Here is a 288358-nt window from a genome sequence, read left to right as displayed (position 1 = left end):
ACCAAAAACCTGGAGAATAAACACCAAAATCAAGTTTTTTCCCAAACAGCAATTAGATTTTTTGTCCTGATTTCTCTTTGCCATTTATTTTTGATGCTTCAATTAATGTTGCCAGTAAACCATTAGCATTGACTTTTTCAGTCATTAAAGTTACTACATTTTCTGGTCACAAATTCCCCTGTAAGATGAATATTCCTATATCCTTTTCCCTGCAGTATACACACTGATTTAAAAGTTAGTGTAAAACAAATTATCACTGGCAGCTGCTAGAAAATGGCATGTCATGTTCTGTTCAGAAAGACAATTTATAGAATAGTACATTCAAATTTGATTTTTAAAACACATTTGTCAGAAACTCAAATACAGCATTTTGTTGTTGCTCAACTTGGAAAGAAGCCAGCAATGAGATAAGGATGTGCATTAATTCACCTGTTCATAGCAAGTACCCACACATTTTTCTCTTACAAACACACAAACTCACAGCTTGTCATGTTGTACCCAAAAATTAAGATTGCCATCACATTATTACTTTTTCTGCTTTGTGTTTTGTTAAAGTAGATTTCTTAACTGATGATTTTTCTTAAGTGGACATAATCTCAAAGGATGCATTCTGAAGTAAGACACCTGGAGGATGAATACTAAGAACATTTTCTTGGGTTTAAAGTTTCCCCACACCTTCTAGATTTTGCATAGTACAGAGCCCAGCTGTATCTCTAAGAAGCACACTGTATTTTCTGACATTGTTTTTCTGAGAAGACTTTTTACCCAGGGAAAGTCATAATTTTAGCTTACCAAATTGGATTCCAGTTGTTTTATTTAATACCCTTCATTTGTTCCAAGTATACTTTTAAATAATCTAAAACCTCTCAAAATTTTAGTTTATAAGTATAATGACCATTATCTTTCCAATATCCCCTGAATGAAAGTCGATACATTCCAGGTTTATAATGCACAAAGCCTTTACAGAGGTGGGGCTGGGATGTGGGGAAAAAGGGAAGAGGAGAAGGGAACAAGGACCTGTTTGTATCATGCCATGGAGAACTACAGTTCTGAATTCAGGGAAGGGAGGGAAGATAGTCTTTGTAAAAATGAGAGTTTTTTAAAAAGGTAAGTGACATTCAGTCTAGTAAGACGGTTTCCTGTTCCTTTTTGATGGAAGCTAACACTGGGTGGTCAGGCTCCGTTACTTCCGAGTCCCCACTGCCCAGGAGAATGGATCGCCCTTCGTCTAGGGCAAAAACGTCTGAGTTCTGGTTTTGGCATGAATGTTTAACAACCTCATTGGGAGTGGAGAATGTTTTGTCACACAAGTTGCATTTGTAGGGTTTGTTTGTTTGCACCAGCATGTTGTCCATCTGACTCCCTTCCTCAAATGTGCAGAGTTCCAGAGTCTGTTTGTCCACCATGGTGTAAGTGTCGATGCTCTGGTTGAGGCACACGTGGCGGGCAGCCTGGTTGGCCCTGCAAAAGCTTTTGTCACAAGTGCTGCACTTGAAAGGCTTCCCGGTGTGTATGTACATGTGTTCCCTCCAGTGGCTTTTCTGGATAAATTTGCGTCCACATATTGTGCACTCGTACTTCCGCCTCTTCACCTCCCTCTCCTGGTCGGCCTGCTCCAGGTTGTCAATGTCAGCAATGTCTGAGGGGGGTGGGGTTTCCGACTGCTGCTGCCCATCGATGATGGGAGAATCAGAGATGTGCTGCAGCTCACTGTCACTTATCATCCCGGCTTCAGGCACTTCCATGGCATCTTTCCCGAGGTCAGCTGCATTGCTACAGAGAGTCAGGGGGACACGGCTTTCTCCCTGGTGGCCAGATGTGAAAGGTACTCCTGTGTGGATCTGGAGGTGTTCACGTAAGCTGCTCCGGAGAGTGAAGCGCCGGCCACACAGGTGGCAGGCATAGTACTTTGGAAAGCTCCCATTCCTCTTCATGATGCTCGGCTTGACATGGGCTATTGTGAGGGGCGCAGGCTGCTCATCGGAGGAAGATGCTTCCAGATTGGTCTCCTCCCCAGGAGGAGGGGGAGGAACAGGAGTGGAAACAAGTTCTGGAGACAGCGAGGTCTGCAGGGGGTCTGAGGGAGTCATATTTGTCCGATTCACCTGGGCCAGATTTGAAGTCAGCTGGGAGAGCTGTGAGGTCTCAGGGACCTGCTCCTGGCTTATCCTGGAGGTCTGTGGCCGTGGATCTCGCCCGAGTTTTTCAGGTGCTGAAGCAATCTTGGTGGCTTGTCTCAACTGATGATCTGCAATCTGAATGCCATACAATGAAGAAGCCAGCGGGAAAACTTGGTCAGGGTGAGAAAAGGCTCCCTGGCTGGCGAGGCTGGCTTCCTGGATGAGCGGGTAAGCGTGCAGAAACTTGATGCCCTGTTCTAATCGAACCGGGTCGATGAGCTGAGGCGCCATCTTCCCAGTGTACATCAAGTGTAAGAGATAGCTGAAGATGTCAGGCTGTATATCAGTTGGTTTCAAGCGGACACACTCACTGAAAGAAACAAGTAAAAAAATCGGTGAGTAAATGCCAGTCCAGGTGTTAACATAAAGCCTGAAGAAAAAAATGAACGCTTAAAAACAAAGGAAACAAGAACACTTCCTATCCTTGATTGTTAGTAAGTTTCATGAAAATGGGATGAAATAATCAAGAGACAAAGTTCATGTTAAAGAAATGTGACATCTTAATTCACAGACTCTTAGAGCAGTTTTCCTCCTAGTAAGCTAAATTAACTTTTTTTTTTTTTTTTTTTTGAGACGGAGTCTCGCTCTGTCACCCAGGCTGGAGTGCAATGGTGCAATCTCGGCTCACTGCAACCTCCGCCTTCTGGGTTTAAGTGATTCTCCTGTCTCAGCCTCCCGAGTAGCTGGGACTACAGGTGCCCCCTATCACGCCTAGTTAATTTTTGTATTTTTAGTAGAGACGGGATTCACCATGTTGGCCAGGGTGGTCTCCAATTCCTGACTTCAAGTGATCAGCCCTCCTTGGCCTCCTAAAGTGTTGGGGTTACAGGCATGAGCCACTGCGCCTGGCCAAGTTAAATTAAATATTATGTATTCTCTTTTTATACAGAACTCCTGGCCGGGCGTGGTGGCTCAAGCCTGTAATCCCAGCACTCTGGGAGGCCGAGATGGGTGGGTCACGAGGTCAGGAGATCAAGACCATCCTGGCTAATACGGTGAAACCCCGTCTCTACTAAAAAAATACAAAAAACTAGCCGGGCAAGGTGGCGGGCGCCTGTAGTCCCAGCTACTCGGGAGGCTGAGGCAGGAGAATGGCGTAAACCAGGGAGGCGGAGCTTGCAGTGAGCTGAGATCCGGCCACTGCACTCCAACCTGGCGACAGAGCGAGACTCCATCTCAAAAAAAAAAAAAAAAAAAAAAAGAACTCCAGGAGTTCCTTATCAAATGCCACCATCAACATCAGCACTGCTCCTGGGCTTTACAGGGATTCTTTCTCACTTGATTGTCATTCATTCTCATTTTACAGGAAAAGATTGAGGATTAGAGGGGTTAATAACCTGCTCAATATCATGTAGTTGGTAAGTGGTGGAGCTGGTATTTGAAACAATGTTTGTCTAATGCCAAAGCCACCATAGCAAGATCCTTTAGAGAATCAAAACAATCCTGTATGGTAGATAAAGTGGATTTATTTAGTCCCATTTGACAGATATGGAAACTGAGGTCCCAAAAGTTAAGTGATTTATCTAAGGCACCTAAAGCAGTTGATGATGATATTAATAACTTTAGACTCTACTCCTTTTATCATTTCCGAAACATCATCCCTGATCAAGCAGCAGTAATGAAGAGGTTCCCAAGAACTCTTCTCAGTAGTGGTAACAAATTCTAAAGCATCATTAGAAATCAATGAGATCTACATCCACATATCACAAGGTATATGTTATCTTCCACTGAGTAGATATTCTATAGACAATGCATTTCAAATTTAAAGACAGCTTCCTTGAATGCTTTTAGAATTTATAATTTTCTTTTATTATACTACTTTTTGTATTGTAACTTTCTTTGGCCCTTTTAGCAATCATGTTCATTTTATTAACAAATATTTTGTTTTCTTTTTTATGAGATGGGAGTCTCTTGTCACCCAGGCTGAAGTGAAGTGGTGCGATCTCGGCCCACTGCAACCTCTGCCTCCCGGGTTCAAGTGATTCTCCTGCCTCAGTCTCCCGAGTATCTGGGATTACAGGCGTGTGCCACCACACCTGGCTACTTTTTGTAGTTTTCGTAGAGACAGGGTTTTGCCATGTTGGCCAGGCTGGCCTCGAACTCCTGACCTCAGGTGATTCACCCACTTTGGCCGCTCAAAGTGCTGGGATTACAGGTGTGAGCCATTGCACCTGGCCAATATTTTCAATATACTAAAATATTAACAGCATACCATGCTCTTCTAAATTTAACATTTTTCATTCCATTAAAAAATAGAAAAACTGGATGCAGTGGCTCACACCTGTAATCCCAGCACTTTGGGAAGCCGAGGAGGGTGGATCACCCGAGGTCAGGCATTCAAGACCAGCCTGGCCAACATGGCGAAATCCTGTCTCTACTAAAACATACAAAAATTAGCTGGGTGTGGTGGTGGGCACCTGTAATCCCAGCTACTCGGGAGGCTGAGGCAGGGAGAATTACTTGAAACCGGGAGGCGGAGGTAGCAGTGAGCCGAGATCGCACCACTGCACTCCAGTCTGGGTGACAGAAGGAGACTTTGTCTCAAAAAAAAAAGAAAAAAAAAAAAAAAAAAAAAAAAAAAAAAGCGATTTAAACAGAAATTTGTAGCAAAACAGATTTTACTAATTACTGTGCTGCTATCAATGTGTATTTCAAGAAGGCTACGTAGAAATAATCATGTGAAAAATATGAAAGTAAAAATATCAAGCATAAAAACTAGCATCCCTTTGACAGCATAAAGGGAAGAGTAGATGTGACAGTTTCTCTTTTCTTTAAAAAAGATACACAGGGTCGGGCACGATGGCTCACGCATGTAATCCCAGCACTTTGGGAGGCCAAGGCGGGCGGATCACCTGAGGTCAGGAGTTCGAGACCAGCCTGGTTAATATGGTGAAACCCTGTTTCTACTAAAAATACAAAAAACTTAGCCGGGCATGGTGGTGCACGCTTGTAATCCCAGCTACTCAGGAGGCTGAGGCAGGAGAATCGCTTGAACATGGGAGGCAGAGGTTGCAGTGAGCCGAGATCAAGCCATTGCACTCCAGCTTGGGCAACAAGAGTGAAACTCCGTCTCAAAAAAAAACAAAACAAGTGGTTGGACGTGGTGGCTCATGCCTGTAATCCCAGCATTTTGGGAGGCCAAGACGGGTGGATCATGAGGTCAGGAGTTTGAAACCAGCCTGGTCAATATGGTGAAACCCCCTCTCTACTAAAAATACAAAAAAAATTAGCCAGGTGTGGTGGCGCAGGCCTGTAATCCCAGCTACTGAGGAGGTTGAGCCAGGAGAATTGCTTGAAGCTGGGAGATGGAGGCTGCAGTGAGCCAAGATCGTGCCACTGCATTCCAGCTTGGGTGACATAGCGAGACCCCGTCTCAAAAAACAAAAACAAAAACAAAACAAAAACGAAAAAGATACACAGATCATTCAAATTTTTATTTAGAGTCCTTTCATATTCCTTTAAATAGGAATGCAAATACAGGTAGTCTTTGGATGGCTTCCAACAATACCATGTATATACTGCAAAACATTTAGATGCCCTAGGGAAGTTCAATATTCAAAACAGAGCTTTAGGCGTTATGTGTGCTGAATAATTTACTAATGTAAACAATCAATTCCCAAGTGAAGAAATGACTAGGGGGAAACTTTTCCAGGATCAGGCAGAGGAATTGGTAAACCAAAGGCCTTAAAGATGTAAGTTACACCCTCTCCTCTGCTGAGATGAAACATTCCTCAAGGGAGAAGGCTCCGGTAGACTAGGGAGCCTGTAGTTGACTCTCTTCCCCCTCAGAAAAGGAAGGATAGGGGCCAGGCACCTTGGCTCATGCCTGTATTCGCAGTGTTGTGGGAGGATTATCTGAGCCCAGGAGCTCAAGACCAGCCCCGGGCAACATGGCGACACCATCTCTACAAATAAACGGGGAGAAAAAAAAAGGCCAGCCTGGGCAACATGGTGAAACCCTGTCTCTAAAAAAAAAGTACGGCCGGGGGCGGTGGCTCAAGCCTGTAATCCCAGCACTTTGGGAGGCCGAGACGGGCGGATCACGAGGTCAGGAGATCGAGACCATCCTGGCTAACCCGGTGAAACCCCGTCTCTACTAAAAAATACAAAAAACTAGCCGGGCGAGGTGGCGGGCGCCTGTAGTCCCAGCTACTCGGGAGGCTGAGGCAGGAGAATGGCGTAAACCCGGGAGGTGGAGCTTGCAGTGAGCTGAGATCCGGCCACTGCACTCCAGCCTGGGCGACAAAGCGAGACTCCGGCTCAAAAAAAAAAAACCAAAAAACAAAAATTAGCTGGGTGTAATGGCACGTGCCTGTAGTTTCAGCTACCTGCGCTGAGGCAGGAGGATGGCTTGAGCCCAGGAAGTCAAGACTGAGGTTTCAGTGACCTGTGGCCATGACTGTGCCACTGCACTCCAGTTGGGGTGACAGAGTGAGACCCTCTTTCAGGAAAAAAAAAAAAAAAAAAGGAAAGGTAGAAATCCAAAGAAGGCTTTGTTTTTTAACATTCATGAAAGGTACTACCCAGCAGAGTCCCTTTCCAGAACTACTTTGGTGGTTTTTTTTGTTGTTTTTTTTTTTTGAGACGGAGTCTCGCTCTGTCGCCCAGGCTGCAGTGCAGTGGCGCGATCTCAGCTCACTGCAAGCTCTGCCTCCCGGTTCACACACCACTCTCCTGCCTCAGCCTCCAGAGTAGCTGGGACTACAGGTGCCCACCACCATACCCGGCTAATTTCTTTGATCCACCAGCCTTGGCCTCCCAAAGTGTTGGGATTACAGGCGTGAGCCACCGTGCCCGGCAACTTTGGTATTGTTTTGTTTTGTTTTTAGACAGAGTCTCACTCTGTTGCCAGGCTGGAGTGCAGTGGCATGATCTCAGCTCACTGCACCCTCCGCCCCCAGGTTCAAGCGATTCTCCTTCCTCAGCCTCCCAAGTAGCTGGGATTACAGGTGCGTGCCACCAGGCCCAGCTCGTTTTTGTATATTTAGTAGAGATGGGGTTTTGCCATGTTGGCCAGGCTGGTCTCAAACTCCTGACCTCAGGTGATCCACGCTCCTCGGCCTCCCAAAGTGATGAGATTACAGGTATGAGTCACTGCACCTGGCCATTTTTCTTTTTTTTTTTTAATTTTTATTTTGAGTCGACATCTTGCTCTGCTGCCTAGGCTGGAGTGCAGTGGCATGATTTTGGGTCACTGTAACCTCTGCCTCCTAGGTTCAAGTGATTCTCCTGCCTCAGCCTCCCAAGTAGCTGGGATTACAGGTGCCCGCCACCAGGCCCAGCTAATTTTTGTATTCTTTTAGTAGACACAGGGTTTTACTGTGTTGGCCAGGCTGGTCTTGAACTCCTGACCTCAAGTGATCCGCCCGCCTCGGCCTCCCAAAGTGCTAGGATTACAGGTGAGAGCCACCATGCCTGGCTGACTTCAGTGTAAATTTTGTAACTCGTTTCTCATTCATGGTTAGATAGGCTGTCTTGTCTATCACTTATGAATTGTGACTCAACAGTAAGTCTCTCAAATTTGAAAGAACTATGTACAGTCTCAGATGGCAAAAAAAGGACACAGCTGGGGAAACCTTGGCCCACACTTTAGGCAGACCTGGAGGAAGGACTCCAAGGGGCCAGGGAAAGAAAGCGGCGAGTCCCTGGGGTTTACAGCCAGGGATGTAAGGGCCCAAGGAGGTCTCCAAACACCAATTTATTTTGATTAAAAAAAATTTTTTTTAAAGAGAGGAGGTCTTGCTCTGTAGGCCCAGGCTGGAGTGTAGTGGCACGATCATAGCTGACTGCAGCCTCAGCCTCCTGAGTAGCTTGGACTATAGGCACATGCCACTACACCCAGCTAATTTTTAAACTTCTGTAGAGACAGGATCTCACCATCTTGCCCAGGTTGGTCTTGAACTCCTGGACTCTGGAAATTCTCCTGCCTCAGTCTCCCAAAGAGTTGTGATTACAGGTGTGAGCCACTGCATGCAGCCTTAAAAAAATTTTTTTTTTTAAAAAAAAGCAGAAGCACATGCGCACACAAACACTTTAAAAACAGGTGGAGGCCGGGCGCGGTGGCTCATGCCTATAATCCCAGCACTTTGGGAGGCCTAGGGGGTGGATCACCTGAGGTCAGGTGTTTAAGATCAGCCTGGCCAACATGGCAAAACCTTGTCTCTACTAAAAATACAAAAATTAGCCAGGCATGGGCATGCGCAGCTGTAATCCCAGCTACTAGGATTGCACTCCAGCCTGGGCGACAAGAGCGAGACTCCGTCTCAAAACAAACAAACAAAAACAGGTGGGATTTTTCAAAGCTCCTTAATGCACATTTCAGCCGTCTGCATCCGACTGCTTTTATTCCCATGCAGCTTGACCTCTGCCAATCACTCAGCTCACTATGCACCAGACTTTGGTCTTTTCCCAGTCCTTTTCCCAGTTCTCTATAATATACTTACATCTAAGTAGTTTCCAGATATGTTTGATATAACATTTTTTTGTTTGCTTTGAGATGGAGTTTCACTCTTGTTGCCCAGGCTGGAGTGCAGTGGCACGATCTCGGCTCACTGCAACCTCCACCTCCCAGGTTCAAGCGATTCTCCTGCCTCAGTCTCCCGAGTAGCTGGGATTACAGGTGCACACCATGATGCCCGGCTAATTTTTGTATTTTTAGTAGGGATAGAGTTTCACCATGTTGGCCAGGCTGGTTGACATGCTTTTATGTAGGATAAAGATGAATATAGTTTTACTACAGCTATAAGCCCTTTGGTATAAACTTCCATAGTAATTTCCGTTTTCAATTATTCCTTCACTAGAATTTTAAAAGCAATGATAGGCTTAAACAACTTTAAAAATAAGGATTTTTGAATAACATTAGCATTGTCAGAAGGTTGTACTTAGAAAGGCCTCTCCCTCAGTGGTTTTATTTTTGATAGTTAAAAATCTGTAGTTGTCTGTGATTTAAACATACCACTCAGAGTTGCAGACATAAGACAGAGACATCTAGTGGTAACTACAGCCAGAAATCTCCCTTGGAGCCAAACTTGAAAAAATTGACTGTATTCTCAGTCTATGACTGAGTAGCCGGGCGGCAGTGTTGTGCCCCACAGAGGAGGTGCTGGTTGAAAAGTACGCCCTGGCCTTCACCCTGAGTTTGCCTTGCCTCGAGGAGCTTGAATTCTGTACTAGGAGGCGGCAAAGCTGCCCACTAGGCATGTGTCACCTCTGGTGCAGTAATACACACTGTTGCTTTACACTGTTGTATTACACAAATATCACAACGCCTTGTTAGAAAGGCATTTATTTACTGCCCTATACTTAAAGGTGGGTTTCTTGCATTGAATTAAAACTCATTATGTAGCATTCTTGCACTCCTCAAGATTAAAACTGCCTCCTTTTCAATATCATTGAATTCACTGTGTTGAGACTGTCCAGTACAAAACCCACACTAGGCCTGAAGTCTCTGACACACGAGTTAAAGGCAGCATCCTTAGTGTTGCCAGATGAGCCACCCCTCCTGGGTTATTCTGCAGTTGTCCCATCTGCTCCTCCAGACACTGATCAAGTAGCTATTCTATTGTGTGCAAATACCTCAGCCATACTGGGTGGTGTTTGCAAAGATTTGTAAAACCCAGTCCCTGCCCTCAAGAAACTTACAAGTGAAGAGGGGGGATAAATACACAAATAACAACAACACAGGGGAAAGGTGCATATTTGCACTCTTGTACATGTGCACTCTTACAAAGGAGCACAATTGAAGTGTTATGAGCCATGAGCGAGGACATGGTCACTGTCATTTGTTTTGTTTCACTTGACTGGGAGGGGTCATACAAGAGGTGCTGCATGAGCTGGGACTCAGGGAGTGGGCAGGATACCAGCAAAATGTGGTCCAGGTGAGCTGAAGCCATGAAAGTAGGTCTGGTTAAGGTGAAGATGAGGGGTGGGGTGTCCCAGAGGGCCCAGTTGCAGATGAGGCTAGAAAGAGGTTGGGTTCCAAGCCTGTGGGGCCTTGGATGACAGAATAAGGAGCCTGTGTGTTATTTTAATATCACTGGGCATCCCCGGGGTTTCTGATCCAAGGAATACCGCAGTATGGCAGGTTTCTCATCAAACACTACAGTCAAAGCAGTGTTTGGAAATACGAATCTGACAGTAATGTGGAAAATGGGTGATGAGGTAATGGAAGTGAGAAAGGAAAAGAAGTGACAAATGTGAAAGGTAATTTGAAGAAAACATGATTTGGGGACTGATAAGATGTGATTCAAAAGAGTTAAGCTTGGGATACTTGAAGATAAGAAAATAGGCAGGAGGAACTTCGGAGAGGGCCTAATTCAGTACATCCTCAAAGACACAAAAGGAGATACTCAACTCTAAATGCCCAGCACACAGCCTGAGGCCTTGGGAATAGAGTTCTGGAGACAGAACAGTCAAGGCCAGAGCTATAAACTGAAGTTTCCAGCAGAGGCGAGATCTAGGAAAAAGACACACACCCATAGGAAGAGTGCAAAAGACAAAATTCACCAAAGGCCCAGGTTTAGAGGGCAGAAAAACAAGAGATATTCAGCTATAAAAATGCAGATGACAACCACTTAAGAAGGAAGCAAACAAGAGCAGATGCTGGAGGACAGGATGCTAGAAGGCTGAGAGAAGGGCAGTGGTTTTGATGAGGGGTGACCTTAGAGAAAAGACTGCAGTAGAGTGAAGGAGGGGAGGAAACCACAGTGCACACTGATAGGAAGAGTGTGGGATGAGGAGAGTGCAGGCGAGGACCTCGATTACCCTTTTAAGGGCTTTCATAGTAAAGTGAAGGAGAAGCGGCACCGTAACTCAGGCAGACAGCAGTGTCGAGGATGTGCTGATCCCACACGGGCTGGGGGCAGGGGAGGGGGCGTTTGAAAACAGATAAAATAAAAAGAACAGAATAAAAATTGAGGAGTGGGATCTCGCAGCATGAGGGAGGGAGGGAGATCATTTTCCACAGACACTGAGAGGCCCTTTTCTCAAGATAGGAGAGATGAAAAGAAAGAAACTAAGCAAAGATAGAGAAGTTTTCAGATAGAAAAGAGGGGAACTGGAGAAATTCATGCCCTCAAGCTTCTTGTTAGAGGAGGAGACAAGAATAAATGCTAAAAGTCAGGGGGATACTCAGGGGACTGGGGCTGGAGGAATAAGAGGCAGGGCTTAGACAATGAGTCCAGAGAAGATTACTGCTGGAAGGCTTCGCTGACGCTGGGGAGCTGGCTTTATAATGGACCTGATCTTGCAGGTCCTGATCATGCAGGTGATACCCAGCGAGGGCATCTGGAGGTGGAGGGACTGCGTAGAGCTGGCAGGTCCAGTGATTCTCAAGTGCTATTGAAAGCACGCATAACAAGAAGGTAGGGGGCGAGTGAGGCCACAAGGGAGCAGGTCAGCTAGGAGCTAGGAGAGGTAGAGAGACCCATGGTCTTGATGAGGGCCAGGGACAGGGAGGTTAAGAAGTCTACAGTCATTAGGTTATTAGCAACCACTTTAGTTACCTGGTCTGATGGACAAACAACATCTTAAAGTAATTGGAGAATGAAGCAAGAACTGATTTGTGTGCCTTGAAGTATACATCGCCGATTGCAACCGTGCAGTCACACAGGAAACCAAACTCTCGCTGAGCGTTTAACTGTTGCAGGAGAATAAGTCCATGGTTGGCCAAATCCATTTTTTAAAAAATCTGCAAAGCAAACAATTTTATTTTTAAGAAGGTGATTCACAAATAAGAATGTGTCCTTTATAGTCACCAACAGTCATGATCATAGCTAACATGTCATCATAGCTAATGTGTCAGGCACTGCTAAAAACGTTACATAGATTAACTCATTTAGTCTTCCTAACAGTCCTCTGAAGTAATTATGTCATTCCGCTTTTTTTTAAAACAAATGATGTCATTTAAAGTAAATCAGGGAATTACGTGATTTGCCCAAGCTCACACAGATGGTAATGGAGAGGCCAGGAAATGAACTCGGGTGGTCTGCCTTTAAGCATCAAGTCCTGGAGACAGACAGCAAATATCTTGGACCATCGAGTCTTTTAGTTTAAAATTCCAAATGCAAATGGAGTCTTTTAGTGTAAGATTCCAAATGGAAATTCTAATGATGCATCAGAGTTTGTCAATTCTTCCGCAGAGATAGATAAATTAAGGTGTTTAGGTGGGGTCCCAGCAGGGCAGGGTGAGAATCAATAAGTTTGAGGGTCAATAGTCCAGCTCCTGCTGTGGGCTCCTGCTGGTGATGTAACAGCCCCATCACCCCTGACCCTTAACACTTACGGAGGAAGTGGGGTTGGGGCTCTGCCTCCTTCCTTGTGGAGGAGGAAATGGGTTTTGAGATGTCTAAGTAATTTGCCCCAAGCCTTCTAGCCAAAAGGTGGGAGGATCAAAATTTAAATGTGAATGTTCTGATTCCAAATTCTGTGATTTTCATTATTCACACTTGACCCTAGCAAACCCCGCTGGCCTGAGTCTATTTATAATAAAGAGGCTGCCTGACATTGCCTGGTTCATCAAATCTCTAGACTGCTCCTTTTCTACAAAGAGCATTTATAAAAGCCCATTACACATACACCAACATTATATTTAACGTTATACTTAAAGGTAAGGAAGGGTGAATGTCTTCTCCATAAGATTGGGAACAAGGCAAAGATGTCCCCTCTCGATATTCAACATAGCACTGGAAGTACCAGCTCATGCAACAAAGCAAGACAGGAAATAAAAAGCATACAGAAGAAAAAGGAAAAAATGAAATTGTCAGTATTTGCAGATGACACGATTGTAACACAGAAAGTCCCAAGGCATCTATTAAAAAACAAAACAAAACAAAAAAACCTTGTAGAACTAATAAATGAGTTTGGCAAGTCATAAACATACAAAAAAAAAATCAACTGTAATTCTGTATACTAGCAAAAGAACATGTGGACTGAATACCATTTAAAATCATTCAAAATGAAATATATGGGTGTAAATCTAACAACACATGTGCAGGACTTGCATGTTGAAAACTATAAAACATTGATTAAATAAATAAAAGATCTAAATAAACAGATACACTATGATTATGGATAGGAAGACTCAACATGGTAAATATATCAATTTCCCCAAATTGACATATAGGTTTGATGCAATTCCTATAAAAATCCCAGCAAGATTTTTTTGTAGATATACACAAAATTATTCTAAAATGTACATGTAAAAGCAAAGGAACTAGAATAGCTAAAATTATATATATGTATGTGTGTGTGTGTGCATATATATATATATATATATATAGACAGACTTTTCGCTGTTGTTGCAGGCAGGAGTGCAGTGTCACAATCTCAGCTCACTGCAACCTCTATCTCCTGGGTTCAAGCAATTCTCCTCCCTCAGCCTCCCTGGGGTAGCTGGGATTACAGGCATGCACCACCAAGCCCGGCTAAGTTTTTTGTATTTTTAGTAGAGACGGAGTTTCACCATGTTGGCTAGGCTGGCCTCGAATTCCTGACCTCAGGTGCTCCACCTGCCTCGGCCTCCCAAAGTGCTGGGATTACAGGTGTGAGCAACCATGCCTGACCTAAAATAATTTTTAAAAAAGAACCATAAAGTGGGAGAAACCAGTCCACCCAATTTCAAGATGCAGTATATTGCTATAGCATTCAAGACTGTGTGGTATTGGCAGAGGGACAGACAAGTCAATCAATGGAACAAAATTGTGAACCCAGAAGTAGACACACATAAATATGCACGACTGATTATTGACAAAGGCACAAAGCAATTCAGTGGAGGAAGAATAAGCTTTTCAACCAATGGTGCAGGATCAACTGGACTTCCACAGGCAAAAAAGAAAAAAGAAAAAGAACCTGGACATTTAAGTCTCATACTTTATATAATAAAAATCAACTCAAAATGGATAATTAACTTAAAGGTAAAACACAAGACTGTAAAACTTTTGGAAAAAACATGTAAGAAAATCTAAAATCTAGGGCTAGTCAAAGAGTTTTTACATTTGACATCAAAAGCAGAATCCTTAAAATGAGAACTTGATAAACTGGACTTCATTAAAATTAAAAACTTTTGCTCTCTGAAAGACCTTACTGAGAGGATGAAAACACAAGCTCAAAGACTAGGAGTCCGTATTTGAAAACTTTTGCAAACTAGTCCTTTGACAAAGGATTAGTATCTGGAATATATAAAGAACTTTGAAAATTCAATAGTAAAAAAAAAATCAGATCAGAAAATATGTAATAGACTTGAAGAGACATTTCACCAAAGAGGATATACAGATGGCAAGGCAAATAAACACACGAAAAGATGTTCGAAACCACTAGCCACTAGGGAAAAGCAAATTAAAACCACAGTATCACTACGCACCTATCAGGATGGCTAAAATAAGAAACAGTCACAACACATGGTGGCAAGAGTGTGGAGAAGCTGGATCATTCATATGCTTATAAACGAGGAAATAGGGTTAGAGAGGGTAGGTGGCTTGCCCAAGCTTATAGAACCAGTACATTTAATAAGTAGGCTTTAAACTGGGATTCACTTGGTTAGTTGGAACGTGCTACACGAAAGTGTGTGTGTTTAAATATTATTATTTGCTGCTGCTTTTAAGTACATATACTTATTATAAAAGATTCAACTATTATGGACAGACAAAATGTGAGATTTTTCTATCCAGCTCCACCCTAACTCTTTTCTCCATACTCTAGTTAATACTTGGTATTCTTTGCCAATATGGTTTTTTTACTTTGTAGGCCTTTAATGATGAAGTAAAGCTTATTTTTGTATTTATTGACCATATGTATTTCCTTTAGTACCTCTTCATGAGCTCTGCCCATTTTCCTATTCAATTCTCTTTTTCTTATCAATTTAATAAAACCTGGCCAGGTGTGGTGGCTTATGCCTCTAATCTTAACACTTGGGGAGGCCAAAGTGGGAGGACTGCCCAAGCCCAGGAGTTCAAGACTAACCTGGGCAACATGGAGCGACCCCCATCTCTACAAAAAAATTTTAAAAAAGCCAGGGATGGTGGCACACACCTGTGGTCCCAGCTACTCCAGAAGCTGAAGTGGGAGGATCACCTGAGCCCAGGGGATTGAGGCTGCACGCAGTGAGCTGTGTTAGCACCACTGCACACTAGCCTAGGAAACAGAGTGAGACCCTGTCTTAAAAAAAAAAAAAAAAAAATCTATTAAACTCTTTGTATATAAGGAAAATAGGCCCTGTGTCACATATGTTGCTAATAATTTTCTCACTTCCTTTGCATCTATTTATAGAGATTTTGACAAATACAATTTTATGTTTTAATGCCATCAAATTTGTTAATGTTTTATAGGAGGATTTTGAGGTTTTGGTTTTTACATGAATAGGTATATATCATTTCCTTCGATATAGCAAACTCTATGGCTCCCTCTCTTTCCACAAACAGACTAACATAAGCATTCTATTCAGACCATAAGAATGAAGCCATGATAGAACGCTCAATGTTTTTTAAGGGAGTCTACCAGTTATTTTAGAATCTCAATTTAGGAATTTAAGAGAGTCTACTAGTTATTTTAAAATGTCAATTTAGGAACATCTCCTAGATCAGGAAACACACTGAACATAAGTATTCAAATACAGAGGAAAGAATACATGTGCATGACTCAGAGAAATGAAAAAAAAAAAAGAAAGAAAAAGCAGAAAAACGGAACAAGTTGCATGTTCAAAATTCACAAGGGGGAAAATTCACACAGATCAACTTGAAAAAAATTTTATTTTGGAGACCAAAAAACCTTTCTCAAAAAGAAAACCAAAACCAAAACCCCTAGACTGTTCCATATGTGAACTGCCTGGGGAAATGGGGCAAAAGGGTAGAGAAGGTACTATGGGCTACACTCTGGCCCCTGCCCAGCGACAGTACTGGCTTTTCTTAAATCTTTCTTTCCTCTTTTCTCATCACGGCCTCCCTTCATACTCATTTCCATGAGGCTTAACTGGCCCAAAATACACCAGCTAGGGCCCTGGTATCCTCGTGGACGGCTTGGCTGAGGCCGCCCCTCTTTTGTGGGAATGGCTGCCTGCTCTTCCCACCTCCAAGCCAGCTCCCGCCCTACTCTGCTCACCAAGGTCACCAAGGACCTTGTTCCCCAGCCTCAGGGACTCAGTGGCTTACTCAGCCTCTTGGCGGCATTTTGTATTCTTCCTCCCGCTTTGATAAATCTTTGGTCTCTGGTTTTCAGGCTACTGCTCTCTGGTTTTCGACTCACCACAGGCTGTTCTATTTTAATCTCCATCCAGGGTTCCTCTTGCTGGTCTCCTCTGCGCCTGGTCCCCAGCCCACTCCCCATTCTGCAGCCTGTCTTTGGTGATCTCTTTCACTTCTCCTTGGCTGTTCCCCCAGGAACCTTAAACTTGATTTAGGTAAAACTCAACTCACTTCCTCCCTGTCCTCTCACTGCCATTTACCCAAAAAGACAATAAAAACCAGGTACACAAATCTGCTCCTTCTGTATTCCCTGGCTTAGTGCAGGGTCCCATTTCCACCCTCTGACCAAGCCAGAAATCTCAACTCATCCTCAGGCGTCCCCATTCTCTTACTCCTCACATCAGCCCCCAAGTGCCATTAATTGAAACTCTTTACTTTCCTGCCACACCTTAGCCTCATCTCCCAACTCATCTCTCCATCTCCAGTTCTGGCCTCCTTCATGCATCCACCACACAATAGCCAGAATGACCTTTCGAAAGGGCAAACCTGATGTCACTTGCTTAAAATTCTTCTGTGGGTCGGGCACAGTGGCTTACGCCTGTAATTCCAGCACTTTGGGAGGCTGAGGTGGGCAGATCACCTGAGATCAGGAGTTTGAGACCAGCCTGGCCAACATGGTGAAACCCCGTCTCTACAAAAAATATAAAAATTAGCCTGGCATGGTGGCAAGTGCCTGTAATCCCAGCTACTTGAGAGGCTGAGGCAGGAGAATCGCTTAACCCTGGGAAGTGGAGGTTGCAGTGAGCTGAGATCATGCCACTGTACTCTAGCCTGGGTGACAGAGTGAGACTCCATCTTAAAAATAAATAAATAAATAAATAAAATCCTCCTGTGGTTCCTTACTGCCATTAGGATAAAATCCCAGTGCCGCTGCACCTCTTCCAGAGTCCTGCACCATCTAACAGTTGCTTACTCTGCATCCCATACTCTGGTGCAAATCTAAACTAATGCTTTCCAGGCTTTCTGATTTCACAGACGTACTAAAAACAACAAACTTTCAGACTAAGGTCTAACATTGCTCCCCCTTTATTTTGCCAGCAAAGACTTGAAACATTCACAAACCTGGTAGGCTTTTACACATAAATACATAGAAATGACACAATGTCAGTATTATCCTCCCAGAGGAAGGACAGGTGGCACTATATTCAATGCAGTCATACCTTGCTTAACAAGAGATACGTTCTGAGAAATGCATCGTCAGGCAATTTTGTCATTGTGTGAACATCATAAAGGTACTTCCACAAACCTAGTTGGTATAGCCTACTACACAGGCCTAGGCTATATGGCAATCTATTGCTCCTAGGTTACAAACCTGGACAGCATGTTACCGTACTGTAGGCAATTGTAACACAATGGTAAGTATTTGTGTATCGAAACAGTTAAACACAAAAAACTTACGTAAATATATGGTGTTATAGTCCTATGGGACCATTGTTGTATACGTGGTCTTTCATTGAAATTTATTATAGGTACATGACTATGTATGAAAATATATTTTTCTTTATCTTTTTTTGTGAGATGGAGTTTCGTTCTTGTTGCCCAGGCTGGCGTACAATGGTGCAATCTTGGCTCACTACAACCTCCGCCTCCCGGGTTCAAGCAATTCTCCTGCCTCAGCCTCTAGAGTAGCTGGGATTACGGGCATGCGCCACCACACCCAGCTAATTTTGTATTTTTAGTAGAGATGGGGTTTCTCCATGTTGGTCAGGCTGGTCTCGAACTCCCAACCTCTGATGATCCACCTGCCTCGGCCTCTTTTTTTTTTTTTTTGAGACAGAGTTTCGCTCTTGTTGCCCAGGCTAGAGTGAAATGGCGTGCATTCTCGGCTCACTGCAACCTCCACCTACAGGCTTAATATTTTTCTAATGCAAACAAATTACAACATAAAATGTTACTTTAATACATTAAATTGTATCTATTTTTTTTTTTTTAAGATGAAGTCTTGCTCTGTTGCCCAGGCTGGAGTACAGTGGTGTGATATTGGCTCACTTCAACTTCCGCCTCCTGGGTTCAAGCAATTCTCTGCCTCAGTCTCTCGATTATAGGCGCCGACCACCACGCCTGGCTAATTTTTGTACTTTTGGTAGAGACGGGGTTTCATCATGTTGGCCAGGCTGGTCTTGAACTCCTGACTTCGTGATCCACCCGCCTCAGCCTCCCAAAGTGCTGGGATTACAGGCATAAGCCATCACACCAAGCCTGTATCTAATTTTTTATATGGGGTCTTGCTATGTCGCTCAGGCTGGTCTTGAACTCCTGGGTTCAAGTGATCCTCCTGCCTCAGCCTCCTGAGTAGCTGGGACTAGAAATGCATGTCACATTGCCCAGCTAATTATTTTCTTGATACGCGATTCTCAGTTTGGTGATCTCTACGAATGGATCATCAAGGGTCCAGCTTGTTTTGAAATACAAGCATTACTAAAAATTCAGTTTCATTTGAATATATTGATAATAGAGACAAAATGAGGTTATTTCACTTACTTTGGGACTTCTGGATAAGCTAAGCTAAGCTAAGGAATGGCAGTTTCGTCTCCCAGAAGGTCCTGAACACCCTGGTGATGATTTGGCTCCTGACAGCGTACAATACTTACTGCTCAAAGGCTTCACTCTCAAGGCTGGGCAGCTTGGCAGCCTGAGCTCTAAAGAGTTAGGGGAGAGGGGTTGCATCTGTACACAGGCTTCGAACCTCTGCTCTAGGATTTTGAATATGCTGCTTTCAGAAGAACATGAGACAGACAGACAGACACACTCACTCACACACACACACACACCCCCCTGCCCCTCATGTTCTTGCCCTGGTGCATCTGTGAACGAGCCAGTTTATACACATTGCCTGATGCTTCTGGAAAGCTGGCAACAAATCTTCCTTAGCATTTACTATTTTATCCCAGTGCCTTGCATATGGCCTAGGGTTTAGTATTTGTTAAGTAAATTAATAAGCAGATGCTCCAGGAGGAGAAGAGTGCTGAGTTCTAGTCAGGGCTCTGCCTCTCACAGCTGGGTGACTAGGGGTAGAAGTTGAGTTTCTAGTTATCCTAGATTGACCTAAAAAATTCTCATCAATTTAACACCTGCTATGTTTTGGAATAATTTTTCAATTTAAAAATACTATCTTGTGTTTCTTCATGCTAATAATTAATTTCTGAATAGTGCTTTATAATTCACAATAACCCTGAAGGGTAAAGAGCCAGAGAATAAGGAGGACGGAGACAGACGTCATGTTAATGATTTTGGTCCATATCTTAAAAGCAATGGGAAGCCACCCAAGGGGATTTTAAGCAGGATGACTTGATAAGATCTCTACAATATACAGACTGCAGAACTAATCAAACTGGGGAGGAGGGGGTAACAAGCGGGCAAGTGAAGATCTGCTGGACAATGGTCTAGAGTGGACAACTGCCAGTGGTCTACAAAAGAGATAACGACTCAGGTGGTACTGAGGAAGATGGAGGAAATTGGCAGGAGTTAAAAGATATTTAGAAGACAAAAAAAACAACAGACCTGGTTGATGAGTCAGATGAAGGAGAATGGAGCAGATCAAAGTGTCCAGGAAGACTTCCTAGACTTCTTATCTGTATAACTGGATAGATCTTGGTGCTTCCAACAGGAGGGAACACAGGGCAAATACCCAGTTTGGTGGGAAGGGCAAGAAGTTAGGTTCACACATGTTGGGTTTGAGATACTTTTGAGATAAGCAAGTGGAGATGCAGAGTATACGTTGGTTACACTGGTCTGGAGCTTGGAAGTCCTGACTGTGATTTGTCTGAGTCTTCAGAAAAGCCATGTCCTTCAATCACTACACTGTAGTTGAGAGAGGTTACAAATGTCAACAAATAGAGTCAGGATTGAACTCTGGTCTTCTGGGCATACAGTTCATGTTGTCTCCACTCTACTACCTTGCTCTACAGAGCATTCCTAAAAGTTCTTCCTGATCCCAGTCACAAAGGCCCGAAAATCAAGACATGAAACTGAAGACCTATGTAAAATCCCCAATCATTTAACACTGTAAATGAACTTAAGAAAAAACCCAACTAAATAAAAAACAAATCATTTGTCTTTTCTAAATTAGAATAGTAAGCTGAAAGGAACTGAAGAAAAGTAGCACTGGAGAGAGGAGGCAGTGCCTATAAATGAGTTTTCATGGAATGCCTTCTTTCTGTATATGTATGTGTACAAAGTTTTTACTTTCCTTAACTAAATTCAGAGACTATAAGACATACTCATGTTGAAAAAATAAAAAACATTTCCTAAAGCCAAATACAAATGACCTTTTAGATTATTTAATGCTTTGGTTTTCATTGCCACCACTGTCTCCTACTTGATAATGGGACACTGACCACCTAGCTGTCACTTGCTTTCAGCTTCCATCACAGAGCACATGTGGGCTGATCCGTAAGCAAGTCACTCATCCTTTTGGAGGTGCAGAAGAATGGGGCACGTACAATTACGTTATATTTTGACAACCTAAGTTTCTCCTTCATTTTCAGTATAAGAATAGGACACCAAAACAGCTTTCGGAAATTGTTGATTCCGTTTTTAAAGATAATAGCTGTTCTAAGACACTAAACACTACTTACACTACCCGTTTCAAGGGCACTAAAAGGGTCCTCTGAAGTCCTTGATTTTATTTAAGTGAAGCATAAATGAATATTGTAATGCAAAGGACAATCAGTAAGAGTAGAAGTATTACCCGCAAGTAAGACTGATTCTTTCAAGTAGTTTAGACCATTTACCAGGATGAAAAGCTGCTTTTTCAATTACTATTATTAATAATTAATATTGGAGGGCCCATGAAGTAAACCTGAATGAGGCTGGTCATTCAAATTTTAATATATTTTAAAACTGTATTTTGAAGGTAGAAAATGCATCTTATTTAGTTGTGATAATGGATTGGCATTTTTTTCTTAACATTTCCTTAGTCAACCTTCTTCCACAGTAATTAGAAAAGAGAGGGGCATAAACTAACAGCATTTATTTTCATGTTAAAAAGCACTGGATTTGTAAAATACTACTGTTTTCAATTATATTTTCGCTATGTTTACACTTAGTTTTTAGTTTCCAAATGTAAGTTGGGGTCATAAGGAGGCAATTCAGGGACATCTTAGGTGTCAAACAGAAGTAGATCAGAGATTTATGGCTAATAGAGAGTTCGTATTAAAGTAATAATTCTAAAGACATTATGCTACAATCAACCTGAAGGAAACTTACAAATGATTACACACAGCAAAATTAAAAAACTAATCTGGGCTGGGGACAGTGGCTCACCCTTGTAATCCCAGCACTTTGAAAGGCCAAGGTGGGCAGATCACTTGAGCCCCGGAGGCCAGCCTGCACAACATGACAAGACCCTGTCTCTATAAAAAGAAAATTAGCTGAATGTGGTGGCATGTGCCCACGGTCCCAGCTACTAGGGGGCTGAGGTGGGAAGACTGCTTGAGCCAGGAAGGTTGAAGCTGCTGTGAGCCGTGGTCGTGCCACTGCACTCTAACCTGGATGAAGGAGTAAGACCTTGTCTCAAAACAACAACAACAAAAAACTAATCTGCTTCTAGTAATCCACCAGAACAGAGATTGCCTTCATTTTTTATATAACATAAGATGATTTGTAAAATTAATCTGAAGAAAATATAATCACCTAATTGTGTAGTTCAGGGTATATAACACAGTTTCAAAAGTGTTTAACTCAAAGTCTTAATAACATATTTCAATATTTTAGAGCAGGGCTTCTCAAACTTTTTGGTGTTGGGATCCCTTAATGGTCTTAAAAATTATTAAGAAAATCAATTATATGTTTATATGGATTTTAACTATTGACATTTACCATATTAGAAATTAAAATGGTGAAATTTTAGAAACATTTAATTCAATTAAAAACAACAATAAACCCATTACATGTTAAAGTACAGAACATTTTTATGAAAAAATAATTGTATTTTCTAAAACAACAAAGTGGTGTCTTTTTATATTTTTGCAATTCTCTTTAACAGAAGACAACCAGATTTTGCTTTTACTCCTCAATTAACTCTGTTTTGGTTGAGTAGTGAAGAAAATCCAGCCTCACCCACCTATGTAGTTGGAAAAAGGAGTATTTTAATAGCCTTTTCAGGTAATAGTCTTCTTTTATATTATACCAAAACTTGACAAGTGGTACTTTCTTAAAAGTTGGTTGTGTAATATAAAACTACATAACTGAATTAACTTTTCCTACTCTATTATAGTAACATTCATTGGTCTATCCACTTTCAATGGATCATTTACCCATTCATGATTTTTAACATCATCCGTTGATCATTTGGAAAACATTGGCTCACTGAATTAAGCAGATCTTCTCAGTGTCAACACTGAGAAGACATTTTGTCAACACAGCGGAAAACGCCGTAACAACTTAGTATTACTATGACAATAGTTTTGACTTCATTGAACCCTGAAAGGATCCTGGGGCTTCAAAAGGATCTGCAGATCACACTTAGACAAGTGCCGTTCAGAATCACTTTGGGACCCAGAGAACCTAAATGACTCTCCCGGGGCAGGAGAACATGCACACTTTGAAATCATTCCAGATTAGAGGATTCTGACGCTTACCCTGCTTGGTGCAGAACTTAGCGAGTGCGCCCTATTTAAGAGAATAGTACGGCCGGGAACGGTGGCTCACGCCTGTAATCCCAGCGCTTTGGGAGGCTGAGGCGGGTGGATCACGAGGTCAGAAGATCGAGACCATCCTGGCTAACACAGTGAAACCCTGGCTAACACAGTGAAACCCGTCTCTACTAAAAATCCTAAAAAATTAGCCAGGCATGGTGGCAGGCGCCTGTAGTCCCAGCTACTTGGGAGGCTGAGGCTGGAGAATGGCGTGAATCCGGAAGGCGGAGCTTGCAGTGAGCCAGTGAGCCGAGATGGCCCCACTGCACTCCCGCCTGGGGACAGAGTGAGACTCTGTCTCAAAAAAAAAAAAAAAAAAAAAAAAAAAAAATCTTACAAAAGTAAAATATCTTACACTAAAATATCTTACAAAAGTAAAAATGTAGTTTCCCTTAGTACTTAGCCAGATACATAAAAGTGTTTTTCAAATTCCTATCTTTGAACACTGAACTTTCTTAAAGTGACACTCAAAGGTATGTGATGCATACCTCAAGCATGTGAACTGGGGGTTATGAGTTTGAGCATAAATACGAGCCACCAAGTTGGCTTCTAAAATGGATCTATATGTCTTGTGCTGCCAACTCCTTGTAAGGTTCTGTGACTACTGATTCCATATCTTAATGGCTCTATCAGCATTGTAAAAATACTGAATCTTATTTACTATCAATTCAAAGTAATATTTTAATTGTTTAACAGTTTAATTTGTTAGTTCAAATTATAACCTACTTGAGCATAAAGAAGATTTTAGAAATACTCTTGGTCTAATGCTTAGAACGCTTACATTTTTTTTTCTTCAGGGAAATAAAAACGTTCAATTCCCTTTTAGGTTTTCAGGGTCATGTTCAGAGAGCCAAAGAGCATACGAAAATAGAAAAAGTGATGATAAATGACCTTTGTCAGGTGCATTTGGCATTTTATGGTAAAAAAAATTACCAGTAAACCAGTTGTTTCAATCTTCCTTTCCTGTGCAGGCTGGTGCCACGGGGCTTGCCCAGCTTTTCCAAGTTCCTACAGGGAAAGGTGAGTGGGGCTACAGATGAAGCACCAAGAAACAGTAACAGCTGGCAGGACAGTCCCCATCTCTAAAGCTGCTGATCCCAGGCCGATGCTACAGATGAGCTTTAGGTATTTCCTTCTCTATTTTGGTAAGTCTCAAATTGAGGAAAGCACATCCACTTACTCAGGGGCATGCTGTGGGTACTTGAAATCACAAGATTACAAAGTACATCTCTTTATGGGGTTGGAGTGAATACATTTTCTTTTCTAATAGAGATGGGGGGTCTATGTTACCCAGGTTGGTCTTGAACTCTTGGCTTCAAGCAATCCTCCAGCCTTGGCCTCCCAAAGTGCTGGGATTATAGAAATGAGCCACTTTGCTTGGCCATGAACACATTTTTCTATTATTTTATATTGTCTTACAAAAGTGCAGAGTTTGGAGGTTACTATAAAGTTCATACTAAAGTTTAAGACAAAAAAGCAGGTGTCACCGTGGCAGCTTTTATTTTATAACTTAAAACATGATTATGTTTATTCTCTGCTGCTAGGTTGCTGAGCATCAACGTATTTACATTCCCTTTGAGGAGAAGCTTTAAAACTGGCAAGTATGCATGTGGACTGTATGACACAGTTTTAGGGGTGTAGACTACACTCCACTGTAGACTACTCCACTGTTGACTCTCAGTGGCACTGGCATATCACTTCTTGCACTTATGATGGCTTCAATAACTGGCCAATTCTTTGTTTAGCAAATAAACTACAAGTTTATTAAATGAGAAATGCCCAGTTTAAAAGGACGTCCTATTAGTGGTAAATTACCATGCTCTTAAAAATTGCCTTCTTGTCCAGGAGCGGTGGTTCACCCCTGTAATCCCAGCACTTTGGGAGGCCGAGGCGGGAGGATTGCTTGAGCCCAGGAGTTCAAGACCGCCTTGGGCAACATGGCGAGACCCCTGTCTCTTATTAAAAAGAAAAAAATGGGCCGGGCGCGGTGGCTCAAGCCTGTAATGCCAGCACTCTGGGAGGCCGAGACGGGCGGATCACGAGGTCAGGAGATGGAGACCATCCTGGCTAATGCGGTGAAACCCCGTCTCTACTAAAAAATACAAAAAAACTAGCCGGGCGAGGTGGCGGGTGCCTGTAGTCCCAGCTACTCGGGAGGCTGAGGCAGGAGAATGGCGTAAACGCGGGAGGCGGAGCTTGCAGTGAGCTGAGATCCGGCCACTGCACTCTAGCCTGGGCGACAGAGCGAGACTCCGTCTCAAAAAAAAAAAAAAAAGAAAAAGAAAAAAATGACCTTTTAACAGTTTGAAAACATCCTGGATGCACACCAAGATCATTCAGAATGCAGTGGAATTTACCTTACCAATTTATAATTTTGGTTTGTGATAAATCAGACAAATGAGAATTAAAATGGCATAATCCCAATTCCGTATTAAACTTTCAGGGTACTCCCACACTAAAACGCTAGTGGTGTGTACAACTAGCCCTGGCGCTCCAGCGGGGGTCGGCATAGATTTACATTAGCAAGGACACCGCAGTACGTTTAAGTAATCCCAGAGCCCCCCCCTCCCCGGAGTTCTGATAATTCTGACCTTCTTTATGCTTTTACGCTTTATTTTACTAAAACAATACCGTGAGAAAATGAATAGAATCGATGCTCACAAACTCAGTGGGCCCATTGTATGATGAAAGAGCTAATGAACAATGCAGCTGGGGGAGGCGGGGAGCGAGAGCCGGGTTATATCCCCAAGGCATAATTAGGAGTTCACGTATTCGGGTGGAAGTTCTTGCAGTAAAAGGCGTAGCTGCAGCTTCTCCTGGCCCAGGCACTCGCCTACTCTGCTACCCTCGCTTCTTTATTGCCTCTTTTACTACCAGCTAAAAGCGGCAAAACCTAGCTTCCTTTGCAGCTTCTGGCTAAACACTTCTCTCTTGCGGCTTTGTTTAAACAAGAACGGTTTAGAGGTTTCGCTACAACGAGAAAACGACGCCGGCCCCGGGAAGCAGCCTCCTCGCCTCGGAGTCTGGTCGGGGCGTGCGGGCCGCGCGGGTCCCACGCCCCGAGGCTAAGCAGCCGAAACCACAGCGCGCTCGGGGCCAACTCGGGCTGTATCGCAGGCGCAGATCGCACGTCGGGCGGAAGCTCGAAGCCGCCGGCTCAACGCGCTCAGCACCTGGGACTGGGCCCGGCCTGCAGCCGCAGGGAGCGGGCGACAGGGGCGGCGCCACAAAAGCCGACGCGTCCCCAGCCCGCCTGAGCGCGCCGCAACAGCCACCTCGCCCCACCCGCCCCGCGGGGCGGGGGCCTGGCCAGGGGCGGGGCCGGGGGCGCGGCGCCGGGGCCCTCTGGCCCCCTCCGGTCTCGCCGGCCCCGCCCCCGGCCCCGTCCCTGTCCCCGTCCCCGAGGGGCTGAGGGAGAGGGAGGGGCGACGCACTCCGGCCGCGTTGCACGCTCGCCGCTTCTCTCAGTCCCGCGTGCGCGCGCGCGCTCGCCGCAAGTCCCGCGGAGTTTAACACAATGCCGACGCCTACGCCGTGCGCAACGCCCCGGCCGGCGCAACAGCCCCGGCGCCGGGGGCGGGGGTGGCCCAGACAGGGAGAGGGGATGGAGCGCGCGCGAGAGCCGGAGACAGCGCGAGACCCGAGGAGGCCGGAAGCGCGCGTGCGCGCCCCCGCCCGCGAGCGGGAGGCGGAGCCGCAGCAGTAGCGGCAGCAGCTGTAGGAGCCGCTGCAGCTGGGAGAAGCGCCAGAGAGGCCGGGCCTGCTCCGGTCGGACCGGATCCCTCCCTTCCCCCTCCCTCCTCCCTCCCCTCCCCCAAACCCACTTCCGCAGCTCGCGGCCTTGCCGCCGAAGCAGTAGCGGCGGCAGCAGCAGGAGGCGGCGGCGAGGCGTCGGAAGGATTACGCACCTGACGGGCCCGCCTCCGAGGGCTCCAGCGCGGGACGCTCACCGGTCGCCGCCGCCCAGGGCGCACTTCGCGGTGGCGGTGGGAAGGGAGGGACCGGCCACGGGGAACGGAACGCGAATCGCCCCCCTCCCCTTCCTCCCTCCCTCCCTCCCTCCCTCCGATCCGCCGCCCGCCCTCTCGGCTTCCGTCCCCTCCCCCTCCCGCAAAACCCCGGATGGAGCCGCTGCCGACTCGCCGCCGCCTGGCTCCGGGGGATGGTTTTGTCAAGCGGCCAGAGCCCCGGCGCCAGGCGCAGCCGCCGCCGCCCCCGCGAGGCGCCCCTGCCCTCGCTTCTCAGAACCGGGTCCCCGAGTGGCCCGGGCCCTCCGCCTGCCTGCACCCGGAGCCCTGGGACGAGGGTCATTCGTCGTCTTTGTTGCCACTGCCGCTGCCGGAACCGTTTGCGAGCTCCGGTGGCCCCCGCCCCTCCTCCGCCTTCCCGGACCCTGGGCTGGGGGTGGCACGTGGGCACCGGCCCCGGGAGGCGGAGGCGGTGCGCGCTTACCTGTCGCCGGTGCTGCTGCGGCGGGGGGTGTGGAGGAGGCGCCGCTGGGTAGCCTCGGCGGTGCTGTCCTCCCCGCCGCCGCCGCCTCTGCCTCTCGCTGCTGCTGCTGCTGCTGCTGCCGCCGCGGTCGGTGTCTCCGGCGCGGCGGCGGCGGCGGCGGCGGGGCTTTTCCTGTCCGGTTACGTTAAGGTCACATGACCGAGAGAGCGGAGAGACTTGTGCAAAGAGGCTGCGAGCGGCTCCCGCCGGGGGGGAGAGGCGGCGAGAGAGCAGTGGCGGCAAGAGCCCCCCCCCCCCCCCCCCCCCCCAGCCGCTCCCCTCCCCCCGCCCGCCTCCGCCTCCTGCTGCTCTGCCGCCGCCGCCGCCGCCTGCAGCACTCCACTGCCGCTCCCACCCAGGCTCCGCGCTCTGCTCCAGCCAAACTTCTGCAGACCATGTGCAGCCGAGGCGAGGAAACTTCTCTCCACCTATTGGGGCTGGAGGCCTGAGTCACAAGCCCCTTGTTTACATAAAGTGTTTAGGTAGGACAAGTCCTTGAGATGCTGGGGGTAGAGATGGAGAGCCGCTGCTCGTATCCTGCCGGCGTCTGCTTGAGATCTTTTGGCCTTTACCCTTGTCCCTTGACTTTCCGTGTTTTAAACCGGGGAGATACTGTAAACCAGTATCTTCCTGTCACCAATGGTAACTGAAAGTCATGCTTAAGTACAGATGCCTGTACCGTGCACAGAGGTAGAGTTGCTTCCTTTTCCTTGCAGATTAGTTGAGCGACGTAAGATGTTTCTGTTAGGGTTGAATTTGATAGTTATTTCAGCAACTGGATTTTCGTTTTTGAAGTTTTGGCCTCCCAAAAATGAAAGTCTGCAACGCATGTTTGTTAACAGTTTATTCTCCTGTTAGGTTTTGGTCTTTGAGGTATGGATTCCAGTGTTGGCTATTCTGTTAGATTTAGAGGTTTGGAAAATCTTTGAACGGGGAGATCCTGAAACATGGCAGATAAGTTAGAATTTCCTGGTCATTTTTAACATTTTAAAGTTTTGGTTGTTGCCATTTTTCTAGAATTCGTGTGTTTTTTGGGGAAATGCAGTTTAGTTCTTTGAGGATTGGAATTTAATGATATCTTTACACATCTAGGATTTTTTGAGATTTAGAAAGGATATGGCTGCATTCTTAAGGAAGTGGAGGCAGCAGTTTCTGGGATACTCTGGTTTCAAGTCATGCTAACCTGGTTATGATGTCTAACCCATGTTGGTTTACACAGTCTGACCACCAGCCAATGCCTGGCACATAGTTTAAATCATTTAAGGCAAGCTTACCATCTTAAGACAATTTAATACATAGAAGTGTTCCTCCTAAAAATCTTTTATTTAGCAATCTAGTTATACCTGCAGGTACTGATGACTAATTCCTTCTTTGAAGACAAAATAAGCAGCTGTGTAGCTTCAGTGGCTCTCAAATGGATAATAGATTCAGTGTACACTTGCCTTGAACTTTACTGTTTTTTGATCAACCAGATAAGTGACTTTAGTGAGTAAATGTCTGCCTCCAAAACCAAATTCTGATCTTAGTATTCTACTGCACCGCTGTCACTGGAACATCAAAGTTGGCCTTCAGACTGGCATGCCTGGTTCCTTGGATTGACTTGAGTATTGAGGTCCATCTCATCTTACTAGGAAACTGAAATGATGTTGATTATTTTGTAGGGAATCATAGAGATCTGTAGGTTCTTAATTCTTTTGAACTTTCATTCTGAAATTTTTCAACCTTATGGTGTTGGTGGAGTGCTCATGTGAAGAGTGATACTGATTTAAGAAAAAATAAAAGAAAAAGTGGGCATAACTAATGCTAAACTTGATACCATTGGGCAGAAATTTGCCTATGTGTGTAGAGTAATTGGTCTTGAGTCAAAGTAACTATGCTTATTTTTGAGATCAGAGTATTTCCTAGCGCTACACTCTATATAGGTTTATAGAAAGAAACCCAGGGGTAAGCCCAGAAACTGAATATGAGTCCTCAAGAAAGCCTATCAAGTGCATCCTATTCTCTTCAAGAGCTGCTACTCGAATTTAGGACTGGGCTGGTTTGCTGCTCATTCTCTTGAGGCATAGGCAGCCACACTTGAATTTTGCCAAGTATGCAGATAATTCCAACTTGTAGTCAGGATCATCAAGTAATAGCATTATAAAGAGAGCTATACAGACTGTATATTTTCTACAACTTGTTGAAATAGAAACATTTATATGGATACATATATCTGCAAGGGTTGAGGAGAAAACAGCCGTGGCAAGTAAGAGCTAGTTAGTGTATTTCAGGATAAGGCCAAGGGAAGCTTTCAGTTCTCTACTAAGTCTCGTTGTGGGAAAGTCACAAATGTCCCTAGTACAGTAATAAGAAAAATAAAAAGGCTGAGCGTGGTGGCTCACACCTATAATCCCAGGACTTTCAGAAGGATGGCTTGAGCCCAGGAGTTGCAGATCGGCCAGGACAATATAAGGAAATCCCATGTATTAGAAAAAATGAATTAGCCAGGCATGGTGGTGTGGGCCTATAATCTCAGCTTGGGAGGCTGAGGTGGCAGGATCGCTTTCAGCCCAGGAGTTCGAGGCTGCACTGAGCCATGATCACATCACTGCACCCTAGTCTGGGCAACAGAGTGCGATCCTATCTAAAAAGGAAAAAAAAGTTAAATCACTCTGATTATGTGCCAATTTATTTTGGTATTTTGAGAATCTGGTAAATTAGGAATTCAGAAATAGTTTTTAACACTTTTTACTTCAAAGAAAATCACAGTGCAAGCAATCTGAGTGGATTCATCAAAAGATTGCATGAATATTCTGCAGTCTGGTGTTGCTGAAAGTTTTGATTTGTGTTCTGCTGAGACACAACCATAAAAATATGCACTTGGTTGTATTGTGAAGAGAATAGTTCCAATGAGACTTGGACAATGAGCAGAAAACTTTTTTTTTTTTTTTTTTTTTGAGATGGAGTCTCATTCTGTTGCCCAAGCTGGAGTACAGTGGCGCGATATCGGCTCACTGCAACCTCTGCCTCCTGGTTTTAAGCGATTCTCATGCCTCAGCCTCCCTAGTAGCTGGGACTACAGGTGCCCGCCACTATGCCCGGCTAATTTTTTTTTTTTTAAAGTAGAGAGAGGGTGTCACAATGTTGGCCAGGATGGTCTCCATCTCCTGACCTTGTGATCCACCTTCCTCAGCCTCCCGAAGTGCTGGGATTACAGGTGTGAGCCATCGTGCCCAGCCCAGAAAACAATTTAATAGTACTAGATCTCTTGTGTTTGTGAGTGTGTGTGTGCTTAGGTTGAAGATGGAATTTCCTTTAACATTGATTTAAAAAAAATAATAGTAGGAAAAAATAAATGCGGTTTGAGTCCAAAGCAGCATTTTTGACTAATTTTATGAAGAAAGTCCTGTTGAGAAATTTCTTAAATTAGGAAAATGACATACTTTTACATGTTAAACATTAAACTCTAGGGCAGATAACCATGCCCTGTGTGTTGTGTATCAAGCTTAGTGTATACATCAGAAAAGATGTATTGTGAGAGTGTCTTACATTTCGTTGCTTTGGTCATAAAGTTTATAGAAAAAGCTTGTTTTATAGTTGGTTGTTATTGAGACCAGAGTCCCTGAAGGAACTCCCTATGCTTTAGGGAGCTTTTTGTTTTAAACCTACTGATTAGACTTGTGGGTTTTAATGTTTTCAGCTGTAGTTATAAGAAACACATTTTAAATTGCACCTAGTATACGCATACATGTAAAACAAATACAATTTTTAGGAAATAGTACTTGTATTAAGAGTAATATACTCTACTATTTTCTATTTCTTTTTTTTAAAGTTGATATTGCTGCCTTAAATTGATTTTTTTCAACCACTAACGAGTCTCAGGACCCACTATTTAAAAAATACTGGTGTATTCTCTTGCTGTTACAAATTAACCCAAAACATAGTGGTTTAAAACAATAAACTTGTGTTTATCTCATGTAGTTTCTGTGGGTCAGGAATCTGGGAGTAGCTTAGTTAGGTGGTTCTGGGTCAGGGTTTTTCATGAGGTCCCAAGGTGGCTCTCGTTTGGCAAGTCAGCTATGGCTGACGGTGGAAGTTCTTCATTGGACTGCTTGAGTGTCCTCACATCAGAGACTAGCTACCCCCAGAGTAGGTGACTCAAGCAAGAGCAGAGAGGAGGCCACACACTATCACTTCTGCCATATTCTATTAAAAACAAGTCACTTAAGTCCAGCCCAAACTGAAGGGAAGAGTATCAAAGAATTATGGACATATTTTAATAGGTGCCACATTTATATGTTTTTCCACTTTATATTTTATGTATTTATTTAGAGATGGAGTCTTGCTCTGTCGCCCAGGCTGGAGTGCAGTGGCGTGATTGCAGCTCACTGCAGCCTTGCCTCTGCCTCCCGAGCTCAGGTGATTGTCCTGCCTCAGCCTCCCTAGTAGCTGGGATTACGGGCGCCCACCACCACGTCCGGCTAGTTTTGTATTTTTAGTAGAGATGGGGTATCACTATGTTGGCCAGGCTGGTCTCGAACTCTCGACCTCAGGTGATCCACCTGCCTCTGCCTCCCAAAGTGCTGGGATCTCAGGCGTGAGCCACCGCCCTGGCCTGTTATTCGATTTTAAAGATGAGTTAGGATTGAACCAAAAGCCATGCTGAAGTCAACCTGTAAGTAATTATCTTAGTTCAGTATTTCTCTCTGAGGGCATCTAGTCACACTTCCTTCTCAATCTTCAATTTGAGGAAGCAGGCTCAAATAATTTAATTAAGCAGCCCAAGGTCATTCACTCTAGGAAAATCTCACAAATTTTCTCTGACCTTTGTCATGAATAACATGTGAGCTGATAAAGATGAGAAAATTAAGAAATTACGCTATATAACTGCCAGTCTTCCAGTTTGCAGACCTCCATATTATAATGTGCTTTAAAATACAGATAATGCTTGGTGTCTAGATTCCTCATACTAGCACCCTTCCTGTTCATTTTTAGAGGAAACAGAAAATGTACTTATTAAATGATTTCAAACTACTTTGAACAGACTGTTCCAGATGCTGCCTGTATACTCACCATGAGATGTACTGTGCAAACTAATTCCAAGTAGCCCATTTTGAGAACCCAGAAGGATGTTGTGACTTGATGAGAATTTAAGTGTAAAAGTGTAAAGAAGACGGCCGGGCGCGGTGGCTCAAGCCTGTAATCCCAGCACTTTGGGAGGCCGAGACGGGCGGATCACGAGGTCAGGAGATCGAGACCATCCTGGCTAACACGGTGAAACCCCGTCTCTACTAAAAAATAAAAAAAAAAAATTAGCCGGGCGAGGTGGCGGGCGCCTGTAGTCCCAGCTACTCGGGAGGCTGAGGCAGGAGAATGGCGTGAACCCGGGAGGCGGAGCTTGCAGTGAGCTGAGATCCGGCCACTGCACTCCAGCCCGGGCGACAGAGCGAGACTCCGTCTCAAAAAAAAAAAAAAAAAAGTGTAAAGAAGACTACACTTCTTTATGCTGTGAAATTTTCATAGAATTTTTGATCTGGAAGGATTTTGTTCTAAGACTAGTTTTAGCTTAGTGATATAAGGAATAGGATGATGTTGGTAGTGAGTGAAGGCAGGATAAATTTCTAAAGACTTCCTTAAAATTATTTTTTAATCCATTAGGCTTTTCTAAATAATAGGTTGGGATATAATAAGTTATCTTACGCCTTTGCTTCACAGAATGGGATCATGGCTACTTTTTTTTTTTGAGATGGAGTCTTAATCCTGTTGTGCAGGCTGGAGTGTAGTGGCATGATCTTGGCTCACTGCAACCTCTACTTTCCGGGTTCAAGTGATTCTCCTTCCTCAGCCTCCCAAGTAGCTGGGATTACAGGCGCGTACCACCACACCCGACTAATTTTTGTATTTTTAGTAGAGATGGGGTTTTATCATGTTAGCCAGGCTGGTCTCGAACTCCTGACCTCAGATGATCTGCCCGCCTTGGCCTCCCAAAGTGCTGGGATTACAGGCGTGAGCCACTGTGCCCGGCCGGATAATGGCTACTTAAATCATTTTTCAGTTTTCGCTTACCACTATGATTCCTGACGGTTTCTATTCTGTCCTAAAGTACTGTTTGTACGCAATTAATTTTGATTACCCTTTTTACTTGTTATTTGTCTACCTATATCTTGTATCCCTCATTCTCACTGTAAGCTCCTTGAGGGCAGGTACCTCTTTTTATGTATACTTCTGGTACTCAAATGCTTGCAGAATTGAGTTGAATTTGTAGTTAAAGGATCTAAGATGATCATTTTCTCACTCAAACTGAGTGAAAAAAGTGTTTATTGTTGCAGAAAGCATCTGGATGTAGGTATTGGATGCTGGTGGTGCATGTATGAATACTTATCTCTGCTCTTCAGGTGCTCACGGTCCATTGGGGGAGAAAAACACAGATAAACTTTGTATACAAATTATTCTATACTGCACATGTGCAGAGTGCTGTGGGTGTGTAGATAAAGTTGATACTTCAGCTGAATCTTGGAGGGTGACCAGGTGTTCAGAAGATAGACTTAGTGGCCGGGTGTGGTGGCTCACGCCTGTAACCCCAGCACTTTGGGAGGCCGAGGCGGGCGCATCACCTGAGGTCAGGAGATGGAGACCATCCTGGCCAACGTGGTGAAACCCCGTCTCTACTAAAATACAAAAATTAGCCTGGCGCGGTGGTGCGTGCCTGTAATCCCAGCTACTCGAGAGGCTGAGGCAGGAGAATCGCTTGAACCAGGGAGTCGGAGGGTTGCAGTGAGCGGAGATGGTGCCACTGCACTCTAGCCTGGCGACAGAGCAAGGCTCCGTATTAAAAAAAAAAAAAAAGGATAGACTTAGTTTTGTGACGTGCTTTGGGGGTGGTGCATTTTTTAGCTTCATTCCTTTACTATACATCTCCCTTGAATTATTTTCCTTTTATTGTTGGTGAGTTACCATCATAATTTAATAAATTGCTTCTTTCTGTGGCATGTACATTCTTGTCACATTATTTCTCTAGAACTGTGCTGTCCAGTTCAACTCAGTGTCACACTAGCCATGTGTGCTGAGTAGCCACCTGTAGCTAGAGGCTACCATATTTGGGTAGCTCACATAATATAAAACATTTCTATTATTGGAGAAAGTTCAGTTGGACATCACTGCTCTAGAATCATGTTTTGCTTCTCCCTATGTTCACGTTATCAATAGTGTATTGAATTCAGAATAAGGAAACAATAGCCTCCTGATATCGTCATTGGGAGGGACAGAGTGGTTGATATTTATGAACAGAGGGGAGTGTAGTGTAGTGTTTGGTAGTGGTTGAGAATATAGCCTTTGGCATCAGATCTGGGTTGGAATTGTGGTCCATCCCTTACACACTGTATGGTTTTGGGCATGTTACTGAACCTCTGAGCCTCAAGTGTTCCTTTTCCTCAAATAGGGTTAATAATAATTATCTCATAACATTGGGTGAATATAAAACAAAACAGGAAGGGGGCGTAGCACAGTACCTCAGTAAATGATAAAATCATTAGTGTATTTTTGAAATCACTGATTAAAAAACCTTAGAATTACGTAGTAAAAGTGACTTTTTTTTCAGTATAGCGTTCTGTGAATTTTAACATAGTATTTATTTGTGTAGTCACCAACACGAGAATATAGGCCAGGTCTATCACTTTATTTTGCTGTCTTTATAGACCTGTGCTGCTTCCACCCCTAACCTCTGGCTGTCACCAATCTGTTGTCCATCACTATAGTTTTACCTTTTCTAGCATGTTACATAAATGGAATTACACAGTATGTCGCCTTTGCAGACTGGCTTCTTTTACCCAGCCAGGTTGGGTTAAGAGCGATTTGTCCAAGTTGTTACATCTATCAGTCATTGAAAACTGATCTTTAAAGATATTTTAATTTTGAATCATTATTTCCTAAATGTGAATCTGAATTCATTAACAGTTCTTCAAGTAGTGTTTGGCTCATGAGTTTTGTGTTTAAAAGTAAATGGTAAAATTTATAGGGAAAAATTACTTCCACCTGATTGGTAAAAACCGTGTGTGACATTAACATGCTTTTCTTTAGGGAAGGTTCTTGTTTTTAGTAGTTGATCCATATTAAAGCTCTGTAGAGTTGCTGCAAAGTCCAGAGTTGAAAAAGGTGGCTGTTAAAGTACCAGTTTCTAAAATGTGGCCGAAGATAGCGTGACCAGTCCTGGTTTGCCCAGGACTTTGCCAGTATTAGCAGTGAAAGTCTGGCTGCTCCCAGGAAACCCCTTGGTCCCAGTCAAACCTAGAATGGGGCCAAGTGCTGTGGCTCATGCCTGTAATCCCAGCACTTTGGAAGGCTGAGGTGGCAAATCGCGAGGTCAGGAGTTCGAGAACAGCCTGGCTAGTATGGTGAAACCTTGTCTCTAATAAAAATAGCCTGGCATGGTGGTGCACGCCTGTAATCCCAGCTGCTTGGGAGGCTGAGGCAGGAGAATCGCTTGAACTCAAGAGGTGGAGCTTGCAGTGAGCCAAGATTGTGACTGTACTCCAGCCTGGGTGACAGAGTGAGACTGTGTCTCAAAAAACAAAAAACCAAAAAAACCAAAAAACCTAGAATGGTTGGTCACCTTGTCTGAAAAGAGACAAAATCAGAGGATTCCAGTTCATCAGGTTTCAGTAGTGAACCATCGGCCAAGTATTTCAGCTAATCTTAATTGCAGTTGGGTGCTTAGAGTCAAAATCTCTAAGGTAACCAGAACCCAAACCACATGAGGTTTTTTAGATTAAGATCAGCACCTTGATTTTAAGGTTTTGTGGCTAGAGGTTTAGATTTGATTGGAATTCCATCGTTAGTTTTTGTTAAATTGTTAAGAGTTGGCTGGGCGCGGTGGCTCACGCCTGTAATCCTAGCACTTTGGGAGGCCGAGGCGGGTGGATCACAGGGTCAGGAAATCAAGACCTTTGTGGCTAAACACAGTGAAACCCTGTCTCTACTAAAAAATACAAAAAATTAACCAGGCGTGGTGGTGAGCGCCTGTAGTCTTAGCTACTCGGGAGGCTGAGGCAGGAGAATGGCGTGAACCTGGGAGGCGTGAACCTGGGAGGCAGCGCTTTCAGTGAGCCTAGATCCTGCCATTGCACTCCAGCCTGGGCGACAGAGCGAGACTCCGTATCAAAAAAAAAAGAGTAAGCAACTTCCCAAGCCTTGTGTGTAGAAGCTAGATTAAAAGTCAAGTTTCTACTTAACCAGAATCTCTACTGTTTTGAGTTTTTAAAATTCAACTGGTGATGTCTAAATCTGAAGTAAATTTTAAGTTCTTTAACTAGTCTGTTCCATTTTCCTGACTTTTCACATCACCTCTCTACACCTCTTGTGTAGATTTTTTTTTTTTTTGAAACGCATTTTCGCTCTTGTTGCCCAGTCTGGAGAGTGCAGTGGTACCATCTCAGCTCTGCAACCTCCGCCTCCCAGGTTGAAGCAATTTTCCTCCCTCAGCCTCCCCAGTAGCTAGGATTACAGGCACACACCACCATGCCTGGCTAACTTTGTATTTTTAGTAGAGATGGGGTTTCTCCATGTTGACCAGGCTGGTCTCGAACTCCTGACCTCAGGTGATTCTACCCGCCTCAGCCTCCCAAAGTGCTGGAATTACAGGCATGAGCCACTGCACCCAGCCTTAGCTTTCTTTATAGAGCATCTGTCTATAAGCAGATTACTTAGTTTTCCTGCTGTCTTCATTGGAATGTAAGCTTCGTGAAAGCCAGAGGCCCTATGTGTCATCTTTAGCACTGTGTTTTAGATCTTAGAGTAGCGCATCGTAATTTCTAATAAATAATTGTAGAATTGGATGAAATAAAATGAGTATGAGTCAGTTTTACAATGCTGCATGCTTCCCAGATTAACAGTTTAGGGGATGTGGAAAGGTTTTGTTGTTAAAACATTTAAAAGTCCACGTTTTGTTTGATATTGTTCAGAGAAAGTGAAAATGTGGTCTTTAAAAACTTTTGTTGCCCGGGCGTGGTGGCTCATGCCTGTAATCCCAGCACTTTTGGAGGCTGAGGCGGGAGGATCACTTGAGGTCAGGAGTTCGAGACCAGCCTGGCCAACATGATAAAACCCTGTCTCTACTAAAAATACAAAAAATTAGCCAGGCGTGGTGGCTGGCGCCTGTAATCCCAGCTACTTGGGAGGCTGAGGCAGGAGAATGGCATGAACTTGGGAGGCAGAGCTTGCAGTGAGCTGAGATGGCTCCACTGCACTCCAGCCTGGACAAAAGTGTGAGACTCCATCTCAAAAAAAAAAAAAAAAAGAAAAGAAAAAAGAAAAAATACTGTTTCATTAACCCTCTATGAGGGAAGGGAATTTAGAATGGTGACATTAAAACCTTCCTTTAAAATGGCAATTAAGAACCAATGGAGAGCGCTGAAAGTTAGATATTTGGATTTGGAAAAATTCCCTCTACTTCTCATCCACATCACCTTATCCCAACACATGTACTTTGTAAAGGCATAGAGCAGGGTCTGAGGAGATTGGGTTGGTGAAAGAGAGAAGTGAGTCACTTGAGATTAGTACTTAGCAAGAGAGTGCTAATGAATTATTTAAAATCTGTGTAACCTGAGTATAAACCAATACATAGACTAAGTTAGTGTTTCTCAGAGCTTAGGGAGCGTAAGAGTCTCCTGGAGAATTAGAAGAAACAGATTTCCTAGCTGTGGTCCCAGATGTTCTGATTTAGTATGGTGTAGAACTCAGGAGTCAGTAATATTAATGGACAGTCTTGAGTATTTGCTGATGCAGTTGGTCTGAGGACCATACTTTGGAAAACCTGCTTTAGGTAGTAGACAGGACAGTAATTTAAAACCGGCAAATACGGTTTATTTTTAAAATGGTAGAACTAGAAAGATACTGATATTATGTATTTAAAAAAAAAAAAAGTCTGCTTCTGACTGCTATGGTTATCCAAGAAGGCACCCCAGAATACCTGTTGGCCACTGCTGTTTGGTATATGCAAAAATATGTCGTTTAAAAAAGCCTTTTTGGGCTTGCACTGAGGAGCCAACCCGTTTTATACAGTGAAAATATTGCTTTATATTTAAATTAACCTTTCTGTTCCAGTGCAGGATTCAGTAACGTATATTCTGTAAGTTTCAGTTATGATACTTCTTAAAGATTCAAAGATGGTTCCTGGGAATTTGATTTAGCCTCCATTTCATCTGGGAGTTAATCTCACAGCAACCCTGTGAGATAGGTTAATAATTAAACCCTCCTGTTCACACATATTTCATTAATCCTTACAGCAACCTGTGAGCTAGTTTAATAATTAAACCTACTTCACAGATGAGGAAACTGAGGCCCAAGAGGTTCAGTGATTTGCCCAAGGTTATAACAGCAAGAATTTGTGGTGAAACAATTCAAATCCAGGTTGGTCTTAATCAGTGAGCTCTCATGTGTGATAGAAATTAGATACCCCTTTGAGGATTTTGGGAGCCAGTGGTGAATGTACTTACTTTAGGCTGTAAATACTCTGTGTAATTTCTTGGTCATTTTGTTCTTAGAGAAGTGGTGATCTTAATATTAAGTTTTTACTTTATTAAGTGAAAGTTTTTACTTATGTTACAACTAAAACAATTATTTAAACTTTCATAACTTTAAGTTGAAGTTTTGAATCATAAGATTAGTTGAAAAAGATGTAATTGCCAGTGTATCATAAATACTGGTATTTTAAAATAAAGCTGTTTTGTTACTTAAGGAAAGCCCTTCTAATTTAGTGCATTGTAATAGTGTACTGAGCTGATGTCCACCATGATCCATGTAAACATAGGTGAACTATGCAAATGTTTTTCCTCTTGAAAATGTATTTGTGTTACATTTCCTTTACAACACTTTATGCTAATAAATGTTTATGAACCTCTTTTGATCCTTTTATTTCTTGTAAATTTTTTTATAGAACTTGAAGTATTTAATTTGCTGTAACCATAAGGCATCAAATGTTCATGTTTTTTTTCTGGACTATTTCACATTGTTACTACTAATTAGTTGACCAAAACAGCAAATTCTATACATTGATACTTGCAGTAAAATTTTACTGGAATTGTACCTCCTAAAAAAAAATGGGAGAAAACATAATGGCCTCAATTAAAGGAGGGTTGCATTTAGCAATCTTTCAAATTGTTCTCTTGTTTTTGTGGTTTTCCAAAAATGTTGACAAATAGATTTAATGTATTTAAAAGTTATTGAATATAGTGGACCAAACTATTGAGGATAGGTGAGAGATGCCTCTTGTGTAAGTGTGATAAGGAAAGATGGTAAGAACAGGATACACTGCAGGTGTGTACACAGGTATGTTGATTTTATGAAAATCAGGAGGAACTTCATCTAGAAAGCAATTTTTAAAGTTATTTTGACAGGGTTGCTGGCCTCAAGCAGTGCTCCCACCTTGACCTCCCAAAGTGCTGGGATTACAGGCGTCAGCCACCACACCCATCCTAAAAAGCAATTCCTGAACTATTCGTGCCTGTATGCTCCTTGGAGAATTTTTGTGGGTACCCTTGGCATACAGGCAGGTACCTCAAATGGAAGACAGCTACTGAAGAAATCTCGCTGGAAGACATCAGATGTTTATCCTAGCACTGTTAACTGCAAATAAATATGTCCATCAGATGAATGTATTCTCAAGTATAATACTGTGTAGCAGTTAAGTGAGTTGCAAAACAAAAGGATATGTGTGAAAAAAAAGTTGACAAGTGAGGACTATAGTGGGGCATGAGGGGTTATGCATAAAAGGCAATGAAGATAAAGATTTGATTTTTTTTTTTTTTTAATGTTGTCAACCCAAGGAGGTAAATATGTAGATGTTAGATTCTTTGTGCTTGGTATTTTTTAAATTTCCTCAAAATATGTCTGAAACAAATGTGGGAAGAATATTGTGACTAACTTGGTGAAAGGACAAAGCATTAATAAAAGGTGCCAGTGAACAGCCATACTCAAATCATGCCATCCAAAATAGGTATTTAAGATTTCATCTCTGCCACATAACAAGCCTGTATTGTTATTGTATGTATTGATTTTTTTTTTTTTTTTTGAGACTGAGTCTTGCTGTGTTGCTCAGGCTGCAGTGCAGTGGCGTGATCTCAACTCACAGAAAGCTCCGCCTCTCGGGTTCACCCTGCCTCAGCTTCCCGAGTAGCTGAGACTACAGGCGCCTGCCACCACGCCCGGTTAATTTTTTGTATTTTTAGTAGAGGCGGGGTTTCGCTGTGTTAGCCAGGATGGTCTCGATCTCCTGAGCTTGTGATCCACCTGCCTCGGCCACCCAAAGTGCTGGGATTACAGGTGTGAGCCACCGCACCCGGCCTGTATATATTGATTTCAACACTTGAGTTCCTGTATGGTTCCCTTAGCCAGGGTCATGATGGGATTCCCTGGGGATAGGTTAAGTTGTGGTGTCTAAAACCTAAGTCCTTTGGCTTTAAAAAGTATCTGCCAAGATTCCCTAGATGCTAAGGTTTTCCATAGTTCTTAACTGAAATATTTTCCTTTTGAATTGTCAGTGATGTAAACACTAGATTCATTTTTATTCACACAATATATTGGGGGCTGAAAAAGATAATTTCTTGATTAAAAAAAACACCTATTAAATGATCACCCATTAGTGAACATTAATTTTTATTTTTGAGATGCCCAGGCTGGAGTGCAGTGGCGTGATCTTAGCTCACTGCAACCTCCACCTCCCCAAGTTCAAGAGATTCTCCTGCCTCAGCCTCCCGAGTAGCTGAGATCATGGGCATGTGCCACCACACCTGGCTAATTTTTGTATTTTCAGTAGAGACGTTTCACCATGTTGGCCAGACTTGAGCTCCTGACCTCAAATGAGCCATCCTCCTTGGCCTCCGAAAGTGCTGGGATTACAGGCATGAGCCGCCGTGCCCGGCTGAACATTTATTTTTTGATTGTAGAACCTGAATCTCTTGCAGTGACACTTTGGTTATCACTTGATCAGAAAAATACTCGTCCCAGCTCAAACATTACCTTAGAATAAAAAGTGAGAATTATTTCATGACAGGCAAATTATGGGTACAAACTAAAATGACTTCCAAGATTCTGATTAATGAGAAATGCTCCCAAAGTAAGGTAAATGTTTGCCCTTTCTCACATGGCAAACTGTGAATTGGAGACATAGATGCTTGATTTGATGTTGAGCTGTACATTATAAATTAACAGCTAGAACTTTTTCCAAATGCTGTCTTTAAAAATGCAGAACCTTGAGGTCCACTCTCAAATTTTAAAAAGTGAACCTTTTCAAAAATTACTTTTAATGTATTTGCAAAATAGTAATTTGAAACTTCCAAACAGTAATGATAACAAAGTCAGCCTCTTTCCTGCTAATAATTTTCTATCTCAAACTATCTTATTAGCATAGCCCCTGTATTTGTTAAGAGACGGTAACTGATTATGGTACAGAGCACTTCCACCTTACCTCTATGGTAATGAGGATGACAATCATCCACTCCAAGCGGAGTGCCCTCTTCTCATTCAGGTGATTCCGCATTAGATCTGTTAGTTCCATGCAGTGTTGAAGTTTTTCATTCATGACCTGTGTAAGAAAAATTTTAGTAACGTATTTATATTTAAACAATACAGTCATATGCATAAAAATTTTATAGCTATACAGTGAAAAATCCTGGTCCTCAGTTCTCTGCCCAAAGACAGCTAGCAACATTATCAGTTTCTTGTGAATCCACCCAGAGACATTTTGTAATGTACAGATTTAACTGCAAGAAATACTTGGCATACTGAAGCTCTATTTGTAAGATTTTGATGGAAGAACTAAAAATAGGTTTTTGAGTCCTAGTTTTTAGTAGCTGCCCTTTTTAGCAGTTAAAAAAGGCAAACTTGAAACATGTTTTTTTTAGCAAGACCTAAAGATAATTTACTTTCTACTAGAAACCTACGCTTAACATTTGACCTGCTGCACACACACCACTAGATGGCATTGCTTTCAACTGAACAGCAACAGTTCTGCATTCCGATGCCTCCAAACAAGCTGGCTGTGGGGGTTCAAAGAAAATAAAGTCCCTGAATTCAAAATTTGGATGTGACAACTGTTAAATGCCTACCTAGTATCTTAGTCACTTGCTTCTGGAAACTGGAAATCCTGGAAGCAAAATTTTAGAACAGTTTGTCTCATGGGGTATGCTGAAGTTACAGGTTTGGTCAGCGAACGTTAAGAGATAAATCACATGTACATGTTCAGGAGTTGATTGGAATGTGTTACTGCACCATGTTACGATTTTTGCACATAGCATTAAACTGCCTTACTAGGCTGGGCGGCATATGCCTGTAATCCTGGCATTTGGGAGGTTGAGGCAGGGGAGCACTCGAGCTCAGGAGTTGGAGACCAGCCTGGGCAACACAGTGAAACCTTGTCTCTACAAAAAAATTAGCCAGGCGTGGTGTGTGCCTGTAGCCCCAGCTACCTGGCGGGGATGAGGTGGGAGGATTGCTTGAGCTCAGGTGGTCAAGGCTGCAGTGAGACAAGATCATGCCACTGCACTCCAGCCTCGGTGACAAACTGAGATCCTATCTCCAAAAAAATAAAAAAAATAATAAAAAAAAGAAACTACCTTACTCATAGAACCACAGGACTAACTCGCTGAACCACACTCATCACCTTTGCCTCTATTTCCAGACGTTATGGTCACCCTGTAGTTTCTAATCTGTATAAATGTTTAGAGCATGCCTCTTCCCTCTTCCTTTCCCCACCCTCTTTTCCTTTCCTCTTGCCCTTTCCTAATGTCTGTTTTTTTGGTTTGTTTTGTTTTTTGAGACAGAGTCTCACTCTGTTACCCAGGCTGGAGTGCAGTGGCACGATCTTGGCTCACTGCAACTTCCACCTCCCTGGTTCAAGTGATTCCCCTGCCTCAGCCTCGTGAATAGCTGGGATTACAGGTGTGTGTCACCATGCCTGGCTAAGTTTTGTATTATGTAGAGATGGGGTTTCATCATGTTGGTCAGGCTGATCTTGAACTCCTGACCTCGTGATCTGCCTGCCTCGGCCTCCCAAAGTGCTGGGATTACAAGCGTGAGCCACTGCGCCTGGCCTAATGTCTGTTTCTATTGGCTACTTGATCTTGGTCTTTAATGTTCATCCTTAAGCTTGCTTCTCTCTGTAGACTACTGATTCAGCCTCTTGCGTTTTCTTTCAACTTGGGCCAAAAAACAGGCAACATTTTCTTTCTCCACTACCTCATCATCATCCAATTTATTCCTTTAGAGTCTGTTCATATTACCACAAGTCTCCTAAATGTCCCAAAGTCTCCTATTAAGTCTAACAACTTAGCTTCAAACCTCAATTAACCCAAACACCTGACGACACACTGAAATGTGCAAGCAAGAGTCCCTATGGCCAGGCGCACTGGCTCATGCCTGTAATCCCAACACTTTGAGAGGCCGAGGCAGGAGGATCATGAGGTCAGGAGATCAAGACCATCCTGACTAACAAGGTGAAACCCTGTCTCTACTAAAAATACAAAAAAATTATCCGGGCGTGGTGGCGGCTCCTGTAGTCCCAGCTACTCAGGAGGCTGAGGCAGGAGAATGGCATGAACCCAGGAGGTGGAGCTTGCAGTGAGTCGAGATCGCTCACTGCACTCCAGCCTGGGCGACAGAGCAAGACTCCGTGGCGCGCACACAAAAAAAGTGCCTACTACCACAGCATGCTTTCTGTTTATTTAGGTATAGAGGCATGTATGCTCTGAGCATGCAGATAAGGGAGCAAAGAAAAAACCAGGAGAGGCTTCACAGAGGCAGGCAATGTGAATTAGGCTTTAAAAGGCAGCAGACATGAAGAAAAGGTGGGTTGCTGGTGGGGGTATGGGGGCATGAAAGGAGCATGTCAAGCATAGGAAACAGCATGGAGACAAGCATAGCTAGATTGTGGACAACCTAGAAGAAAGTGCTTGGAAGTGAGGTTAAGAAGGTAAGTTAGCTGGGGGCGGTGGCTCCCATCTGTAATCTCAGCATTTTGGGAGGCCAAGGCAGGTGGATCACTTGAGGTTAGTTCAAGACCAGCCTGGCCAACACAGCAAAACCCTGTCTCTACTAAAAATACAAAAATTAGCTGGGTGTGGTGGCGGGCGCTTGTAATCCCAGCTACTTGGGAGGCTGAGGCAGGAGAATCACTTGAACCCAGGAGCTGGCGGTTGCAGTGAGCCAAGACCATGCCATTGCACTCCGTCTCAGAAAAAAAAAAAAAGGTAAGTTAGTACTGGATTGTGAGAGGTACTGTGTACATGATGTCCCCCACCCCAAAGATATTTATGTCCTCATTCTTGGAACCTGTGAATATAATATGGCAAAGGAGAATTAAGAATGTATAAGAAATTAAAGTTGTTAATTCGCTGACCTTAAGATGGGGAGATAATCCTAGATTATCTGGGTAAGCCCAATGTAATCACAAGGGTCCTTAAAAGTGGAAATGAGAGGCAGAAGAGTTCAGAATGATACAATATGAGGATTCCACTGGCCTTTGTTAGATGAAGGGGCCATAAGCAAGGAATATGGGTGGCCTCCCGTCACTGGAAAAGGTGAGGAAATGGATTCCACCCACAGTCTCCAAAGAGGAATCAACACCTTAACTTTAGGCCATGCCAGACTTCTGACCTACAGAACAGTAAGATGGTAAATTTCTGATAAGCCACTAGGTTAAGCAGCAATAGGAAAGCAGCATGTCATGCTAGAATATCTGAACTTCATTCTGCAGGTAATGGGGAGGCCTCTTCAATCTGGAAGTATTTGTTTAACATTTACTGTACTATGCTGGGCAGAGGAGACAGAATGGTGAAATAGTCACATCTCTGTCTTCCAGCCAAAGGGTACAGAGAGACTGGAAAAAGGTCCAGTCTGGAGACAGAGTGAAGAAGGAATTAGACAAGTCCAGGTGGGAAAGGAAGATGAGGGGCTGTGTGGATGAACGTTAATAGTTGGGGGCTTGAAATCAGAGGTCAGTATGGTACTCCTGTTTCACCAGCCCAGGGCCTATCACATAGGCTTTCGATAAATATTTGTTAATGAATCCATGATACTTAGAGGAAAATAAAAAGATCGTTTGACTGGATATGGAGGGTGAAGGAGAAAAAGGACACCCAGATGACTTTTAAGTTTCTGGTTGAATGACTAGATAGGTGAGGCTAGAAGGTCCTCCCATGAGCTGAAATAGAGAACTGAAAAGGTTTACTATATTCTGGGGGTGAGGGAAATACCATAAGTTTCATTTTGAAATCTTAAATCAGCTGACTAAATCCTACAAATATTTTTTGAGGACATACTGTATATGAGGCCTTTGCCAAGAACAGGCAAGAAAATAATCATGGTCTCCGATTTCAAGGGGCCTACATTCTAGTGGAAAACGGTGCACACATAATTTTTAAAAGGATGCAATGAGATATGTAAATGAGGAAGATCTGTGAGATTGAGGGGCAACTAGAAACGTTTGGAAGGCAGACGAGAGACTGGGATGAGAGAGACATTTGAAAATCACCAGGAGAATGTGGGATTAGAAGTCATGACAACAAACAAGTGTTCATGGAGTAGGTGGCATGGGGACAGAAGCCTCAATGACAGGACTTCGGGGGATAACGACGTGAGAAAATGGAGCGAGGGATCCACTGCCAACTAGTTTCTGTCCCATGACACTGTGTAACTGCTCTCTGCATCTGGACCTCTGTGCTCAACTTTTTAGCATATATTATGCCTACTCACCCCTATTTTCTCAAGACCCTTCTACTTTTTGAGGGAGGGAGAAAAAAAACCCCGCCACTCTTTGTTCCATCTGTTTTCTTGGAAGACTGTAATGCCAACATTATGCTGAGCCTAAGGCAGGGTGAACTCTTTCAACCCCTTCTAAATAACCTTGACATCATCCAACGAGTCTGAACTGCCTTTGGGATGCTGAGAAACTGAGAAATGTAGTTTTGAGACCTTTTAGGTATTTCATAACTCCTGCAGAAGATTTCACACCAAAAACGATGTCCCAGAGTGAGATGGGAATGAAATAAACAATTAGCTTGCTCAGATTACTCCAATGATTAATTAACATTATTCTGGAATAGTTGAATCACTCAATTCAAACCTGAGTAATTCAAGTTTTGGGTGCTACTATAAACAGTATTTTTAAAATTTCATTTTCCAATTGTGTATTGGTAGTATAACGAAAGATAACCGTTTTTATACATTGATCTTGAAACCTTGATAAACTCACTTATTCTGGTAGCTTCTTTGTAGATTCTTTCAGGTCTTCTACATACAAGATCATGCTGCCTGTAAATAAATTCAGCTCTAGTTCTTCCTGTAGGAGACTTTATCTTACTTTATTATTTTTTTGGAGAAATGTCTTACTGGACAATGTATTACCCAGGCTGGAATACAGTCATGCAATCTCAGCTCATTGGAACCTTCGTCTCCCATGTTCAAGTGATTCTTGTGCCTCAGCCCCTCATGTACCTGGGATTATAGGCATGCACCACCATGTCTGGCTAATTTTTGTATTTTTAGTAGAGACTGGGTTTTACCATGTTGGTCAGGCTGGCCTCGAACTTCTGTCCTCAAGCCATCCTCCCACCTTGGCCTCCTAAAGTGCTGGGATTACAGGTGTGAGCCACCACGCCCGGCCCTATAGGAGATTTTAAATCTTGGGGATACAGATGGAGCCACCCGTGAAGGACTGGTGGTGTGTCTGGGTGACACTGCTTATGGCTTTCTCCACAGGTGTAGGGTGCCAGGGATGGGTGGCTTTCAATTCTTCCAGCTGCTCATGTGCACAGAGGCATAGATGTGAACCCCTTCATGGAGGGACTCAATCTCAAATTGGCCCCGACACCAGAATGAAGAGTACATTTAGTAGAGGCCGAAGGGCTTGGGCAGCCTGCTTGTTCTCACAGGTGTCCTTTCTGTACCTGCAGTTGATCTCAGCCATGAAACAGCTGAGCACTTAGTTGTCAAGGTATTCTTCACTCAGGTGGGTATCCTCAGTTGTAGACTTGACTTCAGCAATTCCATCTTGAATACTGAGGATGGACAGATAACAAATGCCACCCAGGTCAAAGATCAGATCATCAATTTTGGCATTAACGTTCTCGTCCAAACCGAGAGCAGTGGCATTTGGCTTGCTGACAGTTCAGAACACAATGAGATCAGCAATGGTTCCACCATCTTTGATGGCCTGAAGCTGGCAACCATTAAAGTAATTATTAGTATGAGGATCATGTGGGTCAGTGGTCATAAAGTATGTTTCTAGAATTTTCGCCATCTTTTTCAAAACCACTGTGGTAGGCAGATTTCTAAGATGTCACCCAAAGACTCCCCGCCTCTTGGTGTTCACCTTTGTGTAATCCCCTACCCTCGAGAGTAGGCTCAGCCTAATAACTTGCCTTTTTTTTTTTGAAATGAAGTTTTGCTGTTTCACCCAGGCTGGAGTGAAGTGACACGATCTTGGCTCACTGCAACCTCTGCCCCCTTGGGTTCAAGTGATTTTCCTGCCTCAGCCTCCCAAGTGGCTGGGATTACAGGCGTCCGCCACTATGCCCAGCTAATTTTTGTATTTTTAGTAGAGACAGGGTTTCACCATGTTAGCCAGGCTGGCCTTGAACTCCTGACCTCAGGTGATCCACCCAAAGTGCTGAGATACAGGCGTGAGCCACCACGCCTGGCCATAACTTGCTTTAAAGAAAAAAAAAATTTTTTTAAGAGATGGGGTATCACTATGTTGACCAGGCTGGCCTTGAACTCCTGACCTCAGGTGATCCACCCACCTAGGCCTCCCAAAGTGCTGAGATTACAGGCGTGAGCCACCACGCCTGGCCATAACTTGCTTTAAAGAAAAAAAATTTTTTTAAAGAGATGGAGTATCACTATGTTGACCAGGCTGGTCTTGAACTCCTGGCCTCAAGTGATCCTCCCATCTCAGTCTCCCAAAGGGCTAGGATTACAAGCAAGAGCTACTGCACCCGGCCCTAACTTGTTTTTAACAAAGAGAGCACAGCAAAAGTGATGGGATGTGACTTCTGTGATGAGGTTGCAAAAGAGTGTGACTTCTGTTTTACTAGCATTCTCTTCCTGACAGTCACTCTTCCTCTCTGTATTAGTCCAGTCTCTCATTGCTATAAAAAAATACCTGGGACTGGCAAATTTATAAAGAAAAGAGGCCTAATTGGCTCATGGCTCTGCACGGTTCTACAGGAAGCATGATGCTGGCATGTGCTTGGTTTCTGGGGAAGCCTCCAGAAACTTACAATCATGGTGAGAGGTGAAGGGAGAGCAGGTACTTTACATGGCATAAGCGAGAGCAAGAGAGCGAGGGGAGATGCAGGTGCTACACACTTTTAAACAACCTCGCCAGAACTCACTATCATGAGAACAGCACCACTGTTTAGCACATGGTGCTAAACCACTCGTGAGAAATCTACCCTGATGATCCAATCACCCCCTACCAGGACCTGCCTCCAACACGGGGCATTACAATTTGACACAAGATTTGAGCAGGGATACAGATCTAAGCCATATCGCTCCCCTACTTGTTCATTCCAGTGAAGCATGCTGCCACATTGTGAGATGCTCTATGGAGAAGCCTCTGGACAACAGCTTATGAGGAATTGAGGCCTCAATCTAATAGCCTGAGAAGAACCAAACCCAGCCAATAACCACGAGTGAACTAGGAAGTGAATCTCTGAGATGACTGCAGCCTTGTGGGAAACACAGCATCAGAGGACCCAGCTAAGCTGCACCGATTCCTGACCCACAAAAACTGAGATAGTAAGTGGTGTTTCATTTTTTTTTTTTTTTTTTTTTTTTGAGACGGAGTCTCACTCTGTCACCAGGATGGAGTGCAGTAGTGCAGTCTCAGCTCGCTGCAACCTCTGCCTCCTGGGCTCAAGTGATTCTCGTGCCTCAGCCTCCAGAATCAGCTACTTGGGACTACGGGCGCATGCCACCATGCCTGACTAATTTATGGGGTTTCACCACGTTGGCCAGACTGGTCTTGAACTCCTGGCCTCAAATGATCTGCCTGCATGGGTCTACCAAAGTACTGGGGTAACAGGCGTGAGCCACTGTGCCCAGCCAGTAAGTGGGTGTTTCAGTCCACCAAGTTTTGGGGTAATTTGCTACACAGGAATAGCTAACACAACCACAGGAAATACCTCATCTGTATAAAGCTTTCAGTATTCCTCCCTTGCCTCCTCTGGATCTTCAGCCTGTGTGCACAGTCGACAACCAAGAAAGTCCAGTGCTTTTCATGTTTGACCAGATAATTGATTGTCAAATCGGTGTCTAGTTAGACCTTTGGTATCTAAAACTGTATTGATGGAGTCCACTGAATTTGATTTCTAAACCATCACTAAACAATCTTTCTGTGTCAGCTAAGAGCAACATAGCTTGGTTTTCTTGCCCTGACCAGTGGTGATGATCTCTACTGTCCTGTGCTGGAAGACACCTACAGAGGAATAGGTGGTACCAAGATGAGTGACAACTGCAGATACCTTTGATGTGGTTTTGCAAGGGGCAGTGTCTAGCTTAGAGGAAAAAAGTGTAGACACTAAAGTGGAACATAGCATTCAATAAGTCATGGTAGGGTTTTGAAATTATAAATCATGTATTTTTTATTTTTATTTTTTGAGACAGGGTCTTGCTCTGTCACCTACACTGGGATGTAGTGGCATGATCATGGCTCACTGCAGCCTCAAACTCCTGCGCTAAAGCAATACTCCTGCCTCAGCCTCCCAGGGTAGCTGGGACTACAGGCACATGCCATTATACCTGGCTAATTTTTTAAAAAACCGTTTAGTAGAAATGAGGTCTCACTGTGTTTCCCAGGCTAATCCTTTATTTTTGATGTGATACAAAGTGAATATGGGGATTGGTAGGAAATATGATTGAAAAAGGGATACAATAGGAAGGACCTTGTATATGAAGCCAGAACACTTGAGGCAATGAGGGAAACTGGAGGTATTAAAATTAGTTGGAGGGAATAAGAAAAGCCAATCAGTAGACGCTAACATCAAGAGGTATCTGAGGTTAGGTATTATCAGATGATGTTAGAGCAACCATCATAAAAATGATTCAATAAGCAATTCTGAACACATTTGAAACAAATGAAAAAGCAGGAAGTCTCTGCAAAGAAACAGAAGATACAAAGACAAAAACATGGAAATTTTAGAACTGAAAAATACAATAAATGAAATAAAAAACTCGCCGGGCGCGGTGGCTCACGCCTGTAATCCCAGCACTTTGGGAGGTCGAGGCGGATCGGCTGGCAGTCAGGAGATCGAGACCACGGTGAAACCCCCGGCTCTACCAAAAAATACAAAATTTAGCGCCGGCTAGGGCCTGTAGTCCCAGCTACTCGGGAGGCTGAGGCAGGAGAATGGCGTGGACCTGGGAGGGCGGAGCTTGGGTAGTGAGCCGAGATCGCCACGCAATGGCACTCACAGCCTGGCTACAGAGCGGTGGACTCGTCTCAAAAAAAAAAAAAAAAAAAAAAGAAATAAAAAACTCAATGATGGGCAGCAGAATGAATGTAACAGAGGAAGGAATCAATGAACTAGAAGATGAAACAAAGGAAATTACCCAGTCTTAACAGAGACAAAATATTACTGGAAAAGACGTGAACAGAGCCTCAAAGACTTTGTGAAATGATAAAAGATAAAATGCACATGTCATAGAATTATGAAAGATTTCCTATCAGAAACCATGGAGGTCAGAAGAAAGTGGCATGGCATTTTTCACGTGCTGAAAGAAAACTGTCCACCCAGAATCCTATTTCTAGGAAATATCCTTCAGGAATGAAGAGAAAATTAATACACTCTCAGATGAAGACAAACTAAGAAAATCTGTCTCACTAGACTTACCTTAAAAGGATGGCTAAACAAAGTTCTTGGAGAAAACAAAACAAAAAACAGTAAGAGAAATCTTAGAATATCAGAAGGAAAAAAGAACAGAAAGGATAAAAACATGGGTACATACAATAGACTTTACTTTTCTTAGTTTTCTAAATTATGTTTGATGGTTGAAGCAAAAATTATAACATTATCTGATGAAGTTTCCTATGTCTGCAGAAGAATAGTTAAGAAAATTATAAATAGGGAAGGGTAAAGGAATATAGAGGAAATAAGGATTCTTTTTTTTTTCTGCATCCAATCACCCATCAGGGAAATAGATTCTATACTTCATTTAATCTGCAAGATGTTGAAATCAGGGCCGGGCGCGGTAGCTCAAGCCTGTAATCCCAGCACTTTGGGAGGCCGAGACGGGCGGATCACGAGGTCAGGAGATCAAGACCATCCTGGCTAACACAGTGAAACCCCGTCTCTACTAAAAAATACAAAAAACTAGCCGGGCGAGGTGGCGGCGCCTGTAGTCCTAGCTACTCGGGAGGCTGAGGCAGGAGAATGGCGGGAACCCGGGAGGCGGAGTTTGTAGTGAGCTGAGATCCGGCCACTGCACTCCAGCCTGGGCGACAGAGCAAGACTCCGTCTCAAAAAAAAAAAAAAAAAAAAAAAGATGTTGAAATCAGTAGATTGTAATAAGTTATATACATATGATGTAATAACCAGAGCAACTACTAAATATCTATGCAAAGAGATATACTAAAAAATAACATCAAAATGAAATACTAGAAAATGTTTCCGTAACCACAGGAAGACAGGAACTTTGATACAAGCAACAATTTGGAAGGATCCAAGTTGAGGGCATTATGCTCCATGAAAAAAGCCAGTTAAAAAGTCACATGCTGTATGACTCTATATAACATCCTCAAAATGACAAAATTATGGAGATGGAGATTACTCACTGCCAGGGGTTAGGGACAGTCTGGGTAAGGGGAGGGTAGTGTGACTATAAAGGGTAGCATGAGGAAGAACTGTGTGGTGATAAAATAGCTTTGTGTCTTTTTGTTTTGCTTTTTTGAGATGGAGTCTCACTGCAACACCCAGGCTGGAGCACAATGGCACGATCTCAGCTCACTGCAACCTCCACTTCCTGGGTTCAAGCAATTCTGCTGCCTCAGCCTCCCGAGTAGCTGGGACTACAGGCATGCACCACCACACCCAGCTAATTTCTGTATTTTTAGTAGAGACAGGGTTTTACCATATTGGCCAGGCTGGTCTCGAACTCTTGGCCTCAAGTGATCTGCCCACCTCTGGCCTCCCAAAGTGCTGGGGTTACAGGCGTGAGCCACTGCACCGGGCACAGTTGTGTCTTGATCGTGTGGTTGCATGGATCTATAGATGTGGCGAAATGTCACAGAACTATGTGTACACATTATACTAATGTCAATTTTCTGTTTTCTATGCTCTTTCCACATGTGGTCTACCTCCATCACTACAGCTTTTTTTTTTTTTCTTTTTTTGACGCAGTCTCACTCTGTCACCCAGGCTGGAGTGCAGTGGCTCAATCTCAGCTCACTGCAACCTCCGCCTCCTGGGTTCAAGTGATTCTCTGGCCTCAGCTTCTTGAGTAGCTGGGACTACAGGTGCGTGCCACCATGCCTGGCTAATTTTTGTATTTTGAGTAGAGACAGGGTTTCGCCATGTTGGCCAGGCTGGTCTCAAACTCCCGACCTCAGGTGATCCACCCACCTTGGCCTCCCAAAGTGCTGGGATTTCTTGATACACGTCTCTCTTCTCGACTATGCTTCTGCCCTTCTAAATGCCTACATGATGGAGCTAATTGGATATCTTGTTGCTACTCTAATCTCAGCATCTCCTCTCTGACCTCTCATTGTTTTTCCACCTTTCTACTTGTCACCTCCAGGCAAACATCAGTCATCCTTTATTCTTCCTTCTCCATGGTCTGCCATTACCTATCACTTGTCTTATATGATTCTTCCTTAAATTTATTTCTATTCTCACTGTCACCATGACAGATCGGGGCAGTCAGGAACTCTTGCTTGATACTTGACAAGAACTTCCTGATGGACCATTAGGCTTCCAAACTCTCATCTTATTCACCAACCTTATCTAGTCTGTAGAGCTAGTATCAGAAGATTCTTTGACACAAAAAATTGAAAAGTGACTGTATAGAGGACAAGAAGGGGAAATATAAAGAGATTTGAATGGAAGTCAAACGATATTTCTCTGCAAGCAGTTAAACATTCAATTTACAGGCAACAACGTGTCTTTTTCTCTCATTAAAAGTGCAAAATACATACCTTAACTCTTCGGGCAATGCTAAGGAATTGACATGTTTTATCATAAAGTCCTTCCAGGTTTTCTCTGTCCCAGTAGAAATCAGGAGTAATCAAGAAGTCTGAACTCAAGTTTATACGGTGCCTTTAAAAAAGGGAAAATTATAACTTTTTATTTATCTTGAATTAAAAATCATTGTTTCTATTATATTTAATATTTACATGGTGCTTTATGAAAACTTTTTTTTTTTTTTCTTTTTAAGAGAGACGGTCTCGCTATGTTACCCAGGATGGAGTGCAGTGGTGATCACAACTCACTGCAACCTGAACTCCTGAGCTCAAGCTGTCTCCTGCCTCCCATGTAGCTGGAACTACAGGCATGTGGCATTGCATCTGGCTGAAAACACGTGTTAACACTGACCTTTGCAAAATACTTCCAACAAATGTGTAAATAACATTTACAAACGGGTTTCGAAATTCTGAACCAAATTAATTCAATTTTTAATACCAACGTTATTTATGAAGTAGACAGAAAAAAACTCACTTTGTTTTCAATTTTTTTTTTTTTTTTTTTTTTTTGAGACAGAGTCGCTCTTGTCACCCAGGCTGGAGTACAATGGCATGATCTCAGCTCACTGCAACCTCCGCCTCCCAGGTTCAAGTGATTCTCCTGCCTTAGCCTCCCAGTTAGCTGGGATTACAGGTGCCCATGCCCGGTTAATTATTGTATTTTTTAGTAAAGACAGGGTTTTACCAAGTTGGCCAGGCTGGTCTTGAACTCCTGACCTCACGTGATCTGCCCACCTCAGCCTCCCAAAGTGCTGGGATGACAGGCGTGAGCCACCATGCCTAGCCTAAGCTTTTTTTCTTAAAAATTTTATGGCCAGGCATGACGGCTCATGCCTGTCATCCCAGCACTTTGGGAGGCCAAGGCAGGCAGATTGCTCGAGTCCGCGAGTTCGAGACCAACCTGGACAGCATGGCGAAACCCTATCTCTACAAAAAATTACAAAAACTAGCCAGGTGTGGTGGTGCATGCATGTAGTCCCAGCAACTTGGGAGGCTGAGGTGGAAGGATCGCTTGAACCTGGGAGGCAGAGGCTGCAGTGAGCCAAGATTGTGACACTGTACTCCAGCCTGGGCAACAGAGTGAAAACCCATCTGAAAAAAAAAAAAATTTAATATGTACACACTTTTTTGTTTTTTATTAAAAAATTTTTTTTAGAGATAATGTCTTCACATGTCACCCAGTTTGGAGTGTAGTGACACAATCATAGCTTACTGCAGCCTCAAACTCCTGGGCTCAAGTGATCTTCCTCCCTCAGCCTTCTGAGCAGATCAAGAAGATATAAACAGGTAAAAATTGATAAATCTTACTCTTATTCTTATCTGTATCTTTCCCTATCAGTAGTCCCTTCTAGTTTCCTCTGTATCCTTCTAGTGTTGCAAACACTAGACAAGCAAGCATACACAAACACACTCTCCCTCTTAATTTCTACATTTTAATATAAGAAGTCTGTGCTTACTTTTTTTTTTGAGACAGAGTTTCGTTCTTGTTGCCCAGGCTGGAGTGCAATGGCACGATCTCAGCTCACCGCAACCTCCACCTCCTGGGTTCAAGCAATTCTCCTGCCTCAGCCTCCCGAGTAGCTGGGATTACAGGCATGCACCACCACGTCCAGCTAATTTTGTACTTTTAGTAGAGACAGGGTTTCTCCATGTTGGTCAGGCTGGTCTCGAATTCCTGACCTCAGGTGATCCACTGGCCTCGGCCTCCCAAAGTGTTGGGATTACAGGTGTGAGCCACCACGCCTGGCCTTTTTCTTTTTTGAGACAGAATCTTGCTCTGTTGCCCAGGCTGGAGTGCAGTGGTGTGATCCTGGCTCACTGCAACCTTTGCCTCCTGGGTTCAAGCAATTCTTGTGCCTCAGCCTCCCAAGAAGCTGGGATTATAGGCGCATACCACCACTCCTAGCTAATTTTTGTATTTTTGGGAGAGATGGGGTTTCATCATGTTAGCTAGGCTGGTGTCAAGCTCCTGGCCTCAAGCAATCCACCTGTCTCAGCCTCCCAAAGTGCTGGGATTACAGGTGTGAGCCACTGCGCCTGGTCTTACACTTAGATATTTAACGAAATAAAAATCTAAGTTATAAAAGTACACGTAAGCTGATGTGGTGGCTCATACCTGTAATCCCAGCACTTTGGGAGGCCAAGGGAGGAGGATGGCTTGAGCAAGGGTTTGAGACACTGTCTCTATAAATAATTTTTAAAATTAGCTGGATGTGGTAGATCACTCCTGTGGTCCCAGCTACTCATAAGGGTGAGGCAGGAGGAATCCCTGAGCCCGGGAAATCAAGGCTTCAGTGACCTATGATCATGCCACTGCACTCTAGTCTGGGTGACAGGACGAGACCCTGACTGAAAAAAAAAAAAAAAGTAATACATACATACTATGTTCATGATTTAAAAAAAAAAGGAAACTATCCTAGAGAAGGATTCAGAAAAATAGTGGTAGGCCCTCTTATGCTACCACACGACTCAAAGCCTTTATTCTCCCTAAGGACAGGCCTGTAGAGACACTTTGCTGGGTCCTTCCAGATCTTTCTGTATTCATACATGCATGTGTGTGCAAGCAAATACATGTATATGTGTATGCATATAAAGATAAATATGAATATTTTTATTTGCTTACACAAATGGGATCATACCCTATATAAATTTAGATTTAGTTTTTTATTCAAATATTTGCCACGTTTATTTTCACAGATGTATCACATTCCTTGTATTAACAAATAAGCATTTTTATTGTACAAGTAAGAAAACAGGATAATAAAAGTAAGCCTTTATAGAAACTATTCACAAACCTACGTATATTTAGTCCTAACTATTCAGTTTGGATATTATAATTCACTAATACCAAATTCTACTTGCATGACCAAGAGAACAGGAGAGAAGAATCTCTGTACCCTACTTCTCAGAGAATCTGAGGCTTCAGATCTGCTACACGATGCTCCTGATGGATGGGTTTTTAATTTTTGCTGGTACCCTGAACTAGAAGTCCTGAGCTATGAGAGATACATAGACAATGAAACACTGTACCACTTCTCTCCAGGCAGAGCGTCTAAGGAGAATGTGGAAAAACAAGTCTTAGGTGAACATTTGCAATGAGCTCTGGTAACTTATTCCACATGCTAGAAGGGATAAACTGGACAATGCTGCCTGTGAGAAAAACACCAACATCTGGGATGTTTCATTCCATAAATCCTGGGACAACTACAAGAATAAAATAAGCTGAAAACCTTTCCAGACACTTATTTAAATGATTCATCAGTTTTTAGACACAGTTATTCCCATTTTAACATCTCGAGGCATCTTAAAATTAATGGTGTCTGACAGGTGGCAGTTGAGACTTACTTGTCTTTGCTTTAAATAATTTATTTTCTTATGCTCTCCTTTTCATATATGCCTAAGAGGGAATGTGATATAATTTATATCCAGCTAAGACTAAAAGCTATTTCAGTAAGTGTAAAATTTTAATCCTCTGATAAAAAAAGTATTGTCATAGTTTAACTGGCAGCAGTTTTTCTCTCCAGTGGCATCTTGGTGTCTCAGATTCAAAGAAACTTTTCTGTAGCAATTAGGTCTAGTTAGCATTAGGATGCAGTGATACAGTTTTACAGAGAATTCCCATTAACCAAATTCAGGAATACGTCTCTCTACCTTCAAAGAACATCTACTGTGTTCCTTAATGTGGGTTTAATGTAGATGAATCGTGATCTCTTTTGCACATGCATAATTTCTTTCAGTACAGTCTTAACACAGCCCAACTACTTCTAATGGGTGAGAGTTCTCCCTGCTTATAACCAATGAAATGAAAACAGCTACAATTCCCATAAAGGTGTAAATGTTTGCTCTTTACCACAGAACTATGGGAATGTTTTCTTGAGATTGTTAAATATATGAAATATTTTATTTAGAGAGAAAACTTTTACCTTAGGGCAAAGAGTTCCCCGATTTTCTGCATGACTTCTTCATGAGATAGTTTCACTTTCTTCCCAGCTTTTAAAGCCTAGTTGAGAGGGAATCAAAAAACCAAAAAACCATGTACCTCTCTTTCTAATAAGCATTTGGTCAACAGGGCAAAATCTGAAGTGGCACGATATGGATCCTATGTAAATATTTTAGTATGGCTGTCTCCCAGATTAATGTCTTAACTCACCTTGAAATTTCATAACTTTATTAGGTAGAAATTGTATATTCCCTTTTTTCATTTCTCTTCTCATCAGCATTTCATATGATATATACATTCCTAATCTCTTAGTGGAAAAGCAGGGCCTCCTTTCCAAAGTATAATTAGATTACTCTTTCACAACAAAGACAGTTAATTACAATAAAATGATTTTTAATGTATACTGAAATGTTAATATAACTTTATATGTATTTTTCATGCCACTATTTTTCTCATAATTTATCAAACACTTTCTTAAATCAGGAAAAGTGGTCATAATTTCCTTTCTTAGGGAACATTTCACTTTTTTCTTTAATTCAGTTACATTAAAAATACTGCAACTGATGGGCATGGTGGCTCATGGCCTGTAATGCCAGCACTTTGGGAGGCCGAGGCTGGAGGATTGCTTGAGCCCAGGAGTTCAAGACCAGCCTGGGCAACATGGCCAGACCCCATTTCAATTATATTAATATTTTTTAAAAAAATACTGCACCAACTGCATCAACAGAGGAAAACAATTTGAAGTTTTAAAAAGTAAAAAATAATCAATATGAAGTTTCTTATTTTGCCATTTTACATGCAACTGGGAGTTCTAGTTTGCTTAAGTTTAGTGTAGCTTTCTTATTGTTTATAATAATTTTGTTGTACTCCTAAACAATCGGCCCTCTATAAGTTCTGCAACTGCAGATTCAACCAACTGCAAACTGACAATATTTAGAGAAAAAAGAATGGCTGCATCTGTACTGAACATGTACAAACTGTTTTTTCTTGTCATTATTTTCTAAACAATACAGTAAAACAACTATTTACATAGTATTTACATTATATTAGGTATTATAAGTAATCTAGAGATAGTTGAAAGTATACGGGAGGATACGCATAGGTTATAGGCAAATATTTACCATTTTATATCAGGGACTTGGGCATTGGTAGATTCTGGTATCCAGTGGGGTCTTAGAACAAATCTCCCACGGATACTGAGAGACAACTATGTATTGTTACATTGGGAAATTCATATTTTTTCCATATAAAAATCAATCCTTGAATAAGCATAAAATTCATATAATTACCTCAGGAATTGACTGAATAGATTCAATAAATTTATCCAGTGATGCTTCCCAAATTGCCAGTTTTACTGGGAAAAAAATTAATAATGGAACATTTCTTTATCATCATATTCACATTTATATAAAATACGTAATTGCATAGTATCTTCACTACTATTTCAATAATAGGTTAAGAAAAAGTACTTGGAAAAAAAACAAAAAACCTTGAAAATATAACTTGAGAACAGTTAATTATCATAAAGGACAGAATTAAAGTAGATAGAGGAAACTGAATCGCTTTCCATGAACTGTTGGTAGACCAAAACTACGTTTAGTAGAATTCTTGATTTTCTAATATTACATCTTGGAAACTGAGGAGGGTAGGGTACAGCTTGATACCATGGGTAGCTCTGCAGGAGGGACTAAGACTTTCCTGGCCTCTCCTTTGCTCCTCAGGACGAGGACTAAACCTCAGAAATCTCTGAAGCCCCTCAGGGTGGGATGGACAGGATGCTGCAGCAGCCATCTAAGGTAGACTGCTGGCGAAAGAAATTCTTAAAGAACTTCTATAGTTTTATTCGGGACATGGATCTTTCAGAACAAACTTACAGCCACTGTGACTCTGGGTCCCACTGCTATGAAACACTAGAGTACGTTTTTCTATACCGGGACCTGTGCCCAGTCACACGAGGCTGGGCATCTCTGTCTGGATTAGAGACTATCTAAGAATAACAGTTTCATAGAGAGAAGAGAAAAAAACAAAGGCTAATATAATCATCTAAAAACTACTTTTGGGAAGGTTAAGCTTTATTAATACAATTAATAAGGAACGAGTAACTTCAGCACAGTACTACCTTTTCTACCAGATATTTTTTCTGACGGAGGCAAAAAAAGGAAAAGGAATGCTAAGCCTTTGTTGAGTATTCTGAAAATATACTTCAAAAATCGTTACTACATATTTAAACTTCCCTCAATGAAATGACAGCTGTAGTGCCCTATCCTATAAGCAGTAGGAACTTACCAGAAAGGCAGAGAGCATTGGAGAAAGCAAACTTCTCTAGAATGGCATCATCTAAATCCAGCTCTGAATTTAACTTGATTTCCCCCCTGTGAAGTTTTGACTGTCCCCTGTGAAAAGCAAAAAGATAATACCTTCTAAACTTAAAAAGCACTTTAACTTTTCCTTTGAAAAAGACATCATATCATTTTTCTGGAGGTCATTTTGACAATTTATATCAGGAGTGTTACAAATGTTCTCATACCCTTTGGTCCAAGTAATTCCCTCTCTAGGAGTTTATCCTAAGGAAATAATCTAAGACGCAAAGAAAAATTTGTGCACAAGAAAACTTTTTTTGTTGGGGTTGGGGAGGGAGACAAATAAGTTGTGAAAATGAATATGTGACTGTGGAGAACCCTGGACAGGGGATGGGGGAAGAGGGGAACATGTGAATATAAACATCACAAGTAAATGGAAAAAATACAGGGTAAACCTTCACAAAAGATGTCAGACAAGAAGAGACGGCCAAAGGGAGGGGGACAAGGGGCCTGATGGAGGGCTGAGAGGCGGTATCTGCTATGACAGCCTCAGATGGAGGAAGGAAAGCAAAGACAGCAGTCACGAGAGGTTTTTTGTTTGTTTGTTTTTTTCCTTGAGACGGAGTCTTGCTCTGTCGCCCAGACTGGAGTATAGCGGCATGATCTTAGCTCACTGCAACCTCCGCCTCCTGGATTCAAGCGACATTCCTGCCTCAGCCTCCTAAGTAGCTGGGATTACAGGCATGCACCACCACACCCCGCTAATTTTTATATTTGTAGTAGAGACAGGGTATCACCATGTTGGCCAGGCTGGTCTCGAACTCCTGACCTCAAGTGATCTGCCCACCCTGGCCTCCTAAAGTGTTGGGATTACAGGCATGAGCCACTGTGCTCGGCCACAAGAGGCTTTATGAGTGAGCTCGACCCAAGCCACAGAGCTGAGCAGATCCCTGGAATCGTGGCAGAACTCAAATAATAACCACGTAGGTGGCAGCCAGGACAGTGTTTCTGACGAAACAAAATAGCTGACTGGGATCCTAAGCACTGAGGATTTTTACTCCTCACAGACTGTGTGGATAAGCGTACACACACACAAGGGTCTAGTAAGCAGTAGTTTGATATGGTAGTATTAGGTTGGTGGAAAAGTCATCACGGTTTTTGCCGTTGTAATGTAAACCTAATAGAACACAGAAAGGGGATTCACAGGAGCCATATCCGCAGGCCAAGGGCTGAATAACCACTAAAGATAACAAAACTATGGGCTGCTCATTTGCTGTCTCTCTCAGGTTTACATTCTTACCTCTGACTGCAGCCGCCACTGGGCTCAGGCTGACTCACAGTCAGGTCAGGTGCCCTTTGGCAAGACAGGATTCAATAATTCTCATCTGAAAGCCAGTTAGCTGCAATTATAGGGTTTTTCTTAGGATTAAATGAAATAATGCATGGAAGGCACTTACTTAGAAAACTGTGGCTGGGTGCGGTGGCTCACACCTCTAATCCCAGCCCTTTGGGAGGCTGAGGTGGGTGGATCATGAGGTCAGGAGTTCAAGACCAGCCTGGCCAAGATGGTGAAACCCCATCTCCACTAAAAATACAAAAATTAGCCAGGCATGGTGGCAGGCGCCTGTAATCCCAGCTACTCGGGAGGCTGAGGCAGAGAATTGCTTGAACCCAGAGGCGGAGGTTGCAGTGAGCCGAGATCACGCCACTGCATTCCAGCCTAGGCGACAGAGAGAGGCTCTGTCTCAAAAAAAAAAAAAAAAACCAACAACAAAAAACCGTGACTGGCCCTATTGGTGCTAAGTGCTGATTACTCAGCTCTTATCCCCATCTGGTCTTTCTATAGCTAGTCTCTGTCTCTCTTCCAAATCTTCCCAAAGCTCTGCTTTTAATGCTTTTTTTTTTTTTTTTTTTTTTGAGACAGAGTCTCACTCTGTTGCACAGGCTGGAGTGCAGTGGTGCAATCTCGACTCATGACAACCTCCACCTCCCAGGTTCAAGCAATTCTCCGCCTCCGCCTCCCAAGTAGCTGGGATCAGACGCCTGCCACGACACCTGGGTAATTTTTGTATTTTTAGTAGAGATGGGGTTTCACCATGTTGGCCAGGCTGTCTTGAACTCCTGACTCAGGTGATCTTCCCACCCTGGCCTCCCAAAGTGCTGAGATTACAGGTGTGAGTCACCTACCTGGCCAACACTACCTTTCTTAAGAACCTGCAAAGACTCATATTCCACCGGGCAGGTAACTCCATGAGGAAAAAGACACTACCATCTTGTTCATACTGCCTCTGTCTTAGCCCTAACATCTCTTCATTTTTTCCTTCTGGCTGAGTCAGGAAAATCAGCTAGAACATTGCCTACCCATACATCTTAGTGAAAATGGTACATCAGGTCCCACTTCTTCCAGTACCCACACCTCTACAAGTGGGTCTCTCAGATTGCCCCTCACTATACTTCCTTTTTATACCACCCTCACCCCAAAATCAATAAGAAAAAACTGGATTAAGGAAAAATTTACTGGAATAATTTGATAGGTTCATTTGATAAAAGGATACTACTTTATTGGATTATGCTGCCTAGAAACTTAAAATTTCCATTTTGGGGCTATACTATTGACTTGTTTTAACTTGTGGATAGCCTGAGAAGTTCAAAAAATTATGTTTATCTTCTAATATTTATTATATGGTTTAGACTTTGTACCAGTAACCTTTTTCTTTTTTTTTGAGATGGAGTTTCACTCTCGTCACCCAGGCTGGAGTGCAATGGCGCGATCTCGGCTCACTGCAACCTCCGCCTCCCGGGTTCAAGCAATTCTCCTGTCTCAGCCTCCTGAGTAGCTGGGATTACAAGCTCCCACCACCATAACTAGCTAATTTTTGTATTTTTTAGCAGAGACTGGGTTTTCCATGTTGACCAGGCTCGTCCTGAACTCCTGACCTCAGGTAATCCACCTGTCTTAGCCTCCCAAAGTGCTGGGATTACAGGTGTGAGCCACTGTGGCCAGCCACCTTTTTCTTAAAATGAAGTTTCCAGGCAAGGTCCAGTGGCTCACACCTGTAATCCCAGCACTTTGAGAAGCTGAGGCGGGCGGATCACAAGGTCAAGAGATTGACACCATCCTGGCCAACATGGTGAAACCCCGCCTCTACTAAAAATAAAAAAAACTAGCTGCGCGTGGTGGTGCACGCCTGTAGTCCCACCTACTTGGGAGGCTGAGGCAGAAGAATTGCTTGAACCCGGGAGGCAGAGGTTGCAGTCAGCCGAGATCGCACCACTGCACTCCAGCCTGGGTGACAGAGCAAAACTTCGTCTCAAAAAAAAAAAAAAAAGTTTCCATATGCATAATAATTTGTCTCCTCTATTGCTTTACCTAATTTATTCCAAGTGCCCCTTTCATAAATTTGATGAAAAGCTGCTTACTCTATTTTTACGTAGTTAAGTTCTTCATTTTCCCAGTGTACCAGTGCGATTTCATAGGGCTGAATTTCATGTTTTTCTAGAACTTTCATCACATGCTTCATCTAGAAGAAAAGGAAGATTAACTTGAAATCATAACTGACTCCCTCAGTTCAATTATGTTATGATTTTAATGCTTATAACAGTCTTCATTACACTTACAGGCATTATTTCTGTTGCATGTTTTTAAGGAAAAGGCAAATCAAATCCATTGTGATATTAAAGTAATCAGAATGACATGTTCATTTGTTTTTACATTTGGAAAACACAGATGAGAATGGAAAAGATAATCAAGGTTATCATTATCCCACAACCCAAAGAAAATCACTAGTAATATTATAATTTGTATTCTTTAAATCTCTTTAATAATCCCAGCACTTTGGGAAGCAGAGGCATGTGGATCCTTGAGCTAAAAGTTCAAGACCAGCCTGGGCAACATGGCAAAACCCTGTCTCTACAAAAAAATACAAAAATTATCTGGGTGTGGTGGCACCAGAACCATCCTAACTATACTGCACACAGAAAGAAGTACTGTAGACTTTGCATGTTGTGCAAGTACTGTTTTGCATGTTGTGCAAAGAAAAAAAATGAAAAGTAAAGCCCAATATACTGATACAAAATTAAGCCACACAGGTGTGGGAAGTGATCATCTCTTTCTCTCTGCCCTACTGAAATCCTAATCCCCAGAGGCAACCATGATTAAACTTGGTGCATATCCTTCCAGACTTTTTATGTGTATATATGTACCTATTTATGCTGCTTTTTATGTAAAATAGGATCATATTATGCACATGAACATTTTCAACACTATTTTCCTTAACAAGGGAACTGCAATTTATTTAACCAACCTAGGTGTGTCCTCCATGGGGAATTTTTCCTACTCTCTACTATTACAATGTTGCAATGTGCCATACTTGTGCATAGGTCTTCATGGCCTTGTGGGAATATTTCTTTAGGAATTGCTACATAAAAAGATATGTGCACTTACACAATATGTATATATGTAAGAGACAGGGTCTCACTCTGTCACCTAGGCTAGAGTGCAGTGATGCTACTGATGCAATCATAGCTCACTGCAGTCTCAAACTCCTGGGTTCAAGTGATCCTCCTGCCTCAATCTTCCAAGTAGCTGGGACTACAGGCACACACTACCACATCTGGCTAATTTCTAAAAACTTTTTTTTTTTTTTGAGTCGTGCTCAGTCGCCCAGACTGAAGTGCAGTGGTGCAATCTCGGCTCACTGCAAGCTCTGCCTCCTGGGTTCACACCATTCTCCTGCCTCAGCCTCCTGAGCAACTGGGACCACATGCGCCCGCCACTAGGTATGGCTAAGTTTTTTTGTATTTTTAGTAGAGATGGGGTTTCACCATGTTAGCCAGGATGGTCTTGATCTTCTGACCTTGTGATCCACCAGCCTCGGTCCCCCAAAGTGCTGAGATTATAGGCGTGAGCCACCGCACCCAGCTCTAAAAACTTTTTGTAGAGATGGGATCTCACTATGTTGTTCAGACTGGTCTGGAACTCCTGAGCTTAAGTGATCCTCCCACCCCAGACTCCCAAAGTGGTAAAATTATAGGTGTGAGCTACCACACCTGGCCCACACTTATGATATTGCTAGCCTGCTCTCCAAAGTAGTTTTTTCAAATGTAGAATCTAAACATTTATGAAACTACTCTTAAGAAAATGAGGTTTATCAGCCTTTTACATCTTTGCAACTTCAAACAGCCAACTTGTATTTTCTTATTATTGGTCATTTATATTTTCTGTGTGTGTTTCCTTTTAGTAAAATTGGGATTATATAAAGCATGTGTTTTAACCAGTTCTGAGATTATATTGGTTATGTTTCGTAACCTTTTTTTTTTTTTTTTTTTTGAGACAGAGTATCCCTCTGTCTCCCAGGCTGGAGTGCAATGGCCTGATCTTGGCTCACTGCAACCTCTGCCTCTGAGTGATTCTTGTGCCTCAGTTACCCGAGTAGCTGGGGATACAGGTGCATACCACCACGCCCAGCTAATTTTTGTATTTTTAGTAGACATGGGGTTCACCATGTTGGCCAGGCTGGTCTCGAACTCCTGGCCTCAAGATATCTGCCGGAGGCCGGGCGCGGTGGCTCACGCCTGTAATCCCAGCACTTTGGGAGGCCGAGGCGGGCGGATCACAAGGTCAGGAGATCGAGACCACGGTGAAACCCCGTCTCTACTAAAAAAATACAAAAAATTAGCCGGGCGCGGTTGTGGGCGCCTGTAGTCCCAACTACTCGGGAGGCTGAGGCAGGAGAATGGCGTGAACCCGGGAGGCGGAGCTTGCAGTGAGCTGAGATCCGGCCACTGCACTCCAGCCTGGGCGACAGAGCGAGACTCTGTCTCAAAAAAAAAAAAAAAAAAAAAAAGATATCTGCCGGCCTTGGCCTCCCAAAGTGCTGGGATTACACGTGTGAGCCACCGTGCCTGGCTGTATAATCTGCTCTTTTAATGTAACTGTATTATATATATGGTAATCTCCCAGAAATAGATTTTTTTTACATGATTTCTAAGGGAATCTGTAGTATAACTGTAGTATATGGATGTATTTAACAAACTATTATTGTGTATTTTGGTAATTTCTAATTTTTGCCATTATAAATATTGCTCTGATGAACACTTTTGTACAAAAATCATCATGAATAGTTATGATTATTTCCTTTGGATAAATTTCTAGGTGTAAAATTGCTGGGTTAAATATAAAGGCTTTAATGGAGATTACCAATTTGCCTCTAAAACGGTTGTATTAAACAAATCTTGATTTGGATATTGAAAAAGTTATTTCCCATTAGTAAGTTCTAGACAACTTGACCTAAAAGAACCCTCAATGCAACCAGCTTCCAATTAACTGTGTATATATTTTATATAGTACAACATGCAAAGTGTACAGTACTTCTTTCTGTGTGCAGTATAGTTAGGATGGTTCTGATTCTCCACAAACTAGTGTGTGTCTAGAGAAAGGAAAACACAGGAACTCTTAACCCAAAATATAATATATTTTGGAAGCTGAAACTGATAAGTATCATGTAATACAGAGCAAATAAGTTGTGCATTATCTATTAATTTCTAATGTTTCAGTTTGTGCTAATTAGTTCATTCTCACAAAACTACATTTTTATACTTTCACATTTTTATTTACACTTACAGTTTTGTCTTTCACATTCCAAAACACAGCAGCTCCTTCCCTGATTTAAAAAAATAAAAGAACCAACTAAGATACAGGTAGAATACATTCTTTAGGGTCATATATAAAACCATGTAACTTCTAGAATATATACAGGATGCGATTTTTCAAAATATGATGTACTTACTAATTTGCTATTATGGTCCTTAGGTAAGCTTGCTACAATAAGAGCGAAAATAAAATTCTTGATAAAACCTGGCCTCCCCAAAATTTATGATTTCTCACATGGTTTGCCAAACAAATAGCCATTATTGTAATACTATATAACTTCACATATGTAGACTCTTTCATACCTGGTTCAATTCTGATCCACAGAAATCAGAATAAGGAAATTTTTTGAGACCTTGTTTTAGCTCTCATTAGGCAGATTCTACTATGGCAAGAAATAAAGGACTATGCCTGTAATAGTTGTGGAATAAAGAGATGGTGGTTAATTTAAGCGCCAGATGGTTAAAGGCCTCTATGGAATAATGCTCCCCGTGCTCACAGTGCTTTGAACAGAACTACAATGACACCATAGGAGGCCCTCTGAATCTGATTATGGCTTTAACATTATTTAGGGTCTAAAACTACAAATGCACTTGTTTTGATTTCTGAAGTTTGACGTGTTGAAGCTGTTTCAGGTAGTAAATAAAAACAGGAGTTATGGCTCAGGGTCACTGCACTGGAGGAAGGAAAGGAGGAAATAAAAGAAAGGTAAAAATATTAACGGCCCCACATTATTCTTTAAACATTTCTTAAGTATTTAGTATATGTGTGGGTCCGTGCTTAGTTTTTTTTTTTTTTTTTGAGACGGAGTCTCGCTCTGTCGCCCAGACTGGAGTGCAGTGGCCTGATCTCGGCTCACTGCAAACTCCGCCTCCTGGGTTTTACGCCATTCTCCTGCCTCAGCCTCCCGAGTAGCTATGACTACAGGTGCCCACCACCTCGCCTGGCTAGTTTTTTTGTATTTTTTAGTAGAGACGGGGTTTCACCGTGTTAGCCAGGATGGTCTCGATCTCCTGACCTCGTGATCCGCCCGTCTCGGCCTCCCAAAGTGCTGGGATTACAGGCTTGAGCCACCGCGCCCGGCCGTCCGTGCTTAGTATTTGTGACAGAAAGGTAAGTATGATTTCATTCCTATCCTCAACCTAGAAAAGACTGGGGCTGACACTTAGGCCACCAATTACAACAGCGTGTGATCAGTGCTACACAAGTACGCAGAGTATACCATGGGATGTACACCAGACAGACCCCTTTGCTAAAGGACTAGCAGAGGTAGCCAAATGAGAAAACAAGAGGAGACAACACAGCAGAGGAGACACACAGGCTCAGAGAGGAGGCGGGAGGGAGCAGAGCAGCATCTCAGAATAAACAGCTAGCAGCTGCATGGCTCCAGATGTGGTCAAGTAGTGGGCAACCAGGTTGAAGAGGCAAGCAGCGGCCAATACAGAAGGGAACTTTATGTAGTGATCGAGAACTTGTTCATAGTCCATGGAAATTTAGGCAGGAGAGTATAATGGTCAGAAATGGCCACTGAAGAATGACCCTGCTTACAACAGACAGACAGACTGGTGGTGGGTGAGCAGGCAGGCAGGGAGACAATAAGTCAGCTGTTACAATAGGCAGGGATAAGGCCCTTTCTGAATACGGATTTGAGAGGTATTTCAAGCCACAGCCAAAGTATCAGTTCAGAGAATTCTTCCCAGGCAGAAGAGAGGTCTGGTGAATTGCGTATTCCTCCATCTAGAGGAATGCACTGCACTGTGCAATATGGTATTCAGAGGCCACATGTGGCTACTGAGCGCTTGAAACATGCCTGGTGCAAACTGAGATGTGCTGTAAGTGTAAGTGTAAAGTACACTGCAAAATTGAAAGATTTAGTATAAAGAGTGAAAAAATATCATTATTAATTACATGTTGAAATAATAATATTTTAGATACGCTGGGTTGAATAAAATACGTTGTTAAAATTAATTTCAAGAAGCATATTATTTGTGTTGTTCAAAATTAATTTTTTTGTTGTTGTTGTTGTTGAGACAGAGTCTCGCTCTGTCGCCCAGGCTGGAGTGCAGTGGCCGGATCTCAGCTCACTGCAAGCTCCGCCTCCCGGGTTTCCGCCATTCTCCTGCCTCAGCCTCCCGAGTAGCTGGGATTACAGGTACCCTCCACCATGCCCAGCTAATTGTTTGTATTTTTAGTAAAGACAGGGTTTCACCATGTTGGCCCGGCTGGTCTTGAACTCCTGCCTCTGTGATCCGCCCGCCTCAGCCTCCCAAAGTGCTGGGATTATAGGTGTGAGCCACCGCGCCCGGCCGAGGCTGCATTATATTTCTACTGGACAGTGCTGATCTAGAGTCCCTCAGAAATCTAAATTCCTCACTCGGAACAACAGGGATGCTATTATTCTACTTGAATTAAATGCTGGAATCTTGATTATCTCTAAAGATGGGGTCAACAGGAAGGTAGGCATTGAAAGGAAAAAAGAACTTCCACTTATAATCAACTATAAGGATTATGACCACAAAAACTTTACTCAACTTTGGATTCCTACAGATGTTCCATGTGTTTCTGTTCTGTCACGTATTAGTCTCATGACTATGGGTAATTCACTTAATCCCTATGACCCTCAGTTTCCTCAGGTGCAAAATAGGAGTAACAGACCTTCATCCAGTGTGGTGAGGATAAGTGAGATTATTTCACACGGTTCTATCATTATTATCATTCCCAGGCAGCTACTGTGGAATATTTAGTATTGAGTCAGCCTTTAGATAAAAGGAGTAAGTGTGTAGGTGAGTCTCCTAGTCTAAAACCTCTGGAGAGGTAAGCTAAAACTTTAAAGAGCTACCAAAGGGGAAGGGAGAAAAGAAAGAAAATGCAAGAAGAGACAGCAGGGAGGTAGCGGGAGTTTCCCTGGGGCAGGAGTCTGACAAGGGGCACTAAAGATGAGTAGGAATTTGGCTGCTTTCCAGAAATTTAGTCCATGAAAATCCGTATGTACAAAGAAAGACACCCCGGGGAAGATCATTCACTTGTTTGAAAAATTCTTTACTTTATAAGAGGGTTTACCAGAGAATTCCTAAAAGTGACAAACTCTTCTAGATTAAATAAGAATTAAGTGATAAATTTAAATCACAAATACAATTTGAACACATTTACTGTTAAGAAAGGTATGCCTGCACCTTTAAAGACCACAATTACTGGCCGGGCGCGGTGGCTCAAGCCTGTAATCCCAGCACTTTGGGAGGCCGAGGCGGGTGGATCACGAGGTCAGGAGATCGAGACTATCCTGGCTAACATGGTGAAACCCCCGTCTCTACTAAAAATACAAAAAACTAGCCGGGCGTGGTGGCGGGCGTCTGTAGTCCCAGCTACTTGGGAGGCTGAGGCGGGAGAATGGCGTGAACCCGGGAGGCGGAGCTTGCAGTAAGCCGAGATCACGCCACTGCACTCCAGCCTGGGAGACACAGCGAGACTCCGTCTCAAAAAAAAAAGACCACAATTACTTGACCCAAACCCATCATCACCTAATGGGGCTTCTTTCCTGTCTTACCTGAAGAAGAATATCGTTCCAGGATCACCTTCTTTTGCAGAATTTTCCACACCCATCACCAAAATATTTGCTGCATCTGTGATTTAAAATAAATGAACAAAAAAGCTATGTCAAGGTAACACAAGGTATAAGAATCACCTATAAATACTCTAATAAAGTACTTAAGATCATTTCTTTATGTAACACGGAGTGCTCTGTAACACAATCACCATCTTTCTACTAAGGCCTCTGAAAGGATTTAATATATAAAAATGCAACTATGACCACCAAAAAAATGATCAGCAATTACTTTTATAAAACATTCAACAACCTGTGATATTATTATTATTAGAGCTTATTCATGCCCATTTTGATTCAATAATCACTAGTCCAGATAATTATTAAAGTCTTAGGTTCGATATAACTAAGTGTCAAGAATCCGACTTCTTTCTACGAAATTAATTAAAAATAAAATTTGAAGTATTAATATATTCTCTTCCTTTAAATACTATTTCATTAATAATGCAATTTTAATATTTGCAAACTACTCCTTCTGCTGAATTTTAAAGTATAAAGAGTAGGGCAATAGAAAATACACAGAAATAAAGATACTGATCATTTCAAAACATATGTGATTTCAAGGTTAACCACTGCAGGGGCTACCACTGCAGCCACCGGCAACTATTAAAAAAATTTTTTTTTCTTTTTTTTGAGACAGGGTCTTGCTCTGTCTCCCAGGCTAAGTGCAGTGCCATGATCTCAGCTCAATGCAACCTCAACCTCCTGGACTCAAGGGACTCCCCCCACCTCAGCCTCCCAAGTAGCTTGGTCTACAGGCATGCACCACTGCACCCGGCTAAGTTTTTGTTCATGTTTTGTAGAGATGAGGTCTCACTATGTTGCCCAGGCTGGTCTTGAACTCCTGAGCTCCAGCCATCTTCCTGCCTTGGCCTCCCAAAGTGCATTACAGGCATGAGCCACGGGGCCTGGCCTAAGTGTTGTTAAACATATACTAATATACCAATATTCATCATAAGAAGTTGCTTTACATATTAGTATATTGATATTTATCATAAGCATATATTCCATAATATAAATGACAACCAATGTTAATCAATTAATAAATATACTCTTAATTTGCAAAAGGTTGTATGTCTTAATGAAATTAACATAAAATTAGGATCCTCAAAGCTTCAGAAATATCTGGTAAAGGTTGGGTGATGGGCAATTCAGACAGAGACCAAAATTATTATTATTATTTTTTTGTAAATTGTTAATTACTACATCCTACATAGGACAGGGTTTGCCTATGCAGCCAAAAGCAAAATAAAATTGACTGAAACAACCCAGGGCAGTGAAGCCCCCAATTTTGTGAAGCACAGACCACAAAGCTGGCAGCCTTCAGCGTCAGCCAACAGTACCTCCAGGCAAATTTTCATCCCAACGGGCTCTAGACATAGCTCTGTCTTTCTAAGTCAACTATGCTTGTTTTTGTCACCTAATCACAAACGGTCTGTTTGGATTATCACAATGATATTTCAACTATCTTCTATGGGATTGACTCTTAAGAATTTCCTCTGTTACAGGAAGACTTTCAACCTATTTTTGCTACTCGGAGGTAAATTAATAAATGTTCTGGGTATTGGGCTATCCTGAGTTTCACGGTAAAAGTTTATTCATCAAAATGTTCTAAGTAACTTATTTATTTTTGAGACAGAGTCTTGCTCTGTCACTCAGGCTGGAGTGCAGTGGCATGATCTTGGCTCACTGCAACCTCCGCCTCCCAGGTTCAAGTGATTCTCCTGCCTCAGCCTCCTGAGTAGTTGGGATTACAGGCACGTACCACCATGCCCAGCTAATTTTTGTATTTTTAGTAGAGGTGGGGTTTCACCATGTTGGCCAGGCTGGTCTCAAACTCCTGACCTCAGGTGATCTGCCTGTCTCAGCCTCCCAGAGTGCAGGATTACAGGTATGAGCCATCACGCCTGGCCTATTTATTTATTTGTTTTTTGAGACAGAGTCTCACTCTGTCGTCCAGGTTGGAGCACAGCGGCATGATCTCAGCTCACTGCAACCTCCACCTTCCAGGTTCAAGCAATTCTTGTGTCTCAGTCTCCGAGCAGCTGGGACTACAGGCTCATGCCACTGTACCTGGCTAATTTTTGTATTTTTAGTAGAGATGGGGGTTTTGCCATGTTGGCTAGGCTGGTCTCGAACTCCTGACCTCAAGTGATCCACCTGCCTCAGCCTCCCAAAGTGCTGGGATTACAGGCCTGAGCCACCATGACTAGCCTAAATTATTTTTAGTTAATGTAAAGCAAGCCATTTCTCAAGAATCCTTCCTGATAGCACCATAAAAATCCTCAATTAAGTTCATTTTAATTTTCTTCTTTTTCATTTTTATCTTTTAACTAGTTGTTTTATTATTATTTGTATTTTTAGTAGAGACAGGCGTTTCTCCATGTTGGTCAGGTTGGTCTCGAACTCCCGACCTCAGGTGATCTAAAGTGCCGGGATTACAGGCGTGAGCCACTGCACCCGGCTAACTAATTGTTTTAAAGTATTAGATTGAGCTGGTAAATTTTTTTTAAAGGCTCTCCCCATGTCTATCAACTTCATGGTTCTTCTATAAGACTAAAATAACGGGCTGGGTGCCGTGGCTCAAACCTGTAATCCCAGCACTTTGGGAGGCCAAGGTAGGAGGATCAGATGAGGTTCGGAGTTCGAGGCCAGCCTGACCAACATGGAGAAACCCCGTCTCTACTAAAAATAAAAAAATTAGCCAGGTGTGGTGGTGCAAGCCTACATGTAATCCCAGCTACTCTGGAGCTGAGGCAGGAGAATCGCTTGAACCCGGGAGGCAGAAGTTGTAGTGAGCCAAGATCCCGCCATTGCACTCCAGCCTGGGCAACGACAGCGAAACTCCGTCTCAAAAAACAAAAAAAAATACATACACACACACACAAACTAAAATAACTTCTTAATGTGCTAGAAATGAAGTAGTATGACCTCTGACCACCTCAAGTAATAATGATCCTATAAATAATGCTTAATAAATCATACTGATTTTAATGAGAAGTTCTCTGTACATTTTCATTTCTTAACTTTGTCATCTGTATAAAGAAATTCAACACCCACTTTTATGATACAATCCTTTCAAAAGAAAATGAATTGCAAACAAATACATACTTAAGATAGTATCATAGGAAAATTATCCAATACATTTTAATATACTTGGCCCCAGGTTCAAGAAGAAGTACCTCTAGGCAAGTTTGTTACTTCAACATATCCGTGGGAGGCCAGATCTTGAGACAGATGTCCCAGATGATACTCATCTGCCGTTGCAAATGCTGTGCAGTGCATTAGGTCCTGTTCCAGGGAGATGAGCACAACATGGGTTACCAAGAGGCTGAAGCATCTGTGATGGCTGCTGAGCACCCTATGGGACTCCATTCTGCAAAGCTAGAACTCCAGAGTTTTCTTCAAACATCTCCAAGGGCGATACAAGGGATGGGATGAAGATGAAGAGAACCAAGTTACTGGGAGACAAATTTCAGTTCAATCTTCCAAAGCACTTGCTCCCTCCCACCAGGTAAAAAGTTGGAATGGGTTATTCTGAAAGGCAAGCCACTCTCAATTGGTAGTGTCTCAAGCACAGATTGAATACAAAAGAGAGACATGGGTGACTGGATGGAATGATAGTTAAGTCTCTCCAACCCGGAGTTTCCATGAGTCTTTTTCAAAGCAACGTTGGTATTTGAGGTCATTTCCTAATTTGTAACTACTCTTGTACAGCAGATTCCTTTAAATCACCAAAGGAATTACAGTATTTTTACACTAGTTAACATTAAACAAAAAGGTCTGTACATCTGAGCATGTGTCTTGGTTTGCTTAGTACTTTGGTTCACGCCTCATCTTGCCTGTGTACACATGACGAAAGATGGTAAGAACTATGGCTCAATGCTGTTTTTTTTCAAATTGTAGGTCACAACGCATTAGTGAGTTCTGATATCAGTTTGGTTGGCCCAAAACAGCTTTTTAATAAAACTAAATAGAAAAATATTACAGCACATTATTCACAGGAAATGTTATTTTATGAAGTTTTCTGTCACTTATATGTATGTATCTACTCTAGGTCGCTATGTATGCAAAATGTTAAATATATTTCTATGAGATGTGGTCAATAAAGTTTGAAAGCTATTGGCGTAAGAGTTAACATTTTAGGCACAGAAGTTGGTTACAATTTTAAAAGAATATCAGAATAGCAATAATGCTTACTTTATGGGGTTGTTGTAAAGTTTAAGTAAGCTAATAAGCACAAACTGCTCAGCACTGTGGCTAACACAAGTGTTCAATGGTTGTTAGATTCTAGTTGGCCAAAAGAAGTTTATGAGTCACTAAATCAACATTTATTCTTAGGACTTACTCATCTCAGCTCCCCAATTCTTTTCCGTTCTGTATATTCCTAGTATGAAATTCTAGAAAAGTATATATTAATTCATTCCTTCCTCCCACCTACATCCCGCAACTCCTGGCTCTTTCTCATGAAATGACCTGACCCCATTTGCTCTTCCTCAATCCGTTCCACAGCTCTGATGTGTGGTTTAAAGGTAAAAGAATAACAGAGAACCTGAGGATCCATGTAAACTGAAAAATCCAAAATCAATAAAGTATCTACTCATAAGCAAAATGAGACGAATTCAATTAGAAAAAAATATAAGTCAGACAAGCTGAAATTACTGGGGAATGTGGGGATAAATGGATGTAGTACCCTGATTATGAGCAGAAAACTGCTAATTCCTTCCAAATTAGCTAATTCCCATAGTCACATATCAAAGTAGGAACACGGGGATACACAAATAAAAATGTATCAGGAGTTACCAGAGTATAGGGAACAGGCATATGCTTAAGGTTTAGACCTGTGAGCACTAGTTCTTTTTAAGGCTCCATGGAGTTAAAAAGAGCTGACGTGCTATGTCTGTAGAGCTGAAGCTAGCTGAAAGAAAGGAATCCTAGCAAAGGACATCAGGCGAGACATGGGGCAGGCTCCACACTCTGCAAGACCTGACAAATTCACTCAAGCTTGCTAGGTGAAATCACAGTATGTTAGGTTGGATGTCAGAATTACTTCTGTGATGGCTAGAGCTCATGTGCTTAGTTTGGGCTGAAGTGGGAAGAGCAAGAGGCAGAAAAAAGAGATAAGAAGGTCATAAGGTAGTCCACTGAAGGATCTTCCTATAGCTGTACTGAAAATGGTAGAGGCTGTCTCTTTCGCTAGAATCAGAGTTGTAAACTGGCAGCTTGGAGAACCATCTAACTCAAGAGCCGACCTACATTACGTTTCTAAAATTTGAATTGACTTGTCAACAATAAACTGAGAGATTTCACACAAAATCCAGATTTCCATCATCTTCTGACCTAGCGGAAGATCTGGCAGTAATGGACTAGGATACAGCAGGGGGTCCCAGGGTCTCCAGCCCACACTGTCCCTGCCCTCTCCCTGTTGTCTCACATCTCCTTCTCCATCATGTGTTATTGGCCAAGCCCATCTGTGCTAAGAATGTGTACTACTTTTTTTTTTTCCCCCTCAAAAAATATTCTTGGCCAGGCACAATGACTCACGTCTGTAATCCCAGAACTTTGGGAGGCTGAGGCGGGTGGCTCACTTGAGGTCAGGAGTTTGAGACCAGCCTGGTCAACATGGTGAAACCCTGGCTCTACTAAAAATACAAAAATCCAGCCGGATGTGGTGGCTGGGACCTGTAATCCCAGCTACTCAGGAGGCTGAGGCAGGAGAATCCCTTGAATCCAGGAGGCAGAGGTTGCAGTGAGCCAAAATTGCGCCACTGCACTCCAGCCTGGGTGACACAGCAAGATTCCGTCTCAAACAAAAACAAAAACAAAACTTTATGTTCCTTTATTGGAGCAAGATGCCAGATTGATACAGAGTGATGTATTTACTAAACAGAGACCTGTGCAGAAATTACATACTCTCTATGTAGACAGGTTGTTATACTTTGCCTATTGATGGAATAGGTCCATTTATCAAGTTTTATACATCAAAAAGCTTTGACTTTCACCAGGCTCTCCATTAATTCACCTCTGAAAAAGTGGCATTCCATTTCAGCTACTATATTTTACAGCATAAAAAGCTTATGCATTAGAGTGTTTCTCTGCAAAATGGCATGTTGCAGACAGAGCCGAGTCCATTATCCCACCTGGATTTACATAGTCACATTTGAGAGCTTTACACCAGAGAGCCAGGACAAAGTTACTCCTAACCAACACAGACTTCTTACTCTCAGAGTCCAGAGAGCCCGGACAAAGTTACTCCTAACCAACACAGACTTCTTACTCTCAGAGTCTATTTTCTTGGCCATATTTTATAGTGCCAATGAAGATGTGCCAGCAAGCCTCCCATATACAGCTTGGCATTAGAGTACAAGGTCTGTTTGATGGTGGTGGTAGGCACTACTATTTTACTCTATTTTTTTTTTTTTTTTATTATTTTTTGAGACGGAGTCTTCCTTTGTCGCCCAGGCGGGAGTGCCAGTGGTGCAATCTTAGCTCACTGCAACCTCCACCTCCTGGATTCAAGCGATTATCCTGCCTCAGCCTCCCAAGAAGCTGGGACTGCAGGCATGCACCACCACACCTTGTATTTTTAGTAGAGATGGGGTTATGCCATGTTGGCCAGGCTGGTCTCAAACTCCTGACCTCTGGTGATCTGCCCAACCCGGCCTCCCAAAGTGCTGGGATTACAGGCGTGAGCCACCATGCCCAGCCAGGCACTATTATTTTAAATCAAGGTAAAAGGCTAGTTTTAAAAACTGCCACTTGGAGATAAAAATAAAGGGCACAATATATTCAGAACTGAGTTTTGGGCAATCTGGTATCCCAAATTATGTGAATATTCAGACACTAACAGCAAATTGAGAACGTGTACTATTTTCAACTCTCAAGGACGGGACAAGGCAAGTCAATCACTATTTTTATGAGAAAATATATTCTAAGCTCCAAATAGATCATGAATAAATCTTTAAACACAATCTGTTTTCACTTAGCCATCCTAAGCATCTTTGTCGTAGGTTTTCCAGACTGTCAACCATCCCCTTTCCTTCTCTCAGGATCTCCCATTTAGTTTGGCTTAAAGTTCTATCCATCCAATGTCACTCAGCTTATATGGTTTGCCACGCTACTTTCTGTATTCTCCTTAAACTTCTTAGCTCTTGAGTCTTAGTTGTGTGCTTCTTCTATTAATAGATGAACCTGATGTTTTAGACATTTTGTTTTGGTTTTATTTTCTTTGCTTTTTTTATTTTAGCCTATTTGGTAAAAGGAAAGAACCATAGAATGTCTTGTCTGCTTTTTTTCTTCTTTATTAAAGATGCTATTGTTTTCTGAGCAGCTTTCATTTTTATACATCTTTCTCTGGATTTTTATAGTGAATCCTTATTAAGCATTAGCTACATATACTTGTAAAGCATATTTTGGATTTCAGGATGGGGAGCTACAACTTGCTCTTAAATAAATGTGTCAAACCAACCTATAATACTTACAAGATTTAGGGCTTCTCTATTTCAAAATGTTTTTAAAAACCCAAAAAACAAAACCCCAAAACCACAGTATTTTAGTATGTTTTGATTTTCTGGTCACAGAAGACACGTTCCAGCAGATGGGGCTAGAAATCTATATATGATTCTTGTTTCAGAAGCATCACATGCTCTGATCAGAACATTTTTTTAAAAATTGTACTTTCACTTACACTGTATTACTGAAGAAAATTGGTGTATTACAGCAATGCTGCTTCTATAGTGATTTGGTCTTTGTCCTTGGTTCCCAGTACAGACTCCTAAAACCCCTGTAATTTTCTAAGTGACAGAGGCATTTTTGGTTGTAGTATTTGCTCTTTGCCTTTAGTTACTAACACAGAGCTTCTAAATCCCTTGGAATTTCATGAGTGATGGGAACGTCTTTTGTTTTAATGAGGTGACTCCCAGTGTTCTGGACAGCTTCAGGATGGGGCGTGGTTACCAGAAAGACCAAACTTTGATTAGAAGCTTAGAACTTTCAACCCCACCCTTAACCTCTAGTGAATGGAGAGGGGCTGGAGATTGAGTTAATCATCAATCACGGTTTACACAATGAAACCTCCATAAAAACACCTGAACAACGGGGTCTGGAGAGCTCCTGCGTTGATCAATGCATCCATGTGCCGGGAAGGTGGCACAGCCCCATTCCACAAGGAACAGAAGCTCCTGAGTTCCAGGCCCTTCTAAACTTCACCCTGTGCACCTCTACATCTGGCTGTTATTTTGTATACTCTATAAAAAACCAGTAAACGTAAATAAAGTGATTCCCTGAGTTCTGTGGGACATTCTGGCAAATCATCAAACCTGAAAAGAGGGTGGTGGTCATAGAGCTGGTTAGTCAGAAGCACAGGTGTCAACAGGGAGGGCAGTCTTGTGGGGCCGAGCTTAATTAACTGGGGTCTGCACTAACTCTGGCTAGTGCTGGAATTGAACTGAATTGCAGGACACCTTGTTAGTGTCTGGAGAATTGGAGAACTGCCTGGGAGGAGGAGGAAAAGGCTCCCATATATTTGATGTCAGAGGTACTGTGAGTACATAGATCATATTAAGGAAAAATGCCTTTTCTCCTGCAATGTACTCATTGGAGATGAAAGCTATAAAAACACAGATACATTTTATGTTACCAGTATTATGCTTTATCTTTTAAGTTTTTTTACTACAATCTATAAGAAATCATTATACATAGTACATATACACATCTATGCTCACACACCAATAATTGCCACAATAGCTTCACAAACCAGTATTTACCTTTATCATGAGCAATGTATTCTGTTATTTTCTATTTCATTTTTCAAAAAACATGGTTAATAATCCACTAGTGATTCCGTAACACACTGTGCTATTAGCCTGAAAACATTCTCCCTGGTATCAGGCTCCACGCCACTCAGACCTGCCATTCCCATCCTCTGGTGTTCTCTTCAAAGACTGGGCATTAATAAGAAGCACTGCTATGATTGTTTTCTCGTTTGTTTAGTGGGTCTTTAGTTACTAACACAGAGCTTCTAAATCCCTTGGAATTTCACGAGTGATGGGAACATCTTTTGTTTCAGTGAGGTGACTGTTTAGTGGGTTTCCCTCGGTCGCCCAGGCTGGATGGAGTGAGGTGCAGTCATAACTCACTGTAGCCTGGAACCCCTAGGCTCAAGCGAACCTCCCACCTCAGCCTCTTGAGTAGCTAGGACTACAGGTGTGCACCACCAAGCCCGGCTAATTTTTTTTTTTTTAAGTCTTTTAGAAATGGGAGTCTTGCTATGTTGCCAGGCTGGTCTTGAACTCCTGGCCTCAAGTGGTCTTCCTGCATCAGCCTCCCAAAACACTGGAATTATAGGCATAAGCCACAGGACCCACTATTGCTTTTAGGAATTATAAGCCAAAGGGATGTGGTTTGAATATCTCAGATGATGATCGCTGAAAATGAGACCAGGTAAAGATTTAATTTGAACAGAGAGGGTGACTGAAACCATTCAGCCAATTCCAGATGCATGTTGTTCTGCAGAGCTGAAAAGATGAGCTCAGTGCAACTATGGGAACAAAACAAAGTCCACATGCTTTTCACACAAGAGGCTTTTCCTTGTCTCAGTCAAGAGTGGTATAAAGGGTTTACCACTTTGATGGTATAAAGGACATAAAGGGTTTACTACTTTGATGGTATAAAGTGGTATAAAGGGTTTACCACTATGATGGCCGTATGAAAATGGAGTGGCCCTCAATTTGTGGCAGATGAAAGTCAGGCTTCGGTCCTGGGGACATATTACCTAGTCATGCCAAGACTGCTTTCTCTATGAAAAATAAAATCTTCAAAAAATGGTGTTCCAAAATTATATTATCTCAGATCACTTTAGAAACATATGATTTTCTTCCTTTTTTCTGAGACAGAGCCTCACTCTGTCACCCAGGCTGGAATGCAGTGGCGCGATCTTGGCTCACTGCAACCTCCGCCTCCTAGATTCAAGAGATCCTCCTGCCTCAGCCTCCCGAGCAGCTGGGATTACAAGTGTGCACCACCACCATGCCTGGCTACTTTCTGTATTTTTGTAGAGACAGGGTTTCACCATGTTGTCCAGGCTGGTCTCAAACTCCTGACCTCAAGTGATCCACCTGCCTTGGTCTCCCAAAATGTTGGGATTACAGGTGTGAGCCACCGTCCGGCCAGAAACATCTGATTTTCTATTATATTCCCGTGCTTTCAGAAGGACAGCATACGGCTTGTTTTTGCCAAACTCCAACTGAAGTCATTGTCTATCATGTTACACAATGTCTCCTATAACAGAATCCATGAAATAACTCCTTCATTTCGGTGCTGGAAAAAGTTATTTCTCTGAAGATATTTTTATGTTTTTACTCTGCCTTCTCCCACAATAAAAAACAACAAACAGTAAATCCTAGGAGGATTTCCTCTTTTAATTACTGGGCTTCTTAAAACACAATGTTCAACTAAATTATTCATTTCAGGTACTTCATAACATTTCTCTGTTCATGTCAACTATTTGTTCTAATATGCAAAAGTATTTATTATCTCATTTGAAACTATGTTGAATGTTGAAAATCTACTTCAAATTCTTTCCTGGAAGGAAATAGAAAAAAAAAAAAAAAAACCTAAAGAAAAATAAGATATGGTATTTAGGAAAGTTGCTTGCAAGTCTAAGGATGGCCCAAAGAAATAGCCTAGGGACATCTCTGACTGTATCAGCTTCTTCCTAAGAAACCCGACGCACTGTGCTGCTAGATGTTACAAATGAACAGAACTGAGCTTTCTCTTTTTTGGATCTGCCATGAATTCAGGTTTTTACACTTAATGTCATCTTGGACACTTAAATACTGAATTTCCCAGGTTACCCCAAAGCTCCAGCAAAAGGAAAGGTGGAGCAGTAGCTGCACAACACTTCATCCTTCACATCCTGGGTTCAGAGAAACCACACAAGAATTGAAAGCATTCCAGAATCCAACACAAAAACCATTCATTAATTCCTAGCTTCCGAATCAGAGGATGAGTAAAAGTATGTATGTATACCTTTCCAAGGGGTGTCAGCTACACAGTAATAAAAACACAGCCCAAATTAAACAGGCTCAGGGGCTACTTTTCAGAACCAAGACTTGAAGACAGACATTCTAACCTATTTTCTGATAGATTCAGAATTCTTCATCAAGTTTAAAGTATCTTTGGCCGGGCGCGGTGGCTCAAGCCTGTAATCCCAGCACTTTGGGAGGCCGAGACGGGCGGATCATGAGGTCAGGAGATCGAGACCATCCTGGCTAACACAGTGAAACCCCGTCTCTACTAAAAAATACAAAAAACTAGCCGGGCGAGGTGGCGGCCGCCTGTAGTCCCAGCTACTCAGGAGGCTGAGGCAGGAGAATGGCGTAAATCCAGGAGGCGGAGCTTGCAGTGAGCCGAGATGCGGCCACTGCACTCCAGCCTGGGCTACAGAGCAAGACTCCGCCTCAAAAAAAAAAAAATAAAAAAAAAAAATAAAGTATCTTTAATGTTGATGACTATTGGCATTAAAGATCCTCTTGCCTCTTTTCAATCCTTTCCAATTTAATAAACATGTAAGTACAACATACAGTTCTAGGTATTATGCAAGACACAAAGGTTACTAAGGGCTTGATCTTGACCCTTAACTTGTTATTGAAGAAGAAATGCAAATTGTAGCAGAAAAATTCCCAGAAACTCCTTAAGGATGAATTAAAAAAATACTCCCTTAAACCTTAAGAGGATAAAAAAACAAGGCCCTCTTCCCCTGCTGCTTTTGGAGGCTACCCTACCATGTCATTTCACCGACCCATGCAACTGCCACAGCCTAATAAAGGCTTATCTGTCTGCAGTTACTTTTTTTTTAATTTGATGAAGAATTTCTAGTTTGATTTTTTAATTTTTTTTACAGTCCCATTCTTAGACTGGACTTAATATCGGTCCTCTTTTTCAATTTCCTTAGACCAATAACCAAATCTTTTATAAACTATATTTTCATGTTTTATTGCCTGTATTTTGTTTTTATATGTATCATTAATTGTTAAAAATTAAGATTTTGAATCCCTTTGGATATTTATTAGGCTTCAAAGATCTTGATGAGGAAGTCTGAGTGACTGCCAGTTCTCTTACGTTGGTGGTAAGGCTGGGGTGCAACGCACACTGGTTTAGCGTGAGCAACAATCACTAAGCACAAGAGCCACGGCCACCCCTACTTTACCTCATTCACAGACAAAACTGGAAGGTTGGTCCTGGATGGCTGTCTGGTCCTGGATGCTTTTAGTGGTCTCTTGATCTGTGGGAAGTCTTGTTTTGGAACAAATGTTTCCGTTGATATAGATGAGAAATGCCTCTTTAATATTTTTATAAACCATTTAGAACCCAATAGATGTGGTTTATGGGTCACTCTCCTGTGAGTACCAAAGGATTTCATGGTTGGAAGGTGTGCCTTTTTATCTTGGCAACGAGCAGCATTTAATGGAGAGAGCAGGCTTGTATTGGATTTTTTTTGGTTCATTTCCAGGATCTGAGACTTATTCAAACCACCAGATGTTTTATCAGGAAGGAAGAAATCCAAGTTTTGACATACTGTCAGTGTGCTGCATGTTGTATTTTCAAATTCCTTAAGTGGTTTTAACATTAGATGACTGATTCTTTGGCACTGATGTGCTTTTGATAATATACGATGAGATCCGGCCATGGCTCTGAGGAGTGTGGCTGGCATTACCACGTCCCAAGCTAAAAGAAAAGGAATTCAAAGTTCAAGTTTTAAAATTAACTCTTAAAACATAGATAATATTTCCCTAGGTAATAGGCATATTTCTGTAAAAAAAATTGTAAAACAGCTACATCCTAATTCTAGCAAAAGAACAAGGTTAAAAAAGTAAGTACAGTGTTTCTACCACTTTGCCTTTATCAACATTTGGCCTTCTTCCTGGAAGATTACAAGATTATAAAGCTACTGACATAACAAGAACCTTAAAAAAAATAGTGATGGGACCACTTCATTTACTTCATTAGCATATCAAGTATATAAAAATCTGTACTGGCCAGGCATTGTAGCTCACACTTGTAATCCCAGCACACTGGGAGATTGAGGCAGGTGGATTGCTTGAGTCCAAGAGTTCTAGACCAGCTGGGGCAACATGGCGAAACATCATCTCTACAAAAATGACAAAAATTTAAAAATTAGCTGGGTGTGATGGCAGCTCATGCCTGTAGTCCCAGCTACTCACAGGCTGAGGTGGGAGGATCACTTGAACCCAGGAGACCGAGGCTGCAGTGAGTCATGATTGTACCACTGCACTCCAGCCTTTTTTCTGCCTCAGGGGGAAAAAAAAAAAAGAATCAGGAAAGGCTCCCAGAAAGATCTAAGCTGATTCGAGTAGGGGAAGGTGCTTTTCAGCTTGGGGCTGGGCATGGGAGTGCATGAGGCATGTCAGATACACACATGAACATTCCAGACAAGGCAAACAGAATTTCCCCCTTATTTACAGTATGAAATGTGTTATTTTAAAGTTAGCCTATAGTAGGCCACACACAGTGGCTCATGCCTGTAATCCCAGCAGTCTGGGAGGCTAAAAGGGTGGGGGGGAAATCTCTTGAGGCCGGGAGTTCAAAACCAGCCTGGCCAACATGGCGAAAACCCATCTCTACTAAAAATACAAAAAAAATCAGCCAGGCATGATGGTGCATGCCTTTAATCCCAGCTACTCAGGTGGCTGAGATACAGAATCGCTCAAACCAGGGAGGCAGAGGTTGCAGTGAGCCAGGATCGCTCCACTGCACTCCAGCCTGGGCAACAGAATGAGACTCTGTCTCAAAACAAACAAACAAAAAAAAGTTAGACCATAGTAATCAATAATTCTTTTTTTAAAAATAACATGTTAGGTGCTAGAGATATATGAATCAATGATCTCAGAATTCAAAGTCTAGCAGAGGAAAATGAATGAGATGCACAAATTGCTCTAGTCCAGAGAAAGGAGCATGTGAAGAGTGTGGCATTGTCACAGAGGTGACATTTGAACCAAGTCTTGAAAGGGCAGAAGGATCAGCAAGTCAAACACCTCAGGCATGGAGTCCTATTTATCTCCCTATCTCAGGGGAGGTAGGAGTGAGCTGCAGAAGGTAAGGACTGAAAGAGAGCCGCTGACTAGATCACCAGAGGATCTATAAAGTCATCCCAAAGAGTTTCTACAGGTGGGGAGAAAGCTGAGCTTCTAACTCTGAGAGTCACATAGTCAAATGTATGTTCCCGAAACAACTTTTTGGTGATGATGTGCAGGAGGAAACAAGAGAGAGACTCTAACATCACTCTGAGCACTTTCTACATGCCAAGTGCTCGGCCTCACCTCATAATGATCCCATTTCACTGATTAGGAAACTGAGGTTTAAAGAGGGCTGATGCTCCATGTGAAACACAGGAGGACATGAACAGCGTGTAGAAAGCAGGGCACTTGATTCCAGTCTTTACTGCACTTTATTTATTACCTCTCTCAGGATAAGGACAAAGATACGGTGATATTTAGGAGGTAGAACCTGCTGCTAAATCCAGCAAAGCCGATTATTCTGTGCTTCATTCTAGTCCAATTGGCTCTGACAGTTCCACACTTTGATTAGTACTATTCCATGCCAGTTGAACCACTTAATTTTGAATAACCTAACTATAAAATATTTTAGAGGCGGGCAGTGGCTCAAGCCCTGCTGTCATAGCACTTTGGGAGGCGAGGCAGGCGGATCAGGAGGTCAGTAGATGAGACCATCCTGGCTGCTGCAGTGAAACCCGTCTCTACTAAAAAATAAAAAACTAGCTGGGGCCGGAGTGGCCCGGGCGCCTGTAGTCCCAGCTGGAAGAGCTAGAGGCAGGAGGTAAGCAAACCCGGGGCTGGGCTTGCAGTGAGCGAGATCCCGGCCACTGCACCTCCAGCCTGGGCAACAAGCTGAGACTCTCCGTCTCAAAAAAAATTTTAGAAATGTGTCTACAGTCCTGGATTCTTTCATTATCTTTGAGGAAATTCTTTTTTTTTTTTTTTTTTTTTTTTTTTTAATATGGAGTCTAAGCTCTGTATCAGGCTGAGTGCAGTGGTCTCATCACTGCCTCCCAGGTTATCGTTCTCCTGCCTCAGCCTCCTGAGTAGCTGGGATTACAGGTGCGCGCCACCAAGCCCAGCTAGTTTTTGTTTTACACACACACACACACACACACACACACACACACACATATATTTAGCAGAGACGGGGTTTCACTATGTTGGCCAGGCTAGTCTCCAACTCCTGACCTCAAATGATCCGCCTGCCTTGGACTCCCAAAGTGCTGGGATTACAGGCGTGAGCCACTGCACCTGGCCTCTTTGAATAAATTATTTACCTCAAAACGCTATTGACTACCTTAATATGGAGGCTACATGAAGCACTATTACAATGAATATAAAAGTTACAGGTAATATCATTGTTGCAATAATTTTCAATGGTTTCTATATCCATGCTGATCAGTGGTGGGGATGATTCTTCCAAAACTCTGGCCCTGAGTTCCCTAATCTCCCTTCCTGAATGGTCCTGTTTTTCACTTTTCCTCAGCCACTCATGCCCATGGTCATTATCCTGTAACCTGTAAAGTAGCCACTAGACAATCCACATCGCTATTGAGCCCTTGAATTCTGGCTAGTATAAATTGGGCCTTAATTTTTTAATAAGTAAAATATCTCAATTCTTCTATCAATTATTTGTTGAAATAATATGTCTGGGTATATTGACCTAAATAAAATGCATTATTCAAATAAATTTTAGCTATTCTTTTTTCTTTTTTGATACAAAGTTTCGCTCTTGTTGCCCAGGCTGGAGTGCAATGGCGGGATCTTGGCTCACTGCAACCTCCGCCTCCCCTGTTCAAGCGATTCTCCTGCCTCAGCCTCCCGAGTAGCTGGGATTACAGGTGCCTGCCACCATGCCTAGTTAATTTTTTGTATTTTTAGTAGATACGGGGTTTCATCATGTTGGCCAGGCTGGTCTTGAAATCCTGACCTCAGGTGATCCACCTGCCTTGGCCTCCCAAAGTGTTGGGATTACAGGCGTGAGCCACCGGACCCATCCCATTTTTATCACTGCACCTTCTAGAAAGCCTAAGATTACATTTGTGCCTTACGTTGTTTTTCTATCAGACAGGGCCCTACTGTTATTATCAATACATCGGACCTCCTCACCTCAATTTCATCCATTCTACTCTCTTAAGCACCACCTTCTATCTTTGCATCTCACTCCTTCTATTACCCAATTCCAACAATTCTTCAACACCAACAGGACCCACGAGTCAATGATCCAACCACCTTTTCGCGGTCTCTCACTCCCCATGACTTCACTTCCTCCATATCCAGTTTACACTCCATGGTCTACCATTCTAATCTCTCTCTTATACCCCTGGAATCCCTTGCATCCCTTTCTTCCCAGTCTTTCCCATTCACGAGCAGTAATTAGTATCTTTATAATTGCTAAGCCAAAAACGTGGAGTCCACCTTGACTCTTTATTCTCCATATCCAACCTGTCAGTAAATCCCAAGGGCCTTCTAGGGACCACTGCCCATCATCAGTAATACTACTACCTGATCCAAACTGCTATCCTTCCCATAGATTATTATAATAGCTCTAACCAGTTTCCCTGATTCTGTTTTGGGCCCCCTACAGTTTCTTCTCAACACAAGCAACCAAAGTGATCCTTTGAAGTCAAATCTTAGCGCAAAATGTGGCTATGGCTTCACGGTTCACTTAATAAAAGCTGAAGCCCTCCGACCAGGCGTAGTGGCTCACGCCTGTAATCCCAGCACGTTGGGAGGGATCACTTGAGGTCTGGAATTCCAGACCAGCCAGGCCAACACGGTGAAACCCCGTGTCTACTAAAAATACTAAAATTAGCCGGGCATGGTGGCATGGGTCTATAATCCCAGCTACTCGGGAGGCTGAGGCAGGAGCATCATCGCCTGAACCCGGGAGGCGGAGGTTGCAGTGAGCCGAGATCGCGCCACTGCACTAAAGCCTGGGCGACAGTGCAAGATTCCGTCTCAAAAAAAAAAAAAAGCCAAAGCCCTCAAAATGGCCTGCATGGCACTACATTCTCTGGCCCTTTATCAGCACTCCGACAGCTCTCTCCTTTGCTTATTTTGCTCCTCATTCTAGCCTCTGGATCTTTGCACTTGCTGTTCCTTACGCTCTTCTCCCAGGGATCTGAAAGGCTCACACCTTCACCTCCTTCGGAGGTTTGCTAAAATGTCTTCTACCCAGTGAAGCCTTCCCCAACCACTACATTAAAAACACACAACCAGCACCCGTTCTCTAACTTCCTCCACTTTGCATTTCTCCATTGTGTAACATCACTTACATACCTTTAATTTTTAGTTTATTAATTCATACTGCAAAACAACTCAGTTCTTATCATGTGCCAGCCATTGTGCCTAGTTGCTGACAATACAGTTGAAAATAAAATAGACAAAAATCCTATCTTTTGAATCTTTTGAACCTTACATTGGGAGTGACAGGCAAAAACAAGGTAAATCAGTAAAATACGTGAGACAGAATGCTAAAGGAAAAAAAAGGAAAGGGCTGATTTTTGTGTCTTCCCTCCAGAATGGAAGCTCCTTGAGGATACAGATTTGTGTGTTTTTTCCTACTACATCTCCTGACAATAGCGCCCAGTACATAGTAGGCATTCGATCGAATTTTTAAAATGAAATACTAGGCAGTTACTCAGTTCCTGGGCACATTTCAACTTTTAGACAATAACACCAATTAAGAAAATCAGTTACAGCTAGGCTACGATTCAAGAGACAACTGTCACTCATCTTTGGGAGCAGGCCGTTCAATTCCTCAAACTCAAAATTATTTTATCGATTTCTACAGTTACCGCGGTGCACTGGCTCAAAAAAAGGGTTCATTAATTGACTGAGTGCTTTTTACTCCCAGCTAAGTCGACCAAAGATCACGGTAAGAGGCAGAGGATCACAGTCGCACCAGCGTAACCCGTGACTGTACACGTTCCGGGCGGCCAGGAGCCAGGGCGCAGACCTCCGAGCCGGACCACCCAAGCAGCTAAGGAAAGGCAGTACACTAACCTCTCCGCCGGAAGAGAAGAAGGAAGGGCCAGGGACGCGCGCTTCCTCTGCAGGACTGCAGGGAAAGGGCCGCAGCACCAGTCTCTCACTACAGCAGCCACCCCATCTCCTGGAAGGGTGCTCCCTCCCACCCCCGATACTGCGCAGGCGCACTGAACTCTGGTCCCACTTAGCGGGAGCAACTCGGACCACGTGACTGTCTGACCACGTGACCCGCGTCGCCGCGACCTCTTCCGCTCCCTAGGCCGTGGGACCTCCCGGTCCTTACCTGCTTCCGGCTTTCGCTGCTTCCATATCCGCTCCTCTAGTCGCCCTCCGCTGTCCCCGCCTTCGTCCCCGGAAGATTGGGTCCTCTGGCCAGCCACTGTTTGCCGTTTGTACGGGCACCAAATAAAGTTTCTTTATTCAAAAGCACTTTTTTTTTTTTTTAAAGCCACACTACCCCCATTCTCAGCTCCTCCTTCGCGGCAGTAACGCCTCTGTTTCTGCGGCGGTTGAGCGCCGATCTTTGCGGCCGGGATCGCGGAACGTAATGGCTGTCGTCCCGGCGTCTCTCTCAGGACAGGACGTGGGGTTCGTCTTACTTTTCTCTTCCCCACTTTTACGGAAAGCTGGGCCTCATCAGGAGCCTGTGGGGACTAAGCGGAGGGCGCTCGCTCCCCGGTGGGCTGCGTTCGAGTCCCGCCGCCGGGCGCGGCTTCCCAGGACGCCTTTGCGGGTTTCGCGGACTGGCTCGGAGGCGAGGGGAGGCGGCCCCGGGGAGGGAGCCCGCCCGCGGTGGCTGCTCGTAAGGATCAGGACAGGGCTCAGCTTCGCGGTCTGTTCCTGGCGGTCACTTTTCATTTATTCACTTTAATGAACTCGCTTTGGGGGCGTTAAAATTCTCCGTAAGAGTTGGGGATCTCAGAGCTATTAAGAAACGGGTTTCTTCCTGTTGATCAAATCGTAATCTCACAGTAAGAACTGTCTGTAGTTTTTTGCTTTACAGTCATCACGCTACAGATTCTTGGGTAAAGTTGTGTGACCGTGCAAATAAGAACATCCATTTGCATAAGTTGGCCAAATTTATATTTGAAATTGGTCCTTACTTCAAAATATTGCAAAAGACGAGAACACTTTGAGGAAAATAAACCGCAGAAAGTAGGTTGAGGCCAAGAAAGTGGCGCCAATGGCCCAAAATTGAAGCAGGCACTATTTCAGGTCCTGCAAGTATAGAGAGTGTCTCCTTCAATTTTGCGCCCTAGGGCTTCTGGCCTCACTCGATTCCTGGCCAGAGACTTTGCTCCAGAGGTGCAGGAAGTGTAGTAGTTAGGAAAACAGTAATACTTTCCAATTAAAGTAAAATCTCAAAAAAGGACTTACTGTACCTACTGCCTGCGAAAATTCAAGTGGCAGTTGATTTAATATTCCTGCTTACCCTCTGAGGTTTTAGTGTTCTTTCATTAATGATTTTTAAAAATTAAATTCTGGTCAACGTAGTTACTATACACATTAAAACCTAATCACTGTTTTGGGTGGTACTGGAGGCACCGCAGAGTAAGAAAGTGTTTGCAGTTTTTTTCTTAGCTATCATTTGAGGAAACCTTTTGAAGAAATACCCGAGTTACAACCTAATAATTTAACGATTGTCTCTTGTGATCCGAAGATAAAAACACTGGTCAGCTAAGCTCTGTGCTCTATGTTTAAAACTGCACGGAGTTTCACCACCAAATAAAGCTTTGTTTCTACCTGAATCATGTATTTCCTTAAAATGATATAAAATGATAATATGTAAATCTTGGTTTTTTTGTATGAATAAAATCAAGAATATCTTTAATTTTTTAATGCGGGTATAAGTTTTTCTTCATCTCCAGCTTGCTTCATTTTTGGACACTTCTATAAAATCTCTAATTTTTTGACTGGGAGAAAGACAGTAGCATGCCTTCATTTGCTTAGGGGCAGAATAGGATGGAAGGAGTCTATTGTGCAGATAGAGAAGGCAGAGAAGGGGAAAACCTTTGAAAAGAATTAAAATTGACTCAGAATACAGACAGAATCGAGAGACACAGGCTTGCAAGTACCTTTAATTATTCATGTTGTTCAAACACGTTAGACGCTTTAAAGTGGTTTCACATGCACTGCTTCTTTCACCTTTCTTAGCAGGTGACTTAGCAGATAGTAGTAGACCTGGGACAAGAGCCTGTTTGATTTCTAAGCTAATCCATTCCCTATCCTGTCACATTGCTAAGCGAGTTTCTGATTTAGGAAAATAAAAGCAATAGAATAGGAAAGATAAGAATGATTCAACAGACTCCATGGGAGAATCTGGGATTAGAGGCCCCGAGACAATTTGGCTTCCATGACATACCAGAGAAGTTTTCAGGTTTTCTTATGTCTTAATATAGTAATCACACAATACTTGTCTACCTTTTAATAGTTGTATGAAGAGTTTAATATACATGAAATGTCCCAGAAACTAAAAGCCAATCTTCTAGTGTAGATGCTACTAAGTAATATAATGCATGTGACTCTTTTTTCTAGATCATTTGCATATCTTACAATTAAAGACAGAATACCACAGATCTTAACTAAGGTTATTGATACATTGCATCGACATAAAAATGAATTTTTTGAGAAACATGGAGAGGTAAGAATTGTTTTAATTTTTTGTTAATTTCTCAACAGAAACATAATAAATAGTTATCGAAGGCATCAATTTTCCTTTAAATGTAAAAATCAATAGATGGGCCAAGTATTTATTTGGTTTTAATGTAATACATTGAAATGGAGATAGAACAGCCAATCTTTAATTTAGAAAATAATTGTATTCCAAGAATTACTTCTGTCAGTTATTTAGACCTCAGAATGTATTTTCTAATGTATTTAATGTTGTAATTGGTGAGTAGGCAACAGACTTGCAATTGACTTAGCCAAGTGACTAAGCGATTGAGTTGCTTAGAAGAGCTTTTTAAATTTCAAGTTTAATTTGAGTTGTAGTATTTATATTACTAATTTGAGATCTTGAGTCCTGGAAGTTCAAACTGCTATGCAAAGCTCAGTGATATGAATTATAATTGATTGACACATTGTACTGATTCAAGTTGGGACTCATTAGCATTCAGTGCAGAATAGGACGTTAGAAATCACTTTGTCCATTCAGTTAATGGATGAGGAGAAATCCAGATAACTATGTTATGTTAGATATAGGTCTTTAAACTTGTAGGTTCAGTAATCTTTCTATTACACAATAGACTGTAAAAGAGCGTGCATACACCAGTACATTTTTTTTAAGCGTTGAAAACAAAGATTTAGAGAAATGGTTGGTGATCTTTTCTCCTTGGCCAAGTTGAAATGGAGTGAGATAATGCATACACAGTTTGAGTGTAATGTTCTACTTCTTTCAACTTCTTTTATATTTTTCGAAACTTGTTTAAACTAATCCTGGCATAACACAGGGATCACCTATTGTTCCTTATTGCTAAAATCCAGCTTAATTCAGACACTGACAATTCTATTGATGAATGGTTTTAATGTTTATCACATAAACATAATTTTGATAGCTGACATACTTTTATCACACAAGTATAATTTAGCCAAATTTGGATAGTTCACTTTAGTGTTTGGTCATATACGTAAGCAAATTACCGTAGTACTTGTGTTTTTGTTGTTGTTTTGTTTTTTCGTTTTTTTTTGAGACGGAGTCTCGCTCTGTTGCCTGGGCTGGAGTGCAGTGGCCGGATCTCAGCTCACTGCAAGCTCCACCTCCCGAGTTTACACCATTCTCCTGCCTCAGCCTCCCAAGTAGCTGGGACTACAGGTGCCCACCACCTCGCCTGGCTAACTTTTTGTATTTTTTAGTAGAGACGGGGTTTCACCGTGTTAGCCAGAATGGTTTCGATCTCCTAACCTCGTGATCCGCCCGTCTCGGCCTCCCAAAGTGCTGGGATTACAGGCTTGAGCCACCGCGCCCGGCCCTGTTTTGTTTTTTGAGACAGGATCTTGTTCTATCTACTAGGCTAGAGTGCAGTGGCACAGTCGTGGCTCACTGCAGCCTCAAACTCCTAGATGCCAGCGATTCTCCCAGCTCAGCATCCTAACGTGCTGGTATTACAGGTGTGAGCCACTGTGCCTGGCCCCATAGTGCTTTTGTAATTTCATTTTTTTCGACCAGAGTGATCTAAAATGTAGTAACTAATGAAGTCTTAGTATGTTGCTACTTGGCCTGTATGCCCGTAGTCATCAGGTGACTGAAGGCAGAGTTTCTTGTCTCTCCAGCCCTATCCCATTTCACACTCTACTGGACACAGAACAGGATGTAAATAAAATGTTGACACAGATAAAGTCTGCTTTTGGTAGCCTTTCTGTCCTTTTTTCATGCCTCTATTATACCTATGACCGCTCTCCTTGGGCCTCCTGTGTTCTCCTAGCTCCCTAAGCCCCCACCTATAGCAGGGCCAGGCTTACCTCCAAAGGAGCCATGCCACACAGTTTTCTGTCTTCCCCCACCTCAGCGGTCAAACATCCTTCCCCTTAAACTACCTGGTTTGGCAGATGTGTGTCTCTTGGAGACAGGGCCAGGCTTTATTCATCTTTCTCTGGTCCTGAGGTTAGTGTCAGGCACATACAGTAAATGTTTGAGTTCAATTCAAGTAAGTGAACAAACTGGAGTGACATCACTCTTAATCCATTAGCCTTTGTAGGTATATGTTTCTGTAAAAGGGTGCCTGATACCCTATAAAACCTCAGTTGTTGGAATTTATGGTTAAAGAGTTGAAGTTTAAGACTTCAGGGTAGAGATTTGGAGGAGGGGGAGTTCCTCTCAAAACAGTCAGCCACAACTTCTTTTCTTCTATTTCTGAACCTGCAGAATCTCTAAAGCTTCAATCTTTTGTTCTAGCAGCAAAATAAATTCTACTTGGAACAAAAGAAAGAATGGAGAGATGTTTATATTGAGAAAATTACAGATCTGAAAGTAGGGACTAAATATCAACATGATAAAAATGATCTTATAAAAATATTCAGGCTTGATGTTCATTCTCTACATTTTATTATATACATGTTTTTATTAGGCTTACGTTTTCTTTTTTTTAATGGGGCAGGAATCTTGCTGATGTAAAACCAGAGGTGCCAAGTCATTTTCACTTCATTCTGATCCCATTACATTTGTCCCCACTCCAATTGGCCTGTCATGTGAGATAATATTGTAGCGCCTTGTATGTCAGCATATCTCATCTCTCACCTAGCTAGAACTCGGTGGAAAACAAGTTAAAAAAAAATTGAGCTACCAAAAGAAACCTCAGAAAGGCCACAGTTTCTTTTCTAGTGGTGTCAATGGTGAAAGAAGAATGTGTATGGAAGCATGAAAGACATGGAAAATCTGGCAGGGGTTCCTTTCTCTCTGTAGTAATGGTCACCGAAGACACAGAAAGGCCAGAACTTAGATAGATAAGGCATGATTATGTTCATATGAGATCTGTGTGTGTTTTTTGATTTTCAGTTTAAGAGTTCTAAATGTAATGTTTAAAGAAGTATAATGTAGTTTTGAAAATTTTTCTTTTCTTAAGTCTGTAAAAATATGTTACCCTAGAGGAATTGCACAGACACACACACACAAACGCAGACACAGACACACACACAATTGATTTTTCTTGTATTTTTGCAGGAAGGCGTGGAAGCTGAAAAGAAAGCTATTTCTCTCCTTTCTAAATTACGGAATGAATTGCAAACAGATAAACCAATTATCCCCTTGGTTGAGAAATTTGTTGATACTGATATATGGAATCAGTACCTAGAATATCAACAGAGTCTTTTAAATGAAAGTGATGGAAAATCAAGATGGTTCTACTCACCATGGTTGTTCGTAGAATGTTACATGTATCGTAGAATTCATGAAGCAATTATCCAGAGGTATGTATGTAATCATCAACTAGCAAATGTTTAGAAATTTATACTTTTTCTGAAATTGTAAAAGGATAAGTTTAAAAATAAACACCAGTGGAAGCTTGAATTTGGTTGAGTTTAGCAAATCTTAATAGCATTGTTGGACATTTCTACAAATGTTACTGATGGACATTTCTACAGCTGTTACCGATTTAACAGATTCTTGGCAATTATAATCCACTTGCCTAGAATAGACATCAGAGTAAATATCTAAAGTACGAATTGGCCAGGCCCTGAGGTTCACACTTGTAATCCCAGCACTTTGGGAGACTGAGGTGGGCAGATCGCTTGAGATTGGGAGTTCAAGACCAGCCTGGCCAGCATAACAAAACCTGTCTCTACTAAAAATAAAAAAATTAGCGAGGCATGGTGGCACGGGCCTGTAATCCCAGCTACCCGGGAGGCTGAGGAATGGGAATTGCTTGAACCTGGGAGGCAGAGGTTGCAGTGTGCCAAAATCTTGCCACTGTACTCCAGCCTGAGCAACAGAGTGAAACTCTGTCTCAATAAAATAGATAAATAAAGCATGAATTAAAAGTTCTAATAAAGACATAGAATAAAAGAAGTTTTGCTTATTGAGTAAAAAATGTTAATTTGAAATAGTTGCATATATATAAGTCAGGATGGGACAAAGTAAGCATATGTTTTGTTTATTAAAATAGATAATAAACATGTTACAACTTATTTGGTTTAAGGAGTCATGAAACAGTGAATCATGCTATTACAGTCTTAATCTTTCATCATTTTTTTAAAAACGTTAGTTTAGAAAAAGATTTTAAAAGTACACGTGTTTCAAAGTAACTTTTTATAGGCTTGTTTGTATTATTTAATTTTTCCTAGGAAAACATCTGATAGAGAACTAGTTTTTAGGCCAGGCGTGGTGGCTCACGCCTGGAATCCCAACACTTTGGGAGGCTAAGGCAGGTGGATCACTCGAGGTCAGGAATTTGAGACTAGCCTGGTGAACGTGGCAAAACCCTGTCTCTACAGAAAATATGTAATTACCCAGGTGTGGCACATTCCTGTATTCCTAGTTACCCAGGAGGCTGAGGCAGGAGAATCACTTGAACCTGGGAGGCGGAGGTTACAGTAGCCGAGATTACACCACCGCACTCCATGCTGGGTGACAGAGCGAGACTGTTTAAAAAAAACAACTGTTATTTATAGTGCCAAAGAAAAGTTAATGGGGATTATTGGATTATCCTTAATGATCACAGGTTCCAAAAATCCAGGTCTGTTGACTAAGAGGAATCCTTTGGTATCTATTTGTAAACATAGCATAGGATAATTTAAAGTCATCAAGTCAGCACTAATTGTAAAATAAAATTATTTTGGGAAACATATGTAAAATAAAACATATGTAAAAATTATTTTGGGAAAACATTTCCATTATTTTGGGAAACATATTTTGGGAAACAAAAAAGCTAATAAACAGCTTTTTTGTCTTAATCTTACACATACATACACACACACATATATATATAAAATTTTTTTTTTTTTTAAGTTTTTTTTACGTTGTTTGAGATGGAGTCTCGCTCTGTCGCCCAGGCTGGAGTACAGTGGCGCAATCTTGGCTTGCTACAACCTCTGCCTTCGGGTTCAAGCAGTTCTCCTGCCTCAGCCTCCCCAGTAGCTGGGATTACAGGCGCCTGCCACCTTGCCTGGCTAATTTTTTTTTTTTGTATTTTTAGTAGAGAGGGGTTTCGTTATGTTGGCCAGGCTGGTCTGGAACTCCTGACCCCAGGTGATCCTCCCACCTCATCCTCCCAAAGTGCTGGGATTACAGGCATGAACCACCGTGCCCAGTGTGTATATATTTTTTCATATCACAATTTGTTGTTTTTTCTGATAGGTAGGTTTTAGAACTTCTGATCTAAAAGCAAAATACACTATTAAAACTCTGTTGCATGCCGGGCACTGTGGCTCACACCTGTAATCCCAACACTTTGGAAGGCCGAGGTGGGCGGATCACAAGGTCAAGAGATCAAGACCATCCTGGCCAACATGCTGAAACCCCGTCTCTACTAAAAATACAAAAATTAACTGGGCATGGTGGTGCACGCCTGTAGTCCCAGCTACTCGGGAGGCTGAGGCAGGAGAATCACTTGAACCCAGGAGGCAGAGGTTGCAGTGAGCCGAGATCGCACCACTGTACTCCAGCCTAGGTGAAAGGGCAAGACTCTGTCTCAAAAAAAAAACCTCCGGTGCACTGCTTGGCACGGAGAAGGCACCCCAGTAGATGTAAGGAGCTGTCAGTAACTAGCAATGTTCTAGTGACTGCGCAACCCAGTGAAATGTAGGCATTGTTATGGTCCATTTTACAGTTGAGGTGACTGAGGCTCAGACAGATTCCTAACATGCCCAAGGTGACATGGCTAGTAGATGGTGGAACCAGGATTTGTGCCTGGCCTGTGTGAATCAGATTAGAGTCCTTATTCAACCATTCTTCCCAAATAGTAGATTTAGATGCCTGTCAAGGACTGAGAGTAGTCTGAAGTTCGGGGTGATGGTTTCATAATTTTGGAAAATATCTGTGGTATGAGCTAAAGCTGCCAAAGTGTTAAAAGACTGGGTGGCACCTTGAGCAGGGTTGGTGGAGTTTGGGTTTTTAAGGCAAGAGCAATGCTGTTTCTGAATTTGATTTTAGAGATTGATCAGGTTCAGAGACTAAAAGTACCTAGAGCAGATTTTCACAAACCTGGCTGCACATTTATGACCCAGTGGGGGAAAAGGAAGGCGGCTTCAAACATGCATGTTTTTAGGCCAGGCACAGTGGCTCACGCCTGTGATCTCAGCACTTTGGGAGGCCGAGGCAGGTGGATCACCTGAGGTCAGGAGTTTGAGACCAGCCTGGCCAACATGGTGAAACCCCGTCTCTACTAAAAATACAAAAATTAGTCAGGCATGGTGATGGGCACCTGTAATCCCAGCTACTCAGGAGGCTGAGGCAGGAGAATCACTTGAACCCAGGAGTTGGAGGTTGCAGTGAGCCAAGATCATGCTATTGTACTCCAGCCTGGGCGACAAGAGCGAAACTCCGTCTCAAAAAAACCCCACATAGTTTTAGATTATTACATTGGAATAAATACAGATTGCTTGATTGATCTGGGGTGGGGCCTGGGTGTCAGTTTTTCTTTTGGAAGCTCAGGGAGTGACGATAGCCACTGGTTCAGCGAACAGATTGTTAAATGGGATAGAGGGAACATGCAGCTTTAAGTTCAAGAAACTAGAATGTTGCACAGTCACGGATGTAGAACTCTTCCCAAAGTGATTTCTGTGGCAGATAAAGAACCATCTTACAATGGAGCTAACACTGAAGTCATTCTGAAATGTCTAATTTTTAGGTTCTTGTATGGGGGATCACTATCCTAGGTCAATGGCAACTCCAAACTGAGCAGCTTTTATAGCAGACATATTGATGTTAATTTACTGTTTTATGCTGAAACATGCTTTGATAGTTTGCCAGTCTAAATTAAGATTCAAAGTTTTGGCCATATGTGAAATTTAAACATATTAAGTACATACACTTCAGATATTGAAAGGTGAAAATACAGAGAAAATATTAAATTTTTAAAAAAACTTTAATAAAGTGTAATATACATATAGAAAAATGCGCATGCCTTATATGTTCAAGAACATGCTTTAGTGCACCCAGTGCCCAGATCAAGAGGCAGAACCTTACAGACCCCAGAAGTCCACTTTGAGTCCCCTTCCAGTCACCGCCATCATTACCCCTCAAGGATAACCGTTGTTCTGACCTGTGTTCGTTTTGCCTGTTTTTTAACTTTACTGAAATGAAATGATACAGTATATAGTTTTGTGTCTGGCTTCTTTCACTCATTTTTATTTTTGTGAGACTCATCCATATGTTACAGTATAATTATAGATCATTCTTATTGCTTTATAATATTGCGTTATATGAACGTATTACAATCTGTTTACTCCATTGTGATGGATATTTGAGTACTTTTCAGTTTGGAGTTGTTAGGAAGAATGCTGCTATAAACATTCTAACACTTCTTTGCTGAACATACGGATGAATACATCTGTTGGGTATATCCCTAGAAGTGAATCACTGGGTCATAGTGTGTGTATATACACAGCTTTAGTAGATTCTAAAACAGCAAACATTCTAAAATGAGGATTTATATATAGTTATGTGAGTTTACTCTCTTAAATACAAGAAATAAAGCTCATTATTAATATGAGGTGTGACTTTAATGAATGGTTTGTTAATAAAACATTAGAACATTTTTTATTAGAACCTTTTGTAGAGGGCCAGTAAATCTTTTTTTTTTTTGATAGTAAATCTTTTAGGCATAGGAGCCATGTGGTCTCTGTTGCAGCTGCTGAACCTGTTGTTGTAGTGTGAAAGCAGCTTTAAATAATACGTAAGAATGAGCATGGCTGTGTTCTAAAGAAACTTTATTTAATGGACACTGAAATTTGAATTTCATGTGTCACAAAATACTACTTTTCTTTCACTTTGTTTTCAGCCATTCAAAAATATAAAAACCACTCTTAGCATGTGAGTCAGACAAAACAGGTGGTGGACCGGATTGGGTCTGTGCATCCGAATGATATTTATCCTTTTAAGTCACCTTGAGAGACTGATGGATTTCAGCAGTGCTGCCATTGCTAAAACCATCTTTGAATTATTTGGAACTTCTTTCAGAGCCAGTTTACATGCCTCAGAAAGAAAATTCAGTCTTCTGTTTTTTTAGTAACTCATTTTTGATAAAAAAAAAAAAAAGGTTTTTATCCAATTTGATCCCACATCTCATTCTACTGAAGTCACTCCGAGTGACTTTTGACTGTTTCCAAAAATAAATTGACTCCAAAGGATGAAGATAATGTGATCACTGACAGGAGGTTTAATGATGTGCCACAAGCAAGTTCTGAAGAAAATTCCAAAAGAGGAATTCCAAAAGTGCCCTGAGCAATGGCAGTGCCCTTGGAATAAGGGTGTAGCTTCCCGAGGTGACTGACTGGCCGGAAGGAGGCAGCCATCATTCGGATGTTTAAATACTGCTATGTTATTTAAAACAAAACAAAACAAATCAATCCCATTACATCGGTCTTAGATTGTTTTTACCCTAACATGAATGGCCCATGGAAAAAGCTAATTTGGAAGGCCCAATAATCTGAATGTCTTTTATATTCAATTCAGTAAAGTTTATTAAATTAGTATTTATATCTTCTTAGTTATGATTTTCTTAGGCCAATATAATATGATTTAATCTCTCATTGGAAAACATGAAGGTGTAGTCGTGTCACATACATCACCTTTGGTTAAAGTTGCCCAAAAATACCTAAATATTAGTGATGAAAAATTATCATTCTTCTAAAACGTACAATAGTATTAAGTCTGATTTATCTTAAGTACTCATTGTATTTCCATCATACTCTGTGTTTCATTCTGTTGATGATTGCTGCATTGTATTCAAATATTCTGTTTATATTTTATACATTTGTTACTAGAACTCTGCCACATCGGGTGCTTAAAAAATGTTTGTTGAACTAAAACAGTTGTCTTGAAATTTATCTTTCTCCTTCTTTTGCCCTGGAATCCCTGCTGGGTAAATAATTATGAACATAGTCATTATCACTATTTAATATTTCCAGAAAAAATACTTGATTTGGGAACTTTTGACAATGAAAATGAGTTTGAGAGATTTTTGTGTAATTTGATTATTTAGTGTTAAGTTTTTCTAGTTAGTCAATTAGATAAATGTTATATCTAGTTTCTGTTAGCACTAATTATTGAGACTGTGTAGTGCTATTTTAAGAACTGCAGTTATCCAAATGTACAGACTAAAATGTTTCACTTATGTTTTTCTCCTCCTTTAGTCCACCAATCGATTACTTTGATGTATTTAAAGAATCAAAAGAGCAAAATTTCTATGAGTCACAGGAATCTGTAATTGCTTTATGTACTCATCTGCAACAATTGATAAAAACTATTGAAGACCTAGATGAAAATCAGCTGAAAGATGAGTTTTTTAAACTTCTGCAGGTAAATGTGATCATTAATCTTCCGAGTGTGTTTTATTTAAACAAAATAAACTGCTGTACAGTTAACAAAACATGTAAATATTTTTCTTTGCTATAATTGATCATTTTTTATCTAATGTTGTTAAGAGATGAAAATCCATTAATTTCTTGAAATGGGTTTGAAATCTTTTCTGCTCTGACTGGCTGTGATTTTAGTGGCAAAGAAGTTATCTGACTTTCTAGCTTCTGTCATACTTGAGAGAATACTTCATAGTAATTTGCTTAGCTTTTGTTGTGCTTGAAAGAATAATAGTAATTTGGTCTCCCAGCTGACTTGGGTGTGTGTTGGCTCTGTGACTAATTTGTGTTTGGACCTGAGGCCTGTCGCTTAATTTATCTGGGCCTCAGTTTCCTCCTCTGTTAAATGAAGATAATGTATACTTTGTAATTTGAAGTGAGAATTCAACTAGATTCTTGCATGTGAAGTGCTGAGCGCAGAGCCTGGGATACAGCCTGCTGTTAGCATCAGTGGGTGATAATATTTGGGTAGTCAGTTGGCCCATTAATACACTTTAATTACATTTCTTTGTTTATCTTGTATTCAGTTTAGTTTTTAATTCATGCAAACATCCTGAAATTTACAACACATTATTAGAATCAGAACTATTAGGAAACGTGGTATGTTGGTATGTAGCAGTATCCCCAGCCCTCACATTTTCCAGAAAAAGTGAGGAAGACTTTCAAAAAGAAATGTTAGAAAGTGCCCTGAAGAGAAATAAAGCAGGAAAAGGGTGTTGGGGATGTTGGGGATGGGATCAGGGCTGCCAGGGAAGGGTCCATGGAGGCTGAGGCTACAGACCTGAAGGCAGGGAAGGAGTAAGTCAGGTGCATGTGTGGGGAGTACATGGAGAGGTGAGAAAAATTGCAAGGAAACCCTGTAGTTGCTGAGAGGTAGTGGGGTGGAAGGGACACAGAACGGCTTGTATTAAATAAATTTTTACTAAAAGTAAAACAAGCCATCAGAGAAAACCCTCTGAAAGCAGAGTGGTAATGCTATTTGACTATTTCAAGGAATGCTTCTGAGAATAGACTGCCAGGGGCGAAGGTGGAAATGGGGAGAGCTGGTCTGAAAATAACTTGGGGAGGGAGGTTGGGGCCAAGTTGGTAGCCTAAGAGGTAGTGACATCGATGTTCTTTGAACATAGAAGCTGTAGGAATTGCTGACAGATTATAGGTGGCGACAAAGCCCTGGTGAGACTTCGAGGGCAAGCAAAGTCACAACTAAAGGCATATTTTGAGTTCAAAACAAAAAATGTCAGGATATTGTTTTGTTTTGTTTTGTTTTTGAGACTAGAGTCTCGCTCTGTCGCCCAGGTTGGAGTGCAGTGGCGTGATCTTAGCTCACTGCAACCTCCATCTCCTGGGGTCAAGCAATTCTCCTGCCTCAGCCTCCTGAGTAGCTGAGATTACAGGCGTGCCACCACACCTGGCTAATTTTTGTATTTTTAGTAGAAATGGGGTTTCGCCGTGTTGGCCAGGCTGGTCTTGAACTTCTGACCTGAGGTGATCCACCCGCCTTGGCCTCCCAAAGTGCTGGGATTATAGGCGTGAGCCACCTTGCCCGGCCCAGGACATTGTTAACTAATAAACCTTGTTTTTTGTTTTTTCCTCTCAACTCTGCCTTATGCTTAGCCTTGGAATTAAAAAACAAAAACAAAAACTGGCATGCTAGTTCTTGACTCCTAGCTTGCCCATTCTTTTAGGGAATCATCTTCTTTGAATGTGTTCTTTGTCCCATAAGTATAATAAACTGTGAAGAAGAGTGAGCATGCATCTGTTTTCTGTCATCTGATTTGACTAACAACTTCTTCACACTGTCACTGTGCCCCCAAGTGAAGGGGGCCAGAGTTGCCTCCACTTGGTGTCCACAGTGAGCAACAGGTTAACCTCTCAAGGGAAGCTTGAAAACATTCCAGTTTGCAGAGAATGTTGATCGCTTTCAAGAGTCGTAGCACTCTCCCACTGTCCACACGCACATTTCTGGGGCTACTATGGCAAATGCCATTCTAGGTGCTGGGCATGTAGTGGTAAAACAAAAACAGGCTGATTCTCCCTGTCAGAACTTGTAATCTTGAGGGAATGTAGACAATCAAGTCATTGCACAAAAAACTATGTCGTTACAAACTAACGACAGACGTTGTCGTTGGGGCGAAGACGAAGACGTTGTGAAGGGGAAGTGCAGGAGGCTAGCACAGAACCTGCTCTCAGTCGCTGAAGGCCATCGTGGACACCATTGTATGGATTTCTTCAGGAAACTTGAGAAAAGGGTGACCTTGGACACTTTAGTTACTATTTAAGCCTTTTTTTTTTTTTGAGGCGGAGTCTCCCTCTGTCGCCCAGGCTGGAGTGCAGTGGCCGGATCTCAGCTCACTGCAAGCTCTGCCTCCCAGGTTTACGCCATTCTCCTGCCTCAGCCTCCCGAGTAGCTGGGACTACAGGCACCCGCCACCTCGCCCGGCTAGATTTTTGTATTTTTTAGTAGAGACGGGGTTTCACCGTGTTAGCCAGGATGGTCTTGATCTCCTGACCTTGTGATCCGCCCATCTCGGCCTCCCAAAGTGCTGGGATTACAGGCTTGAGCCACCGCGCCCGGCCTTAAGCCTTATTTTTAAACAAAATTTATTCATTTATCTCTTTTTAAAATAATACTATTCGGCCGGGCGTGGTGGCTCACACCTGTAATCCCAGCACTTTGGGAGGCCGAGGTGGGCAGATCACCTGAGGCCAGGAGTTTGAGACCAGCCTGGCTAACATGGCAAAACCCCGTCTCTACTGAAAATACAAAAAATTAGCCAGGCGTGGTGGTGGGCGCCTGTAATCCCAGCTACTTGGGAGGCTGAGGCAGGAGAACAGCTTGAACCCAGGAGGCGGAGGTTGCAGTGAGCTGAGATCACGCCATTGCACTCCAGCCTGGGCGACAGAGTGAGACTCTGTCTCAAAAAATAAATAAAAATAAAAATAAATAATACTATTCGCCTGTAATCCCAGTACTTTGGGAGGCTAAGGTGATCACATCACTTGAAGTCAGGAGTTCGAGACCAGCCTGTCCAATATGGCGAAACCCTTTATCTACTAAAAATATACAAATTAGCTGAGCGTGGTGGCATACGCTTGTAATCCCAGCTACTTGGGAGGCTGAGGCATGAGAACTGCTTGAACCTGGATGGTGGAGGTTGCAGTGAGTCAAGATCGCACCACCACACTCCAGCTTGGGTGAAGAGGAAGACTTTATCTCAAAACAAAAAAATTTAAAAAACAGAAAAAACTATTGGTTGAAACATGCATTCTCCTTATTTTAAATTACAAATGAGGGCCTGACAAGGTGGCTCTTGCTTATAATCTCAGCATTTTGGAAGGCCACAGCAGGAGGATTGCTTGCGGCCAGGAGATAGAAATTAGCCTGGTCAACATAGTGAGACCCCATCTTTATTAAAAAAGAAATCACAAGTGAGAGTAGAGTCTGTTTTAGCTAGTGTTTATTGAGTGCTTCTATATGCCAGGTATTTGGTACATTATTTGCATGCATTATATCAATTCTCACAATAATTCTGTGCGGTAAGTAGTAATATCTCATTTTTCAGTTGCAGGACTTGAGCCTTAGAGAGCTTAAGTTTAATTTGTCGATGATCATAAACTGAAGATGTTGAGTTTGAACCCAGGTCGAGCCTGAAGTCCTAAACGTGTAATTTTATGGCTTAAAAAAAAATAGGCCTACATACTGTTTTCTACAAAACGTAATTGAGTATTAATTCAATTTAAAGCGGAATAAGATAATTGATTACAATGGGTCTTCAGTTAACATGACCTTGTTTAAAAAATAGCGTCTTTAGATATCACCTTGTTCAGTTTTTAAAATTTTACAAATGAGAGAACCAAATCCCAGAGAGGTGTCATGTCCTAAGGTTATGTAGTTAGTGAAAGAAACTGGGCAGTTCTGCAGGGGCTAGGAGGAAAAAATAAACTTTTATTTTTTCTCTTGACTCTGCATTATATGGGCAACTTTGAGCCTCTCTTTACAGCAACCGATGATGTTCTAATATCGTTAAGCTGCAAAAACTTTTATTCTGAATAAATAATGTGAGTGCTAAAATAATTGAAACCAGTTTTTTTAAGTCCATTACGTACTGATGAATTAGAAATTTCAGTTTTATCTTGTTAATACAGCATCATGTGAAACAAAGTTTGTGCATTGTTAGAGAAAGTATAGATTTGATGGGCATTTAAAGAGTTTTGTAGATATGTATTAGTTTTTTAGCAACGTTCCCCTACCCCGCTACATAATGGAGTTTTGTTGGCTATTCAGCAGAAGGGTGAATATTTTGTACTTTTTCTTTTTCAGATTTCACTGTGGGGAAATAAGTGTGATCTGTCTCTCTCAGGTGGAGAAAGTAGTTCTCAGAAGACCGATGCACTAAATTCATTGGAAGACCTAAAACCTTTCATTTTATTGAATGATATGGAACATGTTTGGTCATTGCTTAGCAATTGCAAGAAAACAAGAGAAAAGGCTTCTGTTACTAGAGTGTATATTGTTCTCGATAATTCTGGGTTTGAGCTTGTTACAGATTTAATATTAGCCAACTTCTTGTTGTCCTCTGAACTGGCTACTGAGGTTCATTTTTATGGAAAAACAATTCCATGGTTTGTTTCTGATACTACTATACATGATTTTAATTGGTTAATTGAACAGGTAAAACATGGTAATCATAAGTGGATGTCCAAGTGTGGGGCTGACTGGGAAGAGTATGTTAAAATGGGTAAATGGGTTTACCACGATCATATATTTTGGACTCTGCCTCATGAGTACTGTGCAATGCCTCAGGTTGCTCCCGACTTATATGCTGAACTACAGAAGGCACATTTAATTTTATTCAAGGGTGATTTGAATTACAGGAAGTTGACAGGTGACAGAAAATGGGAGTTTTCTGTTCCATTTCATCAGGCTCTGAATGGCTTCCATCCCGCACCCCTCTGTACCATAAGAACATTAAAAGCTGAAATTCAGGTTGGTCTGAAGCCTGGGCAAGGGGAACAGCTCATGGCCTCTGAGCCCTGCTGGTGGACCAGTGGAAAGTATGGAATATTTCAGTACGATGGTCCCCTTTGACTTGATTTAGGAGCTCTCAGTTGCATAGAAAGATCTGACGAGCACCTTTCCATCCCCAGAAAAGGAGCGCGTGAATTGAGTCGCCTGGCGGCTGGCTCTGTACGCGCTCTGGGAGGCTTGGCTTCTCCGTGCCCATCTACATGCACTGGATGATTTTTCTTTTTAATATTTTGCCCCACTACACTGTTTTGGGGATAGATGGGTTAAGCAAGTTACAGATAATTAACATTTATATTGGAATTTTAGCAACTTTTTTTCAGGTTAAATACATCATTTCAAGTGCTTTTAATGAACTTAATTGGCTAGGAAGCAAAAAATAAGCGAGTTCTGCTTTTAGTTAACCCTATTCTTTTCTTAAATAGTACACTGCATGGTATTTAATATTCCAGGAAGCATGGAATTTTATTTTGCTTGATTTTGGGCTCATAAAATAATAGCTCTGTGAAAATGCACATCTTAATGACTGTCTGTAAAGAGGCATTCCTTACAACTGTGATGTTTCCTCACATAAAAGTTACCTCATAAGTTAATTCTTTTATTCTTCTTGAATTTTATTTCATTTCAGTAGCTTGTTTCATTTGCACACCTTTGTATTTTGATTGACCTGTAGAATGGATGTGAGGAAACCCAGAATTGAACACAGTGAAATAAATGGTATTTTAAGAAATGTGATATCTTTTATATTCTATTTATGATATCCATAATCAAATGAGATTATTTTACCACATAAGTGTTTTAAATAAACAGATTTTTAGTTTGCAGTTTTAGGAAAATGCTTTAGATAGAAAAGGTTCTTACGCATTGAATTTGGAGTACTACCAACAATGAATGAATTTATTTTTTATATTCTTACACATTTTATTGGTCATTGTCACAGATACTAAATACTAAAAATTTCAGGTCAGTTTGTTTTGAAACTGAAATTGGAAATAAATCTGGAAATGTTTTGTTGCACTAAAATAATAAAATGAGTTGTACTGAAAATCTCATTGGTTTTATTTTCCAGCGGGAAAAAGTCAAGAAAGGAAGATTAAAAATGAGATTTATATAAAAAGAAACTCGTAATATGTATTATAGATGTTGCCAAAAGCAGTTATTAAATATCATTTATAAAAGGTTATTAGTCTATGCTCTAGCTAAGTATTAAAAAAGATTTTTGCAAAATGTTTATAGAAAACTGTACATTTTGAATCTACTGTGTTTCTTTATCCACACGTGTGCCTCTTTTAAAGAGTAAGTTTGTAAAATGCTTCCGTATTAGAATTGTTTGTAGGCATTTGACGTAATTTAGAACACAGTTGTATATTTAGGTTGACTTCATAGCCACCATGTGAGCTCCAGCACTGGAAGTAGTTCAACACCCCCCTTCCCCATGAAAAAGAGCAAGGAAGCAAACTAGTGCAAGAAAGGTGGCACTGAGGAAGAGGGTCAGGTCAAGATAGAATTTTTTTTTAATGCTTAGCAGGAGGAAGGGCTTACCTATGTTTTCACCAGTTGATTTTTAACTTTTAATGTTAGTTTAGTGTTGTTTTGTTTTTAAGACAGGGTCTCGCCCTGTTTCCCAGGCTGGAGTGCAGTGGCATGATCACAGCTCATTGCAGTTTTGACCTCCCGGACTTAGGCGATCCTCTCACCTCAGCCTCTTCAGTAGCTGGAAATATGGGTGTGTGCCACCATGTCCAGCTAATTTTTTTTTGTTTTGTAGCGGTGAGGTCTCACTATTTTGCCCAGAGCTAGTCTCAAACTATTGGTTTCAGCCTCCCACAGTGCTGGGATCATAGGCAAGGCCACTGTGCCCAGCCTCACCAGTTTATTTTATTTTTTTATTTTTACTTTTTTTTGAGACGGAGTCTCGCTCTGTCGCCAGGCTGGAGTGCAGTGGTGTGATCTCAGCTCACTGCAATCTCCACCTCCCAGTTCTCTCCTGCCTCAGCCTCCACCACGCCCTGCTAATTTTTGTATTTTCAGTAGAGATGGGGTTTCACCATGTTAGCCAGGATGGTCTCAATCTCTTGACCTCGTGATCTGCCCGCCTTGGCCTCCCAAAGTGCTGGGATTACAGGTGTGAGCCACCACACCCGGTCCAGTTGATTTTTTAAAACAGCTTTATTGAAATGTAAATACAATTCATCCATTTAAAGGGTACAGTATTTTAGTATATTCACAGGGTTGTTTTTGTCACCACTATGACAAACTAGTACCCGTTAACAGTCATTCCCCATTCCCCCATCCTTAGCACTTGGCAACCACGAATCTTTCTGTCTATATGAATTTAAATGTTCTGGACATTACATATAAATAGAATCAAAATAGGTGGTCTTTTGTGACTAGCTTATTTTGAAGGTTCATCAGTTTTATGTGTCTGTCAGTCCCAACTCTTCTCTAATTAGGACTCTACAAGTACTTCATCTTTTTTGATGGCTGAATACTTTTTTTTTTAAAAAAAAGAGATGGGGTTTTGCCATGTTGCCCAGCCTGGTCTCCAACTCCTGGGTTCAAGCAATCCAGCCGTCTTGGCCTCCCAAAGTGCTGGGATGACAGTTGTGAGCCACTGCGCCCGGCCCAAATACTATTCCATTGTATGGACATACCACATTTTATTCATTTGTCAGGTGATGGGCATTTGGGTTGTTTCCACTTTTTGACTATTATGAATAATACTATGAACATTCATGTACAAGACTTGTGTACGTTTTCACTTCTTTTGGGTATATACGTAGGGGTGAAAGTGTTCGGTCATATGTTAACTGTGTAATGTTTTGAGTGTCTGTCAAATACTTTCCCTGAAGTGTTTGCACCATTTCACATTCCTTCCAACAATGCACGAGGGCTCCAACTTCACATCTTTGTCAGCACTTGTTACTCTTTTTTTTTTTTTTTTTTTTTTTTTTGAGACAGCAGTCTTGCTCTATCACCCAGGCTGGAGTGCAGTGGCGTGTTTGCTCACTGCAACTTCTACTTCCCAATTTAAGCGATTCTTCCACCTCAGCCTCCACAGTAGCTGGGACTACAAGCATGGGCCACCACACCTGGCTCATTTTTTGTATTTTTAATAGAGATGGGTTTCACCATGTTGGCCAGCCTGGTCTTGAACTGTTGACCTCAAGTGATGCACCAGCCTTGGTATTCCAAAGTGCTGGGATTACAGGCGTGAACCACTGTGCCTGGCCTGTTGTTAATAGTATCCATGTTTTTTATTATAGCTGAACTGTTGGGTGCAAAGTGGGAATGTCATGCTTTTGAATGACATTTCCCGAATGAATAATGTTGAGCATATTTTCATGTGCTTATTGGCCATTTGTGTATCTTCCTTCGGAAGATGTCTTCAATTCCTTTGCCCATTTAAATATATTCTTATTGAGTTATAAGATTTAAAAAATATATTCTGGGCTGGGCGCAGTGGCTCACGCCTGTAATCCCAGCACTTTGGGAGGCCAAGGCAGGTGGATCACCTGAGGTCAGGAGTTCGAGACCAGCCTAGCCAACATACTGAAACCCCCCATCTCTACTAAAAATACAAAAATTAGCTGGGCATGGTGGCACATGCCTGTAATCCCAGCTACTCGGGAGGTTGAGGCAGGAGAATTGCTTGAACCAGGGAGGTGGAGGTCGCAGTGAGCCAAGGTCACACCACTGCACTCCAGCCTGGTGACAGAGTGAGACTCTATCTCAAAATAAATAAATAAATAAATAAAATATTCTGGCCGGGCGTTGTGGCTCTCGCCTGTCATCCCAGCACTTTAGGAGGCCGAGGTGGGCAGATCATGAGGTCAGGAGTTCAAGACCAGCCTGGCCAATATGGAGAAACCCTGTATCTATCAAAAAATACAAAAATTAGCTGGGCGTGGTGGCGCATGCCTATAGTCCCAGCTACTCAGGAGGCTGAGGCAAGAGAATCACTGGAACCTGGGAGGCTGAAGCTGCAGTGAGCCAAGATCGCGCCACTGCACTCCAGCCTGGGCGACAAGAGCGAGACTCCGTCTCAAAAATATATATATATATATATATTCTGGATACAGGTCTCTTATTGGACGTACGACTTATAAATATTTTCTCCAATTCTGTGTGTTGCCTTATCACTTTCTTGATGGTATCAGTTTGCAGCACAAACATTTTAAATTTGGATAAATACTTTTATTGCAAAACATTGGTGTTGGAGCTGCTTAAAATACTCTCAAGGGTCTCTAAAGTGAGGGACTAAGAAACCAAATGGACAGGGCTCTGCCAACCTTCTCTCAACTCCCCTCAACCCTCCCCCCATCCTGCTTCCAACACGCTTGTTTCCACCTGAGCAAATGTGGCCTACACATGTTTAGCATGGGTGCAGAGGAGCACAGCAGGAAAGCTGAGGTTCTGCAACGGGGTGTGAATGGGTTTTGCACTAAAGAGCTGAGCAGCCTTCCCAAAATAGCAGCTTCAATTGTTTCTCAACTACCACACCTACATATGAAGTAAGTGTAGCTTATAAATTTCATGCAATACATTTTTATCAAGACGTAGATCCAGTATTGTAGGTATATGAGGATGAAATGTAGACGAAGGGCAGGCAAATAATTATGCAGAGGATGGTGTTTTTATTTAACAGCAAGTGGACAAGATTTGTTGGCATGATTCAGCTTTTCTTTATTTTTTCTGAGACGATGTCTTGCTCTGTCACCCAGACTGGAGTGCAGTGGCGTAATCTTGGCTCACTATAACCTCTGCCTCTGGGTTCAAGTGATCCTCCTGCCTCAGCCTCCCAAAATAGCTGGGACTACAGGCTCACGCCACCACACTCAGCTATTTTTTTTTTTTAATTTGTTTTTTTATTTTTAGTAGAGACAGGGTTTCGCCATGTTGGCCAGGCTGGTCTAGAACTCCTGATCTCAGGTGATCCGCCCACCTTGGCCTCCCAAAGTGCTGGGATTACAGGTGTGAGCCACCATGCCCAGCCATGATCCAACTTTTCTTACTAATTTGAGGCAATGTTTGTGTTTGATAAAATGCGGTAATGTTTTTGAACCTTTGTAAAGCCAAAATCCTAGTTGCTTATTCTCAAGGTCATGTTTCTATAAAAGAAAAACGCACCAGCCACAAAAAGCAACACAGTTTAAACCTTTATTTGCATTTTAAGAAAACCCCAGAGTGGATTGAAAACACAGTTCAAAGTTCTTATTAAAATTTCCTCTCCCAATCATTTTTCTAACACAGCCCTCTCTGCGCAAACTCCCACTAAGCCTTATTCCAGAACATCTGCCACAAAATTTTTCCTCTTTTTCTTTCTACCCTCCTTTTTTTTGCTAGATTGGGAGTGGAGAAGACTTCGAACACTTCTATGCATTCATGTCATTACCTAAAGTGCTCATGCCATGTCTGACACTCCTGTTAAGCATTAAGTGACATCTTGAAATTGCAGCAAATGAATACAGCAGAGGAAAAAAAAAAACAAAACTCAGTAAAACAACAGTGTAGTAACACCATCTCTGAATAGCCTTGTTAAGATTTGATATAGGCCGGGCGTGGTGGCTCATGCCTGTAATCCCAGCACTTTGGGAGGCCAAGACGGGCGGATCATGAGGTCAGGAGATCGAGACCATCCTGGCTAACACGGTGAAACCCCGTCTCTACTAAAAATACAAGAAAATTAGCCGGGCGAGGTGGCGGGCGCCTGTAGTCCCAGCTACCGGGATGCCGGAGGCAGGAGAATGGCGGAACCCGGGGCGAGGCCAGGCAGCCGGATCGAAGAGCCTGCACTCCAGCCGCAGCACAGAGCAAGACTCCGCCTCAAAAAAAAAAAAAAAAAAAAAGATTTGATATATATATTGCTAAGTTCTTCTTTATGTATAGACATACTTTTTTTTTTACATTTCTAAGATAAAAAAGCAGAATCATACCATTAAAACTTTTTTTTTTTTTTTGAGACAGGGTCTTGCTCTGTCGCCCAGGCTGGAGTACAGTGGTACAATCTCAGCAGCTTCCACCTCCAAGGCTAGCGTGATCTTCCCACCTCAGCCTTCCAAGTAATTGAGACTACAGGCGTACACCACCATACCTGGCTAATTTTAAATTTTTTTTGTAGAGATGAGGTCTCACTATGTTGCCCAGGTTGGTCTCAAACTACTGGGCTCAAACGAGACTCCTGTCTCAACCTCCCAAAGTGCTGGGATTATAGGCATGAGCCTATACCCAGCCCTTTTTTTTTTTTTTTTAATTCTTAAGTATTTTTCAAACTTCCAACTTCTGTTTGATTGGTTTTATTGTTGTTGTCATTTTACTTTTTGTGGGGTTTTTGTATAATTTACTAATTAGTTCCTGTTAGACGGATAGGAGTTGTTTTTGTTTTGTTTTGTTTTGTTTTTTCTTTGAGATGGAGTTTCGCTCTTGTCCCCCAGGCTGGAGTGCAATGGCACTATCTCAGCTCACTGCAACTCCGCCTCCCAGGTTCAAGCGATTCTCCTGCCTCAGCCTCCCGAGTGGCTGGGATTATAGGCGCCTGCCACCATGCTCGGCTAATTTTTGTATTTTAGTAGCGACGGGGTTTCGCCATGTTGGTCAGGCTGGTCTCAAACTGCGGACCTCAGGTAGTCTACCCACCTCGCCCTCCCAAAGTCCTGGGATTACAGGCGTGAGCCACTGTGCCCGGCCAGGAGATTTTCTTTCTTTCTTTTCTTTTCTTTCTTTCCTTTCTTTTCTGGATCACAACATGATCCTGGTACTAAATAATGGCCTGAGACTCATAAATACTTGATTTCTAATTCTTGATTGTCTTAGTCCATTGGTGCCACTATAACAAAATACCTGAGACTGGGTAGTTTAAAAACGACAGAAATTTATTTCTCACAGTCCTAGGGGCTGGGAGTCCAAGATTAACGTGCCAGCAGGTTTGTTAACTGTGAGGTCCTGGTCTCAGCTTCCAAGATGGTACCTTGTTGCTGCGTCTTCTGGAGGAGGGGAGGAACACTGTGCGCTTGCTTGGAGAAGGCGGACGGGCAAGGGAGCTGAAGGCTGCCTGACGCCTCTGAAATCCACCTGTGAAGGCGGATCCCTCCTGACCGAATCAACTCTTAAAGGCCCCGCCTCTTAATACCACCCTATTGGCCACCGGTTTCAGCACATGAATTTTGGAGGGGATAGTTTCAAATCACAGCACCAGTCTACTATGAACTATGTGACCTGAGTCACATTCTTACCACTTTGCTGGGAAAAGAAACGTTAATTCCTGTCAATTTAAACTGCATTCAATCCCAAACCCAGAATACCCCTGGGAAACCGGAAACTTGCTGAACGGTATTAACATTCTGGCACCCCCTAGTGGCCATCTGAATATTCTGTAAAACCTGATTTTTTCCTTTTTGCTTTTCTTTGGTGTGGTACATTTCTCGTTTTCAGTTTATTTACTATTAGTTCACCCCATTTTCAAACCTTTTAGAAAATAAAAGGGAGCATCAGTTCATACGGAAGACACTTCTAACTTGTCGATTCCCACTAGTCTTACATTTCTTGGGGGCAGCTACCTGTATCTTCTGTGTATTTGTCCTACACACAATTGAACATAGTAGATGCTCAACGAATGACTGATTGATAGGTAATGCATTCCGGTGTTTGAAATATTTCTTGTTTTGTTTTGCTTTGTGTTTTGAGATGGAATCTTGTCTTGTCACCCAGGTTGGAGTGCAATGGTGTGATCTCGGCTCACTGCAACCTCCGCCTCCGTGGTTCAAGCGATTCTCCTGCCTCAGCTCCCCGAGTAGCTGGAATTACAGGCGTGCGCCACCACACTTGGCTAATTTTTTTTTTTTTTTTTTTTTGTATTTTTAGTAGAGACGGTGTTTCATCATGTTGGTGAGGCTGGTCTCCAAACCCTGAACTCAAGTGATCCGCCCACCTCGGCCTCCCAAAGTGCTGGGATTACAGGCGTGAGTCATCATATCTGGCCTTGAAATATTTCTTTAAAACTCTGAGCTGATGCTATTTAAATTGAACTCTGAAGGATAAAGTGGATCTGTTGGAAAGCCTGACATATATAAGGAGATCAATAGTACTTGTTGGATGAACAAAGGAATATATATTTTATATAATTGAGGGTTTTCTTTTTTTTTTTTTTTTGAGATGGAGTTTTGCTCTTGTTGTCCAGGCTGGAGTGCAGTGGCACAATCTCGGCACACTGTAACCTCCACCTCCTGGGTTCAAGCGATTCTCCTGCCTCAGACTCCTGAGTAGCTGGGATTACAGGCGTTCGCCACTGCGCCCAGCTAATTTTGTATTTTTAGTAGAGATGGGGTTTCACCATGTTGGTCAGGCTGTTCTTGAACGCCTAACTTCAGGTGATCCATCTGCCTCGGTCTCCCAAAGTGCTGGAATTACAGGCATGAGCCACCGCACCCAGCCCGAGAGTTTTTGATAAGTGTATGCTTCTTTAAATACTGCTTTGTTCCTTCAATATTATATTATAATCAATTTTCCATTTGTTAAAAATTCTTCAAAAATGTGAATTTTTTTTTTTTTTGAGACAGGGCCTGGCTCTGTTGCCCAGGCTGGAGTGCAGTGGCACGACCATGGCTCTCTGCAACCTCCACCTCCCAGGCTCAAGAGATCCTCCCACGTCAGCCTCCTGAGTAGCTGGGACTACAGACACCTGCCACAACACCTGGCTAATTTTTGTATTTTTGGTAAATACGGCATCTTCCTATGTTGCCCAGACTGGTCTCTAACTCCTGGGCTCAAGCGATCCACCTGCCTTGGCATCCCAACGTACTAGGATTACAGGCATGAGCCACCGTACCCAGGCCAAAAATGTGATTTTTATATGGCTACATTGATCATATGACTAGATCATAGTTTATTTTGCTATATAGATTGTTCAAAATTTTTGCTATTATAAAAAAACTGAAATGAACATCTTCAAACAACTAAAAGTCTTCAGATACTGCTAATTATTAAGAGCCACCCAGTTACTCTAGTCCACCTAGAATAGTGTTTACATTAGATTCATAGCCCCAAGTTGTCAATATCAAGTAACTGCTTATCATGGGGAGGGAATCTGCTTTTTCCTCTACTTTTAAATTTTTTATTTGTTTTTTTTTTTTGAGATGAGTCTCATTCTGTCGCTCTGGCTGGAGTGTAGTGGCGCGATCTTGGCTCACTGCAACTTCTGCCTCCTGGTTCAAGCGATTCTCCTGCCTGAGCCTCCCGAGCAGCTGGGATTACAGGTGCCGGCCACCATGCCTGGCTAATTTTGTAGTTCTAGTTGAGACAGGGTTTTGCAATGTTGTCTCGGCCTACCAAAGCGCTGGATTACAGGCGTGAGCCACCATACCTGACCCCAAATTTTTGTCATTAATGTTTTGTTAACTATTTCTATGTAATTTTTTCCCTTTGCATTGTTTATTTAAGGCATTTACACACTTTATTTGGAGGAGTCCATGGCACAAAAACAGTTATGAACATGTGCTCTTTTTTTCGTTTTCCCCCAATTCACTTTCCTTTTCAGAAAGTTGATGAAAGGCATGGCTGGTTTTATTTATTTATTTATTTATTTATTTATTTATTTATTTATTTATTTTTGAGATGGAGTCTTGCTTTGTCACCCAGGCTGGAGTGCAGTGGCACGATCTGGGCTCACTGCAACCTCTCCCTCCCGAGTTCAAGTGATTCTCCTGCCTTAGCTCGCCGAGTAGCTGGGAATACAGGCAAGCGCCACCACACCGGCTAATTTTTGTATTTTTAGTAGCGACGGGGTTTCACCATGTTGGTCAGGCTGGTCTTGAACTTCTGATCTCGTGATCCACCCGCCTCGGCCTCCCAAAGTGCTGGGATTACAGGTGTGAGCCACTGCGCCCGTCCCATTTATTTAATTTTTTGAATCAAAGAGGAGATGCATTGTAGTGTACTTTTTTCTTCTCATCTCAAATCTCACTTAATGCGAAGCCTTTCTTATCCAGCTCTGTGCCTTCAAAAGATCTTTAAAAGAAACAGAAGATTTCACATGTGTACAAGGATTGAATCACCCTTAACCTTATTATTAAGAGGTATTTTACAATTGAAAAGGGTGTTTCAGGCCATCAAGCAGCTGGAAACCAGCGGGTAAGATTTTGGAGGGAAATTTTTTTTTGAACAGATGGAATTGATTTGACCAGGACACACTGGCTCACTCTTCTAACCAAATGGATGATCGTAAAGTTGTGTTTTGCTCTCAACTTGAAATCCAAAATTCTACTTATATAAATTACTTTGATACAAAGTATCTTTGATAATGAAGGGGTGGCCTGCCCCTCACACCTGTGGGCATTTCTGGTTAGGTGGAATGAGAGACTTGAGAAAAGAAATGAGACACAGAGACAAAGTATAGAGAAAGAAAAAGTGGGCCCAAGGGACCAGCGCTCAGCATACAGAGGACCCACGCTGGCACCGGTCTCTGAGTTCCCTCAGTATTTATTGATCATTATCTTTACCATCTTAGAAAAAGGGAAGTGGCAGGATAATAGGATCATCGTAGGGAGAAGGTCAGCAGTAAGACATATGAATAAAGATCTCTGTGACATGAATAAGTTTAAGGAAAAGTGCTGTGCCTTGATATGCATATGCAAATATCTCCATAAACCTTTTTAGTGCATAAAGAGCAGCATTGTGCTAGCAAGTCCCACCTTTCGTCCTAAGGCGGTTTTCTCCCATCTTAGTAAATAGAACATAAAATCGGGTTTTACACCGAGATGTTCCATTGCCCAGGGACGGGCAGGAGACAGATGCTTTTCTCTATCTCAACTGCCAAGAGGCCTTCTTTCCTCTTACATTAATCCTCCTCAGCACAGACTCTTCACGGGTGTCAGGCTGGGGGACAATCAGGTCTTTCCCTTCCCACGAGGCCATATTTCAGACTATCACATGGGGAGAAACCTTGGACAATACCTAGCTTTCCCAGGCAGAGGTCCCTGCGAACTTTGGCAGTGTACGTGTCCCTGGGTACTTGAGATTAAGAGAATGGTGATGACTTTTCACAAGCATACTGCCTTCAGGCACTTGTTTAACAAAGCACACCCTGCACAGCCCAAATCTGTTAAACCTTGAGTCACCACAGCACATGTCTCTTGCAAGGACTAGGTTGGGAGTAGGGTCACAGATTAACAGCATCTCAAATACAGAACAAAATGGACTCTCTTATGTCTACTTCTTTCTATATAGACACAGTAACAGGCTGATCTCTCTTTCTTTTCCCCACAGATAACATTACTGATAAATTGTTTAAAACTAAATGAGGTACAACTTTACATTAATCTGTAAAAGTATGCATTAATTTTCCATGTTTATTTTTTATTTTTTCTCATCATTTCTCAAATGGAATGTGATTTGAACCACTGAAATCCAAATAATTGTGGTCTTGGAGAAGACTCATCAGCCTCTTCCATTATTGAGATGGATTCAAAGAGTCAATAACTCAGGCAAGCGTCCTTCCAGTCCCAGCTCTGTTACTAAATAAATATGTCATTTGAAGATAGGTCACAAAATCTGACTAGCTTTTCATTCATTTGCTACTTAATGTCCTTATATATAAGCAGAAAACTCACTTTTAGCTCTGTGTGTGATTATAGGATCTAATTGCTTATGCTTTTTGCCATGCACCAAGCAATCCTATTTGATCTTGCACAAAAGTTGGCACTTCATCTTTGTAGAAAATTCTACTTCCTTCTTCCTACTTAGCTTATCTCATTTTTGTCTACATGGAAAACTCTACTTTTTCTCTCTGCTAATCTGTTTAACTCATTGAAGTATCGGCTAAGTCCCATCTTGACTTCCATCCATAAGGTGATGACTCCCACCTCCACGCTGGGCAGCTTGGTGGTATCTCTCTCTCTCTCTCTCTCTCTTTTTTTTTTTCCCCAAGACAAGAGTCTCACTCTGTCACCGATCTCCACTCACTGCAACTTCTGCCTCCCAGGTTCAAGAAATTCTCCCTGCCTCAGCCTCCTGAGTAGCTGGGATTACAGGTGTGTGCCACCATGCCCAGCTAATTTTTGTATATTTAGTAGAGACAGGGTTTCACCATGTAGGTCAGGCTGGTCTCGAACTCCTGACTTTGTGATCTGCCCATCTCAGCCTCCCAAAGTGCTGGGATTATAGGCGTGAGTCACTGCGCCCGGCCAGTTGGTGGTATCTCTTATACAACAACACACTTTTGCAAGTTCACTGCTTTTATGGGAAGTTTAAAATGGTTTCTATAAGACAAATCATGAAGATATAAATAAATGCATTAGTAAGGAAGAACCAGAGGTTAGAACTTATTTTCAGGTAAAATAATCCATTGGCTGAGGAGGCTGAGGCAGGAAAATCACTTGAATCTGGGAGGCAGAGGTTGCAGTGAGCCGAGATTGTGCCACTGAACTCCAGCCTGGGCAATAGAGTGAGACTCTGTCTCCAAAAAAAAAAAAAAAAATCCATTGAAAAAATTTCACATTATAGACTGTTGACACTATGTATAGAAATTCTTCATGGAATGGAGGAACATTTTGTAGCATTGAGGGGTTTGGCCTAGCAGCAGGACTCCAAGGGTAGAAATTGAAGCCAGCATTGTTGAATGACTACACAAAAGTCTTTTTCTTTGTCTTTTGCTGGCACAGGCACCATCTTGTCTGGGGATCCTTCCTCATGTTGGTACCACCCTGGCTTCCCAATGATTGCTTTGTGCGTGGGATGCAGTTCTAGCCAAGGTGAGGCAAGGTCGCTGGACGCTTCTGGGAAACATCATCTTGCTTTTACAAAAAGCTTAAGAATAGACATCCCCTTCTTCCTCTGGAGGTTTTCATGTCCGGAAGCAATGCTCTATTTACTGCATTTCACACATAAAATAACATGACTCAGAATAAGACACTTGCCAGTGGTAACGAATGGCAGAATCTGTATTTGAACAAGGTCAAGGGGTCCCAGCCTATTGTTTGTTGCCACGACCTATGTCACCTCCCATAAAAATAGTACTCTATTGTACGTTTTGCAAAGTATTTCATACTTTATCAAAAAATTCATATATTATGTATACCAGAAGAACACTATGACATAGGTGTTATTACACTTACTTCGTCTGTGAGGCAATAGAGCTTCAATTAGGTCCACACAGCTAGTAAGTGGCTGGGTTGGCAGTGGAACCCAACGATTTCCAAGTCTTCTGCCTTTTCTGTGGTCCCAGAGATTACTATTTAAGGACAAATAGTAAGATCTCCCAGAGATCAGAAATGCAACTCTGAAATCACAGACTTTGTCCTGTTGGTTGTTGGTTTTCAACCTGTGCTTTTCTGAGCACTAAGCGTTCTGTGGAGGTACTTTGGGGACTTTGGGTGGCATGGACAATGGAGGTCATGGAGACTCTAGAGCCTCACCCCTTGTTTACAAGGTCAACAGAGGGATCTCCAAATTGATCTGTTCCAAATACTAGGCTCCTGAAATAGACTCCAATTGAACAAAGATTCATTGGCTTTCAAAGGAGTAAGGGCTAGGCTGGGCACAGTGGCTAATGCCAGCACTTTGGGAGGCCAAGGTGGGAAGATTGCTTGGAGCCAGAAGTTTGAGTGAGACATAGTGAGATCCTGTCTCTACAAAAAATTAAGAAGTCAGCTGGGCGAGGTGGCTCATGCCTGTAATCCCAGCACTTTGGGAGGCCAAGGTGAGAGGATTTTGTTTTTTCTCCTTTATGAAAACTCTCAACTCTGAAGACAGAGTTGAGTACCTTTTACTCTCTTTTTAACTCACTGTACACTCTGATCAGTGCTCTGTATTCAGCAGGCTGATTTATCAGATGAAATAGAAGCAGTTGATGGTCTTAAATCAGTGCTTTGTATCTAGTGGTAACACTTTTAGGAGCTGTCTCGAGGGACATCTGTCTCTGGGAAGGTTGAGGTGTTCATTAAAAAAAAAAAATCATTAGCTGATTGCTCAGCTTCCTGTGTCTTGCTTCCTTCTCTCTTTTATAAGAGGAAGTTTTACAGACCAAATACATTTATGGCCAGTAATGCAAGTTTATAAATAGGGTATTTTAGTTGAGGTTAAATCTGTGAAATCAGCAGATGATAAAATGTCTTTCCAAAAATTAGACTAATTTATGATGATGATGTTTCTGAGAAGGGCAGCTGAGAATCACTTTATATATATAATTAAATGTATAGGATTGGCTAAACCTCAACTGGTAATAAAAATCTAGCCTGGTCTGAATCAGAAAACTTACTGAAATGTTTTTGAATGCTTTTGTGAAACCTCAGCAGGAAGTCAGAATCAACACAGAGAATCCAGGGCAGTAAGTACATATGAGAAACAGTCGTCGCTCTCAGCTTTTAAAAACAAGAAGTATTTGTTGCTTTTTGAAAGAAAGTTGGCACAATTTTAAAAGAAATCTAACACATATCTAAAATGGGGTCAGGAAAATCCCACACTAACCTCCTCCCCACCACCCAAAGCCATAAGATTTTCCAAAATAATAAGGGCATTTTAAAGATCCAGAAGCTGTATTTTTTCCTAGGTTTGGAAACCACGTTTACTTTTGAAGTTGATTTTAATGGAATGTTAGGCAATTATCATCTTTTTGGAGGAATTTTTAACATTGGTCTTTCTAGAACTTCAGCTTGTGGGAGCAATATCATTTTCTCATTGCTACCTTAGAATAATCCTGACTAACCTCGCTTTGGTGGTTGTGTTAGCCAGTGTTCCCTAGAGGGACAGAACTAATAGTACATATATATATATGGAGTTTATTAAGGAGTATTAAGTCACATGATCACAAGGTCCCACAATAGGCCATCTGCAAGCTGAGGAGCAAGGAAGCCAGTCCAAATCTCGAGGCTGAAGAACTTGGAGTTTGATGTTCCAGGGCGGGAAGCATCCAGCACGGGAGAAAGATGTAGGCTGGGAGGCTAAGCCAGTCTAGCCTTTTCATGTTTTTCTGCCTGCTTTATATTTGCTGGCAGCTGATTAGATGGTGCCCACCCAGGTTAAGGGTAGGTCTGCCTTCCCCAGCCCACTGACTCAAATGTTAGTCTCCTTTGGCAACACCCTCACAGACACATCGGGATCAATACTTTGCATCCCTCAATCCCATCAAGTTGACAGTATTAACCATCACAATGGTCATAATGGTGACCTTAATGTCCTGTTCTATTGACTGCTCACAAGTACATCCTGTGAATGGACAGGGATCCTGAGGGAAGTGGAGTCCTGGGGAGGGCTTTGTAGCCACAGGCTTGCAGGCTTTGAGGGTGAAACGTTGATTATTATTAATTTAGATGAGAAACTGAGCTATTAAATGGATCAAGACATTGGCATTTGAGGTCCACTGTCTTCTCAGCCTCCCCGCCCCCCCAACCAGTTTCCACTGTGAAATAATCTGTCTTGTGATTATCATATGCTTTTCTTATACGTATTAATATATTTAGTTAAATTTCTGCCTTGGCTGGGGAGATAGTGTGTCTTCTTAAGATGTTTGACCTATCTCTGCTTTGGTTTAACCATATGAGGCCAATCGATCGATTGATTTTATTTTATTTATTTATTTCTTGGAGACTGGGTCTCACTCTGTCACCGAGGCTGGAGTTCATTGGCCTGTCATAGTTGACTGTAACCTCAAACTCCTGGGCTCAAGTGATCCTCCCACATTGGCCTCTCAAAGGGCTAGGATTTCAGGCATGAGCCATCATGCCCGGCCCATAGGCCAACTGATTTCTAAGTTTCTGGAGGCAAGGCACCTCTTTGTTGCTCCAATCCCCTTCTAAAATTTCTATTTTCCAAAAGTAAAGAAAGTACTTCAAAAATTTATTCTTACATACTGAGTAGTTAAAAAAAATTAAGCCAATGATCTTCCAAAGTTCAGAGTAATTTAGAGTTAAGAGTAAACACTTTGCTTTGCTAGAATTCTTATGGGGGAATTCTCCACTCTGTGTTTAAGAAGAGTAATGCTAACAGCTCATACTTATTTTGTACTTTGTCCTAGGTTCTGCAGACTAAGCATTTTACATGCATTAAATAACTTAATCTTCAAAGCAACCTCATGGATTACATACTGCTATTACTTCTGTGCTACATATGAGGGATAGGCCCTAGGAGGTTGAGAAGCTTGCCCAAGATCAGGGAATTCAGAAATGGCAAAGGCAGGATTTGAACCCAGGGTGTGTCTACCCAACCACTGTTAGAGGCCTTCAAGTCCAGGGGCAAATCCAAGGACTTTCAGTTTTTTAATTTTCAGTTTTAGTGATAGAGTCTCCCTGTGTCACCTAGGCTGGAGTGCAGTGGCACGATCTTGACTCACTGTAACCTTGAACTACTGGGCTCAAGCCACCCTCCCACCTCAGCCTCTCAAAGCACTGGGATTATAGGTGTGAGCAACCATACCTCGCCAACTTTCAGTATTTTTAAAAAAGGACATTGTAGTTCTTGAGCAAAAAAAAGATCTCTTGTATACTTTATGGAATTTTTGGTTTTCATTTTCATATATATGAAACCAGATCTCATTTATAATACATTTTAAATTAAGGGTTAATTTACTGATTGGCAACTTGGTTAAAGCAGGGAAAATGTTTTACCTCACAACAATTTCACTGGGCAATCTGGAGGGCTAGTTTTTGTGCAGCAAAAAGCTGCCAACTCCATGCCTCAGCTCCAATTTTTTTTTTTTTAGATGGAGTTTCACTCTTGTCACCCAGGCTGAAGTTCAGTGGCACAATCTTGGCTCACTGCAACCTCTGCCTCTTGGGCTCAAGCGATTCTCTTGCCTCAGCCTCCCGAGTAGTTGGGAATATAGGTGGCTGCCACCACACCAGGCTAATTTTTTTGTGTTTTTAGTAGAGACGGGGTTTCACCATTTTGGCCAGACTGGTTTCGGACTCCTGACCTGAGGTGATCCGCCCACCCTGGCCTCTCAAAGTGCTGGGATTACAGGCATTAGCCACTGTGCCCAGCCCCTAATTTTTAAGTACTACATCTATTAAAGACTTTTGCTCTTAGCTGTCTTCCTCTGTCAACATCCTTGGTGACATCAAAGTCCAACTATGCGAGCCATCCAACTGTGCGACCCATCTTGGCCATTCAGTTCTTTGATGTTGTGTCTCAGAATCAATGATTTTTTTTGCAATATTTCAATGGAGCCACCTGTTCCCATGGTTACAGCCTAGGCCAGGAACTGCACTATCTCTGGTTTCAAGCATCCTACTCTGACCACCACCAACTGTCCTTTCAATTAACTTAACTGGAATAGCCCTATTGCAACAATGCTCTGACCTCATCAGGACCTCTCAGTCATTGATCCTATTCTATTTTTTCAAACTCCTATATTCCTTTATTTTCTTTCTATCTTCATTTTCTTTACTATCCAGCTTAAATTCTAGGATCCATCATTATAATGACTCCCTTGTAAATACAATCAATTACCTTGTTCCTCTCTCTATCTTACTTGCCTGGCATAACCCTGACCTTGGTTGAAGGTAACTATGTTCCATTTTCTCAAACAATGGAAACATATAGGAGAAAAATCATACAATTGAGCTGACTGGTTTCATTTTAAAATCATGACCATAAACCTCAAGAGCTCACTCAGCACTGCCAGGTAATTCCACTGTGTTTCCCTGTACAGTGTTCTCCAAATGTTAGTCATTCCTCTATCACCTGTATGACTTTTGCTGTATCTGAATACTACCTATGCAATCATTTACTAAATAATTTAGCTTAAATTGATTCCAATTGAAAAATGTACCCATATCCTAAACTTTGAGCTAGACCAGGGGTTGGCAAACTATGGCCCATAGACCAAATCCAACCTGTTACCTGTTTTTATATGGCCCAAAAGCTAAGAGTCAGTTTTAAATTTTTGGTTGGTTTAAAAAAAAAGAATAATAATATCTTGTGACATGTGAAGATAAGTGACATAAAATTCAAATTTTGGGGTCTATAGGTAGTTTTACAGGAACATAGCCACAGTTGTTTATGTTTTGTCTCTGGTTACTTTCACACTCAAACAGCAGGACTGAGGAGTTGCAAAATAGACTATATGTGGTGCCTTTATCATTTTGCCCTGCTCATCCACAAATCACAAATAATAGGGGTACAGTTATAAATCTACAGTGTTTGGTAAAGTACCATATGTATTGTACTATGGTGACATTTACTTTTTTTTTTTTTTTGAGACGGAGTCTCGCTCTGTCACCCAGGCTGGAGCGGCACGGACTGCCCACTGCAAGCCCTCCCTAGGCTGGCTTCATTCTCCCAGCTCAGCCTCCCGAGTAGCAGGATTCACAGGGCCACACCCCGGCCTCGGCTGGGGTTTTTTTTTGTAATTTCTTTTAGTAGAGACTGGTTTCTGTTCCAGCAGCCAGGGATGGTCTCTGTCTCCATCCCTGCATCCTTGCCTCTCAGCCTCCCAGGACATGACACCCCACACCGGCCACATTTACTCTTTAATTTTAAAATTACCAGAGCTTACCCATCGCATTAATACAAGAAACGTGGATTTTGGATGTCATGCTTTTAAGACAGTGGATAGTAGATTATTTTTGTAGAACTAAATGCCAGAGCATTATGTTTACCATAAAGATGACACTATAGATGTGCTAAAAGAATACTTAGACATTGACATGACTAGACTAAGCACTCATTATAATATCCTTAACTTACAGAAAAGTAACAGTTAGAAAAATTAGAAAATTTAAAATGGAATATCTGACCACAGCAGAATTGTCTCACAAAAATAAAAGATAAAATGAGGCTGCAACCAAAGTCAGTTTCTGAGTGGTTAATTTGTTAGCCAGGCAAAGAGAGCCATTTACCAATGTTGAGATCATTAAATCATGTTTAATTGCTGCAGCCAAAGAAACGTGCTCTTAGAGAAGATAAACTTGCAATTCAGTGAGACTGGTTGTTCACAGAGTTGAGGATGTTGGGAGAAACATGAACATATTTTTGTCTTAAAAAGAAGGCAAATGATTTACTTTGGCCCTTGACAAGTTCACAAATGTTGACAATACTGAGCAGTTGTTATCTGAGATATCAGTGCCAAGACCGAAGGGACCATAAAAACCCTGTGTGGAGAGAATACAGGTGAGAATATTTTAAGAGAAACAGAAAACACGAATTCAGTACAATCTGAAGTAGAATCCGATATGATGTGTTAAAACTGATGATGGTAAAAATATCTGTTAACCAGAAAAGGGTTTAATTGGATACATTTACGAAGCTTTTGAAAATGAAAAGCTTGTGGTTATTCATTATATTATTCATCAGCAAACACATCACAGAAAATATTTCCACTTGTCAGGCATTATTAAACCAGTAGTGTAAATGTTGAACTTCATCACTCTTGTGGACTTAACCATTGTCACTTCTACAGGTTTTTGCCAGAAATAGAAACTGTACATCCTGACTTGCTCTGACACACAGAAATTTGACGGATTAGTGGTGACAATGTTTTATTTCAATTTTTTGAAACTCAGGGGTGAGACTGAAAGTTTTTCCAAATAAGAAACACAGCCTTCAATCAGTGTTAGAACAGTTTTGGAAATTAGCTTTTGCCATAGAGTTAGTAATATTTATTAATCAATTCAAGGTATAATTACAAGGTAAGACAGTATTATATGCAATAACTGCTAATGTTGTTATAAGTACAAGCTGTCAAGCTGCCCTATATGCTTTCTATGCTGATGAAATTTAAAACAAAATGTGAAATCTTCATTCTCACACAAATATTCAGCCCTCAATGCACATGCAAAGGAAACTCCCATATTTCAAAAACATGTTAATATTCAACTGCAATTAAGGAGCTTCCATCTAACCTTCAACTGGAAGCTTTTAATCTGCAGCGTAATGACATGCTTAAAGATAAATATCAACATAAAAATCTAAGGTAATTTTATAGATGCCTTCTGAGTGATTAATATGCTCAATTTAAATCACATGCTTATGAAATGAAATCAGTAGTTAGCAGTACCCATCTGTGTGAATGACATTTTTAAAGATGAAACACGTAAATTTTCATTCCAGATAAGCATTAAGAAGTGGAAATTTGGGCGGATGTGGTGGCTCACACCTGTAATCCCAGCACTTTGGGAGGCCGAGGCAGGCAGATCCCCAGATGTCGGAAGTTCGAGACCAGCCTGACCAACATGGAGAAACCCCATCACCACTAAAAATACGAAATTAGCCGGGCGTGGTGGCGCATGCCTGTAATCCCAGCTACGTGAGAGGCTGAGGCAGGATAATCACTTGAACCCAGGAAGCGGAGGTTGTGGTGAGCCAAAATTGCGCCACTGCACTTCAGCCGGGGCAACAGCAAAACTCCATCTCAAAAAAAAAAAAAGTTGAAATTAGGAATAAATTTTGATGATAGGAAACACTAACTTTGAGTCTTAGTGAAGAAAAATGTTATTCATCCCCCAAAATAATTGTGTTCTTAGTAGTAGTAGACTCCAGCTCTTCTAGAGAAACCCCCAAAGGGGAAAAGACTTTAGGAATAATTAGCTGCCAGGTGATTCACAGGACGGAGGATTCAAAGCAGGCTCATGCAGCTCTTGCTTCACCCCAGACTTTCCATAATCCTTCCGATTGGTTGACACTTTTCCTATAAAAAGACATGTGATGCGGTCCTTCTGGCAGTCCTTTGCTAGAAAGTGCTTTCTCCTCCTAGAACAGAAAAATGTTAACATTGAATGCCCAGTTTATCCCTGTAAATTTTTCCAAGAATATTAAACTATTTTAAACTTGCAATTTCACAACTGAAAGATCACTTCAGTAAGGCCATGAATGGTGGTATTGTATTATATACAACAAATCTTTTTGACTAGTTAAGAAAATACCAATTAAAATGGCATTAAAATGTATTGAATATACAGTCAAATACACATGATATAGGACCAGAAAATATATATTTACTGTAGGTGTTTTTTAGAACCTTATATTTACCCAATTAAAATGTCTTGAAATGCACTTTACATTTTTGGTAAGATGTTTTTTAAAAGAACAATTGTGATTTACCTGAATAGTGAAACCAAAGGTCTTTGAGTTGTTTATTTTTCATAAAGTGAGTTCTCAGTGGTTCTCTAAGCTTAGCCTATAGTAAAGTTATAAGACAGATCACATTTATTTTAGGTGTAAAAATACATTGGAAACGGTCATATGTATGGGGAAAAGATAGAAAATGGACCTTAAAATAAATGAAGTGAAAATGTATGAAAATCTTTGGAAATGACACCGACAAATTGCTTGACAACCAGCTGTATGTCACAATAGAACAAATAAGGGACAGGGAATGTGTTTTAGGATGAATTAAAGTCATTGCTGAAAAGTGTTCATTTATTAGATAAATCAAATAAGGATCAGCAAACAAGTGAAACAAGTCTAGGAAAGGACCGAGGATGGCTTTAAAGACCTTGAAATGCTGCCTCTCACTTGCAATAGCAGGTGTCAGTGGTCTGTACTTCACCAAGTAATCTTCTTGTAGATGACTGAAGGAGCTGCTTGCAGTCTTTGAGAACATTTCGTTCAGCTAGGACTTAGTCCATTCAGGCTGCTACAACAAAAATACCTTAGACTGGCTAATTTATAAACAATAGACATTTATTTCTCACAGTTCTGGAGGCCAGAAAGCACAAGATCAGGGAACCAACAGATTCGGAGCCTGGTGAGTTCCTTATGGGTGGGTGGCACCTTCTTGCTGTGTCCTCTTTTTTTTCCCCCCCGAGATGCAGTCTTGCTCTGTTGCCCAGCTAGAGTGCAGTGGCACCATCTCAGTTCACCGCAGACTCTGCCTCCCAGGTTCAAATGATTCTCATGCCTCAGCCTCCTGAGTAGCTGGGATTACATGTAGTCACCACCACAACTGTCTAATTTTTTGTAGAGACACGATTTCACCACATTGGCCAGGCTGGTCTTGAACTCCTGACCTCAGGTGATCTGGCCACCTTGGCCTCCCAAAGTGCTGAGATTACAGGTCTGAGCCACTGTGCCCAGCCTGTCTTGCTATATCCTCACATGGAGGAGGAAGCAAGGGAGCTCACTCAAGTCACTTTTTCTAAGTTTCAAAACTGTTACTTTATATATAGATATAGATGTAGATAGATATGTCCTTTTAAGAAAGAATTTCGCTTTTGAAAATTTTTTCTTCATTTAAAAATTTTAATTTTTTTTTTTTTTTTTTTTTTTTTTTGAGATGGAGTCTCACTCTGTCGCCCAGGCTGGAGTGCAATAGCACAATCTTGGCTCACTGCAAGCTCCACCTCCTAGCTTCACGCCATTCTACTGCCTCAGCCTCCCAAGTAGCTGGGACGACAGGCGCCCGCCACCAAGCCCGGCTAATTTTTGGTACTTTTAGTAGAGACGGAGGTTTCACCATGTTAGCCAGAAAGGTCTCGATCTCCTGACCTCGCGATCCACCCACCTTGGCCTCCTAAAATGCTGGGATTACAGGCGTGAGCCACGGTGCCCGGCTGAAAATTTTAATGTGTTTTTTAAATGGACATATGACTGTATATGTTTATGGGATTCGTAGTGAAGTTTTGATACAAATAATATATAGTGACCAGGATAATTAGCAGATCCATCATCTCAAACATTTATTATTTCTTTGTGTTAGGAACATTCAATATCCTCCTTCTAGCTATTTGAAACTATATAATGTACTATAGTAAACAGTAGTCATCAAACAGTGGTATGGAACACTAGAACTTATTCCCCCTGTCGAGCTGTCACTTTGTATCCTTTAACAAATCCAAGCTACTTTTAGTAGGGCTAATGTCAATCATGAGGGTGGTGCCCCCATGACTTCATCATTCCCCAAAGGCCTCACTTCTTAGCACTATCACAAGGGGTATTAGGTTCCCACAAATGAATTTGGGGTGGAGACCACCAACATTTAGATCATAGCAAGTGTTTAGGAAAATACTAAAATCAAGCCTACTCTTTTAAACAACCTTTAGGCAATTAAAATGTCATAGGAGTGATTTTAGTGATTTATACGGAAGTCAAAAGTCCCAAAAGTTATCATATTACAAATGTTCCTATGAGAAACATGTACATCTGTAAAACAAACAAGCAAACAAGCAAAAGGAGGAAACGAGAGTTCTAAACTTATGACACCACAAGAAAACTCCAAAACAGAGGTCTGTACTGAGGTATTGTGGGCCACAGTGCGCTGCCCACACACCGGGTTTTGTGAGAGGTCTGGACTGGAGCTTGTTTGTACATTTTTTCTTCTCTCCTTTGCTTAAACTGTTATCAGACCTAGAGACCACTCCCACATCATCACATTATCAGACCTAGAGACCACTCCCTCCAACTCCCAGACTGAAATGTTCTACCACCATGGTCCCAGCTAGTCCAAATCATCATCTCCTCCAAGGTCCAGACCTCAGGGTCCCCCCAGCTGAACTTCTTTTACGTCATCACATCATCAGATACTGCTTGAAGAGTCACTTGGCTCGTGTCTTGATATTCCAGAAATCTCAAAGGCATCTGGCGAGGGCTGAGCCAAGTACTTTTTCCGCCTCCAGTTACCACAAAATCACATTGTTTTATACAGAGAAAAATCTGTTTCATGCTGATTTTTAAAGACTGTGCAAATTTATATCTTCTATACTCATGAATGAGAGCAACGAGGTTGACCGAAGTGACCGGAATTAGGCTTTATGACATGGGATTCTTAAACAATTGGATTAGAGTTAATGGAGAAGGAGTTCCATCTGGTTCTCTTCCAGGTGTCTTGAGTTTTAATCAATTTTGTGTTTCCTCTGGCAGTGTTGGTTCATAGAAAATTTAACAAGTTTGGCCGGGTGCGGTGGCTCACACCTGTAATCCCAGCACTTTGAGAGGTGAAGGCAGGCGGATCACCTGAGGTCAGGAGTTCGAGACCAGCTTGGCCAACATGGAGAAATCCCGTCTCTACTAAAAATACAAAATTGGCTGGGCGTGGTGGCGCATGCCTGTAATCCCAGCTACTCAGGAGGCTGAGCCAGGAGAATCGCTTGAATCCGGGAGGCAGAGGTTGTGGTGAGCCGAGATTGCACCATTGAACTCCCAGCCTGGGCAACAAGAGTGAAACTCTGTCTGAAAAAAATAAAAAGAAAAAAAGAAAAGAAAATTTGACAAGTTTGTAGTGGTTTTGCTGCAAGGAAAAACTACATCTTGAAAATGTGTTTACTCCAAATTGTACTATTAATAGATTTCTGAAAGCCTAAGTTTTCATTAAGAACTTTTTCTTTAAAGGTGTATCAGGTGAAAGCCTTGAGATGATTCTGGATTAGATATATGGCAAAGTTACTGTAAGATCAAAAGCCATTGTCCGGATGAAGAAATCTTCAGGGTCGATATGAATGCACGTAGGATGACTGATGGAATCCAAGAAAAGCTGCCATAGCTCTGATTTTGTCTTTTTGTTTTGTCTTTACAGACATGCTCTTGCTCTGTCACCCAGGCTAGAGTGCAGTAATGATCATAGCTCACTGCAGCCTTGACCTCCTGGGCTCAAAGCTATCCTCCTGCCTTAGCCTTTTTTTTTTTTTTTTGAGATGGTGTCTTGCTCTGTCGCCCAGGCTGGAGTGCAGTGGTGCCATCTCAGATCATTGCAACCTCCCCCTCCCAGGTTCAAGCGATTCTCCTGCCTCAGCCTCCCAAGTAGCTGGGATTACAGGCGTGTGCCACAACGCCCGGCTAATTTTTGTATTTTTAGTAGAGACAGGGTTTCACCATCTTGACCAGGCTGGTCTCAAACTCCTGACCTCAGGTGATCCACCCGTCTCGGCCTCCCAAAAGTGTCGGGATTACAGGAGTGAGCCACCGCCCCGGCCCACCAAAGGCTTTAAAGTGAAGTGAATGAAGATTTCATTTTCCGATTCTGCTACAAATTGTGGGACCTTAAACAGGTTACTCATCTTCTCTTTGCTTTAGTGTTGTGGTCTGGAGCCTGATCTTCACTCTACCACTTACCCTGTACAGCTTGGAAATTTTATTTTATTTCCAGTGACTGTTTCCTTGTCTTGAAGATTGATTATTCTAATATCCACTTCATAATCTTGTTTCATTTAAGGAGATCGATCATACACGGGAAGCACGTAGAACAGCGCATGGAAGAGTACGAGTATTTCATAATGAGAAGCCGTGGCTGTTCCTAATACTGTTATTACTAGTATCCGTATTTCCAGGCAGGGTTGTTGAGAAGGTGAAATGAAAGAACGCATACCAGGGCAGGCTACATAATTTGTGGAGCCCGGTACAGAATGAAAATGCAGGACACCTTGTTCAAAGCTTCCTAAAAATGTCAAGACTGGGACAGCAGAGTATTAAATCAAGCGCAGGACCCGGACCTGCAAAGGTTGCAAGCTCGCAGACACCTTTGCACAGAGTGGGTGCTAAATAAATGCTCCGTTCACCTTTGTGAAGGCTCCTATGCCTCACTTGCGGCAGCACCGTTCACACTGACCACTGGTTGCATTTATCGCTGACATAAGGATGAGACCTGGAATTGCATTCACGGCAGAGTTCCACCGGGAGGACCGACCCTTACCCCCGCCGACTCCCCCAGGTCGCCCTGCTGCAGGCCGCTCAGCTGCAGGCCCTCGCCACGGAGGCCACGCTCAGGGGTTCGGGGTCCATCCCGGCCTCCAGCGGCCGGGCCACCCGACTCGCGCGCAGCCGGGCGCCGCCGCGTCCCCGCGGTGTTTACTCGTTGCCCGAGGAGACGCCCGGGCCACCCGTCGGCTCCACGCGCTGCCGCCTAGCTCAGGGCCGGTTCCGAGTCTGAGCGCGCCTTTGGGCTCGGGTCGCCATGAGCCGCGGCCGCTCCTCTGGCTCCGGGAGCCTGGACTGCACCAGCCATACCGCGTTGGGTGCTGCTTCGCCCGCGCCGGAGGTACGGTCCCAGCTGCCGGCCGCGCGCGAGGGTGGCCCCGGGGATAGACGACCCCTGAGGGGCTGAGGCGCCCCTGATTTGAACCCTTTTCCTCCCGGAGGCGTGGGCAGAATCAGAGTAGCTCTGTGCGCGCGTGGGCGGTGGCCTGGGACTGCCAGGGCGCTGATTTCAGGAGGGGATGAGCAGAACTGGAGTTTGCGGAGTGCGTCTGAATTTTAGGTTGTGCCACGCTGCTTCTCTGACCATTTAAAAATGTGAAATTCGAAAGACAGTGTGGCCGGGTAGTTCCTCCCCGCCACCTCTGGGAGCAAAGAATTCCTTCATTTAACTTTTCTGGCTTAGCTACTGAAGTTTGCTTCGGAGCAATTTCTGGAAAATCTGATGTGGTAGGAGGAGGACCAGCCCGGAGTAAAGTCGCTGGCCCTTTCGTTGCAAACTAATCCAGAAACGTTGATAATTAAGTTGCTGCTGGATGCAGCTATTAATTTACTCCCAGGAGTTACTTAGGCTCTGGGGACTTTCAGGTATTAGATGTGCCAACGCGCGCGCGCACACACACGAACATGCGCGCACAGGCGCTCGTGCACACACGCGAACACGCACACACGAGAGCAAACACGGGCGCACACACACACGAACACGGGCGCATGCACACTTGGGCGCACAAGAAGATCTGGCTGGCTCAGCCTGAGTGAAGTATCCCCCTTTGGCCCTGGCATCGGGGCCCACCAGGTATAGTGTGTATCGGGAGTAGATGCCCGAAATGGAGATATTGTGTTCAGCTCAACTGCTAACGGCAAGTAGCTCACCCAATTAGCAAATGATTGAGCATCTTTCTTTCTTTCTTTCCAAAGTTTTGGACTTTTCCTACCGCGCTGTGTACTAACCATAGATATCGCTGGGGGATGTAGTGGATTCAAAACATGAGTTGGATTCTCCAAGGTGCTATCGGAATTCTTCTAATATTCAGCAGTTTTGATTGTTGCCTTACATCTGACCTGTATTTAGATCTCTCTGATTCCTGGCATATTTGTGGAAAATAAGTACCACTATGTGCAAATAAAACTATTTTTTTTTCTTTCTAACTCAGAGGCCAGTTACTAGATATTTTTTCTTTCATCTGACGTTTTCATATTTGACTTTATTAATTTTTATCCCAATGTGGTGTCTAAACCATACATAAGTATGTGATAATTTTTATATTATTTATGTATATATTTTTTGGTGAGCCCATAGAGAGTAAATTATAGCCATCATGATTCTTTCTTTCTCTCTCCTTTTTTCCCTCTCTTTCTCTCCCTCCCTCCTTTTCTTTCTTCTTTTTTTCAGACAGGGTCTCACTGTGTCACCCAGGCTGGAGTGCAGTGGCACGATCTCGGCTTGCCACCACCTTGACCTGCCCCCGGGCTCAAACTAGCTGGGACTACAGGCATGCCACCACGCCTGGATACTTTTTGAATTCTTTGCAGAGGCGGAGTTTTATCGTGTTGCTCAGGCTAGTCTCAAACTCCTGAGCTCAAGGGATCCACCTGCCTCAGCCTCCCAAAGTGTTGGGATTACAGAGGTGCACTACCATGCCTGGTGCCCTATGACCTTTCATCTGTAAATACTCTGATGGGTTATCTCCTATGAATAAGGGTATTCTCTAATGAACATATAATGATCAAAATCAGGATATTTAGCATTGTGACAATAATATTATCTAATGTACACGATCTACTAAAACTTTGCCAGTTGTCCCAATTATGCCATTTATTGCCATTTCTTTTTTCCATTTTAGGATCACACATTGTATTTAGTTATGTCTCCAGTCTCCTCAAACCTGCAACAGTTCTTCACCTTTTTGTTTTGTTTTGTTTTTTGTTTTGTTTGTTTTTGTCTTCGATGATACTGATATTTTTGCAGAGTCCAGGTCATTTGTTTTATAGAATAAGTTTCTCTGATTGTTCTTCATGATTCGATTGTTGGTAGGAATAACACAAGAGATGTTATGTCTCAGTGTATCACACCAGGAGAGGCATATATCAGCTTGTCTCATTATTGGTGATGTCCCCAACTGGTGGCCTCTGCCAGATTTTTCCCCTTTAGCAATAAATAAGTAATCATATTAGTTGAGTAATAACATTGATTCAGATAGAAATTTTTAGCATAAGTCACTATCTACAAAAGGAAAATGTCCTTTAAGCATGAGATTTTAACTGGCTTAAAATAACTAAATTTTATTGAAAACAAAAGTAGCTGCAGAGAAGGCAGCATTTATTACAATTAAATATTCAGTTTGCAAAATGCTTCATCTGAGATAATCTTATAATTTAGATAGGCAGCGCAGAAATTTCTCACTATATAAGGTGAGGAAATAGCTTACTCCATTAGAAATGATGGAGCAGGAACTTGTATCTTTCTTTCAAAAGTTTTGTACTTTTCCTACCATGCTGGACTGAAAAACATTAAATTACAAAGCCCTGATAGCCTGCAACTTTCTGGAAAAGTAAAATATTGTAGAGACTGAGATACTAGCTTTAGACTCAAAACTAGATTCAAACAATCCTGATTATATCACTAATCTGTGACACTTTGCTCAAAACAATTCATGTATCAGCATTTTAGTGTTTTCATCTAAAACATGGAATCATAAAACTTACCACATAATGTAGTTTGAGGATTTCACAGTTAATAAATGGAAGGCACCCAACAGAGTGTCTCACAGAATAAATGCATATCAATATTAGCTATTGTTATTCTTTGTAACTTTTGGAATTTGCTTTGGTGTCAACACCACTGCACCTACTCCTACCATCATCACCAATGCTTCCATCAATACTTCAGCCACCATATCAATAATCAGTGTTTTGAGAATCTATAGGAGGGACAGAGGCTACAAAAATGAATTGGAGACTGACCCTGCTCATAATGAAGAATCAACAGCTTACAATCCACTGTGGGAGGCAGAGGTGGGTGTATTGCTTGAGTCCAAGAGTTCAAGACCAGCCTGGGCAACACGGCAAAACCCCATCTCTACAAAAAACACAAAAAGTACCCAGGCATGACCTGTAGTCCTAGCTACCTGGGAGGTTGAGTTGGGAGGATCACTTGAGCCCAGGAAGTTGAGGCTGCTGTGAGCCTTGATCGCACCACTGCACTCCAGCCTGGGCAACAGAACAAGACCCTGTCTCAAAAATAAAAAAATAAAAATAAAAAAAGAGTTTACAATCAAGAGAAACAGACACATAAAATATTACTCTTTTATTGACACTAAAATTTAATGCTGAACTCTTCTCAAGTTGGATTTACCTATAATGTGATCACCAGCAGAGCCTTACTGGGATGGAAAATGTGACAAATACTAACAGCAATATTATGAGAATTGAAGTGGAGCAGCCCAAACACGAAGGAAAGAGATATGCTTTGGGGGAAGTTTAGAAACAGCTTTCAGTAAGACTGCACAACTTTGTCAGGCATTTGAAATAACGCTACCCAGTGAAAAATGTGCTGGGTGTGGTGGCTCATGCCTGTAATCCAAACACTTTGGGAGGCTGAGGCGGGAGGATCACTTGAGGTCAGGAGTTTGAGACCAGCCTGGCCAACATGGTGAAACCCCGTCTCTACTAAAAATACAAAAATTAGCCAGGCGTGGTGGTGAGTGCCTGTAATCCCAGTTACTGGAGAGGCTGAGGCAGGAGAATTGCCTGAGGCGGAGGTTGCAGTGAGCCGAGATCTTGCCACTGAACTTCAGTCTGGGTGACAGAGCGAGACACCATTTCAAAAAAAAAAAAAAAAGTGACCAAATTATAAAATAGGATCACCAGTCAGCAAAAAGCTGTAGCAATAGTTTTGTGGAAGGTGCTTGGATTCTAAATCCTCTGCAGGCTCTCTTGCTATGTCAGTGTTTTCACATACCTGGAAAACTTTCAAAGTTAGAACTCTAGTAGATACCATTGTTGGGAATTTGAGCATCTCTTTCCTTTCTGTAAAACAAGGGTTAATTAGAATAACTGTCAACAGAATTGTTACGAGAAGCAAATGTAAATAGCAACACACTCTGTCAGCAGCTATAGTTCCTCAAAGCAAAGGACTAAGAGCTGGTCATAGCTAATTATAAAGGAATTAAAGTCTGTTTTCCTTTTTCTTCCCAGCATTTCCACTTTAAAAAACCTCATATAAAATACATATAACATAAATTTTGCCTTCTTAACTTATAAATGTACAGTTTCGTGGCATTAAGTACATTCACATTGTTGTGTAACCGCTGCCACAAGCCATCTTCAAAACTTTGTTCATCTTGCAAAAATGAAACTCTGTACTCATTAAGCAATAACTTCCCATTTCCTCCTCCCCACCGCTCCTAACAACCACCATTCTACTTTCTTTCTCTATGAATTTGACTATTCTAGGCATGCTGTATAAGTGGAATCAGACTGTGTTTATTCTAGGTGTGCTGTAAAAGTGGACTCACACTGTATTTGACTATCTAGGCACTCTTTACAAGTGGAATCAGACTGTATTTGACTATTTACGCATTCTGTATGAGTGGAATCAGACTGTATTTGACTATGCTAGGCACTCTGTCTGTATAAGTGGAATCAGACTGTATTTGTCCTTCAAAGACTGGCTTATTTCACTTAGCATAATGTCCTCAATGTTTCTTCATGTTATAGCATGTGTCAGAATTTCCTTCCTTTTTAAACCTGAAATATATTCCATTGTATGCATATGCCATGTTCTGTTTATCCACTCATCTGTCTCTGCACACTTGCGTTGTTTCTATCTTTTGGTTGTTGTAAATAATGCTGCTATGAAAATGAGTGAACCAATATCTCTTTGAGACCCTGCTTTCAATTCTGAGGGATATATACCCAGAAGTGAAATTGTTAGATCCTATGGTCATTCTATTATTAGTTTTTTGAGGAACTGCCATAGTGTTTCCGTAGTGGCTGCACACTTCTTACATTCTCACCAGCAATGCACAAAGGTTTTCATTTCTCCACATCCTCACCCACACTTGTTATTTTCTGTTTTTTTTTTCTTTTCTTGTAGGCTTTCTAATGGGTATGAGGTAGTATCTGTTTCCACTTTTTAAAGAACCATTTCCTCCCTCTTCTGGTTTGCTCTGGATTTTTTTTGTTTTCCTCCTTTTTCTCAAAATCAAATTTAAGAAGAGATCTGTCTCTAATCACATTCTTCATATGAACATAAATCAGAAGTCTTCTCTAGATATAATGAAAACCAACCTCCACCCCACCACCCCAAAAAACAGAATACAGAGAAAAAGAAACCGAAGGAATAGAGAAAAAAGAAAACACAAATGATAGTTGAAAGAAATAGAAACATATCAGTAATTACGATAAATACATATGGACAAAATGCTTAGTTAACTAAGAAATAGTCATATTGCATTTAAAAAATCTAAATATATGCTATTTATGAAAGACACATTTAAACAAAAAGATATGGGAAGGTTGAAAGCAAAAGTGTATAAAAATGTATATCAGTCACATAACAACCAACATAAAATTGATCGACTATATTAATATTATGCAAAGTACTTTAACGCAAGAAAAGCATCAGTAGTGGTAAAGAGAGTCACTAAATAATGATAAAAATTTCATTCATCAGGTAGTTGTAATAATTCTAAATGTATATGTTCCTAAGAACACAGCATCAAAATAGAAAAATGAAAATTGACAGAAGCAAAAATCTGTAAGGACAAATAGACAAATCCACAACTAAAGAGAATATTTTAAACATATCTCTTGGTATTTGGTAGATCGACCAGACAAAAATTTGGTAAGAGAGCTGCTAAAAGTGCTGAAATGTAAATTTGGGTAAGTCACTGTGAAGAATAGAAATATGTAAACTATTTGGGATATGGCTATAAAAATTAACAGGATTATTTTTCCCCAATTACCCAAGAGAATAAATGCCTTTCGTCTGTGAAATAATCAACCAGACAAAAGCTTAGAAATTGTACTCTATTGGTGGGAAGTGAATTAGATGAGTAATGTTTCCCCTTGTTTTAAATAAAAAGGCTTTATACTATTAAAAATAATGACTATCTAATTGTGAGCAAACGTTAGAAAAACCCACCTTGAAGGACATTCTACAACATGTTGACCAGGACTCTTCAAAACTGTCAAGGTAAGGATTTGGGGATACTAAGGAAAAATGAAAACTAAATGGATTCTGGACTAGAAAAAAGGACATTAGTGAAAAAACAAACTGATTATATTGGAATAAGGTCTATTCCTTAGTTAATAGTATTGTAACAATGTCGATTTCTTGGTTTTAATAGATTTACCTCAGTTGTATACGTCGTTACCATTAGGGGAGGTTGGTTAGAGGGCATATAGAAACTCTGTTTTGTTTTGTAACTTTTTTGGAATTCTAAAATTATTTCAGAATAAAAAGTCTCAAAAAATAAACGATAACCAGTTAATCCGTTTACACATATCTAACTTCATTTTAACTTTAACATTTAATTTCTCTTGGTATTATCTACTCTTTGACCACCTGGCTTTAGAGATGAGATAAAATCTTCAAAGAACAGGTAGGAGAGAGCTTTTTGAATGCCAGAGTCACTTTTTCTTTGCATATTTTAAAGAGACTGCTTGTGTATTTACTTACTGTTACCAAATATAATGTGTAGTGTATTTCAAACAATAGTGAATACTCCTTGGTTTGTACTTGAATTAAGTTGACTAATAATTATAAAGAGTTTTTTCCATGTTCAAGGGCAACTTGATTTTTTTTTTTTTTTAATTGAAAAAGGGAGTAACATTTGCTGAGCCAGGAATTATTTATGCTATGCTCTTTTAGCCAAGGTTTCTTTATTTCTTTGTTTTGCTTCCAACTTTCTTTCCTTTGAAATTGGTGCTTTGGTGACTTTGATCTAAGGCAGAGAAGTTCAAAGGCATTGCTGAGGCAGACCAGTAGCACCTCATTCTTTCTCTTATTGATACCAGCACAGCTATTGCTGATAGCTTATATATCTGCATGTTCAGATATTGCTTATAAAAATAACTGTCTAAACCAGGCATGGTGGTCCATACCTGTAATCCCAGCAACTCAGGATATTGAGGCTGGAGGATCACTTGAGCCCAAGAGTTTTGAGATTGCAGTGAGCCATGATCGCGCCACTGCACTCCAGGCTGTGTGCAGAGCAAGACTTTGACTCTAAAAATAATAATGGCAATAATAATTAGTAAATGATCAATCAATAAATATCTGAGTTCCTTTATTAGTGCCATAAGGAATGGGTCAGTCTCATAAAAATAAATATCTGATTTATACTTCTGAGTAACTGAAATGACTTCCTTTTCATTGACTGAATTTCCCTTATGCTTTTCCTCTTGAATCTTCCTTATTAGTGTCATATAAAAATGCATTTTTCAGCATATTAAGGCCATCGTAGTCTAACCTCAATGTCTGTGCAAGAAGGAACAATTTTAAGACATGACTATAATTGTCACATTTCCCTAAGTCTTTTCTACTTCAGACTAAAAGAAATGGATAGTTGAACACTGAAAAGGAACTCTTGTTGAAATCTTATGAATGTTTGGAGTAAGCAAAAATGAAAACTCAGGAGGAAATGGGAACCATAAATATTCTGCTTAGTGAATCATACATTATATTAGTCACCCATTTGACAAACACTTATTGAGTCTGAGGCACTCTGTTAGGCACTGAAGATAAAGAACTTTTTCCCTGACCAACAATCAAATAAGTGCCCATTTTCAAGCGGATGCTCTTTTAGATACGGTACCCCTCTCATAAAAGTTATATCCGCAGCCGGGTGCGGTGGCTCATGCCTGTCATCCCAGCACTTTGGGAGGCCAATGTGGGAGAATCGTGAGGTGGGAGTATCATGAGGTCAGGAGATGGAGACCATCCTGGCCAACATGGTGAAACTCCGTCTCTACTAAAAATACAAAAAATTAGCTGGACGTGGTGGGGCGCGCCTGTAGTCCCAGCTACTCGGAAAGCTGAGGCAGGAGAATCGCTCGAACCAGGGAGGCGGAGGTTGCAGTGAGATGAGATCACGCCGCTGCACTCTGACCTAGCGACAGGGCAAGACTCCATCTCAAAAAAAAAAAAAAAAAAAAAAAGGCCTGGAGCGGAGGCTCAAACCTGTAATCCCAGCACTTTGGGAGGCCGAGACGGGCGGATCACGAGGTCAGGAGATCGAGACCATCCTGGCGAACACGGTGAAACCCCGTCTCTACTAAAAAGTACAAAAAAACTAGCTGGGCGTGGTGGCGGGTGCCTGTAGTCCCAGCTACTCAGGAGGCTGAGGCAGGAGAATGGCGTGAACCCGGGAGGCGGAGCTTGCAGTGAGCCGAGATCGCGCCACTCACTCCAGCCTGGGAGACAGAGCCAGACTCTGTCTTAAAAAAAAAAAAAGAAAAAAGTAAACAAATAGATAAACAAGGTAATTTTAGAGAGTGTTAAGTCTTTTGAAAAGAAAATAAAGCAGAATAACAGAATGGAGATGGAATGAGGTGAAGGGTGAGGTCTAGTCTGGGTAGGGTGGGGAGGGTTGGCCCTCTAAGGAGATAACATGCTGAATTGGAATATTCTTAGAAACAGCAAGAGTGGTGCCAGGCCCTTGGGTGGGAATGAACTTGATGTGTTTGTTTTATTTTTATTTTTATTTTTTTGAGAGGGAGGCTTGCTCTTGTCACCCAAGCTGCTGCTGTGCAGTGGTGCGATCTCAGCTCACTGCAACCTCCGCCTTCCACGTTCAAGTGATTCTCCTGCCTCAGCCTCCCGAGTAGCTGGGGTTACAGGTGTGCACCACCGCACCCAGCAAATTTTTGTATTGTTACTAGAAATGGGGTTTCACCATGTCGTCCAGGCTGGTTTTGAACTCCCGACCTCAGGTGATCCACCTGCCCCAGTCTCCCAAAGTGCTGGGATTACAAGGGTGAGCCACTGTGCCCGGCGATGTGTTTAGAAAGAGTGCAGTTTGTGGAATGTTCCTCGATTTGGGTATATCTAATGTTTCCTCATGATTAGATTCAAGTTAATCATTTGGGGCATTTTTGGCAATTGGATAAGAGGTGTTGTGTTGTTCTCAGTGCATTGCAGATGGAACCTCATGCCAGAAGACAAAAAAAAAAAAAAAAAGGCTGCAAAACTGTTCCAGATTCAATAGACTAAAGAAACTTGGCACATGTAATGCATTTATTGTTTCTCTAAGGAACATTATTGAGATAATTGGTGAATAATACAGCGTCATTATTAAATTTCTTGAATTTGACAATTGTATGAAGAGGAATGTCCTTGTTCTTAGAAAATACAAGCGGAAGTGTTTAGGGGTAAAGGGCCATAGTGTCTGCAAATCGCTCACAAATGATTCAGCAATCATACTGTAATATACACATAGAGAAAGGAATAAATCAAATGTAGCACACTGTTCTCACAATTGGTTAATCAAAGTGAAACATACTTGAGTTCATTGGATTATTCTTGCAACTTTTCTGTAGGATTGAAATAAAAATTTTTAAAAATTATGTGCCAGGCAACAAATGGAGTTACAAAGTAGAAGTCAATGTTTCCCTGTTTCTAACTGTGGAGCTTACAGTTGAGTCAGGTAAATAATAATTGGTAATAAATAAAAATTTTAAAAAGGAAGAAGGCAAGCATGGCTAGAGTAAATATATGGTCTCAGAGAAGAACCTAGAGGGACAGACACAGTGAACAAACATAATTACACAGGGTGCTTTAGTAGACCAGGAAGGGATGAGGGAAAGGAGGTTTTGCTGAGGTTACTGGGGCAATGGTTGTGGTGGTCAGGGGGTGATGCTGACCTTGACATGCCATCAGGACATGTAAATGATGGTCACTAGATGGCTGGAAATGTCAATCTCTAGTTAGAGATGCAGATTTGGGAGCCATTAGATACTAGAAGTGGCTGAGATCACAGAAGGGCATGAAGTAACCCAGTGAGAATGTCCCACTCTCATGAGGAGACAGCGTCGAGGACAGAACACAGCAAATATCAAGTTGTGAGTGGGTGAAGGAAGTGAGCTGCAGTAGTGACTGAGTGGAGGGCCAGAGAAGTGGGAAAAAGGAGAGACGCTTGGAAGAGAGTGGGGGCATGAGAGTAAGGAGGATTCCCCAGCAGTAAGTGATTTGTGTGTCAAAGGCCAAAAAGGAGGTCAAGTCAGGTAGGGAGTTAAAAAGTGTTACCTGGACTTGGAGGCCTGCGGAGCTGCCCTCTGGCCCCCTCGGCACTTCTCTTAGTCTTTGTCATTTATTCTACTCCCAGGAGCTGTACTGCCTGCAGACCTTCTCTGAGAGGCTCCCGTCTCAGTGACCTGCGTACTAGGAAGCCAGGAACCAACTGGAGTGTTTATGCCCACCATGCATCCAGGTCCCAAGAGGGCAGCCAGCATCTCAGCACTGGTCCTGCCTCCCCTTTCCCCCTGTGTTGGTGGCACACATTCCCTTTCAGGTGGGAAAATGGGTCTCCATATGGATCGTTCTCCACTCTAGGATTAAAAGCAAAGATTCTTGTGCTGTGACTCCTCAAGGCTTTGCTATTGATATGCAAAGTCATGCTTTTGAAAATTTAAATCATTCTTCTGTTCCAGAAAGTCCACTTCTTAAAAATCAAGAACTCAAGGCTGGTCATGGTGGCTCATGCTTTTAATCCTAGCAGTTTGGGAGGCCAAGGCAGGAGGCTGTCTTGAAGCCAGGAGTTTGAGACCAGCCTGAGCAACATAGTGAGACCCCATCTCTACAAAAAAATTAAACAAACAAACAAACAAACAGCGGGCATGGTGGCGTGTGTCTGTAGTTCCAACTACTCAGGAGGTTGGGGCAGGAGGATACCTTGAGCACAGGAGTTCAAGGCTGCAGTGAGCTATGATTTGTACCACTTCACGCCAGCCTGGGTGATAGAGTGAGATGCTGTCTCTAAAAAATAAATAGAGAAATAAAAGAATTCTGTAGTTCTGGAAATCTTCCAGTGTTGGCCTAAGCTATATCCTCCTGGACCCACCAGCAATATCTACCCACAAAATATACCTCCAAGTAATAGAATGAGTTGACTTATCACGTGGATTTATTTAGAATTGACAATTAGAATTTTAGAGAATAATTGCCAAAAAATGATTATGGTTTTGACCATATTGGCTGTTAAGTGTTTCTTTCTGATAGTAATTACCAACTATTTAATGTCTGGTTCACGATTTTAAACCATGCCATTTGAATAGAGATCAATGCCTGTGCTTCTATTCATGAAGGCAAATGGGCAGACTGACGTTTACCTAACAGTGAAATTAAAATATTCGGATTTATTCAAACTTACAAAGATAGATTTATTCAAGATGCAGGTGATACAGTTTCATTTCACATCATTTTGACCTGGAGACAATTTATTCCTTCTCCAATCCTGGCAGGGATATTTGCATGAAGATTTTTGTAACCTTGTGTAATGGTCTGGTATCAACCTTAAGACCACACTCTTTTGGAAACACAAGATGTAATGGTTCATTTTATGTATTGCTGGGAAGTTTTTTTGGGTTTGTTTGTTTGTTTGTTTTTAGATGAGATTAACATTTAAATCAATAGACTGAAACTAAAGTAGATGGTCCTCTGTAATGTGGGTGGGCCTCATCCAAGCTGTTGAAGGCCTGAAGAGAAAAGACTAAGATTTCCCAAACAATAGGGAATTCTGCCTCCAGACTCCCTTTGGACTTGAGCTGCAACATCAGTTCTTTCCTGGGTCTCCAGGCTGCTGGCCTGTCCTTCAGATTTCCAACTTGCCATTCCCCACAATCTTGTAAACTAGTTCCTTAAAATGAATCTTGCTCTATGTACATACACATCCTACTGGTTCTGTTTCTCTGGAGAATCCTGACTAATATACAGGGGAACTTCACCGTGAGTCCTTCCATGCTTGAGGGGTTTGTTGAAATGAGGGGATCTGGAGCCCACACAGAGGGCAGGGTATAGCTAGGCCAACAGGTACTTGACACACAGAACTAAAGGTGAATAATGGACAGCAGGATGCTGGGAAGAGCCTGTTGTAGCCCCTGCCCAATTTCCTAGACAGACAGGGCTAACCAATCCAGCAGTGCTCACGGTAGCCTACCATTCTTTTAAGGATCCATGAGAATGTTCTATTTTTTTTTAATCAGTAGAGAAAAAAAATGAGCTTTGAAGTTGAAAAAATTACAGATGGTCCCCAACTTATGATGGTTCAACTTAGGATTTTTTCAACTTTACCATGGGTTTATGAGGATGCAACCCCATTGTAAGTTCAGGAGGGTCTGTGTTTTGATACATAGTATTTTGATACATTCATCTTTATACTAATGTAGTCACAAAAAATTATTTTTAATATCTTCTGTGGAAGCGGGGACCCATGAAGGCAAAAGTGTATGGGGCCCACAAAAATTATAAGGCAGCCCTGTAGGGAGATGAAACTGTGTGTAGAAACATTGTGTAGAAAACATTGATAAATACTGGCCAGGTGCAGTGGCTCATGCCTGCAATCTCAGCACTTTGGGAGGCCGAGGTGGATAGATCATGAGGTCAAGAGATCAAGACCATCCTGGCCAACATGGTGAAACCCTGTCTCTACTAAAAACACAAAAATTAGCTGGATGTGGTGGCGTGCGCCTGTAATCCCAGCTATGCGGGAGGCTGAGGCAGGAGAATTGCTTGAACCCGGGAGTTGGAGGTTGCAGTGAGCGGAGATCATGCCACTGTACTCCAGCCTGATGACAGAGCGAGACTCCATCTCAAAATAAAAAAAAGAAAGAAAGAAAGAAAAAGAAAATAAAACATTGATAAATATTAACAATAGAAGAGTTACTGATAGATAATGGAAAATTCAGTCTTAAAGTTGTTTGCTCCTTCTCCTATAGGTTGATATGAAACTGATGAGTATTGAAATGACATCCAACAGTCTTCAGTCTCCCTAGTTACACAATTTTGTGGCACTAAAGCATTGCTCTTTTGGAAGATGGGATTAACTATATTTCAAGTCTATTTAAGGGAAATATTCCTGAGGAGATAATTTAAATCAATAGCTTATTAAGGTTTGAAGCACACCACTCAACATCTGAGATAAAATATTATGTATGCCGGACCCAGTGGCTCACGCCTATAATCCCAGCACTTCGGGAGGCCGAGGCAGATGGATCACCTGAGGTCAGGAGTTCGAGACTAGCCTGGCCAACATGGTGAAACCCTGCCTCTCTTAAAAATACAAAATTAGCCAGGCGTAGTGGAGGGTGCCTGTCGTTCCAGCTACTGGGGAGGCTGAGGCAGGAGGATTGCTTGAACCCAGGAGGTAGAAGTTGCAGCGAGCAGAGATCATGCCATTGTGCTACAGCCTAGGTGACAAGAGCGAAACTCCATCTCAAAAAAACCAAAAACCAAAAAACAAAATTAGGCGGGAGTGGTGGCATGCGCCTGTAATCCCAGCTACTCAGGAGGCTGAGGCATGAGAATTGCTTGAACCCAGGAGTTAGAGGTTGCAGTGAGCTGAGATCGCACCACTGCACTCCAGCCTGGGTGACAGAGTGAGACTCTGTCTCAAATAAATAAATAAGTAAATAAATAGGCTGGGCATGGTGGCTCATGCCTACAATCCCAGCAATTTGGAAGGGCGAAGCGAGTAGATCACCTGAGGTCAGGAGTTCGAGACCAGCCTGACCAACATGGAGAAATCCCATTTCTACTAAAAATACAAAATTAGCCGGGCGTGGTGGTGCATGCCTATAATCCCAGCTACTCGGGAGGCTGAGGCAAGAGAATCACTTGAACCCGGGAGGTGGAGGTTGTAGTGAGCTGGATCATGCCATTGCACTCCAGCCTGGGCAATAAGAGTGAAACTGTCTCAAAAAAAAAAAAAAAAAAAATTAAAAAAAAAAAAATAAACATTATATCTTAGAAAATTTTTCACTTTAAAATAAAAAGTATCAAGTATCTTATAATAAGTGAAGTGAAAAAAATCCCATTTTGGAAGAGTTCTAAAATCTTTAACATGTGGGAAGATCTCTCTCTCTTTCTCCCCCTCTTTCTCTCTCTCTGTCTTGTCTATCTATCTATCTATCTATCTATCTATCTATCTATCTATCTATCTATCTATCTATGATAATGATGAATAAAGAGTGTCTCATGTGGTTGTCAACAGGGACTTTTGATTCCACCATTCCTTTCTCAGGGGCTATTCCATATGTGACACTGTTCCCAAATTTGTATTCATTATTCTTGACAGTTATACCCAATACCTCCTATGGAGATAGATCCCATGTAAATGCTAAAAAACGGCTAGTTGCTTAAAATAGGACCTGAAGTTAATTAATTTGCCTGTGACTTTCTTTGAGTCCAGCCTAAGAAATTATCTTACTAACTTGAACAGATATTTTTAAGCTTCATAGAACTTTATATTAAACTAAATTATAGCTCTGAAATCAACAAGATCCAATCTGTACATTTATGAATGTGTACAGTTATGAACATGGAAGAATGTATCTTCCAAAAAGTGGTTAGAAAGAGATTTATGAATTAATTAAAATTAAATTAATTATTTGAGTTAACATGACTTATGGAAATGCAAGTCATCGTTACAACAGTCTTAGAGATAGCAATATCAAGTGTCAGAAAATCATTCAATTTAGGGAAAGGTGATCATTTCAACTTTTAGCCAGGCATATATGGGACAATAACATTGTGAGTAAGAAGCCGGGCGTGGTGGTTCACGCCTGTAACCCCAGCACTTTGGGAGGCTGAGGCAGCCGGATCACGAGGTCAGGAGTTCGAGACCAGCCTGGCCAACATAGTGAAACCCCGTCTCTACTAAAAATACAAAAATTAGCCAGGCATGGTGGTGCACACCTGTAATCCCAGCTACTTGGGAGGCTGAAGTAGGAGAATCGCTTGAACCTGGCAGGTGGAGGTTGTGGTAAGCAGAGATCACACCACTGCACTCCAGCCTGGGCAACAGAACGAGACTCCATCTCAAAAACAAACAAACAAACCCACAAAACAAACAACAACAAAAAACATTGTGAGTAAGAGCATGGGCTTTGGAGTCAGAAAGTCTTGGTTTGAATTCTCACTGCATCATTTTGTTCATTCATTCTTTAAATATTTACTGATACTCAGTCAATGAGGCTACAGTGATGAACCAGACAGCCATTCTTCTATCTCTGCGGTAGAAAAAGAGTTTCAGAGAAAAATTTCACATTTATGCTAATTCTAGAAATGAATTATTTATTACAGTAAAAACTGAAGGAAAAGGCCAAACAAAGCATTTTAGTGTTTTCGGACTAACAAGTGAATTTAAATGTCATATATCAGTGAGGTTACAGAATAAAGATACTGAAGTCAGAAGGGTGTGTTAATATAATTTCCCATAATGTACATCTGGCATGCAAAAAAAAAAAAAAACCTTGAGATTAAGATTAGATATTGCAAAGGAGGTAATAATGAGCTTTTAAAGATAGAATGAGTTAAAGAGATAATTGCAAATAATTGCAAACTTATTAGTCAAATATTAAGGTTTATAATTTTATAAGTAAGTTTTTGTTTGTTTGTTTGTTTGTTTTTTTTAATAGAGTCTCGTTTTGTCACCCAGGCTGGAGTGCAGTGGCACAACCTCAGCTCACTGCAACCTCCACCTCCTGGGTTTAAGCAATTCTCCTGCCTCAGCCTCCTGAGTAGCTGGGATTACAGGTGCCTGCCACCATGCCTGGTTAATTTTTGTATATTTAGTAGAGATGGGGTTTCACTATGTTGGCCAGGCTGGACTTGAACTTCTGACCTCAGGTGATCCACCTGCCTTGGCCTCCCAAAGTGCTGGGATTTCAGGCGTGAGCCACCGCACCCAGCTTCAAGGTAAGTATTTTATAGGTGTTTTATATTTTTATCCTTACCTAATAAGATGTGGATGAATAATTCATGGCTTTGCCTCTCCAGTGTATCTTGGTCAACTGCCTACTACACTTTCGAGTTCTTCTAAAACTCACTATCTTTGCTTCTAAGGTTTTGTCTAGCCCGGGCTAATTTTTAAAATAGGGGGTTTATAATTTCCTAGTTTTATAAGACCGTGAAATTCCATCTATACTTGTTCTAGGGGACTATTCTTTGCAATAGTAAGGTGTTATTATAATTAAGTTCAGCCAGGTATTTTTTTTTTTTTTTTTGAGACGGAGTCTCGCTCTGTCGCCCAGGCTGGAGTGCAGTGGCGAGATCTCGGCTCACTGCAAGCTCCGCCTCCCGGGTTCACGCCATTCTCCTGCCTCAGCCTCCCGAGTAGCTGGGACTACAGGCGCCCGCCACCACGCCCGGCTAATTTTTTGTATTTTTTAGTAGAGACGGGGTTTCACCGTGTTAGCCAGGATGGTCTTGATCTCATGACCTCGTGATCTGCCCGTCGCGGCCTCCCAAAGTGCTGGGATTACAGGCTTGAGCCACCGCGCCCATCAGCCAGGTATTTTTATCTTTGACACGCTAACCCTAGAAAGCGACCAGAGGGAAGAAGCCTTTCTATGTTTGTCTATTTGTCTTCTTATCCATGTGCTCATTCATTTATCCATCCATTAATTTATTTAACAAACATTAAATGTATATTCACTCACTAGATATTTATGGGGTTTTCATTATCTGCTAGGAAATGTGCTTGGTGCTAAGGATAAAAATATAATTGATTTCTAGGTTCTGCCTTTAACTATACAACATTGTAGCTGAACCATTCATTCATTTATTAATGTCCAACATACATTTCATGAGTGCATACTATCTGCCAGGCACTGTTGCAGACGCAGTACTGGAAAACGGAGGGCCTGCTCTCGTGGAGCTTACATTCTAGTAGGTAGACATAAAACACAAGATGATTTATGAGAGGTCCAAGAAGATAAGATTTGAATTTTTGTTTATCTCAATCTTAATTTACATTTTTGTGTATGTTTGGTAATGTGCATAATATGTACAGTAGTATATGTACATCTTTTTTATTTTTGAGACAGGGTCTCAGTCTCTGTCACCCAGACTGTACTATGGTGGCACAATCAGAGCTCATTGCAGCCTCGATTTCCTGGGCTTGAGCAATCTCCCACCTCAGCCTCCTGAGTAGCTTGCTGGGACCACAGGCACACTACCATGCCTGGCTAATTTTTTAATTTTTGTAGAGATGGGGTCTCACTATGTTGTCAGGCTAGTCTCAGACTCCTGAGCATAAGCAGTCCTCTTATCTCAACCTCCCAATGTGCTAGGATTACACGGGTAAGCCAATGTGCCCAGGAGTATACCTTTTTTTTTTCCTTTGAGACAGAGTCTAGCTCTGTTGCCCAGGCTGGAGTATAGCGGCATAATTTAGGCTCACTGCAGCCTCTGCCTCCTGGGTTCAAGCCATTCTTCTGCCTCAGCCTCCCGAGTAGCTGGGACTACAGATGTGTGCCACCACACTTGGCTAAGTTTTGTATTTTTGGTAGAGATGAGGTTTCACCATGTTGGCCAGCCTGGTCTTGATCTCCTGACTTCTAGCGATCTATGGGCCTTGGCCTCCCAAACTGGTGGGATTACAGGCATCGCCACTGCGCCCGGTCCCAGTAGTATATCACTTTAAAACAAACAAATATTTAAATTTGTTCCGTAAACTCATACTGATAGCTCGTAGACAAAAACATTTACAAACCCCAGGGTAAAAGCATGGGTGTTAAGATCAGAGACTTGTGGGTTTGAATCCAGGTTCTGCTTTACTCATTGCCTGTGGGTCCTTGGGTAAGCCCGAGTTCCTCATCCTTTCTAAGAACTGTTGTAAGGGTTGAGTGCAATCATGTTAGTAAAGTGCTTATCTGTATATACCAAGTCCTTAAAAAAAGGATGAGTAATGTTACTACTATTATTATTCTTTGTGTGATAAATATTATAATAGTTATTATTTTATTATTAAATAAATATTTATTTTTATATGTTATTATTAAATAAATATATTATTTAATATAATAATAAATATATTATTTATTTAATAATAACATATAAAAATATTTATTATTTTATTTAAATAACAAATTTATTATTTATTAATAAATAATATTATTAATAATTATTTGTCATATATTTTGTATATGTAATATGTAATATGTATAAAACATGTAATATTTTATTATATTATTCAATAATAAAATATTTAAATAAATAATAAATAATATTATTTATTCATAATTTATTTATAATTCATTTATAATTATTAATAAATTATCAAATTATTTATTTATGATTTATTTATAATTCATTTATAGTTACTTATTAATAATAATTATTAATAAATATATTATTTATTTATTATTTAAATATTTTATTATTAAATAAATATTATATTATTGTTAAATAATATAATAAAATATTACAACACCTCTTAAAAGGTATATAGAAATATTGAGAAGGAACTGATTAAGCAGTGACCCTTAAAGTCATGAACCTTATCGTATATAATTGGTGGGAGTGTAAATTGGTGCTATTTTATATGCAATATGTATCAAAACAATTTTTATTCCCTTTGACTCAGTTGTTTCTTTTCCAGAGAAACAACTTTCCTCATCCTAAGGAAACAGAATTATAACAGATTTATAATAGTGACCAATTAGAAAGAGAACGAAAAGTCCAATTGTGGGAGAGTAGTCAACTGAAAATACAGCTTTATGATGGAATATTGTGCAGCTGTTAACATTTTAAAAGAACACTTGGGGAAATATTAATATTAAACGTAGAAAACAGGTTGTAAAATTGTAGTTACAGTATAACCCCAATTATATTTTTTAAAAATACATGATATATTTGTATTAGAAAAACACTATAAAGAAATGCATTGGCAAGGCATGGTGGCTTACGCCTGTAATCCCAGCACTTTGGGATGCCAAGGCCGGCAGATCACTTGAGGTCAGGAGTTCGAGACCAGCCTGGCCAACATGGTGAAACCCTGTCTCTAGTGCAAATACAAAAACTAGCTGGGCATGGTGGTGCACACCTGTAGTTACAGCTACTGGGGAGGGTGAGGCAGGAAAATTGCTTGAGCCCGGGAGGCAGAGGTTGCCATGAGCTGAGATTCTGCCACTGCCCTCCAGCCTGGACAATAGAGTGAGAGAGGCTCCATCTTAAAAAAAAAAAAAAAAAAAAAAAAAAATCGGGCACCATGGCTCATGCCTGTAATCCCAGCACTTTGGGAGGCTGAGGCAGGTGAATCATGTGAGGTCAGGAGTTCAAGACCAGCCTGGCCAAGATGGTGAAAACCCTGTCTCTACTAAAAATACAAAAATTATTTGGGCAGTAGTGGCATGCGCCTGTAATCCCACCTACTCCGGAGTCTGAGGTAGGAGAATCCCTTGAGCCTGGCGGGTGGAGGTTGCGGTGAGCCAAAATCATGGCACTGCACTCCAGTCTGGGTGACAGAATGAGACCCTGTCTCCGGGAAAAAAAAAAAAAAAAAAAAAAAAAGAAATGCATCAAAATACAATAGAGTTATCTCTGGTAGGACTGTGTGTGGCATTCATTTTTTTCATCGATTAGACAATCGCAGAAATATTAACCAATATAAATAAAGCAAGATGGACATGTGTGTAGGAGTGGTAACTGGGATAAAAAGAAATTTTGACCAGCCTGGACAACATGGTGAAACTCTGTCTCTAAAAAATTACAAAAATTAGCTGGGTGTGGTGGCACGTGCTTATAGTCCCAGCTACCTGGGAGGCGGAGGTAAGACGATCGCTTGAGACTGGGAGGTCAAGGCTGCAGTGAGCCATGAGCGTGCCACTGCACTCTAGCCTGGATGATAGAGTGAAATCCTGGAAAGAAAGAAAGAAAGAAAGAGAGAGAGAGAGAGAGAGAAAGAAAGAAAGGAGGGAGGGAGGGAAGGAAGGAAGGAAGGAAAAGAGGAAGGAAGGAAGGAAGGAAGAAAGGGAGGGAGGGAGGGAGGGAGGAAGGAAGGAAGGAAGGAAGGAAGGGAAATTATGCCTAGGGATCCTAGGAAGCCTTCACAAAAACACCTGTTCCAACTCTTGAATGGGGCCCAGACTTTTGCCCAGTGGAGAAGCAGCTTGTGAAGGAAGAGGAAGAACCCAGAAGGTGAAGCAGCTATGAAAGCTCTGTGGCATGCCAAAACAAATTTAATTTTTCCATGTGACTGGAGGTCAGGCTAGATATTGGGCACTGGGGAAGAAACCCTGGGGATGTGGGTTTTGGCTGATAGAGAAGAGATTCACATACCTTAAGGAGTTTATTCCTTACCTTGTCTATCATGGGCAGCTTTGTAGGTGGGGAGAGATGGATCAGGTCTGCATTTCAGAGTGGCTACTTTGTGGCAGCATAAAGGTTAGGTCGGCACAAAGTGAGACGGAAAGGAGAACAGTGAGGAGCCTCTTGCTTCTGTCTCCATTCTTTTTGGATGAAGCCTTGGCACAACCATTCATTTCCAGTCTAATATTGAAATGCCTTTGCATTCTTACATCAGCTTAGGCTATGTGACTTTTGAAAGCTTGGTAGGCTGGTGTCAGATAAATGAGGCCTTTGCACTCATTCACCTGGTCTCTGCAAGAAACTGGATCAAGGTGATGAGGAATGCACTCTTAATACCTGAAAAAGAGGTCTTGGAAATTGTGTTTCTTATATTAACTAAATAAATGCAGTCAATGCTATTATAAAGGATTGGCTGAAGAATATGTATTTCATTCATTCTATGCTCTACTTCAAAATTATCCTTGAAATGCAAGAACCTGGGAGAGATGTCTACTTGGACTGCATTGTTTGGACCCTGTTTTAGGGATTGGCATTACACCATTGGATTTGTAAATCAAAAAGTATCTGAGACAAGTCTCCATCAATTTATTTATTTATTTATTGAGATGGAGTCTCGCTCTGCCACCCAGACTGGAGTGCAGTGGTGTGATCTCGGCTCGCTGCAACCTCTGCCTCCCAGGTTCAAGCGATTCTCCTGCCTCAGCTTCCCGAGTAGCTGGGACTACAGGTGCACACCACCACACCCAGCTAATTTTTGTATTTTTAGTAGAGACAGGGTTTCACCATGTTGGCCAGTCTGGTCTGGAACTCCTAACCTCAGGTGATCTGCCTGCCTTGGCCTCCCAAAGTGCTGGGATTGCAGGTGTGAGCCACTGCGCCAGTAGGAAGGCCCAGGTTCTTGTTATGTAGATGATGTCTCTGTAGCAGGCTTCAGAGACAATAGATGGTAAATGTCTTCTTATCAGACCCTGAAAGGTGCTAGACTCTCCTGAAAAGACCTAATAAAGGAAAGAGATTCTTTACAGAATGTACATTTCCTCCACAAGAGACAGCTTTGCAGGGCCATTTAAAAATATGACAAAGAAGGTGGGGCGCAGTGGCTCATGCTTGTAATCCCAACTGTTTGGGAGTCTGAGGCAGGAGGATCATGAGGTCAAGAGATGGAGACTATCCTGGCCAACATGGTGAAACCCTGTCTCTACTAAAAAGACAAAAATTAGCTGGGTATGGTGGCACTCACCTGTAGTCCCAGCTACTTGGGAAGCTGAGGCAGGAGAATCACTTGAACCCAGCAGATGGAGGTTGTAGTGAGCTGAGATGGCACCACTGCACTTCAGTCTGGTGACAGAGTGAGACTCTATCTTAAAAAAAAAAAAAAAGACATATATTTTCAGGTAAAATACTTTGATATCTTTCAGGGCTGTTATCTGTCATGTAATGCTATACTAGAGTCAGGTTGGAGTTTGGTATCTTATTGCTACAGGAGTCTATTCTGTCAGTCTTAAGATCTCTGTTTTAATGTTAATGCTGGTCAGTTGTGTCTGAATTCCAAAGGGAGAAGGGTATAATGAGGTAAGTCAGGCCTCCATTTTCCATCAAGGCCTGAACTAGTTTCAGGTTTACTTTGGAATGCCCTTGGCCAAGAGGAGGTCTCCATTCAGTCAGTTGGAAGGCTTGGAATGTTATTTTTAGTTTACAGATTGTTTTGTGGGTTTTGAAACTTGTCATGATTTCTCATCATGAATGGGTGTGTTGTAACTGAGCAGGTTCTTTGCTTTACCATGAGGTCCTAGTAAATCATGTTGAAGTGGTGTTGTTGTCTGGGGTAAATACCCAGGGTTTGTCATCTCACACCAAGAAGATTAAGGACACGGACACACATGACCAGTGAGTTTAGGAGCAGAGGTTTAATAGGCAAAAGAAAGAGAAAGAAGAACAGCTCTCTCCCTTGCAAGAGAGAGGGGCTCCCGAAAGGGAAAAACTGGCCAGCTGCAGACTGTACCAGATTTTATAGGCAGGCTTGAGGAGGCAGTGTCTGATTTACGTAAGGCCCAGAGATTGGTTCGACCAGGTGTGATGTTTACGTAGTGTGTGGGGAAGGCTGGTGGTCCCACCCTAATCTTATTAGGCAAATAGGGTCTTTGCCTGGCTGGTGCCACATTGTCTTCTCCATACTGTGCACATGGTTTGGCAAAAAGAAGTGAAGATGAACATGCCTAGCCCCAGGAAACCATTTCCTTTTGGCACAACTGCCGACATTCACCCGTGTAAGCTTCCAACTTGCTTGTCTTTGCCTGCAGCTTGATTTCACAGGCTGCTCTTTGTTAGAAAAGAAAATGATTTTGGGGCTGGGTACGGTGGCTCACGCCTATAATCCCAGCACTTTGGGAGGCCTAGGTAGATGGATACCTGAGGTCGGGAGTTGGAGACCAGCCTGACCAACGTGGATAAACTGTCTCTACTAAAAATACAAAATTAGCCGAGCGTGGTGGGGCATGCCTGTAATCCCATCTACTTGGGAGGCTGAGGCAGGAGAATTGCTTCAATCTGGGAGGTGGAGGTTGCAGTGAGCTGAGATTGCACCATTGCACTCCAGCCTGGGCAACAAGAGGGAAACTCCATCTCAAAAAACAAAAAACAAAAGAAAATTATTTTGGGACTGCTTTTCATTAAAAAGAAAACCTTACCGAGGACTCTCATACTCTCATACCCTTACTAATAATTTCTTCTTCTTTTTTTTTTTTTTTGAGATGGAGTCTCGCACTGTCGCCCAGGCTGGAGTGCAGTGGCTCGATCTCTGCTCACTGCAACCTCTGCCTCCCGGGTTCAAGCAATTCTGTTGCCTCAGTCTCCTGAGTAGCTGAGATTACTGGCACCCACCACCTCACCCGGCTAATTTTTTTTTTTTGTCTTTTTAGAAGAGACGGGGTTTCACCATGTTGGTCAGGCTGGTCTCGAACTCTTGACCTCGTGATCTGCCTGCTTCGTCCTCCCAAACTGCTGAGATTACAGGCGTGAGCCACCGCGCCTGGCCACTAGTAATTTCTTCTTAACTCCTATATCAATGTGACTCATATCTGTCAGCGTGGAAGGGCCAAGTCAAGCTGTGGTCCACCTCTATTAAGTGTACAATACTCACAGCACGTATATAATACTCCTGTGCTTCCTCTTATTTTTTCTTCCTTCAATTTTTCTTTACTGCCATTTACTTCCTTTTTTTTTTCTTTCTTTCTTGTTTTCACACTGGGTAAGAAATAGCCCTTAAGCTTTGGATGAAAATTAAAGGAATTCTCTAAAATCCAGGCCTTTTGCAAACAGTAAAGATTATATGAAACACTAGCTAGGTGGGGCCTTGCCTTCAGTTTGTGGTCTTGCCATGGTACAGAAGCATGTCCCAGAACAGCCACAGAGTCCAGAAGAAGGCAACCTTTCTCCTTTGGACTTGTGGTTATAGAACACATCCACGTTTTTTAGTTTGTTAATGCTTCTGGGTGGACCAGGCTGAGATGGAGTGTTGCAGGCTATCTTTCCTAGTGTGGGAATATCTGTATACTTTCTAAGCCAGCCCATCTCCAGGGGGTGGGATCTTGGAGAAATCAGCCAGCTCCAGGGGCTGAGGGGATTTGGTTTAGCAGATGAGAATGGGATGAGACTGTCAAGTCAATCACATGGGAGGACTAGGATGTTAGTAGAGAAAGCACCCATTGGGACCAGGAAGGAGTCCCAATCCAGACCCCAACAGAGGGTTCTTGGATCTTGTGCAAGAAAGAATTTGGGTGAGTTCACAGAGTAAAGTGAAAGCAAGTTTATTAACAAAGTAAGGGAATAAAAGGGTGGCTACTCCATAGGCAGAGCAGCCTCGAGGGCTGCTGTCTGGCTATTTTTATAGTTATTTCTTGATTATATGCTAAACAAGGGATGTATTATTCATGAGTTTTCTAAGAAAGGGATATGAGGAATTCCCAGACCAGAGGGTTTCTCTTCTTTTTAGACCATACAGTGTAATATCCTGATGTTGCCATGACATTTGCAAATCGTTATGCTGCTGGTGGGAGTGTCTTTTAGCATACCAATGCATTATAATTAGCATATAAGGAGCAGTGAGGATGACCGGAGGTTACATTCCTCATCATCTTGGTTTTGGTGGGTTTTGGCCAGCTTCTTTATTGCATCCTGTTTTATTAGCAGGGTCTTTGTGACTATACATTATGATCTCCTGTCTCATCCTGTGATAAAGAATGCCTAACCTCCAGAGATGCGGGTCTCAGCCTCATTTTACCCAGCCCGTATTCAAGATGGAACTACTCTGGTTCTAATGCCTCTGACACATTCATTCACTTAGTTCTACAAATAAGGATTGCATGTTTACATTGTGAGGTCCTGAGTAGGGGAGGGAGGAAGACATTGATTACTTATTCAAAATTAAACACACAGCTTATTCCTTCCCCTTATGCTAAGTGCCAGGAGGGAGAAACAGGGGTTGCTGTGAGAGGAGAGCTGAAAGAGAGAAATACGGTCAGAGAAATATGGTCAGTGGGAGCTGTGATCGGCAAAGATGTACAGACACGGGACCCTGGGCAGACAAATAATGAAACCGCCTTTGCAAAATTATGACTGAGACAATGAAAGAGATCTAATCTAACCGATTCCATCTTGGTTGTAACCTTTAAGCTGTCCTTGTTCTTTCCTGGGCGTAGGCTGAACTAACTTTGGGGAGAACTTAGTTTATAGTTTAAAACAAAGACGATAACAGCTCTTTCCCAAAACAAACCTCCTTCTTGCCTGGGGACTAGATTGCCTTTGTAGTACGAAGACATTAGCCAAAAGATTAGAAATTATGGTTAAGGAGTCATTGCAGCTGGAGGCTACAAGACTCTGACCCTCCCTAAACTGCTCCTAAGATCCATGCTTGAGATATTTTGCAGACCCTGCACTTGATGGATCAGCTGGCATGACCCAGATCAATAAACTGGCTCATCTGATCTAGTGGCCCCCAGCTAGAAACTGACTCGGCACAAGAGGACAACTTCAACTTCCCATGATTTCATCTCCTACTTCACCAGTCAGCACTCCTGGCTCACTGGCTTCCCCCTACCCACCAAGTTATCCTTAAAAACTAATTACTCAAATCAGCTCGGGGAGACTGATTTGAGTAATAATAAAACTCCGATCTCCCGCACAGCCAGCTCTGCGTGAATTAACTCTTTCTCTATTGCAATTCCCCTGTCTTGATAAATCAGCTCTGTCTAGGCAGCAGGCAAGGTGAACCCATTGGGTGGTTACAAAAATGGCTTGAGAAGAGTTTTAAGTTGTAAATATTAGAAGAACGAGAGGATTACTATGAAGGTGTGTATGCTGTTCATTTGCTGATTTTGTTCATTGGCCTCTGATTCCTTCTTATCTTCCCCAGCTGCCTCCTGCTACTCTCTTTATTAAATTGAGGGTGAACTCTGGTTATAAAGGAGACAGTGGGTTCCATCTTTTGAAAGGATGGGATCCTAAACTGGAGTCTACCTATACCTGTCCTAAAAAGAGTGTTGGGGACACTCTTGTCATCCTCGTGATAAGTAATGAGGGTTGCTAAGCACTACAGTATAAGCTTCGTAATCTATTTTTTGGAAAACAAAATTGTGAAAAAAATTATAAAAATCTAATTGTGGATCATTGTCTCATTGCAAGTATCAGAGGCATTCAAATCAAAGTAACTCTGTCTTGGATAGGGGCTGGGTAAAATGAGGCTGAGACCTACTGGGCCATATTCCTAGGAGGTTAGGCATTCTTAGTTAACAGGATATTTACAGTTAAGGGAACAAGTTAATAATGTTTTTTGAACAAACCCAGGACTTAACTGACCCAGGAAATAACAGACCAAGGAAATGTCCTGATTACCCACTGTCTTTAGAACAAAAGCATTCTTAGTTTAAGAGTAAGTTTCAGGCCGGGTGTGGTGGCTCACACCTATAATCCCAGAAGTTTGGGAGGCCGAGGTGGATGGATCACCTGAGGTCAGGAGTTCGAGACCAGCCTGGCCAACGTGGTGAAACCCTGTCTCTAATAAAAATACAAAAAAAATTTGTTGGGCATGTTGGCATGTGCCTGTAATCCCAGCTACTCGGGAGGCTGAGGCAGGATAATGGCCTGAACCTGGGAGGTGGAGGTTGCAGTGAGCCGAGTTGTGCCATTGCACTCCAGCCTGAGTGAGAAGAGCAAAACTCCATGTCAAAAAAAAAAAAAGTTTTGCTTTAAAGATAATAATACAGATTCTTGCAGAATACAGTAGTTACACAAAGATTAACAATCCTTTGTTGCAAGGCCTTGTAGACAACATCTTCCTCATGTTTTTTGCTTTGTTATCTTACCTATAAACAAGCATTGTATCTTGTTAGATATGAGTTCTAAATTTCTTTTCAAAGAATTAATATGTCAGTATGTTCAATTCTTTGCCTTCTACTTTTAAACTTAACTTCCTTGTAAAGCAATCTTTTTTGATTACCTACTCCACCCTGACTCATTCCGATTACCTACTCCACCCTGACTCATTTGGATCACCTGCTCAACCCTAACTCCTTTTGATCACCTGCTCCACCCTAACTCATTCCGATTACCTGCTACCTCCTCTGCCCTGACTCCTGCCAAAGCACTCACTCCGTCATTCTCTTTAAATTAGCCAATCTGAATTAGTTTAGCCCTTGCGGTCTAACCCTAGCCAATAGGGGAACTACACAGAGGCAGGGGCCGCGTGTGTCGGGGATAAGAACCCCTTCCCCTCCCTTGTCCGAGTGTGCGCTCACGGTTGCTCCATCTGTAAGGGCGCACCCTTCTATAGAAGTACCTTGCCTTGCTGAGAATTAAAAAGAAAATTTTATATTTGAGTGATATTCCTTTGCGGCACCAAAACTTTATATATAACAATCTTACATATAAACAAGCATCGTACCTAAGGTGTGCGCGTTCCTCCTCTTGCTTTCGAGAGTGCCCTGCTCTATCTGCTCTGTCTATAGAGTAGCCATTCTTTTATTCCTTTACTTTCTTAATAAACTTGCTTTTACCTTACCCTGTGGACTTGCCCTGAATTCTTTCTTGCACGAGATCCAAGAACCCTCTCTTGGGGTCTGAAATGGGACCCCCCTCCGGTAACAGTAGAATTGTTAGGGGAAGGTTGATTTCTGCTAATGTGGGACATGGGGAGATCACATACTGCTAACATTTCCTACTTTCTTCTCATGTGTTTACAAAATGGGCCACTGTGGAGGCTCTGTTGCTTTCAGGGGTTTGTACAGTTGGATGCTATGGATCCTGTCTAACAGAAGAAATGGGTCCTACAAATGATGAAGCAGCATTATTTTTATTGAGCCTTCTTCAGGCAGAGCTAAGGACACCTTGGAAAATAAAGCAAGGATTTAGTGCAACACAGAAGCTATTTAATTTTCTCTCTCTGGCTTGTCCTTTGCTAATTGGAGATGTTTATCCAGTTAATAAAAGCATTAAAAAATCATTGAATTCTTGGCGGCCAGGCACGGTGACTCACGCCTGTAATCCCCGCATTTGGGAGGCTGAGGTGGGTGGATCAGTTGAGGTCAGGAGTTTGAGTCCAGCCTGGCTGATATGGTGAAACCCTGTCTCTACTAAAAATACAAAAATTAGCCAGGCGTGGTGGTGCATACCTGTAATCCCAGCTACTTGGGATGCTGAGGCAGGAAAATCTCTTGAACCTAGGAGGTGGAGGTTGCAGTGAGCTGAGATTGTGCCATTGCACTACAGCCTGGGTGACAGACTGAGACTCTGTCTAAAAAAAGAAAACAAAAAAATCATTGAATTATTATTTTAGTCCTTGAAGACACTTAATATTTTGGCTGGAACACTATTTATATTCCGTTTATTTTAACAATGAATTTCCTGTCCCAAATGTAGTCAAAATGTGTACTTGCACAACAAAAGCTTTGCAAACACTGCTGTGTTACAGTCTGGCCAATGCACCACAATGCAGCGGACTCTTTGTGTGAGTTATTATCTGGAATACTTTGTCTCAGGACCAAGAGAATTAAAGGGTGAGGTTGGAGTGAAAGTTTAATGAGCGAAAGGAGAAAGCTCTCTGCTGGGGAGAGGGGACCCAGAAGAGGGTTGGTGGTTTTCACAGTTTAATGCAGGGGCTTTTATAAGAAACCGATGAGGGCTGGGCATCTCATTTGCATAAGGTGTAAATTTCTGGTAGCTCTACCCTGACCTCCTAGTATACATGCAGGCCCTTAGCTTAAGTTACTATATTCTTTGTTCTCCTTACTGTGCATGTGTTAGGGGATGGAATTTTCCATTGCGGTCATGGCTGGGCAAGCCCCCCTGCGCAAGTTTCCTTATCTGTGCCTGCAGGCTGCTCTTCAGTTTGCAAGAATTTATCCGAAGACCCACCCTAACTGTCTGCCTGACTCGTTTCTTCCTTTCTTCTCTCTCAGCTGGAATTCTGATTCTCCTTTTGACTTCTACTTTGACCATGCTGGGGTCCAAGTTCGGGATTTCCTGTGGCCTCTGTGGCCATTTATTGGCTGAATGTGAATTCTTTATGAATTCACAAGCAGCTTTCAGATTCTTTTTTTTTTTTTTGAGACGGAGTCTCGCTCTGTCGCCCAGACTGGAGTGCAGTGACCGGATCTCAGCTCACTGCAAGCTCCGCCTCCTGGGTTCACGCCATTCTCCCGCCTCAGCCTCCCGAGTAGCTGGGACCACAGGCGCCCGCCACCTCGCCCGGCTAATTTTTTGTATTTTTTAGTAGAGACGGGGTTTCACCGTGTTAGCCAGCATGGTCTCGATCTCCTGACCTCGTGATCCGCCCGTCTCGGCCTCCCAAAGTGCTGGGATTACAGGCTTGAGCCACCGCGCCCAGCCTCAGATTCTTGAAGTCTGCAGTATATGAATATTAGGATGTAAAACTGAAAACCTAATAAATTGGACTTTTAAAACATGCTTTCAGTTGTCTTTTACTTAATTAAGAAATTGATTTTAATACTAAAATTATAGTCACTTTTTCTTTAAAAATTGGAACATTAAAAATGAAGCTACACTTTCCTTTGACAACCACCTCTAATCTTGATCATCTTCTCCCATTGTTCAGAGGTCATTATGATATAAGTTTGGTGAGTGTCCTTCAGACCATTACAAATACTTTTTTTCATTTCATTTCATTGTGCCTATACAAATATTTTGTTTGGTATGTACTTTTAAGACATATATGGTATCAAACTGTTAGTTTTGTTCTCTAATTTACTTTATCTAAAAAACAGTATGTTTTTGTGATCTATTTATCTCCAAATAGATCCAAATGGATTTAGTCTGATTCTTTTAACTGCTTTGGAGTTTCCCATTTATGAATGTACTATATATGTCAGGTCTCTGAGCCCAAGCTAAGCCATCATATCCCCTGTGACCTGCACGTATACATCCAGATGGCCTGAAGCAACTGAAGAACCACAAAAGAAGTGAAAATAGCCAGGTCCTGCCTTAACTGATGACATTCCACCATTGAGATTTGTGCCTGCCCTGCACTAACCAATCAATTGACCTTATGACAATACACCCTCCCTGCCCTTGAGATAGTGTACTTTGTGATAATACCCCACCCTTAAGAAGGTAGTCTGTAATATTTCCCCGCCCTCGAGAATGTGCTTTGTAAGATCCACCCCCACCTGCAAAAATTGCTCCTAACTCCATCGCCTATCCCAAACCTATAAGAACTAATGATAATCCCACCACCCTTTGCTGATTCCCTTTTGGGACTCAGCCTGCCTGCACCCAGGTGATTAAAAAGCTTTATTGCTCACACAAAGCCTGTTTGGTGGTCTCTTCATATGGACATGTGTGACATTTTGGTCCCGAAGACCCAGGACAGGGAAACTCCTTCGGGAGGCCAGTCCCCTGTCCTTGCCCTCACTCTGTGAGGAGGTCCACGTACAACCTCGGGTCCTCAGACCATCAGCCCAAGGAACAACTAACCAATTTCAAATCAGGTAAGCAGTCTTTTCACTCTCTTCTCCAGCCTCTCTCGCTACCTTTCAGTCTCTCTGTCCTTCCAGTTCCAGTTCTTTATCCTCTCTAGTAGAGACAAAGGAGACACATTTTATCTGTGGATCCAAAACTTTGGTGCCAGTCACGGACTCAGGAAGACAGTCTTCCCTTGGTGTTTAATCACTGCAAGGACACCTGCCTGATTATTCACCCACATTCCATTGGTATCTGATCACCACGGGGAATCCTGACTGATTATTCACCCACATTCCACTGGGGTCTGATCACCACGGGGAATCCTGACTGATTATTCACCCACATTCCATTGGTGGCAAGTCAATTGCAAGGATGCCTGCTTTGGATGCTCACCCGCATTTACAGCCCAGGGCGGCTCACCACCCCCTTCTCCGTGTCTCCACCTTTCTCTTTAAACTTGCCTCCTTCACTACGGGCAAACTTCCACCCTCCATTCCCCCTTCTCCCTTAGCTTGTTTCTCAAGAACTTAAAACCTCTTCAACTCACACCTGACCTAAAACCTGAATGCCATATTTTCTTCTGCAGTACTGCTTGGCCCCAATACAAACTTGACAATAGTTTCAAATAGCCAGAAAACGGCACTTTCGACTTCTCCATCCTACAAAATATAGATAATTTTTGTCGAAAAATGGGCAAATGGTCTGAGGTGCCTGACGTCCAGGCATTCTTTTACACATTGGTCCCTCCCTTGTCTCTGCTCCCAATGCGACTCATCCCAAATCTTTCTTCTTTCTCTCCTGTCTGTTCTGTCAGTCTCCACCCCAAACTCTTGAGTCCTTTGAAACTTCCTTTTCTATGGACCCATCTAACTTCTTGCCTCCTTCCCAGGCTGCTCCTCACCAGGCCAAGCCAGGTCCCAATTTTTCCTCAGCCTCTGCTCCCCAACCCTATAATCCACACCTGGTCCAGCTTACAGTTTTGTTCTGTGACTAGCCCTCCCCAACCTGCCCAACAATTTCTTTTTTAAAAGGTGGCTGGAGCTAAAGGCACAGAAAAGGTTAGTGCTCCTTTTTCTTTATCCGACCTCTCCCAAATCAGTTAGCATTTAGGCTCTTTTTCATCAAATATAAAACCCCAGCCCAGTTCATGGCCTGTTTGGCAACAAACCTTGGACACTTTACTGCCCTAGACCCAGAGGGGCCAGAAGGCCATCTTATTCTCAATATGCATTTTATTACCCAACCCACTCCCAACATTAGAAAAAGCTCCAAAAATTAGATTCCGGCCCTCAAACCCCACAACAGGACTTAATTAACCTCACCTTCAAGCTGTACAATAATAGAGTAGAGGCAGCCAAGTGGCCACATATTTCTGAGTTGCAATTACTTGCCTCCACTGTGAGAGAAAACCCAGCCACATCTCCAGCACACAAGAACTTCAAAACACCTAAACCGCAGTGGCCAGGTATTTCTCCAGGACCTCTTCCCTCAGGATCTTGCTTCAAGTGCTAGAAATCTGGTCACTGGGGCAAGGAATGCCCACAGCCTTTGATTCCTCCTAAGCCATGTCCTATCTGTGTGGGACCCCACTGGAAATTGGACTGTCCAACTCACTTGGCAGCCATTCCCAGAGCCCCTGGAACTCTGGCCCAAGGCTCTCTGACTGACTCCTTCCCAGATCTTCTCAGCTTTGTGGCTGAAGACTGACACTGCCTGATCACCTCAGAAGCCTCCTGGACCATCAAAGACACTTTGGGTGACTCTTACAGTGGAGGGTAAGTCCGTCCCATTCTTAATCAATAGGGAGGCTACCCCCTCCACGTTACCTTCTTTTCAAGGGCCTGTTTCCCTTGTCCCCATAACTGCTGTGGATGTTGATGGCCAGGCTTCTAAACCTCTTAAAACTCCCCAACTCTGGTGCCAACTTAGACAATATTCTTTTATACTCTCCTTTTTTAGTTATCCACATCTGCCCAGCTCCCTTATTAGGTTGAGACATTTTAACTAAATTATCTGCTTCCCTGACTATTCCTAGGCTATAGCCACACCTCATTGCTGCCCTTTTCCCCAGTTCAAAGCTTCCTTCACATCCTCCCCTTGTGTCTGCCTACCTTAATCCACAGTATAAGATACCTCTACTCCCTCCTTGGTGACGATCATGCACCCCTTACCATCCCATTAAAGTCTAATCACCCTTACCCGGCTCAATGCCAGTATCCCATCCCACAACAGGCTTTAAGGGGACTGAAGCTTGTTATTACTTGCCTGTTACAGCGTGACCTTTTAAAGCCTACAAATTCTCCTTACAACTTCCCCATCCTACCTGTTCAGAAACCGGACAAATGTTACAGGTTGGTTCAGGATCTTCACCTTATCTGCAGCCCCTCTTATGAATCTTCCCAACAGGACACCCTCCTGCTCCTCCAACATCTGTTCTCAAAGGGATATCGCATATCTCCCTCCAAAGCCCAAATTTCTTCCTCATCTGTTACCTATCTCAGCATAATTCTTCATAAAAACACACGTGCTCTCTCTGCTGATCATGTCCAGCTAATCTCCCAAATCCTAACCCCTTCTACAAAACAACAACTCCTTTCCTTCCTAGGCATGGTTAGGTACCTTCTCCTTTGGTTACCTGATTTTGCCATCCTGACTAAACCATTATATAAACTCATAAAAGGAAATGTAGCTGACCCCATAGATCCTAAATCCTTTCCCCACTCCTCTTTCCATTCCTTAAAAACAGCCCCAGAAGCTGCTCCCACACTAGCTCTCCCTGACTCATCCCAACCCTTAAGTACAGGCCTGTGTGGTTGGAATTCTTACACAAAACCCAGGACCATGCCCTGTAGCCTTTCTGTCCAAACAACTTGACCTTGCTGTTTTAAGCTGGCCTTCATGCCTCCATGTGGCGGCTACCGCTGCTTTAAGACTTTAGAGGCCCTCAAAATCACAAACTATGCTCAACTCAACCTCTACAGTTCCCATAACTTCCAAAATCCATTTTCTTCTTCACACCTGATGCATGTACTTTCTACTTCCTGGCTCTTTCAGCTATATTCACCCTTTGGTGAGTCTCCCACAATTACCATTGTTCCTGGTCCAGACTTCAGTCTGGCCTCTCACATTATTCCGGATACCACAACTGACCTCCATGACCGTATCTCTCTGATCCACCTGACATTCACTCCATTTCCCCACATTTCCTTCTTTCCTGTTCCTCACTCTGATCACACTTTGTTTATCGATGGCAGTTCCACCATGCCTAATTGCCACTCACCAGCAAAGGCAGGCTGTGCTATAGTATCTTCCAAATCTATCATTGAGGTTGCCGCTCTGCCCCCCTCCACTACCTCTCAGCAAGCCAGACTCATTGCCTTAACTCGGGCCCTCACTCTTGCAAAGGGACTACGTGCCAATATTTATACTGACTCTAAATATGCTTTCCATATCCTGCACCACCATGTTGTTATATGGGCTGAAAGAGATTTTCTCACTATGCAAATGTCCTCCATCATTAATGCCTCTTTAATAAAAACTCTTCTCAAGGCTGCTTTACTTCCAAAGGAAGCTGGAGTCATTCACTGCAAGGGCCATCAAAAGGCATCAGGTCCCATTGCTCAGGGCAACGCTTATACTGATAAGGTAGCTAAAGAAGCAGTTAGCAGTCCAACTTCTGTCCCTCATGGCCAGTTTTTCTTGTTCTCATCTGTCACTCCCACCTACTCTCCCACTGAAACTTCCACCTATCAATCTCTTCCCACACAAGGCAAATGGTTCTTGGACCTAGGAAAATATCTCCTTCCAGCCTCACAGGCTCATTCTAGTCTGTTGTCATTTCATAACCTCTTCCATGTAGGTTACAAGCTGCTAGCCTGCCTCTTAGAACCTCTCATTTCCTTTGCATCTTGGAAATCTGTCCTCAAGGAAATCACTTCTCAGTGTTCCATCTCCTATTCACCATTCTCAGCTACTTGTAAATGTCCTGCCCTTGTTTACACTGCCAGTTTACACTTTTAGTCCAAACCATCATAACTGATATCTCCTGGTTTTACCTCAAACCACCACCCTTAAGTCTCTCTTGAAGTGGATAGAAGATCTTCAGTGGCAAGGTACACTCCAGTTCTTCCATCCTGATGAAGTCCTTTTTTTTTACTTTTCTATTCACTGTTATCCTTGCCCCCATTCTCCAGTCTCTCTCTACCTCTCCCTAGTTACCTCCAGCATACTTTCAATCTCACCCACTCTCTCCTCACTGCCTCCAATCCTTCTCTAGCAAAGAATTGTTGGCTATGCATTTTCATTTCTCCCTGCTCTTACACAGCCATCCCTGTTCTACAGGCCGACTGGGCTACCTCTCCCATTTCCCTGCACCTCCGAACCTCCTTTAATAGCCCTCATCTTTACCCACCTGAGGAACTTCTTTACTTTCTAGACAGATTTGATGAGAACTCCCTAGACATTTCACACCAACAAGCTGCCATACTTCTCCGCATCTACTTACAGCACCTTTCTCCTTATATGTCAATTCCACCGCCCCCCCATATTTGGACCCCTAACCACAGAAACAACTATCCCTGTTGCCGCTCCTTTATGCATCTCCCAACAACAGCCTACTGGAATCTCTTTAGGTAACCTTCCACCATCCAAATGATCCTTTACTCTTTATCTCCAGAACCCAGCCACACGTTGCCAAACAGATGGGAGTATTCCAACTTCACATTAGTGATAAGCCCTCTATCATTATTGACAAACTAAAAAACATTGGCAGTCACTATTTTCTTTTGTTTTCCTTATTAATATAAGAAGACAGGAATAGGCCTCGATTTACTCACTGCTGAAAAAGGAGGACTCTGTATATTTTTAAATGAAGAGTGTTGTTTTTACCTAAATCAGTCTGGCCCGGTATATGACAACATTAAACAAAACCTCAAGGATAGAGCCCACAGACTTGCCAACCAAGCAAATAATTACACTGAACCCTCTTGGACGCTCTCTAATTGGATGTCCTGGGTCCTCCCAATTCTTAGTCCTTTAATACCTGTTTTTTTCCTTCTTTTATTCAGACCTGTGTCTTCCATTTAGTTTCTAAATTTACACAAAACTGCATCCAGGCCATCACCAACCATTCTTTAGGACAAATGCACCTTCTAACAACACCACAATATCACCCCTTACCCCCAAATCTTTCTTCAGTTTAATCTCTCCCACTCTAGGTTCCCACACAGCCCCTAATCCTGCTGAAGCAGCCCTGAGAAACATCTCCCATTATCTCTCCATACCACCCCCCAAAATTTTTGCCACCCTAACACTTCACCACTATTTTGTTCTGTATTTCTTATTAATATAAGAAGACAGGAATGTCAGGCCTCTGAGCCCAAGCTAAGCCATCATATCCCCTGTGACCTGCAGGTATAAATCCAGATGGCCTGAAGCAACTGAAGAACCACAAAAGAAGTGAAAATAGCCAGGTCCTGCCTTAACTGATGACATTCCACCATTGTGATTTGTTCCTGCCCTGCCCTAACTGATCAACTGACCTTTTGACAAATACACCCTCCCCACCCTTGGGATAATGTACTTTGTGATATTCCCCCGCCCTTAAGAAGGTACTTTGTAATATTTCCCCACCCTTGAGAATGTACTTTGTAAAATCCACCCCCGCCTGCAAAAATTGCTCCTAACTCCACCGCCTATCCCAAACCTGTAAGAACTAATGGTAATCCCACCATCCTTTGCTGACTCTCTTTTCAGACTCAGCCCGCCTGCACCCAGGTGATTAAAAAGCTTTACTGCTCACACAAAGCCTGTTTGGTGGTCTCTTCATATGGACACGTGTGACACTATAGTTAACTAATTTCTGTATCGATGGACACTTACAGAACATGCACATGCATATAAAATTAGAAGTAGAACTATGGGTCACAGGGTATGTGCCAAAGTGTCCCCTGCAGTGGCTGGGACATTTTACGTATCTCTTCATTAAGAATACTTTACATTTGTTTCTATTTATTATACAGCAAAGAAAAGTGTTTCCTGCAGTAGCTGGGACATTTTACACATCTCTCCATTAAGCATAGTTTAAATTTGTTTTTATTTATTATACAGCAAAGAAAACAATCATTGCTTCCACATCTGCTACTAGTCCTTCCTTCCTTCCTTCCTTTCTTCCTTTCCTTCCCTCCCTCCCTCCCTCCTTCCTTCTCTCTTTCCCTTCCTCCCTTCCTCCTTCCCTCCCTCCCTCCCTCTCTTTCTTTCTTCTTTCACCTGTCTTCTACTTGTTTTCTTTCCTTTCTCTTTTTTTTTTTTGAAATGGAGTCTCTCTCTCTCACCCAGACTGGAGTGCAGTGGCATGATCTTGGCTCACTGCACTTCCACCTCCTAGGTTCAACTGATTCTCCTGCCTCAGCCTCCCTAGTAGCTGGGACTACAGGCACGGGCCACCACACCCAGCTAACTTTTGTATTTTTTGTAGAGATGGGGTTTCACCATGTTGGCCAGGATGGTCTCAATCTCTTGACCTAGTGATCCACTTGCCTCGGTCTCCCAAAGTATTGGGGTTACAGGTGTGAGCCACCCTGCTTGGCCGTTTTTTTTTTTTTTTTTTTGAGATAGAGTCTCACTCTGTCGCCAGACTGGAGTGCAGTGGCGAGATCTTGGCTCACTGCAACTTCCACCTCTTGGATCCAAGCGATTCTCCTGCCTCAGCCTCCTGAGTAGCTGGGATTACAGGTGTGAGTCACTGCCCCCGGCCTTCTACTTGTTTTCTATCCAGCAATATAATCCCCCTTTTAGGGCTTAATTGCCTGAGTTTTAGGTGAGGGAATAACAGGACTGTTTTGTGAAGAGTGAACGTTTTTCTAAGTGCAGCCCCTGCCCATCCAATGAAAAGAAGACTCAGGGGAGCAAGAGTGTTAAGAATATTTTAGAGTACTGCATTCACTTCAACAAGGATGTTGAATTAGAAGAATTTTTTTTTTGAGACACAGTGTCGCCCACGCTGGAGTGTGGTGGCACCATCATTGTCACTACAACCTCCACCTCCCAAGCTCAAGCAATTCTTGTGCCTCAGCCTCCCAAGTAGCTGGGACTACAGGTGTGCACCACCATGCTTAGATAATTTTGTTTGCATTTTCAATAGGGTTTTGCCATGTTGGTCAGGCTGGCTATGAACTCCTGGCCTCAAGTGATCCGCCTGCCTCAGCATCCCAAAGTGTTGGGATTACAGGTGTGAGCTATCAAGCTTAGCCATATTAGAAGGATTTTTAATCGAATAAGAGTAACACCCAAGAGAAAAGAAATGGGAAAATAATGTAAAAACAATATGATCAGCTTTTTCACCATACTTCATTTTATGCAGAAATGTCTTCTTCCAAAACTTTTCCCACAACTGCTAAATTATAGATGCTCAGATAAATTTTCTGGGTCCCACAGCTGCCACACTCTCCCCTGCAGGCTCTAGTGGGCCCCAGAAACCAAGAGCAGATAGAAGAAGGAAGAAAACCAGGAGGGCAAGGAAAGTCCTCCCAAGTGGGGAGAATTGGCAAATAGTCAAAATTTGACAGGTTGAATGATTAGATTGGAGAAATGCAACTTGCAAGACTTAATGTATACACTGTAAATTAGGAAAGAAACTTTATGTAGTGAGAAGAACATGGACAGTAGGGGAGAGCTTCTTAGAAGGAGTTGTTTACACTGGAAGCTTGGTGGGGGCATGGGGAGAAAGAGAGGTAGAGAGAAATAGAAAGAGCGAGAGAGGGAGAGGAGACAGGCACAAGGAGGCATTCCATAATAGAAGAGCCTACGGTAATATGATTGTGCACTGCAGCATGGGATAATGCTGGGACAAAGAGGAGGCTGGTTATGGGATAGAATGATAAGAATGGAATGGATTTAGGAGCTTTTGTGTGTCAGGGGCAGGCAGTGATTTTCTTCTTATTTTTTCGTCCGTGGGATAATAAGACAACTAAATACCATAGTAGCAAGACTGGCCCAAGACATTGTCCCCAGGTCAGATAATTGGGCACATTGTGTACCAAATTATGAATAAGCTTATCTTTGCTTTATGCCATTGAGCTTTGAAACCATCCTTTATTCTGAAAATGCTATGAGCCACCCTGTGAGACAATTTCAATCATTATCATAATAATATCAGTAGCAGAATCAAATCATATGTGGTTGGCTCTCTGAAACTAATCTAAAATTGCTGCATGGGTTAGCTGAGAGGTACGTAATAACTTAGGTTGTCCTCAGGTGAGAACAAACGGATGAGTTTTTATTTCATCTTGCCATTTTAAATAGGGTAAAAAAATTTTTTAGGTGAAGATTGTTTGATACAGGAAAAGTTGAAGAATTTTCAGAAAATTTTATGAACTCCAGGAGGACTGAATTAAGAGAGAAAACCCCCAAAATATCAGCCTTCATATCTGTTCAAGTCTGTGTTACCTATGGTTGTTTCTTTGTCATTACCTTCTTCATAAAGACACAGCATAGCAGGATTGGTGATTTTAGTCTGTCCTTGTCTCCTTTTTTTAAATTTAAGAGGCAATGTTTATTCTAATTGTGAAAGCAATACAGTTATTGTAAAGGATTTGTAAATATAGAAGCATAGGCGGCGTGTGGTGGCTCATGCTTGTAATCCCAGCACTCTGGGAGGCTGAGGCGGGTAAATCAGTTGAGTTCAAGATCAGCCTGGACAACATGATGAAACTCTATCTCTACTAAAAATACAAAAATTAGCCAGATGTGGTGGTGCATGCTTGTAGTCCCAGCTACTTGGGAGACTGAGGCAGGAAAATTGCTTGAATCCAGGAGGTGGAGGTTGCAGTGAGCCAAGATTGCACCACTGCACTCCAGCCAGGACAACAGAGTGAGACTCTGATCTCAAAAAAAAAAAAAAAAAAAAAAAAAAAGTATATATATATATATATATATATATATATATATATATATATATGCGTGTGTGTGTGTGTGTGTATACATATGTATATAATAAAGAAAATAATAAAGTCTATGCTACAACCAAAAGAAAACCATAGTTAACACTTCTTCCTAGTGTTTTTCTTTTCTTTATATTATATTTAGTTGTACAAATAATGAGTAAATATATCCTTATTGAAAAAGTCAAATCACTGCCCCTCTCCCCACAACTTCAACTGTCATGTCACCCTCAGGGATAAGCACTGTTATCAGGTGATGGGGATTCTGTAAAGTTCTTTTTTTTCTTGTCTCTAAATATATTTATAGACAAAACACAATACTTTTCCTTCTGCATGTGTTTTATGAAAGACAGTAACAAACAATGAATTTATACTTTCTTATTTTTGTTCAGTGATGTCTTAAGGATATTACCATACCCAAGCATAGAGATCTATCTCATATTACCTGTTGCATAGGATTCAATAGTATAGATATACTTTTATTTGATAATTGCTTTGTCAACAGGAATTTACAGTTTCAACATCCTCATCCTTCTTGCTGCCATTACAAATAATGGTATTCCTGGGCATGGTGGCTCACACCTGTAATCACAGCACTTTGGGAGGCTGAGGCAGGAGGATCACAAGGTCAAGAGATTGAGACCAGCCTGACCAACATGGTGAAACCCCGTGTCTACTAAAAATACAAAAATTAGTTGGGCATGGTGGTGCATGCCTGCAGTCTCAGCTACTCGGAAGGCTGAGGCAGGAGAATCACTTGAACCCGGGAGGTGGAGGTTGCAGTGACATCGAGCCACGGCACTCCAGCCTGGCGACAGAGTGAGACTCTGCCTCAAAAACAAAAACCCAAAACAAATAATGGTATGATGAACATCTGTATACATATCTCTATGCACATGGGTGAATATTTTTGTAAGGGAGATAATTGGAGAGTGGAGAGGCAGTGTCTTAGTCCTTTTTCTGTTGCTATAACAGAATACCACAGACTGAGTAATTCATGAGGAAAATAAGTTTATTCTGTTCATAGTTCTGGGGACTGGGAGGTCCAAAAGCATGGTGTGGTGTCTTTTGAGGGTCATCCCATGGTGGAAGGGTAGAAGGGCCAGAAAGCATGAGTGAGAGAGAACTTGATTTTATGACAAAGCCACTCTGGTGATACCTAACCTACTCCCAGGATAACAGTATCAACCCATTTATGAGGATTAATATATCAGGACCTAATGACCTTTTTCTCCAAAAATATAATTTTTAATTACTGAATATAATTTCATTGTGTGAATGTATCATTATTGTTTTTTCTTTATGTTAACATTCTTTTATTTTTGAACTCTAATTGTTTTAAATATTTGCTATTGCAGATTTTTTGAAAATGTTGCTAAAGAGTACCTTTCTGAATATTTTTGTGTTTAATTTTTGGGTATATTTCCATTTCTTTTGATAAGATCATGAGAAAGAAATTCACTGGGACACATCGTATCAACTTTTAAACTTTTTAAATGATACATATTGCCAAATACTTTTATGGAAATTTTGTACCAGTTTATCTTTATTTGAGCAGTGTATTAGTATGTCTTTCTTATAGAACTATCTTTTAATATGCTTAATTATTATTATTATCATTATTATTATTATTATTACTTTTGAGACAAAGTCTCACTCTGTCACCCAGGCTGGAGTGCAGTGGCATGATCTTGGCTCACTGCAACCTCTGCTTCCTGGGTTCAAGTGATTCTCCTGCCTCAGCCTCCTGAGTAGCTAGGATTACAGGCATGCGCCACCATGCCCAGCTAATTTTTGTATTTTTAGTAGATTTTGTATTTTTGTAATTTTGTATTTTTGTAATTTTTGTATTTTAGGGGTTTCACCATGTTGGTCAGGCTAGTCTTGAACTCCTGACCTCATGATCGGCCTGCCTCAGCCTCCCAAAGTGCTAGCATCACAGATGTGAGCCACCGCACCTGGCCAATATGCTTAATTATTAAATATACTTAAAATGTTGCTAGTTTCAAAGATCAGAAATAATATCTCACTGGTATTATAATTTGTATTTAATTGATGATCAGTGAGGTGGGACATTTCTCATTTTATTAGCCATTTATGGCCCCTCGGATAATTGTTAGTTCTTCTATAGAAGTTTTCTCTTAGGTCATTGGTTTTCTTATTGGTGTGAGTAGGCTCTTTGCATATTAAAGTTTTGACTCTTTGTATTATTTCTGGAAACATTTTTCCAGTTTGCTCTTTCACTTTAAATTCTGCTTACACATTTAAAAAGTTTGTTGTCATCTGTGCTCTTTTTCTTGAATGTTCTTGCATTGCTTTTATGCTTAGAAAGTCTGCTATGGCTTTCATGTTTGTGTTGCTCCGCTAATTCATATGCTGAAATCCTTACCTCCAAGAAGACGGTATTAGGAGGTGGGACCTTTGGGAGAAGATGATTATGTTATAAGGGTGGAGGCTTCATGAATGGGATTAGAAAAAGAAAGCTTAGAACTGTACTTACACATTATAAACCAAATAAATTTAAGATAGACTTAAAGCACTGAATATAAAAAATAAAATAAGGCCAGGCATGGTGGCTCACACCTGTAATCCCAGCACTTTGAGAGGCCATGGCGGGCAGATCACTTGAGGCCAGGAGTTCAAGACCAGCATGGCCAACATGGTGAAACCCTGTCTCTACAAAAAATACAAAAAGTTAGCCAGGTGTGGTGGCACATGCTTGTAGTCCTACCTACTTGAGGGACTGAGGCAGAAGGATCACCTGAACCCAGGATGTCAAGGCTTAAATCTACCATAATGCTTAGGGGGAAAACCCAAATACACTTCTATGAAAGTTAGGAACAAGACAAAATGTCCATTATTACTATTAATGTTTAACAATGTGGTATTAGTTCTTATGCTGTTAATAAAATCATACCTGAGACTGGGTAGTTTATAAAGGAAAGAGGTTTATTTGACTCACAGTTCAGCACGGCTGGGGAGGCCCCAGGAAACTTACAATCATGGCAGAAGAGGAAGCAAACACATCCTTCTTCACGTGGCAGCAGCAAGAAGTGCTGAGCAAAAGGATAAGTTGCTTATAAAACCATCAGATCTTGTGGGAACTCACTATCACGAGTACAGGGGTAACTGCCCCCCTCATGATTCAATTACCTCCTGCTGAATCCCTCCCATGACATGTGTGATTATGGGAACAATTCAAGATGAGATTTGAGTGGGGACATGAGATTTGAGTGGGGACACATCCAGACCATATCAAATGTTCTGGGGTTATTAACCAATGCAATTAGTCAAGAAAAGGAATAGAAGTATGAAAATTGGAAAGAAGGAGGTGAAATTTTCATTATTTACAAATGGTTTGTGTGTTTACAGTGCAAAACCCAGGAGAATCAATTGAAAACAATTCCAAACAATAAGAAACATAAAAAAGATTTAGGTACATATTTAATATATAGGAATAAGTAGATCCCATTTACAAGATGACAAAAAGATAATATTTTTAGAGATAAACTACAAAATATAGTAAATCTAAATTGCTAATAAGAATAAGACTTCTTGGCGGGGTGCAGTGGCTCACGCCTGTAATCACAGCACTTTGGGAGGCCAAGGTGGGTGGATCACTTGAGGTCAGGAGTTTGAGACCAGCCTGGCTAACATGGTGAAACCCTGTCTCTACTAAAAATACAAAAATTAGCCAGGTGTCATGGCATATGCCTGTAATCCCAGCTATTTGGGAGGTTGGAACCTGGGAGGCAAAAGTTGCAGTGAGGTGAAAGTTGCAGTGAGCCGAGATTGCATCACTGCACTCCAGACTGGGTGAGAGGGAGACTCTCTCAAAAGAAAAAGAAAAGAAAAGAAAAGAAAAAAGAATAAGACTTCTTGAACAAATGAGAAAAATGATTTTAGTTGGAAGACTCAACATTTAAAACATATAAATTCTCCATAGTTTATTTATAAAATTAACGTGACACCAATAACAATACCAACACAATTTTTTGGAATTTTCCAAGAAGATTTTGAATTTCATATGGGAAAATGAATATATAAGAATGGCCAGGGTTATTCTGAAAAAAAAGCCCTACCAAATACAAAATATATTAATGATCTCGGAGCTGCCTTTCAAACCCCGCTGCCACTAGTTTTCGTGTGTGTTTGTCTGTAGGCATCGCTGCTTTCTCTCAGATACTTGCCTGCATGGGCCAGATCCCTGCCACAGGGCCCTTGCATGGACTTTTTGCTATTTGAATGATGTGGGCAGCTCCTGCTTCAATATCTCTTGACTATTTCACTTTTTTTTTTTTTTTTTTTTGAGATGGAGTCTCGCTCTGTCACCCAGGTTGGAGTGCAGTGGTGCGATCTCGGCTCACTGCAAGCTCTGCCTCCCGGGTTCACACCATTCTCCTGCCTCAGCCTCCTGAGTAGCTGGGACTACAGGCGCCCACCACCACACCCAGTTATTTTTTTTTATTATTTTTAGTAGAGAAAGGATTTCACCATGTTAGCCAGGCTGGTCTTGATCTCCTGACCTTGTGATCTGCCTGCCTCGGCTTCCCAAAGTGCTGGGATTACAGGTGTGAGCCGCTGCACCTGGCCAGACTATTTCATTGACTATTTCATTCTTATTTAATCATCACTTCTGGCAGGGCATGGTGGCTTATGCCTGTAATCCCAGCACTTTGGTAGGCTGAGACAGGCAGATCACCTGAGATTGGGAGTTCGAGACCAGCCTGACCAACATGGAGAAACCCCATCTCTACTAAAAATACAAAATTAGTAGGGCATGGTGGTGCACGCCTGTAATCTCAGCTATTTGGGAGGCTGAGGCAGGAGAATCACTTGAACCCGGGAGCTGCAGGTTGCAGTGAGCCAAGATCGCGCCATTGCACTCTAGCCTGGGCAACAAGAGTGAAACTCCATCTTATAAAGAAAAAAAATTCATTACTTCTTCAGGGAACTCTTTCCTTCCACCTCCTTCATCTGAAGTCATTTTCCTTTGTTAGCTGCCTTTTTGCCTTCCTTGCATTTATTTCATTTTGTAATTATACAATTCTAAGTGTGGTTGTTTGATAAATTCTGTTTCCCTTTTTAGACTGTCGGCTCAGTGCCTGATCCAGAGTAGGCTATCAGTAAATATTACTTGGTGGATAATCTCCAGTCTGCTGGACTCTGTGGGTGATTTAGATCCAGCAACTATCTTATAAACTCAGTCATCAAAAGAGCTCTCCAAATGTAGTCCCGACTCCAGTGTCAAGGGAATGATATCTTAATATATAGCTTCTTTTCTTTTCTTTTCTGTTCCTTTCCTTCCCTTCCCTTTCTCTCTCCTTCCTTCCTTCCTTCCTTCCTTCCTTCCTTCCTTCCTTCCTTCCTTCCTTCCTTCCTTCCTTCCTTCCTTTCTTTCTTTCTTTCTTTCTTTCTTTCTTTCTTTCTTTCTTTCTTTCTTTCTTTCTTTCTTTCTTTCTCTTTCTTCCTTTCTTCCTTTCCTCTTTCTTTTTTTTGAGACAGTGTTTTGCTCTGCTGCTTAGGTTGGAGTGCAGTGGTGCGATCACAGCTCACTGCAGCTTGACCTCCTGAGGCTCAAGCACTCCTCCCACCTCAGCCTCCCAAGTAGCTGGGACAACAGGAACATGCTACCATGCCCAGCTAATTTTTTGTAGAGATGGGGTCTCACTGTTGCACAGACTGGTCTGGAACTCCTGGGCTCAAGTGATCCTTCTGCCTCATTCTCTGCAAATACTGGGATTACAGGCATGAGCCACTGCACCTGGCCTGGCTTCTTTTCTTAAAAAAAAAAAAAAGTTAGTCATTGAAAGAAATAATCATAGCCATTGGGAAACTTATTTTCCTAATACATTTTATAAAACGGTATGCCATACAAATCTCTTATAAGTGACCTGTGTCCTCATATGGCCTAGTTTAGAAAATATGGCGTGGTGGTCAGGGTGGAGAAGACCCTCTGACTATTGAATGAGTCTGAACAGGATGTGGTTCTCTAATAAGAGATTCAGTTAAACTTTTTATGCTTTTTCTCCAGAGTACATGTCTACCATCTTCTTGGTTGTGCTATGATTGGCAAACACTAGCTGTTACTAAGAGCTCTGAAGGTTTTGTTTGGCATTTTGTGGATTGAATCACACTGGTCATGATGCTTGTTGTAAAGTTATGAGCTTTAAGATGACTTTTGCATTCATGACTATATCAAACAGTAGTTGCTGGCAGTGGAGTAGTCTCTGGCATTCTTAAAAATATTTTATCGCTGAGCCTCCTGAGGCCATTTAGATACTCCAAGAAATCCTCCTTTATGTGACCTCTTTCGTATTCCTTCAAAAACGAATGGCTTTCTTCTGGGTCTTTCACAAAGACCACAGGCCTTGGAAACTCCGTAGAGGTGGTGTAGATATCCAACCTCAGTCATAATTCTTGAAGGAAGCAGGCATATGGCATGAGTCAGACGGAAACGGGACCAGAGGGTGCAGTCTGCAGCCCGCAGGCCAAACCCACCAAATCTGCTCTGCAGGTGTGTTTATTTCATTTATATGTGTTTCTTTTTTAAACATTTAAATCAGTTGCCAACCTGCAAAAACCGGGAATTTACACTTCAAAAAGTCTGGATATATGGCTTGTCTTGAAAAACTGGAATGATTTGGAATTGGAAATTCCAAAATTAGAGTGGTTTGGCCAGGCTGGAAATCCTTATTTCTGTATCTGCAACCATCAGTGAAGCTGAGAGCTGTTCCCTTCCAGATGGGCAGGGGCTGTCCGTGTGTGACCCTGCCATCTCTCATCTCACATGTTCATTTCAGTTGCCTTCATGATTCATGGGTATGAGATTATGAGATTGAGAATATCATGGTTATGAGGTTATGAGACTGAGTATAAAAGGCATAGTAAATAGTTACAAAGGAGACAGCCTTTTACATTTGGATCACATGATCTCTTTGATCAATAAATGAGACACTTAAATCAACAGACAAGAAATGAGTTGATCATCTTTGTGATATGGACAAAGAAAAACAACGAAAACTGTCCCTAGTTGCACAGGATGTAGCACTGTTCTCCTCTGATAGTTCTTTGTTGAGTCTATTGATTCAAATACCATTTGAGTTGGGTGGAAGGAAAATCTTTTTTTGTTTTCTCATTTTTAGAGGCAGTCTCTCTCTCTGTTGGCTGGGCTGGGGTGCAGTGGTGCAATTATAGCTCACTGAAACCTCAAATTCCTGGGCTCAAGTGATCCTCCTGCCTCAGCCTCTGAAGTAGATAGGACTACAGGTGCATGACACCATGCCTGACAAATTAAAAAAAAAAATTTCTTTTTGTAGAGATAAGGTCTTGCTGTGTTGCCCAGGCTGGTCTGGAACTTCTGGCCTCAAGCAATCCTCCTGCTTTGGCCTCCAAAAGTGCTAGGATTATAGGCGTGAGCCAACACACCCTGCCCTAGGCCACTTCTTAAATGATAAATTTCATCACCATCCTGGAGGAGCACATCATTTGTTCCTGAACTTTCTCCTGCCTCCCTTTGAACTTTGAGAATGAGAACCAAATGGTCTGAATATAACATTTCTCTGGGTAGCATGTTTGACACATTTGGAATACAAAGAATGCTTCTGCCTTTAATCTTGCTTTGTGCAGCTGCACAGAAAAGATCGTTTAACACTCTTCTTTATATTTTGTATTTTGGGGGAATTCTACTAGGAAACTTATGATCATCTTTTGGAAGTCCCGGTCACGCGGGAGCAGTTAAATCACTATCGGAATGTGGCTCAAAATGCTCGAAGTGAACTTGCAGCAACTTTGGTCAAATTTGAATGTGCTCAGTCTGAGGTAAGAAAATGCATCTCCATCACTCAGAAATGGGCCTTCTTAGCTTCTTATAAAGTGAAACAGATCACTCCTGTAACCCCAGCTCTTTGGGAGGACGAGGCAGGCGGATCACGAGGTCAAGAGATCCAGACTATCCTGGCCAACATAGTGAAACTCTGTCTCTACTGAAAATATAAAAGTGAGCTGGGCATGATGGTGAGCATCTGTAGTCCCAGCTACTCGGGAGGCTGAGGCAGGAGAATCGCTTCAATCTGGGAGGTGGTGGTTGCAGTGAGGCGAGATCACGCCACTGCACTCCAGTCTGGCGACAGAGTGAGACTCCGTCTCAAAAAAAAAAAAAAAAAAAAAAGAAACAAAGTAGGAGTGATTAGAAATAGGACAGTGGATATAGATTTAAAGCTTTTGGCAAAGTTGAAACATACTCTCTTTGTGCCTATCACCTAGAATTCCTGAAAAGTTACGCATTTGCCAGACTGTAAAGCCGGGTGGCTTGGGCTGAATTCTGGATCTCAGAGGAGCTATACAGCCTTGAGAGATCTGAGGGCACCTGAAGATGTTAAGTAAAGCTCCATGGGCCTCAGAGAACTTTCAGCATCTCTCAGAATATCTTCCTTTTATGTGGATTGCTTGCAATCTGGAGTTCTTAGGAGGGAATTCTGAATCCCTTTCCTGTGTTAGTTCCAACTGGCTGGGGAAATTCTAGGAAGAAGAGTGGGATCCGTCTACCCTGTAGGCTAGCTCAGATTTAGAGTGGAGTTTCTGAGAGTCTTCCTAAACTCATTCTGCTTATAGCCTGGTGGCCCCAAGGAGTTCTAGACTGGCCTGTGATTTCTCACTAAGGCTGCCAGGACCCCGTAGAAAGATGAGTTGATAATGTGTGTGTGTGAATAAATGTATGTATGCGCACTCACAGCTCCAAAGAAGTACATGCTTTCATAACGTTTTCTCATAGGGTAGATCTGACATTTTAACTCAATAGGGCACCTATGTTGTTCAGCGTTTTGATATCACAGAACTCATAAAAGTTAAAATGTTTTCTTCATATAAATCCTATAAGGATTTTTCTTTTCTCTTATGTTTTTTTTTTCCCCCAGAAATTGAAATTTTATTTTTCTTTGTCACTCATGGTTAGAGTCCAGGAGATAAGTGTGAGAAATATAGTGACATACTGAGTAGTCTGTGTTTAAGTGGGGAACAGTTACGGCTGTGAAATCACCAACCATGTGATTTGTAGGTTGCTTGTCTAACTGTTTATCAGCAGCAATAACAGCAATACAGATTTAGAAAATGTGGACCATTGCAAAATATTTTATTGCTTATGCAATCAACATCATAAACTTCTCCTGAATGAGACTAAACAACGTAAGACATTGCTCAATTGGTTTTGGAAAAGATAGATTATAAAGTCAATTATTTAGGCATAATTTCTCATTTGGTAATACAGATACAAATATTAGAAAAGAAAATAAAGTTAGATTAAGTCACGAATAAAAGAGTGAACTTTTAAATGATGGCTTTGGGTTTCTTAAAGATGCTTCAAACTTAGGTTGTTAAAGTGTTTTTTTTTTTTTTAACTTCTTTTCCATGTTAGCTTCGAGACCTCCGATCCAAGATGCTTTCTAAAGAAGTCTCCTATCAAGAATTGAAAGCTGAAATGGAGAGCTACAAGGAAAACAATGCCAGAAAATCATCTCTCCTTACCTCTTTGAGAGACAGAGTTCAGGAGCTAGAAGAAGAATCAGCAGCACTTTCCACTTCTAAAATCAGAACAGAAGTCACAGCTCACACTGCAATCAAGGAGAACCAGGAATTAAAGAAGAAAGTTGTAGAGTTAAATGAAAAATTACAGTAAGGATACTGCAACATATTTTTCGCTTTAGCTAGCGTTAAAATACTAGCTTCTGAAAGCAAACTATGTCTTTGAATGTACTGGCATTTTGCATTACTTGGCCCTGAAACTCAATTTGAAAAAAAGTTATTGACCTCAAATATCTTTGGAGTCTTGACAAATTTTTCCAAGGCTCATTTCTAAATGTCATCAAGAGTCTTAACAAATACAGCCTTGTCTTAAACATGTTTCTAGGCTATCAATTAGGGCTGCAAATGCTTGTTTACACAATTTGGAAGATTCCTCTAAGTAGAGGTTAACCCTGAGGTGGTGGGGTAGTACACAGAGGTAGATGTTTATTTAGAACCCAGTTATAAAAATATCCCAGAAGCTAGACCACTCCAGATCACACTGAACACTCCTCATTAGATTTTATTACTAGTTTACGCAGAGAAGTCATGAAACCTAGGTTTTCCACACTTCATTTTGACAAGAGGTGATTATTGAGACAAAATTGGGAACAAGTTGTTCCTAAAATATATTTTAAAATTCTATGAATGACTTAAATGTCTTTAGTAATGAAATACATTATATTTATTTTACTTATTCCATTTTTAAAAAATAACCCAATACTTCCAGCCCCTGTCCTCTTTCTCTACTTCCACTTACAGCAAAAACTCCTTAAACATTGCATGTATGGCCAGGCGTGGTGGCTCACACCTATAATCCCAGCACTTTTGGAGGCTGAGGTGGGCAGATCACTTGAGGTCAGGAGTTTGAGACCAGCCTGGCCAACATGGTGAAACCCCGTCTTTACTAAAAATACAAAAATTAGCCAGGTGTGGTGCCGGGTGCGGTGCCGGGTGCCTTTAATCCCAGCTACTTGAGAGGCTGATATACGAGAATTGCTTGAACCTGGGCAGGTGGAGGCTGAAGTGAGCTGAGATCACATCACTACACTTCAGCCTGGGCAGCAAAGTGAGACTCTGTCTCAAAAAACCAAAAAAACCCAAAACATTGTATGTATTCATGGTCTCCAATTTCTCTTCTCTCTCTGGAATCTGCTCCACTGAAACCACTCATTAAGGTCATCAGTGGGTGCACAGTGCAAGTTAAATGGTCAGTCTTATCTTATTTGACCAATCAGTAGCATCAGTCACAGTTGATCTTTTTCTTTGAACCACCTTCTCCTTCTCTTGGCTTTCAGGACCTTACACATGCCTAGGTTTTTTCTTTTCTTTTCTTTTCTTTTTTTAATCTTACCCTTCTAGTTAGTGTCTTTCACTGTTTCTCCTCTTTGCTTTCAAATACTGGAGTACCTTAGGGATCAGCCCTTGAATCTCTTCTCATTTGTATCTAAATTTACTCCCTTGGTGACATCATTTAGTTTCATGGCTTTAAGTTTCTAAATGCTGGTGACTCCCACACTTCTGTGTCTAGCCTGGATCTCTTCCCAGAGCTCAAGAACCACATATCTTATTAGCTACTGTACATCTCCATGTGGATCTCTGACAGGCATCTCAAACTTAATGTGTCCAAAACGGAGCTCCCAGTGTTCCCACAAAATCCTTCTGCACTTCTCTTCATCTCATGTGATCATAATTCCATTCTTCTAGTTGATCATATCAAAATTCTTACTATCAAACTTAGTTCTCTTTCTCTTTCACCCTCCATGTCTGATTGTTCAGCAAATCCCCTCATATCTATTTTCAAAACAAATCTAAATTTTGTCAGCTTTCCATTATCACATTTATTGTCACTAATTTGGTCCAAGCCACCATTAACTCTCACCTGGAGTATTGTAATATGTATCTGTTACAGCAGCATCCCCCTCCTGGTACTAATTTCTATCTTAGTCGGTTTCGGCTAACTAACATATTAACATAAATTAATAACATATACTAGGTGGCTTAAAAGACAGAAATTTAGTCCCGTAGTTGTGGAAGCTGGGAAGTCCAAGATCAAGATGTTGGCCTATTCAGTTCCTGGTGAGGGTCCTCTTTCTGGTTTGTAGATGAATGCCTTCTTGCTGTATCCTCACATGGCAGAGAGAGAGATCACCTCTCCATGCTCCTCCTCCTTCTCCTTCTCCTCCTCCTTCTCCTTGTCTTTCTCCTTCTTCTTCTTCTTCTTCCTCCTCCTCCTCTTCTTCTTCTTCTTCCTCTTTTTTTTTTTTTTTTGACAGAGTCTTGCTCTGCTGCCCAGGCTGGAATGTAGTGGTTGCAATCTTGGCTCACTGCAACCTCTGCCTCCCGGGTTCAAGCAATTCATGTGACTCAGCCTCCCAAGTAGCTGGGATTATAGGTGTGCATCACCAGGCCCAGCTAATGTTTTGTATTTTTAGTAGATATGGGGTTTTACCATGTTGGCCAGGGTGGTCTTAAACTCCTGACTTCAAGTGATCTGTCTGTCTCAACCTCCTAAAGGGCTGGGATTACAGGGATAAGCCACCACACCCAGCCGGTGTCCCTTCTTATAAGGGCACTAGTCTCATTCATGAGGGTGCCACTCTTATGGCCTAATTACCTCCAAAGGCCCAACCTCCAAATATTATACCGTCATATTGGGAATTAGGACTTCAACATATGAATTCTTGGAGGACATAAACATTCAGGTCATAGCAGTGGTTTCCCTACCTCTGACTGTGCCCCCTACAGCCAGAGTGATCCTGTTAAAACACTAATTAGATCATGTAAATTCCTAGCACAGAGTCCTCCAGTGACTTCTCTTCTCACTCAGGGTAAAGACAGTGTTTTCTATGAACCAAAAGGCTCATCCTGACCTGGTTTTGCTACCATTCTCTCCTTTATTGTTTCTATTCCAGATCACGGCTTCTTTGCTGTCCCTTGAACCTGACAGACCTGATCGTACTTCAGGACCTTTGTAATTGTTAATTTCTCTTCCTGGAAGGCTCTTCCCCCAGATATCACATGGCTGACCCCATTTCCTTTAGGGCTTCACTCAGATGGCGCTTTCCAAGTGAGATGTTCCATGAATAACATTTTTTTTTTTTTTTTGAGACGGAGTCTCGCTCTGTTCCCCTGGCTGGAGTGCAGTGGTGCGATCTCGGCTCACTGCAAGCTCCGCCTCCCGGGTTCCTGTCATTCTCCTGCCTCAGCCTCCCAAGTAGCTGGGACTACAGGCACCCGCCACTGCGCCCGGCTAATTTTTTTGTATTTTTAGTAGAGACGGGGTTTCACCGTGGTCTCGAACTCCTGACCTTGTGATCCGCCCGCCTCGGCCTCCCAAAGTGCTGGGATTACAGGCGTGAGCCACCGCTCCTGGCCATGAATAACATATTTTAAAATGTACTCCTCTAATATCTCTTGCCCCTCTTTCCTTCCAGCTTAATTTTTTCTCTCTAGTCCTATTATACTGTACTATACCTTTTACATATACTCGTATTTTGATTATTGTCCATCTTTCCAAATAGAACATAAGCTCCATGAGGTCAATAATTTTTTTTTCAGAGATGGGGGTCTCACTCTCCAGGCTGGCCTGAAATTCCTGGGTTCAAGTGATTCTCCCACCTCAGCCTCCCTAGTAGCTGGGACTACAGGTGCACACCACTGCGCCTGGCTGGATTTGTATCTCTTTTGTTTACTATTGTATCTTTAGCACCTTTAATGGGGCTTGGTGTATGGTAGGTACTCAATAAGTATTTATTAAATAAATGAGTAATAAAAACACTATATGCATATTGTAAAAAATATTTTTTAAATACAGAAAAGTGTCAAGAAGAAATTAATAATTACTTAAAAGCTTTTGATTATAGAAGAGCTATAATTAATATTAATATTTTGTTGTATAGATTTTTCAGAAGATCATATACAAATGACTTTAGGTAGTGTACTATTTTTACTGAATCATATGTTGTAAATATATATATATAATTTATATAAATATATATAATATATAAATTATATATATATATTTTAAAGACAGAGTCTTGCTCTGTCACCCAGGCTGGAGTGCAGTGACATGACCTCAGCTCACTGCAGCCTCCACCTCTTATGTTCAAGCAGTTTTCATGCCTCAGCCTCTTGAGTAGCTGGGATTACAGGCGTGTGCCACCACTCCCAAGCTAATTTTTGTATTTTCAGTAGAGATCGGGTTTCGCCATGTTGGCCAGACTGGTCTCGAGTTCCTGACCTCGAGTGATCTGCCTGCCTTGGCCTCCCAAAGTGTTAGGATTACAGGAGTGAGCCACTGTGCCTGGCTATATGTTGCAAATATTTAAAAACTCATTTATCATATAATTTTATTTATTTACTTATTTGAGACAGGTTTTCACTCTGCCACGCAGGCTGGAGTGCAGTGGCGCAATCATAGCTCACTGCAGCCTTGACCTCCTAGGCTCAAGCGATCCTCCCACCTTAGCCTCTTTTGTAACTGGGACCACAGGTGCATGCCACTATACCCAACTGATTTTTAATTTTTTTTGGTAGAGATGGCATTTTGCCGTGCTGCCCAGGTTGGTCTTGAATCCCTGACTTCAAGCAATCCTCCCACCTTGGCCTACCAAAGTGCTGGGATTACAGGCGTGAGCCACTGTGCCAAGCCTGGTACATAATTTTAAATGACTCATTATATTCCATTGCTTGAAATATCATAATTTACTCAATCAATTACTTTTGCTATTTCTACAGGCTCTTAGGTTAGTTCCACTAAAAAAATTACCAGAAACCAAGCTGCAATGAATATCTATATGATTCATATTTTTACATTTCTGTGATTATTTTCTTAGGGTAGATTCTTGAAACTTTGTTGGGTCAAGTGAATTGCAAATAGAAATGGAAGTAGTCTAGAGACCTTTGGAATGGAGAAGAAAGATTGAAATCTTGGGGTTAATGTATGGAATCATATATGTAAATTGATCAGCACCATACAATTAATTATGCCTTTCCTGGGTCCAAAAGACTGAAGAGTTTTACCTTTCATATGCTAAAATAAGAACTCAGAGATACAGCAATGTTAGTCTTTCATCGTTACACATTTTTCTAAATAGAAATCTGATATGCTTTGAGTATCTGCAATTACATGCTTTGTTACTCTTTGAATAGATCGAAGGAATTTGCAGTAAACACTCAACATGGTAAAAAGGAAAAGCAATAATCATGTTTATTATCTTGGATATTTAAAAAATGACACTAAATTACTGAAATGATTCTAATTTGCCTTTAAAGTATGCCTATTTTTGACGATCTCTTAGTTGCTAACATTTAAAGCATTAGAAATAGACCATACTATTTCAACAAACCTATCTGAGATTTGAAATAATATATTCATAATAGACCACAAATTTCCTTTTTCCTTGACTGGCCAATTCTAATACTCTTCCAATGCTCTTTTTTTTCCTTTTATTTTTAGTTGACTTGTAATAATTGTACATATTTATGGGATATGGAGTGATATTTTGATATATGTATACAATGTATAATGATCAAATCAGGGAAATTAGCACATCCATCATCTTGAACAGTTATCATTTTTATGTGTTGTGAACATTCAAAATCCTCTCTTCTAGCTATTTGAAAACTAAATTCTTGTTAACTGTATTCACCTTACTATGCTACAGAACACTAGAACTTACTCCTGCCATCTAGCTTTATAACTTTATAACCATCTTTATAAGTTTATAGCCATTGACTAACCTCACTGTATCCTCCTTCATCCGCTACCTTTTCCAGCCTCTAATAATCAAAATTCTACTCTGCTTCCACGAGTTCAGTTTTTTTTGGCTCCTACTTATGAGTGAGAACATGAGGTAATTATCTTTCTGTACTTGACTTATTTTGCTTAACATAGTATCCTCCAGGTTCTTCCATATTGCCACTCCTGACAGGATTTCATTCTTTTAAAAGGCTAAGTAGTATTCCAGTGTGTACATATATCATATTTTTTCCCTCTATTCACCCACTGATGGGCACCTGTGTTGATTCCCTGTCTTGGCTACTGTGAATAGAACTGCACTAAACATGGGGGTTCAGACATCTCTTCAATATAATGATTTTCTTTCCTTTCTTGCAATACTCTTTAAAGACTGAGGGCATGTGAAAACTCGTAATGAACTTTGCTGGTGATTGAACACATCTCTTTTCCAGAGGCGAGAGCCTTCTCTGCTTTTGATGTATTTGTTATTATAGTTATGCCTGGCCACGAACCAGGACCCTTATAAATAAATCACTGTATTGTAAAGTTTGAAAATAAAATGAAGCTTGATCCTCTAGAACCAATGTGGTAGCACTCTCCTTCCCCATGAGGCCCCAGTGAAGACCCATGGCTATGTGGATTGTGAGCATTGTGCTCCAGACACGTGCCTCCATTTTTAGAGATCCTAAAGGGTTGAGGCTAGGGGAATCCATTTCCCCTCCTGTTACTAAGTCCACAATGCCTTGAAGATTTCCTTATATTTCTGCAAAGCATAGGTGTCCCAAAATTGCTGCCACTTTTCTCCTTCCTTTATAGGGCTTTATAGGGCTTCTGTGACAATAATTTGCTCTGTGTCTGGGAAACTGTAAGCTATGCTGAAAAGACAATTATGCCGGGCTGTGCAGCTCAAGCCTGTAATCCCAGCATCTTTGGGGAGGCCGAGACACAGGCGGATCACGAGGTCAGGAGATCAAGACCATCCTGGCTAACACGGTGAAACCCCCGCCTCTACTAAAAATACACAAAAAAAAACTAGCCGGGCGAGGTGGCGGCTTCTGTAGTCCCAGCTACTGGGAGGCTGAGGCAGGAGAATGGCTGTGAACCCAGGAGGCGGAGCTTGCAGTGAGTTGAGATCCGGCACTGCACCTCCAGCCTGGCGACGGAGCCAGACTCCCTCGCCTCAAAAAGAAAACGACAATTATTTCCCCCAGAGAGCTTATATTCTGACTTGGTTTGATGAATGTTATCTTCCATGGTGTTCAATTCTGACTTACTTGTTATTTGCCTAACAGAAAGTGTTCAAAACAAAATGAGGAGAATAAGAAACAAGTTTCAAAGAATTGCAGGAAACATGAGGAATTTCTGATTCAACTGCGTGACTGCTTGGATCCAGACGAGAGGAATGACAAGGCATCAGATGAAGATTTAATTTTAAAGGTATCTGTATGCAGATTAAAAAGTCTATAAATGTAGTGGTGATTCTGACATGTGGCATGAAAGGAAGTGCTGTGGTTGAGTTTGAGTGGGGGTGGCAGGAGAATGGCACAGTAGCCCAAGTGTAGCATTAATTAACTGTGTGACTTGGGACAAGTCATATCACCTTCCTGAGCCTCAATTCCAAGATCTTTTCTAGCATTATTGGAATTAATTATTCTCCAAAAGAGATAATGGCTTTGTCTAAAATATATTTAGGTTGTCATATACAATTAATTACTCATTTTAACCATTTGCTTTAGGGAGATTTTTTCCTTTTAGTTACAGCCAGACATATACTCACACAAAACCAGCTGCATGTCATTTTTAGGATACTGATTGAGTGTGAGTTCTAAAGTACTGTAAATATTTACATTAAAACCAAATAGTGGCTGGGCGTGGTGGCTCACGACTATAATCCCAGCACTTTGGGAGGCCCAGGTGGGCAAATCACCTTGGGTCAGGGGTTCGAGACCAGCCTGGCCAACATGGTGAAACCCTGTCTCTACTAAAATACAAGAATTAGCCGGGCATGGTGGCAGGCACCCGTAATCCAGATAATTGGGAGGCTGAGGCAGGAGAATCACTTGAACCAGGAGGCAGAGGTTGCAGTGAGATCAAGCCACTGCACTCCAGCCTGGGCCACAGAGTAAGACTCTGTCTCAAAAAAACAAACAAAACAAAACAAAACAAAAACAAATAGCAAAAATTCTACTTTAACGGTAGATTACCATTAAGTCAGAAATAAATAATATTAACTGAATAATTCACTTGGCCCATAGTGCTTCATTAGGATGCCTGAAAGTATCTGAGTGCTCATGGTTCTCTTTGGCTATTTACAAACCTTTCATATCCTTGCTTCCTGACAGATTTCCATACAGTCGTTTTTTTGTTTGTTTTTGTTTGTTTGTTTGTTTATTTGGTTTAAATTTAGAGACAAGATCTTGCTCTGTCACCCAGGCTGGAGTACAGTGGCATGATCCTAGTTTACTGTGGCCTTGACTTCCTGGGCTCAAGTGATCCTCTTGCCTTAGCTTCCTAAGTAATTGGGACTACAGGCTTGCACCACGTCTGGCTAATTATTTTATTTACTTAGAGACGAGGTCTTGCTATGTTGTCCAGGCTGGTCTTGAACTCCTGGCCTCAAACAATTACCCCACCTCTGCCTCCCAAAGTGCTGTGATTGCAGTTGTGAGTCACCATGCCCAGCACCCATGCGTCTTTTTTTTTTTTTTAAATGGAGTTGAGGTCTCACTGTATTGCCCAGGCTGGTCTCTAACTCCTGGGCTCAAGCGATTCTCCCACCTTGGCTTTCCAAAGTGCTGGGATTACAGGCGTGAGCCATCATGTCTGGCCTATCATGCAGCCTTTTAAAAATGCAGCCATTTTTAAAAGTCATCTCTCAGGTGTCTACTAGTGAGCTTCCCAAACGTCCTCTCTGAAAGCCGCAAGATGACTTCATTCGACTTTGGGAAGTATTCCACTTCACGGATGGGTTTTGATAGCTGGGACCATATGTCCACCCGATGCTTTGATGGGTGCTGTATGCTTCTCCTCCTGCTCCCTATGGCTAACCTGTGACCGGGAGCTCGGCTGTAAAAGTCCACTTGTCGTTTGAGAATTATCTTTCAAACCAAATGATGGGGAAAAGAAAAGGGAATTCAGAAGCTCCTTCCTCCGTGACACCCTTTTCTCTATCAGACACAATCTCCCGGTGCTAATCTGGGTGTTTCTACTACATTCATCATGCTCTTGTCTTTTCTGTATTTCTAAGGCTTTGATTTCTGGGGTCTTGCTGAGCTGGAAGAGCCTGCCCTTCCCAGCAGAGCTTTCACGTGTGAACTGACCAATCCGGAGCCCACTCCCCAGTCACCTCCTACAACTGGCTCTTACCTTCAGGCTACTGCCCCTTGCCCTAAGTCCCCCAAATAGCTCGGATCAGCCCCTACACCCCAAGAGCCACTGAAATCATTCAATAGCCAACCCTAAGTCTGCTTACTCTGTTTCGCTTATTCCTTCCTGTGGAGGCGACAGTAAAGTCTCTCGCCAGCGTTTCTCCCGTCTTCTGCCTCCCGACTGGCCCTGGTGCTTCCCCATGGCCCTGTGTGGTGTGGTGGGTTTCTTCCACTTGGGAAAAATGAGTAAGAAACCATCTTTATGATGGCAATTTCCTCCTGGGATTTGTTGGCTTCAGCTTAGCTGAACAGTAATGGAATCTACATTTCACGACAGAGGGTAGGAATCGGGAGCTTTGGCATCTCGGCCACGTGAGCAGGTGCCTGTCTTAAAAAGAAAAAAAAAAAATTGCCCAGATCAGGAAGTCTGCTGTCTCGACCGAGACTGCAGCATCATTAGGTGTTCCTCCAAGAACAAAATGGCTCTGGTTTCAAAACTGTTCCTTCGCTTTCACACGCCCTCATAAACACGTGTGCCCACGCATTCCCAAGGAACCATGCATTCCTAATAATTTGACATTCATTCCTTCATTTCGCAAATATTTAGTGAGTGCTTACTATATGCTAGACACTGTTCTGAGTACTGGAGAGAGAGAAGTGAGTGAGACAAGACTATGCTCTCCTAGAGATTTCATTTTCAAGGGGTAACGATAGTGAAGAAATAACCAAATAAATATGTACGATTGCTCCACATGGTGAAAGGTGCAATACAGAAAAACAAATTAGGATGCAGGGATAGAGAGGGAAGCAAGTCACGGGTGTCGGAGACTGTCTGAGGAGCGCCCCCCTGAGGTCGGGAGTTTTGAGGGCTATTGAGGAACGATCATGCAAACGTGAGGAAGAGTGTTGGAGAGAGGGGGACAGCGTGAGCTGGGAGTAGGGCTCCATGTTTTCAGAGCATTGAGGCTCAAAAGATACATCACTTCCACGGAGAGTCTCAACACAAATGCTGGCCCTGTCCTGAGGGGTCTCAAGTCACCCTACAGGCCTTCCCCTGGCCCTACAGAGTGAGTTTGTCTGTATGGCTCCTTCCCTGAGGTCAAGGAGCCTGCTGGCTTTTATTTTCCCCTTGTAAATCTTATAAATGCTCCCAGTTAACCATTCCAGTGCACAACATGGTAAGCAAAAGCCCTGCTAATCTCAATTCCCTATGATAAACACTGAGCTGTTATTCAGGATTTTCCTATGCTTATATGAAATAGAAGAATATATATATATATATTTTTAAAAGCATGGCCCTGTGTTCTCTGTATTTCCTCCAGTGCCACATGGTGTCTTGACTGCAGTAGGTCTGAGTGGACATGGGCTGAAGGCAGGTCCCTTGCTTCATCGCCTACTGTAGCCTCTGTAGCCTCTGTAGAGCTTCGCCTTACCTGGTGTATTTAGCAGCCAGAGGTTTGCTGATGTGTGTTCCCTTGGGACGCTTTTGGCTTCATAATCTTTGCCTTGTGGCCACCTTTTGAATAATTTGAATTGGACTCCCAGGTCTAAAACAGAGTTTAGAGGCTGCCTTTGAAAATGTGACCTTTCGAGTCCATGCAGGGATAGTGCTCTTACATTTTTCATATGATAATGCTGTCTATAGATTGTGAGTTGCTTAGAGAAAATGTATGAAATTGTTAATTTTTATAGGACAGCTGTAATTGCTTTCTCTTCAGCTTAGAGAGCTGTGCAAGGAAAATGAATTCGTGAAAGGACAAATTGTTACTCTTGAAGAGACTATAAATGTCCATGAGATGGAGGCAAAAGCTAGCAGAGAGACGATCATGAGACTGGCTTCAGAAGTCAACAGAGAGCAGAAAAAAGCTGCCTCCTGTACTGAAGAGAAAGACAAGCTGAACCAGGTACGATATGTGAAGTATACGTGTGCATCTGGGACCATGTTGAGGAAGTAGAAATGGAAGAGATGGATGTCAGATAAGTGCCCTAGAACTATTGATCACAATTTTTTTTTTATTGATCACAATTTTAAGAGCCTGCACTCAGCAGAAGGGTTGGGGACGACATGGGACAAGGTGACTTGAACAGGCCATTGGCTATATGTACATTTAAAAATTTTAATTGTAATTAATTAATTAATTAATTTTTGAGAAGGAGTCTCACTCTGTCATCCAGACTGGAGTGCAGTGGTGCTATCTTGACTCACTGCAACTTCCGCCTCCCGGGTTCAAGCAGTTCTCCTGCCTCAGTCTCCCACGTAGCTGGGACTACAGGCACCCACCACCATGCCCAGCTAGTTTTTTGTGTGTTTGTTTGTTTTTTGAGACAGAATCTTGCTCTGTCGACCAGGCCAGAGTGCAGTGGTGCGATCGTGGCTCGCTGAAGCTCTGCTTCCCAGGTTCTCGCCATTCTCCCGCCTCAGTTTCCCTAGTAGCTGGGACTATAGGGACCCGCCACCATGCCTGGCTAATTTTGTTTTTTTGTATTTTTAGTAGAGACGGGGGTTTCACCATGTTAGCCAGGATGGTCTAGATCTCCTGACCTCATGTTCCGCCAGTCTCGGCCTCCCAAAGTGCTGGAATTACAGGCGTGAGCCACCGCGCCTAGCCTGATTTTTGTGTTTTTAATAGAGACAGGGTTTCACTGTGTTAGCCAGGCTGGTCTCGACTCCTGGCCTCAAGCGATCCATCTGCTTCGGCCTCCCAAAGTGCTGGAATTACAGGCGTGAGCCACTGTGCCTGGTCACACTTTTTTAATAAATGGGAAAAAGAAATACAAAACACTTAAAAGTAAAGAATTTGTAGAGAAGATGTCTTACTTTAGTTAAATTATAGGATCTTAAAAAGTTTAAATTTAATGTATTTGAACAAATAGGTAATATATTTACAAGAAACAAAATTCTAAATGTACAAGAGTATATGGTGAAACAAGTTTCCCATACCCCTCTCCCCAGCCATCTGGTTCTCCTCAGAGGCAACCTCTCTGTTAACAATTTCTTTCTTTTAAAACATTTTTTTTGTAGAGACAGGGTCTGGCTATGTTGCCCAGGCTGGTCCTAAACTCCTGGCCTCAAGTGATCCTCCCACTTGGGCCTTCCAAAGTGCTGGGATTACAGGCATGAGCCACTGTGCCCTGCCCCAGTGATTTCTTATATACTCTTCCGGAAATATTTTACACACATACACATGTTCTTTTAATTTCTTTATAACACACATGTTGACACACTCTGCACACTATATTTTTCTCTTTTTATTTATATTTTAACACAAATGACAATATCCTATACATTATTATCAATACAGGTATTATGAGTAATCTTTTATCATTCTTCATGTGGGAGGATATATCAGTAAGACAAAATCCAAGAAGTAGACTCGCTGGGCCAAAGGACATGGACCTTGTAATTCTGACAGATATTGCCAAAGGGAAGTGACTGAATTATAAACTTTTATTTACACAATGAATTGGCTGATCTTTTCAAATGATTTGCAACCTATCTGAGCATGGGACTTAATGCCATATATATTTTTTAACACTATATAATCCCTTAATTATAATTTTGTGATAAAGAAATTTATCATGGGATTAATAATAATGATTCATTTCCAAAAGTTAAAAAAGAGCTTGTACAATCAATTAATAAAAGTACATAGGAAAAAAGTGAATGGCAATGGCCTAGCAGATGGAATTTAAGATCAGCTAAGGACTGGTGCTGATAAAGGGAGCCTCCCTGGGGGTGAAGGGCTAGTGGTGGCCCACAGGCTGAGGAGGGGCCTGTGGAATTGGTGGGTGCAGGAGAAGGAGTTGCCTTTTCGGGAATTTCTTTTGGGCCTTCTCTGTCTAGTGACAGCCACACCGAGGTGAGATGGGAAGTTGGAAAGCACAGTCATGACAATAATTTCTATTTTCAATTAATTTCCTGCATCAAAAAGCCCTTTGCACCACTGGCTTTATTCTCCTGACACATTAACTCTGTGGAAAGGGCAACGTTTATTATTGTCAATGCCCTCATCGTCAGCTTGGACTGCCATAACACAGTACCATAGACTGGGTGGCTTAAACAACATAAATGTATTTCGCCAATTCTGGAGGCTGGGAAATCCAAGATCAGGGTGCCAGCATGGTCAGGTTCTGGTGAGGGCCCTCATCCTGCATGTAGATGGCTGCCTTCTCCCTGTGTCCTCACATGTCACACAGAGAGCAAGCAAGCTAAGTGCTATGATGTCTCTCCTTCTAAGGGCACTAATCCCATGGTGAGGTTCCCACCCTCAAAACTTCATCTGAACCTAATCACCTGCCAAAAGCCCCACCCACAAATGCCATCACATTGGGGGTTAGGACTTCAAAATATGAATTTTGGGGAAGACATAAATCAGTCCATAGTATTAGCTTGGTGCAAAAGTAACTGTGGTTTTTGCAATGACTTTTAATGGCATCAACCTAATAACTTTCCATTATTTTTCACCAACATTTTCTTTTAAAAAATTTTGAATATATAGAAAGGGTTAAGGAATATGACAATGACCACCCACCCACCTCCGCCCAGATGCAACAATGGTTAGCATTTTGTTTTATTTGCTTTATTATTTTACATAAACAATATATATGTTATTGTTTATTTATTGTTACATAAACATAGATATATTTGCAGAACCACTTGAAAATAAGTTGCAGACATCATATGTATTGCCTCTAACTATGTCAGCATATTTATCCTAAGAATAAGAACATTGCCCTGTGTAACCACAATACCACTGCTGCATCTGAAAGTTAACTGTAATGCTGGATACCATCTGTGGTGGTTTTCAAGCATGCACATTTTTTTTATATGTTTCCTCTTGAGCATGGTCTGGACTTACTGATTCCTTTCTAGAGAATAGAATATGTCAGAAATGATGGATATCACTTTTGATATTAGGTTATAAAAAGGCTGTGGCTTCTGTCCTAGATACACTCTGTTGATCTCTCTGTAATCACTTGCTCTTGAGGGAAGCCAGGGGCCGTGTTGTGAGGTAGATCTAGGGAGAGGGAAGTCAGCTACTATGTGGTGAAGACACTCAGCCACCTCTCGGGAGGCCCACGTGGCAGGGACCTGAGGCCTGTCAGCTACCCTGTGAGTGAGCCCAGCAGGGAATCCTCCTCTGGGCAATCCTGGGGAGGACTGCAGCCCTGCTCAACAGCTTGGCCCTAACCTTAGGAGAGCCCCTGAGCCAGAATTACCACCAGCAAAGTTGTGCCGAGATTCCTGACCCATAGAAACTGTGAGATAATCAGTGGTTGTTATTTTAAGCCACCAAGTTTGGCTTAGCTAATAATCATCTAGTATCACTCCACATTCAAATTTCACCACTTGCTACAAGAATGTCTTTTCCAGCAGTTTTCTTCCCCAAATTGGGATCCCACCTAGGTTAATTCACTGCATTTGTTGATTAGTTTCAGTTTTTTGTTGTTGTTGTTCTTACTGTTTTCAAACAGCATTGACATTTTGGAGAGTCCAGAGCAGTGGCCTGATTGTTTCTTCACTGCGTGGTTTAACTTGTTTCCTGTAAATTTAAAAGTTGGATCTAGAGGCTGGATTGGATTCAGGTTAAGGCTTTTGGCAAGAATATTACATATTATTTTTCACATTGCATTCTATTAGAAGGCAAATAATGTTAGAGTATTCCACTGCTGGTGACACTAAGTTTGACTACCAATCTCTTTGGTGTAAGTGTACATTTTTTCTTTTCTGCAGTGAAGTTTCTGTGTGGTGATAATCATCATTTATTCCTGTTCTCTATGACTTTACCTAGTGATGTTAGCATTCACCACTTCTTGTCTGGATTAACTATTACATCATGGGTGGCAAAGTGGTGATATTCTAATTTCATCATTCCTCCCATCTATTAGGCGGTATTCTTCTCTAAAGAAAAGCTTTCTTTATTTTCTTTCCTTTCGTTTTCAATTCTATGGACACATGGATTTTTATTTATTTACTGTGTTATAATCAATTATTCTCTTTCAGTGCTCCAAATTCTCCAAATTTGTCCAGCAGAAGCTCCTTCAGGATGTTCCCTGTGACTTTATGTAATGAGTCCTTTAGTCTCTCAAGTCTTCCTTGATCTCTGGCTGAAGATGTCATCACAGGCTCTCTTGCAATATTCAGGCCACTGAACTAAAACCAGCCAATTCTTTCTTTTTTTGAGTCAGGGTCTTGTTCTGTCTCTCAGGCTGGAGTCCAGTGGCACAACCTCAGCTCTCTGCAACCTCCGCCTCCCTGGTTCAAGTGATTCTCCTGCCTCAGCCTCCCCAGTAGCTGGGATTATAGGCACGTGCCACTATGCTTGGCTAATTTTTTGTATTTTTAGTAGAGAGAGGTTTCACCATGTTGGCCAGGCTGGTCTCGAACTCCTGACTTCTAGTGATCCATCCACCTTGGCCTCCCAAAGTGCTGGGATTACAGGCATGAACCACTGCACCCGGCCTACCAGCTAATTCTTTAAAGAGCTTTGGTTCCTAATACGAGGAAATGGTGCTTAGAAAGCAAAATCAATGATTTAGAAATGTTCATTTATTGAATACTTACCATTAGCACAGTCATTGTGCTAAGTGATCAGAGAGGTTATTCACTTTGCTCAACTTCACACAGCTATTAAATGGCAAAGCTAGGATTTGAACCCAGATCATTACATTATTGTACCTTCAGCAATAATCTTCTTTCCATATATATTCACAGCTACATCCTACATACAAGTCTGATGCCAGAAACTATTTATTAGTCAGTGGAACAATGACAATAAATAGCCACGAAAATGTCCTCAATGAGTAACTTTTAATTCAATTATAGCTAGTAGTTATTAAATTATCAAAATTTGGATATTAGGGGGGAGAGGACAGGTTAAAAAAGACTTGACTATTAGGAAGAATTTAATATTCATTTATAAAAATGCATCTCTAGAGATCAGTAGTAGGAAATGAGTAAGAAAATGTGTCACAATAGCACATTCAAAAACCAGAACTTATTCCTCTTTTTATATAAGTGTCTTCACTTGTAAATGACTGATGCAATGTTGTTCAGACTTTGGAAACACATTCACTTTGGGATGAAGTTCCTGCCAAAATCGTAAAAATTGAAAAAAAAGTTATATGGGCAATAAAAAAAACTTGAGGTCTTTAATAAAGTACTTTATTCATAGGATTGTGACTCCCAGAGATTTACTACTCAAAAATACCATCAAGTGGTTTTACTGACACATTAACAGCCTCAGGAAGAGTCTTCATAATGCTTTCTAAAGCTCTGTTTTTGAGGTAGGAAACTTACTTTATTAGTGAAGTCCAGAAGCACTGCAGAAGTAGAAGTGGCCGCAGGGCTAGGGTGTGGTTTTACAGAACTCAGCTTTTCTGATTTGCTGGAAGACTCTACTTCAGTTCCTTCAAGAACATTTCACAAATAAAAGTCCAAGTGATTTGTCATATATATGATAAATATATTACCTGAAAAGATTTTGGTAGTTTCATATTGAAGTATGTCTTAAAAACTACCAAAGGCTGGTACTTTTCCCATTGGTTTTCTTGAAATAACCTACTGTTGAGGAAAGCAGTCATTTTGCCTGGGCAAGCCACACACCCATTTCCTATGAATTATAGAAGTTAAAATCAGTGAGATCAGAAACTAAACTTCCATGTTGCATTTAATTCTGCTAGCAAGAATTAAAGCTAGGAAATAAAGTGGTATTAGAGTCAGGCAGGCCTGGGTTTGCAATGATGTCAGTTCTGCCTTTTTTGTTAGCTTACAGTTGAATATGTAAGAGAGACACTGCACAGGCCGGGTGCAGTGGCTCACGCTTATAATCCCAGCACTTTGGGAGGCCAAGGTGAGCGGATAACTTGAGGTCAGGCGTTTGAGACCAGCCTGACCAACACGGCAAAACCTGATCTCTACTAAAAATACAAAAATTAGCCAAGCGTGTGGTGGGCGCCTGTAATCCCAGCTACTCGGGAGGCTGAGGCAGAAGAATTGCTTGAACCTGGGAGTCAGAGGTTGCAGTGAGCTGAGATGGCACCACTGCACTCTAGCTTGGGCGACAAAGCTAGACTCCGTCTCAGAGAGAGAGAGAGAGAGAGAGAGAGACAGAGAGAGAGAAAGAGAGAGAGAGAGAGACTGCACAGAGTGGTTAAGAAGCTGGGCTCTTTAATTAGGCTTCTTGGGTTTTCATCCTGGCTCCAGAATCATGAATCATTTGGCTATGTGATTGCAGCATGTAGCTTGATCTCTTTGGACCTGGTTTTTTTTTTTTGTGAGACAGAATCTTGCTCTATTGCCCAGGCTAGAGTGCAGTGGCGTGACCTCGGCTCACTGCAACCTCTGCCTCCTGTGTTCAAACGATTCTCCTGCCTCAGCCTCCCGAGTAGCTGGGACTACAGGCACATATCACCACACCCAGCTAATTTTTGTATTTTTAGTAGAGATGGGGTTTCACCGTGTTGGCCAGGCTGGTCTCGAACTCCTGACCTGGTGATCTGCCTGCCTCGGCCTCCCGAAGTGCTGGGATTACAGGTGTGAGCCACCATGCCCAGCCTGGACCTCAGTTTTTAAAATCTATAAAATGGGAAAATAAGGCTCTCTTACTATTATGTTAGAATTAAATGATAAAATATACGTAAAATACTTAGGATGTGTCTGGCACGCAATTGGTGTTCAGTGTTTTAATTTCCCTTTCCTAGTTCTTTACTTTTACCGAGGGATAAAATAAACATGAGATTAATTTAAAGTATAGTCATATGGAAATAGTTCCTGGAAGTAAGAAATGACTAGATGAGATAGGTTACTAAAGAAATTACAGACCTCTTTACAATTCTAGAATCATAAAGTTGGAAGTGACCTTCGGGCCATTTAGAATCTAGATCGTCTTAACTCTCTATGTGAAATAAGAATCATGTTTTAAAACAATTTCCCTGACTAGCTAATGTCCAGCCTTTCCTTTAACTCTTCTAGAAACAGGGAACTCACTACTGTATAAGGAGGTCCGTCTCATCTTTGTGAAGTTCTAATTGTTTGACAGTTCCATATTGTAGCAAGTCAGGATTAGAGCCTCTATAATTCAGTTCCTCATCCTGGTACTAACTTGTGAAACTTCGCTGAATAAATGAAAATCCCTTTTCTTATGGCCACACTTCGAGTGGTTAAGGACATTTATTATGGATTTCTAAGTCTCCTCTTCTGGCTAAACAGCCTTAGATCTTTCAAACTTTTCTTATTTGAACCCTCCTTCTTATTGTCTGTGAGGTTGGGGGAGTTCTAGTCTCTGGATGAGGAATTAAAATGAAAATAATAAACACCAAATAATATCTGCTCATATTATAAAAAATTAAAGCTGGGCTGGGGATGGTGGCATATACTTGTAATCTCAACACTTTGGGAGGCTGAGGCTGGAGGATCACTTGAGGCCAGGAGTTCAAGACCACCCTGGGCAACATAGTGAGATCCCTATCTCTATAATAAAATGAGAAGCTGTTTATAAGACTCCTACAAAATGACTTGTTTTAACTGTTTCTCTTTTTTAGTTCTTTTGAAAATTACCATTAAGACTTTAAAGTGGCCAGCCGTGGTGGCTCATGCCTGTAATCCCAGCATTTTGGGAGGCTCATGCCTGTAATCCCAGGCAGATCACTTGAGGCCAGAAGTTCAAGACCAGCCTGGTCAACATGGTGAAACCCTGTCTCTACCAAAAGCGCAAAAATTAGCTGGGCATGGTAGTGCATGCCTGTAATCCCAGCTATTGGGAGGCTGAGGCACAAGAGTCACTTGAACCTGGGAGGTGGAGGTTGCAGTGAGCCGAGATTGAGCCACTGCACTCCAACCTGGGTGACAGAGCGAGACCCTGTCTCAAAACAAAAGACAAACAAACAAAACTAAAACTTCAAAGTAATACAATTTTATTCCTGATTCATCAATTTGAGGCAGTGTTTGGCAAAGACTTTCTGCTATAATATATGAAGATTTCATGCCTCCTAATTTTTTATTATTGCTACATGATACTTGAATGTATTTAATGGGTACATGTACTATTTTGTCACACGCATAGAATGTGTGAGGATCAAGTCAAGGTATTTAAGGTCTTCGTCACCTTAAGTTTTTATAATTTCTATGTGTTGGGAACATTTCAAGTCCTCTCTTCTAGCTATTTCAAAATATGTAATACATTGTTATCTATAGTCACCCTACTCTGCTGACGAACGTTAAAGCTTATTTCTTCTATCTAATTGTATGCTCATATCCATTAACCAACCTCTCTTCATCCCTCCTCCCACCCACTCACCCTTCCCAGCCTCTGGAATCTATTTTTCTACTCTAATTCTATGAGTCAACTCCTTTATTTCCTGCATATGAGTGAGAACATGTGATATTTGTCTTTCTGGGCCTGGCTTATTTCACTCAACATAATGACTTCTCATTCCATCCATGTTCCTGCAAATGACATGATTTCATTTTTTAATGGCTTAGTAGTAGTCCATTGTGTATGTATACCAAATTAAAAAAATCTATTCAGGCTGGGTGCGGTGGCTCACACCTGTAATCCCAGCACTTTGGGAGGCCGAGGAGGGCAGATCATGAGGTCAGGAGATCGAGACCATTCTGGTTAACATGGTGAAACACCGTCTCTACTAAAAAATACAAAAAATTAGCCGGGTGTGGTGGCGGGCACCTGTAGTCCCAGCTACTCAGGAGGCTGAGACAGGAGAATGGCGTGAACTCAGGAGGCAGAGCTTGCAGTGAGCTGGGATGGCACCACTGCACTCCAGCCTGGGTGACAGAGCAAGATTCCGTCTCAAAAAAAAAAAAAAATCTGTTCATCCATTGGTGGACAGTTGGGTTGATTCCATATATTTGTGATTGTGACTAGTGCTGCAGTAAACATGAGTGTGCAGGAATCTCTTTGTTATGCTCATGTTCTTTCCTTTGGATAAATACTCAGTAGTGGGATTGCTGGATGTGTGGTATTTACATTTTTAGTTTTTTTGAGAAATCTCCATACTGTGTTCCATAGTGGCCATAATAATTTACATTCCCACCAACAGTGTTACAAAAGTTACCTCTTCTCTGTATCCTTGACAGCATCTGTTATTTTTGTTTATTTGTTTTTGTCTTTTTAATAATAGCCATTCTAACTGGGGTTAGATGATATCTCATTGTGGTTTTGATTTGCATTTCCCTGATGATTAGTGATGTTGAGCATTTTAAAAACACACCTTTTGGGTCAAATCCCAGCACTTTGGGAGGCCAAGGTGGGTGGATCACCTGAGGTCAGGAGTTTGAGACCAGCCTGGCCAACATGGCCAAACTCCATCTCTGCTAAAAATACAAAAAATCAGCTGAGTGTGGTGATGTACACTTGTAATCCCAGCTACTTGGGAGCTGAGGCAGGAGAATCGCTTGAGCTTGGGAGGTGTAGGTTGCACTGAGCCGAGATTGCACCACTGCACTCCAGCCTGGTGACAGAGTGAGACTCTATCTTAAATAAATAAATAAATAAACCTTTGGCCATTTGTATGTCTTTCGTGAAATGTCTATTCATGTCCTTGCCCACTTTTTATTGAGATTAGTTTTTTTTTTTCACTGTTGAGTTGCTTGAGTTCCTGTGTATTCTGGATATTAGTCCCTTGTTGGATAAATAGCTTGCAAATATTTTTTCCCATTCAGCAGGCTATTTCTTCACTCTGTTGATTGCTCCTTGTGCTGTGTAGAGGCTTTTTAGTTTAATATAGTCTCTTTTGCCTACTTTTTTTTTTTGTTGCCTGTGCTTTTGAGATCTTAGCCATAAAATATTTGCCTAGCCAATGTCTTGAAATGTTTCCTCTGTATTTTATTCTAGTAGTTTTATAGTTTTAGGTCTTATGTTTAGGTCACTAATCCATCTTGAGTTGATTTTTGTGTATGATGAGAAAGATAGTGACCTAGTTTCATTCTTCTGGATGTCTAGTTTTCCCAACACCATTCATTGAAGAGGCTGTCTTTTACCAGAGTGGATATGCTTGGCACGTTGTTGAAAATCAGTTAGCTATAATTATGTAGATTTGTTTTTTCGTTCTTTATTCTGTTCCATTTAGTCTATTTGTCTATTTCATACCAATACCCTGCTGTTTTGTTTATTATAGCCTTGAAATATATTTTGAAGTCAGTTAGTGTGATGCCTCCAGCTTTGTTCTTTTTGTTCAAGATTGCTTTGGCTACTTAAGGTCTTTTGTGGATCAATAGAAATTTTATGATTTTTTTCTATTTCTATGAAAAATAATATTAATGTTTTGATAGGGATTACAGTTAATCTGTAGATTACTTTGGGTAATATGGTCATATAACAACATTAATTTATCTTTTCTTTCTTTCTTTTTTTTTTGAGACAGAATCTTGCTCTGACTCCCAGGCTAGAGTGCAGTGGTGTGATCTTGGCTCACTGCAACTTCCACCTCCCAGGTTCAAGTGATTCTCGTGCCCAGCTTCCTGAGTAGCTGGGACTACAGGCGCATGCCACCATGCCTGGCTAATTTTTGTATTTTTAGTAGAGACAGGGTTTTGCCATGTTGGCCAGGCTGGTCTTGAACTCCTGGCCTCAAATGATCCACCTGCACTGACCTCCCAAAGTGCTGGGATTATAGGCATAAGCCACTATGTGCAGCCAACAACATTAATTATTCTGATCCATGAGCATGAGATGTCTTTTCATTTGTTTGTGTCTTCTTTAATTTCTTTCATCAGGGTTTTGTAGTTTTCCTTGTAGAAGTCTTTCACTTCCTTGGTTAAATTTATAAATTATTTTATGTTTTTGTAGCTATTGTAAATGGGATTACCTTCTTGATTTCTTTTTCAGGTAGTTCATTGTTAGTGTATAGAAACACTACTGATTTTTGGATGTTTATTTTGTATTCTGCTACTTTACTGAATTTACTTATAAGTTTTTAAGAGGTTTTTTTGGAGTCTTTTGGTTTTCCTAAATATAAGATCATGTTGTTTGCAAAGAGGGACAATTTAACTTTCTCTTTTCCAATTTGGATGTCATTTATTTCTTTCTCTTGTCTGATTTCTCTGACTAGGATTTTCAGACACATAGAGATGTTCATAGTCATCTCTGAGGATCTTTTGTGTTTCTGTGGTATCAGTTGTAATGTCACCTTTGTCATTTCTGATTGTGCTTCTCTAGTTCTTCTTTTTTTCTTGATTAACTTGACTAGTGGTCTGTCAATTTGGTTTATCCTTTCAAAAAAGAAACTTTTCATTTTGTTCATCCTTTTATATTTTTTTGGTTCTGAATTTTATTTAGTTCTGTTCTGATCTTAGTTATTTCTTCTATTAGCTTTGGGTTGAATTTGTTCTTGTTTTTGTAGTTCCATTAGGTGTGATGTTAGGTTGTTAATTTGAGATCTTTCTGTGTTTTTGATGTATGCATTTAGCACTATAAACTTTCCTCTTAACACTACTTTTGCTGTATCCCAGAGGTTTTGATATGTTGTATCTTTATTTTAATTTGATTCAATGAATTTTTAAATTGTGCTTTAATCTCGTTGTTTACTCAAAAGTCGTTAAGAAGCAGGTTGTTTAGTTTCCATGTGCTTGTGTGGTTTTGGGAGGTTTTCGTGGTGTTGATTTCTAATTTTATTTCACTGTGGTCAGAGAAGATACTTGATATGATTCAGTTTATTTTTAAATGTATTGAGACTTGCTTTATGACTGAGGCATGTGTTCAATGTTAGAATGTTCTGTTTGCAGATGAGAAAAAATGTACATTCTGTGGTTGTGGGGTGCAGTATTCTGTAGATGTCTGTGAGGTCCATTTTGTTGAAGGTCCAGTTTAAGTCCAGAGCTTCTTTGTGAGTTTTCTGACTTAATGATCTGCCTATTGCTGTCAGTGTGGTGTTGAAGTTTCCATGATTATTGTATGGCTGTCTCTTTTCTTAGATCTATTAATTGTAGTATTTTATAAATCTGGGTGCTCTGATACTGTGTGTATATATATTTAGGATAGTTAAATCTTGTTGAATTGAGCCCTTTATCATCATGTAGTTCTTTTCTTTTTCTTCTTACTGTTGTAGGTTTAAATTTTGTTTTATCTGATACAAGAATGGCAACTTTTGCTCTTTTCTGTTTTCCATTTGTGTGATAGATATTTCTCCATCCTTTTACTTTAAGCCTGTGTCTGTTATTACATGCAAGATGGGTCTCTAGAGGAAAGAGAACGTAGAGTCTTGTTTTTTAATCCAATTTACCACTCTACATCTTTTAAGTGGAGCATTTAGGCCATTTATGGTCAAAATTACTGTTGATATGTGAGTTTTTGTTTCTGTCATAGTGTTGTAAACTAGTTGCTTTGTAGTCCTTTTTTAAAGTAAAAAATATTTTAATTTTTATTTATTAAAATTAAAAAAAATTCTGTGGGTGCATAGTGGGTGTGTGTATTTATGGTGTACATGAGATATTTTGATACAGCCATGCAATATGTAATAATCATATCATGAAGAATAGTGATATCCATCCCCTCAAGTATTTTTTCTTTGTGTTACAAACAATCCAATTATATTCTTTTAGTTATTTTAAAATGTACAGTTAAATTATGATTGACTATAGTGCTTTGTAGTCTTTTTAAAATTTTATAATTAGATTCAGGGGGTACATGTGCAGATTTGTTTCATGGGTATATTGTGACCCTGGGGTTTGGGTACGAATGAATCCATCATCTAGGTACTCAGCAAAGACCCAACAGGCAGTTTTTCAGCCCTTGTCACCCTCCCTCTCTCCCCTCCCCATGAGGGAACTGTCTTTTTTTTTTCTTTTTGTCTTTTTTACCTTTTTTTTAAAATTATACTTTAAGTTCTAGGGTACATGTGCACAAGGTGCAGGTTTGTTACATATATATACATGTGCCATGTTAGTGTGCTGCACCCATTAACTCATCATTTACATTAGGTATATCTCCTAATGCTATCCCTCCCCCCTCCACACTCCCCACAATAGGACCCGGTGTGTGATGCTCCCCTTCCTGTGTCCAAGTGATCTCATTGTTCAATTCCCACCTATGAGTGAGAACATGCGGTATTTGGTTTTCTGTTCTTGTGATAGTTTGCTGAGAATGATGGTTTCCAGCTGCATCCATGTCCCTACAAAGGACACGAACTCATCCTTTTTTATGGCTGCATAGTATTCCATGGTGTATATGTGCCACGTTTTCTTAATCCAGTCTGTCACTGATGGACATTTGGGTTGATTCCAAGTCTTTGCTACTGTGAATAGTGCCGCAATAAACATACGTGTGCATGTGTCTTTAGAGCAGCATGACTTGTAATCCTTTGGGTATATACCCAGTAATGGGATGGCTGGGTCAAATGGTATTTCTAGTTCTAGATCCTTGAGGAATCGCCACACTGTTTTCCACAATGGTTGAACTACTTTACAGTCCCATCAACAGTGTAAAAGTGTTCCTATTTCTCCACATCCTCTCCAGCACCTGTTGTTTCCTGATTTTTTAATGATTGCCATTCTAACTAGTGTGAGAGGGTATCTCATTGTGGTTTTGATTTGCATTTCTCTGATGGCCAGTGATAATGAGCATTTTTTTATGTATCTGTTGGCTGTATGAATGTCTTCTTTTGAGAAGTGTCTGTTCATATCCTTTGCCCACTTTTTGATGGGGTTGTTTGTTTTTTTCTTGTAAATTTGATTGATTTCTTTATAGGTTCTGGATATTAGCCCTTTGTCAGATGAGTAGATTGCAAAAATTTTCTCCCATTCTGTAGGTTGCCTGTTCGCTCTGATGGTAGTTTCTTTTGCTGTACAGAAGCTCTTTAGTTTAATTAGATCCCATTTGTCAATTTTGGCTTTTGTTGCCGTTGCTTTTGGTGTTTTAGACATGAAGTCCTTACCCATGCCTATGTCCTGAATGGTATTACCTAGGTTTTCTTCTAGGGTTTTTATGGTTTATGGTTTTTATGGTTGTTATGGTTTTAATTTTCATATAAGGAGTAAGGAAAGGATCCATTTTCAGCTTTCTACTTATGGCTAGCCAATTTTCCCAGCACCATTTATTAAATAGGGAATCCTTTCCCCATTTCTTGTTTTTGTCAGGTTTGTCAAAGATCAGATGGCTGTAGATGTTTGGTATTATTTCTGAGGGCTCTGTTCTGTTCCATTGGTCTATATCTCTGTTTTGCTACCAGTACCATGCTGTTTTGGTTACTGTAGCCTTGTAGTATAGTTTGAAGTCAGGTAGCGTGATGCCTCCAGCTTTGTTCTTTTGGCTTAGGATTGTCTTGGCAATGCGGGCTCTTTTTTGGTTCCATATGAACTTTAAAGCAGTTTTTTCCAATTCTGTGAAGAAAGTCATTGGTAGCTTAATGGGGATGGCATTGAATCTATAAATTACTTTGGGCAGTATGGCCATTTTCACAATATTGATTCTTCCTATCCATGATCATGGTATGTTCTTCCATTTGTTTGTGTCCTCTTTTATTTCACTGAGCAGTGGTTTGTAGTTCTCCTTGAAGAGGTCCTTTACATCCCTTGTAAGTTGGATTCCTAGGTATTTTATTCTCTTTGAAGGTATTGTGAATGGGAGTTCATTCATGATTTGGCTCTCTGTTTGTCTGTTACTGGTGTATAAGAATGCTTGTGATTTTTGCACAGTGATTTTGTATCCTGAGACTTTGCTGAAGTTGCTTATCAGTTTAAGGAGATTTTGGGCTGAGACAATGGGGTTTTCTAAATATACAATCATGTCATCTGCAAACAGGGACAATTTGACTTCTTCTTTTCCTAACTGAATACCCTTTATTTCTTTCTCTTTCCTGATTGGCCTAGCCAGAACTTCCAACACTATGTTGAATAGGAGTGGTGAGAGAGGGCATCCCTGTCTTGTGCCAGTTTTCAAAGGGCATTTTTCCAGTTTTTGCCCATTCAGTATGATATTGGCTGTGGGTTTGTCATAAATAACTCTTATAATTTTGAGATACGTTCCATCAATACCGAATTTATTGAGCATTTTTAGCATGAAGGGCTGTTGAATTTTGTCGAAGGCCTTTTCTGCATCTATTGAGATAATCATGTGGCTTTTGTCTTTGGTTCTGTTTATATGCTGGATTATGTTTATTGATTTGCGAATGTTGAACCAGCCTTGCATCCCAGGGATGAAGCCCACTTGATCATGGTGGATAAGCTTTTTGATGTGCTGCTGGATAAGGTTTGCCAGTATTTTATTGAGGATTTTTGCATCGATGTTCATCAGGGATATTGGTCTAAAATTCTCTTTTTTTGTTGTGTCTCTGTCAGGCTTTGGTATCAGGCTGATGTTGGCCTCATAAAATGAGTTAGGGAGGATTCCCTCTTTTTCTATTGATTGGAATAGTTTTAGAAGGAATGGTACCAACTCCTCCTTGTACCTCTGGTAGAATTTGGCTGTGAATCTGTCTGGTCCTGGACTTTTTTTGGTTGGTAGGCTATTAATTATTGCCTCAATTTCAGAGCCTGCTATTGGTCTATTCAGGAATTCAGCTTCTTCATGGTTTAGTCTTGGGAGAGTGTAAGTGTCCAGGAAATTATCCATTTTTTCTAGGTTTTCTAGTTTATTTGCGTAGAGGTGTTTATAGTATTCTCTGATGGTAGTTTGTATTTCTGTGGGGTCGGTGGTGATATCCTCTTTACCATTTTTTATTGCATCTATTTGATTCTTCTCTCTTTTCTTCTTTATTAGTCTTGCTAGCGGTCTATCAATTTTGTTGGTCTTTTCAAAAAACCAGCTCCTGGATTCATTGAGTTTTTGGAGGGTTTTTTGTGTCTCTGTCTCCTTCAGTTCTGCTCTGATCTTAGTTATTTCTTGCCTTCTGCTAGCTTTTGAATGTGTTTGCTCTTGCTTCTCTAGTTCTTTTAATCGTGATGTTAGGGTGTCAATTTTAGATCTTTCCAGCTTTCTCTTGTGGGTATTTAGTGCTATAAATTTCCCTCTACACACTGCTTTAAATGTGTCCCAGAGATTCTGGTATGTTGTAGCTTTGTTCTCATTAGTTTCAAAGAACATCTTTATTTCTGCCTTCATTTCGTTATGTACCCAGTAGTCATTCAGGAGCAGGTTGTTCAGTTTCCATATAGTTGAGTGATTTTGATTGAGTTTCTTAGTCCTGAGTTCTAGTTTAATTACTCTGTGGTCTGAGAGACAGTTTGTTATAATTTTTGTTTTTTACGTTTGCTGAGGAGTGCTTTACTTCCAACTATGTGGTCAATTGTGGAATAAGTGTGATGTGGTGCTGAGAAGAATGTATATTCTGTTGATTTGGGGTGGAGAGTTCTGTAGATGTCTATTAGTTCCACTTGGTGCAGAGTTGAGTTCAATTCCTGAATATCCTTGTTAACTTTCTGTCTCATTGATCTGTCTAATGTTGACAGCGGGGTGTTAAAGTCTCCCATTATTATTGTATGGGAGTCTAAGTCGCTTTGTAATTCTCTAAGGACTTGCTTTATGAATCTGGGTGCTCCTATATTGGGTGCATATATATTTAGGATAGTTAGCTCTTCGTGATGAATTGATCCCTTTACCATTATGTAATGGCCTTCTTTGTCTCTTTTGATCTTTGATGGTTTAAAGTCTGCTTTATCAGAGACTAGGATTGCAACCCCTGCTTTTTTTCATTTTCCATTTGCTTGGTAGATCTTCCTCCATCCCTTTATTTTGAGCCTATGTGTGTCTCTGCATGTGAGATGGGTCTCCTGAATACAGCAAACTGATGGGTCTTGACTTTTTATCCAATTTGCCAGTCTGTGTCTTTTAATTGGACCATTTAGTCCATTTACATTTAAGGTTAATATTGCTATGTGTTAACTTGATCCTGTCGTTATGATATTAGCTGGTTATTTTGCACGCTAGTTGATGCAGTTTCTTCCTAGCATCGATGGACTTTACATTTTGACATGTTTTTGCAATGGCTGGTACCTGTTGTTCCTTTCCATGTTTAGTGCTTCCTTCAGGATCTCTTGTAGGGCAGGCCTGGTGGTGACAAAATCTCTAAGCGTTTGCTTGTCTGTAAAGGATTTTATTTCTCCTTCACTTATGAAACTTAGTTTGGCTGGATATGAAATTCTGGGTTGAAAATTCTTTTCTTTAAGAATGTTGAGGCCGGGCGCGGTGGCTCAAGCCTGTAATCCCTGCACTTTGGGAGGCCGAGACGGGCGGATCACGAGGTCAGGAGATCGAGACCATCCTGGCTAACATGGTGAAACCCCGTCTCTACTAAAAAATACAAAAAACTAGCCGGGCGCGGTGGCGGGCGCCTGTAGTCCCGGCTACTCGGGAGGCTGAAGCAGGAGAATGGCGTAAACCCGAGAGGTGGAGCTTGCAGTGAGCTGAGATCCGGCCACTGCACTCCAGCCTGGGTGACAGAGCAAGACTCCGTCTCAAAAAAAAAAAAAAAAAAAAAAAGGAATGTTGAATGTTCACCCCCACTCTCTTCTGGCTTGGAGAGTTTCTGCTGAGAGATCTGCTGTTAGTCTGATGGGCTTCCCTTTGTGTGTAACCTGACCTTTCTCTCTGGCTGCCCTTAACATTTTTTCCTTCATTTCAACTTTGGTGAATCTGACAATTATGTGTCTTGGAGTTGCTCTTCTCAAGGAGTATCTTTGTGGTGTTCTCTGTATTTCCTGAATTTGAATCTTGGTCTGCCTTGTAGTCTTAATTGTATAATTGCTTCATAGGGTTTGTGAACTTTGTACTTATGTGTGCTTTTATGGTCTCAAGTATTATTCTTTCATTTCCGTGTTTAGAACTCCTTTGAGCGTTTCTTGTAGGTCTGGTCTGGTGGTGATAAATTCTCTTAGTGTTTGCTTGTCTGGGAAAGACCGTATTTCTCCATTCATGAAGCTTAGTTTTGTAATAAATTCTTGGCTGGCAATTTTTTTCTTTTAAGGAGGCTGAAAATAGGACCTCAATCTCTTCTGGCTTGTGAAGTTTCTACTGAGAAGTCTACCATTAATTTAATGGGTTTTCCTCTATAGGTAACTTTGCCCTTTTTTCTAGGGGCCTCTAAGATTTTTTCTTTCTAAATAACCTTGGATAGTCTGATGACTATATGCCTTGGGAATGGTCTTCTTATATACTATCTCATAGGAGTTCTCTAAATTTCTTGAACCTGGATGTCAATCTCTCTAGCAAGATTAGGGAAAAATTTCTGAATTATTCCCTCAAATCGGTTTTCCAAGTTGTATACTACTCTTTCATCTTCTCTTTCAGGAATGCCAATAAGTTGAAGGTTTGTGAAGATTTGGTCAAAGCCATATTTCTCAAAAACTCTGTTCATTTTTAAAATTATTTTTAAAATTTTATTTATGTCTGACTGGGTTAATCAGAAAGACTGGTTGTCAAGATCTAAAATTCTTTCTTCTGTTTAGTGTAGACTATTGTTAAAGCTCTAACATTATTTTGAAATTACTTTGGTGATTTTTTTCAATTTGAACAGTTCTATTTTTTTTTTTCTTAATATGGGATCTAGTCTTTCATATCCTGAATCATTTTTCTGGTTTTTTTTTTGATAATGGATTTCAAATGTCTCTTAGATGTTACTGACTTTCCTTGAAATCCATATTTTGAATTCTTTATCTCTCATTTCAGATATTTTGTTCTGATTAAGATCCATTGTGAGAGAGCTAGTGCAATGCTTTGGAGGTGTCAAAACACTCTGGCTTTTTGTACTGCTGGAGTTCTTGCAATGAGTCCTTCTCCTCTCAGGGAGATGTTGCTTCTTATTTTTGAATTTGCTATTGTTTGAATGGGACTTTCTTTTTTAAATTCTTTTTTTCTCTTAGGGGTATGGCTGTGATATATGTTATGTGTGATCATTTGGCTTCATTTCTGGATGCTTTCAGGGGGCTGTATTTTGGCTGTAAGAACTAATTAGAAGGACTGGTTGTCAAGATCTGAAATTCTTTCTCCTGTTTAGGTATTCTATCTTCTGTAGGACTGGGGGTGCAGAGGTCCTGGGGGGTTTATTTTGTGGACTAGCACTAAGCCCTTCTGGTAGTAGATTTTGTATTTGGTAGTGCAGTTGAAACTGCAGTCCAGTGAATGTTGCTTAAGAGTAAGAGCTGGCAGGTAGGCTGATGTCCAGTGAAAGCAGATGCCTTGACGTGTTTTTGAGGAGGGGTGGGTGGGAAGAGATGGTGTTGGGGTGTAGGTGTGCTAAGGCCTTAGGGGAGGGGCTGGGGAGTGTCCTTGCTCTTTGACCTGAGCCAGCAGAAATGTGATTTGCTTCCCTATCAAATCCCTGTTGCAGGGCTTGAGACTTTGATTTCATAATGGCTTAGTCCTTTGGTTTTTGGCCACAATGTGACTGCAGGCCACCAGTATGCCCCTCTGATGACTACCACCAAAATGGGCTCAGGGGAGAGTCTCTTCCCCCAGACCAGAGCAGGTACTTTCATGGTTTGTCTGTCCTCCATTTCCGGGATGGTTCCATTCTGTGTAGGGAAGGGGAGGTGGTCTCTGCCCTTCGTAAAAGCCTGAGCAGCATAGGGCTCACTTTTAGCATGGTAGAGCCACTGTGAAGAGCACAAAAAATGCTGTGTCCAAGTATGTGCTCACTGGCCCCTGGTGGGAAGAACCACTCTTGTGTCCATAACTGCATAAGTGGGGTGGAGATGACTCCTCTCTACGTATCTTCCATGGCTATGGGACTGCCTCCTTTAGTACTTGGCACCTTACCTGTGTTTCCTTTGTCCCAACAGGGACTTGGTGGGCTATGCTCCCCTCTCCCTTAGAGGTATCCCATGTTGAGGGTTAAATCTCCAGGGATCCAGCAGCTCCTTGGGGCCTACCAGTCCCCTGCACCTGCCAAAGTCGGAATGGGTTGTGGGGAATGTTTGCAAGAGATCTAGTGGTGACTCAGGGGTGAAGAGTCCCTGGGCAGGACCGTTTCCCACTATGGGTGCATGACCAGTATGACGCCCATGGTCTCAGCTCAGGTGTGAGGGGAGTGTGAGTATGCCTACGTGAGCTGGCCACTAAGTTCTCTGTACTTGGGAAGTTCTCAGATTGCTCCCAATAGTGTTGCCCTGGATCACAAGGGCAGAGGGGCTCACCAGCAGTTTAAGAGTCAAGGGATTGTCAGAGAGGTGAGTGGAGCAGAGAAATCCTCCCACCTACCCTTTCTGTGGGGCTCTGAGTTTCTCGGGGGTCAATCTCTGCCAGACTCTTGTGGCTTTCTTTTTCTGCAACCCAGCTTCTTCCTGTGGGCACTCTGACAGGTCCTGATTCATTTCCTTCAGTTTTCCATTCAGAATTTGTCCATTCACTAGTAACTTTGATCTTCTTTCTGAGGAGAACTGGCTTTCAATGTCCCTAGTCCGCCATCTTGGAGAGTCCTATTGCGCTCCTTTGGAGGCATCATATTTCCTTGCTTTTTCAAGTCTCTTGTGTCTTTATGTTGGCATCTGTGCATCTGGTGTGACAGTCACTTCTTCCAATATTTTGGGTTTGCTTTTGTAGGGGAGGATGTTTTCCTGGAGATGCATCTATGATGTTGGTTGGGTAGGACACTTTGGCTCTGATTTTGGATGTGTGCAGCAGTGCAGTTTCCTAATTTGTTTAGCTGTAAATAGTGCCATTGGTGTCTGTTATTTCCTCAGGAGCTTAGGGTGTGGTTGTTGGTGGAGTTGTGGGAAGTTTTGCTGGGGACAGGGGTACCAGGTGGGCCAGTCCTCAGGCCCTGGTGGGAACAGCAGTGGGCCAAGAGTGCCTGTCCTTAGGCCCCAGGGTGGCATTTGCTTGCACTGGTCTTAGGAGGTCTCGGCAGGTCTATACTGGCAGTGGCAGTAGCAGGTGGGTCTTTTGGTCCCTGGGCAGCAGTGTGGCATGGGCTATCATAATAGCAGTCATGGGACAATGCTTTGGCTCTCAAGCTGTCTGTGCTGGTGTTGGCAGTGGCTGTGATGGCTGGGCAGGTCAGGCCCTGCCCCTGCAGGTTGTGTGTGTGGATGGTGCCATCTGTGGTGGTAGCAACAGGGTGAGTGAGTCCATCTTCAGGTCCCTGGTAGAAGTGCTTGGGTGCTAATGATGGTGGATGTGGCAGAGTAATCCCCAAGTCCCCGGATGGTGTTTTCATGCTCTGGGATGGGGGTAGGGGCAGAGCAAATCCAGGTGAGCCTGTCCTCAGACTCCCTGGTGGTGCCTATCGGTACCGGTTGTGATGTGCAAGGGTCGGGTGATTCCTGGACTCCTGGTGGAGTGCTTTGATGGAGAAGGTGGTAGCTGCAGTGGGGCCCTGCTGCTGGAGAAGGTGGGATTGCTTTTAGTGGCTGCAGCTGTAGGAGGGCAGCTGCGGAGCACATGCTTTGGCCCCAGTTGGCACCTATGCGTTGGGGAGCCTGTCCTTGGGACACTTGTAAATGTGCGATGGTGGCCTGCTGTTAGTGGGCTGGGATTGCTGCAGTGGCTTGGCTTTGGCCCTGACAGCAACAGCCAGCTGAAGCAGCAGCTGCAGGTGGGGTATGGCAGTGGGGCTCCTGGGATGTGGAGATGCACGGGCTGTTGGGCCCCAAGGCAGGGTGATGTCTGGTGGAGGCTGGCTCTCAAAATGGCATCTTGCTGTAGCTGCCTAGGACTCAGGGGGGTGTTTAGGATTCAGTCTGTGCTCCCTCTCTGGAGCAATGCCATTGTGCGGTCTGCAGACAGCTCCCTATGTTGGTCTCTGGGCCTGTGAGGGGCTCTCTGGTGGCTGGGACTGGAGGAATCCATGATGGGAATATGGACGCTGCAGGTCTCTCGCTCCCCTTTCCCTGCATTGGGGAGCTTCTCTGCGCTCCCAGCCATCCCTGGCCAACCAAGCAGGCTGCTTCTCTTCCCTCCCTTCCTTGCCCTAGGAGTTCCTGTCAGTTCTCTGTTGAATTCCAATGTTCTGTCTTTGATGATCTATTCAAACTGTGATTATCTACTCGCTGTTTTATTCTTCTTTGTGGAGGGGCAGCTGATAGATGCCTCTAGTCCGTCATCTTGAAGCCCCACCCCTTGAGAACTTCTAATGCCTCTTATTTTTTAGCCTTTTCTTTCTATAATACTTCCTGGTTTTTATCATATTATTGTATATGCCTTGTCCAAGTTTACATTCTGTTCTGTAGCTGTAACAGAATGTACAGTAGTTTGTCTTTAGGTTCATTCTAAAAATTTAAAATCAGTTAAATCCATATGTTAAATAACATGATTCTATAACTATTTTTATTAGGGGTCTAATCTCAGCATGTGATGCTGAGCACATTCCATTTTGCTGTGTCCCTTTTGCAATTTCCAGATGGGAACTGTTGATGGTCCTTCAAGCACCGTCTGATCAGTTCAGGGCGAGTGTCTGCAGGGCTGTCGTGAAGCCCAGGAACACACTGGCCTCTTGGGCAGCTAAATCTGTTGTCAGCTAGTACTGATTTGGTCAGTGTTGAGAATTTCAAACTTAAGCTGGATTCTAATTTTCCACAGTTGATGATGCCATGGGGAAAGCTCAGATTTGGAGAGGGTCTTCTTCAATTTGAAGTGGGTCTTCTTCAATTTGAAGTAAAATGTTTCTCTGAAGGTTCCATTCTATTGGCTCATGGGCCTGAGAAGGAGAAACCTAATCCTCCTTCTACACGAGTCTTCCAAGCATTTAAATACATCTGCAGGATAAATGTTCCAGTTCTTTTAATGTTTCCTCTTAGAACATGATTTCAAGACTTTTGCCATTCTCCTTCCTAAACTCTGAATGTGCATTTTTTTTCAAACTATCTTTGGGGAAGAATAGTTTTGTCTTTATTTCCAGTCCATTGCTGACAAATACTTCTACAAAATACAATAAAATGAATTAATAGGAAAAAATTATTTAAATTCTATAAAATGAATTAATAGAAAAAATTATTTAATGAGATACACCAAGCACAAGTTCAAATTTTTAAGTATTAGAAGCCACAGACATAAAATTAAATTTCAATAATGGAAATCAGAATAAACATAGGAGAAATAATAGAATTACCCAAATTGTGCACAGTCTTCTTTGTATGTAGGAGATTAGTGTAATGAATTACTAGTATCACTAGTATACTCATAGCCTTCCTTTTGTTATTCTTTAGTCATAAGTTTTATTATGACTAAAATTCCCTGCATTAAAGTTCTGCATACACACTTTGAATGAATACTGCTTATGTTAGTATTTAAAGTTTGTGACAATGAGCTAGCTTCTTGCTGGTTCACTTAGGTAATCTTGGTTGGACTGGTGACAATGTCGCTTTCAATGCCTGTTGTACAGGAATTTTTATTTTTATTTTTTTTGAGACTGAGTTTTGCTCTTGTTGCCTAGGCTGGAGTGCAATGGTGCAATCTCAGCTCACCACAACTTCTGCCTCCTGGGTTCAAGTGATTCTCCTGCCTCAGCTTCCCCAGTAGCTGGGATTATAGGCATGTGCCACTACACCTGGCTAATTTGTATTTTCAGTAGAGACAGGGTTTCACCATGTTGGTCAGGCTGGTCTTGAACTCCGGACCTCAGGTGGTCAGCCTGCCTCGGCCTCCCAAAGTGCTGGGATTACAGGCATGAGTCACTGCGCCTGGCCCCTAGGAAACTGTTTTTATATTTTGCTTTTCAGATACTTACAGTAGAAAACAAATCTAACAGAGGTTTGTTGAGAATAGGTTTTAAAGCAATTTCAACAAGCTCAATATATTTGTAGGTACCTTGAATTCAAATTAAACTATTGTAATTTCAGCTTTCCTTCTTTTTCTGTTTATTTTTTCTTAAAAATATTTGATAGAGACGGGTTTCACCATGTTGCCCAGGTTGGTCTCAAAAGTTCTATTAGTTTATTTTGTAAAGGTATAGTTATGTTTAAATGTGATGAAATTCTTTTGAGGAAAGAAATGGGTTCTGGATTTTATATACTTATTTAGATTACAGTTGGCAAACCAGCCTTAAAATATCACATTTGTAGCATGTTCCTTCAGTGTATAACAGATAGGCAACTGTCACCACTAGCCACTTACCACACGAGTCTAACAATACTTCGTTCAAAATGGTCCATACTTCATTTAAAAATGGAGCACAGGCTGGGCGCGGTGGCTCACACCTGTAATCCCAGCACTTTGGGAGGCCGAGGCAGGCGGGTCACAAGGTCAGGAATTCAAGACCAGCCTGACCAACATGGTGAAACCCCATCTCTACTAAAAATACAAAAATTAGCTGGGCATGGTGGCACGCGCCTATAACCCCAGCTACTCGGGAGGCTGAGGCAGGAGAATCACTTGAATCCGGGAGGCAGAGGTTGCAGTGAGCTGAAATCACACCACTGCACTCCAGCCTAGACGACAGAGTGAGACTGTCTCAAAAAAAAAAAAAAAAAAAAAAAAGGAATCTATGGTATTTGGATGTTGCGTCAGTGTCAACTTGCTGTAGAAATTGCTAATCTCTTACCCTCAATTTCTGAAATGATCTTGTTGGGACTGGGAACAGCAGGTGCAGGAGTGGTACCAGATTGTAAATTTGAATAGTGCTGTCCAAGGAGGGTTTTATCTGTATTAAAGTTTGAATCCCAGAACTGAAGGCCAGACTTCAGGCTTGGTGTAATTCAAAGGAAATAGAGCAGGATATCACCTCTCTGATTCTGAATACTTTACTTTTGTGAATGCAGCCCAAGTTTGGGAGGGGGGAATGTGTGTGTGCATGTGCGTGTATATATTTGTGCTCATATCACTGTTGACTCAGCACTTAAAATGGACTAAAATTCCCTGGTGTTTTCACAGTTGCCAGTATTCTATCACATCTTCCTTTCATTTCTGACCCCTGGCTACAGTTCCCTTCTCTAGAGGTGATGAGAATTGGTGGTTGCTTGTGCATGTTTCTAGAGATATTCTTTTCATAAAGGTACAAATGGTACTGTACTATGTACCATTGTTATTTGTATAGATGCACTATTAGACACCTTACTTTCTTCACTAACTGTATCTTGGAGAGTCGTTCATATTGGTATATAAAAAACTGCCCCATTTATTTTCAAGACTACATCATTTTCTATAGTATGGATGTCTCATATTTAAGAAGTTACATATCAACGAATATTCATGTAGTAGCTTGTCTTTTGCTATATTATAATTGGATAACTGCATATTCCTCATTTTCTATATTTAGTGACCTTTCTTATAGATACATTCTCAGGACTGGAATTGCAGGACCGAAAGATACGTGCATATTAAATTTTGTTATGCATTTATGCCAACAATTTATACCAAAATTATACCTGTTCACACTTCCACCAGCAATGTATAAGACTGCCTGTTTGGGGGAATTTCTGAGTTTTTTTGTTAATCATAACTGCAGTAGGTAGAATTAGCCAACTGATTTTTTTATTTTATAAAATTGATCTAGGATTGAAGGAATTAAGCTCAAGCCAGAGGTTCTCCGTCCTGATGATAATCATTGTATTTTTGAGTGGCAATTTGATCTCATGTGTGTCTAAATCCATAAAATAGCAACAGAACAGGAATCAATTGTTTTTTAAAAAACACAAACCTTTGAATGGTTTCATTACTTGATGCAGACTCACATATTTAAATGGGAAGGTAAATTGAGTGCCATGATCATACTATTTATAAAAGTTTTTGTTAAAAGTAATTTTGAAAGGATCATTTTACATTTGTTGCACGAGTCAGACTGAACCTAAAGATTTAATTATAAAAAGTTTTTAAGTGATCCCCATCACAGTCTATAGGGCCTGCTCTCTTGTGACCCCACAAGACTGTGGAGGTCAGTCTTGCTTTTGCTCACAGGAAGCCACTTGTTTCTTGTCCTGTATGTCAGTGTGGTCTGACAGCAATCCCCAGGTCCTGGCCAGTGGTACTGATGTCACATGATTTCATGCCGCTTGCTTCGGCGTATCCTTGAGGTAGCGATGGAACCAGACTCCACTCTGGTGGCGTTCTCCTGATAGCTGCACAAGTAATTGCATTTGCAGTCTGAGGACATTTATTTCCAGAAGATCAGCCCTGTGCCCCTGAATCCTGCAGCACTTAATCAGAGCACTAAAGGAGCGGCCATCCCCAAGGCCTTGTCACTCTGGCTCTCGAGTCCTGCATTTGATACAAGAAACAGCTCAGTGTTCACTGAGCTGAATGTGCCTGGAAAACAGAAACCCAACCTGCTTACAGGCAGCACTGTATTCTGTGAACACAAACTAGTTTTGGGATTTTCACTAGACATAAATGTTGATGCCTAGGTTTAAAAAGAAAACGTTCTTTGGATTTGTTAAGAGAAGATTGTTTTGGCCCTTTTCTCGAAGTCGGTGGAACAATAATGATATTGGGGTAGAAAAATTCCTCATAGTTGCAATGTTTTAATTGTGTTTATTGGTCTTGTGGTGTTAGCTGCCAGTTGAGTCGTCTACTCCAAATTGACAGTAACTCCAAAGGTCACAAGCATCTGAGATATTTTTTGTGTATTTTGGGGTCTTTAGTGAATATATAGTATTCCATATGGTTTTGGAATTCTAAAGCAATTAGGATTAATTTCCATCCCGGCATCATTGAATTTAGGACCTCAGTTTTCTAACCACACAGCAGACTATGCAGTCGACCCTCTGCATCCACAAGTTCCACATCTGTGGATTCAACCAACTGTGGATAAAAAAAATTTGGAAAATAAAACAAAACAAATAACAAAACAATAATAAAAATAATGCAAATAAAAATAACACATAACAGTTATTTACCTAGCATTTACAGTGTATTTGGTATTACAAGTAATCTAGAGATGATTTAAAGTATACAGAAGAATGTGAGTAGCTTATATGAGAATATTATTCCATTTTATATGGGAGACTTGAGCATCCTCAGTTTTGATATCTTCCGGGGACCTAGAACCAATTCCCCAAGGATACCAAGGATCGACCGTAGTTTCCAAGTAAAATATGCACCCAATTTATTATCACCATTACTGATACTAGTTACTCTAATTGAGCAAGTGAGAAGCTATTGTATTATGATCTGAAGAGAAATCTGTAAACTGTTAAAATACTGAATTTGTGATAAAGTGTCCTTGACTCTACTTTAAGTACTGTCATTTAATTAGCAGCAACAGTGAGGCTTCTCTATAGAGATAACTAGTTTAGCAAAGGAAAGGGGAAACCAAGACCTTGAAAAGCAAAAGGCATTTTACAAAATAGATTCCATAATTAGTTGAGTTATTACATGTCTGAAAAGGGCAGGCTTCTCTAACTACATATCTACTCTGTGACTTTTCTTTCAAATTGATACCTGAGGCTCCCTTGATTTTAAAAAAGTCACCATAATGAAAAAAAATAAGATGTTACGTTTCCTATAAAAAATAGGAACTAGTGTTTCAAGCTATCCTTTTTCCTGTTTCCAAGCTGTTAATGGAGAGAAATTTCTTTTAAAGCCCAGTTCTAATGCAAAAGAGATGATTGCATTTTAACTGGCAGCCTGAAATGTTATCAGCTCATTTAGATGTAGAGTCTGTTATTCAAAGATACTGTGTTTCTTTTTAGTGCTTTTTACCTCTAACATACGATTTTTAATAATTTTTTTAAACCAGTTAACTAGGCAGCGATACTATAGCAATGCTAGTTAACACGCTGCTTAATATTTCTTAATGTGAATTCATGTATTTTGGAACTTGATGTTAACAAATAATTTTAAGAAATCAATTTAAAAGATGCTCACGCCTATAATCCCAGCACTCTGGGAGGCCGAGGCGGGCAGATCACCTGAGGTCGGGAGTTCAAGACCAGCCTGACCAACATGGAGAAACCCCGTCTCTACTAAAAATACAAAATTAGCTGGGCATGGTGGCACATGCCTGTAATCCCAGCTACTTGGGAGGCTGAGGCAGGAAAATTGCCTGAACCCAGTAAGCGGAGGTTGTGGTGAGCCGAGATCATGCCATTGTACTCCAGACTGGGCAACAAGAGTGAAACTCCATCTTGGAAAAAAAAAAAAAGATGCTCCTTTGGTGCCTCTGTGGGCCATTCTAGATTGTGGTAAATAGAATTAAGTGCACAGGTAACCTTCTTTATGTCCTTCATTACTTTTCTGAAACTAATTTCACACGTTATGTTCTTTTGTTGTTGTTATTTTGAGACAAGGTCATGCTGTGTCACCAAGGCTGGAGTGCACTGATGCAATTACTGCTCATTGTAGCCTCGAATTCCCAGGCTCAAGCAATCCTCCTATCTCAGCCTCCCAAGGAGCTGGGACTATAGACACATGCTACCATGCATGGCTAATTATTTTATTTTATGTAAGATGGGGGTTTACCAAGTTGCCCAGGCTGGTCTCCAACTCCTGGGCTCAAGTGATCTTTTGTCTTGACCTCCCAAAGAGCTGGGATTACAGGTGTGAGCCACTGTGCCCAGCCCATATTATATTCTTTAAGATTATTCTTCTAAGTATGATACTTTCCCTCTACTTTTAATCCTTCCATGTACCAAATGGCTAGTTGTTTCTGTTTCCTTTCTTCAGGTTCTTTCTGCATTAATTTTGTCTTTATGAGACAAGGGGATATGCAATGAATGTTGGATATTGGAAGTCAATGAATATTTTTATGCAATGATGTTTTTATGAGAATATTCCTCTATTATTTAAAATAGTATTAAGGGGGCATCTTTATTCAAATAATTGTTAGTGCCTAGCTAGGACTCTGAGAGCTTACTGTTTATTAAAAATCAATTTCCATATACACCAAGCTTGAGAAAGATGGTTCTATAAACATATTCTATATATGGACTGAATCTACTAATATGTTATCCAATGATTTGTTTTTATTAACTCTTTCCAGTGTTCCACACAGAAAAGGCTTATGTGTCAAAGTTTCCTTCTTTTTTCTAACCCAGATTTTGTATTTTATATCCCTTCTCTGTTTTTCTTTCTTTCTTTCTTTTTTTTTTGATGGAGTCTTGCTCTGTTGCCCAGGCTGGAGTACAGTGGAGTGATCTCAGTTCACTGCAACCGCCACCTCCCGGGTTCAAGCGATTCTCCTGCCTCAGGCTCCCGAGTAGCTGGGATTACAGGTGTGTGCCACCACGCCTGGCTAATTTTTGTATTTTTGTTTACTAGAGGTGGGATTTCACCATGTTGGCCAGGCTGGTCTCGAACTCCTGACCTCAGCGATCCACCCACCTCGGCCTCCAAAATGCTGGGATTACAGGTGTGAGCCACCGCGCTGGGCCCCCTTTTCTGTTTTTAAGACACCTAAATTTTCCTGACATACCATTGGGATTTAATAACTTTATGAGGAGACTATAGGGAACTTGGAGTTAAAAATGGAAGAAGTAATTAACCCAACCCCTTGTAGTCATTAGCAGGCAAAGTCAATGAATTTGCTATAGCAAATGCAGGTGTACCCTGTTGACTACTAATGTTATTGTCTTCACTTTCTGTAATCATTTTAGGACCTGCTCAGTGCTGTAGAAGCAAAAAAAGCTCTTGAAAGGGAAGTTAAGATCTTCCAACAAAGGCTGCTTGCTGGCCAGCAGGTCTGGGATGCCTCAAAGCAGGAGCTGAACCTCCTGAAGAAAAGCTCTTCTGAGTTGGAGAAGAGTCTGATGGCAAGTCGGGATGCAGTCACAGCCTCACAAAGCCAGTACTCCTCATTTAGGGAGAAAATTGCAGCCCTCCTTAGGGGCAGATTGGGCACGACTGGGTCCACTGAGGACACCATTTTGGAGAAGATTCGAGAAATGGGCAGCCAGGAAGAAAGCAGGGACCAGGTGAGTGGGTCATGGCTATTTACAGACATCTTAAGAACAGTGAGCTCATTCATTTAGCATGCTCAGTGACTGTATTAGTCTATTCTCAAACACTGCTATAAGAAATACCTGAGACTGGGTAACTTATAAAGAAAAAGAGGTTTAATGGATTCACAGTTCCGCATGGCTGGGGAGGCCTCACAATCGTGGCAGAAGGCAAAGGAGGAGCAAAGGCACATCTTACATGGTGGCAGGCGAGAGAGTGTGCAGGGGAACTGCCCTTTATAAAACTATCAGATCTCCTGAGAGTTATTTTCTATTACAAGAACAGCATGGGAAAAACCCACCCCCATAATTCAATTACCTCCCACCAGGTCCCTCCCACGACATGTGGGGATTATGGGAGCTACAATTCAAGATGAGATTTGGGTGGGGACACAGCCAAACCTTATCAGTGACTTATCTCAATTAGCTAAAAGCATCACTTAAGGCCAGGCATGGTGGCCTAGGCCTGTAACCCCAGTTCATTTGGAGGTCAACGTAGTCACTTGAGGCCAGGAGTTCGAGACCAGCCTGAGCAACATAGTGAGACCCCTCTCTTTACTAAAAATAAAAATTAAGTCCCAGCTACTTGGGAGGCTGAAGTGGGAGAATGTCTTGAACCCACGAGTTTGAAGCTGCAGTGAGCTATGATTGTGTCTCTGCACTCCAGCCTGGGCTACAAAGCAAATCTTGTCTCTAAAAAAAAAGTATCGTTTAAATGTGGTTGTATTACTTTCCATTTCAATAGAAAGGCATGGGAGTCCCACAAGCCACATCTAACTATGATGCAGGTTCTGGAGTTGGACCTGCCTGGTGCTGAATCCCGTCTCTGCTGTATATTCACTCACTGGCCATGTGAGCTTGGGCAGGTTCTCTGAGATACGGCCTTGGAGATTTTGTTTCCTTATCTGCAGAAAGGGGTTAGCACAGGTTCCATGACCTCTCATCTGAAATTCTTTGGGCCCAGTGTGTTTTTGAGCTCAGAATTTTTCAGAACTTAGAAAGGTAATGCAGAGGGCAGGCTTGCACGGCCCTCCACTGTGGTGTCTGGGACAGTTCCCTACCGTCAGTCACATTCACAGGTCTGCAGCAAAGCCCGCCAGCAACACTAAGTGGGATAAATGAAGACCATAAATAGCCTCTTGTCTTTTTGGGTCAGGATTTGCTGCCCAGCTGGGTCAGGTCAGGCCAAGCTTTGTCAGTAAATGACTTATGAAAAAACCTGGATCTTGGAATTACAGATAAAGGTTCCCAGACCTGTAACAGTATCTGGCTGATCAGGTTATTGTTTCATGTATGTATTGAATGAAAAAAATTGTTATAAAGATCTTAACTCATTGCCTGGCAAGTCACAACAATAAATATTAACTGTTGCTGCTGTTGCCTCTCCTTCTTCCTCCTTCTCTCCTCTTTTCCATAATGTGTTGGGGCCTAGAACAGTTTTTTAGGGGCCCTATCTAACCCATGGAGAAAAATGGTTTAATTCACATATATGATTGAGGCTTGTTTAACTCTGTCATTTTGTTTCTACTATCAAGGATTCTCTTTTTCTATATAGGTTTACCTAGCAGAGTCCACTTCAGCCCAGGCTTTGGTTAAATTATCATCAAACCCAAATTATAGAAGTCCTAGTTAATGAGGCTTTAAAGTCAATGATCTCCAAAGTCCTTGTATAATTCCATTATGAACTATTTCTTCTATTGCTGTTGTGCTTGCTTGAAAGGAGAAAATGCATTTTTCCATCTTTTAATGTTACTAAAAAACTCAGAAGAATCACTAACTCAAAGTTCAGGGTTGCATTTGTCAATTTCCTTTAGTGATAGTAAATTCCCTTTAAAAATTCCCCGAAATTCAAGCTTGCAGTGAGCCAAGATCATGCCACTGCACTCCAGCCTGGGCGACAGAGTGAGACTCCATCTCAAAAAAAATATATATATATATTCTCAGAAATTCGCGCATACTCTAGGAGCAACCTTAGTAGACCCTTTAGCCAAGCGCATTTTCTTTTCTTTTCTTTTCCTTTCCTTTTCTTTTTTTTTTTTTTTGAGATGGAGTTTGTTTCACTCTGTCACCCAGTCCAGAGTGCAGTGGTGCAAACTCAATTCACTGCAACCTCCGCCTCCCAGGTTCAAGTGATTCTCCTGCCTCAGCCTCCTGAGTAGCTGGGACTACAGGCATGTGCCAACACACCCAGCTAATTTTTGTATTTTTAGTAGAGATGGCATTTTACCATGTTGGCCAGGACGGTCTCGATGTCTTGACCTTGTGGTCCACCCGCCTCAGCCTCCCAAAGTCCTGGGATTACAGGTGTGAGCCACTGTGCCCGGCTGCCAAGTGCATTTTCTATCTCTTTGTGGAGATAAAATGTCGAGTGCTCCTTGGCTGTCCTCCACGCTAATGTGTAGAGGTCTCCGCGAGTAACTTAGTTTTTCTTGTGACTCAGTTTACATGGAGATACTTGATTGGGAAAGAAAATGATTTATGGGTTTGGAAATAAGCTTCATTAAGTCATTTCTCTTAAATGGTAATAGATATACATACGATTTCCAGCTCATGAATATGCAATTAAAAAGATTTTCAGCTTGACAATGGTGTAACAGTGATACACACTCAGTGGAGACCATACTTTGAGTGTGCATGCAGCCATCCTGTTTTTCACTTTCAGTGTTCAACAGATTACGTGAGACTTTCAATACTTCATTATAGAATAGGCTTTCTGTTAGATGATTTTGCCCAAATACAGGCTAATGTAAGTGTTCTGAGCACTTTTAATGTAGGGAAGGTGAAGCTGTGATGTTCGGTAGGTTAGGTGTATTAAATGCATTTCCGACTAAAGAAACTTTCAACTTACGACGTCTTTATCGGGACACAACCTCACCATTAGTCGAGGAGCATCTGTACTTCAATAGCTAATTTTTTTTTTTTTTGCCATTTCATTTTATTGCTTTCCACTTCTATATTTCCAAGTATTTTCCTAAAACTGCTTTAATCCCTGCATGTGAAACAAGGCACACAATTATCAGCATGATGTATATGTTTATTTTCTAAAGCCAAATGATGTAAATTGGTTAAGCTGGGTGTGCTTTCTCCCACTCCCCATAAAAATTAGAATGATTCAGAGTCTTTTTAGTGCCTTTGTCTGCCATTCCTACCCTGTAATTTTTTTCAATAGCTGCTCTCCCTATTTAAAAGCCTGAAATCAAGCATATAGCTGGTGTCTTGTGTGACTCATCTTCAAGTAAAATCAGGAGAAAATGGATTTCATATATTGTCTTAGAAATGTTTCTAAAGAATGGGAGCTTTACGAATTGATGAAGCTGTTTGTTGAGGAGGCTGCATGTCCCTGCCAGCTGCCATGGCTACGCAAACAAGTCAGTGGCTGAGTAATACTGATGTGAAGGCTCAACGGCGGGTTCAGGCTCAGCTTGGCAGATTCTCCACTTCAGGCCGGCTCCTGCTTCCCGAACGTTGCTTGCCTTGTTTACCCCTGTGCTACCCATTTTTCCCCTCCTGTGTTTGCAGTTCTCAGTAGAATTCAGGACACCACCCACACTTTTACAGCACGTCATTTCTACTTGTTCCTTGCATTTCTGCTGCTGGCAAGATTTAATCTTCTTTTTAGAAGCTTTACTGTATCTTAGAGCAAGGTTTTTTGTCCTCAGAACTATTGGCATTTTGGACTGGATAATTTTTTTGCTGTGGGGACCTGTCCTGTGCATTGCAGGATTTTCAGCGGCGTCCTTGGCCTCTACCCGCTAGTAGCACTCCCCTTCCCAGTTTGTGACAACCACAGATGTCTTTAGACACAGCCTAATGTCCCCCGGGGGTCAAAATTGCCCCCAGTTGAAAACCACTGTCTTAGAGGAATGTTCTACTGTCAGGTTCCCACGAATTCTAAATGAGTATTTAGATGTTATTTAGCCTTGGAATTTCAGGACACCATAGCAGTTGTTTATGAAATAATGACTTCTTGCACAATGATAGAAAGTTGTGACATTTTCAGATTTTACTTTAGAATTTTGAGGCAATTTTGTTTTCATCCTCCTTCTCCTCCTCCTCCTCCTCCTCCTTCTTCTTTTTTTATTTCTTTCAGGTGTTTCCTAACTGTGTAATCATCTGGATGATAATCGATTATGCATAGAAAGGACATGACCGTGCCCATTTCTACGTCTTTTTCCAAATTAAAGACAAATTAATACAAGCTCACAAACCTCTGTCTGGACATTTTTCCTGTTCTGCTTTAAGTACACCTAAGGCTTTATTTCCTCCCTTGAGATGTTTGCTGGTCCGGTCCAAGGGCTCTGTGGGAGCTGTGGGGACTCCACCTGATGCTATAAAGCAAGGGTCTCCAACCCTCGGGCTGCGCACCTGCAGCAGTGCATGGCCTAGTAGGAACTGGGCTGCACAGGAGGAGGTGAGCTGTGGGCGAGCGAGCATTACCGCCTGAGTTAACCTTGTGTCAGATCAGCAGTGGCATTAGATTCTCATAGGAACATGAACCCTGTTGTGAACTGGGCATGTGAGGGATCTAGGTTGCATGCACCTTATGAGAATCTAATGCCTGATGATCCGAGATGGAGCAGTTTCATTCTGACACAAAAATTGTCTTCCACGAAACCAGTCTCTGGTGCCAAAAAGTCTGGTGACCTCTGCTATAAAGGACCAGAGATGTGCTCCACAGCCCCCTCCTCCCCATTCTGATCTCAGAGCCCGATTATCATTCTCCTGCTCTGTTCTTAACCCTGCCACCTACTAAAGTGAACATCTCCCCAGAAGCACCAGCACACTTCCATTTGGGACATTTCATTGTCCAAAATTATGCTGCATGGTCGCTCCAGGCTACAGGAGCATCTGAGAGAGTGAACAGATGGAAGTTTCAGCTTTTCCGGCCTCTCTAGTTATATGAGTTTCCTGGGGCTGCCATGACAAAGTACCACAACTGGGTGGCTTAAACAATAGAAAGTTCTTGCCTTACAGTTCTGGAGATGAGAAGTCTGGGATCAAGGTGTCCATAGGGTTGGTTCCTTCTGAGGGCTGTGAGGGAGAATCTGTCCCATGCCTCACTCCTAGCTTCTGCTGGCCTCAGGCATTGCATTCTTTGTTGTAGGGATAGTGTTCTTCCTGTGTCTTCACATTGCCTTCCTCTATGCATGTCAGTCTTTGTGTCCAAATTTCCCCTCTTATAAGGACCCCAGTCATCTTGGATTAGGGTCCACCTTAAGGACCTGGTTTTAACTTCATCACCACTGTAAAGACCCGATTTCCAAAGAAGGTCGCATTGTGAGGTACTGGGGGGCTTCAACATATTTTTTTGGGGGGGACCTAATTTAACTCAAAAGTTGAGATGAACAGAGGAGGAGGGGTAGGGTTAGCCAGTCACAGTGCTGGCCACACATGCCGACAGGAGCGAAGGAGGATTTGGTCGACACTTTCTAGTACCTGATAACTCACATATTCCCCAAGTGAAAATTATAGCTTGAATAATTGGAAAAGAGTTTATGTCTAAAAGGCACTGGACTTTAAGTGACCTAAGTGGCTCTTTCTTCAGTGTAGAACTTTCTGGCTTCTATTTGGTTTAATTTTGGGACAAAAATGTCTCTCTGGTGAAATCAACACATAGTTGTCCCTGGGGAGTGAATTAACTCTTTTAGAGCATTATGGCTTTACTTTTAAAAACCATGCAGCTTATTCTTTAACTATATTGTGCTTTAGTGCCTTTTTTGTTTCAAGGTATGTATTCTTCACCCCTCACCCCCTGACTGCCCACCTCTAGTGTTGAAATATCTGGTACATTTTGTCCCATAGAATATCAGGTATATGTTAAGGAACGACCCTAAGAAAAGAAAGAAAGACTTATTTATTGTTTAGACTTTTTGGTGTGAAAAACAGCACAAGTTTACAGTTTTGGTGTGGCACATATGTTCACTCAGGCACTGGTATTTGATATTCCCAAGAATGAGTCAGATTGGAATGTTAATTTATTTGAATTAATTTATCTAAATTTAGTTAGAAAAAAGCTTGGTGGTGTCGTATGCACTGACACCTAAATAAGCTTCTGAAGCTAAGTTCTGTGATCTGATAGAGTGCAGGAGGGCTCTCAGCTGCTTTCTTCTCTCTGGACACCAGAATCTTGGCATGGCAGGTATCCCCTGCAAATTTCAGCAATCTATGTATTAGTGGTTTTAGAGTCGCACTTTGCTGAGTCTCAAGGCTCTGGAGAGCACCCTTGGGTCCAGATGGGGTGAAGATGCAAGAGGACCTTCTTGCCTTTGATTCGAACACATTTGTCCCTTATTTGTTCTTCCCAGAAAGACTTCTAGTTGAGAGAAAGACGATGCTGAAAATAGTTTGAGAAACATGACATAGGACAATTCCTAGAGGGTTCTTTAGCGCCTGATGGCAACAGCATAGGATTGATGGAACCCGTACACTGGAGCAGTAACCCTGATGATGGAAATGGACACGATGCATTGAACTTCAATACGGTGCAAAATGCTGTGCAGGTCAAATGATCTAAATCAGCTCATTGAGTCATCATAGCAAAGTCTACAAATTTCAGAGAGATTAGTTACTCGCTTCAGTTAACCTGCTGGTAAGTGGTACAGGGGAACTTGAAACCAGGGCTATCTGACTCCAAAACCCCTGTCCTGCACTCTGGTCTACATCAGATGCTCACATCTTCCTTCAGGGTCATTGTCACTCCCTTAGTCTAACTTACTGCAGTTACTCAGGGTGTCAGCTTCAGAATGGAGACCACACTGATTGATTTCTATAGAAGGCTTGCTTTCTACCAGTAAAGTTGGTGGTGTGCTGACCATGGCTAAGTGATCACACAGTTCTCCCTCTCTCTGCTTAAGGTTTATTGAATCAGTATTCTCTTTGATTTCATTCTCTCCACTATGTCATTTGTGGTATAGGAGATGTTGAAGGGTCTTCAGGTAGAAATACTCACTTTCTGTTTGCAGTCCAATGTGAAACCACATCTCCTGATGTGCTATACTTCTAATAATGCAAATCAGTCCCTTGGGAGGCAGCATCTTGTGGACATTTTTCTGTAGAGTACATTGTTCGTCGTACCAAGATAAACACTGTTTCTCTTGCATTAAGATCAGATTTATCTGCTATATTAGTAAGATATACTTACTAATGTAATTATGAATGTATCAGTAGATATTTTTATTATTGGTAAGCAGGAAAGGTAGGAAATATGAAATGAGGTTTCTCATAGCTTCATATTCTGGGATGACACTAAAAATTTCCTTGGTAAATGTAATTCCTTCGATGTGGCTCTGAATAGCTTACCATCAAACATGTAATTTCAAGCACACACACAGAAGTGTAGAATTAATCGAATTATAGGTCTGGAAGCTTGAGAGCCATGGAAGCATAGGATTGAAGAGTTTACAGCTCAGGTAGTCTAACCTTCCTCGTGTAGCGCTTCAATCTGAATGGCAACATTCTTGATTGATATAAGCATACCTCAGAGACCACTGCAACAAAGCAAATGTCACAATAAAGTGAGTCACACAATTTTTTTTTTGGTTTCTTAGTGCATATAAAAGTTATGTTTATACTATGTATAGACTATGTAGTCTATTAAGTATGCAATAACCCTATATCTAAAAAACAACATGGATACCTTAATTAAAAATACTTTATTGCTAAGAAGTGCTAACAATCATCTCAGCCTTCCGCAAGTCATAATCATTTTGCTGGTGGAGGGTTTTGCTGCAATGTTGATGGTTACTGCTGATCACAATCCTGAAGGTTGGGGTGGCTGTGGCAATTTCTTAAAATAAGACAACAATGTGGTTGAAAACATCAGTTGACTCTTTTTTTTTCTCAAAAGATTTCTCTGTAGCATGTGAGCTATTTGATAGCATTTTACCAACAGCAGAACTTCTTTCTAAATTGGGGTCAATCCTCTCAAATCATGCTTCTGCTTTGTCATCTAAGTTTATGTAATATTCTAAATGCTTCTTGTCATTTCAACAAAGTTCACAGCATCTTCACTAGGAGTAAATTCCATCTCAATCATCATTTTCTTTGCTCATTCATGAGAAGCAACTCTTCATCCATTCAAATTTGATCATGAGATTACAGCAATTCAGCACATCTTTAGGCTCCACTTCTAATCTTAGTTCTCTTGCTATTTCCACAATATCTGCAGTTACTTCCTTCACTGAAGTCCTGAACCCCTCAGAGTCATCTCATAGATGACTCCTATGATGTTGATATTTTGACCTCGTCTCATGACTTATGAATGTCCTTAATGGTATCAAGAGTAGTGAATCCTTTCCAGAAGTTTTTGAATTTACTTTGCCCCGATCCATCAGAGGAATCGCTCTCTGTGGCAGCTATAGCCTTATGAAGTATATTTCTTAGATAATAAGACTTTAGAGTCAATATTACTCCTTGATCCATGGGCTGCAGAAAGAATACTGTGTTAGTAGGTGTGAAGACAATGTTCATCTCCTTGTACATCTCTGTCAGAGTTCTTGGGTGACCAGGTACATTGTCAACGAGCAGTAATATTTTGAAAGGAATCTTTTATTGAGCCATAGGTCTCAACTGTGGGCTTGAAATATTCAGTAAAACATGATGTGAACAGATATGCTCTCATCCAGCTTTGCTGTTCCATTTCTAGAGCACAGTCAGAATAGATTTAGCATATTTCTTAAGGGGCCTAGGATCTTCAGAATGCTAAATGGGCACTGGCCTCAACTTCAAGTCACCAGCTGCATTAGCCTCTAACGAGAGAGTCAGCCTATTCTTTGAAGCTTTGAAGGCAGGCATTGACTTCTCCTCTTTAGCTATGAAAGTCCTAGATGGCATCCTCTTCCCATAGAAGGCTATTTTGCCTACATTGAAAGTCTGTTGTTTGGTGTCATCACCTTCATCAGTGATCTTAGCTAGATCTTGTGGATAACTTGCCTCAGCTTCTGCATCAGCTCTTACTGCTTTGTCCTGTACTTTTATGTTATGGAGATGGCTTCTTTCCTTAAATCTCATGAATCAATCTCTGCTAGTTTCAAACTTTTCTTCTGCAGCCTCCTTACCTCTCTTAGGCTTCATAGGTTTAAGGAGAGTTAGGGCCTTGCTCTGGATTAGGCTTTGGCTTAAGGGAATGTTATGGCTGGTTTGATGTCTATTCAGACCACTCAAACTTTCTCCATGTCAGCAATAAGGCTGTTTTTTGTTATCATCTGTATGTGTCTTAGTCCATTTGTGTTGCCATACAAGAATACCTGAGGCTGAGTAATTTATAAAGAAAAGAGGTTTATTTGGCTCACGGTTCTGCAGGCTATACAAGAAGCACAGTGCCATCTACTTCTGACAATGAACCTCAAGAAACTTTCACTCATGGCAGAAGATGAAGGGGAACAGGCATCACATGGCCAGAGAGAAAGAAAGGGAGAGAAAGTAGGAGGTGCCAAGCTCTTTTCAACAACCAGATCTCATGGGAACTAAGAGTGAGCAGTCACTCAATTCTGTGAGAATGACACCAAGTTGTTCATGAAGGATCTGCTCCCATGAACCAAACATCTCCCACTAGGCCCACCTCCAACCGTGAGGATCAAATTTTAACATGCAATTTAGAGGGGACAAATATCCACACTATATCAGGGTGTTTACTGGAGTAGAACCTTTTTTTTTTTTTTGAGATGGGGTCTTGCTCTGTCACCCAGGCTGGAGTGCAATGGCATGATCTCGGCTCACTGCAACCTCTGCCTCTCGGGTTCAAGTGATTCTCCTGTCTCAGCTTCCTAAGTAGCTGGGACTACAGGCGCCTGCCACCATGCCCGGCTAATTTTTGTATTTTAGTAGAGATGGGGTTTCGCCATATTGGTCAGCCTGGTCTTGAACTCCTGATCTAAGGTGATCCACCCACCTCAGCCTCCCAAAGTGCTGGGATTACACGCGTGAGCACCATGCCTGTCCTGGAGTAGCACTTTTAATTTCCTTCAAGAATGCTTCCTTTCTATTCCCAACTTGGCTAATTGTTTGGAGTAAGAGGCCCAATTTTTGGCCTATCTCAGATTTCAACATGCCTTTCTTACTAAGCTTAGTCATTTCTAGCTTTTGAGTTAAAATGAGAGAAGTGAGACTCTTCCTTTTTTTTTTTTTTTTTTTTTTTTGAGATGGAGTCTCATTCTGTCACCCAGGCTGGAGTGCAGTGGCACGATCTTGTCTCACTGCAACCTCTACCTCCCAGGTTCAAGTGGTTCTCCTGCCTCAGCCTTCTGAGTAGCTGGGACTACAGGCATGCACCACCATGTCCAGCTAATTTTTGTATTTTTAGTAGAGATGGGGTTTCGCCATGTTGTCCAGGCTGGTCTTGAACTCCTGACCTCAGGTGATCCACCCACTTTGGCCTCCCAAAGTGCTGGGATTACAGGATCAGCCACTATGCCCAGCCTGACTCTTCCTTTCATTTGAAAACTTAGAGGCCATTGTAAGGTTATTAATTGCCTTAATGTGAATATTGTTGTGTCTCAGGAAATAGGGAGGCCCAAGGAGAGGAAGAGACATGTGGGGTCAGCCAGTTAGTGGAAAAGTCAGAAAGTACACATTTATCATTTAAGTTCACTGACTTATATGGGAGTGGTTTGTGGCACCCCAAACACTGCAATAGTAACATCAAAGATCTCTGATCACAGATCACCATAACAGCTATCATAGTAATGAAAAACATTGGAAATATTGGTAGTATTGCCAAAATGTGACACAGGGACACAAAGTGAGCATGTGCTGTCCGAAAAATGACACTGATAGACTTGCTCAATGCAGGGTTGCTGCAAACCTTCAATTTGTAAAAAACTAAGTATCTGTGAAGAGCAATAAAGTAAGTGCAATAAAGTGAGATGTGCCCGTAGTTAGCCAATTTCTGGCCATCTTCAGTGACTGGGAATCCACTCCCTACTAGACAGTGTCTTTAGACAGCTGTAATCATTATAAAGTTTTCCCTTTCTTCTGTATTTTGATTATTTATTATTTTTAATTTTTTTGCTCACACCTCACAGGGAAGAGTTTTTCCCTTCCTATAAAGGAATGCTTAAGTGAATGATGACTCATTCTCGTGATGAGTTCTTAATGCAGCCATTAAAATATTAAGAATTTCAAATGGCATGAGAATAATTAGGTAAAAACAAAGACACAAAATTGCATGTATGATATTTCAACTATATTTTAGTGATACACAAAAACAAATTATTTAAAAATATTAACACTTTTTGCCTCTGGGTGGTGGGATCACAGGGAATTATTTTTTGCTTGTTTATACTTTTTGTAGTTAAAGGAAATTTTATGGGGATATCTTAATTTATAATTATAGGAACTGGGGAAAACATTTTCCTTTCATAAATATGGAATTTCTTCTCTGATTTATACCTATTGGTTCTCAATGTAGGCTCCGAGAGTAACTCAGAACAAATCCTTTTGTTCTCCCGTACAACAGCCTTTCAAAAAGTTTGAAGGCAGATTATGTGGTTACGCATGGCTGTTTACAGATAGGCAAACAGAAATTGTTTTCTTTTTAAAAATTGAGACAGTAAAAATCTGAAACAGTCAGGATGTTTCCATTTCTGTGAGAGTGGTACTGTACTGTTATGTAAATACTATGCTTTTCCTCTTCTCTTCCAAAATAAACCATCAAAAGAAAACAAATGTATCACCCTAGACTTGGTGGTTTTATTGAATCCAACATTTTATGAAACTGGATTGAGTAAAATCAGTTGGAGTTTTCTGAGAGTGTCCCTGAGGTCCTTGGTAAACTTGCACTCTTGGTTTGAAGGAATGATCAGGACAAAAAGAGGAACTCCTCGGAAGGATGGGAGCATTGGGCAAATCAGGTGGGTTGTGGAGAGGCTGGAGGGACTTTAACATGGGACAGTACTCAGATCCCCCTGCCCTCTTGTACATTGATCCTGACCCTATTTAGAGTCACCATATTAAAGAGATTTTGACCTCTCCAATGCAAAAATGGTATTACTCTATGACTATGTAGTGTAGAGTCAGTATCCCTGGAGTTTAGGGCATGGGTAACCAATCTTCAATAGAAAGTTGAAGAAAGTTTGAAAAAGCATATGTCTGTACATGAATTCCCTGTAATGCCTCAACGTTACCTGCCAAGATTAATTTGCTGTCTAATCTTAAGTCAACTCAAAATGGTGAAAGCATTTTTCTGGGGAATGACTCTTCGTAGATTTTTACAGTACTTTTTGTCTTAATTCTTTTTCCTACTAAACTTTGAAACTCTTAGCAATAGTTTTGGGGTAAGTAAATGTTATCCATAAATTTTTATCGATTAACCTGTTAAAAGAATTATATAAAAATTAAAAATACCAATCAAAAAATTTTATTCAATAATGAATGTAGATTATTTCAAACAGAGGGAAATACAGCTATCATTTACATATTTTACATGGGATTTTTACAAATAATCTGGAAGTTGGTATCATAAACAGTTATGCTGCTTAGGCAGAGCAGTAGATGTGAACACTTCCTTGCATCTAAAACAAGACTTATTCTTGATCTGTTTCTTTGTTTCCAGATGGTCTTCCAGCTTGAAGCCCAAATATCTGAGCTTGTTGAACAGTTGGGAAAGGAGTCTGAGTTTCACCAGAAAGCTCTCCAGAGGGCCCAGAAAGCAGAGAATATGTTGGAGACTCTTCAGGGTCAGCTGACACACCTGGAGGCAGAGCTGGTTTCTGGAGATGTTTTGCGAGACAACTTGAATTTTGAGAAACAAAAAGTAATAACCTGAGGGCATATCCATGAGTAGAAGCATCTGTTGTAGTATAAAATTTTAACTGAAAATATTCTGAATTTTACAGTATTTAGTTTGGTTAAGTCCTGGACTTAATTAGTTAAGTCGATTTCAAGGAACAATGGGTTTGGAACTTCCTTGATTCAAATTAATTTAATTAAACTCAACAAATATTTGTTGAATGCCTATCATATATGAGGTCCTAAAGGTTTGGCAAGCTAAAATATGAATAATACACAGTTTCTGATCTTAAAGGGCTCATAATTCGATAGGGGAGACAGACACTCAGGTAAGTTGCTGTACTATAAGTTTATATGTGTTGTATGTATTGAATCAGAAAGTTCTGTAGGAACTTCTAGATAAAGGGAAGATTTTATAGGAGAGGTGATAATTAAGTTCATTTTTCAAAGGTAAGTCGGATTATAGTGGAGAGAGAAGACAGATACTGTAGGGGAAACAGTTTGAACAAAGGCATGAAATCTGGCAGGTGCATAGTGTATTTAGAGAATGCAAACTGGTGAATCCTATATGGCTGGAACATGTTATTCTTGGTGGATCTGTGGCAAGAGAGAAGACTGGAATGGCTTAGACTAAGAAGATGGAGTGTTCTTTAATCTGTAGAATAAGAAGTGTGGTAAGTGTGAGCATTGCAGTATTTTATTTTATTTTTATTATTTTTATGTTTTTGAGACGGAGTCTGGCTCTGCTGCCCAGCTGGAGTGCAGTGGCGGATCTCCGGCTCACTGCAAGCTCCGCCTCCCGGGTTCACGCCATTCTCCTGCCTCAGCCTCCCGAGTAGCTGGGACTACAGGCGCCCACCACCACTCCCGGCTAATTTTTTGTATTTTTAGTAGAGATGCGGTTTCACCGTGTTAGCCAGGATGGTCTCGATCTCCTGACCTCATGATCCGCCTGCCTCGGCCTCCCAAAGTGCTGGGATTACAGGCTTGAGCCACCGCGCCCGGCCACATGGCAGTATTTTAGAAAGATAGCGAGATGTCCCCGTGGAGCTGAGATTGGGGCATGGAGAGTCTTGGAAACAATGGTGCTGATAACCCAGTGGGAGAGGAGAGTTAAATGGGAAGAGTAGGGGCCCACACTGAGGATTTGAGTGTGGGGACATTGTCAGTGATCTTTGACGGGCAGTTTTGGTAGAGTGGTGGAGAGCAGAAGCCAGTTTGCTTTGCGCTGAGGGGAGACTTGAGAGGAAGGGGAGCGACCTCCAGTAGACCAGTGTGAAGTCTGGTGACCAAAGAGAAGACAGGCATGAGGCAGTGGCTGTGAAAACCAAGATCAAAGAAAGGTTTTGCTGGACAGGATGGAGAGGAAAGTGTGGACTGAAAGAGTCCGTAGGAGGGAGTGTGGGAGGGGAAAGGGAGGCACAGGGGCTCAAGAGCCTCGATGCAGAATTTGGCATGAAAAATACTCTTAAGTTGAAACGTCTACTCAAGTAACATATTCCTTTTCATTCTTCTGTGCTTAAAACATTGAGGAATCGTCATGCCTGCACTGAGGTTGGATATGCAAAGATGTGCCAAAGGTGTCTGTGGAAAATCAAGTCCAGCGGATGAGACAGGGAGATCGGGGCGTAATAGTACAATAGCGCAATTAGTGCACAGTAGTGCAATTAGTGCCACGATGGAGACAGGTATAAAATTTGACAGAAACCTGGAAAAAGGAGCAATGACTTTTTTTCTGTGCGGTAAGTGAGCCATCTTCACAGAAGAGGGAAGCATTAAAGAATGAGTAGGAATTTGTCAGGCAGAAGAGGAGGGAAGGAATTTGAGGCAGAAAAAATAGCAGGAACAAAGAAGAAATGGAGGTGTGAGAAGATGGCTCGGGAAATGAATGAGGTGCAGGGAGCATGAGACATGATACTGGGTGAAACCAAAGGCGTGAGACGGCACTGGAGGCAGGTGTAGGAATCACTGAAATAGATCAGTCTAATGGCTCAGGCTTCATTGCATAGGTAATGGGAAGCCAGAGAAGGTTTTTGAGTAAAAGAAAGATTTCCCTCAAGTCAGACTGGCTTAGAGGGTAGCAGCGGTGTCCAGCCTTTTGGCTACCCTGGGCCACACTGGAAGAAGAAGAATTGTCTTGGGCCACACATAAAATACACTAACAGTAGTGATAGCCTATAAGCTAAAACAAACAAACAACAACAACAACAACACACACACACACACACACACAAGCAAAAAACAACCATGCATAATTTTTGAGATATCTGCCACCACAGATAAACAAAAAAGTCCTTGCATTCAAAGGGCTGGACACAGCTGAAGGAAGGTAGGGAGCCCTGTCGGTGGCTCTCTGACTGGTCCAGTTTAGAAGATAGTCCAGTTCAGACTAGTCCAGTTCAGAAGATAATAAAGATATGAACCATGTAGTGGTTTTGTGAATGGAAATAGGGGCTAGATTTGAGAAGTCTGGGAGAGTGGAGATAGCTTTTTCTATTAGATATCTGTAAAGGTGTGATGGTGGAAAATTTGATTTTGTAAAGAATTATTGGCTCGGCTTGGTAGCTCACGCCTATAATCCCAGCACTTTGGGAGGTTGATGCAGGCAGATCGCTTGAGCTCTGGAGTTCAAGACCAGCCTGGGCAATATGGCGAAATCCCATCTCTACAAAACCCACAAAAATTAGCTGAGCATGGTGGCACGCACTTGTGGTCCCAGCTACCTGGGAGGCTGAGATGGGAGGATAGCTTGAGCCTGGGAGGTGGAGGTTGCAGTGAGCTGAGATCATACCACTTCAGCCTGGGTGACAGAGTGAGACCCTGTCTCAACAAACAAACATAAAAACAAAACAACAACAACAACAAAAAAAACAAAAACAGGCCAGGCGTGATGGCTCATGTCTGTAATCCCAACACTTTAGAAGGCTGAGGCAGGTGGATTACTTGAGGTCAGGAGTTGAAGAACAGCCTGGCCAACATGGTGAAACCCCATCTCTACTAAAAATTACAAAACATTAGCCAGGTGTGTTGGTGTGTGCCTGTAACCCCAGCTACCCAGGAAGTTGAGGCAGGACAATTGCTTGAATTTGAGAGGCGGAGGTTGCAGTGAGCAGAGATCGGGCCATTGTACTCCAGCCTAGGGTGACAGAGACTCCCTCTCAAAACAAATAAACAAGATAAAACAAAAAACCACAACCAAACAAAATGAAATATTGCACCTGAGTATGGTAATGTAAATTGAAAGCCATATTACTGCCTGCGGGACAGCTTCACCTGCATGGTCCGTGAACACCAAAATATATTCAAAACTGAAATGACATCTGCTCACATGTATCCCTCTCCTGCTTCAGTCATGGTGGTAATCTACCTCCATTTGCTCAAGCCGTCTTTAACGCTTCCCTCTTTTTAATCAGTTCCTAAGCACTGTAAATCCTGTCTCCTTACTAGATCTCCAATGCCTCCCCCATCTCTATATCCAGCAGCTGTGCTTTGGCTCTGAGAATTGTGCTCGTTAACACCGACTAGGGAAACAAGCTAGTAACTGAGCTCCCGGCACCGTTCTTCATGCCTCAGATTTACTCTCTTCATTGCTGCCAGGGAGGTCTTCATGAAACGTGTGCCTAATCTTCTCTTTCTTTATCTCAAAACTGGCCAGTGGCTCTCTGGGGGCCCCAGGCTCAGGTACAGATTCCTTCTTTTTCCATGGCTTCACATTCTGTGAGCTGGCCAGGTGGTCTCTCCATCTTCCCTTTCCCCTGTAATTTCTCCTGCCAGGGGGGGGCAAACTCAGAAGCCTTCTGGGAGCGGCAGGACCCTGGTGGGGTCTGCGGTGATTGCAGAGCCTAAAGACATCCATGCAAATTTGTAGCGGCACTCACTCCTCCGGCCTCCTCTGGCTGCCTCCCACACTGCCCACAGCTATTCTCACTGAGAGAACGTTCTCCTCACCTCCTTCACCTGGTAACAGCAGTCCCTTCAAGATTCAGCTCAAATACTGCTTCCCCCGGTAGTCTTTCCTAGGAGACTTACCTATCTTTCCTTATGCTCTCCAAGCATAATGCATCTGCCTCTCTCATGATACTTTTTACCCTTATTGGATTGTTTTTAAATTTTTTTCTTCAAATATTCCAAGCTTCTTGAGGCCGGAAGAAATGATCTTTTTCCTGTGTTTCTCCAGGGCCTAGAGAAAGAGTCAATAAATATTATTTGAATTATAGAAGAAATATGTCAAAGGCAAGAATTTCAGGTGGATTGGTATTGCCTTCCCTTACTATAAAGGAATCATTAATTTTAATTGGGATTATGTCCAAATAACTCTCAGTTATGAAAGCAAGTTATGTAAGCTAATTCTGTCCATGGTGAATCTTCTGTCGCTAACTGCGTATGAAATGCATGTTCTGGTAAGGATGGATAGTATCATGTAAATTGAAAAGTAAAGTTGCACAGTTTAAATGCTAAATGCAGGTAATCTAGGCAGACTCAAAGACAGTAGAATGCACAGTTTCTTATTTATGCTGAACTGTCATTCAAGTGAACAATATATACAGTAATCCTTCATTTCTATGTAGTTAAAAGTTTCTAGTAACCTTAATCTTCTGAAGTATAGCCAAAATCCTTGAAATAGAAACTTTCTCTATGGGGTCTTTCTCTGCTTGGTCTTGTCTTAATCCCTTTTTGCCTGTTGTAGTCCTGGCCCACTAAATGGATGGGTCATACATAGAATAGAAAAAAAGAGGGTTTCGTACCATCATGTAAAAGGTACTTATCTATTTTAGGTAAAATACAAGCAATAGCACTTAGGTCACTTTCATAGACACAGATTAAAAATTAAAAATTCCATATAGAAAGCTGATACAGCATTAAAAAGTGATAACCAGAGGATGTAGAGACAAAAGCAGTTTATGGGATTGTAGCACAATGCAATAAGTGGTATTTGCAATGACTGTGACTTATAAAGAAGAGATAAAATTGTATTCACATGTATGCTATTTGCCAAAACTGGAAAATAGACACTTATAATATAATTTCGTCCTGATAATTAAAACATGGCTAGTTCTGGGCTTTAAGCTGGTGTGCTTCAGTTGGCAGGAAATTGTACCTATTTAAACATTTAATTGCCTGAAAATGCCAGATGGATAAGTTATTGCAATCAGAAGAAAATATCAAAGATAAAACCCAAATCATGAAATTATGATATAGAAAGCTCATTGATTGATTTATTCATCCAGTAAGCACTTAGTAAGCATTATCTTATGTGTGGACTTGCCAGATAAACCACAGAAATCAAGTAGAGGAAAACCTTTAAATAGCTTTCTAACTGTAGACTGCTAAAATATGATCCCTGACTTCCTTCATACAGCTCTGTTTTAGGGAGGAGGTATTTATTTAACATAATTTTACTTAATTTTAAAGACATTTTCTAAAACATCTTAATTAATAAAAAAGACCCCAAAATCTTGTTCAAAATTTTGTTTGTATGATGAGCTTTGGGTTTGGAGTGCTCTGTAGAGCCTAAGAAGAGTAAAGTGGCAACTGGCTAAGTTGCCAGGGTCCACCTTTGAGGCCAGGGCCCAGTTAGGTGGGAAAAATTCCCAAGGAAGGTGCGTGGGTGGGTGTATTAGTCCATTTTCACACTGCTGATAAAGACATAGGCTGGGCACGGTGAGTCACATCTGTAATCCTAGCACTTTGGGAGGCCAAGACGAATGGATCACCTGAGGTCAGGAGTTTGAGACCAGCCTGCCCAATGTGGTGAAATCCCATCTCTACTAAAAATACAAAAAAATTAGCCAGGCATGGTGGCATGTGCCTGTAATCCCAGCTACCTGGGAGGCTGAGGCAGGAGAATTGCTGGAACCTGGGAGGCAGACACTGCAGTGAGCTGAGATCAAGCCACTGCACTCCAGCCTGGGCAACAGAGGAAGACTCTGTCTCAAAAAAAAAAAAATATATATATATATATATATATATATATATAAAATAAGTAAATAAAATTTAAAAAGACATACCTGAGGCTGGGTAATTTATAAAGAAAAAGAGGTTTAATGGACTCACAGTTCCACGTGGCTCAGGAGTCCTCACAATCATGGTGGAAGAGTAAGGGATGTCTTATATGGTAGCAGGCAGAGAGAGAGAATGAGAACCAAGCAAAAGGGGTTTTCCCTGATAAAACCATCAGATGTCATGCTTAATTTTATTCCCTCTTCACCATGAGAACAAAGTATGGTAACTCGCCCCCCAATGATTCAATTATCTTCCACTAGGTCCCTCCCACAACTTGTGGGAATTATGGGAGCTACAATTCAGGATGAGGTTTGAGTAGTGACACAGCCAAACCGTATCAATGGGACTGGATTAGCCCGGGAGGGGCATGGTTGCAGCAGCAAGTTGTCAAAGCAGAGAGATGAAGATGTAATCAAACATAGCCAAATGTGTTGTTTGGCAGGGTTAAGAAAAGTATATAATATTCGACTGAACATCAACATCAAGGGCTAGGAGAGTCAAGAGCATTCAGACAAGGGGTAGGCAGGGAACTGGCAGGATGGTTCAGGAATTTATTACCACATATTGGATCAGAGTCCATGCTCCACTCTATGCTCTCTGCAAAGGAGAATTACCTGTAAGCTTGGGAGAAAGAGGAAAAGATTCTGTGAGATCACCCATTAACTTTGACTTTCATGTCCTATTTTTGTTTTTGTTCTTGGGTTTAGTATCTTAAATTTCTGGATCAGCTTTCGCAGAAAATGAAGTTGGACCAGATGGCTGCCGAACTTGGTTTTGACATGCGGCTGGATGTGGTTTTAGCTCGAACAGAGCAGCTGGTTCGTCTTGAGAGCAATGCAGTCATTGAGAACAAGACCATTGCCCACAATTTGCAGAGAAAGGTAGGGGATATTGAAACTTGCTAGTATTGAGAGAAGAAATTTCTGAAAAACCCAAACATTGAAAAATAATGTACTGCCACCATATTTACCAGTGTAGCTAGGAAGAATCTTATAAAAATATGTATTTAGAATTGGAGGCTGAATTTCAAGTCTGAAGAATTGATAAGTGTATCTGTCACCTAAGGTCGTGTTTCACTGTGTGTAACCAGTACCCACAATGACAGTGACTTAAGCGAGTAGAAGTTTTTTGTTTTTTGTTTTTTTGTTTTGTTTTGTTTTTCTCACACGAATTCCTGGAGACAGGAAGTTTGGGCCTGGTGTGGCAACTCTCCTCTGTAAAGTCTTCAAGGAACCAGGCTCATTTCAGCTGATTCATTTCCCATCCCTAGGGTGATCCTTATTCTCATGGTTCCAAATGGTGCCTGGAACCATTATATCTGTGTTCAAGATAGAATAGAAGAAAAGAGTGAGGAAGAGGGCTGTAAAAGAACAAGCAGAGCCATCTTTTGAAAAAGGCACTCAGAATTTGCTACATGAACTTTTGTTTATATCCCATGGCCAGAAAATGTATTGGTGGTCAAACCTAGCTGCAAGGGAGGCTTGCAAATGTAGCCTTTATTCTGGGTAGCCATTTACCTAGCTAGAAAAAATTCACAGTTTCTATTACTTTGGGAGAGGAGGAGAACTGGGAGGACATTTAGCAGCCTCTGCATTTATAAGCTCAGTTGCGCTAGAAATTCTAGTAGAGAGAGAAGGGCTTACTTTTCTTCACTCAAACGAAGAGTTAGAAACAGTTTAGACTAAATCAATGAATGAATGGATGAAAGGGATAAAATATAATTATTAGTTACATAATTATTGGTATTGGGGAAAAATACGAAAACACAGATGTATTCTTATAATAGTTCTTAGGAGAAAAATGCTATGATACAATTCCAGTGTAGATGCTGTATAATGAGTCACATCTGGGTTCCCAATTTGGTTCCATCAAGCTGTGTGACCTTGAACAAATTATATACCTCTCTGTCTCTGTTTCCTTATATTTAAGATGGGGATGCTATATACTCCAAGGAGTTGCTAGTTTTTAATAAATAACATTTTCAAACCCTTGGCTCACAGAAGTTGCTGTGTTCATGTTTGGCTTCTCCACTACCATATCTTGAGAAATATTTTATAAAAGATAGCATACAAACTCTATTACCATTAGAGACATTAAATTAGCTACCATTCTTTCCAAAGTTCTGCTCAGATCATTGACGCTTTTTCTCAATATCTAACACTATTACTTCTTAATGATTATATAATTATTAAACTTACCAGTTTATAGAATTTACCAGTGTAAAATTGCAATGGAGTGGAACTTTTATTTCTTTTCTTTTCTTTTTTTTTTTGTTTTGAGACAGAGTTTCACTCTTGTCACCCAGGCTGGAGTGCAATGGCATGATCTTGGCCCACTGCAACCTCTGCCTCCCAGGTTCAGGTGATTCTCCTTCCTCAGCCCCCTGAGTAGCTGGGTTTACAGGCATCTGCAACCATGCCTGGCTAATTTTTGTAGACAAGGTTTCACTATGTTGGCCAGGCTGGTCTCAAACTCCTGACCTCAGGTCACTCGACTTCCTTGGCCTCCCAGACTGCTGAGATTACAGGCATGAGCCACCATGTCTGACCTGGAGTGGAATTTGACATGAAGAAGCTTAAGAAAGGGAATTTGATGAGAGAAATATTAAAAAGGCCTTGTTCAAAAGTGATCTAGATATGGAGACAGCTGTCACTGTTAGGCAGGATACTCAAAGCAGCATTTCAGTAAGTCTTTCCACCTTTTACCACTTTACAAGTGCGGAGTAGATAATTAGGGGAAATTTGATGGTCTTCAGCTTGAACACTTGATAATACATGATTCTGATTCTGATGTTTGTAGCACATGACAGAGGTTTCTGTACTTAATATTCCATCCACTAATTGTGACATGTGGAGCCCAGGAAGATTCTTCCCCTCTAGAGTCCATAGTCATTTTCTTAAATATCACTCTGATTTCCTTTTTTGAGTTTGATTACCAATGATAAATGATGTTTGAGAACCTGTCCTCTGCTTAGTTTGTGGACCTTATAGTCTGGGCATATAATAAAGACCAAGAAGCCTTCTTACAGTCTCTTTTATTTCTAAGATTTTATATGTATAAGCAAAGCTTTAAAGCAAAGCTTACTTAAAAGTCTCCTTGGTATATCTCACTTTAAAAATATATCAACTCTCAGCCAGATGTGGTGGTTTACACCTGTAATCCCAGCACTTTTGGAGACTGAGGCAGGTGGACCTCTTGAACCTAGGAGTTCAAGATCAGCCTGGGCAACATGGTGAAACCCTGTCTTTACAAAAAATACAAAAATCAGCTGGGTGTGGTGGCATACACCTGTAGTCCCAGCTACTTGGGAGGTGGAGAGGTGGAAGGATTGCTTGAGCCTGGGAGAGGGAGGCTGCAGTGAACCGTGATCATGCCACTATACCCCAGCCTGCACAATAGAATGAGACCCTGTCTCAAAAAAAAAAAAAAGTTGATATATATCCACTCCCATGTTGGGGACCACCTATTCCAGTTCTAAGGGATTGAAATGAGCCGGTCTAGGTTGACAGTACTCACTTGCATTGTATCTTATTTCAGAAAACGTCAGTGCAGGTATTGTGGCCATTAGATGTTAGACAGGATTTTGTCTCTCTGTCGTATCATATTCTGCTCTTGATAAATTCATCTGAGGAGTTTTTTAAAAGTAATTTTACACTTTTCTGATGATGCACATAATGTTAGAGAGCATCAGATGTGGAAAGCTGACGCCTCTGCACATTTTCTGGGGCTCCTTTGTCTCTTGTGCTTAGATATGCAATACCTTTTGCGTATGAATAAAAAATGCAATCAGGAAAAGGAATCCAATAACTTTTTTGATGGTTTACACATTAGTCTTATAGAGGTGTAGATAAAGATCAACACCTCTGGATAATATTATTACTGGGTAACTCATTTATATTTACTATCGTCCAATTATTTTAAAAAAATCCCTGTTTGCATCAAACCAGCTAAAGACACAGAAAGAGAGACTGGAAAGCAAAGAACTACACATGAGCCTCCTCCGGCAGAAAATAGCCCAGCTGGAGGAGGAGAAGCAGGCACGCACGGCCTTGGTGGTTGAGAGGGACAACATGCATCTTACCGTCAGGAACCTGCAGAAGAAGGTGGAGAGGCTGCAGAAGGAGCTGAACACATATCGAGACTTGAACACTGAGCTCAAAGCCAAACTGGCTGACACCAATGAACTGAAGGCAAGTGCTCGGCTCCATTTTGTTGTTGCTTTTTGCTAGTTACTGTCAATGTTTATGCAAAAGAATAACAGCTTTATCAGGACACACCAGAAAAAGAAAGATGAAAGCTTCCTCTGATTTTCTAGAGTTGTGGGAAAAATGCAAACAAGACACAAATCGGAGTACATATCCATTTAGTGTCTCTTCAATATCTGAAGTGAAGCCATCATCGCTAGGTGAAAAGTCAGCCAAAAAGTGGTGGTGTTTTCTTTTCTTTTTTGAGGAGAAGTTTTGCTCTTGTTGCCCAGGCTGGAGTGCAATGGCATGATCTTGGCTAACCACAACTTCCTCCTCCGGTGTTCAAGCGATTCTCCTGCCTCAGCCTCCCGAGTAGCCAGGATTACAAGAGTGTGCCACCACGCCTGGCTAATTTTGTATTTTCAGTAGAGATTTGGTTTCTCCATGTTAGTCAGGTTGGTCTCGAACTCCTGATCTCAGGTGATCCACCCACCTTGGCCTCCCAAAGTGCTGGGATTACATGTATGAGCCACTGCGCCTGGCCTTTTAAAAAATGTTTTTGAGATGGAGTCTCACTCTTTTACCCAGGCTAGAGTGCAGTGGCATGATCTCGACTCACTGCAAACTCTGCCTGGGTTCAAGTGATTCTCCTGCTTCAGCCTCCCAAGTAGCTGGGATTACAGGTGTGCACCACCATACCCGGCTAATTTTTTTGTATTTTTAGTAGAGACGGGGTTTCACCATGTTGGCCAGACTGGTCCCCAACTTCTGACCTCAAGTGATCCACCTGCCTCAGCCTTCTGAAGTGCTGGGATTACAAGTGTGAGCCACTGCACCTGGCCAAAAAGTGGTGATGTTTTAAGTCCAGAAAAGAAATACATTTCTCCAAAGTGTTGGTGACTGCTATTAGTGATGATGCAGGGATTAATCACACTGGAATTTGCTTAGGAAGAAATGAGAAAATGCGCACAACTGTTTGCTGAAAAGAGTCAGGCAGGCAAGGGTATTTATGTTGTGCTCTGTAGGATGCATCATTACCAAGTCCAGTGGAGAAGGTCACCAGACTGGGGAGACATAATTCCTATATTCAAGGTGTTCAACTTCTAATGAAGGCAGAGCAGAAAGAAATGGAAACTTACAAGAAATTTAATCAAAAGATTCACATGTCATGCATGCGTGCCACTGGCAATAATATGTAACTTAATATGCACACATCATCCTCAGCAGGTGTGCAAATTGCAAGTGCAGTGGACAATGCTCTTTGCAGACAATGCTCTGAAACTGCTTTTTGGAAGGTTTCCGAATCTGGAAACAGACAGGCAGGGAAAAAGAATCTGGAATTAAGGCAGCTCTTGAACATGTGTAGTGGGGACCATGTTTTAGAAAATATTTTCCAGTGTAGTTACCCTTCTGAGTAGTTTTCTTTTCCCCGCTGAAGCCCTTCTGCCATGGGGACTAGACTGCCAAGTTGAAGTGTACTTCCTTGGAGAAGGGGAGAACGCCCCCCTGCCCAGAGAAGGGCACATATCTGAATACAAGGAAAGGGGAAAGAAAGGGAAAGCATCTGAGGTGGTGCCATGGGTGGGGAGAAACTATCAGAGGTAAGTCCCCTCAACAGTCCCTTTACAACTTGAGACTGACCTTTAGCGGGGATTTGGGGTAGGGTGGGATGACATCAACTGCTCTAACCCTGACTGGAAGGGGCTGCAAAAGGTGATGAATCTTGGGGGCCTAGATTGTACCCCGATTCCCTGGAGCCTGGAGTTCCATTTTCACTAGTGAGGGAGATGGATGACAGCTGAAATGCAAGTTGGAGAGCTCATTACAGGAGCAGATGGGGGTGCTCCCTTCAACTGAGGGACAAAGTGACCCTCCATCAGAGGCCCTGGGGTAATCACCTAGGCCATGGCCCAATAGCAGCTACAGCCAAGCCTTGAACTAACCAAGACCAATGATGGGGCCTTGACTCTGGTGAGAGACCCTCACACATTTCACAAGTCAAATAATAGATACAGAAGAGATTCGGGGCAGCATGACGGCCAGAATCACTTTTCCTAATGTCACAAGAACTTTCCTCCATCCAGTCATCATCTCAGAAAGAAGGAGGGGAGAGAAGAATCCCCTAAAGATGGCATTGCATGAACAAAAACAAATCTTAAACCCAAAGAAATGCGGTTAGCTGCAACTACCATCTGCTCTAACCATTTGGGGTGACGGTAGTGGGGAGTTTGTTTCCTATATCCAAAGGACTATGCAGATTATCCTAAAGTTAATGTGGCTGGGACATTGCACCAGCTGCTCCTGATTGTAGGATGTGTGGGTGTTCATCCCTAGGCCAGAGGCACTTATCCCTCTGACGTCCTTGCTTATGAGGATACAGGAGTACTACTTTGTTAGAGAGAATAAAGGGCCTTTGGACACTTCCAAAGGAGGTAGAAAGGAAAAGTTAAAGAAATGGAAACCAGTGGTATGACAGTTAATAGTTGGAGAATGTCGTTGAACAAAATAGGAAAAGGAACCTCACCATTATAGCCAATGTGTGATGCAGACCTTTGAAAAGGAAACAAAATTTTGGGCTTTAGAGAACAATAAGGAGAATTTACAGACCTGATCTAACACTTTTGAAGAATTTCTCTTACCCATAGGGAGGCAGTTGCATGTAGACAAGGATGTGGCTAATTCAGAGCTGTACAGTGTTTCACAAACTCAGACTGAAAAACCAAACAGTCTCCAGTCTTTGCCAAGATTTTATAAACGCAGATTACTTCCTAGTACTGTCATGGTATTTGGTACAACATTGCCTCTGATCAAACAACAGTTGTTGGAGTAGAGGATGAGGATGAGTGACAGTCAATGCAATAATAGGTGGATAGGAGGTCTGGTCGGCTGCTGATGACACCTTGACCATGTCCGGGAGTTAGGGAGTGGAAGAAGCTGAGCAGTGGACAGGGGCCAGATCACATGGAGCCTTATGAATCACGCTAAGATGTTTGGAGTTATCCTCTGGGTCCTGGGGAGCCATTGGAGGATAAAATTGTCAGGAAAGAGACTGAGAAGAAACAGAGAGAGATAGGGAGAGAGCAGAATGAGGCTATGGTCAACAGTACCAAGTGCAGCAGTGAGATAATGACTGAAGGAGTAACCACCACACTTGGTTTTGGAAAATCTGTAACTCAAGCATGTACAGATCATGGTGGTAGTGGGTGAGGGTTTTGAGAATAAGCCAAATTTCAGGGATGAAAGACAAATGAAAACAAAGACAGTGCAATACCTTTCTGGGATAGTTGGATAAAAAGGAGAAGCGAGGTGGGAAATAAAGTTGGCTTGCGTATTTACTTGGTTGCTTTATTTTGCATAGACAGATCCACACACTTTTACAGATAAGATATAGGAAATGTGTAGGAGAGACTTGGTTTGACTGACTCAAGAATTACTCAGGCCCTTACACGTTTCAAAGGAATGTTAAGTCTGCCTTCCAGTGGAGAATAGAGCTCTCTCTAATGTGCTAACACAGTAAACGCCAACTTCATGCATTTATGAGATATCAAATACAGAATAGATTTTTATTTTGTATTTGATACGAATCCAAAATATCAGACTTCTGATATCAATGTCCAAGACAGACTACTGATATCAACTCTCCCCCCTTATACATTGCCTAAGCTAGTCCCTGTATTAATTTCACTATTCATAAAGTAATATTTCTGGACATTAGCAAAAATAGCTTTACTGTATTAATTTCTTCTACCCAATTACCACAAACTGGGTGGCTCAATACTCAATCCCGCTAACAGTCCTTGGTTTATAGCTGCATTATTCCAATCTCTGCCTCCCCTTCACGTGACCTCCCCATGTGTGTCTCTCCTTTTCTGTCTCTTATAGGGACATCCATTGTTGGTGTTAGGGTCCATCCTAATTCAAAACGATCTAATCATGATACTGTTACCTTAATCATTACCTGCAAAGGCCCTTGTCTAAATAAGGTCACATTCTGAAGTTCTAGGTGGACATAGCTTTTGGGAAGGCACTACTCAAACCACTACACTTATTAAATTAACAATTTTACCACTCTTAGAGGGACAATATAAAATAATAATTTGAATTACCTTTCTATGGTTTTTTAACAATGAGAGATGTTTACATCCCATAAAGTTTATTTTTTAAAGTGTATAATTGAATGGTTTTTAGTATATTGACAAGGTTGTGCAAACATCACCACTATCTAATTCCAGGACTTTCCATCACTTCTGCCACATCCTTCCGCAAAATCCCACACCCATCCGCAATCATTCTTCATTGACCCTTTCTTCAACTTCTGGTAACCAGTAATCTTTCTGTCTTTATAAATTTGTCCATTCTGTAAATTGTATATAAACGGAATCATGTAATACATGGCCTTTGTCTCTGGCTTTTTGTATTAGTCTGTTTTCCTGCTGCTGATAAAGACATACCTGAGACTGGACAATTTCCAAATGAAAGAGGTGTAACGGACTTACAGTTCCACATGGCTGGGGAGGCCTCATAATCATGGCAGAAAGTGAAAGGCACTTCTTACACGGTGGTGGCAAGAGAGAATGAGAGCCAAGTGACAGGGGTTTTCCCTTATAAAACTATCAGATCTTGTGAGACTTATACACTATCATGAGAAAATCATGGGGGAAACCACCCCCATGATTCAGTTATCTCCAACTGGGTCCCTCCCACAACATATGGGAATTATGGGAGCTACAATTCAAGATGGGATTTGGGTGGTGACACAGCCAAACCATATCACTTCTTTTACTTAGTATGAGTATACTTAATATTTTCAAGGTTCATCCCATGTTGTACCATGGATCAGTACTTCATTCCTGTATTGGTCAGGGTTCTCCAGAAAAACAGAAGCAATAGGAGGTGTGTGTGTGTGTATGTGTGTTTGTGTGTATGCAGACAGATATATGTAGATATAAATATCTAATATAAATATCTACATCTATCAATCAATCATCTATCTATCTACATGGAGAGATTTATTTTAAAGAATTGGCTCACACAATTATGGAGACTAGCAGGATGGGCTGACAGACTGGAGACCTAGGTAGAGCTAATGTGGTAGTAAAAATATGAAGGCTGGCAGGTTTTCCTTGTGTTCAGGGAAGCTCATTGTCTCATTCTGCTTATGCCTTCAACTGATTGGATGAAGCTTACCCACATTTTGGAGGGCACTCTGCTTTATGCAAAGTCTATCCATTAAATATTTGACCAAATATCTGGGCATGATTGCCCAGCCAAATTGATACATAAAATTAACCATCATAATTGCTTTTTATGGATGAGGAATATTTCATTGTATGGATATACCACATTTTGGTTGTCCGTTCAGCATTTGATGAGCATTTAGATTGTTTCCACTTCTGGCTATTCTGAACAAGGCTGCTATGAACATTTGGGTGAAAGCTTTTGTACTTGTTTCTTTCTTTCTTTTTTTTTTTTGAGACAGAGTCTCACTCTTTTGCCCAGGCTGGAGTGCAGTGGTGCTATCTCGGCTCACTGCAAGCTCTACCTCCTGGGTTCACGCCATTCTCCTGCCTCAGCCTCTTGAGTAGCTGGGACTACAGGTGCCCACCACCACATCTGGCTAATTTTTTGTATTTTTTGTATTTTTAGTAGAGACGGGGTTTCACCATGTTAGCCAGGATGGTCTCGATCTCCTGACCTCGTGATCCTCCTGCCTCGGCCTCCCAAAGTGCTGGGATAACAGGGGTGACACCGCGCCCGGCCTGTACTCATTTCTATGTCTGTTTCAAAACCATGATTGAAGACCTTGATGCCTCGGTTATACAAATCTTCTGTTTTAAGACCCATGCTGTAAATTTACTCCTGAATTCTAGACCAAGAAAAAGTAGACCTTTCCAGATACTATTACATTTTAATTTGGCAGTCAAACATAAGTATTACAGAAATCCTTTTTGCAAGAAAAATGTTTTTTTCATGAATTTCTCTACCTGTGTTGAGTTAAAATAATTTTATTATAATATTATTTACATGTGTACAAACTTAAAACTATATAGAAATTTCTTAATCTTATTATATTTCTTAATATTATGAAATCCATACCAGTTTAGAAATCAAAACAAAGGATAAAATAGAATTTAAAAAATTAGGGATACTAATTCTATGTGATAGATTATTTTACTAAAATTACCATTGATATGGTTTGGCTCTGTGTCCCTACCCAAATGTCATCTTGAATTGTAATCCCCATGTGTTGAGGGAGGGAGGTGATTGGATCACGGGAGCAGTTTTCCCCATGTTGTTCTCATGATAGTGAGTGAGTTCTCATGAGATTTGATTGTTTTATAAGTGTTTGACAGTTCCTTCTTAACATGCTGTCACTCTTGCTGCCACTATGTAAGACATGCCTGCTTCCCCTTCCACCATGACTGTAAGTTTCCTGAGGTCTCCTCAGCGATGCAGAACTGTGAGTCAATTACATTTATTTCCATTATAAATTACCCAGTCTCGGGTATTTCTTTTTTCTTTTTCTTTTTTTTAAGATGGAGTTTTGCTCTGTCACTCAGGCTGGAGTGCAATGTGCGATCTCGGCTCACTGCAACCTCTGCCTCCCGGGTTCAAGTGATTCTCCTGCCTCAGCCTCCTGAGTAGTTGGGATTACAGGTGTGTGCCATCATGCCTGGCTAATTTTTTGTATTTTTAGTAGAGATGGGGTTTCACCATGTTGGCCAGGCTGGTTGTGAAATCCTGACTTCAGGTGATCCACCCGCCTTGGCCTCCCAAAGTGCTGGGATTACAGGCATGAGCCACTGTGCCCAGTCAGGTATTTCTTTATACCATGTGAAAATGGGCTAATACATCCATTAATAAGAATGTGTGGTACCAACTGCTCATGATACAAGTTCTTTTGAGTTTGGCATGTCTAAAGTTTATTTTCCCTAAGGGTATAGGAGTTATTGTACCATGTGTTTTATTTTAATACTGCAGATACTTGATTTGTGCCTATGCCATGACATAGTTTGGCCTTCACTTTGCATGAACACATTTATATGTTAACTCTGCCTTTACCGTTTTCTCTTTAGCCCAGGATAACTACTCATTGGCACAAATATAGCTTTATACACAAATCCAAATGCCAAGTACTGAAATCATGTGGCAGGATGGCAGAGGATGAAGAAAGTGCTTTGCATAATTCACATCATGCTAGGTGCTTTAGGGCCTGTATCAGTTATCATTAGTTTCAGCTCAATATATTGAAACACCCCGTAATATCAGTGGCTTAGAGAGGAGAGGCGTTTACTCCCTTCTCACTGGAAAGAAGCACCCGGCAACCTCAGTTTTCAACCTTCTGCTTCAGTATCCTAGCAATAGCTTTAGTCCTCAATGCCATCTTCTAGGCCAAGCTAGCTGCTGGGGCTCCAGCTTCACTCTAGTCATCAGAAAGGAGGAACGGTGGAAGGACACCTTGTGTGCTGCTTTCCAGGAATGATACAGCACTTCTTATGTCTCCATTGGCCAGAAATGAGGTCCAACTTAGTCCCTGGACCTCATGTAAGTGAAGTCAGTCTGAGAAATGGGTCTTTATTCTGTACAGTAAGAAAGAAAGTAAGAATAGCTATTTGGTGGAGAGCCATCAGCTATCAGCCTATATCATGTGGCCCAACCTTAGTAGGGAGCTGTGGCCAAAGATCAGCAGTCAGATAACCAAAAACTAGTGGAAAGCTCATTCTCTTCATTGCCGTCTTTCAAGGAAACACCAAAAGGGATTAACGTTCTTCAGCCACCTGTGAAGTTCTCTCCAACTTTCTAACTCTCTTTATATCTCCCAGACAAGACAGCCTCTCCCCACATTCCTTCCCCACTCCAGAACTTTCTCCAACCCAATGAGTATAGCCTTCCTTAATTTTTTCCCCCTGAGCTCCCATCTCGTACTCAGCTCTGATGATGTAGATCCACTGGATTTCTGGGACTGCTTTGAGCTCTTCCCACTTCTGAACGTGTACAGCAAGCAGATCTCCAGCAAGAGGCATGCTCCTAGGGGTCAGATGGTGAAGGCATGGAAGGGTGTGTCCTTATTAGGAACTGAGAAAGGTTCCTTGGTTAACGGCTACAAAATTACAGCTGTTCTATAACAGTATAGGATGGCTATAGTTAACAATACTTTATTGTGTATCTTCAAATAGCTAGAAAAGAGGATTTTGAATGTTTCCAACACAAAGAAATGGTAAATGTTTGAGGTGATGAATAAAGCTAATTACCCTGATTTCGACACACACTCCTGTGGTAGGTAAGGGGTTGAAGTGCTGAACATCCATCTTTGATTTCTGCTAGATTCCTGCTTAGTTACACCTTTTTCTTTCATTTTTAGTTGGCACATAACAACTGTACATATTTTTGGGATGCGGAGTGATATTTTGATGCATGTATACGATGTATAATGAAGAAATCAAGGTAATTAGTGTATCCATCGCCTCAAATATTTATCATTTATTTTTGTTGGAAACATTCAAAATATTCTCTTCTAGCTATTTGAAAATGTACAATAAATTGTTAACTAGAATCACCCTATAGTGCTTTAGAACACTAAAACGTATTCCTTTTATCCAGCTGTAATTCTGTATCCATTAATCAACCTTTCCCTAAACCCTGCCCCACCCTTCCCAGCCTCTAGTAACCACAATTCTACTCTCTGCATCTATGCATTCAATTTTTTTAGCTTTTACATATGAGTGAGAATATGTAGTATTTCTCTTTCTGTGCCTGGCTTATTTCACTTTACATAACATCCTCTAGACTCATCCACGTTGCTGTGAATGACAGGATTTCATGCTTTATTATGGTAGAATAGTATTGATACATAGATTGATGATGCCTACAGCCTGTGTTTGCCTCAGCTTCCGTAAATGATTGGAGCGTTGCCTGTCCCAAATGGGAAATGTCCCAAAGGGGATATTCTGGCAGTGTGGGAGGCTAGCTAGAGTTCGTGCCTAGGAGATGTATGGAACATACGTCCTACAGTGTGGTCCTGCTGAACAAGATGCCACTCTGTTTTGGCATTTCCTTTGGTCAAGTTAAAAAGCTGTCTCCCCTGTTTGTCTCTGGCTGTCCTCAGATATATTTTTCCCTTCAGCTACTCAAAGTAGATGCTTTCTGTGGGTTGAGGCAGGAACTGGCCTCTTACTAGGGAACTTAAGATGTTGGGGAAGTTGGTTGTTCACCTCGATCTTACTTTTTCCATTGTAGAAACCATGAGTCTGGGAAGGTTTCCTATCCTTGTGGTGCTGGGAAGACTGTGGGGAGAGGCATTGTGGCTATGGAAGTCTGATTTTCTCACTCTCTGCTTAGAGTTTTTTCACTTCTCTCTGGCTCCAGGAACTCTCTCATCCTTATATTTGAGTTCTGGGCTATTGCTGGTGATAATCTTGGTGCTGTATATTTGTTTTTGTTTTTGTGTATCTTGGGGTTTGGGGGAGCAGTGCCACCAGCTTGCTTCTATGCCGCAGTTTTTTTTTTTTTTTTTTTTGAGACAGAGTCTCACTCTGTTGCCCAGGTGGGAGTGCAATGGCGTGATCTCAGCTCACTGCAACCTCTGCCTCCTGGGTTCAAGTGGTTCTCCTGCCTCAGCCTCCCAAGTAGCTGGGATTACAGGCATGTGCCATCACCCCGGGCTAACTTCTGTATTTTTAGTAGAGATGGGGTTTCAGCATTTTGGCCAGCATGGTCTCGAACTCCCGGCCTCAGGTGATCCACTCACCTGTGCTGCCCAAGTTGTTGGGATTACAGGTGTAAGTCACTGCGTCTGGCCTATGCCACCATTTTGAAACAAAAAACCTTTTTATCTTGTTGATGTAGGCATTTATTGCTATAAACTTTTCTCTTAGTATTGCTTTTGCTGTATTTCACCGGTTTTAATATGTTGTGCTTCTATTTTCATTTGTTTCAAGAATTTTTTGGATTTTCTTCTTAATTTCTTCCTTGACCACATTTGTCATTCAGGTGCATGTTGTTTAATTTCCATGTATCTGTAGAATTTCCAAAGTTTCCCTTGTGATTGATTTCTCATTTTAGTCCACTGTGGTCTTAAAAGATACTTGATGTGATTTCTATTTTTAAAAAATTTGTTGAGACTTGTTTTGTGGTCTAACGTATGGTTTATCCTGGAGAATGTTCCTTGTGCTGATGAAAAGAGCATATATTTTGCAGTAGTTGAATGAAATATTCTGTAAATGTTTATTAGGTCAAATTGTTCCATAGTATAGTTTATGTCCAAGGCTTCTTTGTTGATTTTCTGTCTACAGGATCTGTCCAATACCAAGTGTGAGGTGTTGAAGACCTCAACTATTTTTATAATGGAATTTATCTCTCGTTATCTCTAACAATATTTGCTTTATGTATCTGGATGTGTTGGATACATATATATTTACAAGTGTTACATCCTCTTGTTGAATTGTTCTTTTTATCCTTATATAATCACCATTTTCATCTTTTGCTTACTTAACATCTAGCTTGTTTTCTGTAAGTATAGCTAGTTCTGCTTGATTTTGGCTTTTGTTTGCCTAAATTATCTTTTTCCATCTCTTCACATTCCGTCTATGTGTGTCTTTACAGGTGAAGTGAATTTCTTATAGGCAGCATATAGTTGAGTTTTTTAAAAAATCCATTTAGCCACTAATTGGAGAGCTTAGACCATTTACATTCAATGTTATTACTGATAAGTAAGAACTTGTTATAACCATTTTGTTGTTTGTTTGCGATGGCATCAGTAGAGCAGGTACTCAAGACAGAAAAATGCCCCCTACTAAGTGGGTCTACAGGGGTTGACCTTGGACATAAATGTATTTTCAGTCTATATTTTTTAATTGAGGAATTTAAACCATTTACATTCAAGGTTGCTATTCGTAAGTGAGGACTTAGGCCTTTCATTTTGGTAATTGTTTTCTGTTTTTTAAATATATAGTTTATTCCTTTTTTCCTCTCTTATTGTTTATCTTTGCAGTTTGCAGTTTGGAGATTTTTGTAGTGATAACATTTGATGCCTTTCTCTTTCCCATTTGTGTATCTGCTTTAATAGTGAGTTTTAACTTTCATGTGTTTTCATTCTGGTAAATATAATCTTTTTGCTTCTAGATGTAGGACTCTTAAACATTTCTTCTTGGACTTGTCTAATGGTGATGAGTTCCCTCAGTTTGCCCTTGTCTGGGAAAAACTTGTTTCTCTTTCTTGTTTGAAGCATAACTTTGTTGGCTGTCTATTGTTGATAGGCATTTTTTTTCCTTTTAGCGCTTTGACTCCCATTTTCTCCTAACCTGTAACATTTCTCTTGAGAAATCCACTGTTAATCTGATGGAAATTCACTTCTATGTGACTTTATGCTTTTCTTTTGCTGTTTTTAAAATTCTCTTTTAGTCTTTGACTTTTGACTTTTAGACTTTAATGTGCCTGAAAGAGGACCTTTTTAGGCTGACTCTATTTGGGGATCTTTGAGCTTCCTGTCTCTGTCTGTCCATATCTCTCATAAGATTTGGGACATTTTCAACTAGTATTTCATTAAACAGGAATTTAATGCATTTTCCATCTCTTTTTCTTCTGTAACTTCCAATAATGCAAATATTTGTTCACTTCATGGTGCTCCTATGCCACATAGAGTTTCTTCATTATTTTTTCTTTTTTTGGCTGGGTTATTTCAAGAGATGTGTTTTCAGGTTTAGAAATGATTTCTTCTGCATGATCTAGTCTATTGTTGAAGCTCTCAATAATGTTTTTAATTTTATTTATTGAATTCTTCAGTTCCAAGATTTAACCTTGGTTCTTTTTTTTTTTTTTTTTATATTTATCTCTTTGCTGACTTTCTTATTCAGATCATTGAATTATCTGTGTTCTCTTTTATTTCATTGGGTTTCCTTAAGATCATTATTTGAATTCTTTGTCAAGCATTTCATAGAGGTCCTTTTCTTTGAGATTTGTTACTGAAGTTTTATTGTGTTCCTGTGGAGGTGTACTTGCTTTTTTCATGTGTCTTGTGTCCCTATGTTTATATCTGTACATCTGTTGAAACAAGCACTTCTTCCAATTTTATGAAGCCGCTTTGGTAGGGAAAGACTTTTTCCTGTAGATACGGCCTATATTGTTGATTGGGTAGAGTGTTTTGGCTTTGGTTCTGGGAGGGTACAGTTGTGTAGTCTCTGTATGATTTCTTTAGCTGTAATCAGTGTTAGCAGTATCTGTGACTACTTCAGGGTGTGGTGTTTTGTGGAGGCTGTGGTGTGGCTTTGCTGGGGATGGAGATGCTTGGCAGGCTGGTCCTTGGGCCTCTGGTGACACATGCAGGGATGAGGTGGTCCTACCACTGAAAGTGGGGGCGGATTGCCAGTGGTCATGGCAGAAGGCCATGAGTAGGTGGCTGTCAGGCTCTGGGGAGCATGCACTTTCAGTCTCAGAAAGTGAGTTTGCCTCAGCATAAGTTTCCTCTCTGGAATAATGAGGTCACATGGACTCCGGGCAGCCGCCTATACTGGGCTTGTGTCCTGTAAGGGCTGAGGTCTCCAGTAGCTAAGTTTATAGGTGTCCATGGTGTGCATGTGGACTGCTGGGGATCTCCCACTTCCCTTTTTCCTGCAATGGGAAGTCTCTCTTTGCTCCAAGCTGATCCTGGCTGATTGCTTTGTTTTCCTTTCTATGCTGCCCTCCTGAGATTTTGCATCTCAGAAGGCCTTTGTCACTTCCTTGCTGAATTCCAGTGTTCCTCCCTAGACACTGTTTGATGTGTGGTTATTTGTTGTTTTGGTCCTTCTTTGTGGTAGAGATGAGTGTTGGTTGCCTTTAGTTAGCCATCTTGATGATGTTTTCTACTTAGTTAAATTTTCGTGTCCTTTTCAAAGAGGGACACAGTATCTATTTGGGCCATCAAAAGACTCTCCCACTTTGCCGTCCTATCCCATTCAGAGAGCCTGTGCTCACTTCCTGGCTCCTACTGGGTGGTGTTTTCAGTGCAGCTTCCTGAAACCTTCCAGCTGGAGAATTTAGATCCTCTCAGGAAGCCAACACATCAAGAATTAAATTTAGTCATCTTCCCTTTCTGGGCCTTTGGCCCTTATAACATGAGATAATTGTTCACCGGTTTTTAAAATTCTTTTCTTTAAGGAAGCAGACAATAGATACAGTGTTTATGACAGTGAAGCACACTTGGAACCTTCTCTGCCCTTGCTAGAGTCTGAGCGGCACATCAATCTTGTTTATGACCAGTTCTGTCCCACTGGAAGAGAATTAGGGGCACAGTCTCTCGCTGAACTCTGAGCTGGGTCTGAGGAGTTCCCTTAGGAAGATTAAGAAACCAACTTAGTCCCACTCCACTCTCAGGAATCTGTTGTTGGGTTTGAGGCTTTCTTCACCACTGTTGGCTCCCTGTTCTGCCCTGGTGGCTTGGCTCAGAGCTGCATTACTTGTTCTTGCTTCCTGGGAACAAAGATTCAAGCAGCCCTGAGGATTCTGATAAAGTCTCATATTTTTTAGAGATTCTTGGCAACAAATTCTTCTCATTAGGACTTGATTCATGAGCTTCTAGACCTCCAAGCTGTGTTCCATCACCTTTGGTAGATAGCCCACTGTAAATGTTTTCCCAATCTGAACAGACAGGCTGAATGTATCTGTTCTTTTATAGATACAAGGTTTAAAATTCAACATACCAATCCCAGCAATTTACCATTTGCCACATATTTTCTTTCAGTGAGATAGTTTGTATGTGAAAGGAATTTCTTTGTTTTAAAGAGAGATCACTTTGTTTTAAAAATTGATATTTACTTAATCAATGTAATGTCCCCATTTTGTAAAATGTTTAATGGTCTACAGAATATATTATTTTGAGCAATATGCTTATGTAACTTATAAATATGTGTGTGTGTGTATATATATATATATTTAAAAAATTCTACTAGTAGGATCCATGATCAATACTTTCCTTTTCCCAACTTCTTGTTTTGAAAATATTCAATTGTTTTGAAAACTTTCTAATCTGTAGAAAATGGCAGGAATAGTATAATGGATAATCTTTTACCCTTCACATAGATTGTTAATATTTTACTGATTACTGTATTTTGCCTGGAGAGAGAGAGATAGATGTTTTATTTTTGCAAAAGCATGTGAGAGTAAGTAGCAAACATCATGACACTTCACCCCCCAAATATTTTCCCACATATCACTTAAGAACAAGGGCATTCTTTTACATGACCACAATACAATCAGCACACGTAGGCATTACCATGGAGACAATGCTCTGATGTATTCATATCTACTATGCAGTTCGTAATCAAATAAACGTTTTGATAACTTGGGATCCATAAATGGTCTGCAAGGTCGGTCCCTGTAGACCTGCACTTAGTGGGTGCTATTTCCCTGTCTCAGGTGTCTGCTCTACTGGTGATATGTTTCATTGGCTCTGTTGCTCACTTAGAATTTTTTCTCCCAGCTGTTGACATTTTATTTTCTGCATAGTTCTAAAAGCTGCAGCAGTTATTCTTATGCCTTCTTGATTGTAAGTTTCATAGAAGCTGCCAATTTCCAAGGGATTTAATCTCCTTTGGATGGAGCCAGGTCAATAGCTACAAAACTGTCTGAGAATGTCTGCCATCGACCTCCTCTCTGTCTAGAAAGGTGTCTTAGTCTCTCAGCGCTTTGGGAGGTTGAGGCGGGCAGATCACAAGGTCAGGAGATTGAGAACATCTTGGCCAACATGGTGAAACCCCGTCTCTACTAAAAATACAAAAATTAGCCAGGAGTGGTGGCATGCGCCTGTAGTGCCAGCTACTCTGGAGGCTGAGGCAGGAGAATCTCTTGAACCCAGTAGGCGGAGGTTGCAGTGAGCTGAGACTGCGCCACTGCACTCCAGTCTGGGTGACAAGAGTGAAACCCCATCTGAAAAAAAAAAAAGAAAGAAAGTTATCTTAGTCTATTAAGGCTGCTGTAACAAAATACCATAAACGGGGTGGCTTATACACAACAGAAATTTCTTACAGTTCTAGAGGCTGGGAAGCTAAAAATCAAGGTGCCAGCAGATTTGATGTCTGGGGAGAGCATGCTTCCTTGTTCATAGGTGATGCCTTCTTGCTGTGTCTTTACATGGTGGAAGGGGTGAGGCAGCTTTCTGGGGCCTCTTCTATAAGAGCACTAATCCCATTCGTGATGGCTCTGCCTTCATAACCTGATCACCTTCCCATGTTGTTGTTAAGAAGATATTAAGTTGATGTTAAGAAGAGGTCCCACTTCTTAATATCATCACTGTGGTGGTTAGAATTTCAACATATGAATTTAGGAGGACGCAAACATTCAGACTATAGCAAAAGAAGTTTTGTGCCTTAAGAAGTTCTATGGGTTATAATAGGTCAAAACTGTTTTTTTTTTTTTTTTTTTTGAGACTAGAGTCTCGCTCTGTCGCCCAGGTTGGAGTCCAGTGGCACAACCTCAGCTCTCTGCAACCTCCGCCTCCTGGGTTCAAGTGATTCTCCTGCCTCAGCCTCCAGAGTAGCTGGGATTACAGGTGCCCGCCACCACGCCCGGCTAATTTTTGCATTTTTAGTAGAGACGGGGTTTCACTATCTTGGCCAGGCTGGTCTCGAGCTCCTGACCTCGTGATCCACCCGCCTCGGCCTCCCAAAGTGCTGGGATTACAGGTGTGAGCCACTGCGCCTGGCCAAAACTGGTTTCTGGTTTATGAGTTCAGCAGGTATTTGACTCAAGATTCCTCAATTTAGTGATGTCACACAAAATGGTATAAATAAATCTGATTTTTTTTTCCATCTGGACATCCATATCCCAAGCAGTCACATCTCCTCTAGATCATGTCCTAATCTTAGAACAGTTGTTCCCATTTCTCAGACTTTCTAGTGGGATAGTGAGAGCCTTCAGAGTATAGAACAGGCTCACTTGTGCCATGATTCAGATACTCAGCCACAGCGAAGATGCACTCTAAGCCCAACCCTAGGGAGAGATTTCAATCTGTGACAGTAGTCTCCAAATGTCATCAATGTAAGTCACAGTCATCTCAAAGCCTTTTAGCAATACATAATCAGGAGTTGAGCAACTAAATGACAGTTGTTAGTTTTATTATCATCAGTAAAAAAACACAAAGAGATTTCATTCATCAGGGGCAGCAACATTCTCATTCCCCTTTCTGTCTCATTACCTTGCTGCACAACACCAATGCCTTCTCACAGTTTCCTCTTGCATGATTCTAGGTTTCTTCAAGAAGGCTTTACCGCAGCCTAGTTAGCACAGAATTCTTCATCTTTCTCCCTACTTCTCTCTCAGCTCTTTACCATGTAGGTCAATTTAGCCTCCCTGGCTTGCTGCCTTCCTGACAATCTCCCCCTTTATCCAAATTCTACCCTAGAAGCAATTAGATAAAAGTAGATGCGCCAGGCCCGGTGGCTCACGCCTGTAATCCCAGCACTTTGTGAGGCCGAGGTGGGTGGATCATGAGGTCAGGAGATCGAGGCCATCCTGGCGAACACGGTGAAACCCTGTCTCTACTGAAAATACAAAAATTAGCCGGGTGTGGTGGTGGGCGCCTGTAGTCCTAGCTTCTAGGGAGGCTGAGGCAGGAGAATGGCGTTAACCCGGGAGGTGGCAGAGCTTGCAGTGAGCGGAGATCATGGCACTGCACTCTAGCCTGGGCGACAGAGGGAGACCCCATCACAAAAAAAAAAAAAAAAAAAGTAGATGCATCAATAAAACATCTTTTCTTCTTAGGAAAGAAGGGTTGGGAGGGAAGGAAGAAGACAGCAAATACTTATTATTTGATATCTTTTATTCTGTTACTTTCTTTTTTTTTTTTTTTTAAATGATTTAACCACAAAACGAAAACATGAAATAATGCTTTTTCTTTGAGAATATACCTGAACACTTTATCTCAATTGTCAGGAAGTGCAGAACTAAATTCAGAGCTGTACTGGTCTTTGTTTGCTCTTTGTCTATTCATTCCTTACTGATATGTTTATTTATTTATTTCAAGTTAATTTATTTTGATCCTTTTAAAGAGCTTCCTTGTAAATGCACTTTCAAATAACAGCTTTATCAAGACACAGTTGATATATCATAAAATTCCCTTTTTAAAAGTGTACAATTTAGGCAGGGTGCAGTGGCTCACACCTGTATTCCCAACAGTTTGGGAGGCTAAGGTGAGAGGATACTTGGGGCCAGGGGTTCAAGGTCAGCCTGGCCAGCATGGCAAAATCATGTCTCTACTAAAAATACAAAAATTAGCTGGGCATGGTAGCGCACACCTGTAATCCCAGTTGCTGGGGAAGCTGTGGCACAAGAATTGCTCAAAACCAGAAAGCAGAGGCTGCAGTGAGCTGAGATTGTGCCACTGCACTCTAGCCTGGGTGACAGAGCAAGTCCCTGTCTCAAAAACATGTACAATTTAGTGATTTTTAGTATATGTACATATAGCAAATGGCACCACTATCATGTTTCAGAACATTTTCATCACCTCCAAGAGAAACCCTGTACCCATAAATGGTTGCTCCCCATTCTGCCCTCCCACTAGCCCCTGGCCTTTTCTGGATCTTTCATGTAAATGGGATAATAGAATATGTGTTCTTTTTTGCAATTGGCTTCTTTCCCTTAGCATGATGTTTTCAAGGTTTACCCATGTGGTAGCATGTCACAGTACTCTATTCTTTTTTACTGCTGAATGATAGTCCATTGTATGGCTATACTACATTTTGTTCTTCCATTCACCAGCTGATGGCATTTGGGTTGTTTCTACTTTTTGGTGATTATGAATAATGCTTCTATGAACATTTGTGTACAGTTTGTGTGTGGGCATAAATTTTCAGTTCTCTTGCCCATACGCCTAGGAATGGAATTGCTGGGTCATGTGGTAATTCTATGTTTAATATTTTAAAAACTGGCAAACTATTTTCCACAGTAGCCACACCATTTTACATTCCCACCAGTAGTGTATGAGAGTTCTAGTTTCCTCACATCCTTGCTAACACTTGTGATTGTCTGTCTTTTTTATTTTAGCCAACCTAGTGGATACTAAATGGTAGCTCATTTGTATTGTTTTTAATGATTAGTCAAAACAATTTGTGTCTGTGTGAAGTTGCTTCAAATTCTTTTTTTATTGTGCTAAAATAAAAGTAACATAATATATATCACTTTAACATTACTAAGTATACAATTCAGTGGTGTTAAGTACTTTTACAATATTGTACAACCATTATCACTATCCACTTCCAGAACTCTTTCCATAGTCTCAAACTGAAACTTTGTGCCCATCAGACAATAGCTCTCATTTCGCCTCTTCCCCAGTCCCTGGTGACTTCTATCTTACATACAATTTCTATGAATTAGCCTGTTCCCTGTACTTCATATAAGTGGAATTATACAATATTAGCCCTTTCGTGTCTGGCTTATTTCACTTAGCGTGTTTTCAAGGCTCATCCATGTTGTAGTATGTGTCAGAATTTCATTCTTTTTTTTTTTTTGAGACCGAGTCTCACTCTGTTGCCCAGGCTGGAGTGCAATTGCACAATCTTAACTCACTGCAATCTCCGCCGCCTGGGTTCAAGCAATTCTCCTGCTTCAACCTCCTGAGTAGCTGGGATTACAGGTGCCTGCCACCATGCCTGGCTAACTTTTGTGTGTGTGTGTGTGTGTTTTTTTTTGTTTTTTTTTTTTTAGCAGAGATGGGGTTTCACCATGTTGGCCAGGCTGATCTTGAACTCCTGACCTCAGGTAACCTGGCTGCCTCGGCCTCCCAAAGTGCTGGTATAACAGGCATGAGCCACCACGCCTGGCCTTAAATTCTTTTTGTAAGCAACTCTGGCCTAATCTTAAATAATAAGCTAACACAGAGAATGTGCCTCACCCTCCAGCATACTGTGTGTTTTGGCTTGAAGATCTTTGGACAGCTTCTCAGAGGAAGACACTACTCCTCCCCACAGTTGCAGCTGTTCACCTCCCAGACTCACTGGTAAAGTTAGAAATGCTTCTGAAAAACTGCCCATCTATATTTTCCTCACAGCAGTTGTGAAGACTTGCTGAGGTGGATTTGAGGTGGGGCTCTCACGGGATAGAGCATTAGAAGAGGGGACATTTCGCTCTCCCTGATGTTTATATACCAGCAATGTCCCATTGGTCGGGGCAGAAAGTTGAAGCTGCTTTTGCTTATGGAGCTCATAGAATGTGTGTGCACATACCAGCAGGCTTAATTTTAAAATCTGATCCCAGAATTATGCTGTCTACAGTTTTATCTCATTGATTTTTCAAATAAGTGTACTCTAATATGTTGTTTTTAGCTGTAACTGTTTTAAGACATGTTTGTCCAGCACATAGGCTTAGCAAAATCTGTAACTGAGATGAACTCCATTCTTTATTCATAAAAAAGGTATGAAGCGAATTCCATTGACTTCTGATATGTCATGTTTATACAGTTTTCCTAAATAAATACAAAAGGAGTTATCAGCATTCTCTTGACTTCCTAGATTAAAACTTTGGAACAGACTAAAGTCATTGAAGATCTAAACAAATCCAGAGACCAGCTGGAGAAGATGAAGGAGGAAGCTGAGAAAAAGCTCATGTCTGTCAAGTCAGAACTGGATACCACAGAACATGAGGCTAAGGAGAATAAAGAAAGGGCCAGAAACATGATAGAAGTGGTAACCAGTGAAATGAAGACACTAAGAAAATCTTTGGAAGAAGCAGAAAAGAGAGAAAAGCAGGTGGGTCTAAATCTGGTGATGAAACCTTGTTTAGGAAATGACAGGACAATTCAAGAGCTGGATATTAATAATTATTCATGCATTTCTTTTTTAAAAACTATGGACTGTTTCATGAATTTGTATTTCATCATTTCATGAGGGCTGTGCTAATCTTCTCTGTATTGTTCCAATGTTAACACATGTGCTCCCGAAGCGAGAGCTAGTCACATATTTATTCCAAAGCAATTTACAAAGCTTTCTATATCTTTTCAACATATCCACCTGCCCCTCCAGCATCTTTTGGCATTCAAGTAACCATTATGATTCACCCCGCTAAGAAAAATTGTTCACATTTTCATGGCACAAATTGTAGGAAAGGAAAAGACATTCTTAGTCAAGCAGCGGAAGGGTTTCGGTGAAAAAACAGGTTCTGGTTCTGGGGAGGTTTCTGTTATGTTAGGTGATCACCTCTGAAGTTTGCATCATCACAGAGCTCTTAACGTTAACCAGGGCTTCGGCCTCAGGAGGCAAGCCTTATCTGTAGCAGAGATCAGTCGTAGGAAACAGCCACAAATCTCACACAGTGGCACCCAGACTTGATGGCCGACCAGGCACAGATGTAAGCCATAAAAAAGTACTCATTTGCTTGCTGGCTACAAGGAGGAGCATTTTATCTAGTGAGTCCATCAGGAGGTCAGGCATAAAGAAATATGTACTGGGCAGCTTGACCTCCGTTGCTTTTGGCTTTTGTCTGTTTCTCCTTTTGAAGCTCAAAAGGGCATAGAGTGGACTCTGATCCTAGGTTTTTTCCCCCGCTTTGGCTGCCTCTGTTTTGGTTCATGTGTCAGGCAGAGATGGGGAAAGCCAGACGACACAATGAGTGTTCTCAGAAAGGAAGCTTCTTCGGAATGAAAAGCTTTGACCACATTGGAAAGGGTAGAAGTCTGAGAGAAACTTTTTCATCAGGGAGACTAGGTTGGTAGCTTAGTCCTTTCAGGCTGCTGTAACAAAGTACTATCTACTGGGTAGGTTATAAATAACAGAAATCTCTTTCTCACAGTTCTGGAGGCTGAGAAGTCCAAGGTCAAGGTGTCTGGTGAGCACAGCTTCCTGGTTCAGAGTCAGCCCCTTCTTGCTGTGTCCTCACGTGGTGGAAGGAGCAGGGCAGCCCTCCCGGGCCTCTTTTATAAGGGCACTTATCTTATTCATGAGGGCTCCACCCTCATGATCTAATCACCCACCAAAGGCCCCACCTCCTAATATCTTCACATTGGTCATTAGATTTCAACATAAGAATTTTGAGGTGTCATAAAATTCAAACTGTAACAACTAAAACCATTCCCAAATTGGACTCTGCAAGGGAAGGAGGTTGCAGAGCAAGTGAGCCTGGGATGGGACTGTTTGGGTGGCATTCTCTTGGATGTAACTGTACTCAGGTTGGATCATCCCTTTTCTAACATGGAGGGTGCCTTTAATGAGGTGTTGGCCAGATGCCCTGATTTATCTGCTTTTGCATTAACCTGGAACCACAGAAACCAGCCTATGAGAATTTGAAGCAGTATGAGGCATATTTCAACCATTGTCCCCAGCCCCACACTTTTCTTTCAATGGAGAAATAGAAGTCCCAGAGTAGTCCCATGGAATATGGCTTGTGAAATGGCAGTCTGTGTGATGTGACTTGATAGTAATTTAGAAGTCCTCCTGTTTTCATTAACTTATACTTTCTTGCTATTTGTTCTTCTTTTTTTTTTTAGTGTAAGAGGTTATCAGCCAGCTAAAATCCCAAAGCATGTTTATCATCCATTGACACAACCCCACCAACATTTGTTTAGTCCTTCCTAGTATGCAGAGCACACACAGTCACCATTTCATGTGATCTGAATTTCAGAACAGCCCTCCGAGGTAGGTGTATGGTTAATCCCAACCTGAAGATGAGAAAATGAAGACTTAGTGAGGTCTGGGACTCATTCATGGTTACTTAACTTGGATTCTTGACTTAGTAGCCAGTACCACATCAGTTGGCTCATCAGAAAAGTGATTGTGAAATCTCTGAAGGTTGGCAGCTGTGGGACTTATCTGGAATCTGGTATTTTATAAGTGAGAGAACTAGGAAGAGGGTAGATAATTTCCCTCCCTCATGCAAACCTGGGTTTTCTACAGGTGTTTTGTTTGTTGCATTTGGTTCAGCAGTAGTTGATACATTTTGTTCTCCCAGTTAATGAGTTTCTGTTTGATATTGCAGCTGGCAGACTTCAGGGAGGTGGTGTCCCAGATGCTAGGCTTGAACCTGACCAGCCTTGCTCTTCCTGATTACGAAATCATCAAGTGTCTTGAAAGACTGATCCATTCACATCAGCATCACTTTTTTACCTGTGCCTGCCTCAAAGATGTGACTGCCGGGCAAGATAGGCACACACAAGGCCATTTACAACTTCTTCATTGAACACTGTGTCTCTTGAGAGAGGTGGCCATAAGATGTGGGACACAATTCCCAATTTCACAGATTCCTCATGTCTTTGAGATTTGATCAGTTTGTGAATATTTTATGCCTTGATGATATAGTGAGAATGCATCACTTGCAAGAACGATCTCAAAAGTGTCAGCTTTAGATAAACGCTCAGCGTTAAAAACGCCTATGATTTCATTTACTAGCATTTTAGGATCCAGAAGAATTCCACCAGATTGCATGAGTTAGATTGGGAAATGGGAGTGGGAGATTAACATTGGGGGGTATCTATTTTAAGTCAGGGGCTTTACTGGCCAATTTAGTTCTCATAATAACCATGTAGAGAAGCTGTGACATTTTTATTTTACAACCTTTCTGGGGCTCAGACATGGAGTTACCTATCCGAGGTTGAGGTTGGGTAGTGGTGGAACCAGGATGGATAACTCATTGGCCCGGCCTCAAAGACCATGCCTCTTCTCCTGCTACACAGACTCGGCTTTTCCTGAATCTCTATGATGCTGGTGGGAATTGCTTGCATATAGGGAGAAAAATACCCCTGCCATCAAGAGTTAATATCTAGGCTGGGCACGGTGGTTCACGCCTGTAATCCCAGCACTTTGGGAGGCCAAGGAGGGCATATCATTTGAGGTCAGAAGTTTGAGACCAGCCTGGCCAAGATGGTGAGACCCTGTTTCTACTAAAAATACAAAAAATTAGTCAGGTGTGGTGGTGCGCGCCTGTAATCCCAGCTACTCAGCAGGAAAAGCACTTGAACCCAGGAGACGGAGGCTGCAGTGAGCCAAGATTGTGCCATTGCACTCCAGCCTGGGCAACAGAGTGAGACTACATCTCAGAAAAAAAAAAAAAAAAAAAGAGTTAATGTCCATAAATGACAGATTTACAAGTGTAAACTATGTGAGTTCTTCAAAAAGCAAAAGCAATATACCTAATTCATTTGGATCAAACTTACATCGGTCTCAGGTCCTGTAAGAAACTTGCCTGTTCTGTTGCTGCCAGATTACATCTGGTGGTAATTGTTAATGTTTCAGCAGCGCCGATCTCAGTCCTTTAAAGTGGAAAGCTTTATTGTGAGCCCAGCCTTATAAGATGAAGAAATCCTATACAGTCTTATTCACCAATATATCCAATACACCCACAGCAATGGTACCTTTTTAAGATCAGGATTTTATTATGAATTCCCGTCACTTTCTGTTTTCCATTTAAATTTCTATTTTACAAGTTTTTCAGGGAATCATATTCTTCACTGAGAAAAATGTGTTACTCTTTTGGACAATTTATCTTATTTCTATCATATAAAATGTATTTTTTTTTATTGTCCTTAAAAGAAGCTCTAGCATGAAATTAAAGGAAAGGGGAAAAAATAGATCTGGTGCACCCAAACATTCGGAGAAAATGAAAAATATACAGCCAACCGTTTGTGAGTCATCAAAAAGTCAAAGTCAGCCTGGTCAACATGGCAAAACCCCATCTCTACAAAAAATACAAAAATAAGCTCGGTGTGGTGGCGTGCGCCTGTAATGCCAGCTATTCAAGAGGCTGAGACATGAGAATTGTTGAACCCAGGAGGCGGAGGTTTCAATGAGCCGAGATCGTGCCACTGCACTCCAGCCTGGGCAAGAGAGAGAGAGACCTTGTCTCAAAAAACAAAACAAAAAAAGTCAAAGTCATAATAAGCAAATTATTGGCTTCTTTCTTCTAGACTAAAAGAAATTAAAGAGTTGAAACAATCAATTGCAAGGGCTGAAACTAGATTGGATCTTGGTTTGAATTTTAAAAGAGCATAAAATATTCTTGCAATAATTGTAAAAATTTGAATGCGGACTCAGTCCTAGATTATATTAAAATATTTTTAATTTTTTAAGCTTGACAAACGCACTGATTGTTATACTTTAAATAACCAAAAATCCAAGAATCCACAGTGCTACAGAAAATAAGTGATAAAATGGGAAAAAATAGTGAAGAACTTCTTTTAGGAAAACTACCAATAAATGTAGAATGGATGATTCAAAAAAAAAAAAAAGATAAAAGAAAGAAAAGGAAAAATCTAAAAGAAAGAAATGAATTTGACACCTACTGGTTGGATGACAGACCACACAGAGGGATAGTGACCAGGCTTTGCTTGTGGAGCGGGCATCCCTGCCCGGCTTTCTCCTTTATGTGCACGGACAGTATGAGTAGCATTTTGCATGTGAGTAAACATATCTGCGCAGCCCTGACTGAGGTCGCTAGGCTGGCCAGAGGCAGGACAGGCAGTTTTCCCCACCAACCCCTTTTCACATGCTCCAAAGATGTAGTCGTGGCTGCTATTTTGGATCCAAAATCACCTTGAGTGGAGGAAGTGACTTCACTGGGTCTCTGGAGGCTCTCAGAGCTTGAGTGGCTCTGCTCCACCCTGAATCATGCACCCGTAAATGCAGTTATGGGTGGATGTGGGTGTATGAGAGTGGAGATTGTTTTTGTCCTTTCCCTTTGTTTTCATTTTCCAAATACAATCTTTAATAAATTTGATTTAGTTTTTTGGGAAATTTGTTTTCTACACTATTCAAAGATATTTTAAATAATATTTTCAAAACATGAAATATATTTTTTTCATTTTTGATTTAGTATCATTAATCATATATCAGGATTTATGTAAGAGACTAAAAATGATCCATAGTGGTTAGTACTGTACTTTCTGTTTATTACATGAAATTACATTCCATTTGTCCAAATACATGTTTATATAATATTTCCACTGTGTGACTCTAGTGATCTTTAAGTGATCTACAGTGATCTTTAAGATACGTAGAAATATGAAAAATGTTTGTATATGATCTTTAGGGACTTCTAGTGAAAAGGGTATATGAAATGGGAAAAATAAATTCTGTACATGTATACAGTTCATATACACATTGCTTTTCATTTGGACAAATTGAAAATCTTTTAATAAAGCCATTTGCTTCTTTGTTAAAATGCCAATTGGTTGTTGGGTTTCCCTTTGTGGCAATCATTCCAGAGTTGGCAGGCCAGCTTTGAATTTTTAGGTTAGATTTTGTTCTTCTATAATATCCATGTATATTTTATGTTGTCCAATAAAGTGCACTAGTTTGATATGCTTTTTACATAAGGCTTTAAAATATTTAATACTAACTCTTCTATCAAATACACTTGAGTGACAGTGATATTTGCTACTGAGGTGATTATTCTGGTCACTGTCTGTGACATGTAAATAGATGCATAAAACTATCTCAATTAGGGAAAACAATTTAAGCTTGACCCATCTGAAATCTCCAGTTTTACCTTACGGTCTATTTTACAGATGAACAGCAATTGATTCAAGGCTCAGGGGTGGCAGGCTGGAGCTGTTAAAGAAGTCTACTTTACTGATATTGTGATGATACTTACGACTCAGAATTGGAGTCTCATTTTCACTGGGGAAGCATTTCATGACTATGCAGCCTTTGGCTTGGAAAGTCTCACCCAGTTGATGCAGTAATGATTTTATCCACATTATTGGACATATGCAGTAGTGATTTTATCCACTTCACTTCGCTTCTCATTAGCAAGTGGGGTCTGTATGCTTCTCTTTCCGCTATGTGCTTCCATACCGTATTCCTCTGCCTTTGTATAAAAGCATGGTTCATTTGAGGCTCCTGCTAGCTGACAGACAGATAACTTTCTTCTAGACCTCTTTGGGGTTACCTATTAAAAACCTATCTATTCTCCCTGCTTAAGACTTTTGCAAGTGGTTCATAAGTGTCTTCACTACTCCCACTGGGTGCTACCTTCATCTTGGGTAGCTTTAATGCCTGTAAGGCCAACTCATGCAGCATCATATCTTTTCATTTTATTTTTTTTGAGACCGAGTCTCAGTCTGTCACCAGACTGGAGTGCAGTGGCGTGACCTCGGCTCACTGCAACCTCCTCCTCCTGGGTTCAATTGATTCTCCTGCCTCAGCCTCCCCAGCAGCTGGGACTGTAGGCACGTGCCATCATGCCTGGCTAATTTTTGTATTTTTAGTAGACATGGAGTTTCGCCATGTTGGCCAGGATGGTCTCGATCTCTTGACTTTGTGATTCACCTGCCTTGGCCTCCCAAAGTGCTGGAATTACAGACATGAGCCACCATACCCGGCCTGTGTCTTTAGTTCCTTGGCCTTCTCAGTGCTTATACTTTTATCTCCTTTTGTTTCAGTCACTCACATCCTAGATTGCAGCTTATAGTAATCCAATTTAGATTACCTTAAACTGAAAGGAGAATTTTGGGGGCTTGCTTGAAAGATTCAGGGATAGACTAACTTCAGCTTGGTTAGATCCAGGGATTCAGAATTGGTGTCTGGATTCTTTCTGCTTCTATCCATCTCTCATGTTGATTTGATTTTGCTTGTCTTTGCATGTTGGACTTTTTCCTTCCGCATATAGGTTCCTCTATGCTACCAGAAGAGATAATCACAAGCAGTTGCATGATTTTTACAACTGATGTGGTCACGTGGCTCACGCCTGTAATCTCAGTACTTTGGAAGGCTGAGAAGGGTGGAATGCTTGAGCTCAGGAGTTCGAGACCATTCTGGGCAAAAATCAGAACAAAACAAACAAAGAAACAAAACTGAAAAAACCCCTCACGAGCCGAGAAAAAGAGATACCCCTTGTCTCCAAGTGTCCAGGCAAAAAATATTAGTGGAGAGCCTGATCATCTCTTCCAGGTCATATACCTATCCTTGAACCAATCACTGTAGCCAGGTGGATGAACTCACTCACCAGCCTGCATCCCATGCCAACCACTGTTAGTGAGGTTGGGGTCGGGTGACGCTCTAGGATTACCTGTTCAACCAGGACCACATGTAATGACAGAGGGAAAGTTCCCCAAAGGAAGGGCAGCTGGTCAGACACACACACGCACACACACACACACACACACACTTCTGTGACACGTGGCCTGTCAGGACTGTCTAATACCTAGAACTTATGCACCTCTGAAATCGTGATTAAAAAGCTCCACAACCTCTTATCATCCCAAACCTTTATCTCTTACTCCCAAATAGCTGTGCTTTGAGCCTTGGAGCCATTGCGTTTCCCTGGTCCTCCTATTTTCTCCCTCCCAGTCTTGCCCATCCTCATTCCATCTGGAGCTAGCCTAGATATTAAGGTTCATTTCTTCAATCATTCTCTTCCTAACACCTTTAACTCCCTGTTCCCTTGCCCTTCTGTCCTCGACTTTGAATTACTCCCAACTGCCAATGTTTCTGTTGCTTTTCCTGCCCCACTGAATGAAGCTGGAGAAAAATCACATGAAATCACAGCTAAGTGGCATCCCAAATTTCATGGTTTTTGATCTTATCTGAGCCTCCTGTCGTAACTGGTAAAGCTGCACTGTTTTCCCTGTTACATGTCTCTGTCATTTTCCAAAATGATTTTTGCAAATATGCCTTTTTCCTTTGAGGCTCTTATCCTATGTCTTCCCTCTTCACCCTCAGCAGACAATCTCATCTCCTATTTCACCCAGCAAATAGAAGCCATTATAGGAAACATCTTCAATATCACATCCTAATACAGCCTTACATGTGTCCACACCCCCCTTACCTCCTTGCCTCTCCCTGTCTCAGCTATTTTCTCTACCTGGGCACTTGCATCGTCAGCAACTTAGCCCCATCAATTGTTTTCCTCTCTTTCCAGTGTTGTCAACCTCACGTTCACAAATGACTTATTTCCATCAGCATTTAAATATGTTCAAATCTCTCTCATCTTAAAGACATCCCTCTCTCTACTCCACAGCAACTTCTCCTCTGAGCCCTACCTCCATCTTCTTCTCCCCAGCTGAGCCCCTTGGAAGTGTCCTGTATATGCTGTCTTTCTGGTCTCACCTTTTACTCATGCCATCATCTGTTTAACCTGGCTTTTGTCTTCGTTCCTCCAGTGTTCTCATTTTTGTGAGCAAATCTGTGTTACTTTTAAAGTGTTTATCTTCAAAGACATGGTATCAACCCAAATGCCCATCAGTGAAAAACTGGATAAATAAAGAAAATGTGGTACATATACACCATGGAATACTATGCAGCCATAAAAAGGAGTGAGATCATGTCCTTTGCAGGGACACGGGTGGAGCTGGAAGCTGTCATCCTCAGCAAACTAACACAGAAACAGAAAACTAAACACTCATGTTGTCACTTATAAATGGAAGCTGAGTGATAACACAAGAGACTCAGTTTGAAGGCACAAGAGGGTTTTCTCTGATATCCTAAGGCTGGGGTAGGTAACCCAACTGGGGGTTTCCATGGCATCTTATGTGTAGCTAGACCAACACTTATTTACAACAACTTCTCATAGCAGCATCTCGTTTGTGGACAAAGAAACCTTGAGACTTGGAGAAATGAAGGTTACAGCTACCTAAGCTAAAATAGAAATCTACGCTGTGTTACTTCAACGTTCACATGATTCACACCGAGCCATGCTGCCTCCCGTAGGCTTGTTCATCATATGTCTAGTGCTTGGCCCATAGTTGGTGAGCATTTGGTGAATGTCTGACTGAATCAATCAGTTGATGGAATGGGGTTTGAATTGGTGGATTGGAGCCTCCTCTCTTTATGGACCAGAACTTTTAACCATTATCTGTATAGAGATTTGAATGGATTCTCGATGCATAATTTATGTAATTATAAAGGGGGCAGGTGACTAATAATGATAATAGCTTACAGATGTATTATAACTCTTACTACAATGTTTTCACATACATTATTTTTTTGATCTCCACAATGATTCTGATAGGGCAGGCATGGTTACTCCTATGAAATAAAGAAAGAAAAGGAGAGAGAGAGAGAGAGAGAGAAAGAGAGAGAGAGAGAGAGAATGAATTAGCTGAACTGAGAATAGGCTCCAGGTTTCCTAACTCCTGGTCCCATGAACTTTCCATTTCACAAAGCTATTTTCCCTGCAATCCCTTGGTTAATCTTGTGGTTAATTCTTGACCTAGCAGAAAGTAGGGAAGAGGTAGTATAAAAAAATGCCACTACTCAAGTGGTAATGACCAATAAATATAAATGGAGAGATTGCATCCACTGTTGATCTGGAAATTGAAAATAGGGACAAAGCCTGGACTCATGCTCTCTGGCTCCAGACTCACTACGTTTTATTAGAAAATCACGCGTAGCTGGACTATTGCTAAGTGGAAGAGGGGTTTTGTTGTTGCTATCATGCTGAAAGTCATTTACATACTCAGAACACACCTTTCCAGTTTTCCTGTAGGACTGTGAATGTCTTCCCAAGGCATTTAGGAAGCTATAAGCACATGATAAAGAGGAATGCTTGTCTGGGCTCAGCAGCAGATGCCGTGGTGTACCCCAGTCCTTCTGTGGGACTGAAGCACTTGTTCTCCAGCTGCCCAGAGCAAATGGCTCTGACAAACCACACCTGGGTCCCTTCCAAGGTCTTGCCCTTGGATGAAGGGCGCTATCTCATCCTGGGTCGCAGACCCTTTCCAAGGGCAACTCTCATCCAGTGGCTAGCCAGTGAAGGGGTACACAGACCTGGCCCTTTTCCCTCCATGCAGGACCACTCTGAAGGGTCATCTCAGCTTCCTAACCCCTCCTTTCTCATAAGATTGGTGCAGGCCTCTGTTGCAACTGCATGTCAGGGCAGCCACTCCGTCTACCCATCCTGCTCTTACTTTCTTGCAGGTTTAGCTCCTGAGTGTGCAATTCAACTACACTTCTGCATCCAAATTTCCATCTCAGAGTCTTCCAGAAGACCTACAACAGATTCATTCCTTCTCCCTGCAACTGGTGATGAAGATACTCAGCCATTTTTGTGACTTCCGTCATATGGTTTTATCAATCTGTCAGTCATAAGTATTTTTTGATCACTTGGTGCTAGAGGAGTCACAAAAACCAAACACAACAAAACAAACCCCAAAATATCTGTGTTCAGTTTTCAGCTTCTTTTTAGAATTATCCAATAGAAATGTATAACTGAGTTCAAGTATAATGTTGAGTACCAGAAAAATATTCAGTTTTTTCTTTCCTGTTAATTGCAACAGGGTACGGTACCAGAATAGGTGCTACTCCTAGTAGCTTAAGCAATAAGGGATTTATTTATTTTTATTTTTAATTTTTTTTGAGACGGAGTTTCGCTCTTGTTGCCCAGGCTGGAGGGCAATGGCACGATCTCGGTTCACTGCAGCCTCCACCTCCCGGGTTCAAGTGATTCCCCGCCTCAGCCTCCCAAGTAGCTGTGATTACTGGCATGCACCACTATGCCTGGATAATTTTGTACTTTTAGTAGAGACAGGGTTTCACCATGTTAGTCAGGCTGGTCTCAATCTGCTGACCTCGGATGACCCACCTGCCTCAGCCTCCCAAAGTGCTGGGATTACAGGCATGAGCCATTTCACCTGGCCTAAGAAGGGATTTATTATAGGGTACTAGGTGGCTTACAGAATCATGTGAGGGCTGAAGAAATGAACTTGAGATTGATTTCCATAGAAATTCCCAAAGGCCCACCACAGAACTAAACCACCAAGACAGCTGCTGCTGCTATGTCTAGGTAGATGCAGAATTGCATTGATATGACCCTAATCCTGAAGCCACCACTTTCAGGGTGCCTTCCCTCCTACTGCTAATTCTAGAACCCTACTGCACCTGCTGCTATCTGGACCATAAAATGTGTGCCTTTTACCCTGCCTCTCAGGAATCATAAACCTAGTGACCATATTCTGCATGCTCTGCTAATGATGCCACAGAAGATCGAGAGCATCCATCAGAAATAGCTGTGGCAGTAGAGGTGTGACCACTGCCAGCATCCACGTCTCACACTTAGGCATCGAATGGCTAAATCCAAATCACATCTGGAATCCTTTCTCAAGGGATTCCTGGAATCTTAACATTCAGCTTCCCAATGATGGAGGTACAGAAAGGCATGCTGCAAGAGTGTTTTCCAAACGTTCTGACATATTCTACTGTAGAATTCATTTTCCTCACACATCCATATAGTCACATACACGTCTACCTGAAACAAAAGATTCACAAGACAGTGTGAGACTCCCTGGTGGTTTTGATTCTAGTCTATGCTGAGCAGTGCTATGCTATTCTATGCTATTTCATTCCCTTAAGAAATGCTGGTCTTGACCCACTAAGTTGGTTTCATGATGGACTAATGGATGATAACTGGCAGTTTGGTAAAACACTTCACGACAAGAAGGGAGAAATGGATGTTGAGTGCCAATCCACAATATCGACAATACTATTTTATACTGTTCCTTCCCCTGTCCTGAATTGACAGAAAGAATTCAAGGCTGCTCGCAGAAGGGACTTAGTGATACGATAAACTGCATAGTGAACTGAGGATCAGAAGTGGCTTCTAGTCCATGGAGCAGCAGTTTATTTATTTGTAAATGAGAGCATTGTGAATAGTTCTGTGTTGTGATGACCGGATTGACACCTACCTAGCAGGAAAACTGAGGGAAAGGGTGACCAGTCTGTACCTTGTACCTTTTACTAGAGGATGGATTAAGCCCACGATGGCGTTTTGATGGCAAATGTACTATGGTGTGCCTTTAGAAGCAACTGTTGTACTCCTGAAAAATATCAGTTGGCTTTAGTCCAGTTCCTGGTTTTGCATGTAGGTGTAAAACTAATGATTCATTCTGAGAGCATGGGGGTATATATTGAATGTGAAAAGCATGACTTGTTCACCTGCCCTGTGTTTGAAAAACAATTGTTAATTACACTGTTAACATTTGTTAAGAATTTAATTTCTTCATATAGAGCTTTTAGATAAAAGCTTATGTTTACCAATGATTGGGGCCTTCAATGAGAACTTTTTTCCTAATGCAGTGCTGGTTGGAAGGTAATTGGTTTTACAAAAAGAAAAGCCCATCAGGAAGGCAGAACAAAGAAACGTTTAACAAATGTCTCATCTGTGCCAAATGGTACACCAAGCATTTCCATACACAATCACTCGTGTAATCCTTACAATAGTTCTTAATGAAGAAATTTTGATTTTCCTTTTTGCAGATGAGGGGGAAAGGCTTAAAGAGATTAAGAGGGATTCACCCAAGGTCATTAAACTAGAAAGTGAAAGCATAGAATTCACATTCAATTTTGGATGACTCACAGCTCCTACTTTTCCTACTGTTCCGGGATGTCTCTGTTGCTTTCATTATTTGTTCAAGGAGAATATAAGTGAAAGCAAAATCCCTCAACACAAACTTTATTAGCAAGACGGTAATTTTTATCTTTTGGAGAAAGGAGACCTAATGGGTCCTTCAGCTGCCCATTTCATCTCTTCCTTAGCCATATTTTCCTCTTTTTAGGACCCTGATATCTAAAAGCAATAGAGAATTGAACAGATGATTTGTGGGCATTATTTTGGTTTCATATCTGTTATGGTTTTCTTTTGGTTGTGATTGTGTTTAAGGAAACTGGAAGAATTTGTGTTAAGGGTAGAATATGTTTCCCCAAAGTTCAGATGTTGAAGTCCTAACCTAGATGCGATGGTATTGGAAGGTGGGGCCTTTTGAAGGTAATTAGGTTTAGAGGAAGTCGTTAGGAAGGAGCCCACATGATGGAATTAGTGCCCTTATAAGAAGAGGAAGAGACCGGAGAGCTTGCGCTCTCTCTACTGTGAGGAGACAACAAGAAGGCGTCTATGTCTCTGCACACCAGGAAGAGAGAGTACCAGAACCCAACCACGCTGGCACCTTGATTTCCGACTTCCAGCCTCCAAAACAGTAAGAAGAAAATTTCTGTTGTTTAAACCACTCATTCTATAGTATTTTGTTATGGCAGCCTGAGCTAGGACAGTAACATAAAACACTTCCCTAAACACCTCTGTAAACTTAACCCAATGGACTGTCATGTTTGTGGCACTTTGATTGTGTATGGTTGTAGCAATGTGAAAAATGCCAAACTTGCAAAATACGTGAAAAAGATCTGCAAAATGTTCACGCCTCTTTAAACACTTGACTCTTAATACTTGTTTTTGAATTTTTTCTCTTTTAGCAAAAATACACAAAATTAAGTAAAATATTAGGACTAAAAGGAACCCAATTCACTGTGATTCTTTACCCATGCAATCTGGTTACCCTCAGTGCAGAGGTTGAGCTGACATTTGTACCTACTGACAGGATGTAATTTGTGACTTTGGGGAACATGGTTGCATACTTTTGAGAATCACTTTTTTTAAGGCTAAGTAGCTTATTGAAAATTTTGTTGTTTTTTGATGATTTCTTATATGTAAGCCAGTGTATAGTCTGCATGGTTGTGCTGACAGTCCTTAAAGCTGGCAATGATGTCCTTCACAGTGGTAGAATCCTCTATGTGCTTCTTTCAGGGTGTGTGATGAGTTACAAGAAAATGGCAGAGTTTCCAAAGCAGTTCTGCAAACCACTTCGTCATAATCTTCATGATAATAGTTAACATTTATTTATGCACCAGGGACTGTGTTGAGCACTTTGTAAGCTTTAGGTAATTTAATCTTCCCCTAACCATAATCTTAATGGTAATAGTTACCATTTATTTATGCACCAGAGGCCGTGTTGAGCACACTGTAAGCTCTATGTAATTGAATCTTCCGCCAGCTCACCACTGGCTGGTCTGACCCTGCTGTGCTCTCTCTCCCGTGCTATTCTGCCTCTTCTTTGGAGGGGCCCATTGTCAGGCCTGAAACTGGGTATCTGACCAGGTTGTGCCCTGTCCTACATGGGAGTGGGAACTGCTGTGTACCTAGGTGTCCGCCACTGACTCAGAAGTCCAGGTGAGTTGGCCAAGGAGGAAAGACATCTGCCAAAGCAGATAGCTTTGTGTTTGTGGGAGCTCAGTCTGACTTCCTGGTTTGGGGATCAAGCTGATTGGCTTCAATTGAATGTTAAAGCTGAATTTTTAAAGCCATGCCACTTTCACTACAGTGGGGATCTCTATGCCATTCTGCTTAGGAGTCTGATAACATGGGTATTAAGGGCATGGAATTTCTAGGTGTACTCACTGGTCTCTAATCTGAACCCCACTTTGGCTGTTTACTTCTACCCCTGGGCTTTGGTTCTCTCATCTAGAAAATGAAGGTTAACAATGGTCCTAATCTCCTATAGTTGGTCGGAGGGGTAAGTAAATCATAGACATGAAGTTTCATCCTGTGCCCAGCATATTATCATATCAATATGTGTAAGTTATTATTAATATTAATATGAGGCCCTTAATAGGTCCAATCATCCGGTGTTCATATTTAATGGTTTTACTTCTAGACTAAATCACTGTAATCAAATACTTATCTTTTCCTCCCTCTGGGATGGTCTTCAGTGAGTCATACCTTCCCGTATTGATGACCTTTTGCAATCCTTCCCTGACCCACACCGACTCTGGGCTTGGCCAAGTGACTGGCCTTGGGCAATGGGACATTGGCAAATGTGCTGTAGGCAGAGGCTTGGTAAGCCCTTGCACACTGGGGCTTGCCCTGTGGAATGCAGATGCCATGCAAGAAGAGAAGAGCGGGCTAGTCTTCTTGGAGAGAGATCCTAAGACCACATGCAGAAAGAGGCTGGTCATCCCAGCATCCCATTGGAGCCCATCCCTGAGCCAATTTTTCAGCTGAATGCAACCGCATAAGGGACTCCAGTTACGAACAGAACTGCCTGGTCAACCCACAGGATCATGACAAACAATGCATTATTGTTGTTTTAAGCCACTGACTTTTTGGGGTGGTTTGCTATGTAGCAATAGATGGCTGAAACACCCTCCATAAAATAGTGTGAGACACAACTTCATACCAAAATAAAAAGAAAGCATGGATGCTATCATCCCAATGGCAAATGAACAGTTGTGGGAAAACAGAGCTTTTCAAAAGCTCAGAGTAGCACATGTGCATCAGAGGCCCGTGCCTTGTTGCCAGGAAGTCCGTCAGAAGAAACCTAGGGAGTTTTCAGGAGTCCTGGCTGGTGGGAAAGCCAGCACTGTGGCTGTTGGCCTGTGGAAATGTGAAGAAAGAAAGAAAAGACAGAAAGAAAGAAAGAAAGAAAGAAGAAAAGAAGAAAAGGAAAGAAGGAAAGAAGGAAAGAAGGAAAGGAAGAAAGAGAAAGAAAGAAAAAGAAAGAAAGAAAAAGAAAGAAAGAAAAAGAAAAAAAGAAAGAAAGAAAGAGACAGAAAGAACCCACAGGCACTCCAACCGCTTCACCACAATAATTGCAACTCTTACTTCTATTTGCCAGCAAAACTAGTGTTTACAAGAGAAAAACAAGACAAATTATATTTTTAGCAATAAATGTTTTATTTGGAAAATGTCAGTGCCAGTTGCACCCTAATGGTGTTTTTTTTCCAAAACATGTGGTTAGTAAGAAGAGTGGAGTAGGGATTCAGGTTATTTTAAGAGAGCTCTGAGGAGCTTGACTAGACACTATTAAACCAGATTGTATTTGAAGGGATGTGGGCCTGTTTGCACTGTAGCTGCTGAATACATGTGACAAGAAGCATCTTCTTGCTTTGTGGGATGGCTTTGGTACATGCACCAGCACTGCTGTGTCCCACTGACTCAACTTCCCTTTCCTGAATCGCTTTTGGTTCATTGCATTAGATGAAATGAATTGAGTAGTTTGGACGTTGGAGAGGATTATAAATCTTCAAGGAAAAATACATTTAATACATGATTAGAGGATAGAATAGATTAAAAAATCAATTTGGAATGAGCAGTTTTAAAAAAATAAACTTTATAGCTTGGAGCAGATTTTGGTTCAGAGCAAAACCGAGTGAAATACAGAGATCTCCCTCACACTCCCTCCCTCCACGTACGCGCAGCCTCTCCTATCCAAACCCTGCACCAGAGTGGCACATTTGTGACGACTGATGGACCTACAGTGACACACCGAAGTGCGTAGCTTACATTAGGGTTCACTTGTAATGCTGGACATTCTGTGAGTTTTGGCAAATGTATCATAACATGTATCCACCATTATAGTATCACACAGAGTAGGGTCACTGCCCTAAAAATTCTTTGTGCTCTGCCTCATCATCCTTCTCCCCCTCCTACCCCTGGCAACCAGTGATCCTTTTACTCTCCACAGTTTTGCCTTTTAAAGAACGTCATGTAGTTGGAATCCCACAGTATGTGGCTTTTTCACATTGACTTCTTTCCCGTAGCAAGACGCATTTAAGGTTCCTCCATGTCTTTTCATGGCTTGGATGCTCATTTCTTTTTAAGACTGAATCGTATTCAATTGTCTGGATGCACCACCATTTATTTATCCGTTTACCCACGCAGAACATGGAGGAACCTAGGTGGTGCTTCCAAAATTAGGCAATTACAAATAAAACTGCTTTAAACATTTTTGTGCCTTTTCTTGTGTGGACATAATTTTCAATTCATGTGGGTAAATACAGAAGCATGACTACTGGATCGTATGGTAAGAGTGTATTTAGTTTTGTAAGAAACTGCCGAACAGTCTCCTAAAGGGACATTTCCGCCAGCAATGAATGAGAGTTCTTGTTGCTCCACATCCTTGCCAGCATTTGGTGTTGCTTTCGACTTTGATCATTCTAATAGGTATGTATTTGTATCTCATTATTGCTTTAATTTTCAATTTCCTAATGACATATGACGTTGAGCATCTTTCTATATGCTTAACTGCCATCTGTATATCTTCTCTGGCAAAGTGTCTGTTCAGATCTTTTGCTCATTTTAAAATTAGATTGTTCATTTTCTTATTGTTGACTTTGAAGAGTTCTTTGTATATTTTGGATAGTGGTCCATTATCAGATATGCCTTCTGCAAATATTTCCTCCTAGAACAGTTTTTTAGGTAATAATGTTTGAGAGATTTAAATTAATCTTAGCATTGTGTAAATAAAAAACAAATTTAAAAAATAAACAGAAATATATTAGCTACCATGATCAAATGTTTGAGAAAGAATTATTAATTATCGATGCTTTAATAAATCTGTTTTTTATGTGAGGGAGAGAATATAACAAAATTTCCTCGTGAGTTGCAAAATTGTAGTTAAGAAAATTACCAAAGAATACATAATCTAAATAAAGGCTGAGAAATAGGGAAAGTCTGTAGAGAAGTGAACCTGTTGATGGATTCCCATTGTTGTCCTTCTATCTTACTGTATTATGGTTATTTGTGTATCTGTTCCCTTACTAGCCTGTGAGTTCCTAAGATATAGTGTCTCCCTAATATTTGAAACTTGGCTGCACCTGGGATGAGACATAGTAGACCCTCAACAAATGTTTCTTGAATGAATAAATATATGAATGGCTGCATACCAATTTAAAAATATTCTCAAATTTCTATGCAATTGGATTTGTCGGACACAATCTTAAGTGTTGTTAGATGACCAGCTCGTGGCACTAACACATTTGGGGCCATATTACGTAGTAGTCAGTAGCTTGGGCTTTGAAATCAGAGAGATTTAGCCCTAAGTTCTGGTTCACCATTGTCAAGCTGTGTGATTTTGGGCAAAGTAGCTTTCTAAATCTCCTGTTTATCAGCAGTAAAATGGGAGCAAAAATAATGCCTGTCTCATGGGGTACAGTAGTTGTAAGGGTTAAAAAAATACAAGTGAAAACTGCTTGGCTATGGTAAGGGTTCAACAAATGTTTGCCAGTATTACATCAAACAAATGCACAAACGATAAAGTCGTGTTTGCATAAACCAAGGGAGGAATGCCAGTTCTCCCTGGTAGAGACGGACTAACCCTTGGAATCAAGAGGCACTGTTAGAGTAAGACTATGGTGCTAAGAAACAGGAGTGAGCTATGCCTTGGTCCAGGTGCACTGGGCTACTATATCTTTCTGCTGATATTCTCTCTCTGTACTGTGGTTGGCCTTTGGCCAAGGACACTTGCACTTAAGGGTTCCTGGTGGGACAGGCATATTTTGAGCATACCCAGGGTAGGGTGGGTAAAGGAACAAGACTATGGGTTGGCTTCAATCCCAGATGGCCACCTGTAGGAGTGACCACTATTCCTTATAGACCCTACACCAGGCTTCAGTGGAAGCTAAATCACCAACTCCTGGCATTTGCATTGATTCAAATCAGTGATCCATCTCTTAGTTTGCTCTTAGTTTGCTAGCTATAGCCATAAAACCCACACACTAAGAAAACATTGTTGCTTACATGATTCAGTCCTGCTCCAAGTTTGCTCTATGGTCTAATATGGAAGAGAGTGCTAAGGCTGACAAGATGTTAACTATGAGTTATTAATGTTTTCAGGGGAAGTCAAAACATGGACTCTTGCTGCTATTAGGAATTGATGTGCACCTCATAATATTAAAAGCCTTCACTAAAGAGATATCAGGAGCAGATGGATTGTGAAGGCAGATAAATAAACTATCTCATCTTCAGTAAATGCGACCCATGAAAGTGAGGCTGCTTGAGTAGAAAAGAATTGTTATATGGCCTAGATGAGGTTTTGTTCTAGGCATGGTCTTCTCATAATGTTTTATCTAATTATGAGTCTCAAGGACAGAGACATCTACCACATTCAAAGAATGACAGCTCGGTTCTCACAACTCCTCATGACCAGTCATTTCCTTTTGTAAAACTTGCTTGGAAAACACAGCAAATTCTTCTATCTGATGCTTAGTCTGGGTGACACTGACAGCAAATTACAAACCATAGTGTAATGTGTACTTTGATACATCTGGACAAATACTGAAAAAAAAAAAAAATATATATATATATATATGGGTTTCTCGTCGATCTATCTATCTATATCTGTCATCTATTTATCTATCTATCTTCACTGAGCCCTCTCTTATTACTGAAAGTTTATTGGAAGTAGGTGCTCTATGTATTCTTTAAAAAAAATTTTTTTTTTTTTTTTTGAGATGGAGTTTTGCTCTTGTTGCCCAGGCTGGAGTGCGGTGGTGTAATCTCAACTCACTGCAACCTCCGCCTCCTGGGTTCAAGCGATTCGCCTGCCTCAGCCTCCTGAGTAGCTGGGACTACAGGTGCCCACCACCACGCCCAGCTAATTTTTGTATTTTTAGTAGAGACGGGGTTTCACCATGTTGTCCAGGCTGGTCTCTAACTCCTGACCTCGGGTGATCCACTCGCCTGGGCCTCCCAAAGTGCTGGGATTACAAGCATTAGCCACTGTGCCTGGCCTATGTATTCTTTTCTGATAACTGAGCAGGTATTTTCTGTTGAATTAGTAGAATAAGAACCCCCAGATAATACAATTTCTTTGCAACCTTCATCTTTGAAGGAGTTTATAGATTGTGCATACATAAGATGTGCACTATTTGTGAACCCTCAAATATTTATTACCCAATAGACCATAGGGAGGAAGAAGAGAGTTACTACCACTTCAACTTAAAACACACATGCACACACATGTACACACACACACTTCATGGAAAAGATATATGAATAGGTTCTTCTTGTGAATATTAACAAAAAATGAGGTAAAGTGAAATCACTAGCCTTATTCAATTTTCCATCCATGTGAGAAAATTAGTTTCTCTACTAACAATTGATATCAAACATCAACAGTTAAATGTTTCACTCAGGCTGCTGTGGAGCCCTGGAGCTGAAGTCTCTTGTCAGAGGAGTCCTATGTCTTGCAGGAATGGATCCGTGTGAACAGCCTTGCTGTGTTTAGTCACTGGCTTGAAGCAGCCCCTGGGCAGCATGGCCTTGAGGTGAACACAGGAGTGCTTTCGATGGTCAGGGTGTCTGTCTATTATACTCCTACAGCAAAAGATCTGAGTGGTGTATTCTCTCTCTCTCTCTGTTTCTCTCTGTCTCTCTGTCTCTCTCTCTCTCTTCCTTCCTTCCTTCCTTCTTCCTTTCTTTTCTTTTCTTTTTTTTTTTCTGAGACAGAGTCTTGCTCTATCGCCCAGGCTGGAGTACAGTGGCATAATCTTGGCTCACTGCAATCTCCACCTCCCAGGTTCAAGCAATTCTCCTGCCTCAAGCTCCCGAGTAGCTGGGAATACAGGCGAGCGCCACCACACCTGGCTAATTTTTGTATTTTTAGTAGAGACAGGGTTTCACCATGTTAGCCAGGCTGGTCTTGAACTCCTGACCTCGTGATCCACCCGCCTTGGCCTCCCAAAGTGCTGGGATTACAGGCGTGAGCCACCGTGTCCGGCTTGAGTGGTGCATTTTTATGGCCACCACTTGTATTCATTGATCATTGTATTTCTTCTGTAGTACAGGAGTTGGCAAACTTCTGTAAACTAACAGATAGTTATTATTTTAGGCTTTACAGGTCTGTCACAACTACTCAATTCTGCCCTTGTAGCAGTAAAGCAGCCATAGACTATATGCAGATGACTGAGAGTGTGTTCCAATCTTCACAAAAGCAGGCAATAGCCAACTATGCTGTTGTTTCCTGACCCCAGGACTAGGAGATGCCTGTTTATAGCACCTGTCTCTTGAGAATTGATTGTAGAATTTACCTACAAAATTATGTGGACCCTGTGCTTTTTTTTTTTAGGAGCTAGACTTTGACTAATGTTCTAACTTATTCTGTGGTTAACTGGTATATTTAAGTTTATTTATTCTTGTGCTAATATTGAAATTCATATTGTTTTTAGAAATTCAACCATATTATGTAGATTTTATGTTTCTTGCTACCAATTTTTACCTGGTCTAACCTTATTTTCAAAATCTCTGTATTTTTCATCTTTTTAAATCATACATTTTAAATGTTGATGGTTTATTTTGGATGATGTATGTAATTTTTAAAAAAGCCTCTATTACAAATAAACATAAATAAAACAAATATATAGAACTCAAGGTTATATCAATTTGTATGTCTAAATCTTGATGTTCTGTGAATGAGGAAAAGCAATGCCAGCTATGATGACATGTGATCAGTTTACAATAGTTAGTCATATTTGTGAATATTTTTCTTTTTAAAAGCCATACATAAATAAGTCATTTACTGAGTCAAAATATCCTTCTGCCATCTGGATTCATGTTTGTTGTTGTTTAGATTACTGGGGTTGCTAATAGTGGCTAAGCACCTAGATTCCGGAGCTAGAGGGCTCGTATGTCAATCTTAAATCCTACACACACTAGCATTGTAAACTAGAGTAAATTAACTAACTGCTCTGCCCCATGTCCTTATTCGGAAAATGGAGCCAATAATAGTACCTACTGTGCAATATTATGACAATTAAATGAGTTAATTTAAGTGAAGAACTTACAATAGTGTCTGGTGCACGTAAGTGCTACCAATTGTTAATGTAAGTATTCTTAGTATCATATGCTTATGTGCTTGATTTGTTCTGTAGCTCTGGTTGTAAAGGTTTTACTCTTTGTGCTTTGGTTTCCTTGAGTCTGTCTGATGAATTTTATATGATCACTTTACTTTTTGTAAGATTCTTTTGTGAAGTTCAGAAAATGATGGTTCTTGACTGTGTCAACACCAGAGATTACTGTCATATCTGTTGCTTCACCCTCAGAATCTTGGGAGAAGCAGGCTGAACAATGAGGGAATCATCCATGACACCCACTGTCCCAGTGACCATCTTTGCCTCCATCTCTTTGTGCCCTTTTACAATCATCAAGATATTGTGATCTTGACTTCAATTCTTTTGGATACATATCCTGAAGTGGGAAGGCTGGGTTACATGGTAGTAAGAGATATCTGCACTTCCATGTTTATAGCAGCACTATTCACAGTGGCCAAGATATGAAATGTCATATATACATACAATGGAGTATTATGCAGCCTTAAAAGAGAAAGGAATTCTGCAATATAGCATGACGTTGATGGACCTTTAGGACATTATGCTAAATGAAATAAGCCAGTCAAAGAAAGACAAATACTGCATGATTCCACTTACATAAGATACCTGAAATAGTCACATTCATAGAATCAAAGAGAGAAATGGTGGTTTCCAGGGGCTGGAGGCAAAGGGAACCAGGGAGTTACTAAGAAATGGGCATAATGTTCCAGTTAAACAAGATGAATAAACTCAGAGGTTTGGTATACAACATTCTACTTAGAGGTGACAATGTACGGTGCACTTAAAACTTTGTTAAGTGGGTAGATCTCATGTTAAATGTTCTTACTACATTAAGAGAAAACAAACAAACAAAAGATACTGTAGTGTTGGAGAATTCTCACAATGGCTGAATTGGTCTCCACCGAGCCTGGTGGCAAAAGCAGACAGGGGAGGCTCCTCTCTCAGATCAGTTTTGTAGAGTTGAGGGAGGGGCATCTCGAATGAACATAATACTTGGGGAGAGTGTTGTAGTTAGAGGATGGAAAACAAAAGCAAGTCGTCAAGAGTCCTCCTGCTATGTTTATGCCTATTTTACTGTCCTTTTCGAAGAAAAGCTTCAAGTTTAATTGATCAACAATTTTTGAATTTTTCTTTAGTTGTGTTTTCAAATTTATTGGTTTCTGCATTTCTATTTATTCGTTCCTTTGTTATGCTTTTTGGGGGGAGGCTTATTTTGTGGTTCTTTAATTTCTTGAGTTGAAAGTTTATCTCATTTATTTATAGTCTTTGTGGTTTTTAATGAATATATTTAAGGCTCTGAATTTTTTCTCTGGATACTGCTTTAGTGGTGTTGCACTAGTTTTTTTTTAAACCCCCTTGTTTTTGGTTTATCAACAGCCTTTTCAACATAATTCAATGCTTACAACACTGTCTACATATTGTTTTTAAAATGGTTTTGAAGATTAGTTTTTTAAAAACTAATTTCTTTTTTTTGTTTATTTATTTTTGAGACAGGGTCTTGCTCTGTTGCCCAGGCTGGAGTGCAGTGGTGTGATCATGGCTCACTGCAGCCTTGACTCCCTGGCCTCAGGTGATTCTCCCATCTCAGCCTCCAGAGTAGCTGGGACTACAGAAATGTGCCACTTTGCCTGGCTAATTTTTATATTTTTTTGTATTTTTGTTGTTACTGTTGTTGTAGAGATGAGGTTTCACCATGTTGCCCAGGCTGATCTTGAACTCCTGTGCTTAAGCCATCCTCCCAAAGTGCTGGTATTATAGGTGTCAGCTACCATACCTGGCTGAAAACTAATTTAAAACAACATCATTATGGAGATACAATTTACACTGCTTACAACTCATTAATTAAAAGTGTGCATTTTCATGTTCTTAAAAGTATATTAAAAAAGTTTGTAACCATCAACACAATTTCATTTTAGAATGCTTTTGTCCTCTCTAAAAGAAACCCATCCTTTTCCTCCCACAACTTTCCCTACCTTTATGTATTTGCCTATTCTAGAATTTTTGTATAAATGGAATCATACAATATATCACCTTTTGTGACTGGCTGCTTTCACTTAGCATAATTTTTTGAAGTTCATCCATATTGTAGTGCTTCAGTCCTTGTCATGGGGGAATAATATTCCATTGTATGGATATACCACATTTAAAAAATCTATTTGTTATCGGTAAACATTAGAGCTGTTTCTACTTTTTGGTTATTATGAGTAATGCTGCTAAAAACATTGTATACAAGTTCTTGCGTGAATGTATGCTTTTATTTATCTTGTTTATATACCTAGGAGTGGAATTGTTAGGTCACATAGTAATGCTATGTTTACCTTTTGAGACATTATGAAACTTTTTTCCAAAGCAGCTGCACCATTATAAATTCCCACCAGCAATGCATGAGGATTCATTTTCTCCACATCGCTGTCAACATTTCTTACTGTCTGGAGCCAGCCTAGTGGGTGTAAAGTGGTATTTCACTGTGGTTCTGATTTGCATGTCTCTAATGACTAATGATGTTGAATGTACTTTCATGTGCTCACGGGCCATTTGTACATCTTCTTTGGAAATATATCTGTTCACCCCTTTTGCCCATTTTAAATGTTGTATTATTTTTCTTTTTATTATAGCATTGTAAGAGCTCTTTATATCTTCTAGATGCAAATCTTTTATCAGATATATGTTTTGCAAATATTTTCTACCGTTCTGTGTGTTATCTTTCATTTTTTAAATAATATTTTGTGAAGCCAGAAGTTTTAATTTTGATGAAGTCTAAATTATCGTTATTCTTTATTTTGTTGTTTGTCATAGCTAAGAAACAATTGCCTAATCCAATGTCATGAAGATTTATGTCCCTTTCTCCCTTCTTTCTTTCCTTCCTTCGATTATTTCTTTCTCTTTCTTTCTTTTCTTTCTTTCTTTCTTTTCTTTCTTTCTTTCTTTCTTTCTTTCTTTCTTTCTTTCTTTCTTTCTTTCTTTCTTTCTTTCTTTCTTTCTTTCCTCTTTCTTTTTCTTCTTTCCTCTTTCTTTCTCTCTCTCTCTTTCTTTTGCTTTCTTTTTCTTTCATCTCTCTCTCTTTCTTTCTTCTCTCTCTCTCTCTCTTTCTTCTTTATGTCTCTCTTTCTTTCTTCTTCCTCTCTCTCTCTCTCTTTTTAGTTAAGGTCTTATTATGTTGCCCAGGTGGGTCATAAACTCCTGGGCTCAAGCAATCATTTCATCTCAGCCTCCTGAGTAGCTGGGACTACAGGCATATGACACTGTGCCTGGATTAAGAGTTTTATAATTTTAGCTTTTGCACTTAGGTCTTTGATCTGTTT

General features: G+C 41.5%; 5 protein-coding genes, 1 long non-coding RNA gene and 1 other non-coding gene across 16 annotated transcripts in view; 3 read left to right on the top strand and 4 right to left on the bottom strand.

Moving 5' to 3' along the window:
* Window positions 1–27731, bottom strand: part of ZBTB2 (zinc finger and BTB domain containing 2) — a 28018-nt gene extending 287 nt beyond the window's left edge. Inside the window, exons 1-4 of one of the 4 annotated variants that reach the window (XM_031667345.1) lie at window positions 27505–27615; window positions 19916–20215; window positions 11684–11868; window positions 1–2490 (exon numbers count right to left, since the gene is read on the bottom strand). The exon at window positions 1–2490 is cut by the window's left edge and continues 287 nt beyond it. In XM_031667345.1, coding sequence (XP_031523205.1) covers window positions 1119–2490; window positions 11684–11856 — 1545 coding nt within the window. In that variant the 5' untranslated portion in view covers window positions 11857–11868; window positions 19916–20215; window positions 27505–27615 and the 3' untranslated portion in view covers window positions 1–1118. Of the gene's footprint in view, window positions 2491–11683; window positions 11869–19915; window positions 20216–26960; window positions 27076–27504 lie in introns of those variants that run through there. The other 3 variants (XM_031667346.1, XM_031667347.1, XM_031667348.1) reach the window with 3 other exon arrangements.
* On the top strand, window positions 16034–30156 carry LOC116275420 (formin-like protein 5). The gene is made up of 4 exons (XM_031667609.1): window positions 16034–16065; window positions 24024–24072; window positions 26015–26436; window positions 26615–30156. Exons 1-4 carry the CDS (start codon window positions 16034–16036, stop codon window positions 27690–27692), a joined length of 1581 nt encoding a protein of 526 aa, XP_031523469.1. The 3' UTR covers window positions 27693–30156.
* A 10910-nt stretch (window positions 30157–41066) lies between these two features.
* Window positions 41067–88486, bottom strand: RMND1 (required for meiotic nuclear division 1 homolog). 5 transcript variants are annotated; one of them, XR_004184390.1, is made up of 13 exons: window positions 88326–88486; window positions 82448–82965; window positions 73422–73530; window positions 70183–70258; window positions 66612–66651; window positions 63410–63510; window positions 59976–60082; window positions 58979–59043; window positions 57673–57749; window positions 53705–53825; window positions 47457–47567; window positions 46763–46821; window positions 41985–42097 (listed from the first exon to the last, which is right to left on the bottom strand). XR_004184390.1 is itself a non-coding variant. In XM_031667349.1 (12 exons), exons 2-12 carry the CDS (start codon window positions 82949–82951, stop codon window positions 41500–41502), a joined length of 1350 nt encoding a protein of 449 aa, XP_031523209.1. In that variant the 5' UTR covers window positions 82952–82965; window positions 88326–88486; the 3' UTR covers window positions 41067–41499. The 5 variants fall into 5 exon arrangements, 3 of the variants coding, with proteins under 3 accessions (XP_031523209.1, XP_031523211.1, XP_031523210.1); XM_031667349.1 differs by lacking the exons at window positions 46763–46821; window positions 47457–47567 and adding an exon at window positions 41067–41532 and having other exon boundaries at window positions 41981–42097; XR_004184389.1 differs by lacking the exon at window positions 46763–46821 and having other exon boundaries at window positions 41987–42097.
* Window positions 88487–88572: 86 nt separating this feature from the next.
* On the top strand, window positions 88573–106389 carry ARMT1 (acidic residue methyltransferase 1). Its single transcript, XM_003898032.3, has 5 exons — window positions 88573–88898; window positions 90846–90951; window positions 93967–94211; window positions 100095–100260; window positions 104638–106389. The coding sequence occupies exons 1-5, from the start codon at window positions 88858–88860 to the stop codon at window positions 105403–105405; spliced, it is 1326 nt and encodes a 441-aa protein (XP_003898081.1). The 5' UTR covers window positions 88573–88857; the 3' UTR covers window positions 105406–106389.
* A 26584-nt stretch (window positions 106390–132973) lies between these two features.
* Window positions 132974–162002, bottom strand: LOC103883941. Of its 3 annotated transcripts, none has more exons than XR_646338.4 (3): window positions 161471–162002; window positions 135134–135201; window positions 132974–133318 (listed from the first exon to the last, which is right to left on the bottom strand). It is a non-coding gene; the product is annotated as an uncharacterized LOC103883941 (long non-coding RNA). The 3 variants fall into 3 exon arrangements; XR_004184388.1 differs by lacking the exon at window positions 161471–162002 and adding an exon at window positions 159151–159193; XR_004184387.1 differs by lacking the exon at window positions 161471–162002 and adding an exon at window positions 151478–151618.
* A 15394-nt stretch (window positions 162003–177396) lies between these two features.
* Window positions 177397–266562, top strand: CCDC170 (coiled-coil domain containing 170). Its single transcript, XM_021937495.2, has 11 exons — window positions 177397–177441; window positions 178090–178218; window positions 179810–180066; window positions 186991–187135; window positions 190785–190970; window positions 220478–220795; window positions 233370–233570; window positions 240256–240429; window positions 243496–243738; window positions 263214–263450; window positions 265672–266562. The coding sequence occupies exons 1-11, from the start codon at window positions 177397–177399 to the stop codon at window positions 265870–265872; spliced, it is 2136 nt and encodes a 711-aa protein (XP_021793187.2). The 3' UTR covers window positions 265873–266562.
* On the bottom strand, window positions 263544–263650 carry LOC116275512. Its single transcript, XR_004184640.1, has one exon. It is a non-coding gene; the product is annotated as a U6 spliceosomal RNA (small nuclear RNA).
* Window positions 266563–288358: the final 21796 nt, after the last annotated feature.

This window comes from Papio anubis, chromosome 6 (assembly GCF_008728515.1).
Source record: "Papio anubis isolate 15944 chromosome 6, Panubis1.0, whole genome shotgun sequence".
Lineage (NCBI taxonomy): Eukaryota > Metazoa > Chordata > Mammalia > Primates > Cercopithecidae > Papio > Papio anubis.
Note: the sequence above shows the minus strand (reverse complement) of the source record. Positions and strands in the feature narration are given on the sequence as shown.

Coding starts and splice junctions, on each gene's coding strand:
- LOC116275420 (XM_031667609.1), top strand. CDS start 16,034: ATGGGCTACACTCTGGCCCCTGCCCAGCGACA. Junction 16,066..24,023: donor CTGGCCCCTGCCCAGCGACA/GTACTGGCTTTT, acceptor TTTCCTGTGCAG/GCTGGTGCCACGGGGCTTGC. Junction 24,073..26,014: donor CCAAGTTCCTACAGGGAAAG/GTGAGTGGGGCT, acceptor AGAACGGTTTAG/AGGTTTCGCTACAACGAGAA.
- RMND1 (XM_031667349.1), bottom strand. CDS start 82,951: ATGCCAGCCACACTCCTCAGAGCCATGGCCGGATCTCATCGTATATTA. Junction 70,259..73,421: donor AGTAACAAACTTGCCTAGAG/GTACTTCTTCTT, acceptor TTTAAATCACAG/ATGCAGCAAATATTTTGGTG. Junction 57,750..58,978: donor CTATTCAGTCAATTCCTGAG/GTAATTATATGA, acceptor CCTCTCAACTAG/GCTTTAAAAGCTGGGAAGAA.
- ARMT1 (XM_003898032.3), top strand. CDS start 88,858: ATGGCTGTCGTCCCGGCGTCTCTCTCAGGACAGGACGTGGG. Junction 90,952..93,966: donor TTTTTGAGAAACATGGAGAG/GTAAGAATTGTT, acceptor GTATTTTTGCAG/GAAGGCGTGGAAGCTGAAAA. Junction 94,212..100,094: donor CATGAAGCAATTATCCAGAG/GTATGTATGTAA, acceptor CTCCTCCTTTAG/TCCACCAATCGATTACTTTG.
- CCDC170 (XM_021937495.2), top strand. CDS start 177,397: ATGGACAAAGAAAAACAACGAAAACTGTCCCTAGTTGCACAGGAT. Junction 178,219..179,809: donor TTGAATGTGCTCAGTCTGAG/GTAAGAAAATGC, acceptor TTTCCATGTTAG/CTTCGAGACCTCCGATCCAA. Junction 233,571..240,255: donor TGAATTTTGAGAAACAAAAA/GTAATAACCTGA, acceptor TCTTGGGTTTAG/TATCTTAAATTTCTGGATCA.